This window comes from Jaculus jaculus, chromosome 8, assembly GCF_020740685.1.
Source record: "Jaculus jaculus isolate mJacJac1 chromosome 8, mJacJac1.mat.Y.cur, whole genome shotgun sequence".
NCBI lineage: Eukaryota > Metazoa > Chordata > Mammalia > Rodentia > Dipodidae > Jaculus > Jaculus jaculus.
The window spans coordinates 100,093,209-100,313,932 of NC_059109.1; the positions used below are offsets into that span (position 1 = coordinate 100,093,209).

The 220,724-nt window shown below is 42.7% G+C and overlaps 6 protein-coding genes across 10 annotated transcripts; 3 read left to right on the top strand and 3 right to left on the bottom strand.

The window, feature by feature from the left end:
• Nucleotides 1-20,621: 20,621 nt before the first annotated feature.
• LOC123462980 (small EDRK-rich factor 2) lies at nt 20,622-20,996 on the bottom strand. Its single transcript, XM_045157749.1, has one exon. The coding sequence runs from the start codon at nt 20,946-20,948 to the stop codon at nt 20,769-20,771; it is 180 nt and encodes a 59-aa protein (XP_045013684.1). The 5' UTR covers nt 20,949-20,996; the 3' UTR covers nt 20,622-20,768.
• Nucleotides 20,997-44,143: 23,147 nt separating this feature from the next.
• LOC101613965 (zinc finger protein 410-like) lies at nt 44,144-45,807 on the top strand. Its single transcript, XM_045157263.1, is given in 2 exon segments — nt 44,144-44,912; nt 44,915-45,807. Coding segments are annotated over 2 exon segments (1,434 nt in total). The 5' UTR covers nt 44,144-44,248; the 3' UTR covers nt 45,685-45,807.
• Nucleotides 45,808-56,071: 10,264 nt separating this feature from the next.
• Znf133 (zinc finger protein 133) lies at nt 56,072-77,086 on the top strand. Its single transcript, XM_045156918.1, has 5 exons — nt 56,072-56,163; nt 65,670-65,735; nt 65,845-65,971; nt 68,565-68,660; nt 75,140-77,086. The coding sequence occupies exons 2-5, from the start codon at nt 65,715-65,717 to the stop codon at nt 76,576-76,578; spliced, it is 1,683 nt and encodes a 560-aa protein (XP_045012853.1). The 5' UTR covers nt 56,072-56,163; nt 65,670-65,714; the 3' UTR covers nt 76,579-77,086.
• A 15,259-nt stretch (nt 77,087-92,345) lies between these two features.
• Dzank1 (double zinc ribbon and ankyrin repeat domains 1) lies at nt 92,346-185,799 on the bottom strand. 4 transcript variants are annotated; one of them, XM_045157357.1, is made up of 21 exons: nt 185,688-185,799; nt 182,544-182,660; nt 177,857-178,010; nt 165,773-165,887; nt 164,842-164,938; nt 163,582-163,706; nt 159,663-159,748; nt 148,973-149,090; nt 140,355-140,468; nt 136,031-136,123; nt 120,431-120,547; nt 119,208-119,372; nt 116,540-116,738; nt 109,960-110,063; nt 106,443-106,517; nt 105,708-105,804; nt 105,190-105,287; nt 99,383-99,463; nt 98,781-98,908; nt 95,005-95,079; nt 92,346-94,746 (listed from the first exon to the last, which is right to left on the bottom strand). In XM_045157357.1, exons 2-21 carry the CDS (start codon nt 182,650-182,652, stop codon nt 94,581-94,583), a joined length of 2,316 nt encoding a protein of 771 aa, XP_045013292.1. In that variant the 5' UTR covers nt 182,653-182,660; nt 185,688-185,799; the 3' UTR covers nt 92,346-94,580. The 4 variants fall into 4 exon arrangements, with proteins under 4 accessions (XP_045013292.1, XP_004668764.2, XP_045013293.1 ...); XM_004668707.2 differs by lacking the exon at nt 185,688-185,799 and adding an exon at nt 185,056-185,202; XM_045157358.1 differs by lacking the exons at nt 140,355-140,468; nt 185,688-185,799 and adding an exon at nt 185,056-185,202.
• A 47-nt stretch (nt 185,800-185,846) lies between these two features.
• Polr3f (RNA polymerase III subunit F) lies at nt 185,847-202,773 on the top strand. 2 transcript variants are annotated; one of them, XM_045157851.1, is made up of 9 exons: nt 185,847-186,264; nt 187,020-187,137; nt 192,941-193,008; nt 193,832-193,899; nt 196,084-196,196; nt 197,750-197,893; nt 198,101-198,208; nt 199,860-200,051; nt 202,057-202,200. In XM_045157851.1, the coding sequence occupies exons 1-9, from the start codon at nt 186,203-186,205 to the stop codon at nt 202,132-202,134; spliced, it is 951 nt and encodes a 316-aa protein (XP_045013786.1). In that variant the 5' UTR covers nt 185,847-186,202; the 3' UTR covers nt 202,135-202,200. The 2 variants fall into 2 exon arrangements, with proteins under 2 accessions (XP_045013786.1, XP_004668791.2); XM_004668734.2 differs by lacking the exon at nt 202,057-202,200 and adding an exon at nt 202,335-202,773 and having other exon boundaries at nt 185,848-186,264.
• A 3,459-nt stretch (nt 202,774-206,232) lies between these two features.
• On the bottom strand, nt 206,233-220,257 carry Rbbp9 (RB binding protein 9, serine hydrolase). Its single transcript, XM_004668735.2, has 5 exons — nt 220,112-220,257; nt 217,172-217,214; nt 215,898-216,003; nt 210,796-210,881; nt 206,233-207,899 (listed from the first exon to the last, which is right to left on the bottom strand). Exons 1-5 carry the CDS (start codon nt 220,208-220,210, stop codon nt 207,673-207,675), a joined length of 561 nt encoding a protein of 186 aa, XP_004668792.1. The 5' UTR covers nt 220,211-220,257; the 3' UTR covers nt 206,233-207,672.
• Nucleotides 220,258-220,724: the final 467 nt, after the last annotated feature.

The window sequence follows — 220,724 nt, forward strand, 5'->3', positions numbered from 1 at the left end:
AAGAAGGTGCACATGTCTGAAGTTCGATTGCAGTGGCTAGTGGCCCTGGTGTGCTAATTCTCTCATTCATTCTCTCTCTCTCTCTCTTGAATTAGAAAGAAAAAAAGCAGTCAGCTGGACTTAACTCAAAAAAAAAAAAAAAAAAGAAGAAGAATAAGAAGAAGAAAAGAAAAAAGAAAGATGATTCAGGGAGTGGTAGCATACACCTTTAATTACAGCACTCAGGAGGTACGGATAAGAGGATCACCAGGAGTTCAAGCCCACCCTGAGACTTCATAGTGAATTCTAGGTCAGCCTGGCTAGAGTGAGACCCTACCTCCAAAAACCAAACCAACCAAACAAATAAACAAATAAATAAATAAATAAATAAAACCAGGGATGGTAGCAATCCTAGCTCTCAGAGACTGAAGGAGAGGGGGAAAATCATGAGTTCTAGGCCAGTCTGAGCTACAGAGCAAGACTGTCTCAATAATAATAACAGAGCTGGAGAGATGGCTCAGCAGCTAAGGCGCATGCCTGTGAAGCCTAAGGACCCAGGTTCAATTCTCCAGGTCCCAGGTAAGCCAGATGCACAAGGTGGCACGTGTGTCTGGAGTTTGTTTGCAGTGGCTGGAGGCCCTGGTGCACTCATTCTCTCCCTCCCTCTCTGTCTCTAATAAATAAATAAATATTTTTTAAAATAATAATAAATTACACTTTCTTTTTTATAAAAAAAATTATAAAACTTTTTTATTGACAACTTCCTTAATTATAGACAATAACACATGATAATCCCTCCTTTCTCCCATTTTCCCCTTCACAAATCCACTCTACATCATATCCCTTCCCCTTCTCTAGTAGTCTCTCTTTTATTTTGATGTCAATCATCTTTTCCTCCTTATTATGACGGTCTTGTGTAGGTAGTACCAGGCATTGCAAGGTCATGGATATCCAGGCCATTTTGAGTCTGGAAGACTGCATTATAAGGAGTCTTACCCTTCCTTTGGCTCTTACATTCTTTCCACTACCTCTTCCACCCTGGACCCTGAGCCTTGGAGGATGTGACAGAGATGTCTCAGTGCTGAGCACTTCTCTGTCACTTCCTGTCTGCACTATGGTGCCTTTTAGGTCATCTCAGAGGTCACTGCCATCTGAAAAAAAGAGAAACTTCTCTAACAAAAAGTAAGAGTATCATTAATATATGGGCATGAACATTAAGAAAAGTGTTTACAGGGGCTGGAGAGATGGCTTAGTGGTTAAGGCACTTGCCTGCAAGCCAAAGGACCTCCATTCGATTCCCCAGGACCCACGTAAGCCAGATGCACAAAGTGGTGCCTGCATTGGGAGTTCGTTTGCAGAGGCTGGAAGCCCTGGTGTGCCCGATGTCTCTCTTTCTCTCTCTTCCTCTGCCTCATTCTCTCAAATAAATAAATAAAGATAAAACTAAAGAAAAAAAGAAAAGAAAAGTACTTACAGGGCAGTTTGCTGAGCATAATATACGTATTTAGCCAGATAGCAGCAGGCGTTACACCCCTAGGGCTTGTGGACCCCCCCCACCATAGGCCACCATAGGCTTTGACTAGGTTTTCAGTATCAGGCATGTATTCCCTCCCATAGAGCGGGCCTCCAGTCCAATCAGAGAGTGGCTGGTCTCTCCCATAACAGACATGCCACTATTGCACCCATGGGCCCATTTGTCCTGGCCAAACTTAAGGGTTGCAGTGTCCACTGTTGTTTATCTCTGCTGATGACTTGTCTCTCCCATAGGGCTGCATGCAGTGTAGCTTTTTCAAGCTTTCTGTCAGCTGGTTTACAGGGAAGAGGTTTTCAGCTCAGCTCTAGCTTGATTTCTCAGTGCCTTTGCAATCTAAGCTTGTGGAGTCTTCAGCAATAGGGTCTTACTATCTATTTCTGGTGGGAAACCAAGTGCCTTGGCAATGGCCTATAATGTTTTGGAGGCATTAGGGAGCTCCCTGGCAAACAACTCACTGGAAGGTATCCCATCCCTGGCACTGAAATTTTTCTAGTAACAATCTATGGCTTCTGGGTGCACCATTGTCCAAAAAAGTAGGTTTCCATATGGCTTATTCATAACATCTTAGATTTTGATTAACCCTCCCCCACCCTTCCTTTACTCAATCTCTTCCCCTGACTCCACTTAGGCCATTCCACCTCCAGTAATATGCTCATCTGTCTACATATATATAATACTGTTTCCTTAAGTCCTCCTCTCTCCTCCCTCCCTTATAGCCCCTTTTAGCTTACTGGCCTCTGCTACCGATTTTTATTCCAACTCACATGCAAGTCTAAACATTTGTAGGTAGGATCTACATATAAGACAGAACATGCAGTGTATGGCTTTCTGGGCCTGGGTTAGTATAATCCTTTCCAGGTCCATCCATTTCCCTGAAAATTTCATAATTTCATTTTGCTTTACTTCTGAATAGAACTCCATTGTACAAATGTACTACATCTTCATTATCCAGTCATCAGTTGAAGGACAACTAGGCTGGTTCCATTTCCTACCTATTGTGAATAGAGCAGCAATAAACATGGATGTGTAAGTATCTCTAAGGTAGTGAGACAAGTACTTAGGATAGACGCCTAGGAGTGGTATAGCTGGGTCATATGGTAAATCTATTTTTAGCTGTCTCAGGAACCTCCATACTGATTTCCACAAAGGCTGTACCAGTTTAATTCCCTCTAGCAGTATAGAAGGGTTCCTCTTTTTCCATATCCTCACCAGCATTTATTGTCATTTGTTTTCTTGATGATAGTCATTCTGACAAGAGTGAGATGGAATCTCAAAGTAGTTTTCATTTGCATCTCCCTGATGGCTAAGGATGTAAAAGACTTATTTTTTTTAAGATGTTTATAGGCCATCTGTATTTCTTCTTTTGAGAACTCTCTATTTAGTTCCATAGCCCATTTTTAATTGGTTTGTTTGATTTCTTATTATTTAGCTTTTGGGGTATTAATCCTCTGTCAGAAGTATAGCTGGCAAATATTTTCTCCCATTCTATAGGTTCCCTCTTTGCTCTATTCACAGTATCCTTTGCTGTATAAAAGCTTTTTAATTTCATGAGGTTAAAAAAATTTATATTTATTTATTTATTTGTGAGCAAAGAGAGAGATAGAATGGGAGTACCAGGGCCTCCTGCCACTGCAAACAAAAGTCAGAGGCACCACCTTGTGCACCTGGCTTTACGTGGGTACTGGGGAATTGAACTCGTCTTTAGGCTTGGCAGGCAACTGCCTCAACTGCTAAGCCCTCTCTCCAGCTTCTGTATTTTTAAAGAAAAAATTTTAATTTATTTGAGAGAGAGAGAGAGAGGAGGAGGAGAGAAAGAAAGAGAGATAATGGGCCTACAAGGGCTTTTCAGCCACTGTAAAAGACCTCTAGACAAATGTGTTACCTTGTGCATCTGGCTTATGTGGGTCCTGTAGAGTTGAACTTGGGTCCTTTGGCTTCGGAGACAAATGCCTTAACTGCTAAACCATCTCTCCAGCCCTCTGTTTTTTATATAATTTAATTAATTTATTTATTTGACAGAGAGAAAAAGGCAGAGAGAGATAGAGCGAATGGGTGCACCAGGGCTTCCAACCATTGCAAACGAACTCCAGATGCATACGCCATCTTGTGCATCTGGCTTACGTGGGTCCTGGGGAATCAAAACTTGGGTCCTTTGGCTTTGCAGGCAAGTGCCTTAACCACTAAGCCATCCATCTAGGCCCCCTCTTTTTCTTTTCAAGATAGGGTCTCACTGTAGCTCTGGCTATCCTAAAATTCACTATGTAGTCTCAGGGTGGCTTTGAACTCACAGCAATCCTCCTATCTCTGCCTCATGAGTGCTGGGATTAAAGGCATGTGTCACCACATCCAGCTTATTTTATTTTATTTTTATTTTTGGTTTTTCAAGCTAGGGTTTCATTCTAGCCCAGGATGACCTAGAATTCACTATGTAGTCTCAGGGTGGCCTTGAACTCACAGCAATCCTCCTACCTCTGCCTCCCAAGTGCTGGGATTAAAGACATGTGTCACCACTCCCAGCTCTTTCAATTTTTAAAAATTTTATTTTTATTTATTTATTTCAGAGAGAGAGAGAGAGAGAGAGCAAGAGAAAGAGAATGGGTGCACCAGGCCCTTCAGCCACTGCAAATAAACTCCTGATGCATGCAACCTTTTGTGCATCTGGCTTATGTGGGTCCTGGGGGATTGAAGCTGGGTCCTTTGGCTTTGCAGGCAAGTGCCTTAACCACTAAGCCATCTCTCCAGCCCTCTATTTTTTTTTTTTTAATGGCAGAATTTCACTATGTAGCCCAGGCTGACTCACATGTATGCGTATGTTTTCTGCCCTTGGTCAGCTGGAGCTGCTCAATGCCAGGCTCTGGTGCAGCTCCCACAGGGATATTGCATCTGGCTGTGCCTGTCCCACAAAGCTGTGCTGACAGTCGCATGCAGGCCAGGCTGCTGGCGAGGCCCCAGGCCTGAGGCGACACCCACCTCTGACTCTTCACCTTTGCTGCTAAAAAGAACACCTCTGAGCCAAAGGGTGGGAGGGTCTGGCTGTGATCATCCTTGAGTCGTAGATATTTTCCTTGGCTGACACCCCCTCTGAGTTCCAGGAAAAAACACTGTCAGATGGGGTAGAGAATATCCAGATCTGAGCTGGACACATGGCTCAGTGGTTAAGGCACTTGTTTGCAAAGTCTGACAGCTCAGGTTTGAGTCTCTAGTACCCATGTAAAGCCATATACACAAAGTGGCACATGCATCTGGAGCTGATTTGCAATGTCAAGGGACTCTGGCACACTCATGTTCCCATTCTCTCTCCAAATAAAAGTATAAAAAAGGGGAATGGCAAAAAAAAAAAGGGCGGGGGAATGGGCTTGGAGACATGCATTGGGAACTTGGTAGCCCTCCAGAGATGGTGACTTTTTAAAAATTTGTTTGTTGGTTTTTTTGAGGTAGGGTTTCACTCTAGCCAAGTCTGACCTGGAACTGACTCTGTATTCCCAGGCTGGCCTTGAATTCACAGAGATCCTGCTACCTCTGTCTCCTGAGTGTTGGGATTAAAGGTGTGAGTAACCACGCCCAGCTTAAATTTTTTCACCCTGAGGTACGGTCTCACTCTAGCCCAGACTGGCCTTGGACTCACAATGATCAACCTACCTCTGCCTCCCAGTGCTGGGATTAAAGGGGAACGTGACCACTAATGGTGACCTTTTGACTCTTGCTCTGATCCCATCATCTTTCCCTTGCATCTTAGTTCTGCTGTGGAAGCGCATTACTGAGAACTGCTTGGAAATTAGACCTGAGGTGAGCAGTGATGTTCCAGCCATCTCCTCCAATGACCTAAGAAATGCCAGAAACCCAAGTTTAGTCACGTGGCTTCATGCTTTTCTGGCTATGAAAAGGAAATGCAAGCATGAACCATGCGTGCTCTGAGACGTCACTTTCCCTTGCCAACCTTTGGGATGGTTTGTCTGTAAGGACCTCTGCCCTATTTGGGGGGTACAGCCCTAATTTAGGAAAGAAAACCCCTGGAACTTTCTTATCCAGAAGTGGGCAAACAGATTCTCGGAGCACAGCCTGGGAGGTGAGCGAGCTAACTCCTGGTACCCCAATCTCAGGAGTGGGCTAGCTGCCTCTAGCAGCTGCCTGAGGACACAAGAGAACCAAAGAGAAGTTTAGTTTCAGCCATCGGTCATCCTGCTGCGTCTGTTGTCACTGCTGCTCTGAGGTTGCTGCTACGTGGCTCCTGTCTTCCATACAGGTTCTTGCTGGCTTTTCTACTGGACGTTGAGAAACCAGTAACACGTGAACAGGTAGCACACTGCATGAGCAAAGGGTGAGAACTTTTGACCTGTGATAATCCTTAAACATTTGTGAAAGGAAGAGATTTAGGGGCGTGACCTGCTGGACTCCGCTGATCCAGAGCACACACTCTCTCTGACGCTAAGAGCAATCACATGCAGCCCACCTGTTTCCTTCAACAGACCTGTGGCCCTTTGTTACTGACTGCAACACTACGCTCAGCACTTCCGATGCCCGTATGTGTGTTCTGGGTCAGGAGTCCAACCAGGCCTCTGAGGGAAGGAGCACAGAGCACAGCTTAAGAGCAGTCAGCATCACTAAACACTGGAGTTCGTTTGCAGTGGCTGGAGGCCCTGGCATGCCCACTTTCTCTCTCTATCTCTCTCTCTGCCTCTTTCTCTCTCCTTCCCTCTCTCAAATAAATAAATAAATAAATTTTAAAAAGTTAAGAGGGCTGGAGCGATGGCTTAGAGGTTAAGACACTTGCCTGCAAAGCCAAAGTAACCAGGCTCAATTCTCCAGGACCCACATAAAGCCAAATGCACAAGGTGGCACATGTGTCTGGAGTTCATTTGCAGTGGCTGGAATCCATGGTATGCCCATTAGCTATCTGCCTCTTTCTCTAATAAATAAAATAAAATTTAAATTAAAAAAAGAAAAAGTTCTGGAATTAGGAATAACAATGAATGTATCTAAAGCTCTAAACTGCACCTGACTACAGTGAATTCCAGGTCAGCCTGGACTATGGCAAGACCCTATCCTGAACGCGCACGCGCGCACACACACACACACACACACACACACACAATGGCTTAGGGCCTGGAGAGAAAGCTTTCCTGCAAAGCCTATCAACTTGAGTTCAATTCCCAATCCTTCCCATGTAAAGCCAGATATACAAAGTGACATATGCATCTAGAGTTTGTTTGCAGTGGTTAAAGGCCCTGGTGTACCCATTTTTGCTACCTGTCTCTCTTCTCTCCATCTTCTGTGCTTACAAATAAATAAATAAAAATATTTTTTAGCCAGTGTGGTTGTGTACACCTTTAATCCCAGCACTTGGGAGGCAGAGGTAGGAGGATCGCCTTGAGTTCAAGGCCTCCCTGACACTCCATCGTGGATTCCAGGCCAGCCTGGGCTAGAGTGAGACCCTACCTAGAAAAACAAAAACAAACAAACAAAAATATAGGCTCGATTCCCCAGGACCCACGTTAGCCAGATGCACAAGAGGGTGCACACGTCTGGAGTTCATTTGCAGTGGCTAGAGGCCCTGGCGCGTCCATTCTCTCTCTCTCTCTCTCTCTCTGTCTCTCTGTCTCTATGTCTCTCTGTCTCTCTCTCTCTCCCTCTCAAATAAATAAAAATAAACAAACAGAAAAGCCAAGCGTAATGGCACACACCTTTAATCCCAGCACTTGGGAGGCAGAGGTAGGAAGATTGTCATGAGTTTGAGGCCACCCTAAGACTAAATAGTGAATTCTAGATCAGCCTGAGCTAGAGTGAGACCCTACCTTGAAAAAAAACAAAGACAAAACAATATTGGAGTGGTTTGATTCAGGTGGCCCCCATAAACTTAGGTGTTCTGAATGCTAGATTCCCAGCTGATGGAGATTTGGGAATTAACGCCTCCTGGAGGCAGAGTATTGTTGGGGGCGGGCTTATGGGTGTTACAGTGTTTCCTCTTGTCAGTGTTTAGCAGACTCTCCTGTTGCTATTGTCCACTCAATGTTGGCCAGGAGGTGATGTCCACCCTCTACTCATGCCATCATTTTCCCTTACCATCATGGAACTTCCCCTTGAGTCTGTAAACCCAAATAAACCTTTTCTTCCCACAAGCTTTTCTTGGTTGAGTGACTTCTGCTAACAATGGGAACCTGACTGCAATAAACACATACACATATGGGCAACTTCCATAATTATAGACAATAAACCATAATTCCTTCTCCTCCATCACCTTTCCTCTCACAAATCTGCTCTCCATCATATCCCCTTCCCCTCTCAATTAGTCTCTTTTATTCTGATGTCATCTTCTTTCCCTCCTATTATGAGGGTTTGTGTAGATAATACAAGGCAGTGTGAGGACAATTATATCCAAGCCATTTGGTGTCTGGAAGAGTGCATTGTAAGCATGTCCTTTGACAATTACATTCCTTCTGCCCCCTCTTCCCCAATGGACCCTGAGCCTTGGAAGGTCTGATAGAGATGTTTCAGTCTGAACACTCCACTGTTACTTCTCAGCACTATGGTGCCTTTAAATTTTTTCCGTTTTGTTTTTTCAAGGTAGGGTATTGCTCTAGCCCCGGCTGACCTGGAATTTACTATGTAGTCTCAGCGTGGCCTCAAACTCAAGGCCATCCACCTACCTTTGCCTCCCAAGAGCTGGGATTAAAGGTGTGTGTCACCATGCACAGCCGTTATGGTGCCTTTTGAGTCATCCCAGAGGTAACCTCCATCTGAAAAGAGAAGCTTCTCTAACCAAAAGTGAGACTAGAGTTAATGCATGGGTATGAACATTAAGAAAGGTGCTTAGAGGGCAGTTTGGTGGGCATAATATATGCATTTAACCGGACAACCGCAGGTGTTACTCCCCTAGGGCTCCTGACTTCTTCCACCACAGGCTTTTGACTGGATTTTCAGTACCAGGCACATATCCCTTCCCGTGAGCAAGCCTGCAGTCCAGTTAGATAGTTCCCCCTATTGTACCAGTTGACACATTTGACCTGGTTGGCCCATATTAAGGCTTTCATGTTTTCATTTTAGTATCCACTGCTGTTCATCCCCACCAATGACTTCTCTCTCCCATAGGGCTGCATGTGGCATAGCTTTTCTCAGCTTTCTGTCAGCTGGACCACAGGGAGGAGGTTTTCAGCTCAGCTCCCGCTAGATTTCTCAGTGACCCTGAAGCACGAGCATGTGGGGTCTTTAGCAATAGGGTCTTATCTATTTCTGATGGGAAAGCAAAAGCCTTGGCAATGGCCTGTTATGTTTTGGGGTCATCGTGAAACTCCCTGGCAAACAACTCACTGGAAGGTATCCTATCACTCACACTGAAATTTTTCTAGTAACAATATAACGCACCCAGCACCATTATCCAAAGAAGTAGGTTCCCATACAACTTGTTCATAACGTCTTCAGTTTTGATTAACCCTCCTCGCACCCTTCCTGTACTCAAACCTATCCCCTGACCTCACTCAGGCCATTGTACCTCCAGCAATCTATTCATCTACTTACATATATGCAATGCTCTTCTTAAGTTCTCCCCTCTCTTCCCTCCCTTACAGCCCCTTTCTGGCTTACAGGCCTCTGGAATTTTTTTTTTTTTCTTTTTCAAGGTAGGATCTCACTTAGCCTAGGCTGGCCTGGAATTCACTGTGTAGTCTCAGGGTGGCCTTGAACTCACAGCGATCCTCCTACCTCTGCTCCCAAGTGCTGGGATTAAAGGCATGTACCATTATGCCTGGCTTTGAAATATATATACATATATATATATATGTATATATATATATATTTTTTGTTTGTTTGTTTGTTTGTTTTTCAAGGTAGGGTTTCACTCTATTCCAGGCTGACCTGGAATTCACTATGTAATCTCAGGGTGGCCTGGAACTCACAGCAATCCTCCTACCTCTGCATCCTGAGTGCTGGGATTAAAGGCGTGCACCACCATGCCTGGCTGAAAAATATTTTTTAAAAAGTAATTTACAGGGCTATTCTCTCTGCCTGTCTTTCTTCTATCACTCTGCTTGCAAATAAATAAAAATATTTTTAAGTGGCTTAGATGGAGCTGGAGAGATTACTTAGCGGTTAAGGTGCTTGCTTGCAAAGCCTAAGGACTCATGTGCTACTCTTCAAATCCCATGTAAACCAGCTCACAAAGTGACAAGCGCAAGGTCGCACATGTGCACACAGTGGCACAGGCATCTGGAGTTTGACTACAGTGGCTGGAGGCTCTGGCACACCAATTCTCTCCCTCTCTCTCTCTCTCTCTCTCTCTCTCTCTCGCTCTAATAAAAGAAAAAGGCCAGTCTGTTGGGCTTGCCTCAAAAGAATTTTTTTTTAAGTGGCTTAGATGGGGCCAGGGAGATAGTTCAGTGGGTAAGAGTGTTTGCAAGTATGAAGATCTTACAGGGCCTGATTTGTTCTGAAATTAATTTCCATGTACCATGTAAGACAGCTGGGCATGGCCACATACCTGTAACCCCACCCCTGTGGATTGCTGAAATTGGAGCATCTCTGAGGCTTACTGGTTAGCCAGTCTGATCCAAAAAGAGCAGTCCCAGGTTCATAGATTGACCGTCTCAAGAAAACACAGAGAGAAGTGAGAGAGGAAGACGACCTAACATTCTCTTCTGGTCTCGGAACACAAGTGGGAGGGGCATACATCTACACATCCATGTGTGTATACCACACACAAACACACTACACACCCAGCCACGGAAGAAAGAAAGAAGGGAGGGAGGGGATGGGGAGACGGCTTAGATGTAAAAGGAACTTGCTTACTGTTATGCCCAGTTCTCGGAGCCCCCAGTGACCACCAAGGAGAACCAAACACATATGCAAAGGCAAGGAGCTTTATTTTGGGCTTAAGCCCGGTCTCTTGACCTCACCAACGCAGTGGATCCGTACAAGAGCCCTGAACAGCAGGGGGGCAGGTTTTTTATAGGGATTTGAACAAAGAAGTAGAAGAATGGCTACATGATTGGTTGATTTAAGCAGTAACTGCACTTGTGTTTTTCTGATAGGCTTTGGATACTGATGGGCAAAGCTGGTGGGCAGGGGGCTAGAGGGATTCCAAGCAGATTAGGTAACCTTTATTGTGATTGGCTATGTGTATTTGAGGAACTTTAAACAAACTTGTTTTAAGCAAACTTTATCTATGACCACAGGAATGCATGGTGCAGACAGTCTATTCCCCCTTATCAGGAAACTGACCTTGCTGGGAAGCAGAAACTTAGGCCTATTGATGATTCTGAGGCTTATTGTGGCTTCCTGAGTCCTTCACTTACAAAGGTTGCTGGCCTGGGGTTCAATTCCCCAGTATCACCACATAAAGCCAGATGCACAAAGTGGCACTTGCATCTGGAATTCATTTGCAGTGGCAAGATGCCCTAGCATGCCCATAACACATTCTCTCCCTCTTGCTCTCTCCTCTCTGTTCACAAATAAATAAAAATATTTTAAAAGAAAAAGTAGAGCTAAAGAGACAAATAAATAAAAATATTTTAAAAGAAAATGTAGAGCTAAAGAGACAAATAAATAAAAATAGTTTAAAAGAAAAAGTAGAGCTAAGGAGATGGTTTAGCAGTTAATGTACTTGCCTGTGAAGCCAAAGAACCCAGGTTTAATTCCCCAGTACCCACATAAGCCAGATGCACAGGATAGCACATGCATTTGGAGATTGTTTGCAGTGGTTAGAGGCCCTGGCACACCCATTCTCTCTATCAAATAAAAAAATAATAAATAATAAATATTTTTTTAAAAAAGAAAAAGTTAAAGCCAGGTGTGGTGGCACACACCTTTAATCTCAGCACTTGGGAGGCAGAGGTAGGAGGACCGCCATGAATTTGAGGCCACCCTAAGACTATATAGTGAATTCCAGGTCAGCCTTAGCTAGAGTGAGACCCTACCTTGAAAAAAAAAACAAGAAAGAAAGAAATTAAAAGTAAAAGTGAAAATGGCCCAGATGGTCAATTCTCTATAATATGAATCTTACACCAATAAAAAAAAAAAAACATAAGGGTCAGGTGTAGTGGCACAGGCCTTTAATCCAGCACTCTGGAAACAGAGGTAGGAAGATCAACATGAGTTTGAGGCCAGCCTGGGACTACAGAGTGAGTTCCAGGTTACGCTGGGCTAGAGTGAGACTCTACCTTAAAAAAAAAAAGAAAAGAAAAGAAAGAAAAAAAAAGAGCCAGGCACGGTGGCGTATGCCTTTAATCCCAGCACTAGGGAGGCAAAGGAAGGAGGATTGCTGTGAATTTGAGGCCAGCTTGGAACTACAGAATGAATTCTATAAGTTAGACTGGGCTAAAGTGAGACCCTGTCTTGAAAAACAAAAACAGGAACAAACAACAATATCCGTAAGGGATGTGGACGGATAGACCTAAGTCAGCATCATCAGGGCATCTATTGAGTCTGAGAGTTAAGGGACGGCAGCAAGGGAAGTGGCCCAGCTCAGGAAGTTCCAGCATGTTTTGCTGGACATCTGGGCACCAATGGGGCCTTTGAGGGATATTGAACAGAGTTAGCAATGGCGGGATTTGCATTTTAAATAGCTGATTCTGACCATTGGGGGGTGGCGGGGGGCGTGTTTGAAGAGGCTAAGAAGTGGTGAGTCTGATTAGCGAGCTCTAGCTGGTACCAATGGGAGAGACGGGGAGTCTGCTGGGCCGGGGGTGCGGGGATGGAGAGAGCCTCCGGAAGCGCTTATGACATACACGATGCGATCAGGTTGGTTCTGCTCAGTAACAAATGTGTTGAATGCATTAGTCAATGAAGCACGTTAAATGAGCTCTTCTTGGGCCCACCAGGACTGTGGGACAAGGTTACCTAGCCTGAGTTCTTCCCACCAGCAGCCAGGGAGGGAGAAATGATGGCTGTAGAGCCCATCTCACCCTCTGCTCTCCAAGCAGAATATGGAGGTTGCAGGGTGACAATTGAGATGTAAGGTAAAGAGAGAGCCCTCAGGTGCCGACCCTGATCTGAAAACCCAGAGGATGGCCGTGAGCGCATCTCAAGTGTTGCCTGCAGCTAAGTGCGTAGATGAAGTCTGGAGAGACAGTGCTAGTTCTCCCTGTATTCCTTCTATTAAGTTGCATTTTATTTATTTATTCACTTGAGAGGGAGGCAAAGAGGCAGACAGAGAGTATGAGAGTGGGCCAGGATCTCCTACTGCTGCAAATGGGCTCCACACACATGTGCCAATTCATGCATCTGGCTTTACATGGGTACTGGGGAAATCAAACTTGAACCATCAGTCCTTGTAAGCAAACAGCTTTAACCTCTGAGCCATCTTCCCAGACCCAATAACTAAATATTCTTTTGGAAGCAATATACGCATAGAGTATAAAAGAGTTTTTAGTAATAATAATAATAATAATAATAATAATAATAATAATAACTCTGCCCTACTCCTGCAACTATTCTTCTTCTTTTTACACTTCTCATGAGAGAGAGGGAAAGAGACAGCGGGGAGAGGGAGAGAGAACTGGTGTGCCACAGCCTCCTTCCACTGCAATCGGACTCCAGATGGGTGCGCCACCTTGTGCGCATGTGCAGCCTTGAGCACTTGTGTCACCTTGGCGTCTGGCTTACATGGGACCTGGAGAGTGGAACCTGAGTCCCTAGGCTTCACAGGCAAGGGCCGTAATCGCTAAGCCATCTCTCCAGCCCTGCAACTATTCTTCTAAGAGAGTCACTTAGTCATTTCAGTTCAGTCTAGCTAGTAATTTTCTTGTTGTTTTATTGATTTATTTGAGAAAGAGTGAGAGATAGAAAAAGGCAGATAGAGAGGGACAAATGGGCGCACCAGGGCCTCCAGTCACTGCAAACAAACTCCATGCACATACATCACCTTGTGCATCTGGCTTTATGTGGGTCCTGGGGAATCAAACCTTGGTCCTTTGGCTTTGCAGGCAAGCGCTTTAACCACTAATCCCTCTCTCCAGCTCCTTTTACCAAGTTTAGACATACTCATTAAAATCTATTTGTTAAGTTTATTCAGGGATCCTGCACTTTTCAGCTTCCCTGATTTGGTAGAATTGTATCTCTCCACCCCTTTGAGTTAGATATGGATATTTGACTTGCTTTTGCTGATGAAATGTGAGCAGACATAACATGGAATCCTTTGAAAGTTAACATGAAATTTACTATGTGCTTTTTTCTCCTTCTGCCATGGTGATCAGCAATGTCCAGGTGGTAGCAGTTCTGCTTGAGTCCTGAAGTAAATGACAGCCACAGAGAGCCCTAGCTAACCCACCATAGGGATGTAGCATGAGTGAGAACAAAAACTTTGTTATGAGCTGGTGTGGTGGCACATGCCTTTAATCCCAGCACTCAGGAGGCAGAGGTAGGAGGATCGCTGTGAGTTCAAGGCCACCCTGAGACTACATAGTAAATTCCAGGTTAGCCTGGGCTAGAGCGAGGCCTACGTTGAAAAGAACAAACAAACAAAAAATCAGGGACTTGTCTATTGGCTACAGCATATCCAATTCAACTTCCTGCCTTAGAAGAATTTAGCTCACTTCTGTTGTGTTACTTATAGGAGAGCTGTGCACCAGGGTGCAATAAGATTATTTCCCTTCAGGGCTGGAGAGATGGCTTAGCGGTTAAGCGCTTGCCTGTGAAGCCTAAGGACCCCGGTTCGAGGCTCGGTTCCCCAGGTCCCACGTTAGCCAGATGCACAAGGGGGCGCACGCCTCTGGAGTTCGTTTGCAGAGGCTGGAAGCCCTGGCGCGCCCATTCTCTCTCTCTCCCTCTATCTTTCTCTCTGTGTCTGTCGCTCTCAAATAAATAAATAAAAATTAAAAAAAAAAAAAAGATTATTTCCCTTCAGACAGTATGTCCACCTTTAGTTAGAGAAGTGGACCTTAGTCTATTTTGACTTCTTCCCTTGCCCCTGGGACACAGGAGTGTGTGCACTGTTTCTGTGTATGGGGCAGGACAGTGAGCCAATCATTAAGGGGTTTCCACACCCAGAAGTTTAATTACAGTCCTGTTTTAAACCTCATTTATCACTCTTGCTCTCTGTTTTGCTTATAGGCCAGTTTAGAGATCACAAAAGACAAGTAGACTCCTGAACCTATACTGGACTGTGGCCTTTACCCTGAAAGTTCCCTATCAACACACTCTCACCCTTCTCCTAGAACGAATGGAATCTAGAAACCTATGATAAACTCCCCTGTTCACATACTTTTCAGCATTACAGATTTTCTGTGGTGTTTTTCTCTGTATGTATATGTTTTCCCTTATGCACATACTTTAAAAATAAACTTAATTTTAGAGAAATATAAAGCTTACAGAAAACTGTTCAAGAAGTACAGAATTGCCATTCTCTTCCTCCTTCTCAGTTTCCCTTTAATTATAAACATCTTGAATTAGTGTAGTAATGGATGAACTGGTATTAATGCATTATTAGCAACTTAAGTTCATATATTGAGTTAATGTTCACTTTAAAAAAATTGTCTGTTTATTTTTATTTATTTATTTGAGAGCAACAGACAGAGAAAGAGGCAGAGAGAGAGAGAGAGAGAGAGAGAGAGAGAAGGAGAGAGAGAGAGAATGAATGTGCTAGGGCCTCCAGCCACTGCAAATGAACTCCAGACGCATGCACCCCCTTGTGCATCTGGCTAATGTGGGTCCTGGGAAATTGAGACTCAAACTGGGGTCCTTAGGCTTCATAGGCAACCGCTTAACTGCTAAGCCATCTCTCCAGCCCCTAATGTTCACTTTTGTGTTGTATAATACAGGGCTAAGTTTGTTTATTTATTAGCAGAGATAGAAGAGATACACAAAGAATGGTCATGCCAGGGGCTCTAGCAGCTGCAAACAAACTCCACATGCATGTGCCACTTTGTGCATCTGGATTTTACATAGGCACTAGGAAATCAAACCTGGGTCATTAAGTATTACAGGCAAGTTCCTTAACTACTGAACCACCTCTCCAGCCCAGAGCTACTTTCCTTTCTTCCTTCCTTCCTTCCTTCCTTCCTTCCTTCCTTCCTTCCTTCCTTCCTTTCCAGAGAGAGAAAGAGAATATAGTGGCTGGAGGGCTTGGTGTGCCCAAATGAACTCTGGATGGATGCACCACTTTGTGCATCTAGCTTTACATGGGTACCTGAGAACTGAACTCAGGTTGTTAGGCTTTGCAGGCATGAACCTTAACCACTGAGCAATCTCTCTAGCCCAGGGGCTAAGGTTTTGTTTTGTTTTGGTTTTGGTTTTGGTTTTTCAAGGTAAGGTCTCACTCTAGCCCAAGCTGACCTGCTATTCACTATGTAGTCTTAGGATAGCCTCGAACTCACGGTGACCCTCCTACCTCTGCCTCCTGAGTGCTGGGATTAAAGGCATGTGTCCCACGCCCAGCAAAGTTTTTAACAAATGCATATCATAAGTTGCAGCTAGCTTCACATTGCTGACAGAAAATACCCAACTAACCCAGGTCCAGAAAGCCAAACGCCGCATATTCTCTCTCATATGTGGATCCTAGCTACAAACGTTTAGACTTGTATGTGAATTGGGGTAAAAATCAGTAGCAGAGGTCAGTTAGCTAGAAAGGGGCTCTAAGGAAGGGAGGAGAAGGGAAAACTTAAGGGTATGGTATTGTACATAAGTAGATGAACCGATTATTGGGGTAAATGAGTCAGGGGAAGAGATTAAATAAAGGAAAGATGGGGGGAGTGTTAATTAAAATTTAAGAGGGTATAAATAAACCATATAGCAATTTATGGTGGTGAAAAGGCCCAAGTGAGGGGGAAGAGACTGAGTAAAGGAAAGGTGGAGAGAGGGCCAATCAAAATCTAAGAGGATATAAAGCCAGGTGATAAGTTATATGGAAACCTACTTTTATGGACAATGGAACACTCAGGATTATTACTAGAAATTATTATTATTAATTATTATTACTCAGATTATTACTAGAAAATTTTCAGTGCCAGGGATGAGATACCTTCCAGTGAGTTGTTGGCCAGGGAGGTCCCTGATGCCCCCAAAACATCACAGGCCATTGCCGAGGCCCTTGGTTTCTCACCAGGAATACATGGTAAGACTCTATTGCTGAAGACTCCACATGCTTGGGCTGCAAGGTCATTGAGAAATCTTGCTGGAACTAAACTGAAAACCTCCTCCATCTAAACCAGCTGACAGAAAACTGGAAAAAGCCACACGGCTTGCAGTTTAATGGGAGAGAGAGCAATCACCAGTGAAGATACTCAACAGTGGACACTGAAAGCCTTATATTTGGCCAGCCAGGTCAAATTAACCAATGGGTACAATAGTGTCACGTCTGTTATGGGGGAAACCAACTGGCCTCTAATTTGATGGGAGGCCTGCTCCATGGGAGGGAATACATCCCTGATACTGAAAACCTACAACAGGGGTAGTCATGAGCCCTAGGGGTGTAATTTCTGCTGTTGTCTGGCTAAATGTATATACTATAGTCACCAAACTGCCCAGTAAGCACTTCTCTTAATGTTCATACCCATATGTTAATGCTACTCTTAACTTTTGGTTAGAAAGGTTTTTTTTTTTTCCAGATGGCAGTGGCATTGGGTTGACTCAGAAGGCACCATGGTGGTGAGAAGTGACAGAGGAGTGCTCAGCACTGCAGTATCTCTATCACACCTTCCAAGGCTCAGGGTCTATTGTGGAAGCAGTGGCAGACAGAATGTAAGAGCCAAAGGAAGTGTAGGATTCCTTACAACGTGCTCCTCCAGACACAAAAATGGTCTGGATATCCATGACCTCATAGTACCTGACACTACCTACACAAGGCCATCATAATCAGAGGAAAAGATCATTACATCAAAATAAAAGAGAGACTGATTGAGATGGGGAGGGGATATGATGGAGAGTGGAGTTTCATAGGAGAAATGGCGGGGGGAGGGAATTGGCATGGGATATTGTTTGCAATTATGGAAGTTGTAAATAAAAAAATAATAAAAATCAATAAATAAACCATATGTAAACTTACTTTTTTGGACAATAGTGCACCCAGAAGCCACAGATTGTTACTAGAAAAATTTCAGTGCCAGGGATAGGATACGTTCCAGTGAGTTGTTGGCCAGGGAGCTCCCTGATGCCAAGGCTCCTGGTTTCCCACCAAGAATAGATGGTAAGGACTTCTGGTTAAGATGGCGGTGTAGGTACCACGCCAAAGCAGCCTAGGGGGGAAAAAGACCAAAAAAACTCAGCTAAATACACACTTTTACTAAAAAGTGAGGCGTATAGGAAATTGAGGCGGCAGCGGAGAAGTAGAAGAGTTATAGAGCATCCAGAGCCTGCATAGGCGGGAAAAGCGGCTCCGGCAGCTTGGCCAACCGCCGCAGCCGCGGCGCAGCAGAAAGCCGCCAGACTCTCGGCTCGAGCCGCAGGAAAAGCCAGGTGCGGGATTTTCCCCTCACACCGTGCTCTCCGCAACTCGGGAAACGTGAGGGGAGAGCGGCAGCGAGCAGCGGAGGAGAAGACCGCGAGGTAGAAGAACACGTGGAGCAGCAAGAGATCCAGAGCAGCCGCGGCTCCCTCCCCTCCCCCACCGCCTGAGCCCAGCTCCAGCGAGCCCGGCACCGGGCTGCGCCAACTTGGGCTGACAGCGGGACCCAAGCAGGAGCAGAGTTCGGCAGCAACTTCAGCGGCTCCAGCACCGGTACCAGCAGCAGCGGACCCAGGAGCGGCAGCGGCGGCAGATCCCGCAGCAGCGTCTTCGGGGGGAGCAGCGGCGGTGGACACAGCAGCGGCAGCTTCAGCAGTGGTGGTGGCTCTGGTGGTGGCAGCTACGGCAGCAGCAGAGGCAGCAGCAGCGGCTCGGTTTGCCCCGTAGGAAAAGCAAGTGCCCAGCTCCAGAAATCAGAACAGCAGCCCGATGACCCAGGCAGCAACTTGACTGAGACCAAAATCACCCAAGGTAACTGGGATTGCACCAGGGAAGGGTCTCACTTGGTCACAAGCTGACTTGGATCCCTCAACAGACCAGAAATCTAAACCTCTTTGTTGATAGAGGATCTGGTCATTATAATAACTACTCTTTTTTTTTTTTTTCTAGCTGCTATTTCCTTTTATTGAGTACCCACAATGTGCTAGGTACTGTTCTAGATACTTTACATACATAAACTCATTTAAATTTAATCCTCACAACAACCCTGTGAGGTAGGTTTGTGCTCCATTTCACAAATGGAGTTGAGGCACAAGATTAAACAGCTTACCGAAAGTTTGTATAGCCAGTTATATGCTGGAGCAAGAATTTGAAACCAGGTGTGCCTCCTCTTATTCTAGCAGCTAAACCCATCTTTTCAAAGCAGAGTTTCCTAAATCAATTCCCTCACATTCTTTTAAAACCATTCCCAAACATGTCTAATTTTACAGTAGCCCTCACTGTTTCTGCTGCCCCAAAGCAGTGGAGGCCAGAGGATGGTGTCAAGTGAGCAATCTAAGAAGTGGTTGAATGCTCTCGAGCCAAAGATCCCTCATAAAAGCAGCTGGGGGAGGAGGGAGGTTTATGAAGCACTGCCTCTCTAGAAAGAAGGGGTAGAAGAGCCAGACTAGCTGACCAAGAGATCCCTCCAGCTTCTCTGGTGCAAGCCTAGCATCTACAGCTACTCTGTCTTCCACTTTGTCTTCTTCATTGCTTCATTCTATGTACGTCATAGTTTCCCTTACCAACTGGCTCAGATAGGATGAAGGTAAGCCTGAGATGCTCTCCTTAAAACCTGCTATTTAAAGGAAAGAACAAGTTAAGGCCATTCTAGAAGGCTCTTAGGAGATACACATGGGTCTACCATGGTTGTGGAGTAGTAGGGCAGTATAAAAGCTAAAGCCCTGCATATTCTCTAACCAGTATTTGGATCCACAGCTATGAGCAAAAACTGGAATAGACCTTTACCAAGGGTAGCTGGGTTACCTTATGAGCCAAGGTTGCCTAATGCTGGGCCTGTGCATTCTTCTATGGGGGCTGCTACTGACATCACTGTTCTTTCTCCACTCAGAATCCTCAACTTGTTCTTCAGTCAACACTATCATTGCATCAGTACGTCCTGCCCTGTAAAAAATAACCTGGATTCTGTTAACTGGGATAGTCTTAAGCTTGCAATCCACTAGTTTTGGCTGTAGAAGCTGTGCAGCTCAGCACAAGGTGTCATTGTCAGTTAACTCCCTAAGGCTATACACTATAAACTGGAAGACATGGTCAAGCAAACCCTAATGCACCAGGCAGTTTCTGACTCATTGAAGCTACCATTATGCCTTCATCTCAACTCAAGAGCCTAACTCACAAACCATAAGCGCAGGAACCACTGCAGCATCCCAGCAAAAGGTGGCATCAGCCATTTCCTTGCTCCTGAGCTGGAGATGGGGGCAGAGAAAGACCAAAAGGGCCCGAAGATTCAGATCGGTCCTTATGATAAAATGAAAACTAAGCACTTCAGCCCTGGGCACAGGGACATAAGCCCAGAACCACACAGAACCAACAGGGCATAGAAGAAAGGAGCAGAGGATAGCACAGGTTTCAATCCTGACTTTAAGGTCAAAAGAACTGGGAAGACAAAAACCACTTTCATTCCACGAGGAAGACAGAAGAGAATGTGAACACTTCAGAGCAGCTGACCACAGAAGTCCATGAGCAGCAGGATTTTTTTGGCCAACTTTCAAGCAGACAAACAAACTTAAGAAGAATGAGAAAGAGAGGCTTAAATTTAGGTCTTGGAACCTTCCCTCTTAGGCCCACCTCCACTCTTGGGGATGGTGTTCAAGGTCTCAGTGGGGGACAAAAATCACAGAAAAGTCTATAGTTCTTAAAAAGGATTCCTCTACCACACAACTGGTAGGCTTTCGTACTTGTCATAGTAAAATAAAGGCTGCTTCTGTGATGTTTCTAAGTCTACATATGCACAGACTCTTAGAAACCTATCTGAAGAGCTCTTCCCTTTTGTTGGGAAAGGGCAGTCACTCCTCCATCCCCATTCCCACCCAACCCCAGTCAAACCAGGCGCTCAAGGAATTACAAAGCTACTTTTAATACTTTGGGGTGTGCCCCACAGGAATAAAAAACACCGGGAAGGGGTAACCCTCTCACCCCCAGGAGTGGCCCAGAGGGAGAGAGGCTACCTGAGGGGAAGGAAGCACAGAAGGGACCCGCTGCAGACTCAGGGCAAAGGGAATGCCATGGGTGCTGGGACCTGTGAGCTCTACAGGAGGAAACGCGAGCATGGTGGGACTGGCTCCAGGCACACAGGCGAAGGGCAAGAGGGTTGGACACGAAGCCACAAAGCTACTTGGGTTCCTCCTTCTTCTCGTTTGCCTTTTTCTGCTTCTGCTGCATGATCTCCGAGTCCCTCTGCTTGCGGGCGGCAGCAGAAAGCCCATCATCTCGGCGCTTGCCCTTAACAGAGTCGCTCTGCTTTTTCATGTTCTTCTGGCGGGCGAGCTCGCGCTGGTTACCGCGGGTCATGGCGACGGCAGCGGCTCCGACCTGCCTCCGTTGCGTCCCCTCGCTCAGTCCGACCTATAATAACTACTCTTGCATACATACTCGGGGCTGTTTTTGATTGAATGTGTACAGTGTTTAGTTAAATTTTAGAATCTACCTGTATTTTATTCCACTCAGCCTGCTTGAATACTCCTATAGCAGGGAAACTCAACCCCTAAGAACATCTTTGTAGATACTCTGAGAGTCTTAAGAGCCACACCTAATACCTTAAGGTCCTACCCTGAAAATATATTACATCAAATCAATTGATACAGCTAAGAATACACAGCTAGCTAGAAAATCCAAGCATTAACTTAATCCAAGATGCAAAAATATATACATTATAACACAAGAAACACTAAAAAGCAAGACGATATAAATCCACCTAAAAGTATTAATGCATCAGAAATGTCCTCCAGTGAGAAAGAGTTAGAGGAAATGCCTGAGAAAGAGTTCAAAAGAATAATTATAAATATGTTCAAAGAGGTCAAAGAACACATGAAAACAATCAAAGAAGAAATCAAAGAGGAAATCAAAGGAATCAAAGAAGAGGCAGGACACCAATTTAATGAAATAAAGAAGGCAATACAAGACATAAATAGGGAAATAGAAATAATAAAGAAAAACCAGTCAGAATTACTAGCAATGAAGAACACAGTTAATGAAATAAAAAACTCTGTAGAAAATCTCACCAGTAGGATGGATGAGGGAGAGGACAGAATATCTAAGCTAGAAGACCAGGTGGCAGACCTAATGCAGTCCAACAAAGAGAAAGACAAACTTATAGAAAAGGATGAGTGGGAATTTCAAGATATTCGGGACACTATGAAAAGATCCAATATAAGAATTCAGGGGATAGTAGAAGGAGAAGAACTCCACTCCAGAGGCATAGTAGGCATCTTCAACAAAATCATAGAGGAAAATTTCCCCCAAATTGGGAAAGAGGTGCCAATACAGTTACAGGAAGCCTTTAGAACCCCAGCCAGACAAAACCCAGAAAGAACCTCTCCTCGCCATATTATAATCAAACTTCCAAACACACACACCAAAGAAAAAATATTGAAAGCAGTTAGAGAGAAAAATCAAGTTACCTACAAAAGCAAGCCCATCAGGATTACAGCAGATTATTCAACACAAACTTTTAAAGCCAGAAGGTCTTGGAGTGATATATTCCAAGTCCTGAAAGATAACAGCTGTCAACCAAGGTTACTTTATCCTGCAAAGTTATCCATTCAAATAGATGGAGAAATAAAGACATTCCATGACAAAAGCAGGTTAAAGGAGTATTTGAAGACAAAACCAGCTCTACAGAAAATACTTGATAGAATCCTCCATGCTGAACAAAAGGAAAAGCACACATATAAGGAACCTAGAAAAAACAAGCTATACTCAAATACCAGTTAACAGAAGAGAGCACAGGTAGAACCAGTAACACACACACACACACACACACACAAATGGCAAACATAAATACACACCTTTCAATAATATCTCTTAATATCAACGGTCTCAATGCCCCAACGAAAAGACATAGATTTTCAGACTGGGTTAAAAAGCAGGATCCTACAATTTGTTGTCTCCAAGAAACTCACCTTTCTACAAAGGATAGACATTATCTTAGGGTGAAAGGTTGGAAGACGGTGTTTCAAGCAAATGGGCCTAGAAAACAAGCAGGGGTTGCTATCCTAATATCAGACAGGGTAGACTTTAGTCCGATGTTAGTCAAGAAAGATAAGGAAGGTCACTTTATATTGATTAAGGGCACACTCCAACAGGAGGACATTACAATCCTAAACATATATGCACCTAACATGGGGGCTCCCAAATTCGTCAAACAAACACTATTAGAACTAAGGTCACAGATAACACCAAACACAGTGGTGGTGGGTGACTTTAACACCCCACTCTCATCAATTGACAGGTCATCCAGGGAAAGAATAAACAGAGAGGCATCTGGACTAAATGAGGTCATAGAAGGAATGGACCTAACAGATATATACAGGACATTTCATCCAAAGGCTGCAGAATATACATTCTTTTCAGCAGCACATGGAACATTCTCTAAAGTAGACCATATATTAGGACACAAAGCAAATCTTAACAAACTCAGGAAATTTGAAATAATTCCTTGCATTCTATCTGACCACAATGGAATTAAACTACAAATCAGTAGCAAGAAAGGCTATAGAGCATACACAAAATCATGGAAACTAAACAATACACTACTAAATGATGAGTGGGTCAATGAAGAAATCAAAAAGGAAATCAAAAAATTTATAGAGTCAAATGATAATGAGAACACAACATACCAAAATCTCTGGGACACAATGAAGGCAGTTCTAAGAGGTAAATTTATAGCCTTAAGTGCCTATATTAAGAAATTAGAAAGGTCGCAAGTAAACGACCTAATGCTTCGCCTTAAAGCCTTGGAAAAAGAAGAACAAGGCAAACCAAAAAGTAGTAGACGGGAAGAAATAATAAAGATCAGGGCAGAAATTAATGAAATAGAAACAAAAAGAACAATCCAAAGAATTAATGAAACAAAGAGTTGGTTCTTTGAAAGGATAAACAAGATTGATAAACCCTTAGCAAATCTGACCAAAAGAAAGAGAGAAGAGACACAAATTAATAAAATCAGAGATGAACAAGGTAACATCACAACAGATTCCAGAGAAATTCAAAAAATTATAGGGACATACTATAAAAGCATATACTCCACAAAGTATGAAAATCTGAAAGAAATGGATGATTTCCTTGATCTATATGACCTACCTAAATTAAATCAAAATGAGATTAATCACTTAAATAGACCTATAACAAACATGGAGATCCGAGCAGTTATCAATAATCTCCCAACTAAAAAAAGCCCAGGCCCGGATGGATTCACTGCTGAATTTTACCAGACTTTTAAGGAAGAGCTAACACCATTGCTTCTTAAGCTTTTCCAGGAAATAGAAAAAGAAGGAATCCTACCAAACTCCTTCTATGAGGCCAGCATCACCCTGATACCAAAACCAGGCAAAGATAGAACAAAAAAAGAAAATTACAGACCAATCTCCCTCATGAACATAGATGCAAAAATTCTCAACAAAATATTGGCAAACAGAATACAAGAGTATATCAAAAAGATCATTCACCCTGACCAAGTAGGCTTTATCCCAGAGATGCAGGGATGGTTCAACATACACAAATCTATAAATGTAATACATTACATAAATGGGTTGAAGGACAAAAATCACATGATCATCTCATTAGACGCAGAGAAAGCATTTGACAAAATCCAACATCCCTTCATGATAAAAGTCCTACAGAGACTTGGAATAGAAGGAACATATCTCAATATAATAAAGGCTATTTATGACAAGCCTACAGCCAACATATTACTAAATGGGGAAAAACTGGAAGCTTTTCCACTAAAATCAGGAACAAGACAAGGGTGTCCACTGTCCCCACTTCTATTTAATATAGTTTTGGAAGTCTTAGCCATAGCAATAAGGCAAGAGACATGCATAAAAGGGATACAAATTGGAAAGGAAGAAATCAAGTTATCATTATTTGCAGATGACATGATTCTATACATAAAGGACCCTAAAGACTCTAATAGCAAGCTGTTAGAGCTGATCAAAACCTACAGCAATGTAGCAGGATACAAAACAAATACACAGAAATCAGTAGCCTTCATATATGCTAACAACAAACGCACAGTGGATGAAATCAGAGAATCACTCCCATTCACAATTGCATCAAAAAAAATAAAATACCTTGGAATAAACCTAACCAAGGAAGTAAAGAATCTATACAATGAGAACTTTAAAACACTCAAGCGAGAAATTGCAGAAGACACTAGAAAGTGGAGAAACATCCCTTGTTCCTGGATTGGAAGAATCAATATTGTGAAAATGGCAATCTTACCAAAAGCAATGTACACATTTAATTCAATCCCTATCAAAATTCCAAAGGCTTTCTTCATGGAAATAGAAAAAAACAATCCAAAAATTCATTTGGAATCACAAAAAACCTCGAATATCTAAAATAATACTGAGCAACAAAAAAGAGGCTGGTGGCATCACCATACCTGATTTTAACCTATACTACAGAGCCATAGTAACAAAAACAGCATGGTACTGGCACAAAAACAGACATGTAGATCAGTGGAACAGAATAGAGGACCCAGATGTAAGCCCAAGTAGCTATAGCCACCTGATATTCGATAAAAATGCCAAAAATACTCATTGGAGAAGAGACAGCCTCTTCAGCAAATGGTGTTTTGAAAACTGGATAAATATCTGCAGAAGGATGAAAATAGATTCTTCTCTCTCGCCATGCACAAGAATTAAGTCCAAATGGATTAAAGACCTTAACATCAGACCGGAAACTTTGAAACTGCTAGAGGAAAAAGTAGGGGAAACCCTTCAACATATTGGTCTTGGCAAAGACTTTCTGAATACAACCCCAATTGCTCAGGCAATAAAACCACAGATTAACCACTGGGACCTAATGAAATTACAAAGATTTTGCACCGCAAAGGACACAGTGAAAAAAGCAAAGAGGCAACCTACAGAATGGGAAAAAATCTTCGCCAGCTATATATCTGATAGAGGATTAATATCTAGGATATACAAAGAACTCAGAAAGTTAAATAATAAGGAATCAAACAAGCCAATCAAAAAATGGGCTATGGAGCTAAATAGAGAGTTCTCAAAGGAAGAAATACGAATGGCATATAAGCATCTAAAAAAATGTTCTACGTCACTAGTCATCAGGGAAATGCAGATTAAAACTACATTGAGATTCCATCTCACTCCTGTCAGATTGGCCACCATCATGAAAACAAATGATCATAAATGTTGGCGGGGATGTGGAAAAAAAGGAACCCTTCTGCACTGCTGGTGGGAATGCAATCTGGCCCAGCCATTGTGGAAAACAGTGTGGAGGTTCCTAAAGCAGCTAGAGATTGATCTACCATATGACCCAGCTATAGCGCTCCTAGGCATATATCCAAAGGACTCATCTCATTTCCTTAGAAGTACATGCTCAACCATGTTTATTGCTGCTCAATGCTGGGAAATGGAACCAGCCTAGATGTCCCTCAACAGATGAGTGGATAATGAAGATGTGGTACATTTATACAATGGAGTTCTACTCAGCGGTAAAGAAAAATGAAGTTATGAAATTTGCAGAAAAATGGATGGACCTGGAAAGTATTATACTAAGTCAGGTAACCCAGGCACAGAAAGCCAAGCGCCACATGTTCTCTCTCATATGTGGATCCTAGCTACAGATGACTGGGCTTCTGCGTGAGAATGAAAATACTTAGTAGCAGTGGCCAGTAAGTTGAAAAGGAGACATAAAGGGTGGAGAAAGGAAGGGAGGAGGATACTTAATAGGTTGATATTGTATATATGTAATTACAATGATTGTAATGGGGAGGTAATATGACGGAGAATGGAATTTCAAACAAGAAAGTGTGGGGGTGGGGAGGGAGGGAATTACCATGGGATATATTTTATAATCATGGAAAATGTTAATAAAAATTAAAAAAAAAAAAAGAATAGATGGTAAGGCACTATTGCTGAAGACTCCACATGCTTGGACTTCAAGGTCACTGAAAAATTAAGCTGGAGCAGAGCTGAAAACCTGCTCCATATAGACCAGCTGACAGAAAGCTGGGGAAAGCTACCCTACATGCAGCCCTATGGGAGAGAGAAGTCATCAGTGGAGATAAACAATTGACACTGCAAGCCTTAAATTTGGCCAGCCAAGCCAATGAGAAAACAAGTGCAATAGTGGCATGTCTGTTATTAGGGGCAAATAACTAACTGCTCACTAATTGGACTAGAGGCCTGCTCTACAGGAGGGAATACATGCCTGGTACTGAAAGCCTATAACAGGTAAGGTCATGAGCCCTAGGGGTGTAACGCCTGCTGGTGGCTAAATACATTTATTCTGCTCACCAAACTGCTCAGTAAGCACTTCTCTTAATATTCATATATTAATGCTACTCTCACTTTTGGATTAGAGAAGTATCTCTTTTCAGATGGCAGTGACCTGTAGGAATACTCAAAAGGCACTATAGTCCTGAGAAGTGACAGGGGAATGTTCAGCACTGAAACATCTCTATCACACCCTCCAAGGCTCAGGGTCCATTGCAGAAGAGGTGGTTGAAAGAATGTAAGAGCCAAAGGAAGGGTAGGACTGCTTACAATGCATTCTACCAGACACAAAATGGCCTGGATATCCATGACCTCACAGTGCTTGGTACTATCTACACAGGAACCTCATAAGAGGAGGAAAATGGAGAAAGTGGGGGGGGTATTACCATGGGATATTTTTTATAATCATGGAAAATGTTAATGAAATTTGAGAAAAAAATAAGAGGAGGAAAATATAATGACATCAAAATAAAAGAGACTACTTGAGAGGGGAAAGGATATAATGGAAAGTGGATTTGTGAAGGAGAAAGTGGGGGGAGGGAAGGAAATTATCATGACTTATTGTCTATAATTATGGAAGTTGTCAATAAAAAAAGTTAAAAAAGAAAATACCCAACTGTGTTGGTTTGATTCAGGTGTTCCCCATAAACTTAGGTATTCTGAATGCTAGGTTCCCAGCTGATGGAGATTTGGGAATTAATGCCTCCTGGAGGCAGTGTATTGTTGGGGGCAGGCTTATGGGTATTATAGCCAGTATCCCCATGCCAGTGTTTGGCACACTCTCCTGTCCCTGTTGTCCACCTTATGTTGGCCAGGGGGTGATGTCCACCCTCTGCTCATTCCATCATTTTCTCTGCCATCATGGAGCTTCCCCCTCAAGCCTATAAGCTAAAATAAATCTCTTTCCCACAAGCTGCTGTTGGTTGGATGATTTCTACCAGCAATGCTGAACCTGACTGCAACACCAAACTAAGGGTAGCTTGTGGGAAGAATGGGTTTATTTTGGCTTACAGACTTGAGGGGAAACTCTAGGATAGAAAGGATAAGGATAAGTGTCCCTAAAATCTTTTACCTGATTTGGCATTAGACCTCAAATGAGTTAGGAAGTGTTCACTCTGTTTCTGTCTTCTGAAAGAAGTCATACAGATTTGGCCTATTTTTCTAAATTTAAACATTTGGTAGAATTCCCCAGGGAAACCATCTGGGCTTAGAACTTTCTGTTTTGGAAAATAATTCATTATTGTTTCAGTTTTCTTAGTAAATATAAATCTATTCATATGATCTGATACTCTCTGTGTGACTTTTAGTAGATGGTACCTTTCATGAAATTGATCCATGTAATCTAATTTGTCATGGCTTCACAGTGGCTGACGTTCCCTACACGAGACCTACACAATTAGAGGGGAAAATGATGACTTTGGGGCTGGAGTCTAGATGGCTCAACAGGTAAAGGCACTTGCTTGCAAAGGCTGGTGGCCTGGGATCGATTCCCCAGTACTCATGTAAAGTCAGATGTACAAGATGCATGGATCTGGAGTTTGTCTGCAGTAGCAAGAGGCTCTCGTGCACCCATTCTCTCTCTCCTTGCAAATATATTAAAAAAAATTTTTTTTAATGATGCCAGGCGTGGTGGCACATGCCTTTAATCCCAGCACTGGGGAGGCAGAGGTAGGACAATCACTGTGAGTTGGAGGCCAATCTAAGACTACATAGTAAACTCCAGGACAGCCTAAGCTGGAGTGAGACCCTACCTCAAAAAGCCAAAATCAGTTGGGGGGCTGGAGAGGTGGCTCAGTAGTTAAAAGCACTTGCTTATAAAGTCTAACAGACTTAGTTCAATTCCCTAGTACCCATGTAAAGCCAGAGGCACAATGTACTGCATGCAGCTGGAATTTGTGTGCAGTGGCAGGAGATCTTGGCATGCCCATACAAGAGTAAATAAATAAAATAAAATAAATAAAAACAGCCCTCTCGTGTGTGTGTGTGTGTGTGTGTGTGTGTGTGTGTGTTTGAGGTAGGGTTTCACTCTGGCCCAAGCTGACCTGGAATTCACTGTGTAGTCTCAGGCTGGCCTCAAACTCACAGCGATCAGCCTACCTCCCAACTGCTGGGATTAATATAGTGTGCCATCAAAGAGAGAGAATGAGCATGCCAGGATCTCTAGCCAATGTAATCAAACTCCAGTCACATGTGGCACTTTGTGCATCTGGTTTTATGTGGGCATGGAGGAATTGAACTCAACTCATTAGGCTTTGCCGGCAAACACCTTAGCCCCTTCGTGATCTCTCTAGCCCCCTTCCCTGTCTTAATTGAACATACTATGATTCCACCTCCTTTTTTTTCTCCTTATATATCAGTTATACTAATCTTGTAAATATTTTTAGTGGCTACTCTTTTTTATTTTTATTTATTTATTTATTTATTTATTTTGGTTTTTCGAGGTAGAGTCTCACTCTAGCTCAGGCTGATCTGGAATTCACTATGTAGTCTTAGGGTGGCCTCAAACTCATGGCTATCCTCCTACCTCTGCCACCCGAGTGCTGGGATTAGAGGCGTGCACCACGCCTGGCTCTTTTTTTTATTTTTAAAACTTTATTTTATTATATTTTGTTAGAGAGAGAAGGAAGTAAGGCAGATCGAGAGAGAATGGGCAAGCCAGGGCCTTCAGCCACTGCAAATGAACTCCACACACATGTGCCACCTTGTGCAACTGGCTTTTGTGGGTTCTGGGGAATCAAATCTGGGTCCTTTGGCCTTGGAGGCAGGAGCTTCAACCTCTAAGCCATCTCTTCAGGCCCTACTCTTTTTTGTTTGTTTTGTTTTGTTTTGTTTTGTTTTGTTTTGTTTTGTTTTGTTTTGTTTTGTTTTGTTTTGTGAGGAGGTAGGGCCTCACTCTAGCCCAGGCTGACCTGGACTTTACTATGTAGTCTTAGGGTGGCCTCTAACTTATGGCGATCTTTCTACCTCTGCCTCCCAAATGCTAGGATTAAAGGCGTGTGCCACTACGCCTGGCCTCTTTTTCTTTTTTTTTTTTTCGAGTTAGGGTTTCACTGTAGCCCAGGCTGTCCTGGAACTCTCTACAGTCCCAGGGTGGCTTCCAACTCATGGCAATCCTCCTACCTCTGCCACCCAAGTGCTAGGATTAAAGATATTTGCCACCAGGCCCTGTTTGTATCTTAATAAATTAGGGTAACTTAAAAGGAAGATACTCAGCCGGGCGTGGTGGCGCACGCCTTTAATCCCAGCACTCGGGAGGCAGAGGTAGGAGGATCGCCGAGAGTTCGAGGCCACCCTGAGACTACATAGTGAATTCCAGGTCAGCCTAAGCCAGAGTGAGACCCTACCTCGAAAGAAAAAAGAAGATACTCAAATTATTAGATTTTCAACTTCCAAATTAATATGTCATGCTCATTTTAGACTGTCAGCCAGGGAAAGCAATAAAATGCACTTATAAGAGCAAATCTTTCAGAGACCTGTCCTTGACGCCAACTACTAGGGAGGTGGCTCAGTATAGTCCTCAACCAACATGGAAGGGCTTCTGCTGCTGCTGGTCTATACTAAGTACATGGAGGTGGAGAAAGGTCCATCTGGGAGTTCAGATATATCTCCAGAGCATCCTGCTGAGCAGATTTCAACCTAAGGATATAGGCTACACATAGGCTATACACATATAGGCTGCCACTCCACAGAGGAGTGCTCTGTCCAGCAAACCAATATGCTGAAGCACTTGGCTTTCTCTAGACGGTGTATCAATCTTTGTTAGAGAAGATTGTAATATTGCAATAGAATAAGAAATACCTGTTTGATCTCTGTCCCACTGGTTCTTGGCACAGAGCTCCAACATTTCTTGTACATAGGGACAGTTGGAGAATCTTTTTTTTTTTTCATATGATTTATTTATATCCTCTTAGATTTTGATTAGCCCTCCTTCCACCTTTCTTTTACTCAACTGGAGAATCTTTTAACCTGTGGCCTTTTCCCAAGTTCCTGACACAGAGCCCCTGAGACCTTTGTAATTTCCTGACTGATAACATCTGACTCAGAGCTCTCAAGTCCCTTGGAATTTGCTGGGTGATAGGAGCAGCTTTTGTTCTAGTGACATGGCTCTTGGTGGGCTGGGCAACAGGGGCTGGTTGCCCAGGGAACCAACTGTGATTAGAGGATTGGAATTTTCAGCTTGAAAACACACACACACACACACACACACACACACACACACACACCACTCTGGGGACAGAATTGGGTGGGTTGGGTTGAGCACATTGGCCACCAGTGACTTAATTACTCAAACATATGTAATACAGCTCCCAGAAAAAAACCAGAGGAGGGCTGGAAAGATGGCTTAGTGGTTCAGGTGCTTGCCTGCAAAGCCAAAAAATCCAGGTTCAATTCCCCAATACCCACATAAAACCAGATGCACAAGGTGACACATGTGTCTGCAGTTTGTTTGCAGTGCCTGGAGGCCCTGGCTTGCCCATTCTCTATCTACCTCTAAATAAATAAAATATATTAAAAAAAAAAAAACACTAGAGGACAGAGCTGAAGAGATGGTTAAACAGCTTGCTTGCAAAGCCTAAAGACACAGTTTCAACTTCCCAGAACCCATGTAAGCCAGATGTACATGGTGGCGCATGCATCCAGAGTTCTTTTGACATGACTTCCAGGTAGATTGTCAAAATTAAATTGAGGCCACCCAGCTGTTATCCACTGAAGAACTGATTGATGGGTGGGTAACCTTTGTATATGATATTTAAATATAATAATGTAACATAAATAATAAAATATAATAAAAATTTTAGATATATAATTTAGCTAGCAAAGAGGTGGGTTTCCACATAGCTTATTCATAACATCTGCGGCGAGCCCCTGTCCCACAGGAAAAGCACGACCAGCAAACAAGGATCCTTCTTGATCACACTTTATTGGAGAGCCTCTTGGTTAACAGAAAAGTTGATGGCGAGGGGCGAGGGGCCCAGGAGTGTAGCTGCTTTTATAGGGCAGAATACTATGGGACGCCTGCTGATTGGCTGCCATAGGCTCACCCACCCACAGGAGCCACGGGATAGGCTCAGGACAAGGTGCATCAAGTGCATGCACAACCTCAAGGGAGGTTGCTGTCTAAATGAGGAAGTATTTACCTCAAGACTGGCGAGAATGGTGTCTGCATTGGCTCCCTACAGTTCCCCCTTTTTTATTAACTTATGGCATAGCTCAGAAAAATAGCCACCTTCCCGATCAGGTCCGCACCTCATGATGTGTTGACCGATCAAGGGAAGAAGTTCAACCTCCCCTTCCTCAGTGCAATGGGACAGATCCCCTGAGAGTGCAAAGGCGGCGGTCAAACGAAAGCTACCAGATCCCTGCCCATCCTCGTGCAATGGGTACTCTGAGACCCTGAGGGTGCAAGGGCCAGGGGAGCTATATGCCTTTTAAAGCTGACTTTGGGGGGAGGAACCACTTTCCAAGGCAGCAAGCGCTTGAGAAGTGACTACCTTGTCCCTCTTGGTTTGGGCTCGCAAGTGGCAAACCAACCAGAGGCAAAGTACGCATCCTCCAAGGCAGCACACTAGGAACATTCCCATTCCTACCCCTTCCTTAAAATGACAGATAGCAGGAAGCATTGGTGCAATTACTAAAAGAGAAGTTACTAAGAACGAACAGAAATGGTGGATGAACACACACCAGCGCAGGGGCAAAGGAAGTATTCCTCCCACAGCCATGTCCAATGTCATTAACACCCCCAGATGTATTGAGGCGCTTCCAAGACGCCCCTTCATCCTGTGTCCCTTCCTCTTCCACTTGATTCATGGATTCCAGGCACAGGAGGAAGATTATCCACAAGACCTTCATCATCTCCGCCCTGATGAACATCACTGTCTTCTGGACCCTCCTCCGGAGATCGCTTGACTGTCCTCACCAGCCGGGCTGGAACCCAATGAGGGGAATCCTGTTCCTGTGGAAAAACACAAACAGCTCCCCTGGATCTTATCACAACAAGATCCGGTCCTTTCCATTTATTATCTAAGACATCCTTCCACAACACCATCTCACTAGATGATTGAATCACATGTTGACTGTGCCTGTCAGCTGTACATTGATTATTATTATCCAAGATTAAAAAATTAAGGGTAAAAAGGGCTAAAGACACTCTTTCCTTGGGAGTTGCATTTTCTGCTATACCCCCTTTTTGTTTAAATAAAAGAGCTTTTAGACTTTTATTGGCTCTTTTTACTATACCTTGACCTTGTGGGTTGTAAGGAAGGCCAGTGGTATGTGCAACCTGTATTTGGGCACAGAAGGCTCGAAAGCCACCAGATGAGTATGCTGGGCCATTATCAGTTTTTAGGCGGTGTGGTTTTCCCCAAGCAGCCCAGGCCTCTAGGCAATGAGTTTTTACATGAGAGACCTTCTCACCTGCCAATGGTGAGGCAAAAATAATACCTGAGCACGTGTCCACTGAGACATGTAGGTATTTTAATCTTCCAAACTCTGGAAGATGTGTCACATCCATTTGCCAAAGGTCTCCAGGACGTAGGCTTCGAGGGTTAACGCCCACATGTGGGGAGGGTAAAAAGGGGACACAAGACTGACAAGATTTTACAATGTCTCGTGCTTCATTTCTGGAAATGAGAAATTTGAGTCTTAAAGAATTTGTAGGCACATGATATAATCTATGAAATTCTATAGCTGAAGCCTTAGGATCTCCTAAGGAAACCATGGCCAGCCTGGTAGCCCGATCTATCAGGTCATTAGCCTGTGACAGGGGTCCAGGCAGCAATGAATGGGCTCGGATATGAGAAACATAAAATGGGCAAGTTCTCTGCTGAATTAAAGATTGAAGTTGTAATAGAATATTGGACACTGAACTAGAGGAGCGAACTGAAGCTGCGATCTCTAAATTAGCCACTGCATTGGCCACATACAAGGAATCTGTAAACAAATTAAAGGAAGTGGGGAATGTCTGAAATACCTCCAAGACTATTAAGCATTCAACAATCTGAGGAGAGTCAGGTCTGAACATTCTTACTATAGGCTCCGATCCCTGTACCAGGTAGGCCCCACGACCAGACTTTGAGCCATCAGTAAAGATGGCAGGGGCTGATGTAATAGGCTCCTGAACAGTGATTTTAGGAAAGTAAACCAGATTATTTTCAACAAAAGACAAAATAGGGCTCTTTGGATAATGATTATCTATGACATTTGGGAAAGCACACATGAGAATGCTCCAATCATCTACAGTGCCAGACAAAACTTTTACCTGTTCCTTAGTATAGGGGATGATGAGTTTGTCAGGCAACTTTGCAAAGTGTATTAAACAATATTTAAGCCCCAAACAAGCCTGTCGGGCTACCAGCTGCGGAAAATATTGGAGAGTGTGGGCTCCCAAGGAGTTTTTTTCCTTTTTTTTTTTTTTTCTCTTGAAGCCATAATAGAAGCCCCTCCTAGCGGAGGCCAGCCACGACCAGGTTTTTGTTTTAAAGAAGCGGCATGTGTCCCCAGGGGAGTTATAGGGTGGGGGTGCGGAAGGCTCTAGGGACTGTAAAGGACTACACCCTTGGCCTTTAGGCCCCTTTGTCTGCTCCCTTTTATAACAGGCGGTGGCCTCCTTTAGTCTTTCCTCTTCCCCTTTAAATAATTCTTCTTCTTCCTCCTCTGCAGAATCGGAGCTAGCCTCCTTATCTGTGTTAAGTACATTTGCATGTGTAAGCTCCTCAATGGGAGGATAGAGCCTGTTAAAGGCTCCTTTTTCCCCCTCAGGGGGGGGGCCAATTATAGATTTTACCTGTTTCTCTGAGCTCACCTTTTAAACTTTTTTCTTTGTTTAATCCCTTCTTTTTTATTTTTTTTCTTTTTCTAGGCCTAGTTTTTGACTCCCCATTTGAATCTGACTCAGAAAGGCTATCCTGATGCCTTGTGAGAACTTCCCGTCCCCTTCTAATAAGTTCCTTGTGGTTTTCTTTACTTAAGCAAGAGTGAACCAGCCGCCAAAACGGCAGTGTACCCTTACCTATTCTGTCCTCTGAGTTGCCCATGTTGCGCTCACAGCAAACGACAAGGACAATAAGCCACACAGGAATGAAAATAAGAAGGACCAGGTAGGGATCTAAGTAAAAAAACATTATGACTGGGGATGACTTACCGACGTCTTCCTCTCCGACGTCTTCCTCTCCGTGTGTCAAGTTCTGGATCCTCTTCGGCCCCTCGCCTGGTGACCACAAAACACCCAGCGTTCCCGGGTTTCAGCACCACTTTGCGGCGAGCCCCTGTCCCACAGGAAAAGCACGACCAGCAAACAAGGATCCTTCTTGATCACACTTTATTGGAGAGCCTCTTGGTTAACAGAAAAGTTGATGGCGAGGGGCGAGGGGCCCAGGAGTGTAGCTGCTTTTATAGGGCAGAATACTATGGGACGCCTGCTGATTGGCTGCCATAGGCTCACCCACCCACAGGAGCCACGGGATAGGCTCAGGACAAGGTGCATCAAGTGCATGCACAACCTCAAGGGAGGTTGCTGTCTAAATGAGGAAGTATTTACCTCAAGACTGGCGAGAATGGTGTCTGCATTGGCTCCCTACAAACATCATTTTTTTTAAATTTATTTTTTAATTTATTTGAGAGCGACAGACACAGAGAGAAAGACAGATAGAGGGAGAGAGAGAGAATGGGCGCGCCAGGGCTTCCAGCCTCTGCAAACGAACTCCAGACGCGTGCGCCCCCTTGTGCATCTGGCTAACGTGGGACCTGGGGAACCGAGCCTCGAACCGGGGTACTTAGGCTTCACAGGCAAGCGCTTAACCGCTAAGCCATCTCTCCAGCCCCATAACATCATTTTTAAAAATTTTTTTTTAAATTTTTTTGTTTATTTATTTATTTATTTGAGAGTGACAGAGAGGAGGAGGAGAGAGAGACTGAGAGACTGAGAGAGAGAGAGAGAGAGAGGGAAAGGGAGAGGGAGAGATGGAAAGAATGGGCGCGCCAGGGCTTCCAGCCACTGCAAACGAATTCCAGACGCATGCGCCCCCTTGTGCATCTGGCTAATGTGGGTCCTGGGGAATTGAGCCTCGAACCGGAGTCCTTAGGCTTCACAGGCAAGCGCTTAACCGCTAAGCCATCTCTCCAGCCCTAAAAATATTTTTTTAAAACTTATTTTCAAGGAGAGAGACAGAGAGATAATGTATGTACCAAGGCCTCCAGCCACTGCAAACGAACTCCAGATGCGTGCACCACTTTGTGTGCCTAGGGAATAGAACCTGGGTCATTAGGCTTTTCAGGCAAGCCTCTTAACCACTGTGCTCTCTCTCAAGCCCTTATTCATAACATCTTTAATGTTGACTAACCCTCCTCCCACCTCTCTTCTCCTCCATCCCCACTTAGACCATTCCACTCTCAGTATTCTGCTTCTCTACTTACATATCTACTCTACTCCCCCCCCCTTTTTAATTTTCTGAGGGAGGGTCTTGCTCTAGCCCAGGCTGACCTGGAATTCACTATGTAGTCTCAGGGTAGCCTTGAACTTGTGTAATCCTCTTACCTCTGCCTCCTGAGTGCTGGGATTAAAGGCGTGTGCCATCACGCCTGGCAGCCCCTCCCCTTTTTCAAATTATGTTTTCTACCACATCCATGCTGCAACAGCTATATATTGAAATCCCTGTTATTTGGGAGTGGATGATTAAGACAGGTCTCATCTTGCCCAGGCTATCCTTGAACTTGCTATACACTTGAAGATGCCTTTAAACTCCTCATCCTCCTGCCTCCCCTCCTTAGTATTTACATATTATTTCTCTATAAATTCCTTTATATTATACTTCTTTACATATTACTTCTTTATAGATTCCTTTGTAGCATTTTGTTGTTGTCATTGGTTTTTAGAGGTAGGGTTTCACTCTAGCCCAGGGTGAGTTGGAATTCATTATGGCAGTCTCAGGATGGCTTTGAACTCACTGCAGTCTTCCTACCTCTGCCTCCTGACTGCTGGGATTAAAGGTATGAGCCACCAAGCCCACCTTGGTTGTTGTTTGGCTTTTCGAGGTAGGGTCTCACTGTAGTCCAGGCTGTCCTGGAACTCTCTCTGTAGTCCCAGGGTGGCCTCGAACTCATAGTGAGTCCCCTCCCTCCGCCTTCTTGTAGCATGCTTATTTGTGTTACAATTTGGAATATATATGTTTTCCTTTCCACAGACTCCTTGTGCTTTTGTGAGCTTTCAAACTGTTGTAAATCCACCAAATCACACAAAATACTGTGAATACAGAGCCGGGTGTGGTGGTGCATACCTTTAATCCCAGCACTCCAGAAGCAGGGGTAGGAGGATCGCCATAAGTTAGAGGCCACTCTGAGACCACAGAATGAATTCTAGGTAAGCCTGGGCTAGAGTGAAATCCTACCTTGAAAAACCAGAAAACCAAACAAAAAGACTGTGAATACATGAAGCTTTCATTTGAGCCTCTTTCCTCTAGCTTCAGTGTTTTGAGGCAGGGTTTCACTCTAGTCCAGATTAACCTGGAACTCACTCCCTAGTCACAGGCTGGCCTTGAACTCATGGCAGTCTTATCTCAGCCTCCTGAGAGCTGAAAGGTGTGTGCCACCACAACCTCCCTTTACTCTAGAATGGTCTACCTGCCCCCAGTCATCTGGAAACCTCCAGGTTGTTCACCTCACTGAATTCAGAGTGTCCGAAGGTGGAAACCAACAATGTGGCTTCCTTGGCCCATATTACCTTCCTTTGTGTTCAAGTCTCTGGAAATAGGCAGCAACCTAGAGCACAGACAGCTGCATACAGTCATCAGGGGCCCCCTGCAAGAAAGGATTTGATGAAAACAAGAATGATTCTACCAGAACCTGGGGTGGTGGCTTGCTCACAGCCTTGTATTCCATCCTCAGCAGTGAAAAAAGAAAGTGGAGAGAGGAAAGAAAGGAGAGGGAGAGAATCAGGGAGAGGGAGAAGAAAAAGAGAAAGTAGGCCGAACGTGGTGGCGCACGCCTTTAATCCCAGCACTCATGAGGGAGAGGTAGGAGGATTGCCATGAGTTCAAGGCCACCCTGAGACTACATAAAGAGTTCCCGGTCAGCCTGGGCTAGAGTAAGACCCTACCTCGGAAAAAAAAAAAAGGAAATTAAAAAACAAAAAGAAGACTGTCCCTTTGCCAACATGCTAGGGCTTCCTGGAAGTCCCAGGATGTTAGAGCTGATCCAAGAATGCAGTGTTACACTGCTCCCCCATGCCGTCCAGGCCTCCTCATTCTATCAGTCCTTATCCTGTGTCCCATAAATCACTGCTCTGTGGCTTCCTTTTCGAAGTTATAATGAACCAGTAAGCAAGATAAAGTGTCCTGGAGCAGATGTCACTCAACCCAGCTAGACTGTTACAATGACACACTCTAGTGTCACGCTCTCCTGAGTTGAGGCTCATTTGCAGATGTGGCTTTGAGGAATGGGTCTGTGCCAGGGACAGGGTGACCTCTCACAGACCACACCCACCTAGTCCTTGAATCTCCATGGGGTACCAAACCCAGATAGGACCAAACCAGTACACTCCAGATGAGTCTTTGTCCAACCTGTTTACACTTGAATTTGCCTGATTACACCAGAAGTAATCACTGACCACCTTCTTTCTTCACACCTGGGCCCGGCTTGAGTCCCTCTTTGTGACACGCACTCCAGCGTCACCAGAAACCTTCCAGCTGAACGCTGTGCAGCAGAGGCATGTTGAAGGCCTTCCTGCACGTCCTCCATTGCCTTGTGACTATCTCCTTTCACTGTCATCTCTGCAGCGAGACTGCAAGTCAGCCCCTTGGGTATAGAAGCAGGGCCTCAGCTTACCAAAGCACAATGAGCATTCAACAAATGACTATTAGCTATATGCTGTCTAACTAATGTAAATGGAAGTATTTATGTGAGAAATTTTTTCTTTTTCATAAAATTAATTTACTTCAGTAATCATAATCTAAAATGACCTTTGCATTTCTTAGAAAAATGAAAAAAAGATAGGTTTCATTGGTTTCCCCCAAAAGACTTTTGAAGCAGTTCATTTCAGCATTAAAAATAAATGAGGCCCATTTATCATTTTTTTTAAAAATGTATTTTCAGCCAGGTGTGGTGGTGCACACCTTTAATCCCAGCACTTGGGAGGCAGAGGTAGGAGGATCACTGTGAGTTCGAGGCCAGCCTGAGAATATAGAGTGAATTCCAGGTCAGCCTGTGCTAGAGTGAGACCCTACCTCAAAAAAGAAAAGAAAAGAAAAGAAAAAGCCATAGCTGGGTGCCACCCAAGACTACATAGTGAATTCCAGGTCAGCCTGGACTACAGTGAGACCCGACCTTGAAAAACAAACAAAAAAAAGCCGTAGTTGAGTTTGGTGGCGCACGCCTTTAATCCCAGCACTAGGGAGAGAGAAGTGGGAGGATCGTTGTGAGTTCAAGGCCACCCTGAGAATCCACAGTGAATTCCAGGTCAGCCTGGGCTAGAGTGAGACTCTAGCCTCGAAAAACAAATGCTGTGACTGTGAGGAAACCCCGGAGGTGAATCAGTTTGTAAGGAAGGAAGGCTTATTTTGGGTCAGTTTCAAAGGTTTCAGTCCACGGTCATTTGATCCGAGCTGGGGTGGCATGCCATGTCCTATTGCAGGGTGCGTGTAGCAGAGGAAGCCCCTCACCTCAGGGCAGTTGGGAAGCAGGCAGACAGACCCAAATGGTTGGGGGTCCCAATATTCCTTTCAGGGGCTCATCCCCAGCAACCTCATTTCCTTTCACAAGGCTCCATCTCTCAACACCTCTACTACCTTCCACACATGGGCCTTGGAGAACACTGTATCTATCTAAACGATGGCATCACCTGAATTAGTGACTCACTTTTCCCCTTAGTGTCTGTGATGGTTGATGGGACGGAAAAGAACTAGGAGGGGCTGGAGAGATGGCTTAGCGGTTAAGCGCTTGCCTGTGAAGCCTATGGATCCCGGTTCGAGGCTCGGTTCCCCAGGTCCCACGTTAGCCAGATGCACAAGGGGGCGCACGCGTCTGGAGTTCGTTTGCAGAGGCTGGAAGCCCTGGCGTGCCCACTCTCTCTCTCTCTCTCTATCTGTCTTTCTCTCTGTCTCTGTCGCTCTCAAATAAATAAATAAATAAATAAATAATTTTAAAAAAAAATAAAAAAAGAACTAGGAGGTCGGGAAAGCAGACCTCTGGGTGTGTCTGAAGGCCTTTCCTGAAAATGTGTGAGGAGCCACCCCTCAGGCTGGGGTCCTAGATGGAATACAAAGAGGGAAAGAGAAAGTCAGCCCACAAACATCCTTTCTCTCTGCTTCCTGGCTGCCAGCATGGAGTGGCTCTGCGTTGACACACCCTTCCACCACGATGGTCTGAAGCCTCTGTGACCATGAATGAAGCCTTTCCTGCCTTCCGTTGTCTTTGTCACAGAGATGAGAAACTGACCGCGTACAGGCGAGGATGTTCACTGTATGGTCTGTAGCACACACAGGTGCCAGCCTCCCTCTCTCCCTCCCTTCTTTCCTGTAATGCCCCACCCAGTGGAGCCCTGGGATGTTAAGTGTACAAAAGAGGAATCACAGTGGTGAAAATCCTGAGTCTTTTAAATTAATTAATGAATTAATTTTTATTGCCAACTTCCATAATTGTAAACAACAGCCCATGGTAATTCCCTCCCTCCTCCCACTTTCCCCTTTGAAACTCCATTCTCCATCATATCCCGTCCTCATCTCAATCAGTCTCTCTTTTATTTTGATGTCATCATCCTTTCCTCCTATTATGATGGTCTTGTGTAGGTAGTGTCAGGCACTGTGAGGTCATGGATATCCAGGCCATTTTGTGTCTGGAGGGAGCACATTGTAAGGAGTCCTACCCTTCCTTTGGCTCTTATATTCTTTCTGCCACCACTTCAGCAATAGACCCTGAGCCTTGGAAGATGTAATAGAGCTATTGCAGTGCTGAGCACTCCTCTGTCACTTCTCAGCACCATGGTGCCTTCTGAGTCATCCCAAGGTCACTGCCATCTGAAAAGAGAAGCTTCTCTAAACAAAAGTGAGAGTAGCATTAACACGTGGATATGAACATTAAGAGAAATGCTAACTGGGCAGTTTGGTGAGCATAGTATATACATTTAGCCAGATACCAGCAGATATTACACCCCTAGGGCTCATGACAACCCCTTTTGCAGATTTTCAGTATCAGGGATGTATTCCCTCCCATGGAGCAGCCTCCAGTCCAATTAGAGAGCAGTTGGTTTCCCCCATAATAGACATGACACTGTTGCACCCGTTGGCTCATTTGGCATAGCTGGCCAAATATATAGCTTACAGTGTCCACTGTTGAGATCTTCACTAGTGATTTCTCTCTCTCCCATTGAACTGCATGTGCTGTGGCTTTTTCCAACTTCCTGTCAGCTGGTCTACATGGAGGAGGTTTTCAGCTCAACTCCAGAAGGAAAATTCTGGTTTTTAACAATTAGCATTCTAGCTATGTAAACGTTCCACCCCACGCCCAAGGCAAGAATGGTCTCTTCCCTTCTGTCCATGCAGCCCATTAGAAGTGGTTCAGCAGCTCCCAGAGTCACCAGCTTGTCTAGCTCATTGCCACCTGTCCATTTCAAAGTTTCAGCTCACCCTTGGGTATTTCCCAAGTATTGGTATTAAAGGAGATTTTGAGCTGGGCATGGTGGTGCAAGCCTTTAATCTCAGCACTTGGGAGGCAGAGGTAGGAGGATCACTGTGAGTTCAAGGCCACCCTGAGACTACATAGTGAATTTCATGTCAGCCTGGGCTTGAGAGTGAGACCTTACCTCGAAAAAAACACAAAATAAATAAATCAAAATTAAAATAAATAAATAAATAAAGTAAGTAAGTAAGAAGTAAGGAACGTGGACAAGGAGATAAGGAGGGCAAAAGTAAACTTCATTAAGGAAAATATAGAAAACGACTCCAGAGGGAGTGAAGAGTTCCCCAAAAGAAAAAGAGAGGGGGTTGCCAGACCAGGGGCTTGGAGTACAAAAGTGAAAAGCCTCAAAGAGACAGGGCATGCATGCTGAGGAATTCCACCACCATTCAAAGAGAAAAAAGAAAAGAAAAAGTCAATACTTTTTGAGTTACAAAAGCAGAAACGCTCTGTGTGCAGGAAGAGTGCAAGCAACTGCACCAAGGGACTACTTAGGGGTTATAAAACATTATCTTGGGAGGGCTTAATGGCAAGGCACTTGCCTGCAAAGCCAAAGGACCCAGGTTTGATTCCCCAGGACCCACATAAGCCAGATGCACAAGGGGGCACATGCATCTGGTGTTGATTTGCAGTGGCTGGAGGCCCCAGCATACCCATTCTCTCTCTCTCTTTCCCCCTGCCTGTTTCTCTATCTCTCAAATAAATAAATAATAAATTTAAAAAAAAAATTATCTCGGGCTGGAGAGATGGCTTAGCGGTTAAGCGCTTGCCTGTGAAGCCTAAGGACCCCGGTTCGAGGCTTGATTCCCCAGGACCCACGTTAGCCAGATGCACAAGGGGGCACACACATCTGGAGTTCGTTTGCAGTGGCTGGAAGCCCTGGCGTGCCCATTCTATCTGTCTACCTGTCTATTTCTGTATCTCTCTCTCTCTCTCTCAAATAAATAAATAAAAAATAAAATAAAATATTAAAAAAAATTATCTCATTAGCAAACAACTATTCCTGGGCTGGAGAGATTGCTTAGTGGTTAATGCATTTGCCTACAAAGCCTAAGGAACTAGTTTGATTCCCCAGTACCCACGTTAAGCCAGATGCACAAGGAAGTGCAGTGGCTATAGACCCTGGTGTGCCCATTCTCTCTCTCTCAAGTAAATAAAATAAATTGGGCATGGTGGTGCATGTCTTTCACCCCAACACTCAGAAGGCAGAGGTAGGAGGATTGCTGTGAGTTTAAGGTCACCCTGAGACTATATAGTAAATTCAAAGTTAGCCTGGGCTAGAGCAAGACCCTATCTCAAATAACCAAGACAACAACAATAATAAAATAAGTAAATAAAAAAGAATAAAATGACTATTCCTCCCACTTTTTTGGCATGTCTGTAGGTGAGGGGTGCTCTCTAGACTAGGTGAGTGATTGACCGGCTCCCAGGACCAGAGGAACAGGAAGTGTGTCTTCTCTTTGTAATGTTACCAGGGAAACAGGCTGTGCAGGTATTTCCTTTAAAGACCTCTGAGTAGAGGGCTGGAGAGATGGCTTAGCGGTTAAGCGCTTCCCTGTGAAGAGGCTCGATTACCCAGGTCCCATGTTACCACAGATGCACAAGGGGGCATACACATCTGGAGCTCATTTGCAGGCGCTGGAGGCCCTGGTACATCCATTCTCTCTCTCTATCTGCCTCTTTCTCTCTCTGTTGCTCTCAAATAAATAAATAAATAAATAAATAAATAAATAAATAAAAAGACCTCTGAGTAGAGCCTAGCTTGGTGGCACATGCCTTTAATCCCAGCACTTGGGAGGCAGATGTAGGAGGAGCACAGTGAGTTTGAGGCCACCCTGAGACTACATAGTGAATTCCAGGTCAGCCAGACTAGAGTGAGACCCTACCTTGAAAAAAACAAAGAAAGAAAAGACCTCAATGTCTAATTCAGATATGCCAGGGAGAAATAAGAAGAGCCCTGGTGCCTCCCCGGATGAGAAAACCATAGAAAGCATGGTGCAGTACCACATGATGAAAATAGTAGTGGAAAATTATCAGAAGTGCCAGAAAAGTCAAAGGAAGGAGGGAAGGTGGGAGGCCAGAGAATAGTCACACTATAGCTGACTCCTGAAAGGTGAATAGGAGTCTGCCAGGAGGGAAAGCTGCCTGGAGACTGAGTAAGATTCCTGGGGTCCACTGGAGAAGGAACGGATCTGGACATGGACGGAGGGGGGGCGGGGGGGGGAGGGAGGATGGACTGTGCACTCTCCTGCTTGGATGGACAGACTGTGGTTTTGGTTCAGGACCTTACAAAACCATTGTAATGCAACACAATGGAGATGTGAAAGCAACAGAATCTAATCTGCTGATGGGAAGATAGTCTGATGCCAATCACACCAGGGGGCTTTGGTTTTTTTGCCTGGGGGAGGGATTGAGTGTCTAGGTCATCTAGAAAAAGCTGCCTACTCCCAACAATGCTTAATTCCTAGGACCTGTTGTAGGGTGATTCACATTGCTATCAACTTTTATGCTTGTTTGTAGGTGACTTGCATTTTGCTTTACAGCAATAAATTACTAGAAAATAGAGCTAGAATTTTTCCAGAAGAACATATTCCTAAGGGAATATGAGCAAAACAGGAAGATATCATTGACTGAAATTATATTTGAACCTGTCCCCTGAACAACAACAGGATTTTGGAAGCTGAATCAATGTTATCAGATGAATTAGAATCCAAACCAGAGCTCCTGGTTCAGTGTGTTCAGAATACCTCCATCCCATTGGGACAGGGGCTAGGAGAATCAGAGGCTAAAGACATTACTTGCTTATCCCTCCTTCCAGTGACCAAGGCTTCAGAATGCAGTTGGCTAATGTTACCAGATGATACTTCAAATCATACTAACTCCTCCAAAGAGGTCCCTTCCTCAGCTGTTTTGAGAGGCCTTCAGGTGAATGTGGGCCCAGACGGAGAGGAGACAAGGGCCCAGGCTGTACAGAAGACCCCAGAGTTTTTGTCTACTCCAGAATCTCCTAGCTTGTTACAAGATCTACAGCCAAGTGACAGCACTTCTTTTATTCTTCTTAATCTGACGCGAGCAGGTCTGGGATCTTCAGCTGAGCACTTAGTCTTTGTTCAGGATGAGACGGAGGATTCAGGGAATGATTTCCTCTCCAGTGAGAGCGCAGACAGTAGCATGCCATGGCTCCTCCGTGTTCAGGAGTTGGCCCATGACAGTTTAATTGCTGCTACTCGTGCACAACTGGCAAAGAATGCAAAAACCAACAGCAATGGAGAAAATGTTCACCTTGGTTCTGGTGATGGGCAACCCAAAGCTCCTGGGCCCCCTCCTCAAGTGGAAAAAAAGCTCAAGTGCACATTAAGGGCTGTGACCGGACATTTGTATGGCCAGCTCACTTCAAGTACCACCTCAAAACTCATCGAAATGACCGCTCCTTCATCTGCCCTGCAGAAGGTTGTGGGAAAAGCTTCTATGTGTTGCAGAGGCTGAAGGTGCACATGAGAACACACAATGGGGAAAAGCCTTTTATGTGCCCTGAGTCCAATTGTGGTAAGCAGTTCACTACAGCTGGAAACTTAAAGGACCATCGGCGCACCCACACAGGAGAGAAACCTTTCCTTTGTGAAGCCCAAGGATGTGGCCGTTCCTTTGCCGAGTATTCTAGCCTCCGAAAACATCTGGTTGTTCATTCAGGAGAGAAACCTCATCAGTGCCAAGTCTGTGGGAAGACCTTTTCACAGAGCAGGAGCAAAAATGTGCATATGAAAAAGCATCACTTGCAGTTGGGAGCAGCAGGGAGTCAAGAACAGGAGCAAACTGCTGAGCCGCTCCTGGGCAGTAGTTTGCTTGAAGAGGCTTCAGTACCCAGTAAAAACTTGGTGTCTATGAATTCCCAGTCCAGCCTTGGAGGAGAGTCCTTGAATCTACCTACTACAAATTCTGTCCTGGGAGTTGATGATGAGGTGCTTGCTGAAGGGTCCCCACATCCCCTGTCTTCAGTGCCTGATGTGACACATCATTTGGTGACCATGAAGTCAGGGAGACAGTCATATGAGGTCTCTGTCTTAACTGCAGTTAATCCACAAGAGTTACGAAACCAAGGGGAATTAACTGAAAGATGGACATGAGTATGGATGCTGACTCCTGGAGGAGCAGCTCTGTCTGATCCCAGGTGCATGGTGGGACTAGGATCCAAAAGGTTCACAACCCACTGGAAGCCAAGAGCCTGCCTTTGCCTCAGTTCATCTTTCCTACAGTGGAGCTTCGCAACCACCATCTGATCTGCTCAAGGAGCAATGAGTACCTGTGGGCTGGGTACATGTAGCTGCCTCTCTTCTCAGTGCAAATTTGGGTAGACTTCTCCCAAAAGTAAAGTTGATTATGTGTTGGATGAAGTTTTTCATTACAGCTGTTGAGGAAAGACTTTCCTTTGAAGAGTTTTCATCCCAAACCCAGCTATCTTTTTACATGGTTGAGTGGTGTCTCACCACCAACCACAGAACTTCACCACGAAGCTGACTTTTCAAGATGCCTTGTTGCTTTGAAGAAGGGAGTGATGTCATTTATGTCGTGGCATTCTCCCTGTAGCAACCTGAGTAAGAGACTCTCAGCCACTTGGCTGCAAAAAATAAATTACTTGAATCTCTCCCTTGGCCCAGGCTGTACACCTCTACTTTGCTTTCTTGGTTTATGGGAGTTATAGAAGCATGAGAGAGGTTGTTTGTTGTTTTTTAAGTTAAAAATCACATGATCTAGCACTTCAGTTTTCCCTTTAAATAAACAAAGCAACCCAGTCCAAAAAAAAAAAAAAAAAAAAGAAAGAAAGAAAATAGAGCTAGAGAGATGGTTCAGTGGTTAAGGTGCTTGCCTGCAAAGCCTAAGGACCGGGGTTTGATTCCCCAGTGGCCATGTAAAGCCAGATGTATGAGGCGGCATATGCACAGCTCGTTTCCTGTGGCTAAATATCCTGGTGTGCCCATTTTTTCTCTCTCTCTCAAATAAATTAATTAAATAAACATATAAATTACTAGAAAATGATAATAGAGCTGGAGAGATGGCTCAGTGGTTAAGGCACTTGCCTAAAGATCTGAGTTCAGTTCCCCAGTACCCACATAAAGCCAGATGCACAAAGTGGCACATTCATCTGGTTTGTTTGCAGTGACTAAGGCCCTGGTGAACCTCTTCTTTCTGTCTCTGCTTGCAAATAAATTTAAAAAAAAATTTTAATGATGACTGATTTTGTTGTATGTGTGTGCACTTCAAAATATTTGAAAAAAATCAGCCAATTTTTTAGAGGATTTGGCTGCCCAATACTGCCCAGGAAAAAGCTAGCTCCTGGACTACTGAAACTTGCTTGTTGAGAATCTTGGCCTGCTGGAGTCGCTGCCTGGATTGCAGTCAGGGCAATTGCATCGCTGTGTGTTGGGCGTCCCCTGCTGGTCAAAGGGCAGAAGCAGCTGGAGAACCGGGGTGGGGCAGTGTGGAGGGGAGTCTCAGGTAGAAGGACAGAGAACCACAGTTGAGGAGGAAGCTGAGACCTAAAAGAGCCAAATGCTTGTCTGCTGTCACTGAGCCTGTTAAATCTTGAAAGAGGGGCTGGAGAGATGGCTTAGCGATTAAGGCACATACCTGCAAAGCCTAAGGACCCAGATTTGATTCTCCAGGTCCCACACAAGCCAATGGCACATGCATCTGGAGTTCGTTTGCAGTGGCTAGAGGCCCTGGCGTGCCTATTCTCTCTCTCTCTCTCTCTCTCTCTCTCTCTCTCTCTCTTTCTGTCTGTCTCTAATAAATAAATAGAAAATATTTTAAAAAAGGTTTTAAACCTACCAAACAGCACACATTTAGAGTAAAACTGTTCATCTCTTCATTTCAAAAAGTAGAGACACCTCTGCCACATATAATATTAAGAGAGGCTATGCAACCCATATTATCAAATGAAATCAAAATCTAAAATGGGGATGGAGGGATGGCTTAGCAGTAAAGGCATACTTGCCCACAAAGCCAAAGAACCCAGGTTTCATTCACCAGTACCCACATAAAGCCAGATGCACAAGGTGGCACATGTGTCTGGAGTTTGTTTGCAGTGGCTGGAGGCCGTGGTGTGGCCATTCTCTATTTATCTGCCTCTCTCAAATAAATAAATAAAATATTTAGAAAAATAAAAGTGGATAAACTGCACACATGATGGAAATGGAACACACATATATCACAACAGCTGAAAACCAGGGGGAAAGCATGTCTTCGCCACCTTTCAGACAATTATTGTATCATTGTATTGTAACTAACTCTGAGGGTATCTAGATGCCCTCAGCTGGAGCTGCCTGGGTGGGGACCACTCTTCTCTTATGTGGGTATAGTGATGTTCCTAGATCCAGTGTGGCTTGTGCCTTGCTTTAAAGGGTATTGCCCAGAAGCCCTCCAATCTTTTCTGCCATAGAACCAGAAGACAGGTTTCCTATGCACTCACTCTTGCAGAAATATTTCCAGTGTCTAGTAAAGATATGCTAAAACGCATGCAGTTCTTTGCTAAGACCACACACCTATTAAAAAAAAAAAAAGCTAGCCTGGGTGTGGTGGCACACACCTTTAATCCCAGCACTAGGGAGGCAGTGGTAGGAGGATCACAATGAGTTTGAGGTCACCCTGAGAATACATAGTGAATTCCAGGTCAGCCTGGGCTAAAGTGAGGACCTGCCTTGAAAAACCAAAACCAAACAAAAGAAGCTAAATCCATGTGAAGTTCTAGAATGAGAATCACTAGTGATTGCCTGTGAGGTGGCAGAGGTGAGGATTTGAGGGGCATGAGGTAACCCTCCAGAGTGATAACCTTTTATTTTAGAGACAGGAGCTTGCTCTGTAGCCCAAAGGTAGCCCACCCTCGTCTGGAATTCGTGATCCTACTGCCTCAGCCTCCAAGTGTTGGAATTACGCGCTGTGCCACTCTGCCTGGCTCCAGAGGGATGTTGGTGTTCATGCCTGTAATCCCAGCATGCAGGAAGTAGAGGTAGGAGCATCACCCACAAGTTCAAGGCCAGTGTGGTCTACATCATGAGCTCCAGGCCAGTCAGGGCTACATAGCAAAAACCTGTCTCAAAAACAAACAACAAACAAATGAAACCAGAGAGGAGTAAGAAAGAGAAGCAGAAGAAAGATATTTGGGAGTTTGGATTTAGTGGGTGTCTGAGTTTTCTTAGATCTATTGTTTAGGTCGCTTCAGAATTGTGTTTCATTGCAAGTAAAATTATTCTTTAAGCCGGGCGTGGTGGCGCACGCCTTTAATCCCAGCACTCGGGAGGCAGAGGTAGGAGGATCACCGTGAGTTCAAGGCCACCCTGAGACTACAGAGTTAATTCCAGGTCAGCCTGGACCAGAGTGAGACCCTACCTCAAAAAACAAAACAAAACAAAACAAAAATTATCCTTTAAAAAACTGTAGGGGTTTTCAGTTAAGATGGCGGTGTAGGAACCACACCAAAGCAGCCTAGGGGAGAAAAAGCCAAAAAAAAAAAAAAAAAAGCAACATACACTCTTCTACTAAAAAGTGAGGTATATAGCAACAGAGAAGTAGGAGAGATCCAGAGCATCCAGAGCCCACAGAGGCAGGCAGAAGTGGTTCCAACTGCAGCAGCATCAGGTCTGCGTGGCCACAGCTGCAAGGCTCAGCTTGAGCCACAGAAAAAGCCAGGTGAGGAGATTTTCCACTCACACCGGAGCTCTTCACAAACTCAAGAAACATGGAGAACAGCAGTGAACAACAGAGGAGCAGATCACGAGGTAGAGGATCAGGTGGACCAGCAGGAGAAATAGAGCCACCATCCACAGCTTCCCCGCCCCCACCGCCAGTGCAAGTGCTAGCAAGCACCAGAGACCAGGGGAAGGGAGATCACAGCACCCAGCACCAGCGACCAGAGCAGCGATCCAACGACCCAGCCAGCCTACTTGAACCCACAGTACATCAAAGAGGGACCAAAGAAGGAGCACAGCATAACTGAGACCAAAACCATCCCAAAGGTAACTGGGATTACATCAGGTCAGTACCCACCAAATAAGTCTGGCATATAGGCCTGAACCGGAAGTGCTAATTGCACCTTCCATATCAGGATAAATTATATGTTAAATCTGATGGATGGCCAGATTTGCCATTCTTAAATAAGCTATATTTTGGGCTTGTTATTTATTGCTTCTTGATTTACAGTGGCTTTGTTCAGTCTTCTGTTGATCATTAGGGAAGGGTCTCAAGCTGACTTGGAGCCCTCAACAGACCAAAAATCTTAACCTCCTTGTTGACAGGATTAAGGGTGTGGGGCACCACATACCCTAAGGGACAGAGATTTTGTTAGAGGATCTGGTTGTCACAGTACTGACTCTTGCATAAATACTCTCACTATTTTTCACTGAAAGTGTACATTATTTCGTTAAATTTTAGAATCTGCCTATATTTTGTTCCACTCAGCCTACTTGAATACTCTCATAGCAGGCAAACCCAACACCTAGGGTCACTTTTGTAGATACTCTGAGTCTTGAGAGCCACACCTAGCACCTTAAGCTCCTATCCTGAAGATACATAACATCAGATTGATTGATACATCTAATAATACTGCAGCTAACTAGAAAATCCAAGTATCAAATTAATCCAAGATGCAAAAATATATACATTATAACACAGGAAACACCAAAAAGTATTAATGCATCAGAAATGACCTCCAGTGAGAATGAGTTAGAGGAAATGCCGGAGAAAGATTTCAAAAGAATGATTATAAATATGCTCAAAGCAGTCAAAGAGGAAGTCAAAGGAATCAAAAAGACACAGGACACCAATTTAATGAAATAAAGAGGTCAATACAAGATATAAATAAGGAAATAGAAATAATAAAGAAAAACCAGTCAGAATTACTAGCAATGAAGAACACAGTTAATGAAATTTAAAAACTCTGTAGAAAAGCTCACCAATAGAATGGATGAAGGAGAGGACAGAATATCTAAACTAGAAGACCAGGTGGCAGATCTAATACAGTCCAACAAAGAGAAAGACAAACTAATAGGAAGTATGAATGGGAATTTCAAGATATTCAGGATGCTATGAAAAGATCAAACATAAGAATTCAGGGTATAGTAGGAGGAGGAGAATTTCACTCCAAAGGCATAGTAGGTGTCTTCAACAAAATCATAGAAGAAAACATCCCCCAAATTGGAAAGATGTGTCAATGAAGACACAGGTCTCCTTTAAAATACCAACCAAAAAAAATAAATAAATAAATAAAATAAAATACCAACCAGACAAAACCTGGAAAGAACCTCTCCTCACCATATTATAATTAAACTACCAAACATGCAAACCAAAGAAAAAATATTGAAAGTAGTTAGAGAGGAAAATCAAGTTGCCTACAAAGGCAAGCCCATCAGGATCACAGCAGATTACGAAACACAAACTTTAAAAGCCAGAAGGGCTTGGAGTGATGTATTCCACATTTTGAAAGATAACAACTGTAAACCAAGGTTAATTTATCCTGCAAAGCTATCCATTCAGATAGACGGAGAAATAAGGACATTCCACAACAAAAGCAGGCTAAGCCATCCATCTAGCCCTGTTTTTCTTTCTTTCTTTTTTTTTTAGTATCTTTTCTTTTTAATCAAATATTCTGTAATTTCACAATTAACAATATGAAACAAACACAACAGTTTTGCATTGTAATTTCAAGGTGTATACAAGTTAGAGTTTCAAGGTGTGTATAGAAATTAGAATATAGAGTTTAACACTTGTGAAAAAAACTGACATTTTGAACTCCATAATCTCCATATAAAACTTGCAATTTCAGGGCTGGAAAGATGGCTTAGCAGTTAAGCGCTTGCCTGTGAAGCCTAAGGACCCCAGTTTGAGGCTCGATTCCCCAGGACCCACTTTAGCCAGATGCACAGTGGGCGCATGCATCTGGAGTTCATTTCCAGTGGCTGGAGGCCCTGGCGCGCCCATTCTCTCTCTTTCTCTCTATCTGCCTTTCTCTCTGTGTCTCTCTCTCTCAAATAAATAAATAACAACTGAACAGAAAAACTTTTAAAAAACTTACAATTTCAGATATTAGCCAATCTGATTAACATTCTCATAATAAAAAAAGATGAGGACTGGAGAGATGGCTTAGTGGTTAAGTGCTTGCCTGTGAAGCCTAAAGACTCTGGTTTAAGGCTTGATTCCCCAGGACCCATGTTAGCCAGATGCACAAGGGGACGCATGCATCTGGAGTTCATTTGCATTGGCTGGAGGCCTCATGCACCCATTCTCTCTCTCTGCCTCTTTCTCTGTCTTTCGCTCTCAAATAAATAAATAAAAGAAGCATTTTTTAAAATGAGATGCATATTTTCACTAAACAAACTACATAAAATATTTAAAATAATCATTAAATGTTTTTCTTTTTTTATGCAAGAGAGTGAGTGAGAAAGAGAATGGGCACGCCAGGGCCTCCAGCCACTGCAATTGAACTCCAGATGCATGTGCCCCTTATGCGCATGTGCAACCTTGCATCTGGCTTACCTGGCACCTGGAAAGTGGAATGTGAGTCCTTAGGCTTTGCAGGCAAGCGCCTTAATCACTAAGCCATCTCTTTAGCCCCTGTATCATTACTTTTTTTTAAAATTATTTTTATTTATTCATTTGCAAGCAGAGAGATAGAAAAGAGAGAGATAGAGATAGAATGGGCACACCAGGGCCTATAGCCATGGCAAATGAACTCCAGACGCATGTGCTCCTTGTGCATCTGGTTTACGTGGGTTCTGGGGAATTGAACCTGGTCTGTTGGCTTTGTATCTCTCCAACCCCTGTATCATTTCTTTCAGCCAAGATAAACCAACCATGCAACAAACATGCCGTAGACCTTCAGAGAACCCGTCTGAAAACCTGTTCCTCTGATCCATGCACTTGAACTGCTTTAAAAGTATTGTCCCAGATTCACTGCTTTCTCTTTCATTCCTGCTTTTATTGCTTTGTTATTTTTTTCCCGATTTCGGTTAAAGATTTTATTGGCTCAGCAGTTAAAGGCACTTGCTTGCAGAACCTGATGGCCCTGCTGGGTTTGATTCGCTAGTACCCACACAAAGCCAGATGCACACAGTGTGGTGCATGTGTCTGCAGTGTGTTTGTGACGGCAGGAGGCCCTCACATACCCACACTCACTCTGTCTGTCTCTCTTTCAAATAATAAATAGGTAAATATCTTTAAGGAGTGAATTTGCTGTTGTTAGAATTATAGCATATATATAGTGTCCTTCTTTGTTTCTATGTAAAGCAAAAGCTACCAGAGCTTAAGGCTGTTTACTACATGCACCACTGAAATGGTTTCATGAATTGTTCATTGAGGTATTTAAAAATGTTTCAAGATAGAATATTCTTAGCATTTGGGAGGCAGAGGTAGGAGGATCCCTGTTAGTTTGAGGCCAGCCTGGGACTACAGAGCCCTACCTCGAAAAAAATAAAACAAACAAAAAAGATGGAATGGGGCTGGAGAGACAGCTCAGTGATTAAGGTGCTTGCCTGCAAAGCCTAACAACCTGGGTTTGATTCAATACCCACGTAAGCCAGATGCACAAGCTGGGGCATCTGGAGTTCATCTGCAGTGGCTGGAGGACTTGGTGCGCCTATTCTCATCCTGTGGGCTTTTCTTCTTTATCACTGTTTGCACAAAACCAAAAAATAACTTTCCCATTGTTTTTTTCTTTTCAACTTTATTAACAACTTCCATTATTATTAAAAAAAAAATCCCATGGTAATGCCTTCCCTCCCACCCCCCACTTTCCCCTTTGAAACTCCATTTTCCATTATATTCTCTTCCCTGCTCAATCAGTCTCTCTCTCATTTTGATGTCATGATCTTTTCCTCCTATTATGATGTTCTTATGTACGTAGTGTCAGGCATTGTGAGGTCATGGATATCCAGGCCATTTTGTGTCTGGGAGGAGCACATTGTAAGGAGTCCTACCCTTCCTTTGACTCTTAAATTCTTTCCACCACCTCTTCTGCAATAGACCCTGAGTCTTGGAAGGTGTGACAGAGATATTGCAGTGCTGAGCATTACAGTTACTTCTTTCCAGCACCATGATGCCTTCTGAGTCATCCCAAGGTCACTGCCATCTGAAAAGAGAAAGTTCTTTACCAAAATTGAGAGTAGCATTAATATAAAGGTATGAACATTAAGAGAAGTGTTTACTGGGCAGTTTGATAAGCATAGTATATACAGTTAGCCAGACAGCAGCAGACGTTACACCCTAGGGCTCATGACTACCCGTTTTAAGTTTTCAGCATCAGGGATATATTCCCTCCCATGGAGCGGTCCTCCAGTCCAATTAGAGGGCAGTTGGTTTCCACCACGACAAACGTGCCACTATTGCACCTGTTGGCTCGTTTGGCCTCCAAAAAGCATTTTTTAACAAGATAGAATGTTTCATTGTGGCTCTGCTCATTGAGACCTAGCACTCTCTCTCATAGGCCAGAATGAATCACAGAAATCTTGCAAGATTGGTTAAAAGTGGTTCCATTTTGAGGGAGTCAGGAAAAACTACTAGTTACATCCCAGAAAATTTGGCCTAACAGGGTTATTCAAAGGTCATAATTTATTAATTTATGTAAGACACACACACACACACACACACACACACACACACACACACGTGCGGCATGACGGGGCCTCTTGGGGCTGTAAACAAACTAGATGCATGTGCCAGTTTATGCATCTGGTTTTTTGTGGGTACTGGGGAACTGAATCCCCATGGACAGAATTTGTAAGCAAGTGCCTTTAACCACTGAGCCCTCTCTCCAGCCTGTGGTAGTGTCTCTTTCTAAACAGCTCTGGTGGGGGGAGGAGTTTTGGTTTGTACCAAATTCCTGTTCACAGGGCAAAGAGAATGAGGCAACTGTGAGTTATGCCCTCAAGGTGATTATTTCAGAACTCAGCTGAACTGAGTAGAGAAACAGAATGTGGCAAAAATCCCTGTGGTTGAATGAAATCTGAGAGAAAGAGATGCAAAAAGAGGGAGGGAGGAGAATGAAGGAGAGAAGGGAGGGACAGGGACAGGCAGGGAAACGTTTATTCTCCACTGTGCAAAACCCACTCCAGACCTTCCCCGGGAGAATGCACACCTTTGTTTGCAGGTCTGATCTCAAGACAGAATTCAGGTATGTGTGGCAGCTAGCTGCTCCACCCCCAATCTTTCTGCATGAGGGCTGCAAGCAGCTCAGGTGGATCAGATTAGACAGTCAGATCAAGTTGCCCAGGCTCCCTATCATTTCCCTTTGCAGATCCTTTTAAGCAGAACCCCACAGCCTTCGTCTCTCCTAAATGAAATCCAAGATACAGCCCTGAATGTCACGAAAATCTGTTATGCTCAACACAGCTCTGCTCATTCGACCAACGCCCTTTGCCCATGGTTCAAAATGAGAACTGGTGGTGCAGGTCGGTAACTCCAGCTACTTGAATCAGGAGTTCAAGGCTTGACTGAGGTGCAGGGCAAGTTCAAGACCAGCCTGAGCAACTTTAAGAGACCCTGAGGGCTGGGGAAGTACCTCAGTGCTAGGATGAATTACTTAAAACGCACGAGGCCATGGGTGCAACTCACTCCCTTCCTCCCAAGCGAAAGGTGTATGATCTGGGCAAGACAACGCTTCTACATGCTTGGGAAATTAGCCGGTGAGGTTCCAGCCCAATAGCAACACTGGTGGGAGACCTCTAGTGTCCCAAGAAAGAAGTTGAATTAAAAAACAATCTTTTTGTTGTTGTTTTCTGAGGTAGGGTCTCACTCTACCTCAGGCTGACCTGGAATTCACCATGTAGTCTCAGGGTGGCCTCGAACTTAGAGTCATCCTACTTCTGCCTCCCAAGTGCTTGGTGGGATTAAAGGCGTGTGCCACCAAGCCTGGTTTGGATAAACTACTTTTTAAAAAAATTTAAAGAAAAAAGTAAAGGGGCTGGAGAGGTGGCTTAGCGATTAAGGCACTTGCCTGCGAGGCCAAAGGATCTAGGTTCGATTCCCCAGGACCCACATAAGTCAGCTACACAGGGTGGCATATGCGTCTGGAGTTAGTTTGCAGTGGCTGGAAGCCCTGATGCGCTCATCTTTCCTCTTATCTACCTCTCTCTCGCTCTCTAAGCAAATATATAACAAATAAAATTTTAAGTTAGGATGCAGGTCTGGAGAACTCAAGCTAAATGTCCCTGTTACGTCATTTCCGCTCGACCAGAGCAGGTGTCACCGGAGGCGGAAGTCACTGCAGGGGATGACTGGGTGGCGTAGTCCATGAGGTAGAGGCGTTGAGAGACAGGGTCACGGTAGGATGAGGAGGTTGATTACGTTTTATGAACACGATTTCAAGGGAAAAGAAGGGGAATCCAGCTGTCACAGTGGCCATGGTCCAGTTAACTGTGGCACGTTGCTCAGGAACAGATCCCACAGAAGCTGCAGGCCATCAGCGTGCTTCCGGCGGCGCTGAGCATGTTGGGAGTTGTGGTCCCTGAGCCTGGTGGAGGGCTCTGGGTAATGTAGTCTGGGGACACGCTGCGGGGGGGAGATTTTTTTTTCCCCCTCCCCCCAGCAAGTGCTTGGAGCCTTGTTCTTTGGTGGCGATGGTGAGTGTAGCTTTCGCCATCCTCGCCGCTCTACCCTATTCTGCACAGGGAGTAAGGGCTGGGGCACGGGATGAGCCTGGGAACTGGGGGGATGGCGTGGAAAAGGGAGTGGCGGGCTTGCTGGCCTGGTTCGCGCCGTGCTGCCCTCCTGGATGTCTTATTTTGGAGATGTGGGTATGCATGCAGAGTTGGGTGAACCCCAGCTGTGGGGCAGGGTGATAGGTGAGTGAGGGATCAGGCCCTTTGTGGTAGGGTTCTTGCCGGTGGGGAAAAGTTCAGACTTGAAATCTCAGTATTGGTAGAGGGGGTCGCTTAGGCTAGTAAGTCCCCACATTGGTGGGCATTAAGTGAGTAGCCTTTTAGGGGTCTCACTCAGTGGTAAGGTGGGACTGTCCTTAGGGCCATATGTCCCTGGAGTTTTCGTTGCTTAGGGGCTGGTGGTCTTTGGGTCTAACCATGTCTGGGCCTTACTGGTGTGGGGAAAGGGACCATCTGGCCTAGCCAAACAAGCTCCTATGCAGGGATCTCAGTTTGGTTTCCTTTGGTTTAGGGTTTTGGAGAGGTGGTCAAGATGGGACCCACTTGTCAAGTTTATTAAAGCTCTCAAAATTAGTGACCACAAGTATGCAAGGATTTTAGATTCCATTTGAATGGTTTATTAGGGAGAAATATTAGATAGCCAGAAATCAGATAAAATTCAGAAGATCCATTACCCAAATTCAATACCTTAGCACCTTGTGGCCTTGATTCACCTCAAAGTGGACACACTGGAGATATAGATATTTTTGGAGGCAAGCCCTACAGACTGCTTTTTTTTTTTTTTCATGTGAGAGAGTGACAGAAAGAATTGGCAATCCAGGGCCTCCAGCCACTGCAGTCAAACTCCAGGTGCGTGCAGCCCTCGTGCACATGTGTGAACTTGCACTTTGCACACTTGTGTCACTGTGTGTCTGGCTTATGTGGGACCTGGAGAGTTGAACATGAGTCCTTAAGCTTTGTAGGCAAGCACTTTAACTTCTAAGCCGTCTCTCCAGCCCTCCATATAGCCTTTAAGTGCAGTCTCTAAAGCCATATTTCCACAGGCTGTTACTTGATGGTTTGTTTGTTTTTTCAACCCTGACAAGGGGCTAATCTCACTGTACCTCAGGTTTCTGACCTGTTAAATGATAGTAACATCTACTTCATTGAGCTTTTGTAAGAATTGGGTGAGGTAAGACTCATAGGATGTCTACCTGGAACAGTCTTTGGTATAAGTGCTCAGTGTTATCTTTCATTACTACTGGCAAAGAGGATTGTCTTATACTCCCATTTTAAACTGCATGTCAGGGCAGGCTGAGTTCTTGGAGGACATCTCTGTTTCTAGGAATCTGCCCACAATTCTTTCCATCTTTTCTGTGGCAGGTACATTACTGATGCCTTTCAGAAAGAAGAGGTATACTACCCTGTTGTAGCTTATAGCTTGAGGATTTCTCCCCCCCCCCTCTCTGTGTGTGTGTGTATGTTTTGAATTAGGGTCTTGCTGTAGCCCAGGCTGACCTGGAATTCACTATATAGTCTCGGGGTGGCCTCGAACTCATAGTGATCCTTCTACTTCTGCCTCTGAGTGCTGGGATTAAACTACGCCTGGCTCAGTAGCCATCTCTTAACACACAGGGACAACTGGATACTGTAGCTTTATTTTAACACTTGTACAACTTTAACATGTATAATTTCAATGTTATACCCAACAATTTTAGTGATTTGTTAATATTATTTAATTCTCAGTCTGTATGTGACTTCCCCAATTGCTTAAAAAGTGTAACCCCACTCCCCAGTCAGAAGCCTTAATCAGAGTCAGGTTAAAGAAGTATCTGAGGGGCTGGGGAGATGATCAGTGTGTAAAGCACATGGTGTGAAGGTGTGAGTACCTGAGTTTGGATCCCCAGAACCCATGTAAAAGCCAAACACTGTAGTGGGCATCTTCAGTCTCAGCAGCCTAGAGCTAGAAAGCAGGCAGAGACAGGAGAATTCCCCAGAAGGGGCTAGTTAGTCTGACAAGTGAGGCTTGAACCAGAGACCCTGCCTCCTATGAGATGGAAGATGAGGTTTGACACTTGAAAGTTTTCCTCTGACCTCCACACGTGTTCTGTGACGTGCACACCTGTACTCAGTGCACACGCAAACACACACGCACACACACACAAACACACAGAAATACCTGAAATTTAGTTTGACATTTTTCCCTGTCTCTCCTATTTCTCCTGACCCTCCTTTATATATATATTTTTTAATTTTTATTTTAGAGAAGTAAGAGAGAGAGGAAGGGAGAATTGGAACACCTGGGCCTCAGCCACTGCAATTGAACTCCAGATGCTTGTACCACCCAGTGGGCATGTGAAACCTTGTACTTGCCTCACCTTTGTGCATCTGGCTTATGTAGGATCTGGAGAGTAGAACATGAGTCTTTAGGCTTCAGAGGCAAGTGCCATAACCAGTAAGCTATCTCTCCAGCCCCTTTTATTTATTTATTTATTTATTTATTTTTATGCTTTTTTCTTTTTCTTTTTTTTATTTAAAAAATATTTATTTGATTTTTCTTTTTCTTTTAATTTTAAAATTTTTATTAACATTTTCCATGATTATAAAAAAATATCCCATGGTAATTCCCTCCCTCCCCCCTGACACTTTCCCCTTTGAAATTCCATTCTCCATCATATTACCTCCCCATCTCAATCTCTTTTTCTTGTTTTTCTTTTTATGCTTTTTTTCAAGGTAGGGTTTTACTCTAGCTCAGGCTGACCTGGAACTCACTATGTAGTCTCAGGGTAGCATTGAACTCACAGCAGTCCTCCTACCTCTGCCTCCCGAGTGCTGGGATTAAAGGTGTGTGCCACTGCACCCCGCTAATTCATTTATTTTTATAAAAAAATATTTATTTGAAAGGAGAGAGAGAGAATGAATTGGCAGGCCAGGGCCTCTAGCCATTGGAAACAAACTCCAGATGCATGTACCACTTTGTGCGTGTGTCTTTACATGTGTACTGAACTATCAAACCCAGGTCATTAGGCTTTGCAGGCAAGCACTTTAACTCCAGCCATCTCCTGACCCTTCTGATCCACGTTAACAGTTATATGATTCCTGCTGGGCCTCGAGTTTTCCTTGCCCCCTTGTTCTTTCCAAACACACTTTCCATTTGCACGGCTGTGGCATCCTTCAGCTCCATCTGTGCATACTTCTTTTCCCCAGGCTGACCTCAAACTCACAGCGATCCTCCTACTTCAGCATCCTGAGTGCTGGGATTAAAGGTGTGCACCACCACACCTGGCATGGTGCATATGTAATTCCTTCCCTTACCCTGTGTCTCAATTTCTGCACCACTCCATTCTCCTGTCTATTCACTTCCTTTCCTTGTTTTTTTTTTTTTTTTTTTTTTTTTTTTAACCTCTGAGGTAGGGTCTCACTCTAACCCAGGGTGACCTGGAATTAGTCTCAGGGTGGTCTTGAACTCACAGCGATCCTCCTACCCTATGTCCTAAGTGCTGGGGTTAAAGGCATGTGTCACCATGCCTGGCCTTACCTTTTTTTGTTTTTTCCAGTTTTTTGAGGTAGGGTGTCACTCTAGCCTAGGCTGACCTGGAATTCACTATGTCGTCTCAGGGTGGCCTTGAACTCACAGCAATCCTCCTACCTCTCCTCCCAAGTGCTGAGACTAAAGGTGTGCGCCACCACACCCAGCTTAATTTCAAGAAATACTTTATTCATTTATTTATGAGAGAGAGAGAGAGAGAGGCAGGTAGAGAGAGAGAATGGATATGTCAGAGCCTCTCGCCACTGCAGATGAACTCCAGACTTATGCACCACTTTGTGCATCTGGTTTATGTGGGTACTGGGTAATTGAACCTACGTCCTTAGGCTTTGCAGGCAAGTGCTGTAACCACGGAGCTATCTTTCTAGCTCTATAGTAGTAATATAACCCCAAGAATAAAAACTCATCTGGCCACAAATAAATAATAGAATACAAATATACAGGGAAATGGGACAGCTGTTGACTAGTTAATGAATTTAGGATGGGGAGAGGAAATAGAACATTGTCATTTTGTAAGTGCCACAATAACAACTGTTGCATATAGTTTCATAGATGGATAATGCGTTAGTCACATTAATCATTGCTGGGACCAGATGCCTGACAAGAAGCAGTTTAAGGAAGCAAGAGTTTATTTTGGCTTATAGATCCAGGGACTACAGTTCGTCTCATGGAGGGGAGGCATGGATTCAGGACTGGGAGGCTGGCTGGTCACGGTGCATCTACAGGAAATGTGGCCAGACTAGAACCTCAGGACTCACCTACAGTGACCCACTTCCTCCAGCAAGGATCCACCTCTTCAGGGTTCCACAACCTTCCCAAACAGAACCACCAGTGGGCAAACAAGTGGTCAAGCACATGAGCCTATGGAGACAGTTTCCATTCCAAAACTACGTATGCTGAAATCAGTGAGGGGAAGCTTGAAGAGACAGGTCATTTGTAAAATCTTGGACTTTTTTTTTCCAAGATAATTATTAGTTATATGGGGAAATTAAGGAATTTACAGTGGAGAAACCCAGTAGACATCACCTTAACCAAGTGGTCAAGATCAAGGTTAACAACACCAGTAACAAGTTGTATCAGTATTATGGACTAAATGATTTGGTGGTGAAAAGCACACATATGAGGTATCCTTGCAAAAAACAGAATAACTTAACTCTTATGCATGAAAAGAAAATCAGACAAGCCAAGTGGGTTAATTTGCTTCCAAAGCATCAAATTCACAGAAGAGAAGAAAGGACAGAATCCATCATAGATTGGATGAGATTGAGTCGTGTGATAAGCACATGCAATGTGAGAAATTATTTCAGAGCAAGAACTTTAATGGCAAAATTAACATTCAGTGAGGTCAGCAGTGCTGTGTTATTGTTAACATCCTGGTTTTGAATTTTTTTTTTCCCCTTGGTTCTTTGAGGTAGGGTCTTGCTCTAGCCCAGGCTGACCTGGAATTCAATATGGAGTCTCAGGCTGACCTTGAACTCAGGTGATCCACCTACCCTCTGCCTCAGGGAAGCCTCAAGTGCTAGGCTTAAAGGCGTGTGCCACTATGCCCAGCCTGGTTTTGAAGTTTTATTTTGCATGTATGTCTAGTATGTGTGGTGTGATGTGCATCTGTACTGTGCACACATGTATGTGAAGATGTGTGTACCCTGTGCACAAGAGGAGAATGTCAGGTGTCCTCTGTCTCTCACTCACTCATCCACTTGTTTCCATGAGATAGAATCTCTCACTGAATCCTGAGCTGCCTTTTTTTTTTTTTTTTTTTTTTTTTTTTTTTTTGCCAGACTGGTTAACCAGTGAGCTCTAGTGATTCTGTGGGCTCCACTCCCCACAGGGCTGGGGTTACGGGTGTGTATGGCCATCTCCACCTGAAAAATTGAACTGAGGGAGAATCAGGCCCTGGCAGATCCTCATATGTATGTGGCAAGTACTCTTGCCCACTAAGCTATCTCTCATCCCAATTTCCTGGTTTTAATCATTGTGGCAAGGATTTCTAAGATGTTACCATTAGAGAAAGCTGGATAAATACTATTTAGGAATTGATGTTTTTGTAGCTTCTCTGTTAAAGTTAGTTCTAAATAAAAAGCTTTAAAAGTCCATCAGTCCTGTCTCTTGAGGGGCATGTTTATAAGTGATAAGTAGGTGTTAAATTTTTTTTTTTTTTTTTTTTTTTTTTTAAGGTAGGGTCTCAATCTAGCCCAGGCTGAGTTGGAATTCACTATGTAGTCTCAGGCTGGCCTTGAACTCACAGTGATCCTCCTACCTCTGCCTCCAGAATACTGGGATTAAAGACTTTGCCACCATGCCCAGCTTGATGTAATATTTTATTGTAGAGATTCTTCCCTAATATTAGACTTAAAATTTTGTCCAAAATTTGTGAGTTAGTCCATAATTTTCCTTTTTGTTCATCTGTCACCAAGTTTAGGTCTCATTGTTTCAAAAAGGTTACTAATTTTTTTTTTAACGTGGGAGAGAGAGAGAGAGAATGGGCATGCCAGAGCATACAGCCACTGAAAATGAATTTTAGCTGCATGTGCCACCTTGTGCATCTGGTTTACATGAGTCCTGGGGAATCAAACGTGGGTCCTTTGGCTTTGTAGGCAAGTGCCTTAACCACCAAGCCATCTCTCCAGCCCAGGATGGGTAAGGACTGGCTCTAGCTCAGTCGGTAGCGCATGAGACTCTTAATCTCAGAGTTGTGGGTTCGAGCCCCACGTTGGGTGCCAATTGCCCTGGCCAGCAGGGCTTCAACGGGAGCATGGACCCTAGAGAACCTGAAATGGAAGGGACAAGAGACACAAGGAACGGACAGGAAGACAGGAGTCTGATCAAGCTGCAATTTTTATTTTTCTCAGGGCGCCTTTTATACAGCAGAACAGGGGAGTTTGTCAGTAGTTTAGGTATTGCTACAATTTTGTTTTGACAGGATAAGGTCATAGGCCCAAGGCCACAAGATTAATGGCTTTAACAAACAGCTGCAGGCTTTGTGACTTTCCAGAACAGACAAAATGGAGTCATTACTCAAGATAGAGGCACTTTTGGTTGCCTAGTGCCCAGAAGCCTGACCATAACCTGGCCTTTTGCAAAAGATAAGATTCTGTAAGCAGTCTGCTGACCAAGCAGGCCCAGGCAAAATGGAGAGGCTTTTGCTATATGGCTCCCCACAGTTTTTCAGTGCTATGGGACACAATTTCGAGGTTGTTTTTTGTTTGTTTGTTTGTTTTTTCGAGGTAGGGTTTCACACTAGCTCAGGCTGACCTGGAATTCACTATGTAGTCTCAGGGTGGCCTCAAACTCATGTCAGTCCTCCTACTCCTACTTCTGCCTCCCAAGTGTGGGGTTTAAAGGCCTGTGCCACCAAGCATGGTGCCACATGACTTTAATCCCAGCACTCAGGATATAAAGGTATGAGTTTGAGGTCAGCCTGGGACTATGGAGTGAGTTCCAGGTCAGTCTGCACTACACCTTGAAAAGAACAAAACAAAAGAAAACAGACTCTGATCTAACAGTTTAGTAAAAATTTCCTTGTGGCCATCTCAGGTTGATTTTGGTGAGCTAAATTTCCTCAGAAGTTGTTTACATCATTTATAGGCACAGAAAGACAAGAAGTAAAACTAGGGTTGGGGAGGGAAAGGAGGGAATGTGAAGTTATTGTTTAATAGAGTCACATTGTAGAAGTGGCCTGAAAATAGATAGTGATGATGGCTTAGAAACATTGTGAATGCACTTAAACTGTACTTGTGAATAAAACCAGTGAATTCTGTGATATATTTAAAAATATTTTACTACAGTAAAAATTAAAAACCTAGGGCCAGAGAGATGACTCAGTGGTATCAGGTGTTTGCCTGTGAAGCATAAGGACCCAGGTTCCATTCCCTAGTACCCAGGTGAGCCAAATGCACAAGGTGGCACATGTGTCTGTAGTTTGTTGCAGTGGCTAGAGGCCCTGGCATGCCTGTTCTCTCTCTGCCTCTCTCTCTCTCTCTCTCTCTCTCCACACACACACACACACACACACACACACACAAAATAAAAATTTTAAATAAAAACTAAAAATTAAAAACTGCTTCATTCTGTTCTACATTCTACCAGTAAGCATGTCATCCTGCCTGCCCACATTTTGGATCTCCTGTCTTCCTTTGCTCTTAGTGCCCTGTGTGCTTCCCACCGGCCTCCCTGGGACACCTACTGAATTGTTCTTCCCCTAGACTCCTTTCTATTCTGGACCAAAGTTCCCAGGCTCAGCATTAGCACACACTTCCAAGTGGGCTCTCCACTTTGAAATAGTGCTGAGGAGAGGAGCTGAAAAGAGTGAAATTGGGTGGAGGTGACAGTGAGAACAGGCTGAGTGGCCAAGAGGTTCTTATGTGAGGACTCAGGATGTGACAGGAAGTCTACTGTATTGTTAGCTATGTTTCCTAAGCAAGGAAACTGAGGCACTACTTTATGGCAGAGGTGGGGCTCAAACTCAGGTTACTGTGGCTTAAATACTTCACATTCTCCACTTGTGCTTCTTAAGCCTGAGAAAGCAGAGGGCTATGGGATTGGGGAAGGTGCTGAGTTGTAGTTTATTTAGTTTTTGGCATAAAGGAATTATATGAATTTCAATCACTTAGATGTTTCATCTAATGTGATTGGTTAGCCAGTGTAGGTCTTAAACTATTGTTTTTCGTCCCACCTTACCCCTGGCCTTAAAAAAAAATTTTTTTTTTTTGAGGCAAGGTTTCCCTCTAGCCCAGGCTGACCTGGAATTCCCTATGTAGTCTCAGAGTAGCCTCAAACTCATGGCAGTCCCTCCTACCCAAGTGCTGGGATTAAAGGTGTGCACTACCATGCCCGGCATCTTTATTTTTTGACAATTTCATACATGTCCCACTTAGGGCAGAGCACTAAATGGTCACTCTCGGCAGATTTCACTATCTTCTCTGCATTAACCTCTTGCAAGGCTAAGGGCATACTAATCTGAGCACAAACACAGGCATTTAGAAGATAGTTTGACATGTCCATTTAGCAAAACCAAGTAGAAGTTTCCTCCCAGGGCCTGTGACCCAGCCATGGGCTTTTGACCATGTTCAGTGTCAGCCATGAATGAACTTCCTATGGAGTAGGCTTCAAATCTAATCAGAAATCAGTTGGTTACCCCAAACTATAACAAATCATACCACTATTACACCAGTGGGCATGTCTTGCCTGGTAGGTCAGTATTGTAGTATACCAGCTCCACAGTTGGGTAAGATTATTTAAATTTTTTATTTCTAAGGAGAGAGAGAGAGAGAGAAAAGAACATATGGGTGCTCCAGGGCTTCTAGCTGCTGCAGATGAATTCCAGATGCATGTGCCACTTTGTGCTTCTCACTTTATGTGGGTGCTGGGGAATCAATCCCTGGTTGTTGGGCTTTGCAGGCAAGTGCCTTAATTGCTGAGCCAACATTATTGGCTCCTGTTTCTAGATTTAAAGTTCTCAAAACTCTTATTTTTGGCTGGAGAGATGGTTTAGCAATTAAGGTGCTTGCCTGTGAAGGCTGAAGACCCATGTTCAACTCTCCAGATCCCATGTAAGCCAGACATACAAGGTGAGGCAAGCGCACAAGGTCACACATACAGACCAGGTGGCACACGCATCTGGAGTTTGATTACAGTGGTTGGAGGTCCTAGTGCACCAATTCTCTCTCTCCCCACTCTTTCTTGTTAAAAAAAAAATCTTGGGGCTGGAGGGATGGCTTAGTGGTTAAGGCATTTTCCTGCAAAGCCAAAGGACCCAGGTTCAATTCCCCAGGACCTATATAAACCAGATCCACAAGGTGGCGCATGTATCTGTAGTTCATTTGCAGTGGCTAGAGGCCCTGGCATGCTGATTCTCTCTTTCTGTCTCTCAAATAAATAAAAATTACTTTAAAAATTCTTCTTCTTATTTTTTTTTTTTTTGCATGTATATCCCAAATAGCTCATCTAGAACTTTGAGGAGAGATTCACAATTGCCACTGCCTGGATGGAAGCAGGATTTGAAAAGGTGAAAGCCAAGGGCAGGATCTGGCTATTGCACTGCCCCTCCTGGGGTGGAGCTCCTCTTGCCATGGGCAAGGCTGGGTCCAGCTGAGCAGGGCTGTCTTATGTTGCAGGCACACATGGCATTCAGGGATGTGGCTGTGGATTTCTCCCAGGATGAGTGGAGCCTGCTGAGCCCTGCTCAGAGGACCCTGTACAGGGAGGTGATGCTGGAGAACTACAGCAACCTGGTCTCTCTGGGTAAGTGTATCTCTGAGAACTCACAACTCGATGCTGGGAATTTTGGGCCATCCTTACAGCAGCCATCTTACTTTATGGCTTGGCCTTTGGATTGGACTTAAAAGCAAAAACTTTTTATTTTGTTTTTCTGGAAAAGATCAGATCATTTGTAGAGTTGAACATCAGTAGGTTTGTGTGTATGTGTATGTATGTGGTGTGTAGTGCTCTGCATTTCTAGGTTTGGTTTTGTTTTGTTTTTTTCCTGCAGTCTGGAGCTTTCTTCCTAAGTTCACTTCTTTTAAACAAGACAGAGCCTGTTAGACTTTTTGTTGTGATGAATCCCCAAGAAAACAACTTTGAGGGAGGAATTACTTCTGCTGGCTCACAGTTTCAGTGCATCATGGCGGGCAAAGCATGGTGGAACAGAGCAATTGCACGTCATGCATTTAGCTTTCTCCTTCTCCCCTGTTTATTCCATATAGCCATGCGGACCCCTGCTCTGTGGGGTGGTGCTGCCCACATTTAAGACAGGTCTTCCCTCTTTTTTATTTTATTTTATTTTATTTTATTTTATTTTCTGGTTTTCAAGGTACGGTCTCACTCTAACACAGCTTGACCTGGAATTCACTATGTAGCCTTAGGCTGATCTCAAACTCAGGTGATCCTCCTACCTCTGCCTTCTGAGAGCTGGAATTAAAGGCGTGTGCCACCACACCCAGTTTTCCTCCTCTTTAGAACCCATTTTGGAGGGGCTGGAGAGATGGATCAGCACTAACGACACTCACCTGCAAAGCCTAACAGTCTGGGTTTGATCTCCAGTGTCCATGTAAAGCCAGAGGTGCAAGGTGGTACATGCGTCTGGAGTTTGTGTGCAGTAGCAGAAGGACCTGGTTTGCCCATACTCACTCTCTCCTTGTCTGCCTCTCTCTCTCACATGAATAACTCATTTTACTTTTATTTATTTGCTTATTTTGGTTTTTCAAGAGAGGGACTCACTCTAGCACAGGCTGACCTGGAATTCACTGTGTAGTCTCAGGGTGGCATTGAACTCATGGCAGTCCTCCTACCTCTGCCTCCCATGTGCTGGGATTAAAGGCATGTGCCACCATGCCCAACTTGTTGTTTTTGTTTTTGTTTTAAAGAGAGAGAGAGAGACAGACAGACAGAACAGAGAATTGATACACTGGGGCCTCTGCTGCTGCACGTGTGCTCCAGATGCTTTTGCCACCTAGTGGTCATATGCAACCTTGCACTTGTCACACCTTTGTGCGTTTGGCTAACTTGAGGTCTGGCGTCAAACAGGGGTTATTAGGGTTGCAGGCAAGTGCCTTAACTGCTAAGCCATCTCTCCAGCCCTACAGTTTTTTTTTTAATTAATTTATTTGAGAGAGAAAGGGAAAGAGGCATATGAAAGAGTATGGATGCTCCAGGGCTAGCCATTGCAAATGAACTCCAGACTCATTTGCCACCTTGTGCATCTGGTTTACATAGGTACTGGGGAATGGAGCCTGGGTCCTTGGCTTTGCAGTCAATTGTCTTAACCATTAAGATATTTCTCCAGCCCTAGATTTTTATTTTTATTTTTTTAGTAACAACTTCCATGATTGTAAACAATATCCCATGGTAATGCCCTCCCCCGCCCACTTTCCCCTTTGAAACTCCACTCTCCATTATATCCCCTTCCCCTCTTAGTCAGTCTCTCTTTTATTTTGATGTCATAATCTTTTCCTCCTATTATGATGGTCTTGTGTAGGTAGTGATGGCACTGTGAGGTCATGGATATCCAGGCCATTTTGTGTCTGAGGGGAGCACATTGTAAGGAGTCCTGCCCATCCTTTGGCCCTTACATTCTTTCCACCACCTCTTCCGCAGTAGACCCTGAGCCTTGGAAGGTATGATAGAGATATTGCAGTCACTCCTGTCACTTCTTTCCAGCACCCTGATGCTTTCTGAGTCATCTCAAGGTCACTGCCATTTGCAAAGAGAAGATTCTTTACCAAAAGTGAGAGTAGCATTAATATATGGATATGATTATTAAGAGAAGTGCTTACTGGGCAGTTTGATAAGCATAGTATATACATTAGCCAGACAGCCGCAGACGTTACACCCCTAGGGCTCATGACTACTCCTATTGTAGGTTTTCAGTATCAGGGATGTTTTCCCTCCCGTGGAGCAGGCCTTCAGTCCAATCAGAGGGCAATTTGGTTTCTACCATGACAGACATGCCACTATTCGGCCTGTTGGCTCATTTGGCCTGGCTGGCAAAATTTAAGGCTTGCAGCGTCCACTGTTGAGTATCTTCACTGGTGATTTTTCTCTCTCCCATTGAACTGCATGCAGAATGGCTTCTTCCAGCTTTCTGTCAGCTGGTCTACATGGAGGAGGTTATCAGCTCAGTTCCAGCAGGATTTTTCAGTGGCCTTGCAGCCCAAGTGTGTGGAGTCTTCAGCCTTAGGGTCTTACCATCTATTCCTGGTGGGAAACCAAGGGCCTCGGCAATAGCCTGTAATGTTTCCCCCAATCTTTGTTTTTAAGTCTAATCCATTGGCTAAGTCAGAATTTCCTTGACCCCCATATAACCTACAGGCACCTTATTTTCTTTTCCTTTGAGCAGGAATTCTGTTTTCAAAACCAAAACTCATCATCCAGCTAGAGCAAGGAAAAGAGACATGGAGAGAGGAGAAAATATGTCCTCTGGCTACCTGTCCAGGTGAGGGGGAAGTGCTGGGCACATGGAACATGGCTGTCAGCAGCCCAGGTGGCTGGAGAGAGGAGGAGGAGTAAGGAAGCATGGAGACAGCTGTTCTCTTGGCTTTCATCCTCTTTTCCAGACTTCCATCTTCATGAAGGGCTTCCCTGGCATCTCCTTCTCCTCTCCAGTGAAGCCTTTCGTCCTCCCACTGGGAGTGACTTAGTTCTAGTCTTCTTTTGTTTGTTTGTTTGTTTGTTTGTTTATTTATTTATTTATTTGAGATAGGGTCTCATTCCATTCCAGGCTGACTGGATTCACTAGGTTGGCCATCCTCCTGCATCTACCTCCCAAGTGCTGGGATTAAAGGCATGTACCACCATGCCCAGTCTTCAAGGTTTTTTTACTTTAAAATTTGATTTACATGTGTGTGTGTGTGTGTGCGCGCACACACGTATGCACACATCAGGGCTACTTGCTGCAAACAAACACCGGATTTTTGCACCACTTATTGTGTCCAGCTTACAGCTGTGGCTTGGAAATTGAACCCTGGCCAGCAGGTCTTGCAAGCAAATGTTTCTAGCTGCTGAGCTGCCTCCCAGCCCTCTTTGTACCTATTATTCACCTGCTTGAAAGTATCATAAATTCCCCACGTCATCTTGAATTATATCACATCCTCCATTTCTTACTATGTTTTGCCTTTTATTTAACTTCAAGGTGCTATTAGTTATGTACAGGCTCATGAGATTTTTCTTTTTCTCAAATTTTTATTAACAACTTCCATGATTATAAAAAAATATCCCATGGTAATACTCTCCCTTCCCCCACCTTCCCCTTTGAAACTTCATTCTCCATCATATCCCCTCCCCTTCTCAATCAGTCTCTCTTTTATTTTGATGTCATGATCTTTTCCTCCTATTATGATGGTCTTATGTGCGTAGTGTCAGGCACTGTGAGGTCATGGATATCCAGGCCATTTTGTGTCTGGAGGGAGCACATTGTAAGGAGTCCTACCCTTCCTTTGGCTCTTACATTCTTTCTGCCACCTCTTCCACATTAGACCCTGAGCCTTGGAAGGTATAATAGAAATATTGCAGTACTGAGGCTCATGAGAATTTTATCTCATCTGTTAATGAAATTTTTTTTAAATATATCATTTATTTACTTATTTTGAAAGAGAAAGAGAGAGCAGGTAGAGAGAATGGGTGCATCAAGGCCTCCAGCCACTGCAAATAAACTTCAGATGCATGCGCCACCTTGTGTATCTTGCTTTATGTGGGTACTGGGGAATTGAACCTGGGTCCTTAGGCTTCACTTGCATTAACTGCTGAGCCATGTTTGCAGCTCATGTTAATGAAGTTTTTAACATTAAAATTATCTTTGTTTCATATAATACTCTTTCTTTTAGCTTCTTCTCTTTTTATTAGTCAGGTGACTTACTTTTTTTTTTTTTTTCTTTTCAGTTTTTCCAGGTAGAGTCTCACTCTAGCTCAGGCTGACCTGGAATTCACTACGTAGTGTCAGGGTGGCCTTGAACTCATGGCGATCCTCTTACCTCTGCCTATCGAGTGCTGGCATTAACGGTGTGCACCACCACACCCAGCAATAATTTTTTTTTTAAGAAAGAAATACTATGCTAAACTTATATGCAAGAAAATAAGTCACACTAGGTATGGTGTGACTCTTGGGCTTACTTCTTCCCATACCCTTGTGTGACCTTTCCTCTTTGTTTGCACACTCTTTATATAAAAATGTCAGTCATTTTGCTTGGGGCCCACCTTTATAACCTCATTTAGCAGCAAATCAGTCATATTGGGAGTTAGGACTTTGACCTATGAATTTGGGGAGAACACAATTCAAACATAACAGGATTGTTTCAATAATTTGGATGAACTTGGAGGGCTCACAGAAACAAATGATACGTGATCACAGTTACATGTGGAATATAAAAATGTTATATTAATAAAAGAGAATAGAATAGTAGTTACTAGTGGCTGAGAATGGAGGGGAGGTCAAGGAGACATTGGTCAAAGGATACAAAATTTCAGATGAGGGGAATGAATTCAAGAGATATGTTGTATAATATGATGACTAAATAATAATACATCTTTTTGTTTGTTTTCAAGGTAAGCTCTTACTCTAGCTCAGGCTGACCTGGAACTCTCTCTGTGGTCCCAGACTGGCTGTGAGCCCACAGCAATCCTACCTCTGCTTCCTGGGTTAATGGGATTAAAGGCATGTGCCACCATGCCCGGTATAATAATGTGTCTTGAAAATCTCTATGAGTAGATATTTAGGTATTCGTACCATGAAAAATGGCATGCATGTGAGGTAATGTATATTTAATTAGTTTGATTTAGGCATTTCACAGTATCTGCATATTCCAAAATAAATATTGTGCATAATAAATATTTTTAATTTTTATTCCTGAATTTAAAAAATTAGTTTGTTTTTGTTTTTGTTTTTCAAAGTAGGGTCTCACTGTGGCCCAGGCTGACCTGGAATTCACTATGTAGTCTCAGGGTAGGCTCGAATTTACAGTGATCCTCCTATCTCTGCCTCCCAAGTGCTGGGATTAAAGGCATGTGTCACCACGCCTGGTTTAGCTAAGCCACCGTGCTCAGCTTGAAATGTTTTAAAAGCAAAAATATGAAATTTCACAATTTTCTAATAGAGATCTTAAAATTGAAAAGCAACCCAGTCAGTGTTGATGTTTAAAATTACCTGGAAAACATACTACTTCTGAAATTTGTGAAGTTACTGTAGATTCTCACAATTTCTGGCACTGCCTGCAAACTAGGAGATAGTTGGACACATTTACTTATAAGTACTTATGAGTGCAGTCTTAGCTTATCTCATCTCTACTCAAGTCAGTATCTATACCTTGGAAATTTAAACTTTCTTTAAGAAATTGAACCATGTTAAAATTTCTCTGAGGGGGCTGGAGAGAATGCTCAGTGGTTAGAGTGCTTGCCTGCAAAGCCTAACAACCTGGGTTCTGTACTCATGTACTTACAGTACCCCTATAAAGCCAAATACACCAAAGTGGCACATGCATCTGGAGTTTGTTTGCAGCAGCTGGAAACCTGGTGCATCCATACTTTCTGTCTGTCTCATTTATCTCTATCTATCTCTGCTTGCAAAAAAAGTTCCCAGGGCTGGGGAGAGATGGCTTAGTGGTTAAGTGCTTGCCTGTGAAGCCTAAGGACCCCAGTTCGAGGCTCAATTCCTTAGGACCCACATTAGCCACATGCACAAGGGGGCGCATGCATCTGGAGTTCATTTGCAGTGGCTGGAGGCTCTGGCACACCCATTCTCTCTCTCTCTCTCTACCTCTCTCTTGTCTGTCGCTCTCAAATAAATAAATAAAAATAACAACCAAAAAATTTTAAAAATTCTCAGAGGATTCATTGTAATTCTGAATTGTATTTGGTATAAATAAAAGCCAGCCAGTATAGAAGTTAGAAGCCTGGGCCTTGGAAGGGTCTTTCTTATATCCAGATCACAGTCATCCAACCTACTCAAAATAGATGCAGGAGCTCTTTCTCCTGCCAGAGGGCCTACTTATTGCATCCTTGTGACCTGGCGTGCATGAGAGTAGACCAAGCAGGTATCAGTTGCAGTATCTGTCATATTCAAGAGTACAAAATAGCCAAGTGATTAAATCTAAAAACTTTACCCAATTCTGGAATTAACTGCCATACTTTCAAGGAAGTTGTTGGCCAGAAATAGAAATACAAACTCAGTGATGAGTTACACAACTTCAGACAACACAGATTACACAAAATAAACATAGTGAGTACTTAATGGAAGCAGTCAGGGTTGTCACTGCTGAGGAACAGGATTTGGGCATTACTCAACCTGGCCTAAGTACCAGTAGGGGTATTCCATAGCACTGGGGCTAGGGAGAGATGAGCATCCGCTCCTAAAGTAAAGATCCCTGGAGAGCTGGAGAGATGGCTTAGCAGTTTAGGCACTTGCCTACAGAGTCTAAAAGCCTGAGTTCAGTTCCCCTGTACCCATGTAAAGCCAGATGCCCAAAGTGATGCATGTGTCTGGAGTTCATTTGCAGTGGCCGGTGGCCCTGGTGCACCCATTCTCTCTGTCTTTATCCCTCTCTCTCTGCTTGTAAATAAATAAATAAAATGTTTAAACAAAGATCCCTGGAACTATTTGTTTTTGTGTTTTTTTTTTTTTTTTTTTTGGTTTTTTGAGGTAGGGTCTCACTCTGGCCCAGACTGACCTGGAATTCACTATGGAGTCTCAGGGTGGCCTTGAACTCATGGCGATCCTCCTACCTCTGCCTTCCCAGTGCTGGGATTAAAGACGTGCGCCACCACGCCCGGCTCCCTGGAACTATTGACACAAAACAGTTGAGCTTAGTTACTTGCCTGGCATCAAAAGGTAAAAGGAAAGACATTTGTTTAATAGTCTGCCAAGTAGAAAGGCAGGAATTCTTATGTTAGGAAAGGATGGTTCTGCTAACTATAATAATTAGGTAATTATCATGGTTATGGTAATTATAATTCAGTTATAATTAAAAAGTTGCATTTCGCATAGGATTGAGTATTTCTGGATCTGTAGATATATACAAAGTTTGATAGCTTTGAATTTTCACTGGTCAAGGAGAGTGTTTATATAGATTCAGTAAGACCTTCACTAATTCTACAAATTGCTTACCCTTAGGTGACTAGTACCACTTGTGATGAAACTCAAGGTTACTATTTCATTCTAAAAGAGAGAGGTACAATGTAGACAAATTTTTCTATCCTTTTTAAAAATATTTTAAGTCAGTACTTGATGTTTGTTGTTTTGGTCTTCCCAGGACATGTAAATTCCTTCTGTTCACAAACTGTCTACTGAAGGCTGTCTTTTTAAATTATTTATTTATTTTTGAGACAAGGTCTCATTGTGCAGTCCAGGCTGGCCTTAAACTCATTGTATACTTCAGGTTGCCCTCAAATGCATGATCCTCCTGTTTTAGCCTACCAGTCTCTTCCCTTCCTCTTCCTTCTTTGCATCAAACCCCAAGGAGCGAGGTGTGGTGGCGCACCCCTTTAATCCCAGCACTCGGGAGGCAAAGGTAGGAGGATCGACACAAGTTTGAGGCCACCCTAAGACTACATAGTGAATTCCAGGTCAGCCTAAGCTAGAGTGAGACCCTACTTCAGAAAACAACAACAACAACAACAAAAAAACCCCAAGGAATTGTGTGTGCTAGGCAGGCACTGTTCCACTGAACTGGATCCCCAGCTTCTAAAGGTTTTCTTTTACACTCATTTCTGGGGAAATTTTATTTTCACTGATTTAGAAGTTAACAAGGCTTAGAGATGGTAAGGGGCACCATGAGGGAGCATTGGGCCCTGGAGAAATTCTGACATAAGTAGTCCTCTGGTACACGTTTATCAGGGTGGGGTTACCCAAGTTCAAGTGTTCTACACACTTTAGCCAGTCTCTTACGCTGCTTTTCATTAAGTCACAATTGTGCTGTCTGTCTGTCCTCAAAGAGAAGTCAAGAAATATGTTTTCACATGGGTCCTGTGGTTCCTAGCTCTCAGTCAGAAACCATCTACCACTACTTGTGAATATGGTATCTGTCAATATGTGGTTGTGCATCAGAAGATAATTGTAGTAATAGTGTAGAGACTTGGATTTTTTTTTTTTTTTTTTGAGGTAGGGTTTCACTTCTGCCCAGGCTGACCTGGAATTCACTATGTAGTCTCAGGGTGGCATTGAACTCATGGCAATCCTACCTCTGCCTCCTGACTGCTAGGATTAAAGGTGTGTGCCACCACGCCCGGCGAGACTTGGAATTTTGGCCATGTTTACATATGGAAGGTGCCTGTGATAATTTTAAATATTTTTATTTATATATTTGAGTGAGGGGGAGGAAGGGAAGGGAGGAAGAAGGGAGGGAAAGAGAAAGAGGCAGAGAGGGCTGAAGAGATGGCTTAGCGGTTAAGGTGCTTGCCTGCGGAGCCTAAAGACCCAGGTTCGATTCCCTAGTACCCACATAAACCAGATGCACATGGTGGTACATGCACCTGGAGTTTGTTTGCAGTGACTGTGGCCCTGGCATGCCCATTCTCTCTCTTTCTCTGCCTCTTTCTCTCTCTCAAGTAAGTTAATAAAAAATAACATTTTAAAAAAGAGGCAGACAGAGTGAGTATGGGCATGCATGTGCCACCTTGTGCATCTGGCTTTACATGAGTACTGGGAAATGGAACCCAGGCCATCAGGCCTTGCAAACAAGCGCCTTTAACCATGAGCCTTCATCACCCCAGCCCCTGTGATGCTTTTGTAGCATCCAGTCTGGAGTGTAATGGGATATGTACCATATAGTGATGGGCTGGAAAGTAGGTCATGTGAAGGAAGTCTCGGTTGAATGGCCCTTGGTTTCAAGCATTTTGAAGAACAAGGCCAGGCCTCACTAGATGAGGCAGATTTGTTTGGGCTTCCCGGTGAGGAGGACTCCATTCTGATTCAGATTCTCTCTGCAGCAGAACCAAAGCCTGAAGGTCGTCCCAGTCCTGTGTGCCCTGCAGATCTCTCCACTCAGACATTCCCTGTGCAGCAAGTGCTGTGTAATCACCCTCCCTGGATCTTCACATGCCTGTGTGCAGAAAGGCCTGCTGAGCCAAGGGACCCACATCTGGCGGACCCGGAGAAGCAGCCACGCGCCTCTGATGGGAGCTCTGGGAGAGAGAACCCGGGAGGCGGAGAGAGAGAAGGGACCAAGCCGTCATTTGGAAAGACTAAGAAAAGAAATATGGGGCCCTTCTCCAGGCCATCCCAGAAGCAGTCCATCGGCTCTCACAGTGGCACCAGGGGGCTGGCGGGGGAGGCCAGCCCAGCTCAAGCCGGGCGCCCCAAGGAAACGGACAAGTTGCTGCAGCAAATCCAAGTCTTGGGGTTCGGAACTGTGAGCTGTGGAGAGTGTGGACTGGGCTTCAGCAAGATGACAAACCTGCTTAGTCACCGCAGGGTGCACTCGGCGGAGAAGCCGTTCGTGTGCCGGGAGTGTGCGAAGGGCTTCAGTCTGAAGAAGAGCCTCGCCAGACACCAGAAGGCGCACTCGGGGGAGAAGGCCGTCGTGTGCCGCGAGTGCGGGCGAGGTTTCAACCGGAAGTCCACGCTCACCATTCACGAGAGGACGCACTCGGGCGAGAAGCCTTACAGGTGCGGAGAGTGCGGGCGAGGCTTCAGCCAGAAGTCAAACCTCATCATCCACCAGAGAACCCACTCGGGGGAGAAGCCGTACGTGTGCCGGGAGTGTGGCAAGGGTTTCAGCCAGAAGTCCGCCGTGGTTAGACACCAGCGGACGCACCTGGAGGAGAAGACCATCGTGTGCGCTGACTGTGGCCTCGGCTTCAGCGACAGGTCGAACCTCATCTCCCACCAGCGGACCCACTCGGGGGAGAAGCCGTACGCCTGCAAGGAGTGCGGCCGCTGCTTCAGGCAGAGGACCACCCTCGTCAACCACCAGAGGACCCACTCAAAGGAGAAGCCGTACGTGTGCGGCGTCTGCGGGCACGGCTTCAGTCAGAGCTCAACTCTTAGCTCGCACCGGAGGACGCACACCGGGGAGAAGCCCTTCGTGTGCGGGGTGTGTGGCCGCGGCTTCAGTCTGAAGTCCCACCTCCACCGGCACCAGAACGTCCACTCCGGGGAGAAGCCGATCGTGTGCGAGGAGTGCGGCCGAGGCTTCAGCCAGCAGTCAAACCTCGTCCGGCACCGGAGGACACACTCGGGGGAGAAGCCGCACGTGTGCCGGGGCCGCGGCCGAAGGCACAGGAGGAAGCACTCGGGGGAGAAGCCGGCCGTGTGCAGGCCGTGCGGGCTCGGCTTTCACAAGTCAGCTTTAATCACACACAAGCGGGCACAGTCTGAAGACAAGCCCTCTGTGTGCAGAGACTGTGGCCAAAGCTGTATCCAGTAGTCACGCCTCACGTTACATCAGATGGCACACAGGGGGACAGGCCCTTGTGTGCAAGACCTGTGGGCAAGGCTTCAGGCAGAAGTCTCACCTCCGCAGAGGCAGGAAGATGAAGTGTCTCCATCACAAACTGCCCCTTCAGCCCGATGCTGAGGACTGTTTGAGATCCTGTTCTGACCCTTGTATTCTCTTTGGAAATGCAGGTGGTGGAGAGGTCCCATAGTCAAAGTTCTGACCCTGTCATGAAATGGGATAGAAAGATACACTTGCTAAGCGATCAACAGACATTCACGTAGGTTACTGTCTTCCCAGTCAATCTTCATGCTTTGTGGCCTTTTATTCTAGTAAACTTTTTGTCTTTGCAAATCTGACCCTTAGCTGTGGCTTCATTCTCCCATAGGAAACGAGGAATGATATTCTTTAGGTCACTGTCCCCAAGAATTAAATTGCTTACAGGACATACAGCCCAAGCCACTCACATTTGTTTATTGGAAGGTCTGGTCTTTTGTGTGGAATGAAAGTGAAATGAGGACACCCAGAAAATGTGACTGCACCCTCACCTGCAGCCACCCTCTTCTGTTTCCTGTGACAGCACCTCCCTGTTCTCATCCCTTAACTGCCTTTATTGCTTTCCTTACATTTTGGTTCTTGTGTCTGTCACCGTGGGCTGTCTTACCAAAACAGTCCCAGCACTCCCTTCCCACGGTCTGGTCATTCAGAGATATCTAAGCAGTTCTTCAGTCTTAAAGCTCTGGGACTCAGGCCCACCTGTATCAGACCACCAAGAGCATGACTGATACCGAGCCCAAATCCCTACCAGTTACACACCATCATCCGCACTCCAGTGAGTATGACAGTCTTCCTTAGCCTCCACTTACAGGGATGAGATGACGTGAGATCACACTTCAAACCCACCCTGTGGTGCCGGAGTTTAAGGCTTTAACCATGTTCCTCAGCATTCTGTCCCAGGTATCATTCTCCACACCCGCCATTCTGCTCCCTGCAATCAAGTCTTTTAACCACCCAACCTTGATAGTTCTTCAAAGAAAAAGGGCTAAACATATTTTGACATATTTAAAGATTCTCAGCCATTCCTTCTCAAATGTGTTTTAATCCAAGGTGGTTTTGCTAAGCTGGGTGTGGTGTCACACGCCTTTAATCCCAGCACTCGGGAGGCAGAGGTAGTAGAATCACCATGAGTTCGAGGCCACCCTGAGACTATATAGTGAATTCCAGGTCAGCCTGAGCCAGAGTGAGACCCTACCTCAAAAAACAAAAACAAAACAAAAAGTGCTTTTGCTCAAGTAAGTGACCTTTGAAGGTAAAGGTCATCTCTAGGGCACAGCTGTTAAAGATCCTTTTCAGGGCCTTGGAAAGATGGTGTAGCTTGGAAACTATGCAAGATAGTTTAGGGGAATAGAAGACTACAGCACTTTGACACTTAACCCAAATGTCCTGAGGATTTGTGGATGTGGTTTTGTCTAATGGAATGAAGATCAGTTAGAAGCATAGGAAACAAAACAACAAAAACATTGGGTGGATATATACGGAGGTGGGCTGGAGAGATGGCTTAGAGGCTAAGGCGCTTGCCTGCAGAGCCAATCATATCTGGGTTTGATTCTCCAGTACCCACATAAGCCAGATGCACTAAGTGGCACATGCGTCTGGAATTCGTTTCCAGTAACAGGAAGGTCTTGCACGCCCATACTCATCCACCCTGTTCTCTTAGATGAATAAATAAAAAGCATAGGAAACTGTTGCAGTCTGGTTCGCATTGCTGGTAGAAATCACCCAACCAAGAGCAGCTTCTGGGAAAAAGATTTATTTTGGCTTACAGGCTCGAGGGGAAGCTCCACAATGGCAGGGGAAAATGATGGCATGAGCAAAGGGTGGACATCACCCCCTGGCTAACATAAAGTGGACAATAGCAACAGGAGAGTGTGCCAAACACTGGCATGGGGAAACTGGCTATAACACCCATAAGCCCACCCCCAACAATACACTCCCTCCAGGAGGCATAATTCCCAAATATCCATCAGCTGGGAACCTAGCATTCAGAACACCTAAGTTTATGGGGGACACCTGAATCAAACCACCACAGAAACCCATGCCATTTTAAATAGGAAGAGAAACTTGGATTGAAAAAGACCAAAACAAAACAAAACAGAATAATACCCCAGCTTTTCTATGGGTAGAGGGGCCAGCAAACAGGCATTTCTCAGTGAAGACACAAAAGCCATGGAGAATCACTCCCAGTGGGCAGTACTGGGTGCTAACAAGGGAGTGGGAGCAGCTGCCGAGCTAACTTCCCATGAACTAGTGCCTGCTGTTTACTTTTAAATAGGAACATTTGTTGAGTGGTTCTATCCCCGAGTCCCTGTCAAACACTAGGTATGCATCCTTGGTTTGCAAGGTCTCAGATATGATGTCACAGGTGCTGTAGACTCTGTACCTTGTTCTGATTTGGAGAACACACTCCAGAACGTTGAGCCAGTTTCATAAAGGGTCTTAGGAGAGACAACTATGATTCTCCTAGGATGGACATGAAGTCTGTGTTAAGAAGTAGACTGTGGGTCTAGGAAGATAGCTCAGTGGCTAAAGAACTTGTCTTGTAAGCATGAGAGTCTGAGTTTAGATCCTCAGAACCCACATAAAGCTGATTGTAGTAATGTGTTGCTATAAGCAGTGCTCCTCTGGTGCAATGAAAGCCAGAGACAGGAGATTCCCTGGGAGCTGTTGGGCCTGCTAGCTTGGTTTATGCAGCGGTGAACAAGAGACCCTACCTCAAACAAGGTGTAAAGTGAGGACCAACCTCCAAGATTGTCCTCTGACCTCTACCATGGCACATGCACATCCACTCACACATGAACACATGAGACTTAAACAAGATGAACTGTGGAAATAGACCAAGATGGAGATAGTCAGTTCCTTTCCTCTCAGTATGTATAGCATAAGAGTCTTGTTGTCCACCCATGAATCAGGACCAGATTTAGTGACTTGCTTGATCAAGAATATAGTAGAGGTATGCTACGCCGGGTGTGGTGGCACACACCTTTAATCCTAGCACTGGGGAGGTACAGGTAGGAGGACTGCTGTCAGTTCGAGGCCACCCTGAGACTACATAGTGAATTCCAGGTCAGCCTGAGCTAGAGTGAGACTCTACCTCAATAAACCAAAAAATAAAAATTATTTATCTGAGGGAGAGATAGAGAATGGTCACATCAGGATCTCTAGGCACTGCAAACAAACTCTAGATGCATGTGCCACTCTGTGTATCTAGCCTTACATGGGCACTGGGGGATCAAACCCAGTTCATTAGGTTTTGCAGACTATTACCTTAACCACCAAGTCATCTCTCCAGCCCAGTTTTTTTTTTTCTTTTTTGTTTTATTTTTTGGAGGTAGGGTTTTACCTAGCCCAGGTGACTTGGACTTCACTATTTAGTCTCAGAGTGGCCTTGAACTTATGGCAGTCCTCCTCCTCCTCCTCCTCTCTCTCTCTCTTCCTCCCAATTGCTGAGATTAAAGGTGTGTGCCACCATCAGTTTTTTTTTTTAATGTTATTTTTAAAATATTTTATCTAGAGCTGGGCATGGTGGCACACGCCTTTAATCCCAGCACTCAGGAGGCAGAGGTGGGAGGATCACCATGAGTTTGAGGCCACCCTGAGACTACATAGTGAATTCCAGGTCAGTCTGGACTACAGTGAAACCCCACCTCGAAAAACCAAAAATAAATAAATAATTTACTTACGACAGAGAGAGATGGGGGGGAGGGGGTTAGAGTACAGGTGTACCAGGGGCCTCTAGCCACTGCAGGCGAACTCCAGACACATGCACTACCTTATGCATCTGGTGTACATGGGTTTTGGGGAGTTGAACCTGGGCACTTAAGTCTTCACAGGCAAGTGCCTTAACTGCTAAGCCATGTCTTCTGTCTCTCTCTCTCTCTCTCTCTCTCTCTCTCTCTCTCTTTAGTTTTTCAAGGTAGGGTTTCACTCTGGCCCAGGCTGACCTGGAATTCACTATGGAGTCTCAGGGTGGCCTCAAACTCATGGCAATCCTCCTACCTCTGCCTCCCAAGTGCTGGGATTAAAGGCGTGCTCCACCATGCCCAGCTTTCTCTCTCTCTGTTTTTTAAGCAACAGAATAATATTCTAGAACAAAGTTGGAAGATACACACCTGTCAGTTTATTTTATTTATTTTGGCTTTTCGAGGTAGGGACTTACTCTAGCACAGGCTGACCTGGAATCCACTATATAGTCTCCAGATAGCCTTGACTCAAACCAGGCCTCCTACCTCTGCCTCCTGAGTGCTGGAATTAAAGACATGTGCCACCACACCCGGCTACCTGCAAGTTTTAAACTTTACAAAACTTCAGTAGTCAAGTAATTAGTGGACTAAAAAATATTTATTTACCAGGAGAGAGAAAGAGTGTGTGCATGGGCATACCAGGGCCTCTTGCCACTGCAAATGAACTGCAGATGTATGTGCCATTTTGTGTGTCTGGCTTTATGTAGGTACTGGGAAATCAAAGCCAGGCTGTCAGGCTTTGCAAGCCCCTTTAACTACTACACCTCTTCCCAGCTCATTTTAAAAAACATTTTATTTATCATAGAAACAGGCAGATATAATAGGGACGCCAAGGCGTCTAGCCACTGCAAACGAACTTCAGATGCATGTGCCACCTTGTGCATCAGGCTTATGTGGGTACTAGAGCACTGAACCCGAGGCCTTAGGCTTTGCAGCCAAGCACCTTAACTGCTAGGCCATCTCTCCAGCTCATTCCGTTCTTTTTCTTTTTTTTTCATAAGCTAAACAAAATTTTCTCCAAAATATCCTAGGAAATTTGATTTTGTTTTGTCCAAATTCACTCCAAAAGTTTGCTTTAGTTTAATACCCATTTTTTTTCTTCTAAAATGTCCCTAGAAAGGCAGTTTGTACAATTCTGCTATTCATAAAAACAATACAAAAGGGTTTTATTCTTTCTGTGTCTGCAGTTTGAACTCCTTGACCATGCTGACTGTTGTATTCCATCCTGTTTAAAGAAATAAACAAGATTTTTTTCATAAAAATGAGAAATGTTTTTAATATTTTATTTTATTTGTTAGAGAAAGAGAGAGAGAGAATGGGCATGCCAAGGTCTCCAGCCACTGCAGATGAACTCTAGATGCATGGGCCATCTTGTATATCTGGCTTACATGGGTTCTGGGAATCCAGCCTGGGTCCTTTGGCTTTGTAGGCAAGTACCTTAACCACTAAGCAATCTCTCCAGCCCAAGACATTTTTAAAGAATTAAAAAAAAGAAAGGAAATTTTTATGCAAAATTGCATAATAGGATTTTTTTGGCTATAACAGGACACTATAATTTTCTTCAAAAATATATCACATTTTATATTTTCTTGAAAAAATAGGAATTTCATCCATATTCATTAAGTCTTATGGGCATTTGGAAATAAAATTGTGCTAGCTAGCTTTTTAAAAAATTGACACAGATGCCAAATGTGGTGGCACACACCTTTAATCCCAGCACTTGGGAGGCCAAGATAGGAAGATTGCTATGAGTTTGAGGTAGCCTGAAACTATTTATTGAATGCCAGGTCAGCCTGGGCTAAACAAGACCCTACCTTGAAAAAGAAAAACAAAACAAAACCACCACCAAAACCCAAGCTGGGTGAGGTGGCCCATGTAATCCTAGCACTGAGGACTTAAGAGAGAGGAGGATCACTGTGAGTTTAAGGCTGGTCTAGGACTATAGTGTGAGTTCCGGGTCAGCCTGGGCTAGAGTGAGACCCTACCTCAAAAACTCACCTTCCCCCACAAAAAATGACCCAAGTATGTGATTTTTTTTTTTTGAGGTAAGGTTTCACTCTAGCCTAGGCTGACCTGGAATTCACTATCGAGTCTCAGGATGGCCTCAAACTCACGGCGATACTCCTACCTCTGCCTCCCAAGTGCTGGGATTAAAGGCGTGCACCACCACGCCCGGCTTGTGATGTTTTTTCATCTAACTTTGCTTAGAGTTTTAGGATGTATTCAAAATCCTATGCTAGGGCTGGAGAGATGGCTTAGCAATTAAGGCTTTGCCTGCAAAGCCCAAGGACCCATGTTCAATCTCTTTCCACATCCCACATAAGCCAGACACACATAGGTGAGGCAAGTGCAAGGACACACATGTCCACTAGGTGGTGCAAGCATCTGTAGTTCAATTACAGTGGCTGAGGCCCTGGCATGCCAATTCTCTCTCTCTAAAAAAAAATCATATGCTAGAAATTTAATAAAATGCCTAGAATATACTTTTCATACAAATTCATTCCAGTTAAAGGTTATGGGGGGCACAGATCCTCTGTCAAATTTTCCTCCAAGTGATCAAGAAATGTGACTCTTAAATTACAAATTCAGGGCTGGAGAGATGGCTTAGTGGTTAAGGTGCTTGCCTACAAAGCCTAAGAACTCATGTTAGAATCTCCAGGTCCTATGTAAGCCAGATGCACAGTGACACAAGCATGCCATGTCTCACATGAGTTCATTTGCAGTGGCTGAAGTCCCTGGAACACCCATCCTCTCTCAAGTAATGAAAAAAAAAATACTTGAAAAAAAGATTTAAGGCAATACATGGTGGTGCATGCCTTTAATTCCAGCACTTGGGAATCAGAGGTAGGAGGATCACCATGAGTTCCAAGCCATGCTAAGACTACATAGTGAGTTCCAGATCAGTCTGGGTTAGAGTGAAACTCTACCTCAAAAAAAAAAAAAAATCCAAATTCATGTAAATTGTTGGGACATGGGGGAAGGGAAAAGTATACCATATGTGTGTGTGTGTGTGTGTGTGTGTGTGTGTGTGTGTGTGTATGTATGTGTGTGTGTATATATATATGTATGTGTGTATATATATATATATATATATACTTTTTTTTTTTTTTTTTTGGTTTGTTGAGGTAGGGCCTCACTCTAGCTCAGGATGACCTGGATGGAATTCACTATGTAGTCTCAGGGTGTCCTGGAACTCATGGCAACCTCCTACCTCTGCCTCCCAAGTTCTGGGACTAAAGGCGTGCACCACCATGCCCAGCTGAAATGTGCTATTTTTATTCACATCTCATATTTGGGGCTTTTTGAAATCCTACAACAGATTTTTCTTCCAAGATGCACAGAAAATGTTATTTCTCATCCACATTTACTGAAATCATGGATTCCCCCTTTTTTCTTTTTCTTCTGCCTTTTCTCTCCCTTCTTTCTTCTCTCCATCCCTTCTTTTGAGACAATGTCCTGTGTATCCCAGGCTGGCATCAGACTTGCTGTGTAGCTGAGGATGACTTTGAACTTCTGATTCCTCTGCTTCCACCTCCATGCCTGGTTTTATGCACTGTTAGGGATTGAACCCAGGGTTTACATGCATGCTGAGCAAGCATTTTACCAACTGAGCTACATCCCTAGACTCATAGGATTAAAAAAAATGTTCATTTATGTATTTATGTGTGTGTGTGTGAGGCCTCTTTGCTGCAAACAAACTCCAGACACACGTACCACTTTATTCATCTGGCTTTACATGGGTACTGGGAAATTGAACCCAGGCTGTCAGGCTTTACAAGCAAGTGCCTTTAACCGCTGAGCCATCTCTTCATTCTGTTTTTTTTTTTTTAAGCCATTTCTCTTCTTTTTTATTTTTATTTTTATTTATTTATTTGAGAGAGAGAGAGGCAGAGAGATGGATTGAGAGAGAGAGAGGCAGAGAGATGGAGAGAGAAGGAATGGACACGCTAGGGCCTCCAGCCACTGCAAATGAACTCCAGATGCATACACCACCTTGTGCATCTGGTTTATGTAGGTCCTGGGGAATTAAACTGAGGTCCTTTGGCTTTGCAGGCAAATGCCTTAACCACTAAGCAATCTCTCCAGCCACCATTCTTTTTTTGTTTTTGTTTTTGGATTTGGTTTTTGTTTTTAGAGGTAGGGTCTCACTCTGGTCCAGCCTGACCTAGAATTAACCATGTAGTCTCAGGGTGGCCTCGAACTCTCAGCTATCCTCCTACCTGTGCCTCCTGAGTGCTGGGATTAAAGGTATGCACCACCATACCCGGCTCTGTGTTTTTGTTTTTTTTTTTAAAAACTAAAACATTTGAGTCTGCAAGTAAAATTAAGAGTTATCCTTTAAAAAAGTTATCCTGTTCTCAAGACAAATAAAATGTATTATTAATAAAGTACCAATGGATAAGACAATTCATTTCATCTATTTTCTTTTCTTTTCTTTTTTTCTTCCTGTGGTGGTTTGACTCTGGCCCAGGCTGACCTGGAATTAGCTATGTAGTCCCAGGGTGACCTCAAACTCATAGTGATCTTCCTCCACACCTGGCTTCTATTTTTTTTAAATTATTATTATTTTAATTTTTTAATTATAATTTTTAAATTTTTAATTATTATTATACATCCTTTGAAAGAGTTTTCTTCTAATGGCCAAGAAATATGATTTTTCAATCAAATTGGATCAGATAATGAAACTTTTGTACATAATGCCTGTGCCATAATTTTCTTCCAATATAACCTGAATGTGAACTATTTCATCCAAATTTCTTTAAATTGTGATGAGGTGAGGTGTAGTATATCCTGTACCATACTGTTCCTTGAAAATACTGGAGATATGGCTATGAAAATTTGCCAACATGGTAAAACTTATAAGATATTGGACCTGTGCCATATTTTCTTCTGCAATGATCCCCAAACATGATTTTTTTGAACTTTGTGTTTTTATTTCAAATTTTATGTTTTAGCAAAATCTAAATTCATACCAAAGTACATGGTTTTTTTTTGCATATCAGTTTTATGCTATTTCTTCCAAAGTGATTCAGAGACATAACTTTTCATCAAACTTGCCAGAAATGAAAATTTGGATATAATTACATGATCATGTCCCTCCAAAATGATGTAATTTTTTTTTTGTCCAATTTGCTAAATCTTTGCACAAGGACAGTGGATGTAAGTTCTTCATCATAACTTTTCCCCTAAATGCCACAACTTCAGTTTTGTTTTGTTTTTGCTTTTTCAAGGTAGGGTTTTGCTCTAGCTCAGGCTGGCCTGGAATTCACTATGTAGTCTCAGGGTGGCCTCTAACTCACAGTGATCCTCCCACCTCTGCCTCCCAAGTGCTAGGATTAAAGGTGTGTGCCACCAAGCCCAGCTCACAACTGCAGTTTTTAAAATCCACACTCAAAATGTGGTTTTCTTTCTTTTTATTATAAATGCTAAGGCAGTTTCTTTTTAGTAAAAAAGGATAACTTGGAAACATGATTATTCATTTAAAGTGGCTTCAACTATAGGTAATTTTTGGATACAAATTATGCCAAATTATTTCAAAATGGTCTAGAAATAGTGGTTTTTATTTAAAAATTGTCACACATCATAGGTTTTTTTTTTTTTTTTTTCCTTTTTCTTGCGCTATGGATTGAATCCAAGGTCTTGAACATGTTAGGTAAGTGCTCTATACCTAAGCCACACCCAGACCACGTTTGGTAATTTCAAACAATATTTTATTTATTTGTTTGAGAATGAGAGAAAGAGGGAAAGAGGCAGATAGAGAACGGGTGTGTCAGGGCTTCCAGCCCCTGCAAATAAACTCCAGCTACATGTGCTACCTAGTGCATCTGACTTACATGGCCACTGGGGAGTTGAACCTGGGTCCCTAGGTTTCACAGGCAAGCACCTTAACTGCTAAGCCATCTCTCTAGCCCAGTTTCTGTAATTTTTATTGCTCAGTAGTTTATAACTGTTGGACCAGTGAATCACAGTTTATGTACCAGGAGGCTATTTCATCAGTGCGTTACTAATACAAAAATATGTACATAAAACCATATGCTCTATCCCAATATAAGTGGTCCTTAGGCTGGGTGTGGTGGAACACACCATTAATCCCAGCACTTGGGAGGCTGAGGGAAGAGAATTGCTATGAGTTTGAGGCCAGCCTGGGCTACAGAATGAGTTCTAGGTTCATCTGGGCTTGAGTAAGACCCTGCTCCAAACACACAAACAAAAAGGTTCTTAGTATATAAAATGGCTCTGCCAAGGAAATGGGTATATTAAACACATGTAGACTCTCCAATGAGAGTCTTTAAAAATATTTATTTATTTGACAGAGAGAGAGAAAGAGGTGAGAGAATGGGTATGCCAGGGCCTCTAGCCATTGCAAATGAACTCCAGACACACATGCCCCCTTGTGCATCTGGCTTGTGTGGGTCCTGGGGAATCAAACCTGGGTCCTTTGGCTTTGCAGGCACTTGCCTTTAACTGCTAAGCCATTCCCCCAGGCTGAGAGACTTTTTTTTTTAATGCTGTTTATACAGAACTGTGTTCTTTGGTTTGAGATGTTTTTTATTTTCAAGGACCTGCTTTTTCTTTTTCTTTTTTTTTTAAATTTTTTTTAATTTATTTATTTGAGAGCGACAGACAGAGAGAGAAAGACAGAGGAAGAGAGAGAATGGGCGTGCCAGGGCTTCCAGCCTCTGCAAACGAACTCCAGACGCGTGCGCCCCCTTGTGCATCTGGCTAACGTGGGACCTGGGGAACCGAGCCTCGAACCGGGGTCCTTAGGCTTCACAGGCAAGCGCTTAACTGCTAAGCCATCTCTCCAGCCCTTCTTTTTTTTTTTTTAAGGTAGGGTCTCACTCTAACCCAAGCTGACCTGGAACTCACTCTAGTTCCAGGCCGGCCTTGAACTCAGAGCAATCCTCCTACTTCTGCCTCCCAAGTGCAGGAATTAAAGGCGTGCATCACCATGCACCTGTTTTTATAGCCTTCTTTGACAGTTAAAGGGCCTTGCTGTAATAATTACCCAAGATTGTCTTCAGTTCTAAGTCTGTCACTGTTTTCATGACTTGTGTTTTAAGGAAATGACACACCACCAATTGCTATAAGCCGGATCAAACAGCCATCCAGTAGTGATGTCACTGAAAATGACAGAATTCCAAATTTCTGCCTCTCCACAAAAAGGGAGTGCTCACAAACTGTCAGAATAATTTTTTTCTAGAACTTAAGGTTCTATTTATGAACAACATTTCCGGGAGGAATGTCTATGGAAGAAATGCTGAGTTTGAGAGACTAGTCAGTCATTACAACTCACACCTGCTTTTCCTCTCGCAACCCTGCTCAGCGGCCACTGTAAAGCACAGTCCAGGCTACTGGTGCAGGTTGCTAGTACCAGGGGGTGCATTACAGACCTTATTCCCAAAGAATCATGGCTGTGCGCTTGTTTGTTTGTTTTAATGGCTATGTGTTTTGACCTGTCTGGGCTTCCTGAAGGATTGGTTTAGAGCTTGCCTTTGAGCCAGACATGGTGGCTCTTGCATTTACTCCCTGCCCTGGGAGGCATAGGAAGGACCATCACTGTGAGTTAGAGGGCAGCCGGTATGTGTGTTTGGGGGGGGGGGCGTGGAGCTTGTCTTTGTCAGATGAAACATTGCTGTGAAGCTCAAGGCCACCCTGATAACTACATGGTGAATTCTAGGTCAGCCAGGGCTACAATGTGACCCTACCTTGAAGAAAAAAAAAAAAGCTCAATGTAAAACGAGCATGGTGGTACATGCCTTTAATCCCTGCACTTGGGAGGCTGAGGTAGGAAGGTTGCCATGAGTTCAAGGCCAGCCTGAACTACCGAATGAGTTTCAGGTCAGCCTGGGCTACAGTGAGAGCCTACCTTGAACAACCTATCTCCTTACAAAGTCAGTCCTGGTTGTAAGGAAATCAAAATGGACAGAAGTAGTAGAGGTGATTCTACATCAAAATCAGTGTGATGGTTTATACTGTACACATGACAGGACCTAGAATTACCTGTGAGGGATTATGTACATTAGCTTAGTCTCTGTGCATGTCTCTGTGAGGAAATTATCTTGATTATTAGGTTAATTAAGGTGGGAAGACCCATCTTAACTGTGGGTGGCACTACCCCATGGACTGGAGTCCTAGGCTATCTCACAGGAGATTGCTGGCTGAGCAAGGGAATTCATCTCTGCTTCTTCTCTGTGCTGAATGTAACTGGAGGCCTCGGGTTTCTTCTGCTGAATTTCCCTCCGTGTTGGACTGTAATCTGGAACTGTGAGCTGAAACAAGCTCTTCCTTAAACGTGTCAGGTACTGTGTGACCCAGCAACAAGAAGGTGACTAAGACCATCAGATTATTTTTACAAGGAAATGAGTACAATCTATTATTCAACACAGTTATGTAAAACAGTCTCTCCACAGCACCCTTGAGAAAACTGACACACTAAGGATGTGATCTTTCAGCCATTTTCTTCCTCTATTTGAACTTTTTGCAGTTTTAATTCCTTATTATACACATGAAATGCTTATGAAAACAATCATTTCTATAGGAAAAACTGCAAAACATTTAGTCTGTCAAAGTCTGATGAGGCCTAAATGTTTATCTTGACTATAAATGTGTGCAAGAGGCAAAATCTGCTACTTTACTCATCTTACAACATAAACCTACATGACCAGGATATCTGAATTTGTACACATTTACTGGCATGAGTACCTTTATTTTGATCTTATATCAGAACTATCTGATAACACAGTGCTTTCCAAACTTAACAGCTAAGACTTACTTTATGTAAAACTGTCCAACTTTTTGTCCATTCAAAAAAAAAAGAGGGCTGGAGAGATGGCCTAGCGGTTAAGCGCTTGCCTGTGAAGCCTAAGGACCCCGGTTCGAGGCTCGGTTCCCCAGGTCCCACGTTAGCCAGATGCACAAGGGGGCGCACGCGTCTGGAGTTCGTTTGCAGAGGCTTGAAAGCCCTGGCGCGCCCATTCTCTCTCTCTCCCGCTATCTGTCTTTCTCTCTGTGTCTGTCGCTCTCAAATAAATAAATAAAAATTAAAAAAAAAAGAGTAAATTTTCTCAGTAACTATTTCCCAAAAATCTACCTTTTGCCAAGAGTTATAACAAGTACCTGAGAAAATCAACTTCTAAGGTTTTATTTGGTTTGTAGTTCTGGCGGATCTAGGGATGGTCACTTGGCCCCATCGCTCTGGTGGGCCTGTGGTGAAGGAGCACAGTGTGGCAGAACAAAAGCACTCACCTCAGCACCGGGAAGAAGCCCGAGTGGCGAGCATGCTGGGTTTCCATCAGCCTTTCAAAGGCAAGCTCTCGATGACCTGAGGACCTCTCTCTAGCCTACTTCTTAAAGGTCCTACCACTTCCCAGTAGCCCACCCTGAGGAATGTGGGTTTCTTTCTCTCTCTCTCTCTCTTTTTTTTTTCTTGAGGTAGGGTCCCACTCTAGCCCAAACTGACCTAGAATTCACTGGCTGGCCTTGAACTCATAGTGATCCTCCTACCTCCACCTCCCAGAGTACTGGGATTAAAAGTGTGTGTCACCATGCCAGGCTGGGAACTCATGTTTTTAAAATATTTTATTGGGCTGGAGAGATGGCTTAGCGGTTAAGCGCTTGTCTGTGAAGCCTAAGGACCCAGGTTCAAGGCTGGATTCCCCAGGACCCATGTTAGCCAGATGCACAAGGGGGTGCGTGCATCTGGAGTTTGTTTGCAGTGGCTGGAAGCCTTGGAGTGCCCATTCTCTCTCTGTGTCTCTTTCTGTCTGTCGCTCTCAAATAAATAAAAATATTTTTAAAATATTTCATTTATTTGAGAGAGAGAAAATGGGCACGCCAGGGCCTCCAGCCACTGCAAATGAACTCCAGACGTATGCACCCCCTTGTGCATCTGGCTTACATGGGTCCTGGAGAGTCAAACCAGGATTCTTTGGCTTTGCAGGCAAACACCTTAACTGCTAAGCCATCCTTCCAGCCCTGGGAACTTATTTTTAAGAGATGGGCCTTTGGGGGGAAATTAAAGATACACACAATAACAAATACAGCTGATCATTTCTGATATAGCAAGATTAAGGGAACTCAGGGCAGTCAGAGGAGAAATGCCTCATTTGGCACATGGACTGGGCAGGTGGAAAGGGAGTAAGCAAAGGCAGCCACACACACACAGGCTATGAGCTGAAATTATGTCCTCAGGTAACCCTTTTGTATCCAGCAACAGTCACTATGGAAAGCAGCAAGATGACAGGTAGAAGTGATTTATTTTTAATTTTTCTTCTTTTTTCTTTTTTTACATATACACAACAAACAAACAAAACCCCATCATAAATGTTTTACAACAAAAACACTTTAAGCCAGGCATGATAGCACATGCCTTTAATTCTAGTACATGGGAGGCTGAGGGAGGAGGATTGCTATGAGTTTGAGGCCAGTATGGGACTAACTCCAGGTCACCTGGGCTAGAGTGAGATACTACCTCAAAAAAACAAAACAAAAAATTAAAACCTGATAATGTTGTGGCTTCTGATGCCACCTACCAGAGGTGCAAACATCTGTAAGATGTGCCTCCCAGTTCTGTTATGGAGAATGGTTCTCCATCCCTGAGGCCCAAAACAAGCAAGAGATATGACCAAAACATCATGGCCATGGTGAGACTATGAGCTGGATGAACAGTGTCATAATTTATAGATACATAAGTTATTTTCTCATTGCTGTGACCAAATACCTGACCAGAAGCAACTTAATAGAGGAAGGGTTTGCTTCAGCTTATATATTCCATCATGGTGAAGAAGGCCTGGCAGCAGGAACAGGAAGCCAGCTGGTTACATAGCCACAGTCAGGAAGCAGAGAGTGGTGAATGCTGGTGCTCAACTTTCTCCTTTTCACAGTCGGACAGCTTAGCCAATGGAATGGTGCTGTCCATGGTTAGGCTGTGTCTCTGCACTTCAATTAACCCAATGGAGATGACCCCTAACAAAAATGCTGAGATACCTGTTTTCATAGTGAATCTAAATCCTATCAAGAACTAGAGATTAGCCATCACAGTAGACTTGGTTTTAGCAGACTTAACGGAACCTAAATTACAGTGACTTCTGCGAGTCTTAATTCTATGAAGTCCCTTTGATAGAAGGGTAGAGGACAATCTATAAAGCAGTGTTATCCAAGCAGAACTTTTTTTTAGCTCCTTCTGCTGTGGGAAAGGGGTTATACCAAGCAGGAAGAACAACTGGAAGAAGGGCAGAAGACCAGATGCTACCTAGCAAGGGTGCAGCTTGAAGGAGCACAGAGGTGTGAACTCAGAGCCATACAAGTCTACAGCCTGGGAAGAGATTTTTCAGATACATTGTTTGCTTCTTGCTAAGATAAGGACATTATCACTTTGCCAGAGGAGGTCTTTTTAAAAATTATTAAATCAAACTGCATATACTTACTACCTTAAAGATAGGAGAAAGGATATATATATATATATATAATGTTATACCCCATGTATATACATATATACATCACATATGGGTAATTATCAAGTGCTGTGCCATCCCTGGAAAGACATTGCTGATTCTGGTGTTACTGATGCCTCTGAGGATAGTGGTGGTTGAAGGTGAGAATTCACTATGAAAACAGACTACTACATAGGCTTTTACATCCTTAAGTTCCGAACCATTTGCAATTATTACCTATTGAAAATAAATTAAAACTAACTTCAAAAATTATAACCAAACACTAAAACGTATACATCAGGTTCATTATAGTCAAAGGCATATTGGTATATATGCATATACATTTGTGTGTATATATGTGTGTGTATGTATTGATAGTACTAACTTATACTAATTAAAAAAGCTGAGCCAGCTGGAGTGATGGCTTAGCAGTTAAGTGCTTGCCTATGAAGCCTAAGGACCCCCATTAGAGGCTCGATTCCCCAGGACCCATGTTAGCCAGATGCACAGGGGAGTGCACACACCTGGAGTTCGTTTGCAGTGGTTGGAGGCCCTGGCGTACCCATTCTCTCTCTCTGCCTCTCTCTCTCTACCTGTTGCTCTTAAATAAATAAATAAAAATAAACAAACAAACAAACAAAAAGAAGAGCTGAGCCTAGTGGCCCAGACCAGAAGATCCCAAGTTCAAGGCCAGGCTATGCTAGAGAGTGAGCTCAAGGCAAGTCTGAACAACTTACTGGGACCCTATCTCAAAACAAGAAGTTAAAAGAAGAGCAATGATACAGATCAGTAGTAGAGAACTTGCCTAGCATGAGCAAGGCCCTGGGTTCAATCCTCCATACCACCACAAAAAAAAAAAAAGTCTCAGGAGTTCCTGTGAACTTTAATTCCTATTGTTTTTCACATTTGTTTTTAAAATTGTATTTATTTATTTAAGACACAGAGAAAGAGGAAGACAGAGTGACTATGGTGCGCCATAAATGAACTCCAGCCTCATGTGTCTCTTTGTGCATCTGGCTTTACGTGGGTACTGGGGAATGGAACCCTGGCCATTAGGCTTTGCAAGCAAGCCCCTTTAACTGCTAAGCCATTGACCCAACCCCTAATTCCTATTTTGAAATGCACATCTCAAAAATAAGACAGAGATCTCTGGCTCTGGAATCCCCTCCTCCATGATTCTGTGTTCTGCTTCTTTTTAAGTAAATTTTTCCCTTTAAGCTCTTTCCTGCCTTCTAGATTTTTAATAGGCAGAGAAAACAAACCCTAAAGCCCTAGATGGCATCATCTTTTGGGGGGCACATATGGAATTTTTTTTTTTCAGGATAGGGTCTCGCTCTAGCCCAAGCTAACCTGGAATTCACTATGTAGTCTCAGGGTGGCCTTAAACTCAGTGATCCTCCTACCTCTGCTTCCCAAGTGCTGGGATGAAAGGCGTGTGCCACCATGCTTTCTGAAGACAACCAACTCAGACTCACCTCATGTGCAAGTCACAGTTGTGGCTACATCACACTTGCCTCATGTCATATACTGCTCTATACTCTCCCAGCATCTCCACTGACCTTCCAAACCAAAGAGCTACAGGGCTGAACTATACCTGTGAACCACTAGAGGACCTCAAGCTTCTCTTCAGAAGCCAGCCAGCTTAAACCTAAGGTACATTTCTAACTCTGGTATTCAAGGTGCTTAAAGATGAACAATCCTAACTTGGTGGTACCATATTTTGACATAGCACTGGCCATTATCTTTCTAATTTTTACAATTTTACTTTCATGCTGTCTTAATAAGCTGATCCCTTGCCACCTTTAATAAGGTTACAGACCACTCTGACCACACAGAGTTAAACCTCCATACCTCAAGATGAACTTCAAGCATGGTACACCCTATCTATTACTAGGGTTCCTGCTCCTGGTACATCCTTCTTGTCTTCTGTCATGATGTCCAGCCCGAGGCCAACTCCTATGAGTCTGGCTCATAAGAATGGACATGAAGCCAAGCGTGGTGGTGCACACCTTTAATCCCAGAACTTGGAGGCAGAGGTAGGAGGATCACTGTGAGTTTGAGGCCACCCTGAGACTCCATAGTGAATTCCAGGTCAGCCTGGGCTAGAGTGAGACCCTACCTTGAAAAAAAAAGAATGAACATGAGACATGGTAGCCAACATCAAAGAAAGCTTCTCTTTCATCAGGTTTCAGCCAGAGACAGAAAAGCCTCAGATTACCAGAGAGGGTCCATTCTAAACCTCCCCAAAAGATAGACATGCTTTTGAAAAAGAATCCCCCTCTAAGATAAGACAGCAGCAAGTCTATGTTGCTAACACTACTTTATATATGTTTTGGGTACAATTCCATATGCCAAAGATACACTCTAGTACCCAAAAGATGACCATCAGGCCATACTGTTCTACCATGAGCTTTTAGATAATCCTTCCTCCAGAGGAGCCCTGGCTGCTGTGGTCTAACATCGCACTCATATCAGCACGAAGAAGCAAGAGTGGTTCTCAAGCCATTTTACCTAACAGTAGTTAGGGTGGCTTCTGAGATGGGGAAATGAGACACTATTGGAGCTAGATAGTTTCCCCAACTAGACAGACAGATAGGCTCTCACTGGGGAGATAGATCTCTAGCTCTGGAATTTCCCCCTCCATGAAGAATCTGTGTCCTGTTTCCTTTACTTTTCAAATAAATGTTGCTCTTAAAAAAAAAAAAAGACTAGCCACAGCTTGATATGTCTTTGAATGAAGCCTCGTTGCTGCCTCAGGTTAACTGTCACCCAGGCTGAGGTTCCTGGGTTGGGTGAGTTGGTTCCCAAGGCCTTGGCTGAACTTAGTATCGAAGAGTGAGCTGATGAGACCATCCCCAGATTCCAGAGCCATGTCGTATGCTGTCTGGCCTCTTGTGTTCTTCTTTTGGATGCTTGCGTTGCATCTGCGTAGGAAATGGAGAGACTCATTCAGACACGTGACTCTCAGAGCCTGACATTTCTGAAATAGAGGCCAGTCTGGGTACCTCCTGGTCCCACCTCCCCAAACCTTCCTCCAAAAGACCATCATGACTTCAGTTTACAGGGGTGACTCTACTCTGAGACCTCAAGGGACTGTGTAACCTTAAAATATTCAATCGCTATCACTACCGGTCAATAGTGATGTCATTGTGGCCCTCAGTAGTGTTAACCCAAGAACATACCCTAGTAAAGTGGCGACGCTTTCCCTTCCTTCCAGGCCAAGCAGAGTTGCTTCATGAAGAGCAGTGTTTCTGAACCTATTTGTGAGGGAAAATTTCTTCAGTAAATCCTTAGCCTCAGCAGGAAAATGGAGAGGGTGAAGTGATCAAACCTTGGTCTTACTGACCTATGAATAATCAACCTATGAATATAATCTCAATTTTAGCTTGAATTCCTTAGTTAGTGTCTGCTAAATGCATCACCTAGAAATTTAATGGTGTTCAAATAACTATGTGGTCTTGCTAGAATCTTCACTTAAAAGTTGGGGACTAGTAAAATTTATAAAAATTTAATCTTGTCTTTGGTATTGTCTCTATGATAGCTTTTCTGGGATGAAACTATTTTGTGTGAGAGGAATGACCGTGGCATCAGTGAGTTGTTGTTTGTTTGTTTTGCATAAGCATCAGTATCAGAACCAGGTGGGCACACCTGAGAGGCCAGACAAGTATGTTTTGTTGCAATGCCAATGCCATGTTTTTCCTCCACCCTTCCTGGTCAGGGGGCAGAATAGCCAGCTGAAATGGGATGAGGATAAGGAAGATGAACTGAGAGGTCACAAGTAAGAGAAAGCAAGAGTCATGGTTGGAAATAGAAATGAACTAAGCAATTGATCTAGCCCCAGATCTTACCTGATCCTACCACCCAACCCCAATACCTGCAGACATAAATTTATCCCAATAGGGGCAAAGTATGGAGGCCTCTTCTCTGGAGATGATAAAGTAAGGTGGTGGAAGATGTGAACGTCTCCTTAGCTATTGTTTTATGGACTGTGCTTCACTGGTTGAGAAGATACAAACACGATACCCAGAAGCATTGTGGCATGTTTTTCTGGCCCCCCAACCCACTTAATGGAGTTACCTTGCATTGCGACCACCTTGGCTCCACCAGCAAAACATGTATGAGAGAGAGAGCATTTTAACTATTCCTTGCTAAGTAATAACTCACCAAGCCCCTCTCACACAGGAAAGCCAGAGTTGTGAATGGCTAATGCCTATGAGCTGAACACTGGAGGGAACATGGAGACAGTGCTCCTGGATCCTCGGAGTCCAGCTGTGAGACACAGGCCAGGCTGAGGGGTATAAACCCTTCAGATGGACAGAAATAAGCCAGATTTAGCAGAACTTGGCTCTCAGAGGGGAAAAAAAATCTACCTCCCTCTACTGGCAACTGCTGAAAAGGAAGAAGAGGTATTTGTATGCTATTTGAGAGGATGCACCTCAAGCCTAGTGCCACCCCCACATCTGAGTAAACACTGTTCACAGCCTTGAAAATGCAGCAGGAATGACCCCATTCAGATGGATGGTATAGCCACGGTGTTGGAGTCAGCAGACATGCAGTGAGACAGCATGCAGATCAAGGTCATTATAGAATCGTGACAAAGTAAATCTAGCAACCGAGGAAGACCAAAATTAAGTGATCGCCTGTCCAGAACGTTTTTAGCCTTTTAGCTAGATTTTCCATAAACCTCTAAGGACTCATTTCATTTAAGCATTAGTTTAAAACTGACCTTTGTATCAACCACAAAGCACTATGTTTGAATATTATGGGAAATTTTGTCTAATTATAAAAATATAAAGTATATCCTTTATTTTTTTAAAGATTTTTTATTTATTTATTTGAGAGTGACAGAGAGAGAAAGAGGCACATAGAGAGCGAGAGAGAGAATGGGTGTGCCAAGGCTTTCAGCCACTGCAAACGAACTCTAGACGTGTGTGCCCCCTTGTACATCTGGCTAACATGGGTCCTGGGGAATCAAACCTCAAACTGGGGTCCTTAGACTTCACAGGCAAGCGCTTAACTGCTATGCCATCTCTCCAGCCCAAGTATATCCTTTAAAAATATTGTTATGTATGTATGTATGATGTGTGTGTGTTCATGTGTGTGAGTATTGGTGCATGTGGGCCACAGTGTACATGTGGAGGGAGGCCAGAGTACAACCACAGGTATTGGTTCTTACCTCTGCCATCTTTTCAAAGCTAAATGTCTAACACTGAAATAATACTTAGCACCGGGCATGGTGGCGCACACCTTTAATCCCAGCACTCAGGAGGCAAAGGTAGGAGGATCGCTGTGAGTTTGAGGCCACTCTGAGAAATACACAGTGAATTCCACATTTGCCTGGGCTAGAGTGATACCCTACCTTGAAAAACAAAAAAACCCAACAAACAAAAAAAGTCTTAGCATATTAGCTACAGTAAGACACTCATATCTTAGTGTTTAACATTGACATAATAAAGACTTAGCATGTTAGCTATAGTGAGACATACTTATCTTTCTTTTTTTCTTTTTTCGAGGTAGGGTTTCACTCTAGCTCAGACTGACCTAAAATTCACTACGTATACTCAGGGAGGCCTCAAACTCACGCGATCTTCCTATCTGCTTCCCGAGTGCTGGGATTAAAGGTGTGCGCCACCACGCCCAGTGAGACACACATATTTTAATGACCTTCAGAAATCATTTCAAGAATCATTTTTCTATAATTAGCTCTTGTCACAAATGAGAAAGCACTCTGTGTGCAAGGGCAGAAGATACAACTCTCAGCTGAAATTCCTCTAGCTCTTCACTACTTCATGAGCCTCTGTCCCCTTTTTACTATTTATTTATTTAACATATTTTATACTGGTATTCCCATCAGGTTATACAAGGTTCTCTCTCCCTCTCTTTTTCTTTTGGTTTTTCGAGGTAAGGTCTCACTGTAGCCCAGGTTGACCTGGAACTTACTATGTAGTCTCAGGGTGGCTTCAAACTCACAGCGATCCTCCTACCTCTGCCTCCTGAGTGCTGGGATTAAAGGTGTGCCCCATGATGTCCGGCTCAGGTTCTCTTATTGTTTGCTGCTGCATATGCCAGGACAGCTGGACTGTGAGCTTCCAGGGATTTTCCTATCTCCTCTTCCCACCTCACCCTAGGAGCACTGGGGTTACAGATGGGCACTACCATGTCTGTCTTCACAAGGGTTCTGGGGAGCTGTACTCAGGTTGTCATGCTTGTGCAGTAAGTACTTTTATCTACTGAGCCATCTCCACAGCCAAAAAGTACATCATAAAACAAAGAGCATAATTTTATCATCAGATGATGATATAAGTGTTGGGTGAATAAAGAAGGTGACAGAGTATGGTGAATGTAAACTCTAAGAAAACCCAAGAAAGTCAACTCTAGCCAACATTGTTTTACAACTACATATCAAACATTCAGTCAGTATCTGCAGACAAATGTGTTCCATTTTCTTTCTGTATTAACTTCCTGGTGTGTTGTCATGGGAATGCACTGGCGCTGTCCCTTCCCTGAGTCTTGGTCTTAATAGTTTAGACAGTGATGAAAACATTTGCTGACTCACAAAAGCACAAGTTTATGCTAGGTGCAGTGGCACATGCCTTTGATCCCAGCACTCAGGAAGTAGAGGCAGGAGGATTGCCACAAGTTTGAGGCCAGCCTGGTCTACACAGAGTTTCAGGCCAGCCAGAAACCACACCAAGAAAAACACAAGTTCATGAGTTAACCAATGTACCACCATTTATAAAAGCCACCAATGCCATTTCTAAATTCTGTTTTGCCCAGCTTTGGAAGACAGGAGTTGTAAAGCCTCCTACTGAGGCGGAAATAGATTAACATAGCTCTAAGGGTTCCAAGGGAACAGGGAATTTGTGTGGACTTATTCTGTTCTAGCACAGCCCTGAGAGCTGTATCTGACCATGACTGGGTACCCACAGTCCTTTTTTTCACTAAGTATTTCACTTACTGTCCCCACTGCTGGTCAATGTCTGCTCCTCGCTGGGCAAGAACTGGAATGGCTTCATGGTGCTTATTCACAGCAGCCACAGTAATAGCAGGTCGACCTTCACTGTCGCTGCAGTTGGGGTCTGCTCCCTGTAGGTCATGGAGAAGGACAAACTCACCACAAAACCCTGAACTCAACTTGGTCCAACTGCTATTCTACCAGGAATAACAAATATTCTGTTAAGAAATGATGGCACAAAGTTGACTGTAGACCACAGGAAAACTGGGGCCCTTATGACCCCACCTATCATGGACACAGCTACCAACCCCCCAGATGGTAAAACTTCTGCTCCTCACATTAGAAAGAGCAGCCACACTGACCACCTTGCCTCATTAGGAAAGAAGGCTGAAGGTCATGGGGGCCACAGATCAGGGATTCTTTCTGTCCTGTCTCATGGGTATTACTTGGGCCCATGCTTTCGCTTGCATGCCTATTTCTTTGCTATAAAAACTAGCAACTGGTAATAATGAATGGCAAACTTCTGACTTGTGATGTATTCCCTTAGCAAAGTGTTCCATGGTGGCACGTAGAAAGCAGGCTGACCACAGAGAGAATGTACTCACTTCATCCAGCAGCTGCTCCAGCACAGAGATTCTTCCTCTTCCTGTGGGACCAAGTTCCTCCAGCAGGAGTCTGCTTTCAGGCTACAGGGTTACAGAATGTGGTCATTTCCACTGGGGAAAGGAGAGTACAAGTAGCTATGCCATATAGTCTGGGTCCCAGCACTCAAGGTACACTCCACTCCCTCCTCCAGCTCAGCAGCCATGTTCTCAGTGGAGTTCTGAGCCACACAGATGGGTACGTGTTGAGAGCACACATGTGAGTGTATTTATCACTGTGTGTTGCTAGAAACCTCACTGTGTCTCTTTTGGTCTTTTGTGGCTGATTTTGAGGGAGGAATGTGGAAGTGTTTGAAACCTTGGCCTAAGAGATTCTTTGTAATGCTGTAAGTACAGCTTGATGGACTATTCTGGTCAAAGTTGAAAGGCCTGAATGCAGTAAGAACTATGGACTGTGAGGTCTGGCTTATGAAGGTGAGAAAGAGCTTTACCTGTGAGAGGCTTGCTATTATGCCTGTGTCCTGAGAACTTGTACAGGGTTGCATTGTATAGAAATAGACTGGTGTAAACACAGGGATATGGCACAGAAGAAAATGAAAACTGCTGCCCAACTATTAAGTTTGGACCAGCTGATTTGCATTGGAATATCAGGAAGGATTCAGATTCTTTTGAAGGGGCCTGAATGCTGAAGGAGTGTCCTGTTCTCCAAAGTCTGCTTTATTCCCCCTGGATTAGCAAATTGGTAGTCTACCTGGTATTGTAGATATAACAAATACAGGAAAGGGAGGGCCATTGAATTTGCAACATGATTTTGTATTTTGGAAATGGCCATGAGCAGTGTGAAGCAGGTTTGTTGGATTACCTGTGTGGAGGGCCAATGAAGCCATAAGGATGAACTGTGGGTTGCAGTGGAGACCCAGTGGAGATGCCAGGACTATGGATAGCTGCCAAGCAAAGCTGCCGACACCAGATGAAATTTTCTGGGACTGTGAGTAGCCTAGCTGGAAGGGTGGAATTGGAACCCCAGAGACTCGTCCTTGGTTAGAATTGTTGAACTTGGAGTCTTATTACTGACTAGAGTTGTGGGACTTGGAGCTATGGAGTTTGATGTTTTCACTGTTTGTTTTAAATATTGTATTGGTTGAATATTTCTTTGCTGTGCCCAATGCCATCTTTTGCAGTGTGAATGTTTATTCTGTGCCATTATGGTGGTTTTTTTTTCCCCTTCATGGCTCAGTTAAAAGATTATGGGGATGTTTGAAAATCATTGGGACTGACAAAAAACTATGGGGACACTGAAAATTTGACTGAATGCATTGCAGTTTACGTCATGTTTGGTTATCAGTTTATGGGGACCAGGGATAGAATGTGTTAGTTTGATTCAGAGGCCCCCCAAAAACTTATGTGTTCTAAGTGCTAGGTCCCAGCTGGTGGCAATTTTGGAATTGGATCCTCCTGGAGATGATGTATTGTTGGGGATGGGCTTATGGGTGTTATAGCCAGCTTCCTCTTGCTAGTGTTTAGCATACTTTCTTGCTGCTGTTGTCCACCTGATGCTGGCCAGGAGGTGATGTCCACCCTGTGCTCATGCCATCATTTTCCCCTGTTATCAAGGAGCTGCCCCTCGAGACTGTAAGCCAAAATAAAGTCTTTCTTCCCATAAGCTGCTTTGGGTCAGGTGTTTTCTGACAGCAATGTGAAGCTGACTGCAACAGGTGGACATCAACTGAGGAAGACAACCTCTAGCCTCCACACTCACATGCACAAACTTGCACATGCACCTGCACACACATGTGCACTCATACATATACAGCATGCACACACACACACACAGTCATCATTGAATTAGTGAATGAATGTTGAATATTCTGATAGTTAGTGCCTAAGTTCTGATGACAAGTTAAAAGACAATTTGAGGTCCAGGTCACGCACAGAATATGTGGGTCATCTCCAAAGTTGTCAACTCTTAATTTTAAGAAACTCTATACTTCTCTTATACTCAACTATAATAATTCAAACTGGGGAAAGGAGAGTACAAGGAATTATAAATAATTCTAAAGTTTTCTTCCAAATTTACTTGTGTTGATTACATGCAAAGTACACATTGAGTGGAGAGAGGGGAAAGAACAGAGTCTCTGCTTTCAAAGAAATTGAAATGCAAGCAGGGCAGATGGTATGTGGATCATGGAGGAAGCCCAAGAGCTTGGTGGAGCTGAAGATGGCGGGACAACACCTCAAGTGCCCATCTCCATGTCAAGTCTGGGCCACCTGGGCCCAGGTCTCGGAACATGTTGCTCACCCCAGTTTTCTCTGTACTATAGCCACAGTGGGTTAACCAAAAGACAAGGTAAGGGAAACAATGGGGCGCTCACTATCTCTTTCTCCAAACCTCCCTTTGGATTTAGGCATGGCATATACTTTGAAAACGGAAACCCTAATAACTGTTGGAAACCACAAAGGGACACCCACTGCCCCTGGACTAGTAATCTTGAGTGATTCCAAGAAGATTGAGAGTAGATGAAAGTAAAGGCTCAAGTCTAAAGTTTTCTCCAGTGGAGCCCTAGGGAAGCTGAAAGTCAGTCAATAAAGGAGGGCAGATGTTGGCCTTGAAGGCAAGTGTGCATGATTGAAGGGCTTACTGTGAGTACATGAGATAGCTGGGTCTCTCCCCCTCTCTCCGTGTAATAACAAGAGGAGGACTGTGCTTTGTATTTAAACTCTAACAACTAGTTTTTAGAAATCACACGGTCTGCCAAAGACAGAGGGTAAAGAGCAAACCCCAGACCATGTCAGTCATAAGAGAGGGGGAGAGGGGAGGAAGGGGGTAATGAGAGGAAAAAGTTTCATGCAGTACTGAAACACACAAAAGCACATCATACCATCAGTACCCTTGCCACCAGAGGAATGACCATCTGCTTGGCAGCCAGAGTCCCTAATACTTTCTCCTCTCTCCTGCTCAGTATCTCCAAGGAGACCTGTCCACAGGTTTCCAATCCAAATCTACCCAGATAGGGACTTCTACTCCCATACCATGTTGGGTGCCCATGCCAGGCGCCAATGAGGCCTTCATTTCTTAAGTGATCAGACAACCAAGGAACATCAGTTATTCAGCAAAAACAATACAAGACAGATGAGTAGTCAGAACTGACTCCAGAGGAAACAAAGATGAGGTGATCCAAGAAACTGAGGAGAATGTTACAAGAGTGTTAACCATTTTGAGAAATTTTTAAAGAATGCTTCCTCTCTAAAACATATATGTGTGTGTATGTATATATGCATATACATACATATATGTGTATATATATATGCCATTACTAGAAAGGAACAGAGGGAGGATGGGGAGATGGCTTAGTGGTTAAGGTACTTGCTGGCAAAGTCAAAGGACCCAGGTTCAGTTTCCCAATACCCACATAAAACCAAATGCACAAGGTGGCACCTGCATCTGGAGTTTGTTTGCAGTGGCTAGAGGCTCTAGTGTGCCCATTCTCTCTCTCTCTTTCTTTCTCTCTCAAACAATAAATAAATAAATAAATAAATAAATAAATAAATAAATAAATAAATATCTTTTTAAAAAGGAACAGAGGGGCTAAGGAGATATCTCAGCAGGTAAGTATGCTTCCTGCACGAGCATGAGGGCCTAAAACCACCTAAGTTTCATTCCTTCAGCACCCACATAAAAACCTGAACAGAGCCATGTGTGTCTACCAGTCTTCAGTTGGCAGAGAGACTGGAGAATTGCTGGGGTTCATGAAAAATGGCAGCTCTGGGTTTGGAAAAGAGACTCTGTCTCAAGGAGATACATGGATGAGTGATGTAGTGTTGTTGACAACACCATTGTTGCTGGGATGAACTTCCAAACACACTACTTATGGGAGGAATGGTGTTTATTTCAGCTTCCAGACCCAAGGTGAAGTTCTAAAGTGGTGGAAGAAGCTGACTCCCTTTCATAAACCTAAGCAGAGAGAGAAAACCACTACCAGCCAGCAAGTACACAAATCCACCAGCATGCAGGACCCTGTTGTATGGCAAAGTTCCTCCTCATTGAAAAGTGTTAGCAGCTATTGCCAGCTTAATCAAAAGCAGCTAGGTCAACTCAGGGGAGAAGGCGTGGGAAGGGTCATGAGACCTTCACCTGAGCATCAAGTGCCCCCTGCACCAGCTGTATACAATAACAAGTGAGGTCTTGTGACCTCAGGGGATAGAAAGTATTTAGAGAGTAAAAGATTTAGGAGCAATGAGGCCAATTGAGGTGGTGTCTCTAGAGCATCCATGCTCTGTAAGCAAGCCCTCTCCCCAAATCTGAGGAAGGAGCATCTTCATGGGTAATCCAGATATAATGAGCTCCACTGAGGTGGTTTCTCTGGAGTTGACATGCTCTGTGAGTCCTCACACCAACGCTGAGGGAGGAGCATCTGTGGAGGTAATACTGGCATAGTGAGCTCCACTGCAGTACTGATTTGGGGTCTCATGCTCTATAAGTATGCTCTCACCCTGAGGCTAAGGGGGTAAGCATCTTTGGGAGTAATCCTGGTATAGTGAGCACCACTAAAATACTGCCTTGTGGTCTGATATTACTGGAGAGGCACAAGGAGCTTCTAGAAGTGGCCACAGGGAAATCGTCATTCGGGGTAGAATGAGACTTTTCCATGGTGCAGCTGCTCTGGGGTCACGATACTCTGTAAGAAAGCCCTCATCCTGAGGTTGAGGGAGGAGCATCCAACCAGTAATTTTGACACAGAAATCTCCCATCAAAGTGGCTGCTTTGGGGACCCCATGTTCCTGTAAGTAACCCCTATGTATGCTCTGTAGGTGACCCCCCAAAAACTCATTGGTTCAATGAACTGGCATTGGTACAACTGTACTTTGGTTTGTCATCTTTTCCCAATTTGGGATAAAAACATGTGTCCATGTCTTCCAAGGGGAAAAGTTTCTCACAGCAGACCCCCAGAGCTCAAAGTTCTGCATACTTTTGGTTTGGAATTCAGATTCTCCCTAAGTGACACCTCTAGCCAGGCAGCTGGAGATCCAAGTTATAAGTTTATTTTAACACCTGAGTCAATGAGGGGGCATATGTTCAAACTACCACAGAGAGAGAGACACACACAAAGTTCTCCTCTGGCCTCCACATGCATTCATGTTTATACTACACACGCATCCCACATACTCCACACACACATGTAAAAACAAGGAGCAGAAAATGACATTCCATTAAAAATGTCAAAACAAATAGTGAGGGGGAGATAGCTCTTGCTGTGCAAGCATAAGGACCTCAGTTAGATCCCTAGCACCCACGTCAAATGCCAGGCATGGCAGAACATTCCTGAATACCAAAGGCTGGGAAGGCAGAGACAGGAGGATTTGCAGCTGCTTGCTAGCTAGCTCGTCTAACTGAATAGTGAGCTCCAGGTTCAGTGAGAGACCCTGACTCAAAAAGTATGGTGAGAACTAATTAAAGACACCTGATGTTAACCTTTGGCCTCTACACCCACACATGTATGTGTACCCACACACATACAAACATGCATACACACATGTACACATACTACATAATACACATGCAAAAGCATAAAAAAAGAGTAAGCCAGGCACAGTGTCACAGCCTTTAATACCAGCATTCAGGAGGCAGGGGTAGGAGGGTTGCCATGAGTTAGAGGCTACCCTGGTAATACAGAGTGAGATCCAGGTTATCCTGGGCTAGAATGAGAACCTACCTCAAAAAGACCCCCCCCCAAAAAAAAGAAGAAGAGAGTAAGGTCAAGAAGAAAAACTACTAAAATAACAGGCTGCAAACAAGGCAGAAGTGCATGTACCGTAAGCTGTTTCTTTTTATGAGGGTTTTCGGGTTTGAGATCCTTCATCTTCCTACTCCCTTCAGGAGTGTCTGTGGTGCTCTGGCTGTAGTCACTCACTGAAATGACAAAGGGTTGTGGAACAAAATGATCTTCCCTACTCCCCACATGTAAGAAAGCACTTCTACTGACATGTCCCTCTAAAGTCACAAGGAAAGGATGGCATTCCTAGAAATTTCCATTTGATAACCTTGCCAAAGGGACCCCTAGCTACTCCCACCCAGGAGCCAGAGGATGAGGGAAAGTGGTAAATAGAAAGGACTTTCACTTTTCAGCGAAAGACCACACTCTCCTTGCCATGAGCAAACGAACACCTAACCCCTGTGAAGGACTTCAAATGCCACACCAACTCCAGAGAAATAAAATGACAGGGACACATTAAGATTCATGATTGAGCTGAAAATTTCATGCAAGCCTGTCATTCTTGCCAAATTAGAATGTTCCAATTATTATAGACTCATGGGAAGGGCATGACTCACCCAAGCTTGACCTGCTGCCATGCAGCCCATTCCTGCCATCAGTGACACTGCCCAGAAAGTGGTCACTGAGAGTCATGGTCTTATTGACATACACGTTCTGGACAATGGAAAAAGTTCAAGACCATAAATGATAGGGATGCTCTTCTCAACAGAAGATCTTGCTAACACACTTCTTGTTAGGTACACTGTGCCTACCCAGACAGTCCAGCCTGAATCCAGGACATGTTTCCTGACTCCTCCCTCCTCTCCCCAGGCTGCCTTGTCCTTTCTCCTCTTCACTAGTTCCTCAGACAGCCTCCTCCATCACTACAGCCATGGCCCCCTCTTCCCTCAAAGGAATCTTTTTTTTTTTTTTTTTTTTTTTTTTTTGAAGCAAGGTCTCACTCTAGCCCAGACTGTCCTGGAACTCTCTCTTGTAGTCTCAGGGTGGCCTTAAACTCACAACAATTTTCCTACCTCTGCTACCCGAGTGCTGGGATTCAAGGCATGCGCTACCACGCCCGGCTTCCTCCCAAGAATCTCTACCATAGTTTCCCAACAGGCTCCCCCAGTCACTGTTGCTTTGATGTTTAGCTCAATTACTTATTTAATTCTATGAAACTTCTAGTATATAGTCATATTTCATAATGTTTGAATCTTTCCCTTTCTGTGGGTTACACAGAAGCATTTGTATAACTATATGCCACAACTTACTAGCTCAATACATTCACAAGTAATCTTTGGAGTATCACTTACCTTGCTTGAGACTTGAATATAATTCAGCCTGATGCTCACTTCACAGCCGTCTTCATGTACAGTAGCCGAGATAAGCTTTTAAAAGAATTTTGAATATGATGGAGAATGGAATTTCAAAGGGGAAAGTGCGGGGGGGGGTATTACCATGGGATATTTTTTATAATCATGGAAAATGTTAATAAAAATTGTGAAAGTAAAAAAATAAAAAGAATTTTGAAGAGAATTCCCAACTGTTGCTGTTTTTCTCATTACCTTGAAGCATATTCTAGAAATTCTGAGACACAGAACCTCTATATATTTTAAAAATATTTTTATTTAATTTATTTGTGTGTGAGAACATATAGGCATGCCAGGGTGTCTTGACACTGCAAATAAACTCCAGACACATGTGCCACTTTGTGTATCTGGTTTTACATGGGTAATAGGGAATTGAAGCTTGGCTAGTAGGCTTTGTAAGCAAGCACCTTTAACTGCTGAGCCATCCCCACAGCCCAAACTTCTATATATTTAAAAAATTTTACCCAGCACTCAGGAGGCAGAGGATTGCTGTGAGTTCAAGGCCAACATGAGACTACATAGCGAATTCCAGGTTAGCCTGAGCTAGAGTGAGACCGTACCTTGAAAAAACAAAGAAACAAAAATTTTTAAATTTATTTGAGAGAGAGAGGTATATAGGGAGAGAGAGAATGGGTATGCCAGGGCCTGTAGCCACTGCAAATGAACTCCAGACACATGCGGTACCTTATGTGGCTTATGTGGTTCCTGGGGAATCGAACCTGGGTTCTTTGGCTTTGCAGACAAGCTCCTTAACTGCTAAGCCATCTCTCCAGCCCCCAAAGTTCTATATTTAATAAAATATTTTAACACAAAAGAAGGCAAGAATATAGCCGGGCGTGGTGGCGCACGCCTTTAATCCCAGCACTCGGGAGGCAGAGGTAGGAGGATCGCCATGAGTTCGAGGCCACCCTGAGACTACAGAGTTAATTCCAGGTCAGCCTGGACCAGAGTGAGACCCTACCTTGAAAAAACCAAAAAAAAAAAAAAAAAAGAAGGCAAGAATAGAGAAGCAAGGGAACAAAAACAGATGAGATAATTAGAAAACAAAGAACAAATGGTAGACCCAAATCCAGCTAATTAAGAATAAACTAAATACTTCAGACATACTTTAATCAAACCACATGACTGAATACCATCTCCTTTGAGAAGGCATCTGGCCTTGATTGGGGGTGGGGAGGCAACTTTGCAATTCAAGAAGCTCACAGCTGAGCATCTTTCTCTGTAAGAAGTGAAAGGAACTTGAATTCATACAGAAGATAGCAAGTGTTTTGAGAAGGGGCAAATGGTAAATAGTTTAGGTCTTATGGACCATAAATTCTCCATTGCAAATGCTTCACCTTGTTGTAGCATCAAGGAGCCACATATAACATGTAAGTGGATGATATAGCTTTGATCCAATACAGTTTTATTTGCAAAACTAAGCAGTAGACCAGATTTGTCCCACAGAGCAGTCTGCTGACCTCTGGATTAAGGTAAAGAATTTACAAACTATCAAGATAGTTTATCAAATGAAATTGAGCAATACTTAAAAACACTGGTCTGTTTTGTGACAGGAGCTCATGGTTTGATCTGAAAATGTTCCTGCTAGTCTTGTGACAGAGAAAATGTTCTCAAACCAAACTGTCTCTTTGTAGTAGTGACTTGTACCAGAGAAAGGGCATGTGGCTTGGGATCTAACATATCTTCAAATATGAGTCCTCTAAGACATATCAGTGCAGTCTTGGGCAGGTTACCAAGACCTCTCTGGGCCTTAATTATCTTGGGTGTCAAATAAGACATGATATGAATACCTACTTAGTGTTAAAGAAAAACCCCACTAAACTTAGTGCTATTAAAAAATCACCACTTTGGAGCTAGAAAGATGGTTCAGTAGTTAAATGTTCTTGCTTGCAAAACCTTACAGTATAGGTGTGATTCCCCAGTACCCAAGTAAAGCCAGACGTACAAAGTGTCACATACATCTGGAGTTTGCAGCGTCAAGAGGCCCTATTGTACCTATTCTCTCTCTCACACACACTCTCTGTCCACTTGCAACTAATGAATAAGAATTAGAGGGATGGAGAGTTGGTTCCATGGTTAAGGCACTTGCCTGTGAAGCCAAACGACCCAGGTTTGATTCCCCAGGACCCACATAAGCCAGATGCACAAGGTGGCTTATATGTCTCGAGTTCATTTACAGCAGCCCATGTGCCCATTCTCTCTCTCTCTCTCTGTCTAGGTGCACCCATTCTCTCTATCTTCCTCTTTCCCTCCCTCTCAAATAAATAAATAAAAATAAAATAATTAAAAAGACATGGATGTGTGTGTGCACACATGCACATGTGATTTGAGAAAAAGAATAAAACAGAAATTAATAAAACATGACTTCATTATGTTCCTGGATTCAGATGACATAATAGAGTCTGTCTTTGCATGCTGAGGACTCAGCTGGAGAGACTTATGTAAGTAGTGGTGGCTATCCTAGTTTCTAATATGCCTGGCACTCTGAGCCACAATTACTTAAGGACTGGGTTCAGCTGGGACTACTGACTAGCCTTCTGCGTGTGTCTACTCCATGCGGCTTGGGCTTCTTAGAGCAGGGTAGCTGAGCTCCAGGGAGTGCTGCAGGTGTATGTGCTAAGCGAGGGGAAGCCACATAGCCTTGCATGGCCAGGTCTCAGGAAGTACCACACAGCTACTTCCACCACATCTATTAGTCTAGCAGTCACACACCCACTCAGGTTCAAGGAAGACACATCCAATAGCTATTATCAAGGCTGTCAAAGAACTTGTGATCATAAAAAAAATACTATCACAGCAGCAATATACCCCGTTGTAGGTTTGCTATGATGACTAACTGGTGAACATGATACTGAGGTGTAGTGCACTGTATCTCTTCCTCTTAGGACATGATCACTGTTACATACTAACATGTGGCTTACATGTACTCTGGGGTTGGAGAGATGGCTCAACAGTCAATGCTCTTGCCTACAAACCCTAACAACCCAGATTCAATTACTTGAGTACTGGGGAATCAAACCCATACTATAAGGTTTTGCAAGCAAGAACATTTAACTACCACGTGAGCCAGATGCACAGGTGGTACATATGTTTGGAGTTCATTTGCAGTGGCTAGAGACCCTGTGTACCCATTATCTTTCTCTCTCTCAAATAAATGAAATATTAAAAAATATTTTTAAAAATGCACTCTGGATGGACTAAACTGTTCTGGATCATTCAGTGCCATCAGAGTTTCTGCAACAGTATGTGGTAGTTAAGCATGAGATGCTCAGAACCTTATAGTCTCAAGTCAGGTGCTCCAGGAACAGTCTTCATGAACAAGTGATGCAATAGGGCAGTGTGAGGAGCAAAGTAGAGCAGAGGAGAAATGGGAAAGGAACTAAGCAGGGGGCCATTTCAGGCAAAGTCCTAAGGGAAGCCTAATAGTGATGCTCTGGAGTGGAAGTTCCATCTCACCCACCTTTCCCATTCTGGGTTCTGCAATCAAGGTCCGGAAATCAGGGTTGTTCTGAGCATAAGACCTGAGATGAGCAGAGATGTGATCCAACTGTTTTCTCCAGTAGCCTAAAAAATGAAAGTAACCCAGACATATGGATAATTCTTCTGAGTCTTTGAAAGAAATATGTCAGTGTGGAACACATACTCTCAAGCAGGTTATCTTTGTCAAACTGTGTTGGTCTGTCCTTCCTGAACCAGAAGTATGGACTAGAAGATGTTCCAGCTCCCCACTTATGACACCCAAGCAAGCAGATTACATACTCTCAAAGAACACACTTGGATTACTGCCCATGAAGTCTTTTCTTACATTACTCTATTTCACATAGAACTGACATATTTTAAAGGTATGGGTTTGGCAAATATATGTATCCCAGTCAACATTGTTCTCTGTTCCCCCTCCTAGTCTACACAGGTGTTTTTTTGTTTTTTTTTTTAAAGTCTTGCTCTAGCCCAAGCTGACCTGGAATTCACTATGTAGTCATCTCAGGCTGGCCTTGAACTCACAGTGATCCTCCTACCTCTGCTTCCTGAGTGCTGGAATTAAAGGCATGCACCACCACGCCCGGCTCTACATAGCTTTTTAAAAAATATTCTATTTGCAAGCAGAGACACATTCACACACACAGAGGGGAGGGGAAGAAAGAAACAATGAGCATCTCAGGGCCTCTAGCCACTGCAAATGAATTCTGGATGCACAGGCCACTTTGTACATCCAGCTTTAGTTGGGTACTGAGGAACTGAATCTGAGTCATTAGGCTTTGCAGGCAAGTGCCTTAACCACTAAGCAATCTCTTCAGACCTACACAGGATTTTAAGCACATTTGAATTAGTAGTCACAATTAAATCACGAGAGAATTCATGTGCACTTGGGTGTCTGGTTTCTAGTGTGCAGGAGGACAAGATGGCTCAGGGTCACTGTTCTGCCCAGACTGGACACCCTGGACAAGGAGTAGCTGATTGGAAGGAGACCTCAGCTAAGATGACAGAACTAGCTGGGTACTAGCTGGGATGGCTAGGCCCTTTTTCTTAGTGCTCTGTGCAGTCACTCAGATGCCTGAGTCTTTGTGTTGGTGTGGGTGGAACACCTTTTTCTCTAGCTGTCTTCTTTCCTCATTCAGTAATCCACCCTAACATCTTCACACAGTTCTGGCTTCATAGAGAATAAAAGAAGCCTTCATCCTTCTTAAGGCCTAGGCCTAGAGCTGTCATTGGCACCTCTCCTATCATTTCTACTGCCTACTGTAAGTCACAAGGCCATTCAGATTCTGAAGGAGGGAAACAGTCTCTCTTCTTGAGACTAGGAGGAATATGAAAAATCATCAGGCAGTTTCTGCAGACGGTCCACTATGGGATTAATACTACCATAGTCAAGTCCTGAGACTCATTCAGACTATAGCTGAGTTCTGACCCCCAGTACAGAAATCCCGAGAGAAACAGAAGAGCTGGGAGTGATTGATTTCTGATAACTTGAAGAGTTTGGTGCTCCCGTTCCTCCCTGAAACTTTTTTTTTTTTTTTTTGGTTTTTCGAGGTAGGGTCTTACTCTAGCCCAGGCTGACCTGGAATTCACTATGGAGTCTCAGAGTGGCCTCAAACTCACGGTGATCCTCCTACCTCTGCCTCCCAAGTGCTGGGATTAAAGGCGTGCGCCACCACGCCCGGCCTCCCTGAAACTCTTAAAAAAATACAATAGTGGGTGTGGTGGCACACAGGGGGAAAAAAGGGGAAAAAAAGAATAAAGAAAATATGAGCAGAACCTAAGAGATCTGTGGGAAACTATTGGCTATTCCAAAGTATTCATGAAGAGAGTTCCAGGAGAGGAGACAAAAACAAGTAGAAAGAATATTTGAAAGGATAAGGGTCAAACACTTCTCAGATTGGATTCATACTCAAGAAGCTAAACAAGGGCTGAAGCAATGACTTAGCGGTTAGGACACTTGCCTGCGAAGCCTAAGAACTCATGTTCAACTCTCCAGATCTCATTAATGCCAGATGGACAAAGGTAAGGCAAGTGCAAAGTCACACATGCCCACTAGGTGGTGGAAGCACCTGGAGTTCAATTTCAGTGGCTGAGGACCTAGCATGCCAATTCTCTCCCTCCTTCCCTCTCTCACTCTTGATCTCTCTAAAATAAATTTATTTTAAAAAGAAACTAAATAAATTCCCAGTGAGTTAAAGTCAAGAGATCCATGTCTACTCACTGGACATACACATCAATACATCTCTAATGACTAGGCTTACCTTTTATTTAAAGTGTCCTCACTTTTGGTTGGAGAATCTGTTCTATCTTACAGATGGAAGAGAACAAGGATACATCAATACATCAAAAACAGAACCTAAGGCTGGGCATGGTGGTGCAAGCCTTTAATCCCAGGACTTGGAAGGCACAGGCAGGAGGATTGCAGTGAATTCAAGGCCACCCTGAGACTACCGAGTAACTTCCAGGTCAGTCTGAGCTAAAGCAAGAGGTTACCTCAAAAAACAAAACAAGAGCCAGGCGTGGTGGCGCATGCCTTTAATCCCAGCACTCAGGAGGCAGAGGTAGGAGGATTGCCATGAGTTTGAGGCCGCCCTGAGACTCCATAGTGAATTCCAGGTCAGCCTGGGCTAGAGTGAGACCCTACCTCAAAAAACAAGGAAAAAAAATCAAAGACAGAACCTAGCAGAGTATGGTAGCCCACATCTTTAATCCCAGCAGAGGTAGGAGGATCACCATGAGCTTGAAGCCACCCTGAGACTACACAGTGAATTTCAGGCCAGCCTGGGATACAGCGAGACCTTGCCTCAAAAAAAGAAAGAAAGAAAGAGTCTAATGTATACCATAAGATGGGTCACCTCCACCTCATCTGCCCTGTCCCACAAGTCATTACAGAGAAAGCAGTAACATGAATACTGCTCTCATAGCTAGCCTAAAAATCAGTTCTGGGTAAATAGAGACAGAAACACTCAAACCTCATCAAAACAGAGCTCCAGAGTCTACAAAGAAAGCAACACTAAATCAGATCCCTATCTTGCCCTCCAAGACTCAGTTAACCTTGCAAAAGAGGGGTCAGAAAGCCTCAGCGTAGGTGGGGATAACCTGAGAGACCCACCCCTGCAGAGTCTGACTGTGTCCTCTTGATTCCTACAATGAATACCAATAACCCCACCAAAGAAGACCCTCAGCAGAATTGGGGTGGAGAAAAGGGGGTCGAAGAGTACAGCCTTTTAATAAAAAGCAATAAAAGGGCTAGAGAGATGGCTTAGTGGTTAAGCACTTGCCAGTGAAGCCAAAGGATCCCAGTTTGAGGCTTGATTCCCCAGGACCCATGTTAGCCAGATGCTTCTTTCTCTCTCTATTGCTCTCAAATAAATAAATAAAAATAAACAAATTTTTTAAAAAAGCAATAAAAAACACATTACACTGCTGAAAGACAAAGAGAGAATCGTGAAAGCATAAAGAAAGGGTTCCTCACTAAACAGCACATCTCTTAGCAGAACCTAAGGAGACCAGAAGACAATAGGATAATATTCAAAGTACTCAAAACTGTCAATATGTCCCAGGGAAATATCCTTCAAGTGATAATATGAAGGTATTATCAAACATAAAACAGAATTCACTGCTAACAGATATACTTTAAAAGGAATATTAAAGGAACTTCCTCAGGTTGAAAGCATATGACTCTAAAATCCCAGTGCTAGGATGAAATACCTCCATGAGTTGTTGGTCAAGGAGGCTCATAATGTCCCCCAAACAATACAGGCTATTGCCACTGCTCTTGGCTTCCCACTAGAACTAGATGCTGAGAACCTACTGCTTCAGACATGACAGGCTTCAACTGTAGGATACTGAGAAATCAAGCTAGAACCGAGTTGGAAGCTTCCTTCCTGATGGATAGTTTTCATAGCACCAGAAGATGCTATTTAGGGTGCTGGGGGAGAATAGTCATCAACAGTGTGCATAGCTATGTAGCCTAAATACTACATAATTTACCATCAAGGCAAATGTGCCTATTGGTGCAGCACTATTATGAGGATAGCTGACTGTTTCCTTTTTATAAAAGTTTAAGTTCAATTTTAAAATGTTGCTTATTTTCTTACTTATAAGCAGAGAAAGTGTGTGTGTAGGACAGAATGAATATACATGTGCTATGGCACACCAGGGCCTCTTGCCCATACTCCAAATTGCATGTACCACTTGGTGCATCTGGGTTTACATGGGTATTGGGGAATAAAACCCAGGCTGGCAGACTTTCCAACTTAGTGCCTTTAATTTCTGAGCCATCTCCCCAGTTCTGCTTTCTAATTAGATCAGAGAACTTGCTCCACAGAAAGGAATTCATGACTGATACTGTAAACTTAGTCAAAAGCCTATGGATGGGGAGGTTATTGGCCCTAGTCGGGGGAGGTACTATTGTTTGCTAAACAGACATGCTGTATCTATCAAACTGCCTTTTACATAGTCTTGCTTATGCCCAAACATTTGTCCTGTTCTCAGCCCTCTCAGCCTATGCCAGAGAATCTTCTCTTTGCAATATACAACCATTTCTTATGTTTTCCAGTTTTAAAAAATATTTATTTATTTAAGAGACAGAGCGAAAGAGGCAGATAGAGAGAGAAAAAATGGGCATGCCAAGGTCTCTAGCCATTGTAAACGAACTCCAGGTGCTTGTGCATTTGGCTTATGTGGGTACTGGAGAATTGAACCTGGGACCTCAGGCTCACAGACAAGTACCTTAATTGGTAAACCATCTCTCCAGCCCTATTTTCAAGTTTTTTTGAAATTTAATTTTTAAGGTATTCCCTAATGGATCCTCTGGATTTCACTGGAACCTGATGTAACATCCCCCTATAATTAGCATTATTATTGCTTTTCAATATTTTATTTTATCTTTATTTTTTATATTTTGTTTTTTCGAGGTAGGGTCTCACTCTAGTTCACACTCACCTGGAATTCACTATGTAGTCTCAGGGTAGCCTCAAGCTCATGGTGCTCCTCCTACCTCTGTCTCGCGAGTGCTGGGATTAAAGGCATGCACCACCATGCCCAGCTTAATATTTTATTTTTATTTATTTGAGACACAGAGAGAGAGAATGGGCATGCCAGGGCCTCCAGCCTCTGGAGATGAACTCCAGACACATGCACCACCTTGTACATCTGGCTTATATGGGTTCTTGGGAATCAAACCTGGGTCCTTTGGATTCGCAGGCAAGCATCATAACCACTAAGCAATCTCTACAGCCAAGCATTATTATTTCTGTGTGTGTGTAGTGCAGAAGACAACTCAAGGTGATACTTTTCACTTTGTTTGAGACAGGGTATCTCTTGTTGTTTGTTGCTGGGGAGATCACACTAGCTGACCTGTGACCTTCACAATTTTCCTGCCTGCCTCTCTTTGTTGTCTGTGGGCACATTGAGATTATAGATGTGAACACCAATTTGTGCCAGGCTTTATGTGGGTTCAAACTCTGTTGCAAGGCTTGTAGAGCAAGCACCTTTAACTACAGAGCTACCTGTCATGAAGAACAATCCAGTCTAGTCTTCCATTTATATGAAATATCCAAAAGATACAAACCCAATATGCACAGATAGTAATTAGTTTGACAGGTAAATGGGCACTTAGGGGAGGATGTGGGAGAAAGGACATGGTGAGACAACTTGAAGAGCTTTACTTTTGGATGATGAATGTTCTGGAAATAGTAGTGATGGCTATCAAATATTGTTAATGTGCTTGATGTCACTGTATCATGTACTTTAAAATAATTAAAATAGTGAATTTTATACTATATAAAATTTACTACAATAAAAAGTGAAAATAGGAAAAGCCAGGCATGGTGGTGCATGCCTTTAATCCCAGCACTTGGGAGGCAGAGGTAGGTGGATCACCATGAGTTCGAGGCCACCCTGAGACTACATAGTGAATTCCAGGTCAGCCTGGGCTAGAGTGAGATCCTACCTCAAAAAACTAACAGACAGACAAACAGCCTTGGCATGGTGGTGCACACCTTTAATACCAGCACTCAGGAGGCAGAGGTAGGAGGATTACTGAGAGTTCAAGGCCACCCTGAGACTGCACAGTGAATTCCAGGTCAGCCTAAGGTAGCACGAAACCCTACCTCGAAGAACAAAACAAAACAACAACAACAACAACAAAAAAGTGAAAATGAAAGCTGGGAGGCTGAGGTAGAAGGATCATTGTGCATTCGAGGCCATCCTGAGACTACATAGTGAATTCCATGTCAACCTGAACTACAGCAAGACTATCTAGAAAAAACAAAAAGGTGAAAATAGTAGATATTAATGATGATGCATATTCACAATTTCTCTATGCAACAAAAGGAACTCAGATGTGTCACTGGATTGATGAATGAGTCAGCATGGATGTGAATTAAAATATCAGACTAGTAAAAGTTTAAGGAAGAACTATTATTCAAACAAAGAAAATGACTCAAAAAAGAAAAATAAAGGAACTTACTTCTTAAATGAATCTAAAGAGAGAAACAACAGAACATTCTTTTCAGAGACAGTTTCCTCCTGCTAAAAGAGTCTGCCTCTCCCCTCACCTCTTCCTGGACTGACGGCTGTGAGGAGGGGTCTGTGGTCACTCATCTTCTCCTGCCTCTGCTTGTGAGATAATGTCTCCAGTTCCTTTGTTGCTAGGAGCTTGCTGGATGGGTAGAACAGGCCAATGGTCTGTGTGCCTATGTCCTTCTTAATCTCGGCACCACAAGGGACATTTAAGGAATGCCAGGCAGATCTGGGCTATTAGCAAAACAGAACACATTTAAAAATTAGAATATAATTAATCCTGTCTCTCTATTGCATTCATTGAAAACTATTTTAATCAGAATCAAAGTATCTCCATGGGGGCTACAGAGATGGTTTAGCATTTAAGGCACTTGCCTGCAAAGAAAGCCAAAGGACCTAGGTTCAATTTCCCAGTATTCATATAAGCCAGGTGCATGCACAAGGGAGCATATGTGTCTGGAGGTTTTTTTTTTTTTTTTTTTGCAGTGACTAGAGGCCTTGGGGTGCCATTCAACACCCCCTCACTGCTTGCAAAGAATAAAAATATTTTTTTGTTTTTGTTTTTCGAGGTAGGGTCTCACTCTAGCCCAGGCTGACCTGGAATTCATGATAGAGTCTCAGGGTGGCCTTGAACTCACGGCAATCCTCCTACCTCTGCCTCCCAAATGCTGGGATTAAAGGCGTGCACCACCATGCCTGGCATAAAAATATTTTTTTAAAGTATCTCCAAAATATTTCTTTTGTTGTTTTTGTTTTCCGAGGTAGGGTCTCACTGTAGCCCAGGCTGACCTGGACTTCACTATGTAGTCTCAGGGTGGCCTTGAACTCACGGCAATGCTCCTACCTCTGCCTCCCGAGTGCTAGGATTAAAGTCGTGCACCACCATGCCCGGCCTCCAAAGTATTTCTTTGAAACAAAAGTCTTTGCTTCTATTTCCTCCTTGCCTTATTTTCCTTACTCTTGTCTTTTCCAGTAACTCCTAGCTTGATCCATGAAGCCAGCCTCTTTCCCTTGGCCACTTATTAATTTAGCAAATTAACATATGCCTATGTCCTCCCTGGGACCCAGAAGGTATGTGTCCTCTCAGCTCTATAACTCAACAAAACACAGCCTTCATTACTCTATGACTGAATATGCTACACTCAGTTACTGGGAACCAACATTTTCTCTGTAGGACCTATGAAGACCATCATATAAGGTTGTATAGGCTGTGTACTGACCAATGTCATCTATAGGGGCACCATTTACTTCTCATGGTAGACAATATATATTTGCATATTTATTAGGATAAACTTTCTGGTAAAGAGAATGTTTAACAAAATTCAGTTTTCAACATATGGCTGTCAAGAGCCTTCAGAAAAGAACAGCTTTGGGGGATGGAGAGATGGCTTAGTGGTTAAGCACTTGCCTGTGAAGCCTAAAGACCCCAGTTCATGGCTCAATTCCCAAGGACCCACGTAAGCCAGATGAACAAGGTGGTGCATGCATCTGGAGTTCATTTGCAGTGGCTGGAGGCCCTGGCACACACACACTCTCTCTCTCTCTCTCTCTCTCTGCCTCTTTCTCTCTCTGTCACTCTCAAATAAACAAATAAAAATAAACAAAAAAAATTAAGAAAAAAGAATAGCTTTGTTTCACTTATACAAAAGTATTACATGGGCAAGTGGCCATCCCACAAGTCTTTGAGGGAAGAAGATTATGAGTTCCCTATAACTGAATACAAAGTGCTAATCACATGTGAAATCTATCTAATAATTACCAGCCTTTGGTTTCATTTACAAAGAGCTAGGAAGAAATCTGAAAGTTTTCATGTAGCTTAGAACAATTCATAAGACTGACAAAAAATGGGTTGGAAGAGGGAGTTGTGCTGAAAATGACCATGTGAATTATTCCTCAAAGTACACCCAGATGTTATTAATGCCTAAAACCTAACAGAGAAGGGAAAGCAAGATATTATGAGAAAGATCCAATTTCAAGGCCACACTGAGAGTACATAGTGAATTCCAGATAACCTGGGCTAGAGCAAGACCCTACCTTGAACCACCCCCACACACACACAAAGATGCAAGAGAAGTATATTCTATCCCATGCAGAAGAAATGTATTTCCCTCTTGTGGCATTATGTCCACTCACCTAACAATGCTACTGGACCTTAATCTACATCAATCAGATGCATATTTAGCTCTTTGATCTTTTTTTTTTTTTTTTTGTGGAGAAGTAGGGAATGTTTCCCTTTGTGCCCAGGCTGGCCTAGAACTTGAGCAGATTTTTAATTAAAAAAAAAATCTAATTTCAAATGGGAAAGTGTGGGGGTGGGGAGGGAGGGAATTACCATGGGATATATTTTATAATCATGGAAAATGTTAATAAAAATTTAAAAAAAAATCTAAGAGGACATAAATAAATCATATGAAAACCTACTTTTTTGGACAATGGAACACTCAGGAGCGGTAGATTGTTACTAGAAAAATTTTAGTACCAGGGACGAGATACCTTCCAGTGAGTTGTTGACCAGGGAGGTCCCTGATATCCCCAAAACATTACAGGTTGGACAACCTATACTGAATTTATTTACACATCTAGTTCAAAGTTCATGTGAAAGATCTGCATATTCTAGTTCTCCTCCCTGGCTGGGCTCAGAGGCCAGGAAATGCAGATGCTGTTACACCTGGGCACCAGTTCTCACCACAGTGCAGGCCTCACCTTGGAAAAAGGGCCATGTCCACAAGCAACTAGAGACAAGGTGTTGTCCATGCCAAATCTTGTCATGGACTTCACGTAAGTGCCACAGGAGCCACAGAATTGGGCAGACAGATGATTGCTAGCCCCACATTTAGGGCAAACAGAGTGGCTAGCAGAAGTTCCAACCTAGTGAAAATACAGAAAGTATTTTTGTGATTTTAGAGTTATAATTTTCTCATACAGATTATTCTCATAACATACAGTGTCTAGCCACTAAAATAACATATTTTCTGACCCTTTGGCTTAACATTTCAACCTCTAGAATTTATCCTAGAAATGGATAAGAACTTAAAGAAATATATTCCAGGCCATTTCTTTCTTTCTTTTTTTTTGAGGCAGGCCCAATAGACTGGCCTTTTTGTTTGAGAGAGAGAGAAAGAGCAAGCAAAAGAGAGAAGTGGTGTGTGCCAGGGCCTCCAGCCACTGTAATCAAACTCCAGACATGTGTGTCACCTTGTGAGCATGTGCGACCTTGTGCATGCATCATCTTGTGCACCTGGCTTACGTGGAATCTGGGGAGTCAAACATGCGTCCTTAGGCTTTGCAAGTGCCTTATCTGCTAAGCCATCTTTCTAGCCCTCTAGGCTATTTCTTACAGTACTATGGTTTTAGATGAAATAACTGGAAACAACCTATGTGTCCAGCAATAGGGGATCACCTAAATACATCCAATATATACAGTATGTCAGACAATGGAATAGAGTGAAGCTCTTGGAAAGAATGAAGAGGCCACTAACAAGATGCGTTACTGAGTGAAAAGAAATGGGTCAGTGTTTACACCATTTACCAGTTCCCTTACGATATGAGAGAGCATCTCAGATTCTCAGTAACAGTGCTTCTGGGGAGAGGCACTATATACTGAGATGAAAAGAGATAACTTCACTATACACCTTTTATTAATCACATAAAATACTCAGATAAACACATGAATACTTTGTAGAATGTTGATTAAAAGACAGACAAACAATTTATAGAAGAAATGCCAACAGTTAATAAATGAACAGATAGGTTTAACCACATATAAATGGAAATTAAAATGGGGATGAGAAAAAATTCAAAATTTTCAGTGTCATAGCAACTATTATCTCTACCTACAAATTCACAAATAGTGACATCACAAGACTGTCTCCATGGAGGAAGAGCATGCCTCTCCTAGGCTCCAGCAACAAGGTTTCAATACTCACTCCACGCCAGTCACAGAAGGTTGCTTCCCAGAGGTTCTGGCGACCACATCTGGAGCAAGAAATGCTCTCCCCATTCTGAATGGGTGTGGGAGGGACTTTCCCTCCATTGCGCATCCACTGGTGAATAAAATAAGTATTTAAGGGCAGCAGCAATGTTATATACTCCAGTCCCCACCCAGTCCAAAAAAGTACCAAAGCCTCCAAATAAAAGCCCTGGAAGTACATTATCCCCGCCCCCAAAGAGTAAAAGTACAGTGGATTCACCATTTAATAAATTACCTGAAAGGGTATTTATTCTTTAATATCAGGTCGTGCCTCAGACATCTTGACACTCCTCCACATCAAACAAAGGCTGAGAAAGCTTATTGTTGACCTACTAGCACGCTACTAGTTACCCAAGGCTGTATGGAGAGCAGAGCTACCTTAGGGGCCACAGCTGAGATTTATCTTCTATCTTCTGGGATTCTGGTTTCCATAGGAAAATGTCTATTTGTTTTTTAATCTTGGTATGCAAAAATGATAGATGACAGATTTGGTCACATTTATACTCTAAGAGCACATCTTTGCTTCATACTGTAGAAAGGAATTTGCAAGCACATAACATATTGCTAATGATTTGTTTGTTCTGGGTTAACCTTTAGCCTACATGGCATCTCAGCAGGATTTGAGATTCAACAGCCTTGGGAGTCTGTAAATACCTACTACACAGGTAAGCGATAATGAAAAAGAAAGTGCAGGAGACCATAAAGAAGCACCACCACCATCATCTTGGGAACGGCTACCGATCTGACCAAGGGACAAATCTGGAATGATTAACTGTCTTTGGATTACCTATAAAGCATGTCAAGTGGGGGTGGGATGGGGAAGGCAGACTTTGGGATGTTAGTTTTCTGGCTCCTCACATTGCTAGCTCTTTGAATAAACATGGCTGTAGTGACAGGCAACATGAACTGCAGTATTCTACTTACAAAAATAATTATTTAGCCAGGCGTGGTTGAGCATGCCTTTAATCCCAGCACTTGAGAGACTGAGGTAGGAAGATCACTGTGAGTTCAAGGCTACCTGAGACTACATAGTGAATTCCAGGTCAGCCTGGGCTTGAGTGAGACCCTACCTCGAAAAGCCAAAAATAACAATAATAATTGTTATTTGATTTAGGAGCCAAAGACAAAATTGTTTCACAGGAATCTATAAGACTGGTAGGCAGACCTAGGTCAGAATCTTTGCTCCTTGTACGTACGCACTATTGTCTATCAAGAGATCTCCTCTCTTCACCACATGAGGGTATTAGCAGGGGAGACAGTTCCTTGACTGCCTGCTCTGTGCACCCTCTTGTCAACCCACACAGTTTGACACTCTCCATTTCACAGAGGTGGGAAATGAACTCAGTGAGGTTTATAAAAGCAAATACTTGAACCCAAGCACCTGATTTCTGTCCAGGAATTCACACAACCCATCAACATGACACTGTCCTCACAGGTCTACAGTGGATTTCAGATGACCAATGGCACATTAGTATATAAGAATGCTCAGCACAGAGTCAAGTTCTACAATCAAGTTTTATTCTCTTCTGGCTTTCTGATTTCTATAAGAGAAAGGACTGTAACTTCAAATTTTCTCACACAAGTGGCCTTGGCATTTGGAATTCATTCAAATCATTACTGAATCAATAAATAACTGACTCAATCAATAATTGAATATTTACCATCACATATTCCATGTATAATACGTATATAAGAGAGAAAGCACTTTCTAAGGACAATTTTCTCTCAAAGATGGCCACTTTAGTTAACTGCATTTGCCCAGCTGAATCTTGTCAGGGCACCTGTCATCCTAAAGCAGAGCCCTGTCCAGACCAAGTGCATCAGCCCCTAACAGAGAGATAGTCTGTGTCCATGTCTCTCATTTCTGTGCAGTTGGAGGTGGATTCTTGGGTAAGTCAATAGAGAGACTATTAGAACACTTTTGCTTTTACATATCAATTATTAAAGTTTTGATAAAGATCTTGACAGCCTGGGTTCCTAAACACAAAGCTTTCATATCTTTCATTGAAATATATTAAAACTGCTTTAAAGAAAGAAATGTTATCTTACCCCATCATATTAATGCTGCTAAGCAAAGAAAAGACATAAAGCTTAGATGGAACAAAGATCACTGCTTTATGATAAACATTCTAATTCTCACTTATGAATTCTCATAAATTATTCTGACACAAATACAGCTTTTAAAAATATTAGATTTTGGTATTAGTACTAAAGCATAGATGAGAACCAGAAATAATTATCGAGTTGATAATTAATAAAATCAACTTAAATAGTTTTACTATTTATATAAGAAGTTCAGGGGCTGGAGAGATGGCTTGGCAGTTAAGGCACTTGCCTGCAAAGCCAAAGGACCCAGGTTTGATTCCCCAGGACCCACATAAACCAGATGCACAAGGGGGCACATGCATCTGGAGTTCGTTTGCAGTGGCTGGAGGCCCTGGTGTGCCCATTCTCTCTCTCTCTCTCTCCCCTCTGCCTCTTTCTCTCTCAAATAAATAAATAAATATATTTTTAAAAATTATTCTTATTATGTAAATATATATTTTCTTTTCAAAACTGAGCATGAAAACAAACTGAGCTGACAAAATCAATCAGAAAACACATACTTTCTGAAATCAGGTCTGATAGAATTTTAGGGTAATCTTTTATTTATAAAAGTTTAAAAAAACAAGGTGGAAGAAGAGATTCAGTGGAGGTGGAATTTGGGAAGGGAGAAAAGGAGGGTGGTGGGAGGAGGACTATGATCATGGCATATTATTTATATGTGTGGAAGTTGTCAATAAAAAGTTTTGAAAAATAAGATGGACTTTTTCTTTTGGTAATGATAAAAGTGAAACTTCTCAGATATAAAGTTTCCTCATAACATATACAGGCTCAGGCAAATGACAGACACATAGACTGTGACAGCAGCATATACAAGGAGAAGGGAAGTTATGCAAAGGTAGTTCTAGTCTTCATAGCTTTTGGCCTGTGGCTAAGGGCACAACACAATGCATATGAGGTGGGGTGGGTGAGGAGAAGGCAGTATTTCTAGTCACAGAAACTAGAAAACTAAAGTTGGCCATAAGTACTATCTTTGCCCCTCCCTTTCCTATGTATTTGTTTATTATACCATTCTCATAGAGCTCACAATGGACACTGGTGTAGAATACATAGCTATAACATGAAGGGTAAAAGGAGAGGGATACAAACCTACCTGGTAGAGAACTCTCACAATCACATTTATGTGCCTAACAAAATACGTGATACAAAAATTTATCAGAATCACAATCAGAGGGGGTCCCCCACCCTGGTAAGCATTTTAAAACTTCAAATGACAATGAAAATTTATAGGTGTTTTTGTATATATCATGATGCCTTGATACCCATATTGTGGAATGGTCAAATCAAACCACCAACCATATATAGTTCCTTGTGTAATTATCTTTTTTAATAGTGAAAACACTTAATATTTGGTCTCTAAAGCAAGTTTCAAATGCATGACATGTAATAATATTCAACATGATTAATAATTAACAACTGTAGTCTCTAAGATATACAACAGAGCTCTTGTGAACTTATTTCTTTAACTAAAATGGATTCTTTTACCAACATCTTCCAAAATTATTGCCTCTCTGCTCATCATTTTACTCTCATTTTCCATGAGTTTGATGTTTTCACATTCTGCATATGTGAGATTATTGGCATAGTGAGTATATGAGATTATTGGCATAGTGAGTATATGTCTGCCTATGCTTGGCTTATTTCACCAAACATTGTGTCCTCCAGGCTCAGCCATGTTATAGAGGACAGGAATTCCTTCTTTTTAAAGGTGGGCTAGTACTCCATTCTGCATACATACCACATTCTCTTTATCTGTTCATCTGCTGATAGACAAAGGTCAACAATGCATCTTAGCTATTGTGAATAATGCCACAATGAACATGGGGTACAGCTACCTCTTTGACATACGGAGTCCATTTTATTTGGATATGTATCTAGTTTAAGGTATGTCCATACTGTTTTATACAATATGAATACTAATTTACATGCCCACGAATGGAATATGAGCATTCTCCTTTCTCCGCACCCTTATCAGCATTGGTTGTTTGTCTTTTTCAATAACAGCCATTCTCACTGAAGGCAGGACCACACTGGAGTTCTAGTTTACACTTCCCCAGTGTGGCGGTCTGAATATAAGTATATGACCCCCCCCAGCCTCGGGTGTTTTTTATTAAGTGTATGATTTCCCCCCAGCCTCAGGTGTTTTTTGTTTCTTTTTCTTTTTCTTTTTTTTTTTTTTTCGAAGTAGGGTCTCACTGTAGCACAGGCTGACCTGGAATTCACTATGGAGTCTCAGGGTGACCTTGAACTCATGGCGATCCTCCTACCTCTGCCTCCCAAGTGCTGGGATTAAAGGTATGTGCCACCACGCCCGGCTCTCAGGTGTTTTTATTAAGTGTATGGGCCCCCCCCCCAGCCTCGGGTGTTTTTATTAAGTGTATGACCTCCCCAGCCTCAGGTGTTTTTATTACATGTATGACCACCCACAGCCTCAGGTGTTTTTTATTAAGTGTATGAACCTCCCCCTCCAGCCTCAGGTGTTTTTTTTTTTTTTTTTTCTCGAGGTAGGATTTCATTCTAGTCTAGGCTGACCTGGAATTCACTCTGTAGTCTCAGGGTGACCTTGAACTCACGGCGATCCTCCTACCTCTGCCTCCCAAGTGCTGGGATTAAAGGTGTGTGCCACCATGCCCGACTTCAGGTGTTTTTTACTAAGTGTATGCCCCCCAGCCTCAGGTGTTTTTTATTAAGTGTATGCCCCCCAGCCTCAGGTGTTTTTTACTAAGTGTATGCCCCCCAGCCTCAGGTGTTTTTTATTTAGCTTCCTAATAAGTCTTCAGCAGGCAGAGCCCTACTAGGTTAGATATGTCACACGGAAGACCTCAAGTGTAACCCTACGAAGTATGAAGAAAGTCAGGTAATGCTCTAGCTGTTGCCTTGCCTCTCTGCTGTGGATCTATAAAGTGAGCCAGGTTCTTTCACCATGGTGAAGCAGCCCGTGGAATCTGTGAGCCTGAAATAAACCCTTTCCTCCTATAAGCTGCTTCTGGTTGACTGTCCCAGCAATGAAGAAAAAAACAAACAAACAAACAAAAAAAAAAAACCTGCAATGCCTGATAATTAGTGATGTTCAATTTAATTTTTCTTTTGAGAAGTGTCTATCCAGGTCCTTTGTTCAACTTTTAGCTAAGTTATTCCATTTCATGTCATTGAGTAGTTTTTGTGTTTTCTCACCAGACACAATATGCCATTATTTTGCTCCCATGTTGAACGCCGCCTCTATTGTACTGGTTCCTTTACTGTGTAGAACCCTCCTACTTCTGTGTAACCCCATGTATCTATTTTCAAATTTGTTGCCTATATTTTAGGATCATATTCAAAATATCAATGCCCTGGAGGTTTTCTTTCACATTTTTTCTATTAGTTTTCAGTTTCAAGTCTTGTTAAATCTTTAAATACACTTTGAATTGATTATTCTACATGGAGTAAGAAGAGCATCTAGTTTCATTCTTCTGCATGCTGATGTCCAGTTTTTCTGGAAAAATTTATTGAAGAGATTGACATTTCCATAATTTGTATTCTTAGCATCTTTGTCAAGAAATCAGTTGATGGGTTGGAGAGATGGCTTAGCAGTTAATACATTTGCCTGTAAAAGCTAATGACCCAAGTTCGATTCCCCAGTACCCACATAAAGCCAGATGTACAAAGTGGTACAAATATCTTGAGTTCTTCTGCAGTGGCTGGAGGCCCTGGTGCACCGGTTCTCTCTCTCTATGCTTGCAAATGAATAAAATAAATTTTATAAAAATCAGTTGATGGGAAGATGGCATCCACCTAACCATACTGCACCTCCTGGGGAAGGAAAGGAAGATGGATGCAGATTCTAAGGAGAGAACCAGCCCATCATACCTCACCAGGGCCCCAACTGAAACTACGAATAATTGGGGAAACAAGCGAGAGTGCTGCTTTCTTGGTGGACCTGGTACCATAACAAGGGTGAAGAAGATAGACACACATAACACTCAACTTCTATCAAACCAGATATCCAGAGACACAGAGGCTCCCAACACCTCATCACTGAAGCATACCTAAAATGAACCTAACATGGCTCAAGGAAGTTTGAGGAAGAGGGGGCAGAAAGAATGTCAAGGCCACACATTGGGTCATGATATACAGAGACACTGTCTCTACCCATAACTGATGACTAACCCCACAATGCATGGCCCATATTCCCCAACAAGGAGGGTCCCTGCAGAGGGGGGAAGGACAGGGAGGAGGCTAATGATGATACCAACTTGACTGTATACACTGAGTACAAAACTAATAAAAAGAAAAAAATCAGTTGATGGGGCAGGAGGGATGGCTTAGCAGTTAAGACGTGTGGTTGGTTTGATTCAGGTGTTCCCCATACACTTAGGTGTTCTGAATGATAGGTTCCTAGCTGATGGAAATTTGGGGATTAATGTCTCCTGGAGGAAGTGTATCGTTGGGGGTGGGCTTATGGGTGTTACAGTCAGTTTCCCCATGCCAATGTTTGGCACACTCTTCTGTTCCTGTTTTCCATCTTATGTGGGCCAGAGGGTGATGTCCACCCTCTGCTCATGCCATCATTTTCTCCTGCTATCATGGGACTTCCCCTTGAACCTGTAAGCCAAAATAAACCTCTTTTTTCCCCCACAAGCTACTCTTGGTTGGGGGATTTCTACCAGCAATGAAAGCCTGACTGCAACAGTAAGGTGGTACTAAGAGGGGGGCTGTTGCTAGACACCTGAGTGTGTGGCTTTGGCCTTTTGGAGCTGATTTTCAAGAGGAATGTGGAAGGATTTGAAACCTTGGCCTAAGAGATGCCTTTCAGTGCTCTAAATACAACTTATGAGGGTGAGAAGGAGTTTTGCTTGGACTGGGCTAGCAGTTTGTATGAAAAGTTTGCTGTTATGCTCATGTCCCAAGAAGTTGTGCAGGGTTGCTTTGCGTAGAAATGAACTTGTGTGAGCAGAGGGATATGGCACAGAAAGAAAAATCTTAGAGTTAACTGCTGCCATTCAGCTGCAATTGAGACATTACAACCTTTGAGATTGGGCCAGCTGACCTGCACTGGAGCAACAGGAAGAATGTAGACTCGTTTGAAGGGACCTAAGTGCTCAAGGAGTGTCCTGTTCTTCAAAGTCTGCTTTATTTCCTGCTGGATTAACAAACTGGCACCCTACCTGGCATTGCATAGTATAAGAAATGCAGGAAAGATACGGTCATTGAGTTTGCCACATGGTCTTGTGTTTTGGAAATGGCCATAGGCAGTGTGAAGCAGGTTTGCTGGATGCCTGCATGGAGACCCAATGGGGCTATGAGGATGAACCGTGAATTGCAATGGAAACCCAGTGGAGTTGGTGGGATCACTAGATGGCTGCTAAGGAAAGCTGCTGACCCTGATGAAGTTTTCCAGGACTGTGAGTAGCCTAGCTGGAGGAGTGGAATTGGAAGTCCAGAGACCTGTTGCTGATTAGAATTATTGGACTGGGAGCTTCTTCCACTAACTAGAGTTATTGGACTTGGAGCTACAGAGTTTGGTATTTTCCCTGTTTAAATCATGAGTATTTCTTTGTTATGCTCAATGCCATCTTTTGTAGAGTGAATGTTTATTCTGTGCCATTATGTTTTTTTGGGGAGGGCGGCATGTTTTTGGTATTTTGGCTCAGTTAAAGGATCCTGGACTATGGGGATATATGAACATCATTGGAATTGATAAAAACTATGGGGACTTTTAAAGTTGGACTTTACAACATGTGTCAATATCAGTTTAGGAATGTGGTGGTTTGGCCGGGCGTGGTGGTGCACGCCTTTAATCCCAGCACTCGGGAGGCAGAGGTAGGAGGATCGCCGTGAGTTCGAGGCCACCCTGAGACTCCATAGTGAATTCCAGGTCAGCCTGGACTACAGTGAGACCCTACCTCAAAAAAAAAAAAAAAGAATGTGGTGGTTTGTTTCAGGTGTCCCCCATAATCCTAGGTGTTCTGAATGCTAGGTTCTCAGCTGATGGAGATTTGTGAATTAACGCCTCCTGGAGGGACTGTATGTTGGGGGTGGGCTTATGGGTGTTATAGCCAGTGGCCCCTTGCTAGTGTTTGTCACACTCTCCTGTTCCTGTTATCCACCTTATGTGGGTCAGGGGGTGATGTCCACCCTCTGCTCATGTCATCATTTTTCCCTGCCATCATGGAGCTTTCCCTCAAGCCTGCAAGCCAAAATTAACCTCTTTTTCCTACAAGCTGCTCTTGGTTGGGTGATTTCTACCAGCAATGTGAATCTGACTGCAATAAGGTGCTTGCATGCAAAGCCAAAGGACCCAGGTTCTATTCCCCAGGACCCATGTTAGCCAGATGCACAAGGGGGCACATGTATCTGGAGTTCATTTGCAGAGGCTACAGACCCTGTCACACCCATTCAGTCTCTTTCCCCCTTTCTCTGTTAAATAAATACATGAAGAAAAATAAAAATTTTTTAAAAAAAATCAATTGATGGTATTACTGTTAGCTTCCTGTTCTGGTTTGTTTTTTTTTTTTTTTTGTGTGTGTGTGTGTGTGTGTGTGTGTGTGTTGTTCACGGTAGAGTTTCGCTCTAGCCGAGGCTGACCTGGAATTCAATATGTAGTCCCAGGGTGGCCTCGAACTCACAGCGATCCTCCTACTTCTGCCTCCTAAGTGCTGGGATTAAAGGTGTGCACCACCATACCCAGTGCTTCCTGTTCTGTTCTATGGGCTTGCATATGTCTTTATGCTAGTACCATGCTGCTTTGGGTATTGTGCCCTTGAAGAACATCAGGAAGTACAATGACTCTAGTTTTGTTCTTTTTACCCAACAACATTGCTTTGTATATTCAGAGTATTTTGTGATTCCACATGAACTTTAGGATTCTTTTTAAAAATATGTTATTTATTTATTTGAGAGAGAAAGAGATGCAGATAGAGCATGGGCACGCCAGGTCTTCCAGCCACTGCAAACAAACTTCAGATGCATGTGCCACCATGTGCATCTGGCTTACATGGGTCCTTGGGAATTGAATGTAGGTCCTTTAGCTTTGCAAGCAAGTGCCTTAACCAGCGAAGCCATTTTTCCAGCCTCTTTTTTTTTTTAACTTTCTATAAAAAAGGTTACTAGAATCTTTAAAAATATTTATTTGAGAGAGTAGTCTGTATAACATTCCTCTTAGATATAACAGATATTTACAGAAAACTGTACCTAATGACAGAGCATACATACTTTTCAGAAGCATCTAGCATGTTTTCCAAATTAGACTACCTACTGGGCCACAAAATATATCCCATTAATTAAAAATAACAAATAACCCAGAATGTGTTCTCTGACAACAACAAAATTAATATTTGAGTTAACAGTTACATAATTAGAGAAAGGTTATATGTTTGGAAATTAAGTAAACAACAAATAAATAAGATATAAGTCAAAGAAGAAATTATAGAGAAATTAGATAAAATTTTGAATTGCATTCTAATTTATAATAGCAATGCAAATGCTATCTTTAGAAATTTACAGTTTGTGCTAAAAAAGAGAAAAAATTAAAATCACTGATTTAATTTTTTTAAAGTTTAATCAATCAGAGGATCAAATTAAACTTACATTAAGGAGAAATGTACAACAGGAAACAAAATAGGGCTGGGGGATGGCTTAGTGGTTGAGGTGCTTGCCTGGGAAACCTTATGAACACAGGTTCAATGCCCCAGTACCCATGTAAACCAGATGTACATGGTGGCACATGCATTTGGAGTTTATTTTCAGTGGCTAGAGGCCCTGGAGCACCCATTCTCTCCCCACTCAAATAAGTAAATAAAAACTTAAAATTTAAAAAAACAGGTGGAACAAGGACTTTTGGGTAAGATGGTGGCATATTAGCCACACCAAAGCAGCCTACGGAAGGAAATAAACAGAAACACAGCAAAATACACACTTCTACTGAAAAGTGAAGGTGTTTAAGTTATTATCAACCATAGTTAAGAAGCAGGAGAGACCAAGACACCAAGATCTCACAAAGGAGGAAACCAGCCAAAATCCTGCTGAGGCAACAGCAGCCCTGATCCATGAACCTGCCCGGGTGGTGGCACAGAATGGTAGGAGCAGAAACAGGTGAGGGGATTTTCCACTCACATCAGCCTCCTCACAAAGTCAAGAAACTGGAAAAGGAAGCCAGCAGAGGCCAGCTGAGCAGCTGCTGAAAGAGAATACAAACAGGACCAGCGAGCAGCTCTGGCACAACTCCAGGCACCCTGCTGCTTTAGATGAAATGCCTGACAAAGATTTTAAAAAAATGATTATATCTATGTTCAAAGAAATTAGAGGCATCAAAGAGAAAACAAACTCCTGAAGGAGAATACGGGAAGCCAACTTAATGAAATAAGGAGGTCATTACAAGACACGAGTAAGGAAATAGAAATAATGAAAAACGCCAATCAGAAATACTAGATATGAAAAACAGAGTAAGTCAAATAGAAAACCCTGTAGAAAATATCACCAATAGAATGGATCAAGTAGAAGACAGAATGGCAGGTGACAAACCTAATACAGTCCAACAAAGAAAAAGACAAACTAACAGGAATGCATGAATGGGAATTTCAAGACTTTCGGGACACTATGAAGGGATCAAATATAAGAATTCAGGGTATAGTAGAAGAAGAATTTCACTCCAAAGGCATAACAGGTATCTTCAACAAAATCATAGAAGAAAATTTCCCCCAAGTACAGAAAGTGATGCCAATAGAGATAGAGGAAGCCTATAAAATGCCAAATATACAAAATCAGATAAGACCCTCACTGTCATATTGGAAGTAGATTACAAAACACACAAACCAAAGAAAATATATTGAAAGCAATTAGAGAGAAAACTCAAGATACATACAAAGCCCATCAGGACATCAGCAGATTACTCATCACAAACTTTAAAAGCGAGAAGGGTGTGGAATGACGTATTTCAAGCTCTGAAAGATAACAACTGTCAACCTGCAAAGCTATCCATTCAAATGGATGGAGAAATAAGAACATTCCACAACAAAAGCAAACTAAAGGAATATATGACAACAAAACCAGCTCTGCAGAAAATACTTGAAAGGACCCTCCATGCTGAGAGAAAGAAAAGCACACACATAAGGAACCTGAAAAAAAAAAAAAAGTGTACTCAAATACTACTTAATATAAGAGAGCAAAGGTAAAACTGGCAGAACTACAAAACAAGAAAAATGACAAAAATAAACACACACCTTTCAATAATAACTCTTTGTTGTTTTTAAATTTTTTTCTTTGTTTTATTTATTTATTTATTTATTTATTTATTTATTTATTTTGGTTTTTCAAGGTAGGGTCTCACTCTAGCACAGGCTGACCTGGAATTCACTATGGAGTCTCAGGGTGGCCTCAAACTCATGGCAATCCTCCTACCTCTGCCTCCCGAGTGCTGAATAACAACTCTTAATATCAATGGCCTCAATGCCCCAACCAAGACACCAGGTTAGCAGACTGAGTTGAAAAACAGGATCCTTCAATTTGTTGCCTTCAAGAAACCTCCCCACAAAAGATGGACACTATCTTAGATGGTGAAAGGTTGGAAAACCATGTTTCAAGCAAATGGGCCTAGAAAACAAGCAGGTGTTGCTATCCTAGTATCAGACAGGGTAGACTTCAGACAAACATTAGTTAGAAAAGATAAAGAAGATTATATTGATTAAAAGAACAGTCCAATAGGAGGACATCACAATCCTTAGCAGGGAGGCTCCCAGTTTCATCAAACAAACATTATTAGAACTAAGGGCACAGATAACACCAAACACAGTTGTAGTGGGTGACTTCAACACCCCACTCTCATCCTGTCAAAAAATAAACAGAGATGCATCTGGGTTAAATAATGTCATGGAACAAATGGATTTAATAGATATCTACAGAACAATTCACCCAAATGCTGCAGACTATACATTCTTTTCAGCATCACATGGAACATTCTCAAATAGACCATATATTAGGATACAAAGCAAATCTTAACAAATACAGGAAAACTGAAATAATTCCTTGCACTCCATCTGATCACAATGGGATTAAACTATAAATCAATAGCAAGAAAAACTATAGAGCATACACAAACTCATAGAAACTAAACAATACATTACTAAATTATGAATGGGTCAATGATGAAATCAAGAAGGTAATCAAAAAATTCATAAAATTAAAACCAGGCATGGTGGCCCATGCCTTTAATCCCAGCACTTGGGAGACAGAAGTAGGAGGATCGCTATGAGTTCGAGGCCTGACTAACACGAGATCCTACTTCGAAAAACTAAAAAAAAAAAAAAAAATCATAGAATCACATGATAATGAGAACACAACATACCAAAACCTTTGGGACACAATGAAGGCAGTTCTAAGACAGAAATTTATAGCTTTAGGTGCCATTATTAAGAAAAATATACCTATCATAAATGCTAAGCATAAAAGAGGATATAAGTGTAGATCTTACAGACATTAAAATGGGAAAAAATTTATTTATTCAGTGGTTTCAGTCCATGGTCCAGTGTCCCTGTTGTTTTGGAGCTGTGCTGGTACTGCAACATGCTGGCAGCATACGGTGGAAGCATGTTCAACACCTTATAGCCAAGGTGTAGACAAAGACAGGAAGTGACCTGGGTCCCAATATCCCCTAGGACATCTTCTCAACAACTTAATTTCCTATTAGGCCCTACCTCTTAAAGATTCTACCAGCTCCCAATACCACCACAAGCTGCAAACGATCCTTAATATATGGGCCTTTGTGAGACCTAGTAGTGACTATAACAATTGCCAAAATGCATCACACAATAAAATTAAAATGGGTAGATTTTATTCATATGAATTCTACCCCAATAAAACTGGTAACAAAAAGAGTTCCTTTAGCACTCACTGGCAAAGCCTGAAGACCTGGGTTTGATTCCCCAGAGCCCATGTAGAGCCAGATGCACAAAGTGGCACATTCATCTGGCGTTCATTTGCAGTGGCAGGAGGCCCTAGTATGACCCCCCTCTCTCTAACAAAAAATATTTTTTAAAAAATTTTTAATATATTTTATTTATTTATTTGAGAGAAAGAAAGAGGCAGAGAGAGGGGCATGCCAAATGAACTCCAGATGCATGCTTCCTCTTGTGCATCTGGCTTACATGGGTCCTGGAGAATTGAACCGGGATCCTTAAAAAAAAATTTTTTTTAAGAATTCTTTTAGGTCTTAGACTGTCATTATTAGAAATAACCTTAACTGGTAGCTTTTCCATATCCTCCATAACAGTTGAATTATATATCCCCAGAAAAAGATAGGCTGAGGTTTATTATAGTGTGAATCTAAATTGTCCTCCATAGGCTCATGTATTTGAACACCTGGTGCCCAGCTGGTGGCTCTGTTTTGGGAGGTTACATTTTGGCTGATACCGGAGGGCCTTTGAAAGTTCTGGTGAGGCCCTGCTTTGGGTCCTAGTCTTTGTTTCATACCTGTTGTGAGTGACTGAGCCACCCCCACTGCCACTCTTTCTCTGTCACGATGTACTGAAATACCCTAAAACTGAGCCAAAAGAAACCCTTCTTTACACTGTGCCTATTAATGGATATCTTGTTACTATAACAAGAAAAGTAACAAATACAAATTCTCAGTACCTTGGAATGTGACCTCATTTGGTAATACTGTCTTTTCAGAGGTGATCACATCCCAATAAAGATATTAGAGCAGTATGACTGGATGACAGTGTCTTTACAGGGAAATCAGGACACTGAGGCAGATACAGAGGAAACACAATGTGACATACTGGGAGACCACAGAGAGATGCAAAAGCAGAAGCTGGAGTGTTGCAATTAGATGCACAGGAAGGTTCAGGCTACGAGATAAAAGGATAGAGGCCTGGAACTGTTCCTCCCCAGTGCTGTCAGTGTGGCCATGCCAACACCACAGTCTTAGACATCCACCTCCAGAGCTGAGAGACAACACATTTCTGTTGTGTTTAGCCACAGTTTGCGGCATTTGTTTCAGCCACTGTGGTGGTTTGAATTTAAGATGCCCACCACCACAGCATGACTAAGCCTCATTCTTAAACTCCAGTAGGTGAAGTCTTTGGGAAGTAGAGAGATATGTCACTAGGGTAGAACTTGAAGTTTATTAGTAAAGTTCACTAGATGTTCACAGCTAGCTAGTTCACTCTTGTTGTTTCCTCCAAGCTAATGTGAAAAGATGTGACACTTCAGCTCATGGGATGCTCATGCCATGCCTTCCTGGCCATGATGAAACTTCCCATTGAAACTGTAAGCCTAAATAAACTCTTTCCTTCCATAAGCTGTTTCTGCTCACGTTTGGGCCGAGCACTGAGAAGGTAACTGCTACAGCATCTCTAGGAAACTCACAGCTTCCCTACAATGCTAAGCACTTGTCATCTGCTGCCCCATTTCCTGAGGAATCTCTGAGATAAGAGCAAACCCCACACTCAAAATGCATACAGTAGATCAAAACCAGCAGGAATTTTTCCCTTCTAATTTGGCTAATAAATGCTAATTTTTTGGTACTGTTTGGCTAGGGGCAAGAGTCATGAAGCAATTTAAATCCCATCAGAAACATTTTATGAACACAAGTTATCCGAGATGAATCCATCACAAAAGGCATTTAGGCTGTATATTTTCCCATTCCTTCATTTAAACATTCAAAATAAGCTGGCAGGAAACCTAAGAAATGGCTATAATATTCTTGACTTCAAAAAGTATAAGCAGGCTGAGGATGTAGCTCTGTTGGCAATATGCTTGCCTAGCATGCATGAAGCCCTTGCCAATCCCTAGCACTGCACAGACCAAGTAAGTATGCATGTCTATAATCCCATCACTCAAGAAAGCACATGTCTATAATCCTTCATACAGGAAAGTGTGCATGTCTGTAATCCCTTCATTCAAGTAAGCGTGTGTCTATAATCCTGTCACTCAAGTAAGCATGTGTGTCTGTAATCCTTCACTCAAGTAAGTTTGCATGTCTATAATCCCTTCAATCAAGTGTATGTGTGTCTGTAATCCCATCACTCAAGTAAGCATTCATATCTGGAATCTCATCACTCAGGAGATGAAGGCAGGAAGAGCAGAAGATTCAGGCCTGCCTGGACTACATGAGACCCTCTTCAAAAAGCACAATCCACAGACATATCTGCCTGCATAGGAAATGTGGTGGTTCAATTCCCTATGCATTAAGCCAGACTCTCATGCAAAGTGCTAAAAAAAAAAAACCCAAAAAACTAAGAAATGGTTATTTATGAAATCTCTTGAAGTCAAGACTTTGAAAACAAGTTCGTTTGATAAATATATAGTGTTCTCTACATATAAAAGCCTTGCAGCCTTGCATTCAATTTTCCTCAGAAGGTTCCCCCCCACACACACACAATGGTGTTTGTTCTATGCATGTCATATTTCTCTACTAGCATTGACAACGGACATTTAGTAGCCACTAAATATAGAACTGGCACAGTCTACCTACCTCTTGTGTGGAAGGCAGGGCTCCTTCACAGGTGACACAGTACCTCAGGTGAGCAGGATTCCCTGTGCCACAGGTACGGCAGATTACTTTCTCCTTGACAACAGAGAATTGGAAATGGCTGAGCAAACAACACTGCACACACTGCCCTGTAGTCTTCTTAGCCAGCCACCAGCTGCATTATAGCCCAGTCCTGAACAGTGCATTGGTTCAGGGATTATGGTAACATAGAATCAGACAGACAGATGAACATAATTTTAAAAGAAATAAAACTCTAAACAAACTAGAAACAGTATTAATTTTGTTTGGGGAAGTCAATTTGACATTTTTGCATTGGTTATGTGTAAGACCCTCCCCGCCCCACCCCACCCCTGCCACATGGGAAACCTCATAGCACGTTTTTCAATATCATGACCTATAGAGCAAGTAAGTATGCATTTGAGTATTCCTTATGGGACTTTAGGCTGACCATGAAAATCATATATGCTATTTTAGATAACACCTAAAGGCCAGAGGTCCACTACCTGCTGGTAAGGCAGAGAATCAGTCTTGTTCATATTGTTCACAGTGGTTCCTGACTACCCTTAGGCCCGAAATTCTTCAGTTTCCTAAATTTATTATAGTATAATCTGCAACTGCCAAGGTTTCCAATTAATTTAGGACTGCAACTTGCTTAAGATATTGCCTCTGACAAGATCTGGTGGAATTCAGGGAAAAATGAGACAAATATTCTGTCCTTTGTAAAAATGACTGAGATCAAACAAAAATAGTAAGACATGGAACCAAATGAAACTGTTTTCACTTCAAGACTCCCAGCATGCAAGGACTACAGTCCAAAACTGCTACCTAGTCCAATCTCTGCTCAATCTCGGCCCTGACTTGCAAAATCTTAGATTTCTGTTTTAATCAACAAATTGTGTTTTTCAAAGTTTAGGTACACAGTAAAAATGAACAGACATTCTAGAAGGTTCCCACATGAAAAATACCTTTGCACATTTGTATAGTCAATCTCCACCATAGACATCTGACATCACATCTGTACATTTGCTACAATCAATGAACCACAGTGATACACTGTTAACACTCATGGTCCCTACTTTACATTAGGGGTCATTCTTATAAAATCACCCAGAAATCACCAAAGCCTAACAATAAATTTTACACTACTTTTCTCTGTCTCTTCCCTCAAATCTCTCTCTCTCTCTCTCTCTCTCTCTCTCTCTCTTGTTGTTCTGTTTTTTTTGAGGTAGGGTCTCACTCTGGTCCAGGCTGACCTGGAATTAACTATCTATTCTCAGGGTGGCCTCAAACTCACAGTGATCCTCCTACCTCTGCCTCCACAGTGCTAGGATTAAAGGCGTGTACCACCATGCTTGGCTCTTTTTTGTTTTTTTGAGGTAGGGTCTCACTCTAGCCCAGGCTGAGCTGGAAGTCACTCTGTAGTCTCAGGGTGGCCTAAACTCTCCACGATCCTTCTATCACCATGCCTGACTCTTAACTCAAATCCTTTCAAGTGGTCATCTAGCCTACTATATAGGGTCTATTATGCAAAGGTTCCTTTAATCCCAGCACTTGGGAGGCAGAGATAGGAGGATTGCTGTGAGCTCAAGGCCACCCTGAGACTAATTCCAGGTCAGCCTGGACTAGAGTGAGACCCTACCTTGAAAAAACAAAGAAGGAAGGGAGGAAGGAAGATGAATAGAGCACTAACATTAATCTCTCTAGAGCTTTCTAAATGTGGATAAAATGTGACCAGCTGCCTCATGTTCCTGATGCTGTGCCTTTATGCCATGATGAACTTTATCCCCTTAAACTATGAGTCAAAACCTTTCCTCTTCAAAGTTGGTTCTTTCTAGGTATTTTCTCACATTAACAAGACTGGTAACTAATAAAGTTGGTATTAAGAGGGCTGGAGATATGTATCAGTGGCTAAGGTGCTTGCTTACCTTCAAAGCCTAACAACCCAGGTTCAATTCCCAAGTACACATATAAAGCCAAATACACAATGGTATGTGCATCTGGAGCTCGTTTGCAGTGGCTACAGGCCCTGGTACACCCATTCGTTCCCTCCCTCTGTCTCTTTTCTCTCTCTCTCTACTTACATATAAATAAAAAAAATATTTTTTAAAGCTGGTACTGAAAAGTGAGACTACTGCTGTGATAAACCTGACCATATGGTTTGTAGCCCTTTGGAACTAGTTTGTGGGAAGAATGTGAAAAAGTTTGGAGCTGTGGACTAGATAAGCACTACAATCCTATAAGCAGGCCTTAATGGGCCATTCTGGGAGGACTATGGAAGATCAGAGTTCCAATAGAAAGGCAGATAAGAAAGACTATGCTCATGAGATTTTAAAGGAAAATAAATAATTTATCACAAACTGGGCTAGAGGTCATTCATATTGTATTTTGAGAAAGAATCTTGTAACATTCTGCCCATGCCCTGGGAAACTGACTGAGGCTGAATACAAAAGTAATGAACTATTTAAAAAAAATTTTTTTTTGAGGTAGGGTCTTACTCTAGCTCAGGCTGACCTAGAATTCTCTATGTAGTCCCGGGGTGGCCTCAAACTCATGGCAATTCTCCTACCTCTGCCTTCAGAGTACTGGAATTAAAGGCGTGCCTGGCTCAAAAGTAATGAACTATTTTGCTTGGTGGAGGAATTTTTTTTTTTTTTTTTTTTTTTTTTTAGGTGGAGTCTCGCTCTATCCCAGGCTGATCTGGAACTTATTCTATAGTCCCAGGCTGGCCTCATACTCACAGTGATCTTTCTATCTCTGACTTCCAAGTGTTGGGATTAAAGGTATGCACCACCAAGGCCTTTGGTCTCCTACCAGGAATAGATGGTAAGACCCTATTGCGGAAGACTCCACAAACTTGGGCTGCAAGGTTACTGAGAAATCCTGCTGGAGCTGGGCTGAAAACCTCCTCTATGTAGACCAGCTGACAGAAAGCTGGAAAAAGCCATGCTGCATGCAGTTCAATGGAAGAAAGAGAGAAATCACCAGTAAAGATACCCAACAGTGGACATTGAAAGCCTTATATTTGGCCAGCCAGGGCAAATGAGCCAATGGGTGCAATCGTGGCACATCTGTTATGGGGGAAACCAACTGCCCTCTAATTTGACTGGAGGCCCACTCCATGGGAAGGAATATATCCCTGATACTGAAAATCTACAACAGGGGTAGTCATGAGGCCTAGGAGTATAACGTCTGCTGCTGTCTGGCTAAAGATATATACTATGCTCATCAAACTGCCCAGTGAGCACGTCTCTTAATGTTCAAACCCATATATTAATACTACTCTTGCTTTTGGTTAGAGAAGCTTCTCTTTTCAGATGGCAGTGACCTTGGGATGACTCAGAAAGCACCATGGTGCTGAGAAGAAGTGACAGAGGAGTGCTCAGCACTGAAATATCTCAATCACTACTTCCATGGCTCAGGGTCCACTGCAGAAGAGGTGGTGGAAAGAATGTAAGACCCAAAGGAAGGGTAGGACTCCTTACAATGTGTTCCTCCAGACACAAAATGGCCTGGATATCTATGACTTCCCAGTGCCTAACACTACCTACACAAGACCAATAGGAAGAAATAGGAATAATAATAATAATAGAAAGAAACGATGATGACATCAAAATAAAAGAGAAACTGATTGAGAGGGGGAGGGGATATGATGGAGAGTGAAGTTTCAAAGGGGAAAGATGTGATATTATTTATAATTATGGAAGCTGTCAATAAAAAAAATTTATAAAAAGGTGTGTACCACCATACCTGGCTATGGCAGAGGAAATTTTAAGATAGCATAGCATTCAGGCTGTGGCACCGTTATTGCTAACTGTTATTATACATGTTTAGAATGAGAAGGAACAGCACGTGAAGAGAAAGACATGAAGCATGTTAAGTTTTGCAAAGACAGGAGCATGAGAGAGTTTAAAGTAGCTGACAAAGATGGTACAGAGAGCTGAGGATACAGCTTAGTGGTAGAGTGCTTGCCTATATGTATGAGGCCTTAGATTTGATGTCTAGCATGGGAAGGTAGGGCTCAGGAACACAAAGAGGCTCCAAGATGCCACTGCATGAAGCTGGGAAGGTAAAGTCTGAGTTACAATGTAGATGCCTGGATATGGCTAGTTCTAATCATTTTTTCCTACGTATTAGAAACCCATCATCAAATTAAGCAGGCAAAAACATAAAGCTACTTTTAAGAGCAAGATTCTAAGCTAATATTAACTGCAACGGTGAACTCTGAATATATAAGCCACATAGCTATTTATTAAACATTACTTTCTGTGTATTTCAATAACGTTTCTACAAAATTATATTTCATTACCTTCAAGTGAAGACTTGCCTGTGGCCGCAGCTGTAGAGCCAGAGGAGCTTCACATACTACACAGATAGGGGTGTTCATGGGTACCATGCTTCCACATTCTACACACAAGCCCATCTGTACAAAGAAAAAAATCAGCTTTGTGTTGGCATGATAAACTGAAGCTCTAAGTAGGTCTTAGAAGGTATGGTTTGGGGCTGGAGAGATGGCTCAGTTGTTAAAGGTGCTTGCTTGCAAAGCCCAGTGACCTGGGTTTGATTCCCCAGTCCCTACATAAAGCCAGACAATGACTCACAATCTCCTTATACACCAGTGCAACACAAAACCTGAGCAAAGAGCTGCAGCAAAGCCAGGATCTGGGCAGGACCAAGGACCCTACATACTTCTACATAGAGATATCCATTGTCAGAACCATTTATTGAAGAAGCTGTCTTACATCCAATGCCAACCAGTTATTCTGATATATGATGAAGTAGATATCAAATCAAAATTAGTCCAAAGAGATAAAGAAGGGTACTACATGTTAAAAATGGGAATAATTCACCAAAAAGATATAACAATTATATGAATCATATGTTGGACCTCCTAACTTTATAAAGCAAACACCAATGGCACAGATATATTCTATCAGATAGGTTTTGATACTATAATAGTATGTGACTTCAGTACCTAACTTTTAAAAACTTTATTTTTTTTAGAGCAAGCAAAAGAGAGAGAGAGAGAGAGAATTGGTGAACTGGGCCTCAGCCACTGAAATTGAACTCTAGACGCTGAGCCACCTAGTGGGTATGACCAAACCTGCACTTGCCTCACCTTTCTATGTCTGATTTACGTGGCATCTGGAGAGTTGAACATGGATCCTTAGGCCTCGCAGGCAAGTGCCTTAACTGCTAATCCATCCATCCAGCCCCAGTACCTAACTTTTATCTTTAGCTAGGTTATCTAAACCACAAATCAATAAAGAAACTTTAGAGTTAAACAATATGGCATATCAAAATGATATATATAGATATATGGCTATAGATATATAGATATAGGAGATATATATATGTACATATATGTGATTCCATCCAGCAGATGAGGAGTATACATTCCTCTCAGCTGTGTATCACATTCTAGGCCATAAACAAGTCTTAAATACTAATGAATTGAAATGATTTATTATATCTTATGTAATAAATAATAGATAAAAGATAATAGAGTAATAAAACTAAAAATTGATAGCAAGAGAAACTATATGACTATCTGGAGACTGAAAAACACACTCTTGCATAACCAGTAAGAAATCAGGGAGAGGGCTGGCTTAGCAGCTAAGGCATTTGCCTGCAAAGCTAAAGGACCCAGGTTTGATTCCTCAGGATCCACATTAGCCAAATGCACAAGGGGGTGTATGCATCTGGAGTCTGCAGTGGGCTGGAGGCCCTGGTGTTCCCATTCTCTCTCTCTTTCTCTCTCCCTCCCTTTCTCTGTCAAATAAATAAATAAAGTATTTTTAAAAAAAGAAATTGAGGAGGAAATTTGAAATTTATTAGAATCAAAATCAGGCATGGTGTCACATTCCTACAATGCTAGCACTTCAGAAGTAGAGACAGGAGGATCAGGAGTTCAAGGCCACCCTGGGCTATATAGCACCAGCACAGTTTGAATATAGCACAAGTTACATGGGTCCTTGTCTGGAAAAAAAGTCTTAGGCAAATAAAAATGAAAGCACAGCTCAGGTAGTTCTAAGAGAAGGGGTTATAGCATTGTTTATATGAAAAAAAAAATCAGAGAACTCTCAAATAAACAACCTAATGACAAATAGCAAGGTCTCAGAGAAACAAGAGTAAGCCAACCAAAAAGAGATAACTAGAAACAATAAAGGTCAGGCATAAATTAAAGAAATGAAGACAAGCTGGGTGTGATGGCGCATGCCATTAATCCCAGCACTCAGGAGGCAGAGGTAGGAGGATTGCCATGAGTTTGAGGCCACCCTGAGACTCCATAGTGAATTCCAAGTTGGCAAGAGTGAGAGCCTACCTCGAAAAAAAGAAAAAGAAAACAAAAAGAATAATACACAGAATCAAAGAGTTGGTTCTTTGAAAAAAATAAACAAGATTGACAAACTCCAAGTCAAACATGCAAAGAAAGTGAGGAAATTAGTAAAATTAGAGATGAAAGGGGGATATTATAACAGAGTTCAGTGAAATCCAGAGGATTCATAAGGAATATTTTGAAATCTTAGACTTAAAATACAACTTGAAAATCTAGAAGAAATGGATAAATTACTAGACACATATACCATGGCAGGATTAAATAAAGAGGATATAAACAACTTGGACATATCATATCCATAACAAGCAATGAGACTAAAGCAGTGGTAAAATGTCTCCCAATGAGGTAAAGGCAAGGACTGGCCAGTGTCACTAACAAAGTCTACCAATCCTTGAAAAAAGAACTAATACCAATTCTCCTCTAACTGTTCTGTTAAACAGAAAGGGAAGGAACACTAACAAACTCATTCTGTGAAGTCTCTAATAGATGCTGAAAGGGCATTTGACTAAGCTGAACATTCTTGATAAAAGCCTTGAAAAAGCCAAGAATATAAGGGAAATATCTCAATATAATAAAGACTATATATGAAAGACCTGCAACAAACTATACTAAATGGGCAAAACCTGAAAGCATTTCATCTAATATCAGGAATAAAACAAGGTGTCTACTCTCTCCACTTCTATTCAATGTAATTCTTAAAGACTAACCTAGAGCACTAAGAAAAGAGAGAAATAGAAGAGTTAAAAACAGAAAAAGTAGGCTGGAGAGAGAGCCCAGTGATTGAGCCACTTGCCTGCAAAACCTAACTTGGTTCAATTTCCCAGTGCCCATGTAAAGCCAGATGCACAAAGTGGCAGGTGCATGTGGAGTTGATTTACAAAGGATGAAGGCCCCTATGTACCCATTCTCATCCTCTCTGTTTGAAAATAAATATATTTTTTGAGGCAAGCCAAACTGACTTTTTATGCAAAAAAAAAGAGAGAGAAAAAAAAAGAGTTGGAGTGCTGGGCCTAAAGCCACTACAGTCAAACTGCAGTCACATGTGCCATTTTGTGCACATGTGTGACCTTGTGTATCTGGCTTACTTGGGACCTAGAGAGTCAAACATGAGTCCTTAGGTTTCTCAGGCAAACACCTTAACTGCTAAGCTACCTCTCCAGTCCAAGGGAATCTTTTTTCATTTCTTTCCTTTTTTTTTTTTTTTTTTTTTTTCCCGAGGTAGGGTTTCACACTAGCCCACGCTGATCCGGAACTCACTATGTAATCTCAGGGTGGCCTCGAACTTACAGCGATCCTCCTACCTCTGCCTCCCAAGTGCTGGGATTAAAGGCATGTGCCACCATGCCTGGCAGCACAGCAGAATCTTTTTTAAAAAAGAAATAGAACAAGTCAAATTATTCCTATTTACAGATTACACAATTCTATATTGAAAAGACCCAAAAATCCACCAGGAAACTTTTAGCTGTTCTAAACACTTTCAGCAAAGTATCAGGATACAAAATGAACCTACAAATATCAATAGTTTTTGTATATACTAATAACAAACTTGCCAAGAAAGTGGAGGGAGAGAGAATCCTATTTATAATAGCCTCAAAAATAAATAAATGAGGTCTGGGGAGATGGCTTAGTAGTTAAGCACTTGCCTGTGAAGCCTAAGGACCCCGGTTCAAGCCTTGATTCCCCAGGACCCACGTTAGCCAGATGCACAGGGGAGAGCACGCGTCTGGAGTTCGTTTGCAGTGGCTGGAGGCCCTGGCGTGCCCATTCTCTCTCTCTCTCTCTCTCTCTCTCTCTCTCTCTCTCTCTCTCTCTCTCTCTCTCTGTGTGTGTGTGTGTGTGTGTGTGTCTTTCTCTCACACACTTAAATAAATAAATAAAAATGAACAAAAAAATTTTTTTAATTAAATAAATAAATAAATGGGCCAGGCATGGTGGCACACGCCTTTAATCCCAGCACTTGGGAGGCAGAGATAAGAGGATTGTCATGAGCTCAAGGTCACCCTGAGACTACATAGTGAATTCCAGGTCAGCCTGAGCTAGAGTGAGACCCTACCTTGAGAAACCAAATAAATATATAAATAAGAAATGCATAGGAATAAATGTAATCAGGCAGGAGAAAGACTTCTATGATGAAAACTTTGGAACCATGACAAAAGAAATTGAAGACACTAGAAGATGGAAAGTCTTCCAATGTTCACAGGTTGGCAGAATTAACATTGTGAAAATAGTTATATTACAAAAAGCAACCTATAGATCGATACAATCATCCTATAATGCAGCTGGTGAGCAAAAGGCCACTTACTAGGGTCCCATAAAACATATTAGGAACCTTCACTGGCAGGACATGATGGTAAACCATGTACAGGCATACTGCAGAACATTCTGGGAAGCTGCCCACTGAGATAACCAAGGGACTATCTGGAAGCTGACTAGGGTGACTGTGGGACAAAAAGTCTGTCCGTGGAGTACTGTAAAAGTCAGGGGATTCTGCATGAGGTGCTCTGTCAGTTAGCTGAACACCACAGGAGCCCAGTGAGAGGAAAATAAACCAGAAGTAGGAAGAAAAGGCAAGTTCATTCTCCTGAAGAGCCCCTCCACTGATACCAGTTCAGCCAGGTGCCAAAGGAAAGTGCTTGAAGCAGAGGAGCTCCAAGATCACAAGGCGGGACAATGATGGGTTGATCTGGAGCAGAGGCGCCCCTGTACCACGGGTCTAGGAGGTGGATTCCAGCCCCCATGAATCTCAAAAGCTCACTGAAAGCATGACATAGTAAGCCCTAAATAAAAGTCAAATTACAAAGCCATTATACAATATAGGATGTTTTAAAGTCCATCGTTTCAGGTACATATAATCTTTAAAAACATTTTCTTGGGCTAGAGGGATGGTTTAGCAGTTAAGGCATTTGCCTGCAAAGCCAAAGGACCTAGGTTCGATTCCCCAGGATCCATGTTAGCCAGATGCACAAGGTGACACATGCATCTGGAGTTCATTTGCAGTGGCTAGAGGCCCTGGAGCACTCACATTCTCTCTTTCTCTGTTAAATAAAATATTTTAAAAATAAAATAAAAACATTTTCTCAGGCTGGAGAGATGGCTTAGTGGTTAAGGGACTTGCTTGCAAAGCCTAAGGACCCAGGTTTGATTCCCATGTGCCCACGTAAGCCAGATTCACAAGGTGATGCATGTGTCTGGAGTTTGTTTGCAGTAGCTGAAGGCCCTGGTGTGCCCATTCTCTCGATCTGCCTCTTCCTCTCTCCTTTCCTCTGTCTCTCAAAATAAATAAATAAATAAAACATTTTCTCTATTAATATAGCTCTGAAGGCATGCTCAGCATTTAAAGGTGCTTGCTTACAAAGCCTGCTGGCCTGGGTTCAATTCCCTAGCTATCCACACAAAGCCAGATAGATATTCAATTGTAGTGGCTAGATATTCTGAAACACACACATACAAAATGACTTTTTTAAAGTCCTGGAATTCTTTCTCTAGGCAAGTAGAAAATACTTTGATGTTGTACCAACTTATAAAAATAGAAAGAATCTAAAAGAAATGGAAACTGTTCATATTTTATTGGCTGTGTTATGATCTTTAAGGGACTCAAAGTATATCATAGAAGCAAATTAAATTAACTTCTTTTTTAAATTTTTATTAGCATTTTCCATGATTATAAAAAAAAATCCCATGTTAATTCCCTCCCTCCCCCCCCACACTTTCTCCTTTGAAATTCCATTCTCCATCATATTACCTCCCCATCACAATCATTATACTTACATATATACAACATCAACCTATTAAGTACCCTCCTCCCTTCCTTTCTCTTCCCTTTATGTCTCCTTTTTAACTTACTGGCTAAATTAACTTCTATAACAACTTTGAACAATACATTGCAGAGAGATTTTTATTTATTTAATTATTTGTGAGAAAGAAGCAGAAATAGTGAGTGAGCAAGATAGACAGAGAAAGGGAGGGAGAGATTGGACATGTCTGAGCCTTCAGACACATTGCCACCTTGTGCATCTGGCTTTATGTAAGTATTGAACCTGGGTCCTTAGGCTTCACAGGCAAGCGCCTTAACTGCTATGCTATCTCTCCAGCCTGGAGGGAGCTTTTAAAAAATATTTTATTTATTTATTTATTTATTTAAGAGAGAATGGGTGGCCAAGGGCCTCTAGCTACTACAAACTGAACTTGGAGGGAGATTTTTGTTTTGTTTTGTTTTTCAAGATAGGGTTTCACTCTATCTCAGGCTGACCTGGAATTCACTATGTAGTCCAGGGTGGCCTTGAACTCACGGAGGTCCTCCTACCTCTGCCTCCCAAGTGCTGGGATTAAAGGCGTGTGCCACCATGCCCAGCTTTAGGTGGGAGATTTTTTGTTTTGTTTTGTTTTGTTTTGTTTGAGGTAGGGTCTCACTTTAGTCCAGGCTGACCTAGAACTCACTATTTAGTCTCAGGGTGGCCTCAAACTCACAGCTATCCACCTACCTCTGCCTCCCAAGTGCTGGGATTAAAGGCGTGCGCCACCACACCCAGCCTAGTAGGGAGATTTTTAAAAGATCACTATTTAGTGCCTGAGGGCACAATTAAATTCTAAGGCTTGGTACTCTGAGCTCACTGAATTACTGACATGCTCAGTGATATCTTTTTCAATATAGTCATTTTTCACCCATTATCACAAATTCTTTTACTTAATTTTATGAACCTGAATTAAAAGAAAAAAAAGGAACAATCCCAAAATGAAGCTGGGCAGGGTATTGCACATTTTTTTTGTTTGTTTTGTTTGTTGAGGTAGGGTCTCACCCTAGCCCAGGCTGACCTGGAACTCACTATGTAGTCTCAGGGTGGCTTCAGACTCATGGCAATTCTCCTACCTCTGCTTTCCAAGTGCTGGGATTAAAGGCATGTGCCACCACACCTGGCTTGGTGCACTTTTTTTTTTTAATTTTTATTAACATTTTTCATGATTATAAAATATATCCCATGGTAATTCCCTCCCTCCCCACCCCCACACTTTCCCATTTGAAATTCCATTCTCCATCATATTACCTCCCCATTACAATCATTGTAATTACATATATACAATATCAACCTATTAAGTATCCTCCTCCCTTCCTTTCTCTACCCTTTATGTCTCCTTTTTAACTTACTGGCCTCTGCTACTAAGTATTTCCATTCTCACGCAGAAGCCCAGTCATCTGTAGCTAGGATCCACATATGAGAGAGAACATGTGGTGCTTGGCTTTCTGGGCCTGGGTTACCTCACTTAGTATAATACTTTCCAGGTCCATCCACTTTTCTGCAAATTTCATAACTTCATTTTTCTTTACCGCTGAGTAGAACTCCATTGTATAAATGTGCCACATCTTCATTATCCACTCATCTGTTGAGGGACATCTAGGCTGGTTCCATTTCCCAGCTATTATAAATTGAGCAGCAATAAACATAGTTGAGCACGTACTTCTAAGGAAATGAGATGAGTCCTTTGGATATATGCCTAGGAGTGCTGTAGCTGGGTCATATGGTAGATCAATCTCTAGCTGTTTTAGGAACCTCCACACTGTTTTCCACAATGGCTGGACCAGATTGCATTCCCACCAGCAGTGCAGAAGGGTTCCTTTTTTTCCACAACCCCGCCAACATTTATGATAATTTGTTTTCATGATGGTGGCCTTGGTGCACATTTTTAATTCTAGCACTTGGGAGGCTGAGGTAGGAGATTGCCATGAGTTCAAGGCCAGCCTGGGGCTACACAGTAAATTGTACATCAGCCTGAACTAAAATGAGACCCTGCCTCAAAAAACCAAAAACAAAAAAAATACCAAATACTTAAAAGATGAATACAGGGTTGGGGACATAGCATAGCAGTTAAGCGGCTTACCTGCAAAGCCTAACAACCTGGGTTCAATTCCCTAGTACCCATGGAAAGTCAGATGTACAAAGTAGTATATTCACCTGGAGTGTGTTTGCAGTGGCTAGAGGCCCTAGTGTGCCCATTCTTTCTCTCTTTTTCTATTTCTTTATCTCTCTCTCAATTTCTATCTGTTTGCAAGTAAGTAAATAAAAATTTTTAAAAAGATAAATACATTTGCTGAAGGTTTTGGTGGTTAGCAAGCCAAGTACTTCTAAGTAAATCCAAAAGGTAGATTAACATCAACTATTACCAATATTTAATTAGCCAACCCCTGTAAGTTTAAAAATACTTATCAGTGTATAGCTTCCTTGGATACAATGCATTCTACATATTTAGACACATAGCACTTGCATTTTCTCCATTTATTTATAGGATATGCTTCCTTATTACCCCCAGGTTATGAACAGAACTATCAAATGTACTAATCCACAGATGCCTCATTAAAACAACACTGTTTCAACCTGTTTCTGAGTATGTCCTCTGCAAGGCCACATAAAGGAAATGATGTTGCAAACAAGTGCTCTTCTTCCGAAGGAATCTGCATTGTAAGAGACTGATCTGCACATACTTCATCCAACAAGTATTTTGTTTGTGGTTCATGGACATAAACACTGTGCAGCTGCTACAAATAAAGGTCACATGAACCAATGAATGATGATTTTAAGAATTCTGCAGCTTACCTGAGCTCCTTCTGGGGGTGGAAGACGACAGCCAAATATAGGTGGGACAGGTACACCACATTCTTGACAGAAGCGAGCAAAGGGATCAGATGGGCGAGGAGCCAGACAGTGGGCACACCTACAACAAATTGTGTTTCCATTTGTGCATAAGGGTAACATTACAAGACTGGTAAAAAAAAAAAAATCTAAGAATGTCCAGTTAAGCAAAACAAAACACCAAGCTGACCATGCTTAGCAGCTCCAGAGGAAGTTCTAGACCTGCAGTTCATCTGCAGCTGCAAGAGGCCTTGAGGTGCTCATTGATTGTCTCTCTCTCTCACTCTCTCTCTTTTTCTCTCTCACTGCTTTCAGATACATATATGTTTATATATATTTGGGGTTCATGTGCATGGCAGGAGTGACCCATTCTCTCTGTATGTCTATCTCCTCTTTCTTAAATAAATAAATAAATATCTATAAAAAAGAAATCAAGGGCTGGAGAGATGGTTTAGCGGTTAAGGCGCTTGCCTGTGAAGCATAAGGACCCAGGTTCGATTCTCCAGGTCCCACGTTAAGCCAGATGCACATGGTGGTGCATGCGTCTGGAGTTTGTTTGCAATGGCTGGAAGCCCTGGTGCACCCATTCTCTCTCTCTATCTCTCACTCTGCCTCTTTCCCTTCCTCAAATAAATAAATAAAAATAAAATAAGAAAATATTAAAAAAAAAAAAAAGAAATCAACTTTAAATAGAGAATCAAAGTGTATTAAAATACAGAATACAGGAATTCTTCTTGGGACTTCTGGCTAAGATGGTTGCATAGGAGTCACACCAAACCAGCCTAGGGAGGGATTTAAGCAAAACCACAGCAAAATACACTTTTCTTCCAAAAAGTGAGGGTGTATAGGTTTTTATCAGCCACAGTAGAGAAGCAGGAGAGAACAAGATCTACCAGAAAGGAGGAAAACAGCCAGAATATCGCAGAGGCACTTGCAGCCCACACAGATTGGTGCACTAGCCTGGCCCTGTGTCCAGCTACAGGAGCAAAGACCAGACAAGAGGATTTTCCAACCTCATCAGACCTGAAGGGGAGACAGCAGAGATGAGCTAAGGAGCTGCTGAAAGGGATACAGGTGGGACCAGATGAACAGTTCCAGTACAACTCCAGACTCCCTGCACTCTTCCCATCCCCCAACCATCAGAAACACACACCTCTGGAGAATGCAGTCCCCAGCGGCAGGGCATCCAACACGGCTAATTAGAGCATCACCTCCACAGCACAACAGGGAGAGATAGAGGTGGGCACACAGCATTGATGAGATTTGAAGCCACCCCAAAAGGTAACAGGGCCAACTGACAAAAAAGCAGGAACATAGGCCTGCAATGGAAATGCTAATCTCTCTTTTCATGTCAGGGCAGGTTATGGGTTAAATATTTGTTGTTGGCTTTACCATTTTCAATTAAACTATATTTGGGGGTTGACTATTGTTGCCTTTGTCTTTTTCTTTTGTCATTATTGAGGGCAGGGTCTGATTCAGACCCAGGCTGACATGGAACCCATTTCAGAACAGAAATCTCAACTTCCCAGCTGACAGGATTGAGGGTGCAGAACAACACACACCCTTAGGGATTTGGGCTTTATAAGGTTATCTGTTTGTTTAAATCCCCACACTTGCATACTCTGTGATGGTTTTTACTAAATGTGTATATTGCTCAGTTGAATTTTGGAATTTGCCAGTAAATTGCTCCACCTAGCCCACTACAGTACTTGAATAGTAGGCAAAGTCAACACCTAGGATTACTTCTGTGATTGGACTGGAGTATAAGAGCTATACCTGGCACATTAAACTCCTACTCTGAAGGTAGATAAAGTTGGATTTCCACCTACAGATTATTAGAAAACCCAAGCATCAAAAAAACTCAGGATGCAAAAATCACTACATTATAATAAGAAATGCAAAGAATGAAGATAATACAGCCCTACCAAAAATTATAAATCCATCAGAAATGACCCCCAGTGAGACTGTTTTAGATGAAATGCCTGACAAAGATTTCAAAAAAATGATTTTATCTCTACTCAAAGAAACCAAAGGAATAAAAGAAGAAAACAAACTCCTGAAGGAATTCCAAGAGAACACAGGAAGCCAGCTTAATGAAAAAAAGAGGTCATTATAAGACATGAGTAAGGAAATAGAAATACTGAAGAAAAAACAGGCAGAAATTCTTGCACTGAAAAACACAGTCAAATAAAAAACTCTGTGGAAAGTCTCACTAGTAGAATGGATGAAGGAGAGAACAAAATATGTAAACTAGAAGACCAGATGGAAGATTTATTACAGTCCAAAAGAGAGAGAGACAAGCTAATAGGAAAGTATGAATGGGAATTTCAAGATATTCAGGACACTATGAAAAGATCAAACTGAAGAATTCAGGGTATAGTAGAAGGAGATGAATTTCAATCCAAAGGCATAGTAAGCATTTTCAACAAATTCACAGAAGAAAAAATTCCCCAAATTGAGAAAGAAATGCCAATGCAGATATAGGAAGCTTTTAGAACACCAAACAGGCAAAACCTGGAAAGAACCTTTTGCCATGTTATAATTAAACTACTAAACATACAAACCAAAGAAAAAATATTGAAAGCAGTTAGAGAGGAAAAGCAAGTCACCCATAAAGGCAAACCCATCAGGATCACAGCAGATTACTCAACACAAACTTTAAAAGCCAGAAGGGCTTGGAATGATGTATTCCAGGTTCAGAAAGTTAAAAACTGTCAACCAAGATTATTTTATCCCGCAAAGCTATCTATCCAAATTGAAGGAGAAATAAGGACATTCTACAACAAAAACAGGCTAAAGGAATTTATGACAACTAAGCCAGGTTTACAGAAAATACCTGAAAGAATCCTTCACACTGAAGAGAAAGCAAAACACACACATGAGGAAACAGAAAAAAAAAAAAAAACCACATAATCAAATAACAGTTTAAAAAAAGGAATAAAAGGAAACAGAAAGCACTACAAAACAAGAAGAATGGCAAGAATAAGCACATACCTTCCAATAATAACTCTTAATATCAATGGCCTCAATACCCCAACCAAAAGACACAGGCTTACAGACTGGATTAAAAGGTAGGATCCTGCTGTTTCCTGCCTCCAGGAAACATCTCTCAATAAAAGATAGACACTGTCTTAGGGTAAAGGATGGAAAATGGTATTTCAAGCAGGGGTTGCTATCCTAATATCTGACAGGATAGACTTCAAACCAATATTATTGAAGAAAGATAAAGAAGGTCACTTTATGTTGATTATAAAGGAACACTCCAACAAGAGGACATTACAGCTGGGTGTGGTGGCACACGCCTTTAATCCCAGCACGTGGGAGGGCAGAGGTAGGAGGATTGCCATTGAGTTCAAGGCCACCCTGAGACTACAGTGAATTCCAGGTAAGCCTGGGCTAGAGTGAGATCCTACTTCGAAAAACAAAACAAAACAACAACAACAAAAAACAAAAGAAGAAGACATTACAATCATAAACATATATGCACCTAACATGAGGGATCCTGATTTCATTAAAAAAAACAAACAAACAAGGGCTGGAGAGATGGCTTAGTGGTTAAGCACTTGCCTGTGAAGCCTAAGGACCCTGGTTCAAGGCTCGATTCCCCAGGACCCACGTTAGCCAGATGCACAAGGGGGCGCATACGTCTGGAGTTCGTTTTCAGTGGCTGGAAGCCCTGGCACTCCCATTCTCTCTGTCTACCTGCCTATTTCTATATATCTCTCTCTCTGAAATAAAGAAATAAAAATATATATTTTAATAAAAAAAAAAAACACTATTAGCTGGACATGGTGTCACACACTTTTAATCCCAGCATTCGAGAGGCAGAGGTAAGAGAATTGCTGTGAGTTTGAGGCCACCCTGAGACTACATAGTGAATTCCAGGTCAGCCTGGGGTAGAGTGAGACCCTACCTTGAAAACCAAAACAAACAAAAAAAGCTGGGCATGGTGGCACATGCCTTTAATCCCAGTACTTGGGAGGCAGAGGTAGGAGGATTGCCACGAGTTTGAGGCCACCTTGACAATACAGAGTGAATTCCAGGTCAGCGTGGGCTAGGGTGAGAACCTACCTCAAAACAGCAAAAAAAAAAAAGGGGGGGTGCTAAAGAGATGGCTTAGCGGTTAAGCGCTTGCCTGTGAAGCCTCAGGACCCAGGTTCAAGGTTTTATTCCCCAGGACCCACGTTAGCCAGATGCACAAAGAGGCGTACACATCTGGAGTTCGTTTGCAGTTGCTGGAAGCCCTGGAGCACCCATTCTCTCTTTATATATTTGCCACTTCCTCTGTTGCTCTCAAATAAATAAATAAAAATCAGTAAAATATTTTTAAAAAACCAAAAGAAAACCACTATTAGACTTAAGGTCACATATAACACCAAACACAATTGTAGTGGGTGACTTCCATATCCCACTCTCATCAACTGACAGGTCATCCTGGGGGAAAAAATAAATGGAGAAATATCTGGATTAAATGATGTCATGGAACAAATGAACCTAACAGATATCTACAGTACATTCCATCCAAATGTTGAAGAATATACACTTTTCTCAGCAGCACATGGAACATTCTCCAAAACAGACCATATATTAGGACACAAAGCAAATCTTAACAAATACGGGAAAATTGAAATAATCCCTTACACTCTATCTAGCCACAACAGGATTATACTACAAATCAGCAACAAGAAAAACTAAGGCATACACAAATTCATGGAGACTAAACAGTACACCATTGGATGATGAATAGGTCATTGAAGAAATCAAAAAGGAAGCCAATAAAGAAAGAGATACAAATTGCTCAAAGAATCAAATGATGATAAGACTACAAAATACCCAAACCTTTGGGACACAATGAAGGCAGTCCTAAAAGGGAAATTTACAGCTCTAAGTGCCTATGTTAAGAAATTAGAAAGGTCACAAATAAACTTAATGCTTCACCTTAAGGCCTTAGAAAAATAAGAAGGAAAACCAAAAATCAGTAGGTGGGAAGAAATAATAAATACTAGGGCAGAAATTAATGAAATAGAAACAAAAAATCCAAAGAATCAATGAAATAAAGCATTGGTTTTTTGAAAGGATAAACAAGATTGATAAACCCTTAACAAATCTGACCAGAGAAAGAGAGAAGAGACAAAAATTAATAAAATCAGAGATGAAAAAAGGCACCATTGCAACAGATACTAAAGAAATTCAGAAAATCATAAAGACATACTTTAAGAATACATATGCCTCTAAGTTTGAAAATCTGAAAGAAATGGATGATTTTCTTGATTCATATGACCTACCAAAATTAAGTCAAGATAAGATAAACCATTTAAATAGACCTATAACAAGTACGGAGATCCAAGCAGTTATAAAAAGTTTCCCAAGTAAAAAAAGAAGTCCAGGCTCAGATGGATTGACTGGTAAATTTTACCAGACCTTCATAGAAAAACTAACAACACTGCTTATCAAACTTTTCCACAAAACAGAAATGGAAGGAACTCTACCAAACTCCTCCTACAAAGCCAGCATCATCCTGATACCAAAACCAGATAAAGATAGGACAAAAAAAGAAAATTACAACCCAATCTCCCTCATGAACATAGATGCAAAAATTCTCAACAAAAATATTGGCAAACATAATACAAGAATATATCAGAAATATTATTCACCCCAACCAAGTAGGCTTTATCCCAGAGATACAGGGATGGTTCAACATATGCACATCGATAAATGTAATACACTACATAAATGGACTGAAGGACAAAAAAACCACATGATCATCTCAGTAAATGTAGAAAAGGCATATGACAAAATCCAACATCTCTTCATGGTAAAAGTCCTACTGAAACTGGGAATAGAAGGAACATATCTTAACATAATAAAAGCTATTTATGATAACATAATAATAATAATAATAATTTATAGCCAACATAATACTAAATGGGGAAAGACTTGAAGCATTTCCACTAAATTCAGGAACAAGACAAGGGTGTCCACTGTCCCCACTTTTATTTAATATAGTACTGGAAATCTTAGCCATAGCAATGAGGCAAGAGACACTCATAAAAGAGATACAAATTGCTCTCTAATTGGACTGGAGACCCGCTCTATGGAAGGGATTACATGCCTGGTACTGAAAACCTAATCAAAAGCCTATGGCAGAGGAGGTCATGAGCCTTAGGGGTGTAAACCTGCTCTTGTCTGGTTAAATGCATATATTATTCTCACCAAACTGCCCAGTAAGCACTACACTTAATGTTCATATTCATATATTAATGCCGCTCTAACTTTTGATTAGAGAAGCTTCTCTTTTCAGATGCCAGTGACCACTGGGATGACCCAAAAGGTAACACAGTGCTAAGAAGAAATGACGGAGGAGTTTCTAGCACTAACATGGCTCAGAGTCCATTGCAGAAGAGGTTGCAGAAAGAAAGTAAGAGCCAAAGGAAGAGTATGAATCCTTACAATGCAACTGTCCAGACAGAAATTGACCTCCATACCCATGACCTCCCAGTGCCTAGCAATACCTTCATAAGACCCTCATAACAGGAGAAAAAGACAATAACATCAAAATAAAAGAAAGACTAATAGAGAAAGGGAGGGGGTATGATGTAGAGTGGAGTTGTTAAAGGGAAAGTGGTGGAGGGGAGGGAATTACCATGGTTTATTGTCTGTAAGTATAGAAGTTGTCAGTAATAAAAATTATACATTAAAAAATAAAATACAAGGGCTGGAGAGGTGGCTTAGCAGTTAAGCGCTTGCCTGTGAAGCCTAAGGACCCCGGTTCAAGGCTTGGCTCCCCAAGATCCACGTTAGCCAGATGCACAAGGGGGCACATGTGTCTGGAGTTCATTTGCAGTGGCTGGAGGCACTGGCGAGCCCATTCTCTCTCTCTCACTTTCCCTCTTTCTCTCTCTGTCTGTCACTCTCAAATAAATAAATAAAAATAAAATATTTTAAAAAATAAAAATAAAATAAAATACAAGCCAGGCATGGTGGCGCATGCTATTAATCCCAGCACTCAGGAAGCAGAGGTAGGAGGATTACCAAGAGTTCGAGGTCACCCTGAGACTACATAGTGAATCCAGGTCAGCCTGAACTTGAGTGTGACCCTACCTCAGAATACCAAAATAAATAAATAAATAAAATAAAATACAGAATACATAACACAAGTATGTGTATTGGTCAAAAGAAAGTAGAGTGGGCTGGAGAGATGACTTAGTGGTTAAGGTGCATGCTTGCAAAGCCTTAGGACCCAAGTTCAACTCCCTAGTACCCATGGTAAGCCAGGTGCACAAGGTGGCACAAGCATCTGGAGTTCCTTTGCAGTGGCTAGAGGCCCTGGCATGCCCGTCTATCTGCCTCTCTCTTTCTCTCTCTCAATCTCTGTCTCTCTCAAATAAAATAAAGAAATAATCAATCTGACAGAAAGCTGGAAGAAGCCATTCTACATGGAGTTCAATGGGAGAAAGAGATACCACCAGTGAAGATACTCAACAGTGGACACTGCAAGCCTTATAATTGGCCAGCCAGGCCAAAGGAGCCAACAGGTACAATAGTGGCACGTCTGTCATGGTGGAAACCAACTGCCCTCCAATTGGACTGGAGGCCTGCTCCATGGGGGGGGGGGGGGACTATATCCCTGATACTGAAAACTTAAAACAGGGGTAGTCATGAGCCCTAGGGGTATAACATCTGCTGATGTCTGGATAAGTGTATATACTATGCTTATCAAGCTGCCCAGTACGCACTTCTCTTACTATTCATACCCTTATATTAATGCTAATCTCACTTTGGGTAGAGAATCTTCTCTTTTCAGATGGCAGTGACCTTGGGATGACTCAGAAGGTATCATAGTGCTGGAAAGAAGTGAATGGAGTACTGAGTAACATCTTGATCACACCTTCCAAGGCTCAGGGTCTAATGAGGAAGAGGTGGTGGAAAGAATGTAACAGCCAAAGGCAGGGTAGGACTCCTTACAACATGCTCCTCCAGACACAAAATGGCCTGCATATCCATGACCTTACTGTGCCTGACACTACCTACACAAGACCATCATAAGAGGAGGAAAAGATCATGACATCAAAATAAAAGACAGACTGATTGAGATGGGGAGGGGATATGATGGAGAATGGAATTTCAAAGGGAAAAGTGGTGGGGGGAGGGAGGGTATTACCATGGGATATTTTTATAATCATGGAAAATGTTAATAAAAATTGAGAAAAAAAATAACAAAAAGAAATGCACCCAACATGGCTCAGGGAATTTTGTGAAAGAGGGAGCAGAAAGATTGTTAGAGCCACAAGTTGAGACATTATGCACAGAGACACTGGCTCTCCCCCTTAACTGAATGCTGTCCCCACAATACATGACGCACAATTTCCATGGAGTTGACCTGCATCCCCAACGAGGAGGGCCTCTTCAGAAAAGTGGCAGGGATGAGGGAAATGATGGTACCAAGATGTGTTGTTTACATATTAAGTTTGTACATATCTAATAAAAATAAATTTTAAAAGACACATGTTAAAATAAAAGAAAGAATCAAAAAAAATTTAAAGAAAGCAGGGTGGCTACTTATTAAAGCAAGTAGATTTGTGAACAAAGGAGATTGCTGGAGTTAAAGGAGGTCATTTCATAGTGACATGGGGTAAATTAAACAACAGTATATAAAAATTCAAAAGGCTTACATATTTCATATCAGAGCCTCAAAATGCATGAAAAAAAACTTGATAGAAATGGGAATACCAATGCTATCAACTAGCTTAATCCATTGGCATTTATAGGACAATTACCCCAGCAGAATATACTTCCTCTCAAAGTGTCCCAGAAGAATCACATAAATTCTGTCTCCTAACCAAAATGGTACTTAACTTTAAAAGAAGGCTAAAAGTTAAGAAATAAAATCCCCATTATTGCTAAAAGAAATGATGCCATTAAAGAGAGAAATGTGTGCACTACATACCAGGACATAGGAATGGGCCTTGTGGGCAAGACCCCATCCATTGAGGGCTCTATAGTGTAAAATGTAAACCCATTTGAAAAAGTGACGTGTCAATAGAATGCCTGGGGCTGGAGAAATGGCTCAGCAGTTACACTGCTTACCTGCAAAGCCAAAGGACCCTAGTTCAATTCCTTAGTATCCATGTAATGCCAGATTGTACAACGTAGCACATGTATTTGGAGTTTGTTTGTAGTACCTAGAGGCCATGGTGGGCTCATTCTCTCTATTTATCTCTTTCCCTCTCTAAAATAAATAAATTCTCTATGTTTTTTTAAATAAAAGAGTTCTTGAAAAGATAGAGCTGTAAGAGAGGAAACTGTTTTCCCAAGTTCAGTCACCCAACTCTCTGAGGTTCCTACAGCTATGGACCAAGGAGACCCAAGGAGGTCTAAGCTGGTCAAAGAACTTGGAACTCTCCAAGTAGTACTGGTTTTATAGGCATGCAGAATTGAATGCAAGAGTTGTGGAGTTTGGGTGCTTGCATCAAGGTTCCAGAGAAAATCCTGTGAGGTCAGGCAATGTGTAAAATTTAAAAATTCCTTAAAGACAGTTTCTGATAAGGCCATGCGTGAAGCTTTGAGGCTGAAGCCCAAGCCAAGTATGTGAGAGCTAGCAAGAACCTGGACATCTGCTGAGGAAAGCTATGAGCAAGCAGTAAAGCTGGATCAAGAGAGGCCATATGGGCCTCAAACAGCAAGGCCGTGGGTGCAGCACTACTCAAGTCCATTAGGGAGCAGATGATTACACCATAAACTGGGAAGCTGGACCTGCAGTTACAGGATGTGATGTTTATCCTGCTGGACTTCTGTTCTTACTTTTCTTGCAATATCCCCATTCCTTCTTTTTGGAATAGGAATGTTTATCCGTGCCTTTGAATACTGCATATGTATTGAACATGTAAACTTTAACATTTTCATTTTATAGAGGTTCACAGTTAAGAGTTTGCCTTGAGTCTCAGAAAGACTTTGGACTTTTTTTGTGACAGTATCTCGTGAAGCCTAGGCTAGCCTCAAACTCACTAAACAGCTGAGAATGTCTTTGAACTTCTCGTTCTTCTGCCTCCACCTCTCAAGTGCTTGGATTAGAGGTGTGTACCACCACGCCCACTTTTTGTGTGGTGCTTAGGATCGAACCTAGGGCTTTATGCATTCTAGGCAAGAACTCTACAAGCTGTGCCACATTCTAGCCCTAAGAATTTGGACTTTTGAACAATGCTGAGACTCTGAAAACTATGGGGACTTAAAAGTTGGCCTAAATGCATTTTGCATTATGAGATGACCGTGAGTCTTTGAGGGTGAGTGGTGGGATATTAGGGTTTGAAGCCTCACTGTCTTCTACAGGCTCATGTTTTGAGCACCTACTGACCATCTTGAAGTGCTATTTTGAATGCTGTGGAGCTTTTAGGAGATGAGGGCTGGTTTATAGAAAATAGAGAAGGTCATGAGAGAAGGACGTATAAAAGTTCAAGGACAGCTTGAGCTATGAAACAAGTACCAGGCCAGGCCTAGAATAGCAAGACCATGTCTCAAAAACAAAACAAAGCAAGACAAAAATTAATTTTAAAAAGTAGGAGTGGGTGAGACTGCTGTTATGTTCAATTTTAAATCCCCTTTGACCACATACATGTATCTCTGTAGTATTTAAGACAGAAGAGAATGTGATACATACTTGAGAAAGTCTGTCTCCCTCTGAATCCTCATGATCTCTGTACTTGTCAGATTCTTCTGGCCAGGTATATGTGCAAAGCCAGGGGACTACAATTAAGAACACAGATAGACATAGGAATAGATATATAGTCAATATAACCTGGTAAAGGCAATAATATAGAACCCAGTATTCATCTTTTCAAAACTATGATGGGGAAAGGTCCCAAGTAATTATTACTCCAGGATCTAACACTCAAAAATCATTTAGTAGGGCTGGGAATGCAGCTCAGTTGATAGAATGAATGTCCAGAATGCACAAAACCCTGCTTTTGATCCCCAGCACTATATATACCAGGCATTATGATACACACAAGTAATCCCAGCACTTGGGAGGGGGAGGCAGGAGTCCTCAGTTACATAGTGAGTTCAAGGACAGCCTAGGCTACTTAAGACCCTGGATCAAAAAAAAAAAACCAAAAAAAACCAAAAACAAAAAACAGTGCTCTTTATTAGCAGATAAGTATATTTATTTAAAATGAAAGTTTACAATAAAAGGCATTGAGGGCTGTAGAGATTGCTCAGTGGTTAAAGGCACTTATTTGATTCCCTACTACCCATATAAAGTCAGATGCAAAAAAAGTAGAACATGCATCTGGCATTTGTTTACAGTGGCAAAGGGCTCTGGCATGCCTATACTCTCTCTTGCAAATAATTTTCTTAAAGACATCTGAAAGCCATGCATTGTGGAAACACCTTTAATCCCAGTATGCAGGAGGCAGAGGAAAAAGGATTGCGGTGAGTTTGAGGCCAGCCTGGGACTACACAGTGAGATCCTGGTCAGCCTGGGCTAGAGTGAGACCCTATCTTAACCCCCAACTAAAAAGACATCTGAGTTTACTATAAGACAAAATATAGGTGGGCTGGAGAGATGGCTTAGCAGTTGAGCGCTTGCCTATGAAGCCTAAGGACCCTGGTTCGAGGCTCGGTTCCCCAGGTCCCACGTTAGCCAGATGCACAAGGGGGCACATGCGTCTGGAGTTCGTTTGCAGAGGCTGGAAGCCCTGGCGCGCCCATTCTCTCTCTCTCCCTCTATCTGTCTTTCTCTCTGTGTCTGTCGCTCTCAAATAAATAAATAAATAATTTTTTAAAAAAAGACAAAATATAGGGTTGGAAAACCTAAATTAATATCAGTTTTTTTCCTGTTTATTTTATTTTTTTTTAAATTTTTATTTATTTATTTATTTGAGAATGACAGACACAGAGAGAAAGACAGATAGAGGGAGAGAGAGAGAATGGGCGTGCCAGGGCTTCCAGCCTCTGCAAACGAACTCCAGACGCGTGCGCCCCCTTGTGCATCTGGCTAACGTGGGACCTGGGGAACTGAGCCTTGAACCGGGGTCCTTAGGCTTCACAGGCAAGCGTTTAACCACTAAGCCATCTCTCCAGCCCTTTCCTGTTTATTTTTGAGACAGAGTCTTGTGCAGCCCAAGATGGCCTCAAGCTTGCTGTGTACTTAAGGATAACCCTGAAGTTCTGATCCTCCTGCTTTTACCTCTCTCAGGATAAGTAAAATGCAGATACTACCCCACATTCAGAGCCTGTAATTGAGGACTATAGTGGGACCTGAAAATGTACATTACAAATAAGCTCCCATATGATGATGATGCTGAGGTCTGAGTACCCCACTCTGAGAGCCACTGCTCTACCTCATTACCCAGCATACCTTGCTCATGATATAACTTCTTTAAAATTTTTGAGTAAACAGGTAGGCATGGTGGTACACACCTTTAATCCCAGCACTCAGGAGGCAGATGGAGGAGGATTGCTGAGAGTTGAGGCTACCCTGAGACTACGTAGTGAATTCCAGGTCAGTCTGGGCTAGAGTAAGACCCTACTCAAAAAGCAAAACAAGGGGCTGGAGAGATGGCTTAGCAGTTAAGCACTTGCTTGTGAAGCCTAAGGACCTTTGGTTCAAAGCTCGATTCCCCAGTACCTATGTAAGCCAGGTGCACAAGTGGTACATGCATCTGGAGTTTATTCACAATTGCTGGAGGCCCTGTTGTGCCTATTTTCTCTCTGCCTCTTTCTCTCTGTGTCTGTCTGTTGCTCTCAAAATAAATGAATAAAAATAATAATAAATAGGTCATTGCCGAGGCCCTTGGTTTCCCACCAGGAATACATGGTAAGACCCTACTGTTGAAGACTCCACATACTTGGGCTGCAAGGCTACTGAAAAATCCTGCTGTAACTGAGCTGATAACCTCCTCCATGTAGACCAGTTGACAGAAACCTGGTAGAAGCCATTCTACATGTAGTTCAATGGGAGAATGATACTCAACAGTGGACACTGCAAGCCTTATAATTGGCCAGCCAGGCCAAAGGAGCCATCGGGTGCAATAGTGGCACATCTGTCATGGTGGAAACCAACTGCCCTCCAATTGGACTGGAGGCCTGCTCCATGGTGGGGGTGGGGAATACATCCCTGATACTGAAAACTTAAAACAGGGGTAGTCATGAGCCCTAGGGGTGTAACATCTGCTGATGTCTGGATAAGTGTATATACTATGCTTATCAGGCTGCCCAGTAAGCACTTCTCTTAATATTTATACCCTTTACTTAATAGGTTGATATTGTATATATGTAAGTACAGTGATTGTGATGGGGAGGTAATATGATGGAGAATGGAATTTCAAAGGGGAAAGTGTGGGGGGTGGGGAGGGAGGGAATTACCATGGGATTTTTTTTTATAATCATGGAAAATGCTAATAAAAATTTTAAAAATTAAAAAAAAAATTTATACCCTTATATTACCACTACTCTCACTTTGAGTAGAGAATCTTCTCTTTTCAGATGGCAGTGACCTTGGGATGACTCAGAAGGTATCATAGTGCTGGAAAGAAGTGAATGGAGTACTAAGTAACATCTCGATCACACCTTCCAAGGCTCAGGGTCTAATAAGGAAGAGGTGGTGGAAAGAATGTAAGAGCCAAAGGAAGGGTAGGACTCCTTACAACATGCTCCTCCAGACACAAAATGGCCTGCATATCCATGACCTCATTGTGCCTGACACTACCTACACAAGACCATCATAAGAGGAGGAAAAGATCATGACATCAAAATAAAAGACAGACTGATTGAGATGGGGAGGGGATATGATGGAGAATGGAATTTCAAAGGGGAAAGGAAATCATGGAAAATGTTAATAAAAATTGAGAAAAAATAGTAACAATAAAAAGCAAAACAAGCTGGGTGTGATGGCACACACCTTTAATCCCAGCACTCGGGAGGCATAGGTAGGAGGATAGCTGAGAGTTTGAGGCCACCCTGAGACTACATAGTGAATTCCAGGTCAGCCTGGACTAGAGTGAAACCCTACCTCGAAACAAACAAACAATGTATATGTATATGTATATGTATATGTATATGTATATGTATATGTATATGTATATGTATATGTATATGTATATGTATATGTATGAATGGGAGGTAGCTGGGAATGGTGGTGCACACCTTTAATCCTAGCACTTGGGAGGCAGAGGTAGAAGGATCACCTTGAGTTCGAGGCCACCCTGAGACTATATAGTGAATTCTAGGTCAACCTGAGCTAGCATGAGACCCTACCTTGAAAAACAAAACAAAAAATAGAAAGGACTGCAGAGATGGCTTAGTGGTTAAGATGCTTGCCTGCAAAGCCTAAGGACCCATGTTTGACTCTCCAAATCCCACATAAGCCAGATGCACAAGGTAGCATATGCAGCTGGAATTCAATTACAGAGACTGGAGGCCCTGTTGTGCCAATTCTCTCACTCCTTCACAAAAAATGCCAGTCCGTTGGATTTGTCTTAAAGAGAGAGAGAGAGAGAGAGAGGAAGGGAGGGGGAGGGGGAGGGAGAGGGAGAGGGAGAGGGAGAGGGAGAGAGATCTTTTGAAGTTGAAATTACCTGGGACTGGTAGTTGGGTGATCTAGAACCTGATCCTTCATGGTAGACTGGAATTTCCAGTGGACTCTCTGAGAAGCGAAGATCTTTCAGAGTTTTGAGGTCTGTTCTTTCCCCTACCTTGAGGTCTACAATTATATTAAAAACATTTCTGGGTGAGTATCTATAAGCATATGAAGCCATGTAGATTTTTTCACAACTGGAAGGCTTTTTAAGGGACCACTGTCATCAAGTCTTTCCTTAGAAGCAAAAAAATCATATAAAGGGCCAGCCTCCAAACTCAGTGAAACAGAACAGAGAAACAAATTATAAGCCCAGACTGAGAAAATAATCTTCCTTGTCATATTCTAAAACATCCCATGTCAACCTGAGAATGCAGACAGGCCAGGTTAGTAGGCAATATCATTTCTCTCAAGGACACAAGGCAACTGAGTAAGTTCCTAACAGCCTCCTCTTTGAAGAACTGCTGCTTACTGAGAAATCTTGTTCGTCAACACCAGGTTACCAGAAAGTTGGCTGAGATCATATCAATAAGATCTCAGTTCTTTCTTGGAGAAACCAAGCCACTTTGACATGAAGAAGCAGCCTCGGGGCTGGAGAGATGGCTTAGCGGTTAAGCGCTTGCCTGTGAAGCCTAAGGACCCCGGTTCGAGGCTCTGTTCCCCAGGTCCCACGTTAGCCAGATGCACAAGGGGGCGCATGCGTCTGGAGTTTGTTTGCAGAGGCTGGAAGCCTTGGCGCGCCCATTCTCTCTCTCCCTCTATCGGTCTTTCTCTCTGTGTCTGTCGCTCTCAAATAAATAAATAAATAAATAAATAAGAAGCAACCTCAATTTCCCACCCTGGTGCTGAGCTTTGTGTAACAGTTTCTGAATACAATGTTCTATGTGTGTATCCTGGAGGTTTCTAAACTAACCATACTTCAATCCACCCTAAAGTTGGCCCCTTCATATATAGCAGGAGCTCTGCTCTGAGCCTAACTGAACTGTTTTCATTTAAATTTCACCCAAATTCCATCCATCTCCATTTCTATGCCTCTTTTCATTCATTTGATGAGGTATGCCATGATTCCTTGGTGTGCTGTCTCCCTCAATGTAATTAACTCCTTGGTTATCCCTTAGGGTTTTAATCTGTTACCTAGGATAAAATGAAACTTCAAATCATAGTGCACTGTCCAGTGTCTGTTATTCTAACACTCTGTCAATAGGAAATCATGGAAACATGTAGTAAGTCTGTTTAGTATTTTCCCTTCTACCCAGCATACCTGCAAGCCTTTTAAGGTTAACATTCCAACTTGATTTATTCTCATCATTCTTATATTTCTTCCTTAATTTTGGCACAACAAACCCATTTTTTGACTCCTAGAAAAGAAAAATTTGCATGTCACATGATTATTATCCATTTAGAATGTAAAAATGAAAAGTCATATTAGAAACAGTGCCATGGTTTACATTTCCTACTTGAAATGGATGACAGCTTCTTTTACGAAGTAACCTCTGTTTCCCCTTTCTTTGGAAACTGATAATCTAGGAACTGAGGTTTCAAATGTTCTTCTTTGGTAGATCAGGCTGACTCTCCAAAGAAGGCTTACAGATATTTAGGGGTGAATAGTTTTAACTGGTAGCAGTCTATGCTCAGTGGGGGCTTTGACTACTGGTGGTTCTACTCAGCACATATATACTTATCAGCCTTCCTTGCCTGCCCTTCAGCTAGGCCCAGAGTCTGGTGGCCATGCTCCCTGCCGTTGTGGAGCTTCCAGCACATGGAATAGCTGACAAGGAAACAACTTATCATGCTCTCATAGCACTTTTGCTCTGGTGCTATGGTACAGGACAGCACATATTTAGCTGGAGCCTATGTAGGGAGGTCACAGACAAAGCCAAAAAATTAGCTGAGGTCAGAAACATTGTGTGGGTGGCAGGCTAAGGTTTCTGTTTTCTCAGTAGGTAAGGAAGAGTCCCTGCAATGCAGGAGCACCAGCAGTGATGGGCAGGAATTCTGATCTTTGGGGTGGAGGAGGGCTTGACCTAGGCTGGGAAACCAGTCATGGATACTTCACAATGGTTGATACAGACTTTAACCATAAGGATCTGACTGTGAGCAGAGGCAAACAATGAAAGGGAAAATGTGCCCATGAGTAAGAAGGACCCAAAACCACAGTGATAATCCAAAGATATTACAGTTTTATTACTTGCCTGCTTTGAAAACCCTCTGAGAACGTTTTCAATATTGTCTTCTGAAGGGACGATCTTTGGTGGCTCGTAGTCTACCTGAAACACCTTTGTTATAATTCTACTCTCTCTGCAGTCTCTGAAAGTTTTATTTGTCAAAAAGGAAACAGCATGTTATAAAAAGGTTCAAAGTAATTAAGATGAATTAAAAAATTAAATTTCCATGGTCACTAAATTCATTTTTATTTGTTTTATTTATTTTTATGTTTAAAAATATTTTGCTTTTATTTATTTCAGAAAGAGGGAGAAATAGAAATGGGTGCCACCAGGGCCTCCAGCTGCTGCAAATAAACTCCAGATACATGCACTACTTTGTGCATCTGGCTTATGTGGATCATGGGGGATCAAACCTGGGCCCTTTGGCTTTGCAAGCAAGTACCTTAACTACTAAGCCATATCTTCAGCCCCCACTTTTAAATTTTTTATTTATTTATGAGGAGAGAGTATGTGTGTGTGTATATATGTATGGGTGCCCCAAGGCCTTACCACTGTGAATGAATTCCAGACACATGTGTCACTTTGTGCATCTTGCTCTACAGGGGTACTAAGAAATCAAACCCTGTCTGGTAGACTTTGCAAGCAAGTGTCTTTAACCACTTAGCCATTTTACCAGTCCTAAATATATTGTATGTTAAGTTGGGAGAAATGGTAACATCATCTTAGCTAGAGTGAGCCTAGCAGTGGAAGGGGGTGAAGAGTAGGCTGTTTCCAGCAGCAGCTATAATGATCCAGCCTAGCAGCGCTCGTCAGCCCCAGGCCGGTGTGTGGTACTCCTCTCACCCTGCCCAGTGCCTTGCAATGGCCTGCACTCTGAGGATAGCTGTATTTTATTTGTTTCACTGGTATCACTTCTATAATTCCTTAGAGTTCATATACATTCTTTTTAAATATTTTTTTAAGTCATGGAGTTATGGCTTAGCAGTTACGGTGCTTGCCTACAAAGCCTAAGGACTGAGGTTCAATTCCCTAGTGCCCACATAAGCCAGATACACAAGATGGCACATGCATCTGGAATTCATTTGTGGTAACTGGAGGCGCTGGTGTGCCAATTATCCCTCTCTCCCTCTCAAATAAATAAATCTCCCAGACATAGGGGCCCTGTAGAGATTAGAAAGCTTCACCCTAAAACCATGGCCACTGGCTGGTAACTTCCAGTGCCAGAACTGGGTTATAGCCCTCAAGAAGCTGTTGGACAGACAGACCTATGAGATCCCCAAAACAATGCAGGCCATTGCCAACACACTTACTTACCCACTGGAGCTAATGTTAAGACCTTATTCTGAAGATACCACAGGCCACAGACACAGGACATCAAGAGGTCATGCTGGAACCTAGAAGCAAGCCAACTCTCTGCTGGCTAGTCTTCACATTGCTGGAAAGTGCTATGCAAGTTGCTAGGGGATAATGGCTGCCAACAGCATGAACAAGCAGGGGACCCTACAAGCTACAAAATCAACCAGCTAGACATGATGTACACACCTGTGCAACAGTGGCACACAGCCTATGTGGGTAATCAATAGTTCTCTGACTGGATATAAGACCTGCTCAGGGGAGAGATCTCATACCTGGTACTGAGAACGAAGGCAGAATCCTATTGATAGAAAGTTCATAGGCTCCAGAGAGAAGCTTCCAATGGTCTTTGGCCAAGAAGAGTGGCTATATCATATAAAATATTCTCTCTCTCTCTCCCTATTTTTTTCTTCACTGTAGAGTCTCACTCTAGTCCAGACTGATCTGGAATTCACTATGTACTCTCAGGGTGGCATCAAACTCACAGTGATCCTCCTACCTCTGCCTCCTAAGACTGGGATTAGCTGGGTATGGTGGTGCACACCTTTAATCCCAGTACTCAGGAGCCAGAGGTAGGTGGATCACTGTGAGTTTGAGAACACCTTGAGACTACACAGTGCATTCCACGACAGTCTGGTCTGGAGAGTGAAACCCACCTCAAAAGAAGAAAGGAGGAGGAGGGAAGGAAAAAGGAGAGAGTAGGAGGAGGAGGAAGAGGGAAAAAACAGGGAGAACCAAGATCCACCAGTGTGACAAGAAAAGATGGCCAACTTCCTAGCATGAGATGACCCATGGTCACCTTATCTTCCAGGGCCCACAAGGCATTACAGAAGTGGTGATCTCAACATGAAAGCTTCTCTCACTGCTAGCTTGACTACCAGCTCCAGGGAGATGGCAACAGACACTGAGGACACTCAAAATGTCTCAAAGTAGAAATTCAGAGATGGCAGAGAGCTTACCTCTAAAGTAGTCTTAAAACACACCTGCCAAAGATGAGGGAACATTATGGAAGAGAAGATGGAAGAATTGTTAGAGCCATAAGTAGGAAGGAGTTTCCTGTAGCATTGACCCCTGCCCCTCAAATATTGACTGATGCATTCATGACTCCACAGGGGATACCAGTAATTCCAGTGAGGAGGGCACAGTAGATTGGGGCCGGAGGTGAGAGGATATGAGTGTAACCTAATGGGAATATGACCATAAAACAAAATTCATAATCAATTAAAAATAGTAGAGGAACTATTTGGAGGGAGGAAGGGAGCATAAGGAGGAGTAGGGGTAGTGGGGAAAAGTCAGAGGGAAGGGAGGTAACTATGATCAAAATATATTTTGTACATATATAAAACTTATCAAACAAAATAGAAGAGGGGCTAGCTGGAAAGACGGGACTCAGTAGAGGGGGCACAGGAGAGCAGGAAAAGGGAAGGTGGTAGGAGGGAACTATGATCATGGTATATTGTCTGTATGTATGGATGTTATCAATAAAAAAATGTTAGCCAGGCGTGGTGGCACACACCTTTAATCCCAGCACTTGGGAGGCAGAGGTAGGAGGATTGCCGTTGAGTTCAAGGCCATCCTGAAACTACATAATGAATTCCAGGTCAGCCTGAACTAGAGTGAGACCCTACCTCAAAAAGCCAAAATAAATAAATAAATAATAATAATAAATGTTAAAGGGCTAGCAAGAATGCACAATGGTTAAAGGCACTTACTTGCAAAGCCCAATAGTCTGAGTTTGACTCCATAGTAGCCATATAAAGCCAGATGCACAAAGTGGTGCATGTGTCTGGAGCTTGTCTGGAATGGCAGGAGGCCCTGGCAAGTCCAGACTCACTATTTCTCTCTGCACATTTCTCTATGTCTCTCTCAAATAAAAATAAATAAATAAAAAGTTTAAAAAGTGTTCTCATTGAAACTCTTTATGTAAATACTCAGAAATGCATTATCAATTCCAAAATAGATGAAAAATGTCTCACATTAAACAATATAGATTTTGAAAGCTATATTTTAGGAAGACAGAAAAAAACTCTCAGAAATGCTATTCATTTGAACAACTACCATCTGTGAGTGACAACATTAAGGAAATAACATGCTTTTTTGTTTTTGTTTTTCAATGTAGGGTCTCACTCTATAGCTCAGCTAACCTGAAATTCACTCTGTAGTTTCAGGGTGGCCTCAAACTCAAGGCAATCCTCTTATCTCTGCCTCCTGAGTAGTGTGCACCACCACATCCAGTCATGCTTGGCTTCCTATGTCCAGTGACTGGAGAGACTCACAGCTGGATAAACCTTGGGGAAGCACAGCAAAAGTAAAGTTGAGATTCATGTGTCTGACCATACATGCAAATGATCTGCTATGTGAACTACTTCATTTCAGGATCCGCCCCGTTTGCATATTGACCTTTGGTTACTAACATGACATCCAAGATATAATTGTCCATATTTGCACACATCCCTGATATCACAAACACCTCAAACCAGGGAACACTGGAATCACAGACAATCACAAGGCTCCTTGAAGGTGTACTTCTACCACACTCAGCTCATACTGAGCAGTATCACGAGTCTCACCCACTTGTTTCCACTCCTTTAAGTCCCAGGTTATCCCCGCTACCCAGGCTGGCCCTTTCCTCGAGGAGACAGCTAAGGCATTCACCCAGAGACTCATTCCAACCAAGAACTGCCCAGAGACCAGCTTAAGCTCCATGCTAAATAGGGGCATTTCATGCTGATTATTATGCCCCAAAAGTAGATGGCTTGGGATTGGTTCTATAAACCTTACACAGAGCTAAGGTCACATTTGAAATTCACCTAAACTTTTATTAAGGCTCAGATTATTGAACTCAAGTGTGACCCTCATAGAGGAAAACACATGGCCTGCTGCCTGCTCCATCGCAGTGATGTGGTGCCCAAAAATGTCAACATTGCCATTGCATTGATCAAGTCCAAAAGGAGCATCCGGTTTGTAGGCTGGTTTCCCATAGGCTTCAAGGTTGGCATTAACTACCAGCCTCCCACCGTGGTACCTGGTAGAGACCTGGCCCAAGTGCAACATTAAGTCTGCTTGCCGAGCAACACCATGGCTATTACTGAGGCCTGGTCTCACCTGAACTACAACTTTGACTTGGTATTGGCCAAGTGTGCCTTTGTGCACATGTACGTGGGGGAGGGCTTGGAGGAAAGAGAGTTCACTGAAGCCCAGGAGAACCTGGCAGCAGTAGAGAGGGATTATGAGGAGGTTGTATGGATTCTGCTGAGGGAGAGGCTGAGAAAGAGGATGAATACTAAATAACCTTCCATTCCTTTCAGCCTTGGGAGCATGTCACCCTCAGAGCTTGAATACTGACTGATGGGCAATGGAGGGTTCTGAGTAGATTCTCTTCACTGGGTCATGATCACATCCTTTCCACGTGTAACCATAAGAATGTGATGACTTTTCACAATGGATTCTCTTCACCAATAATGAGCACATAGGTTTGGTATAACTATAAGATTTAAACTATTTTTCTAAATATACATTTTTCAATTAAAAAAAAGATCATCGAACTCAAGCATGTATCTCCGGGAGTACTGACATAAAGTAAACTTAGTGTAGAAGCCATCTGGGCAGCTCTATCCCCACAAGATTATTATCCCCTCAATCAAATACCACAATTAAAGGGCTAGGGATGTGGCTCAGTCGACAAAGTGCTTGCCAGGTAAGTAAAAGGGTCTGAGTTCAATCTTTGGCACTCCAAAGATAGATTTACTTGAATTATACAAAGAAGTTTCAAAGCTAAATCAATTGGAATTCACAAATTGGTGGAGTTAGGTTTTCTTAACCTATTGAAAAGTACTGAATTTTGGGACCAAACAATTCTTTTTCATGGGTGCTGTCCTTTGATCAACTACAACTTTGTTCACTACCTACAATGTGCTACTAGAAGATTATCCTCCTACTTATAACAACCAAACTGTTTCTAGACATTACCAAATGTCCCTGGGGAAGAAAATGTGCCCAGTTAAGAACCTCCAGTTTAGGAAGATAAAAGAACAGTTCACCTTGTATCCACCTAGACACAACATTGTTTTAACTTCTGAGTTACAAGGCACCTGTTTTGAATTGGGTCATACAACAATATTTTAGCCCTTCGCTAAGATTTTAGTAACAGCAAACAGTAATGGCTCCTGCAAATGTGATGCAAGTGTTGTGTTGGGGCTATTATTTCTGATTTTCACAAGGGCTGTGAAATCCTACTAACATCATAAATGAGGGATAACAAAGAATGTGATAGTATGATGGCCACATAATTTAATCAAAGTTACACAGAATAAATGATGTAAGTAAGATTAAAATTTGGATCCTGGGCTGGAGAGATGGTTTAGCGGTTAAACACTTGCCTGTGATGCCAAAGGACTTTGGTTCAAGGCTTGATTTCCCAGTACCCATGTAAGCCAGATGCACAAGGTGGCACATTCATCTGGAGTGGCTTGAGGCCCTAACGCACCTTTTCGTTCTTTCTTTCTTTCTCTCTTTCTGTCTCTCTCTCTCTCTGACTCTTTCTCTGTTTGTCACTCTCAATAAATAAATGTTAAAAATTCAGATCCTTGGGTCTCTGCTGATTATTCTTGTCAACTTGCAGGCAAGCACCTTAACCACTAAGCCATCTTTCCAGCCCCTTTTCTCATTTTAGAATATCATACTTTAATAAAAAAAATATATTTCCAGGGCTAGAGTGATGGCTTAGTGGTTAAGGTGCTTGCTTGCAAAGCCCAAGGACCCAGGTTCGATTCCACAGTACCCAAATAAAGCCAGATGCATAAGGTGGCTCATGCGTCTGGAGTTCGCTTGCCAAAGCTAGAGGCCCTGGTGCATCCATTCTCTCTGTATATTTCTGCCCTTTCCCCCTTCTCTCTCCTTCTTTCTCTCTCAAATAAATAAAAAGAAAAAAATCTATTTCCAAAAAGTTTTTTTCAGTCAAATTTCTGCAAATAAGAACATTGGCTCACGAGTTATAAAGCAGCACTGATGCTGGATCCCACCCCAGGAGACTGTCATTTGTTCTTAAGTCGCCTATGCAAGGACAGTTTGCCAAGCTCCCAAGGTGATTCTAATGTACACCTGTGGTAGACCAACACAGTAATGGTTTCTGGGCATCATGCCGCCCTGTATCCCTATCCTTGAAGACTCTCCTCCCACACTGACTTTAGGTGTGGCCAATGACGTTCTTTGGCTAAGGAAAACATTAGTAAATATGCTACAGAGACTTAAAAAAAAAGTAGCAGGACTTAACCTTTCTCTTACTGTTCTTAGTACCGAGATGCCACACAAAAAAAAAAGCCTTTAGAAGCCGGGCGTGGTGGCGCACGCCTTTAATCCCAGCACTCGGGAGGCAGAGGTAGGAGGATCACCGTGAGTTTGAGGCCACCCTGAGACTCCATAGTGAATTCCAGGTCAGCCTGGGCTAGAGTGAGACCCTACCTCGAAAAACCAAAAAAAAAAAAAAAAAAAAAAAAAAAAAAAAAAAGCCTTTAAGGCCGGGCGTGGTGGCGCACGCCTTTAATCCCAGCCCTCGGGAGGCAGAGGTAGGAGGATCGCCATGAGTTCAAGGCCACCCTGAGACTACATAGTGAATTCCAGGTCAGCCTGGGCTAGAGTGAGACTCTACCTCGAAAACCAAAAAAAAAAAAAAAAAAAAAAAAAAAAGCCTTTAGAACAGGGCTGGAGAGATAGCTTAGTGATTAAGGCACTTCCCTGTGAAGCCTAAGGCTCCAGGTTTGATTCCCCAGGACCCATGTAAGCCAGATGCACAAGGTGGCACATGTGTCTGGAGTTTGTCTGCAGTGGCTAGAGGCCCTGATGTGCCCATTCATTCACTCATTTTTTTTTCTCTCTCTCTCACATTAATTCATTAATTAATTAAATATTTTAAAAACATATTTAAAAGCCTTCAAGACAGCCTGCTGAGACATGGAGCTGAACCAGTAGCCAGCACCGACCCCCAGACATGCTTGGACCATCTAGTTCAAGATGGGTCAAACGTGTACAGTCACACCAGTCATCCCACACATGACCAGCAGGAGAAGCAGCTGACTGAGTGCCCACCAAAATGCTGACCAGATGTTGGGAAATGGCTCAGTGGATAAGGTGCTAGTTGTGCATGCAAGAGAACCTGAGTTCAGATTCCCCAGCACCCATGTAAAGGCTGTGTGGGCATGGCGGCCTGCCTGTGACTGCAGCATGCCAGACAAGCTAACTAGCTAGACTAGCCAAATCAGAAAGCCCTGAGTTCAAGTGAGAGACCTTTCCTCAGCAAATAATGTGGAAAGTGACTAAGAAAGACACTTGACATCAATCTCTGTCCTCCACATGCAACCATATACATGTACATGTACACATACATAAACATGCAGACATATACGTGCACAGGCAAAGGTGTTGACGCACAGAATTACAAGCAAATGAACAGCTATGTTAACACACTGAGGTTGAGAGCAGTTTGTGAGGCAGCAATACTTAGTTAAGGGTGAGAAACACTGGCTATTTGACAATTTCAGCTACCCTTTACTTTGCTAAGTGACACTTACTGTTAAGCTGTAGAAGCTGTTACAGTTATCAAGAAGAGAAGAATCAAGCACAGTGGCTGGCCATATTACCACAAGCAACCACTGCCTTTAGTCTACGCAGTTTTGGTTTTCAAGGTAGGGTGTTGCTCTAGCCCAAGCTGACCTGGAATCTTCTATGTAGTCTCAGGCTGGCCTCAAACTCACAGTGGTCCTCATACCTCAGTAATCCTCAGTGGGATTAAAGGTGTATGCCACCATGCCCAGCCAAGTCTATACTTTTTTTTTTTTTTTTTTGCATTTTCAAGGTAGGGTCTCACTCTAGCTCAGGATGACCTGGAATTCACTATGTAGTCTCAGGGTGACCTCAAACTCATGTGATCCTCCTACCTCTGCCTCCCGAGTGCTAGGCTTAAAGGGGTGAGCCACCACGCCCGGCTTAAGTCTACACATTTTTAAGTACACTTACACTAATATAGTATAAACTTGTATCCTAAGTTTTTTCATTTATTATACATTTTCACATATCACAATATGGCTTCATTATTCGTAACATGTTAATGACTTTCTATTATCAATGGTCTCATTTAACTTTTGTCCTTATTAAACTAAATCCCTGAAGTACCTAGATACTGATTTACTGTTTGTGCTTTCCTTGAACTCATCTTATTTTCAGACTGCTACCCACAGTTTCTATAGGTGCTTGAGACCCCTGAGTTATCAGCTTAAATCTTTTAGTAGCATCTTACTATGTTTCTAAGGCTGGCTTATAAACTGCTATCCAGCCCAGATTGGCTGTGTACTTGTGTAGTGTAGTGTAGTGCAGGCTGGCCTCAAACTCACGATCCTCCTGCCTCTTGAGTACAGGGATTATAGGTATGCATTACCATGCATGGCTTAGCTTCTTAATTTCTTTTTCTTTTTCTTTTCTTTCTTTCTTTTGTTGTTGTTGTTGTTGGTCTGGAACTGACTATGTAGCCAAGGCTGGTCTTGACCTCACTGAGCTCTTCCTTCCTCAGCCTTCCACATCTGGGACTACAGCATGAGCCACCATGCCCAGCAGCTTCTTATTTTTGTCCACGCCTCCCCCGCCCCCCACCGCCAGAAAGACTCTCAGTCTAGCTCAGGCTGACCTGGAATTCACTATGTAGTCTCAGGGTGGCCTTGAACTCACAGCGATCTTCCCACCTCTGCCTCCCAAGTGCTGGGATTAAAGGCATGCACCACCATGCCTGGCTTCTTTCTTCTTTTTGATAACTGAGAAGATTTATTTTGACACAAGTGGCTTAACAAGTAAGCAAATAATTTTTTATTCTTTTTGTGTGTATACATGTGTGCTCATGTGTATGCATGTGCATATGGAGACAAGAAAAACCCCAGATGTTCTTCCTCAAGGGCCATCCATCCTTTTTTCTTTTTTAGGTAGGGTTTTGCTCTAGCCCAGGCTGACCTGCGACTCACTATGTAGTCCCAAGCTGGTCTTGAACTCACAGTGCTCCTCCTACCTTTGCCCCCCATGTGCTGAGATTAAAGGGTGCAGTGGTACATGCCTGTAGTTCCAGCACTTAGGAGGTGGAAGCAAGAGAATCAAGAGTTCAAAGCCAGCTTGGGTTATATAAAATCCTACCTACCCCCAAAGAATAATAATATGCATGACAGGTTTGGTTTATTTCATTTTATTTTATAATTTGTTTTAATTTTTAGATGCCAAAGCAATCAGCTTTGGTAGGCTATAGCTTTCTTCAAAGAGCTATGTGAGGCTGGGCATCGCTGGTAGTGCACATGTTTAATCCCAGCACTCAGGAGGCAAAGGTAGGAGGATCATTATAGTTTGAGGCCAGCCTGAGACTACATAGTGAATTCCAGGTCAGCCTGGGCTACAGCAAGACCCTACCTTGAAAAACCTAAAAAAATAAAAAATAAAAAGTCCTGGTGTGGGTGGCACACACCTTTAATCCCAGCATTTGGGAGGCAGAGATAGGAGGATTGCATGAATTCATGGCCACTCTGAGACTACATAGTGAATTCCAGGTCAGCCTGGGCTGGAGTGAGACCCTACCTCAAAACACCAACAACAATCAAAAAAATAGAGCTGGAGAAATGGCTTAGTGGTTAAGGCACTTGCCTGCAAAGCCAAAGGACCCAGGTTCAATTCCCCAGGATCAATTTAAGTCAGATGCACAAGGCAGCACATGCACGTAGAGTTTGTTTGCAGCAGCTGAAGACCCTGGTGCACCCATTCTCTGTCTCCTTCCCCCTCAAATAGCTGAAATAAAGGCCATGGAATGGGAGAAGGGACAAGAGAAGGTAATGGGAATGGATTATGATCAAAATACATTATATGCATGCCTAAGAATTGTCAATAGCTTAAAAAAATTTTATGAGCGTGAAAGAGAATGAGAACAAGAGATAGAAAAAATTGACACACTAGGGCTTCTAACCATTGCAAACAAATTCCAGACACATGTGTACATACATCACCTTGTGCATGTGGCTTACATGGGTTCTGGGAGTTGAACCTGGGTCCTTAGGCTTTTCAGGCAAGCACCTTAACCAATAAGACATCTCTCCAGACCCCAAATATTTTACTAATTTATTTTTCAGGCTTTCATCAAGGTTTTATTTTATCAAATGTTTGTATAATTTCAATGTGAATTTATTTGCTTTATTTATTTATTAGATAGAGAGAAAAAGATTGAGAGGATGCACCAGAGCTGCAATGAATGTGAGATAGATGTACCAGTCTGTGCATCTGGCTCTACATGGTTACTGGAGAACTGAATCTAGGCCATCAGACTTTGCAAGTAAATGCCTTTAAACACTGAGCCATTTTCCAGCCCCATCAATAATTTTTTTTTTTTAAGCCATGAAGTACTTCAGTCAATAGAAAGAACCTGAAGATTCTTTTTAAAGTACCTGGGCTGCCTGGTATTTGGTTAGGCATTAAAAAGGTTCTCAAAATGTGGCCAAACCTGTCTTGCAGAAAATGATTCCTGTCATTTATTAAACATTCAAGATTCTTTTTTTTTTTTTAACACAACATATAATGTTTTGTAAGGTAACTGTTATTTCTTTATTTGAAAATGGCAGCAGAAAAGAGAAGACGGGGGAAAATAAAGTGACTAATATCCAAGGTGAAATGATGGAAGCTATGAAGATCAAATGAGCCATTACAAAATGAAACCCAGAATAGTGGTGGTGGTGGTTTAGGCTAATCCTGGGTAATACAAGCCATCTATTAAACACAGTGTTTTCCTCAGCAGCAAAGGAAGCTCTTTAGAAATCCCTATACAGGCTCTTCCTTCCTGGACCACCAATGGAGAACTGGAAATAAGAACATTATTAATACAAATAACAGCTACTGAGCTCTATGTATAAGTATTGTGCACTTTCCAGTGTATTGCAATAACATGCAAATAAAATGCATATATATGCAGAAAATCACTTTCATCAGTGCTCTTCTATTGCAGCACTAATTCTCACAGAAAGAAATACATAATGGGCTAGAGAGATGGCTTAGTGCTTGAGGCACTTGCCTGCAAAGCCTAAGGACCCAGGTTTGACTCCCCAGAACCCACGTTAAGCCAGATGCACATGGTAACCCCTGAGTCTGGAATTTGTTTGTGGTGGCTAGAGGCCCTGGTGGGCCCATTCACATTTTCTTTCTCTCTCTGATAAACAATAAATTAAAAAAATAAAAATAGGGCTGAAGAGATGGCTTAGCAGTTAAGGCACTTGCCTGCAAAGCCTAAGGACCCAGGTTCGATTCTCCAGGTCCCATGTAAGCCAGATGCACATGGTGGTGCATGCATCTGGAATTCGTCTTCAGTGGCTAGAGGCCCTGGCATGACCATTTTCTCCCTCCCCCTCTCCCCCACCCTTTCTCTAATAAATAAATTTTAAAAATCAGAAACAAAGTATTTTTTAAAAATTTAAGAATTAAATAAAAATAGCCGGGCATAGTGGCACACACCTTTAATCCCAGCACTTGGGAGGCAGAGGTAGGAGATCACTGAGTTCAAGGCTACCTTGAGACTACACTGTGAATTCCAGATCAGCCTGAGCTAGAGTGAAACCTTGCCTTGAAAATTCAAAAATAAATAAAATAAATAAATAAATAAATAAAAGTAAATAAATAAATAAAAAGAAATACATAAAACTAGAACATAACGTTACTGTATTATAAACCACTTTATTCAACACATTCTTAACTTACTTAGAGACAGCAACAGCTTTAACTTGTATTTTTCCATTAGGCAGGGTGATAGGTTTTGTATACTTAAATGTATTATTGTCACCATAGCCAATTTTCTTGAGAAAGTCTGGTTTGCTGCCATCCAAGGTGTAATATATGTTGACATCTGGGGTGTCTGAAAAATCCAGAACAGGATAACAGTAATTAACACTATAGTTGCAAGTCCCTTGATAATGCCTAGAGTCCATTATGATATTATGATATACATGTATCTATATGAACATCAAAAGTGAATAATTGGCTGGAGAAATGGCTTTAACAGTTAAGGCACTTGTCTGCAAAGCCAAAGGACCCAGGTTTAACTCTCCAGGACCCACGTACGCCAGATGCACAAGGGGCGCATGCATCTGGAGTTTGTTTGCAGTGGCTAGAGGCCCTGGCACACCCATTCTCTCTGTCTTTCTCTCTACCAACCCACTTCTGTATCTCTCTCTCTCTCCCAACTAAATCAATAAAAATAAAATATTTTTAAAGTGAATAATTAACACTACTGCTGTCTATATTAGCATAGTACTTTGTGTGAATAAGCTCATTTAATATATACAGCTCTATGAAGTAGATCCTATTCTATAGATGAGGCAATTGAATCTCTGATCAATTAGCAAACTTAAATAATACAGGAGTTGTGTTTTGATTTTTTTACTAGGATCCACAGCTAATGGTCTTAAGCAACTATATTCTTTTGTCTCTCTAACAAGATATTATTACAAACAGAATAGGAGTCAGCTTTAAGATAGTACCACTCACATAGGAAGCAAAACCTACTAAATACAAATTTCAATGGCTAGAGGCCCTGGCATGCCAATTCTCTCTTTCTCTTTATCACAAACAAACAAACAAACAAATAAATTTTTTCTAAAGAAAGCCATAGCAGGGAACAAGGAAGCTCTTTATTATCAAGATCAGACAACAGCCAAGACATATGGTTAAGTGAAGGAAAAAAAAAAAGTGGAGCAGGATACCAAATGCCACCATTAGTGCCAAAAAAGGAAAAGACAAATAAGAATATGAACTACATGCTTGTATAGATACAATTTTTCAAAATATTGATTTATTTGCAAGCAGAGAGAGAGAGAAGAAGAGAGCAAATGGGTGTGTCAGGGCTTCTTGTTTCTGTACATGAACTCCAGACCCATGCACCACTTTGTGCATTTTGCTTTAGGTGGATACTGGGGAATCAAACCTGGGTCCTTTGGCTTCACAGGCAAAATACCTTAACTGCTAAGCCATCTCTCCAGCCCAAGATATTCCTATTTCATTTAGGTAAGAGGTATATTTCCTATAAAATGTTTTTTTCACATCCTTTGCTCATTGTTTTTACTGTCTTATTATTAGTGTATATTCACCATACAAAGTAGTGAGTGTCACTGTGACATTTTCATACACATGTATCATGCTCTTTATCTTCTTCGCCCTATTATCCTCTCGTCTCCCTTCTTGACTCCTACTAGTCCCCTTCCTCCTCCAAATAGTTCCTTCTCTACTTTCAAGCTTTTCCTTAAAGTCTACATTCTGCATATGAGAGAAAACGTGTTAATGCTTTTTTTTTCATTTTTTCAAGGTAGGGTATCATTCTGGACCAAGCAGACCTGGAACTCAGTCTATAGTCTCAGGTTGGCCTCGAACTCACAACAATCTTTGTACCTCTGTTTCCAAAGTGCTGGGATTAAAGGCCTATGCCACTATGTCAGGTTGGTATTATCTTGTTGAGTCCGGCTTGTTTACTTATTTTGATGATCCAGTTCATCCAGGTTCCTTTCCTTCCATTCCTCCTTCCTTCTTCTCTTTTTCTTTTCTTTTTTTTTTCAATGTAGGGTCTCACTGTCGCCCAGGCTGATCTGGAGTTCACTAGTCTCTAGCTGGCCTTGAACTCACGGCAATCCTTCTACTTCTGCCTCCCAAGTGCTGGGATTAAAGGCATATACCACCACACCCAGCAATCTGCAGGTACATGTACCATTTTGTGCATCTGGCTTTATGTGGTTATTGGGGAACTGAACTCAGATCATTAGGTTTTTCAGGCAAGTACCTTAACCACTGATCCATCTCTCCAAACCCAAATGTGTAGTCCAGGCTGGCCCCAAACTCCCTGGTCATTCTGCCTCTACCTCTTCAGCAATTTTCTACTGGCATGTGTTACCACCAACAGGCCTCGTGTTTTTTATTTATTAATTTTGCCATGCTGAAGACTGAACCCAGAACCATGGGCATGATAGGCAAGTATTTACTAAGAGCCTTACTTCTTCTAATAGTTATAGGTCTATATATTTAAATTTTTGTTTTGGGTTGTGAATTAAAAATATTTATTATTTTTATTTATGTGTTTGTATATGGGTATACCTGGGTCTCTTGCCCCGACAAAAAAATGTCTGATGTATGTGCAACTTTTTGGATCCAGTGTGAGTGCTAGGAAACAGAACCCTGGCCAGCAGGCTTTTTAAGCAAGCACTTCTAACCATTGAGTCATCTTCCTAGGCCCTTGGTTTGTGAGGTTTAAAACTGATATTAGCCTCTAAGATAAAGGAGGATATGTAGCTAATTCTTAGTTGGAATTCTTGGTCTAAGAGGCCTAAGGTCTAAGAGGTCACAGTGAAAATTCAGATAAGTAGTATGCATATATTTAAGCTATTACAACTTTTAAAATTGGAATGCAATTTTTTTTCATGGTCATATGTGTGGACATATGTGTGTGGTGTCCAGAGGTCAACATGTAATATCTTCCTCAATCATTCTCCAACTTATTTTTTAAGACGGGGTCTCAAAACTGGAGCTCACCAGTTCAGCTACAAACTAGGATACAAGTCCTGGGCATCCTTCTACCTGTCTCCCCAGGGCTGAGATTACCAACATGCGCTGTCATACCTGGCTTTTATGTGGGTTCTGGGTTCAAAACTCAGGTCCTCATGCTTGCACAGCAAGCACTTCACCAACTGAACTGTCCCCAAGTCCCTAAAAGTACTTTGAGAAAAATATTTGTTCATATGTTTATCTATGAAACTTCTATGTTGATTACATATATGTTCACAAATACTCACATATAAATATATTTAAGAGTTTGAAGAGTGTTACCAGGAAATATATATTGTTTTATTTTTGTTATAGTGTTCTTTTAGTATAGGCAAAACTGTGTCTCATATATACCTTACATATACCAATTCAGCATAGTAATTCATATATACCAATATACACCAACTCATTTAATCCGCACAATGGCCACACATGGTAGAAATGGTTATCCCAATCCTATCATGAGGACAGTGAGATTCAAAGACTAAGTAATGTGTCCAAGGTCATTAGGAATTGTCAAACTAGGACTTAACCTCTAACCTTTCACACCAGAAAACACTATATTTACTGGACGAATTTATTATTCCAATAAAGAGATGAACTGCTAGGAAACACTGGGGAAGCAACTGAACATCTTACCTTGGCTAAGGTTAGTCAAGACAGTATCCTAGCTACATTTCTTTATAAATACAAATTTAAACTGGGCATGGTGGTGAATGCCTTTAATCCCATCACTTGGGAAACAGGGCTAGGAGGATTGCTGTGAAATCGAAGCCACCCTGAATTCCAGGTCAGCCTGGACCAGAGTGAGACCCTACCTCGAAAAACCAAAAACAAGCAAGCAAACAAACAAAAAACAAATACAAATTTAAGTAAAGAGACCCTCAAACCAGGCATAACGATGTATGCTTGAAATTTCAGCATTTGGGAGGCTGAGACAGGAGGGTTGCTACAAGTTCAAACGCAGCCTGCCTATACAGTGAAGTTCTGTCTCAAAAAAAAAAAAAAAAGCCAGCACGTGGGAGGCAGAGGTAGGAGGATTGCTGCAATTTCCAGGCCATCCTGAGACTATATAGTTAATTCTAGGTCAGCCTGAGCTACAGTGAAACCCTACCTCAAAAAAAAAAAAAACCAACAAACATATATACATTTATACATACCACTCTACAAACTATGAAAGATCTACACTGTTGGGAATACTGACAAATTTTTAAAGCCCTGATTACAGAAAATACATAAGAATAAATTTGCAACCACATGGACAGAGTGTGGTAGTGTTATATTAAACAATTTCAGCTGCTCCGGAGGGTGCACATACAGAAAAGCAGAGAGATTAGAGGAGATAAACCACCCCTCACATGTCAGTCAAGGCCCAGGAGAAACCACAGAGGATGTGGGGAGACAAGCAAAAGTGCTGCTTCTATGGTAAGCCTGACAATCAGCACTACAGTGAAGGAGACAGACCCTGAGGATACTCAACACGTACCAAAGCAGAGATCCAGAGGCTCCTAAGAGCTCATCACTGAAGCAGTCTTAAAACACACCCACCAAAGGTCAGGAAATTTTAAGGAAGAGAGGGTGGAAAGACTGTAAGCCACAGGTTGGGATGTCATGCCCAGAGGCACTACCTCCCCCGCCAAACTGACTACTATTCCCACAGTGTATAACCCACAACCCCATGGGGAATACCAGCAACCCCATTGAGGAGGCTTCCTGCGGAATGGGGGCAAGCAGGAGGGAAAATATTGTACCAACACATGATGGATCCATACAAAATATGTTCTTAATTTTAAAAAAGGAATAAAAAGAAAAGCTAATGAAATGTAAATGAAAACCAATTTCAAATACATGTGATTCCTACCGGATTTCATTTCCAAAAATGTGTTGTTATCAATTTCATGGTTTGCTTTTCCAGGCTGAGGCACTCGCAGTGGAATGATCTGAGGGGCACACACTGAGCCAGCAGTCATATTCTCTCCTTACATTAAAAAAAGAAAAACCTTAGATTAGGCCTGGTGTGATGGCTCATACCTTTAATCCCAGCACTTGGGAGGCTGAGATAAGAGGGTCACTAGGATTTACGTGGGTTTTAGTTTCATATCAGCCTGGGCTAGAGTGAGACCCTGTCTCAAAAACAAAGAAAAACACCCTTATTAAAAAAATCATGAACAAATATCTGAACCCCAAAACTAGAGTGCACTTCACTTAAATACAGAAAGCCAGTAAAACCTAAAGAGAATCTCATTAATATAGCACTGTGGTGGTTTGAATGTAAATGTACCCCCATGGCCTCAACTATTTGTATTTTATTTAAATATATACTTTTAATGTTATTTGTTTGAGATAGACACAGAGAAAATGGGCGTACCAGGGCCTCTAGTCACTGCAAACAAACTCCAGATACATGTGCCACCGCATGCATCTGGCTTATGCGGGTTCTGGGGAATGGAACCTGGAATGGCTTCACAGGCAAGCACCTTAATCACTAAGCCATCTGCCTTTTATTTTATTTTACTTTTTAATTTTTATTTTATTTTTCAAGGTAAGGTCTCCCTCTAGCCCAGGCTGACTTGGAATTCACTATGTAGTCTCAGGGTGGCCTTGAACTCACAGCGATCCTCCTATCTCTACCTACCACATCCTGGGATTAAAGGCATGCACCACTATGCCCCTCTGCCTCAAGTATTTTTGGTAAGCTTCCTATTTGGTCTCCATCTGGTGGAGTCTTAGAGGTGGAGCATTGCTATAGAAAGTGTATTGCTGGGGAGCCAGGCATAGTAGCTCACACCTTCAATTCCAGTACTCAGGAGGCACAGGTAGGAGGATCTCTGTAAGTTCGAGGCCAGAATGAGACTACATAGTGAATTCCAGGTCAGGCTAGGCTACAGCAAGATCCTGCCCCCAAAATCAAAAAAGAATGTGTATTGCTGGGGGCTGGTTCTTGAGTCCAGCCTTGCTGTTCAGAGCCAAATCATGATACTAGCTGTTCTCTCTTTCTGCTGTGGATATGTGATGAGGTGAGCTAGCGTTCTCAGCTATGATGATGCTTTCCTTTGAAACTATAAACCTGAAATAAACCCTTTCCTCCCATAAGCTGTGTCTAGTTGGGTGCTTTGTATCAGCAATAAGAAGGTAACTATTACACACCTACTGACACTGCTCTGTTTTATTTGTTTGGGGGAGAGAGAGAGAATGGCCAGAACTTCTAGCCACTGCAAATGAACTCCAGATGCATGTGCCACCTTGTGCATCTGGCTTTATATGGATACTAGGGAACTGGTCCTTAGGCTATGCAGGCAAGCGTCTTAACCTCTAAGTCATCTCTCCAGTTCCATTGCTCCATTTTGAAATGAAATGATCATTACATCTCAGCTGTGCACATTTGCTGTTGAGGTCATGCACTAGAAATTCACATAGACACTTTTATGTCTGAGAAAAGAGCACAAATGAATCAGATGGAAGAATAGAGTTGCTTTAAAAGAGTAGATTAACTGAATAAGATAGAATAATGCTCTGGCCTCAGCTCCCTTAGGATCATTATCACTCTCTTCTGCCTACAGCTCATTTTCATTCTCTCTCTCCTTCCTTCCCTCCCGCAATCCCTCAGGGCAAGTCATCACAAAGGGGAAACAGAAGTAACTGTGTATGTAACAAAAAATAATTTAAATTCAAGTCCTTGAGGAAATATCTAGGTACATGGTCTTACTTTTGTCACCACAGCAGTTTTTGTATTTGAAAGCTGCAAAGACATTTGGAAAAACTAATGAGCATCATTTTCAGTGGTGAGGAAGGTGGCATGGACATAAATAGTGAGCAACAAACACAAACTTTGTATCCTACCTGCTGTACTTTAAATAATTAACTACCAGGAAGAACAGCTTATGGACCCTTTTGGAGGGTCATCTTTAATATATAGGTTTCAGGAGGGGAAAAAAATCTAACCCTCAATACAGTAGAGTAACCATCGACATCTTCTGTCATCTTTTCAAATTTCAATGACTATAGCTATATAACGAGTCAACTACAACCTATGTATTAATTCAACTTTTATAGTCTACCTTCGGCATTCTTGTTTTTATTATTCACAATTTTACATGCATTATAATAAACTTTATGTTTGTGTGGTTGAGCATTGGAGCTAGCTCTACAGTTTCTTTCTTTTTTTTTTTTTAGTATTGGTTATAGTTTCTGATAATGTAGCTCTGGACATCTCTATGGTTTGGTTTGGCATATCTTATCCTGGAAAGTGGGATAACTAAATTTAAGCAGTGAATAGTTACAAATAGAGGGCCAGGAGACCGCAGGTGCTGGTAGAATAGAACGTGATCCTACAGAGCCAAGGTTGGACGTGGAGGGAGAAGAAAAATACTTACACTTTCAAGAGCCAATAAGAATAAATACAGTTGAGGGCTGGAGAGATGGCTTAGCGGTTAAAGCGCTTGCCTGTGAAGCTTAAGGTCCAGGTTCGATTATCCAGGTCCCACATAAACCAGATTCACAAGGTGGCGCAAGCGTCTGGAGTTCATTTGCAGTAGCTAGAGGCTCTGTCGTGCCCATTCTGTCCCTCCCTATCTCTAATAAAATAAGTTTAAAAAAAAATCAGAAAAAAACAGTTAAAAAAATAAGTTCTAAGTAAACACTGTTGAAGAAAGAATAATTTGTGCGCGGTTAACTATTAGCTGCCCTCGCGAGGCTGGGATGACTTCACGCGGAGGGCATCGATGGGGAAGGCCGGATGTCTAGCTTCAAAGGGCCGGGTGCAGGCAGTGTCACCCCAACATCCAGCCCCTGGACGACCTCCTCGCTGCCCGCACGAACCCGCGTCCCGTCCCGTCCCGTCCTTGTGGGACAGCCAGAGAAGCCTGCGGGCCTTGGGCTGGAGTGAGGGAGGCTCTTCTCCTCCGGTCCCTCCTTGGGCGTCTAGGACTCACATCTCGACTCCCCCCTCCACACACATACAAGAACCTCTACCACAAACGGGGGGAGGGGAGGGTCGGCCTCTCACCTTCTTGCCAGCTCCTTCCCTGCCGCAGTGGGTTACCACAGACGCTACGGGCCGCGCCCCGCCCACTGGGAGCCGCGCAGATGATTGGCGAGGAAACCGGCTTCCTAGCAACCAGCCCCGCCCCTGCCGCTGGACGCCGACGCCGGTACCCGCCTGACGCTACTCCTCCAGCGGGATCCTGCGGTATCCTGCGGTAGGCGTCCGCGAATATGCCTTCACAGAGGTTGGAAGGTTCTAAAAGTTGGCGCCCATGTTCAGCATGAGGGAAACGGGCCTGTCATCGTGAAGGCAGTTACATTCTGGACAACAATGATCACGACAGACCGTCGCGGCGGTGCTGAGGGAGGCGGAGCAGGCACGGCTTGGACGCCTCAGGCCGACCGGCAAGGAAAGGCCCAGATGCCACCTGAGAAAGAAGGCCCCCGGCTTCGGCCCGGCGCTGCGCTCGGGTTTCCTGGAAGTTCACGCTAGCTTCCCTCGGCGAGGTTTGCGCCGGGTCGGCGAACGGTGCCGTCATGGCAGAGGTGAAGGTGAAGGTGCAGCCGCCCGACGCGGATCCGGTGGAAATAGAAAACAGGTAAACCAGCGAGGTGGGGCTCCAGACTGCAGATCGCCGGGGCCGGGCAGCTGCGGTCCTGTCCCAAGAGTCCTGGGTAGAGAGCCCGAGTAGGTTGAAGGAACACCCCCGAGAAAGTGATTGTGGGGTTCTGGATGCCCCTCACCCCGAGCCGGGATCTGACAGCTTCCGACAGTGTGCAGCTGTTTCGGAAGTGATGATGCTCTTCGAACGTGAAGGCAGCCAATGGCCTGCGAAGGGACCTGTGTTTACCCCGTGGTACCTCGGGGGCACATTCGAATATAAGATTGCTGTTACCACTAAAGGAGCGCCCATCACAGAACGTTCGGGAGAACTCAGGCTTCCGTTTGTAATTACGAAGCAACATTAAGCCAAGTGGTTTCAGTGAGTCTCCTAATGTCTCTCCCAACTTACATGCACTAGCATGGTTCCTGCTGTTTCTAGGTTACCAGAGAGACCCCAACTTTCACAAACTTATGAAAAGCACGTTTATCAACTCTAAAATAACATTTTATTTGTTTGGACGAGATAATTCCGCAGACAGGCCCTAGGGTATGGTAACTTGTCATGACAGAATTTTGTTTCTCACAAGTGTCCACATGTGCCTTCTGCTTACAGATTTAATGGCTCAACTTTGTTTCACTTGTTCCATCGGAGAACATTGAAATCCCTGGTATAATATTTAATTCTTCTGTTTGTACCCCCTCACTGCTTTTGAAGCAAGCATAAATCATTATTAATATCTTTGTTTTTAGAATTATAGAATTATGCCACCAGTTCCCTCATGGAATCACAGATCAAGTAATTCAGAATGAAATGCCTCATATAGAAGCCCAGCAACGGGCAGTGGCCATCAATAGACTACTGTCGATGGTAAGGTGAATCCAGCTACTTCATATGATTTCTTTTTTTTTTTTTTTTTTTTTTGTTTTTGTTTTTTTGGTTTTTCGAGGTAGGGTCTCACTGTAGCCCAGGCTGACCTGGAATTCACTATGGAGTCTCACGGTGGCCTCGAACTTATGGCAATCCTCCTACCTCTGCCTCCTGAGTGCTGGGATTAAAGGCGTGTGCCACCACGCCCGGCTCATATGATTTCTTATATGATTGTCTTTGCTTCCTGATACGTAGTTGTCATGGTTAACTTTTTCATCTTGACTGGGAGATGGAAGTCCTAAATATTGTTTGCTGCACATTGTTTCTGGAATGTTATGCAACGGGGTAGCATTGGAATTGGTGAACTGAGTAAAGCAGGTGGCCCTCCCCAGTGTGAGTGGGAACCATCCAGTGGACAGTCTAAATAGGACAAAATGGTGGTGGGGGGGGTCATTGAATTTACTCTGGGTCCTCTTGACATAAAAGGTGTCATTTTTCTGCTTTTGGCACTCTTGGTTCTCAGGCCTTCAGATCCTAACTTGGGTCTACACCATTGGCTCTAAGACTTATGCCTCAGATCTATACCACTGATGTTACTGGGAATTTAGCTTGCAAGAGGCAGATTATTTATGGAACTTCTCACTCTACTTACTCATATGAACTAGTCCCTTATAATAAATCTCATTTCTAGTGAACTTACTGGTTCTTTTTTTTCTGAAAAACCCCAACTAATGCACTAGCTGCAAAATCAGAAAGTGTGTTCATTGTGACTAATGGTTGTAAACCAGGAAGGAGCCAGCTTAGACTGGGTGAAATGAAGGGAGAGGTAATTGTGCACCATTCGACAAGATAGGAAATTGTATTTATTTGTATTTGCTATTTGTATTTGAATGTGCTAGCATTTTTCAACTAATTGATACAAAAAGGCACATAGGCATAGCCTCACCTTTTTTTGCTTCCAGTTGCCAGTATTGGCCATTTCCTATAAATATCACTCCTCTCAAATCTTCTGAGATTCCTCACGCAGCCTGTTCGTTGGATATCATTCTCCACAATGGCACACAGAGTTTTTCAATAGTTGGAAAGGAAGAAGTCCATTTGAGCACCTTTGGGAGAAAGTGCAGCCTCAGCCCACAGACGTTACAGCAGGATTTTTGTTGTTGTTGTTTCTGCTGGGGTTTTTTGTTTTGTTTTTTCAAGGTAGGGCCTCACTTTAGCCCAGGCTGACCTGGAATTCACTGTGTAATATCAGGGTGGCCTCAAACTCACATCGATCTGCCTACTTCTACCTCTTGAGTACAGAGATTAAAAGTGTGTGCTACCACATCCACCTTTTTTACAGTGGGGTTTTTCAGTGAAGCCTTTCTGCCTGCTCCTACATGTTCTGCCTTTTTTCTGTGAAGTTAATAAAATATCCTTTAGGCTCTGTTGGATATCTGGTTTCTGTTATAACTATTCAAATCTCACCATTATTTACTTATTCAAGAGAGAGAGAAAGAGGCAGAGAGGGAGAGAATAGGTGTGCCAGTGTCTCTAGCCATTGCAACAAACTCCAGATGCATGTGCCACCTTGTGTATCTGTCTTATGTGGGTTCTGGGGAATTGAACCTGGGTCCTTAGGCTTCACAGGCAAGAAACTTAACCATTAACTCATTTCTCCAGCCCAAATCTTGTTATTTTAACAAGAAGCAGCCATGAACAATGACACATAAACAAGTGGGTATGTCTGTTTTCAATTAAACTTTATTGAGAAAAAAAAAAAAGCAATGGATTCGATTGCTGATCTAAAGTAATTCCAGGAAGGATTGAGGAAGGGATTCTGGAAAGTTGTGGTAGTTGTTCTCCGAGTTTCCTCTCAGTATTTTCTTTCCTAACTGAAGATAATTCTTGGAATCACCCTGTCTTTTACCAGCTCTGTTCTTGTCACCCATTGGCAGTCCTAATGGTTTCAGGCTTTAGACAGCGTTAGAGCTGCTGAGGATTTTGAGCAAAGGTATGACTGCTAGTAAATCACTAAATGTTGCTGAATTTATCTCTTACACAGTGCTAAAATTATTACCCCCCTCAATCCCCAATCTCCATTCCTGCCACAGCCTATCTGCAAGCTCTTTGGTTTTCTTCCCAGCACTATTGCAGTACTGCCCTGACTGACTTCCCTGACTATCTGCCTCAGAGCAGCCAACCTCATCTGTCTTAAGTACAAGTTATTCTTGTACCCCAAAATATGTCAAAACTAGAGATTTAAGGCCACACTCCTAGGTTTATCACAGTGAGCTCTTCACTTCATGTCTTCCACCACTACCTCAGAAGTTAGGTTTCAGGCTAGAGAGATAGATGGCTTAGCAGTTAAGGCATTTGCCTGCAAAGCCAAAGGACCTGAGTTCAATTCCTCAGGGCCTATGTAAGCCAGATGCACAAGTTAACACATGCATCTGGAGTTAATTTGCAGTGGCTAAAGGTCCTGGTGCAAGAAGTTAGGGTTTTTTGTTTGTTTGTTTTGTTTTTAATTTTTATTAGCATTTTCCATGATTATAAAAAAAATCCCATGGTAATTCCCTCCTTCCCCCCTCCCACACTTTCCCCTTTGAAATTCCATTCTCCATCATATTTCCTAACCATCACAATCATTGTACTTACATATATACAATATCAACTTATTAAGTACCCTCCTCTCTTCCTTTCTCTTCCCTTTATGTCTCCTTTTTAACTTACTGGCCTCTGCTACTAAGTATTTTCATTCTCACGCAGAAGCCCAATAAGAAGTTAGGTTTTAATGGAAACGTTTTTGTTGTCCTACCACAGTATGCTATTTCTTCATGCCTTGGATCATGCTGTTAGAGGGCCTGTCTCTTTCTTCATAGACTAATTCCTTTATTATTATTTATTTTATTGTTGTTTGTTTATTTATTTGATAGAGAAAGAGGGGGAGAGAGAGAGAATGGGCGCACCAGGGCCTCCAGCCACTGCAAATGAATTCCAGATGCATGCACCGCCTTGTGCATCTGGCTAACATGGGTCCTGGGGAATCGGACAAGGGTCCTTTGGCTTTGCAGGCAAACACCTTAACTGCCAAGCCAACCCTCCAGCTCAACTAATTCCTTTTTATTCCTTAGGACTCGGCTCTGCCTCTATCCCCTGGAAGCCACCCAGAGTTCCTGCTTAGTCCACAGTCTTTTTCTTGAGTATCTAGCCACCCTTACTTCTCTATTTTTTTCTTATTTTTTAATATTTTTATTTATTTGCAAGCAGAGAGAGATAGAAGAGACAGAGAATAAGCATGCCAGAACCTCCAGCCCCTGCAAATAAACTTCATATACATGCACCACTTTGTGCATATGGCTTTACATGGGCACTGGGGAATTAAACCCTGGTTGTTAGGCTTCGCAGGCAAATGTCTTCACTGCTGAGCCATCTCCCCAGTCCCCTTGCTTCTTTCTGTCTTTTATTTTTAAAAATTTTTGTTTATTTTTATTTATTTGAGAGAGAAAGAGGCAAATAGAGAGAGAGAATGGGTGCGCCAGGGCCTCCAGCCACTGTAGACGAACTCCAGACACGTGCACTCCCTTGTGCATCTGGCTAACGTGGGTGCTGGGGAATTGAGCCTCGAACCTGGGTCCTTAGGCTTCACAGGCAAGAGCTTAGCCATCTCTCCAGCCCCCCTTACTTCTTTCTTAATGCCAGCCAGCTAGTATTGAATTAGCTGTGTGTTTGCTTTTTAGGATGTGTTTGTCAGCAGTAGAGCAGTTGCCTGGCACACATGATGCCCTGGATTCAGCTCCAGGACTGCAACAACAGACAGAAATTATGTTTGTTCCTAAGAGCACCGATAGCAATACCTGGCACATCCCAGGTGTTCAGTCAGTGTACAGGCTGAATAGATGACAGGAGGGAGCCTCTCAATAGAGCTTTATGATCCCACCTTGCCATTTGGTATGGCTACGGAGAGGAGGAAGGGACAGTGTGGAAGTTGATCTAGTATGTACGCTTGTTTTCCAGTCTCAGCACATAGGAACAGTGCCCCTTTTCAGCCACTGTCTCCTAGAACTGTCACAAGTCTAATGACACATGCATCCAGATTTCCCCAAATGTTAGACCCAAGGCAATTCAGAAGCATTACAAGCATACTTTATCTTAATTTTGTTTCATTATATAATACCACCACTGTAGGCCTTTTGTTTACTGGTTGACCTTTCTGCCTACTTTTCATATAACACAAGAAAAATGCATATCAATAAATGTCAGCTGGAGGGATGGCTTAGTGGTTAAGGTGTTTGCCTGCAAAACCAAGGACCCAGGTTTGATACCCCAGGACCCACGTTAGCCAGATGCACAAGGGGTCACATGTATCTGGAGTTCATTTGCAGTGGCTGGAAGCCCTGGTGAACCCATTTTCTCTCTGTTTTTCTCTCTCTCTCTGCCTCTTTCTTGTCTGTTGCTATCAAATAAGTAAGTAAAAATAAAAACAAAAAAGTTGTTCTCATTTAAAAAAACATAAATATAATTTTAAAAAATAATAAAACTGCTTCTAAAAATTTTTTTTTGCACTGATCAAATAACCAAACCAGGATCTAAATTATTTTGGGATAAATGGTTAATTTTTTAAAAAATACATTGTATGTGGGGGCGTGGGAAATGGTTCAGTGGGTAATAGTGCTTGTTGTGCAAGTGTGAAGACCTGAGAAAGTTTTAGAACACATATATTTGATCCTCAGCACCCATATAAAAAGTTAGGTGGAAGCTGGAAAGATGACTCGGTGGTTTAAGGGGCTTTCCAGCAAAGCCAAAGGACCCAGATTTGATTCCATAGTACTCACATAAAACCAGATGCGCAAGGTAGCATATGGATCAAAGGCCCTGGCGTGCCCATTCTGTCTCTTTCTCTCTGTCTCTCAAATAAATAGATTAAGTAAAATATTTTTTAAAAAAGTTAAGTGAGGGCTGGAGAGATGGCTTAGCGGTTAAGCACTTGCCTGTGAAGCCTAAGGACTCCAGTTCAAGGCTCGATTCTGCAGGACCCACATTAGCCAGATGCACAAGGGGGCCCATGCACCTGGAGTTCATTTGCAGTGGCTGGAGGCCCTGGTACACCCATTTTCTTATAGTTAAGTGAGGCTCGAGAGATTGCTCAGCAGTTAAAGGCACTTGCTAGCAAAGCCTGACAGCCCAGGCTCTATTCGCTAGTACCCATATGAGACCAGATGCACAAAGTGGCACATGCATTTAGAGCTCACTTACAATGGCAAAAGACACTGGTGTGCCCATTCCCCTCTCATTCTTTCTCCCTCTCTTCTTGCAAGTAAAATTCATAAAAGTCTTTTTTAAAAAATAGGTGTTGCCACACATGCTTTTAACCTCAGTCCTGTGAGAAGCAGAGACAAAAGAATCACTGGGAATCACAAGTCAGCAATACGACCTCAAATGGCAGCTTCAGGTTCAGTGAGAGATGCCATCTCAAGTAAAAAACAGGAAGATACCTGGTGCTCTCCTGTGACCTCCACACACCTTCCTGGGCATGTACATGTGCCCACTTGTCCATATATTGCACACATACATCAAACCACACTGTGGTACACACACTAAAAACATTTGAAAAATGACTAAATATAATAAGATAAAAATAATAATTCATTATATGTAGTGTGTAGGCAAAAACTGAAGACTCAAGGTGAAGAACTGACAAATGTGGGATAGAATATTTTAGCCTGTATTATAAAAACATTAAAGAACATATTAACACTTATCATTGGAAGTGACATATCTCCAAAATAATTGACTACTGTTTTCCATTTTACTAAAACTTTAGGGTCAGTTGGATCTCTTAAGGAGTAATACAGGCCTTTTATATAGAATAAAGGATTCTCAGAATGCTGGGTAAGTAAGCATCTATATGTTTTTTCAAATTACTACAAAAGTAATGTATGTGTTAGAAAAAAAAAAGCTAATAAAACAATGGGTGTGGTAGTGTACACTGGTAAACTCAGCACTTGGGAAGTGAAGGCAGGAAGATCATGAGTGCAAGGCCATCCTCAGCTGCATAGAGTTCAGGGTGATCCTGGGCTACACAAACCCTTGTTTCAAAAAACTACATTTGTAAAACTATATTTAAAACAGGACTAAAACAAAACAAAAAGGCTTACAACATTACATAATGTGGTGGCACAAACCTACACTTCCAGCATTTGGGAGGCTGAGCAGGAGAACTATGAGTTGGAGGCCAGTTTGAACATTACAGAACACTGCCCCACACAAACAAAACAGCATAGTGTAAACCTGTCCTGCACATCATCCCTGCTTTCTGTCATATATTCCTTTTCCTAGAGTAACTGCTCTTTCAGTTATTTGGTGTATATTCCTTCTAGATATATTTAAATATTCATTGATGATTATATATTTATATATAATCTCTTTTCTTTCTTTTTTCCTTTTTCTTATAACAAAACTGGGATCATGCTATCCATACTGCTTTGTAACTTGTTTTTTTCACTTACTGTATCTTGGACATCTTTTCATGTTGGTACATACAGCTCTGTCTCATTCTTTTTAAGGTAAGCCCTTGTTTTGGTAAATGAGTGTGATGACCTTGCCTGCCAATTAGCTAGTCATGTAGATTATTATTAGATAGCCCACACCCTTTCTTTGTTTCTTTTTTCCTTTCTTACTTTGTTTTTTTAAATTCTTCTCTATTGCTCTACAGTAAAATGAAGGGATCAGATAACCAGGAAAAATTGGTCTATCAGATCATAGAGGACGCAGGAAATAAAGGTAAGCTGAGAAGGATGAAGCAGAAGACTGTCTTTGGGGCCCAGGTCTACCCCATAATGTTAGTGGAGATTCTTTGTAGAGTGATTCTTTTTTGTTGTTGTTGTTTATTTTTATTTATTTATTTGAGTGTGACAGAGAAAGAGGCAGAGAGAGAGAGAGGGAGGGAGGAAGAGAAAGATTAGGCGCACCAGGGCCTCCAGCCAGTGAAAACGAGCTCCATATGTATGTGCCACCTTGTGCCTCTGTACTGGGGAATTAAGCTTTGAACCAGGGTCCTTAGGCTTCGCAGACAAGCGCGTAACCGCTAAGCCATCTCTCCAGCCCCGATTCTTTTTTTTTTTTTTTAAGTTTTGGGATGTGTTGTTTTTGTTTACCTACAAGGCTGCTGCTGTGGATCAGACCCAGGGTCTTTGCACATGCTGGATAAGCGCACTGTATCATGGAGGTGTGACCCCACAATTATAACAGAAGTATCACGCAATAATCCATCAGTCCATGAAATGGATGACCCAATTACCTCCCACAGGTCTCATCTTTCAAATATAATTAGCATATAGTTTTGAGCCTTGAATTTTCAACACTTGAAATTTGAGGGAAAAACTACCATGTGTGGTGGCACACATTTGTAATGCCTGCACTCAGGATGCTCGGGCAGGAGTTCATGACCAGCTTCGGCACCATAACAGGCTTGAGTCTGGCCTAAGCTGTCTAGTGAAATCCTATCTCAAAAGCAAACAAAACAGGGATGAGGAGATGGTTCCATGGGCCCTTGCCATGCAAGCATGAGCATCTGGGAGAGCCTACATTCCTAAGTTTGATCCCCACAGTTGCATTTTTAAAAAAATATGTTTTAATTTTTTTTTTTTTTTTTTTTGAGAGAGAGAGAATGGGCATGCCAGGGCCCTCTAGCTGCTGCAAACAACCTTCATACTCATGCATCACCTTACATGACTTCTGGGGAATTGAACCTGGGTCCTTTGTCTTCAAAGGCAAGCATCTTAACCATTAAGCCATCTCTCCAGCCTCCCACACACAAAAAAAATAAAAATAAAAATAAAAAGTTCTGCTTGGAGTAGACTCAAGAGAATCACAGGCTCACTGGGCAGTAGCACCAGGTTCAATGAGAAAGTCTCAAGAAAACAACATAGGAGAGCAGAGGAAAAGGGCACCTGATGTTCTCCGGCCTGTGCATACATGCGCACAGAGGACACTTGCACATATCTTATGTACTATACAAACAGACACACCAAAAAATGAAACTGTTGCCAAATTGAAATTGCTGTGCTTTAGCATCTGTTTCAGTCATTAATTAGTTTGAAAAAGTCTGGTGTAATCAATCTGAAATTATTTTATATGTTAACATTCCAAAAAGTCATTCTTTTAAAAAAATTTACAGAGATGGCTCAGTTGTTAAAGGCACTTGCTTGCAGAACGTGATGGTGAGTGCTGGCTTTCTGTGAGTGCTGGGCTCCGCACTCCAGGTTTCATGCTTGCATGGCAAGCACTTCACCCCTGAACAGTCTCCCCGGCCCTACTTTTGCTTCTTTATCTAAAAGTTTGTATCTTTAGGTTCTTAAATTTCCTAAAACACAGTATGCAGAATCTCTTCAACACTTTGCTGTCAGCTTTATTTTGTAGTTTAGTAACAGAAACAAAAGTCCTTAAACAGGACTGGAGAGATGGGATAGCGGTTAAGGCATCTGCCTGCAAAGCCAAAGGACCTCAGTTCAATTCCCCAGGGCCCATGTAAGCCAGATGCACAGGTGACGCGTATATCTGGAGTTCATTTGCAGTGGCTGGAGGCCTCAGCATGCCCATTCTCTCCCTCCCTCTCTCTCTCTGTCTGCCTCTTTCTCTTGCTCTTTCAAATAAATTTTTTTTTAATATTTTTTAAAATTTTTTATTTATTTATTTGAGAGCAACAGACACAGAGAGAAAGACAGATAGCAGGAGAGAGAGAGAATGGGCGCACCAGGGCTTCCAGCCTCTGCAAATGAACTCCAGACACGTGCGCCCCCTTGTGCATCTGGCTAACGTGGGACCTGGGGAACCAAGCCTCGAACTGGGGTCCTTAGGCTTCACAGGCAAGCGCTTAACCGCTAAGCCATCTCTCCAGCCCATAAAGTAATTCTTTTAAAAAATCTAGAAACACTGTAGTTCAACTTATACTTTACTTTTTTACAGGAATATGGAGCAGAGATATTCGATACAAAAGTAACTTGCCATTAACAGAAATCAACAAAATTCTAAAGAATTTGGAAAGTAAAAAGCTCATCAAAGCTGTGAAGTCTGTGGCAGTAAGTAGTTTTGTCTTTCTTCTCCCCAAATTCACTTACATACCATTCCTGCTGTATTGTCAAGCACTTACATACCATTCCTAGTGTGCTATCAAGCACTTATATTGTTCCTAGTGTCCCGTCAAGATTTTATTCTTTGATGTATGTTGCAATTTAGAATAGTCAGAACAAGCCAAGCATTTTAGCTCCTGTTGGCCTGGCTTGGAGGTGCTGCTGTCCACTTCTGTCTTGCCCTCTTAACCAACCACTCCAAACTTTAGAACTGTGCTCTGTAGAAAAGAAATTTTGAAGCTGGTGTGGTGGTGCACACCTTTAATCCCAGCACTCAAGAGGCAGAAGTAGGAAGATTGCCTAAGGTTGAGGTCACCCTGAGACTACAAAGTGAATTCTAGGTCATCCTGGGGTAGAGTGAGACCCTACCTAGGAAAATAAATAAATTTAAAAAAAAAAAGAAAAATTTTGGAACTTTGAACACTTTATAGTTCTCATGTATGAAATGATTTACTGTGTCCTAGCATGTTAGCTTTCTCACTGCACAGGTATCTATGGGGTGCTTGGGATGTGCCAAATACTGCTCTGGATACTTGAGACACATTAAGAGCAAATCATAGAGAGATCCCTACCCTGGTGGTGTATCTCTTACAGTACATTTGTGTTTTCTCTTCTTCACCTCAAACTGGAAGATTCAGTGATAAAAAGAAATGAGCGGTCATAGTGGAAGAAGCCACTCTGTAAAGGCTACACACTATGATTCCAAGTAGATGACATTAGAGAAAAGGCAAAACTATACGGATGGTAAAAAGATAAGTGGTTACCAAGTCCTGGGAGTGTGGTGGTAGGGAAGTGGAACAGAGTGAAGCACAGGTATGTTCAGGGCAGCAGAACCATTATGTCTAACAGGTATTATGCATGTCTAGAAACCAAAGAAGTGGTCAGCACAAAGAGCAGTCTTGATGTGCACTTCGGTTTGGTTTGATCTGTTTTGTGAGAGAGCTCTGGCACTATAGCCCAGACCGATCTTGAACTCTGGACCCTACTGCCTTAGCCTCCCAGGTGCTGGAATTACCAATGTGAGCCACCCTGCCCAGCCATGGCACAACTTTTTACAGTCATTTAGGAATTGGGATGCTAGGGTGGAATGCAGAATGTAATAAAAGAAACAAATGTGTTACAGAGTATAAGAAACAGTGTCACAGTAGGGGAGTGGAGGAAGAGGTCCAACCTGAGTGCCTTTAGAAATGAGTGGTGTTTGTAAAACTGAAGGCAAGGAAAATGTACCTAAGCCGTGTGCTTGAGCTGAGCATCCTGGTCAGTCATTCTGGTCCAGCTCTACATAATGTACCAGTATGCACATGTGTTGCGTGGTGGGGTGGTGCTGGCTGAAGTACAGTTCTGACACAGGAAGGCACACGCCCCGCCCACCCAACTTGTGTCACCAGACACAGCTTACTCTCTGCAATAATTCTGAAAGTATTCTAAATAGAAGCTTTACTTTTAAAAGTTTAGTTCTGGGAATGATTATAAAAACATGAACTGTTCAAATTCTTTCCCAGGCCTCCAAAAAGAAAGTCTATATGCTATATAACCTGCAGCCAGACCGCTCTGTGACCGGAGGAGCCTGGTACAGTGATCAAGATTTTGAATCTGAATTTGTTGAGGTGCTTAACCAACAGTGTTTCAAGTTCCTACAAACCAAGGTGAGGCATAATTGAAGAAACGTCATCACCACCACCCCCCTTTAAAAAAATTACTTTATGAAAGATAATTTTATATATCATAAGATTTAAAGTAATTGAAATTGGTAATTTTGATGAAACAAAATATATTGTTGGTTTGACTCTAACTTGCATTTGGAAGGCACTAATTAGCCTTCTTACTTAGGTCTCTTGCTTCAACCCTGACAGGCAGAAACAGCACGAGAAAGTAAACAGAATCCAATGATTCAGAGAAATAGTTCGTTTGCTTCGTCACATGAAGTATGGAAATACATCTGCGAGTTGGGGATCAGTAAGGTCAGGACTTTTTTTTCTTCTGTTGCCATATGACGTGTATTCTTCATTGTAAGGCTTACAGTTGATCCAAGCCAACTTGACCCAGGCATCTTCTCAAAAAGGGGTTATGGGCATTCTGCAGAACCCACTGTCCTAAGCCTTGGGCAAAGGAGGTCATTGCCTCCTGACTCTAGCAGAATTGTTCTTGAGTTTGGGACATTGAGCAGCAGATTGCAGGCCTGGTGGTGCATTTCACCACCCAAAGTCAAAACTTCTCATGAGGACATGAGTTTGATCTCCAGTACCCATGTGAAATGCTGGGTGTGGCAGCGTGCACATGTCATCCCAGTGCTGGGATGGCAGAGACAGAATCCCAGGAGCTCACTGGCTAGCCAATCGAGCTTAATTAGTGAGATCCAGGCCAATGAGAGACCTTATGGGTAAAAGAAGTGGATGGTGCTGTCACCTGAGACTGTCCTCTGGATTCCATATGCAAGTAAACATGTCATACACACCCACACAATACAAGTACACATACACAGTGCACATACACACACACACATACACACACAAAAAGAAATCTGTTCTGAGCATGTGTGCAAAATGTTGGTCCCAACATTAGGTGTTGTTTATTGCTACTTATGTAAGTGGTATCATCAGTACCCTGTTGAAGACCTTTACCTGAGGATGCTGGTGCTTTTCATTATCAGCAAAGAAGCCAGTGGCACTTGGACTTTTCATTTTCATTTCCTGAGCCCCAGGATTCATATTTATAAAGAACTAGAACTTTGGATTATTTTGTCATCATTGTTGTTATTTGATGTCTATAGTTTTCTGCTCAAGCAAAATCTCTATGAAATTCTTAAGGGATTTGTTTTTAAGATTTTTTTGTTGTTGTTCACATTTATTTATTTCAGAGGAACAGAGAGAGAGAATGGGCGCACCAGGGCCTCCAGCCATTGCAAATGAACTCCAGATACATGTGCCACCTTGTGCATCTGGCTTACGTGGGTCCTGGGGAATCAATCCTCAAACCTGGGCCCTTAGGCTTCACAGACAAGCACTTAACTGCTAAGCCATCTCTGCAGCTCTTGCTTTTGGTCTTGGTTTTTCGAGGTAGAATTTCACTGTAGCCCAGGCTGACCTGGAATTCATTATGTCATCTCAGGGTGGCCTCAAACTCATGGTGATCCTCCTACCTCTGCCTCCCAAGTGCTGGGATTAAAGGCGTGTGCTAGCATACCTGGCTATCTTTTTGTTTGTTTCATCATTGTGCTTTTGTGTGAGGGTTCCTATGGTTTGAACCCAGGGTGCCTCTTAGACAAGTATTCTACCACCATGCTCTGTCTTCAGAAGCCCCCTTTTGCTGTTTGTTGTTGTATCTCCTCTATGTTCCAAAGAAATATATTATAAGACTTCAGACTTTTTCTGGAATTGATGAAAAAACATCAATAGCAAATAGTACAAGGCCAGACTTCTTTCTGTTCCTAGCATTTCAGTGGTTCTTGCTAACTTGAACCATTGTTACCCTCTTTGTGCTTTTCATTACTCCCCTCCAGCACAGAGCTTCTCATGTCACTGAGCAGTTGTGACCCCCTGCTGTTCATAAGACCCTCTCCAAAAGGAGGTTTCTTGACCCTTATGCATGCTTTCTAATGAGACCCTTCTTTAGGTAGAATTATCCATGGAGGACATTGAGACCATCTTGAATACACTCATTTATGATGGAAAAGTGGAGATGACTATCATTGCTGCGAAAGAAGGCACAGTTGGCAGTGTGGATGGACATATGAAACTGTACAGGGCAGTCAACCCAATCCTCCCACCTGCAGGCTTGATCCGGGCACCCTGTGGACTCTGTCCAGTAAGTGAAAGCTGCTTCCCTTTGCCTTTGTACCACCACCAGCTGCAGATACCACTTAGAGAATCAGAGTGAGCACACCCGCTTTCCTACCCTTAGGGGTGACCAAGAGCTCCTCAAACCTCCATGGTCCCTTAATGAAGACCTTTAATGAACATATCTTTTTTTTTTTTGGTTTATTTTTATTTATTTATTTATTTGAGAGTGACAGAGAGAGAGAGGCAGAAAGCAAGAGAGAGAATGGGCACACCAGGGCTTCCAGCCACTGCGAAGGAACTCCAGACACATGTGCCCCCTTGTGCATCTGGCTAACGTGGGTCCTGGGGAATTGAGCCTCGAATCAAGGTCCTTGGGCTTCACAGGCAAGCGCTTAACCGCTAAGCCATCTCTGCAGCCCAAATGAACATATCTTATCTTGCATCTTGTTTTTGGAATAACCAGGTTAAGGATATGCAATTTCTGTTCTTGGCTCTGACATAAACACTTTATTATTATTATTTATTTTGAGAGAGAGAGAGAGAGAGAGAATAGGTGCACCACAGCCTTCAGCTGTTGCAAATGAACTCCAGACACGGGTGCCTCTGCACATGTGCAGCATTGCACACTTGTGTCACTACATCTGTGTATGTGGGACCTGGAGATTCAAACAAGACTTCTTAGGCTTTGCAGGCATGTGCTTTCACCACTAAGCCATCTTGCCAGCCTTTCTTTTTCTTGAGCTAGTGTCTCGCTGTAGCCCAGGCTGACCTGGAATTCACTGTGTTAGGCTCAGGGTGGCCTTGCATTCAGTGATCGCCTACCTTGCCTCCCAAGTGCTAGGATTAAAGTTGCTTGCCACCACGCCTGGCCCCACAAACACTTTTTGATGTGAACTAAGTAAGGAGGAAGATGAGGGCTGGAGAGATGGCTTAGCAGTTAAGCGCTTGCCGAGAAGCCTAAGGACCCCAGTTTGAGGCTCAATTCTCCAGGACCCACGTTCGCCAGATGCACAAGGGGGTGCATGCGTCTGGAGTTCATTTGCAGTGGCTGGAGGCCCTGGCGTGCCCATTCTCTCTCTCTCTCTATCTGCCTCTTTCTCTTTCACTCTCAAATAAATAAATAAACAAAAAAAAAATTTTTAAAGGAGGAAGATGAGAAATGTTGTGGGCCAAGCATATTGTAATGACTTTCCTATGTGGTCTCATGTAATCCTCTTCATATTCTTGGAGTGTTCTTTCCCCTGTAGTGAAGGAACATAGGCAACCAGAGAGACTCTCCCAGTCCTGTGGCATTTGGGTTCGTGGGTCACTGCCAGATTTCATTGCACTTAACTGTACTACTCAGCTCTCTGACCCCTAAAGGCTAAGAAATTCTATGTAGTGTCCTTTGCAAACATGAAACGTTTGTGTTTTCAAAATTAAGTCATTCATATGTGTAGGACTTCCATCCTGTACTCCTCTGTGCTAGCTGCTGATAGCCTTTTTTTAAAAATTATTTATTTATTTATTTGAGAGCAACAGACACAGAGAGGACAGATAGAGGGAGAGAGAGAGAATGGGCACGCCAGGGCTTCCAGCCTCTGCAAATGAACTCCAGACGCGTGCGCCCCCTTGTGCATCTGGCTAACGTGGGTCCTGGGGAACCGAGCCTCGAACCGGGGTCCTTAGGCTTCACAGGCAAGCGCTTAACCGCTAAGCCATCTCTCCAGCCCTGCTGATAGCCTTTTACCCAGCGTGCAAGTGAGCAGTCACTTTTATGCTGTATTAAAAAGCCTCCAATTAAGCTGGGCATGGCGGCACACGCCTTTAATCTCAGCACTCGGGAGGCAGAGGTAGGAGGATCACCATGATTTCAAGGTCATCCTGAGACTACATAGAGAATTCCAAGTCACCCTGGGCTAGAGCAATACCCTCCCTCAAAAAAATAAAATAAAATAAAATAAAAAAATAAATACTGTTCTAAGTAAATGGGGTCTGGGTATTTTAAAACTTCAATTAGAACTTAAAAACTGTTTTGATTTTTCTTTAAGGTTTTTGATGATTGCCATGAAGGTGGTGAGATTTCACCACCTAATTGTATTTACATGACTGAGAGGCTCAAATTTTAATAGGAGAGCTATGAACTTTACTGACAGTTGGCAAATGGAGTCATTTTGAGAGCAAATAATTCATGATAGAACACCAAACTTCCTTGGAAACATACTTCAAAAGACCAAAATAAATAACTAAATACTGTTCTAAGTTAATGGGATTTGGGTATTTTAAAACTTCAATTAGAACTTAAAAACTGTTTTGATTTTTTTTAAAGGTTTTTGATGATTGCCATGAAGGTGGTGAGATTTCACCATCTAATTGTATTTACATGACTGAGTGGCTTGAATTTTAATAAGAGAGCTGTGAACTTTACTGACAGTTGGCAAGTGGCGTTGTTTTGAGAGCAAATAACTCATGATAGAACACCAAACTTCCTTGGAAGCATACTTCACAGCAATGGATATGGACCTGCTACTATGAAGATATATTTATTCATGAAGATTAAATTTATAGTCAACACAATATCAGAGATATAAGTTTAATATTGAAATCTGTTCTTCAGTAAATAAAATACTTTGAAGCTGTGGGAGACTGCATCTCTTGAATTTCTCAAGACTTGATGGTTCAAGGACAAAAAAGGCAACAAGCTTGTATTTACCAAGGACCACAGTAATGGCTGGAGAATAAAGATGTTGACTTTGTTACTTTGGAAATGTTTTATGTTGGGTGCATTACTTTTTCTGTTTCCTACTTTCTTGGTTTCGTTGAAAAGAAATTGGAAGTGGTACAGGTAGGAATAACTAAGGTACAGGAATGTATGCAAACTTGGGGCATGACTGGGTGAGTGTGAAAAATCCCTAAAATTTCTTTCTACGCCATTGATTCCTTTTCACATCATCATTATTTTTTTCTGAAGATTATGCTCCCATACTTACTTCAGTCTCAATTGTTAATGTCTAAGAAACGTTTTCAGCACATTAATTACTATTTTCATCCTAAGGAGGATTTTCACCATTCCTTTGTTGGTAAGTCAGAAACTTGCTAGTTTTCTCCAAGTTCTGATTTATTGTCTACAATGTTTGTGATGTTGCCCAACCCCAGAACCAAATTCAAGTATTGAAATCTACTCCCTTATGTGTTGGATGTGGAGGTGAGACCTTTGGAAGGTGACAGATCATTAAAGTAGAATCCTCATGAATGGAATTAGTGCCCTTACAAAGGAGATCCAAAGAGCTGTATTGCCCCTTCTGTCAGTTGAGAACACAGGGAGCAGAACCAGGAAGTAGGCCCTCATCAGACATCCAATCTACCAGTGCCTTGATCTTGAGCCTCCTAGCTTCCAGAATCATGGGAAGTGGGTTTTTTTTAATTTATTTAATTTTTTTTGTTTATTTTTATTTACTTGAAAGCAACAGGCACAGAGAGAAAGAGACAGACAGAGAATGGGCGCGCCAGGGCCTCCAGCCACTGCAAACAAACTCCAGACGCATGTGCCCCCTTGTGCATCTAGCTAACGTGGGTCCTGGGGAATTGAGCCTGGAACTGGGATCCTTAGGCTTCACGGCAAGCGCTTAACCGCTAAGCCATCTCTCCAGTCCCAAAGTGTTTGTTCTTGATAAACCACCATTCTATGGTATTTTGTTATAGCAGACAGAAAGACTAAGGACTAAGGGCATTACTATGGGGTATTTTTTATAATCATGGAAGTTGTTAATAAAAAAAACTTTGAAAAAATAATTTAAAAAAAAGAGGGCCAGCTTCCTCCACCATTATGGAACTTCCACTTTTTCTGTAATTTCTGGAAATAATTTCCATTCCTCTTATTAAAACAAACAAACAAAAAAGAATATTATTTTTGCTGGGTGTGGTGGCACACACCTTTAATCCCAGCACTCGGGAGGCAGAGGTGGGAGGATCACTGAGTTCGAGGTCAGCCTGGAACTATATAGTGTGAGTTCCAAGTCAGCATGGGCTAGAGTGAGATCCTACCTTGAAAATAACAACAACAAAATCTCAGTGCTGGAAAGATTGCTCAGTGGTTAAGGTGCTTGCTTGCTTAACAACCTAGGCTCAGTTACCCATTACCCATGTAAAGCCACATGCACAAAGTTGTCACATGCATCTTCTGCATTGTTTACAGAAGCAAGATGCCCTAGTGTGTCCATTCCCTCCCTCTCTCTATCCTTGCAATTAAAAAACAAACAAATAAGCAAACATTATTTTAAAAGTTACTAGGGTTGGAGAGATGGCTTAACAGTTAAGGCATTTGCCTACAAAGCCAAAGGATCCTGGTTTGATTCTCCAGGACCCACGTAAGCCAGATGCACAAGGGGGCACATGCATCTGGAGTTCATTTGCAGAGGCTAGAGGCTCTGGTGCACACACTCTCTCCCTCTTTCTCTCTCTCAAATAAATAAATAAAATATATTTAAAAAATAATAAATTTTTTAATGAACAGGTGTAATGTGTTAATGTATTACTAAGTTGTCAAATAAATTGTTTTAAATCTTATTTTAAGTATGAAAGTAATGTCTGTGCGGTAAGAAGTCCGTACCCCCCTAAGTGGACAAAATGCAATATTGGGAGGTCCCTCACACTATAGGGACCAAATTCTCACCCTTCAAATAAGAGCAGTTTGGAATCTTTCTTGACTTCTTTGTCTAATATTTAGAAACCAAAAAGCCATCAAGCCAAAGCAGTGGTTTTGCATCCAACTCAGGTTCTATGATATTTAAGTGTGAACTCATGGGAAGTTGTCTGAAGCAATACTTAGGCACCACAGTAGCCAAAACAGGTTGAGAAATGAGAAAGGGGCTGTTTTATGGGGTTTTTGTTTGTTTCTGTTTGTTTTTTCAAGGTAGGGTCTCACTCTAGCCCAGGATGACCTGGAATTCACTAGTCTCAGGGTGACCTCGAACTCATGGTGATCCTCCTACCTCTGCTTCTCGAGTGCTGGGATCAAAGGCATTGCCATCATGCCCGGCTCCAGGAAAGGGGCTTTTTAAAAATAGGATCCAATATGTAATTACAATGATTGTAATGGGGAGGTAATATGATGGAGAATGGAATTTCAAATGGGAAAGTGTGGGGGTGGGGAGGGAGGGAATTACCATGGCATATATTCTATAATCATGGAAAATGTTAATAAAAATTAAAAAAAATAGGATCCAAATACATTACATACATGAGTGAAACCGTAATAATGAAAACATTTTTTTACATGTATTTCATTTATTTTTGTTGTTGTTGTTTGAAGTAGAGTCTCACTAGCACAGACTGACCTGGATCTCACTCTGTAGTCTAGGCTGGCCTTGAACTCATAATGATCCTCCTACCTCTGCATCTCCTGTGCTGGTATTAAAGGTGTGCACAACTACACCCAGCTTATTTTGTATATCTAACATATGCTAATATATTAGAACTCATGGGCTGGAAAAATGGCTTAGCAATTAAGGCACTTGCTTGCCAAACCTAAGGACCCAGGTTTGATTCTTCAGATCCCCATGTAAGCCAGATGCAGAAGGTAGCTGTGATGGTTAAGTTTGTGTCAACTTGATCTGTTTAGAAATCCACATACATTCCTCATAAATGGATCACCTAGGTTGCTTCCAGGAAGGATTAACTAAAGGAGGAATCCTTCCCACTGAGTGGGTGGCCCCTGGTGGGGGGGCGGAGGCTTTATCTAAAGAAGCTCTGGGAAGGAAAGTATCCCTTCCTCCTACCTGGCTGCTTTCCAGGGTGGACTGAAGAGCAGTGTCTCTCCAGGCCTTCAGTGCCGGATTAGGTCTGCTGAGGCATCCCGCCTCGTGGACTGAGCAGCTACAGGTTTCTTGACTCAGGCCTGCAACCTGCTACTGTTGAACTGCCATAAACTAATCCAATAAATTCCCTTTTAATACAATTCATTCTATTGGTTCTGTTCCTCCAGAGAACCCTGACTAATACAGTAGCACATGCATCTGGGGTTCAGGAGCTAAAGGCCCTGGAACACCCATTTTCTCCCTCTCTCTTCTGTCTAAAACTTAAAAAAAGAAAAGAAAAAAAGAACTCATTAGAAAATTAAGTTTTTTAAAGGAGTATGGTAAGAAGGAAAATCTTGGACTGATGCTTGGAAGAGATCTTTAGAAGTCCAAAGGTTGAACTTGGCAGAACAAAACTTGAAGTTTGGAAAGTTACTTTTAAAGAAACTTAAGACTTTATAACAAAATCCAAATTGCGCCCATGTTTTTCACCCTTTAACATTACACTCATTTGGGGGATCTTGAGCTTTCCTTTGGCTTTACAGAGAATCGTCTAAATTAAGTACTTGGCTGAGCTAAGGTTTATGTCCAAGGATCCACAATAGATAATTCTGTCTTTATCTTGCAGTATTTGCAAACTGACTTACATTGTTGTTGCCATCTCTCATAATCCATATGGATATGGGTCAATTTACATCCATGTGCATACATATTCCCCAAATTTAAAAACATGCATACTTTTTCCTTGTCACTTTTCTATATGGCAGTACTTCCACAGGGCACGCATTGTCCATATGGCTCTAATCCTGCCAGTCTTGTCTTACCAAAGTTGGCATACAGATGAGAAGTGTGCTTCCATTCCCTGTCTGACCCTAGCAGATCTGACTCCTAATATGTTGGTCTCTCAACCTGTCTGAAGGAGCTGGGGATGGAGGGAGGGGTAAGGGGGTTCAGTGGTGAATGCTGAGTCTAACCTCCTGCATTACCTTGAAACAGTATTTTGAGCTCCAGGCCACCACTCTGGACCTTACAGTCATATTGTCCTCCCTCAAGACAGACAAGTTTTATTTCAAAAAGGAAAGGAATTGCCAGGCATGGTGGCACACAACTTTAATCCTAGCACTCAGAAGGCAGAAGTAGGAGGATTGCTGTGAGTTTGAAGCCACCTTGAGACTACACAGTGAATTCCAGGTTAGCCTGGGCTACAGCAACACCTTACCTTGAAAAAGCAAGAAAAAAAATGTAAAAGTGACACTGATAGTTAATTTTTGTTTTGGGTTTTTTTTTTTTTTTTTTGAGACAATATTTAGTACAGGCAGTCCTCACATTTGGAATTTCCTTTCCTCAGCCTCCCAAATGCTGTGATCACCAGTATACACTATGCCCAGATAAAGCAATTTAGTGCTTAATCTGGACTGAGAATCAGGAAACCTGGATTACATTTCTTTTTTTTTTTTTTTCTTATTAAGAGAGGGTCTTATGGAGCCCCGTTGGGCTTCAAAATCACTACTTAACTGAGGTTGCTAGCCTTGAACTCCAGCTCTTCCTGCCTCTGCCTCCTGTGTGGTGGGATAGCAGGTGTGTACCACCACACCCAGCTCTGAATTCCATTTCTGACTTACGCTTTTTGGAGCAACAAGATGACAAAACCATCCTTATATCCTTTATCCAATGGGAAGAATACTACTGTAGTCAGTAAGATTTCAGGAAGACTTAGGTTCTGTGGAAATGAAAATGCTTCTTGTAACTAAGCTTGCTTTTAGGCACTTTGGGAGCTTAACTGGATGTTTCACATCCAGTGATTATGTGATTGATACTAGATGTTATTCCTCTCTTCCCATACTAGGACATAGAATGGTAGGAGTCACTTGTCTATTCTGGTATTTTCAGCATTGACCTGACCACACTAATCAGTTCATGAAACTCTGTGTTCTGGAAGTGACCCCGGTCACTGAACTTATACAGTTTGGATTCCAATCTATCCGCCACTTCTTGTTGTTCCTTCCAGGGCAGGAAAGGGTCATCAGTGGAGCCAAACTGCACAATGTGAGGGCAGTTGGCTTTGATCTTGTCCCACTGCCATGGGCGACTGAAGTACCCTATAGAAGAAAATACCACATCAGTGCCCATGGATAATCATCTCACACATTGTAAGTATCCAGGGGGACCCTCAGAAACACAAAGGATGACAGCCTGTGTGTGTTAGCAGATGCTATTTTGTTTCTGACCTGTACAACTTGATACCACAGTTACTTGTGACGATGGAGTAAAAGGTTCAAGGGCTGGAGAGATGGCTTAACAGTTAAGGCGCTTACCTGCAAAGCCAAAAGACCCAGGTGTGATTCCCTAGGACCCATGTAAGCCAGATGCACATAGTGGCACATGCATCTGGAGTTCGTTTGCAGTAGCTAGAGTCCCTGGTGTACTCATTTTATTTATTTATTTCTCTTCCTTCCTTCCTTCCCTTCTTTCTCTATCATCTAGCTAGCTAGCTAGCTAGCTAGCTATCTTCCTGCCTCTCTCTCAAATAAATAAATAAAAAGGCTCAAAACCAGATCTCTCTGATTAAAGCGGCTTGCTTGCAAAGCCTGTTGGCCTGTGATTCAATTCCCTAGTATCCACATAAAGCCAGATACACAAAATGGTGAGCACATGCATTTGGAGCTCATTTATAGTGGCAAGAGGCTATGGTGCACCCATGCTCTCATTGCTTTCTCACAAATAAATAAAAATTAATTAATTAAAAAAGGTTTTGAAGCCATCTCCCCAGCCCTCCTGCCATGTTCTTAATGGTGTGGGACAGGAAGGAGACACAAGCGACAGCCATCTTCTGATGGTGAAGCAGCATGGAAGTGACAAATACACAATGTTCCTCTGCTGTTCCAGAACCTTCTGAGGTTTGCACCTGGCTTGGCAGAGCTACTCACCGGGCAAGACTGGTGTGTGTGTATGTGTGTGTGTTTGTATGTATGTGTGTGCATGTGTGTGTGTGTGCACACATGCACATACATGCATTTTGCCAGAGCCCCAAACCACCCAGAAGACCGCTTTGCTTCAGAAAAGTCATACAAGATTGCCCCTACCCCTCCTCCCAGGCCCAGGACCTGGAGGTCTGAACCTGGAGGTCTGAGTCATGAACTCTGGTTGGGAGGGTCCCAGGCTGACAGAATGGCCTGTGCACCCCCAATCTGAAGTCCTGATCATGTCCTACATGGCATATGGATGACAGTCCCCACTCCTTGGTGATGGTGCCTGGTAAGTGGCCCTTACAGACACTGAGGAACACAGATTTGTGAGTCCACAGACTCTCAGAAAACCAGGTCTGGAAATTCTGCATGAGATTTTTTTTTAAGTGTTGAAACAAACAAACATGAAACAAAAAAAAGAGGGAAAAATATTTTTAAAGGGCTGGAATCAATTTTGGGCTTAAACCCAGCTGCCCACACAGATTCATTTCAGCTTTTCAAGTGTTATTCTAAATGATTTATTTCCTGCTAGTGCATCTGACAACCATGGGGTAAATGTCTCCATGGACTCTGGAAGCGCCCCATCCTTCCCACTTTGGGAAGGTCCTTCCAGCACTTAACCTGATCCAAAACAACAACTGGTTTTGATTTAGGAAAAAAAAAAAAAAACACAAGAAGACGGAAGAGTAAAACACTGATTCTGGAAGGAGTCATTGAAGCTTCCCAAACAAGTCACCCCAGGTACCTCTGGTTCCCCGAGAGGTGGGATGGGGTGTGCGTGTCCCTGGGTAAATGACAACCTCTTCCTAGGGGTTCAGTGAGTGTAGGCTGAGATGGGACATGGCATGTGGTAGCAGTGATCATTCCTGTGAGATGGAAACCACTTGCAGGGTGGAGGACTTCCTCCACCATGCCCAACAGATCAGCTCTTACACAAAAGGCCCAATGACGCTCACAGATGAGCTTTGGATGTGACTGTCACTTGTTCCAAGCTTGTTCAAGATGAGAGCATGGGCTGGGTGTGGGTGGCACACGCCTGTAGTCCCAATATTTGGGAAGTAGAGGCAAGAGGATCAGGAATTCATGGAAGTCTCAGCTATATAGTGTTTCCTGGGCTACTGGAAACCCTGTCTCAAAGAAAGTGGGGCAGTGGGGGGGTCTGGGGAGACAGCTCAGTACTTATACACAGCACAAGAACCTGGCACACACAAGCGACACACATGCAAACAAACAAAATAAAGGGGGAGGCCTGAAGAAATTTCTCAGTAGTTAAAAGAGCTTGTTTGCAAAGCCGCTGGGCCTAGGTTCCACTCCCCAGTTCCCAAGTAAAGCCAGATGCTCAGAACGGTACATGAGTCTAGAGTTTGTTTGTAGCAGCAAGAGGTCCTGGCGTGCCCATCCATTTTCTGTCTCTGCTTGCTAATAAATAAAAATAGATATATTTGAAAAACAAAAGTTTTGGAGCCAGGCATGCTGGTGCTCGCCTTTAATCCCAGTGCTCAGGAGGCAGAGGTAGGAGGCTCACCGTGAGTTCGAGGCCACCCTGAGACTACATAGTGAATTCCAGGTCAGCCTGGTCTAGAGTGAGACCCTACCTCGAAAAAAAAAAAGGGGGGGTGCTGGAGAGATGGCTTAAGTAGAGTGGTTAAGGTGCTTGCCTGTGAAACATAAGGACCTCAGTACGCACATAGAGCCAGATGCACAAGGTGGCACATGCATCTGAAGTTTGTTTGCAGTGGCTATAGGCCCTAGTGCACCCATTCTTTATCTGCTTCCTTCTTTCTCTTTCTCTCTCTCTCTCTCAAATAAATAAAATAAAATCTTGAAATAAAACAGGTCTTAGGCTCAATTTAAGGCTTTGAGTTGCCATTTCTTTATGTACTTAACATACCCAAAGTATGTGGTAAATCCTTACTTGCTATTAGATTTCTTTTTAAGGCCTATCTGAAAAAGAGTAACTTTTATAACTTGAACAGGCTGCCCTATGTCTAGGGAAGGGCCTTCCTGGGGATCTTGCCTTCAGACTTACCACTGGCACGCTCGTTTTCATCTCCTAAGTCTGATGTATATGCGGACACTAATACAATAGCATATACTCTATGGGTCTCTGCATACCTGGAAAGAGAAAGATGGTGTTGCTAATACATAATGTTTATCACCAAAAAGTCAGTAAGGCACTTGAAAAGCATTTGATATAGCTTACAGAAAGCAAACAGCATCTATCAAGATTGATATGAGGCTGGGCATGGTGGTGCACGTCTTTAATCCCAGCACTCAGGAGGCAAACACAGGGGGATGATATGAGTTCAAGGCCACCTTCCAGGTCAGCCTGGGTTAGAACAAGACCCTACCTCAAAAAAAAAAAAAAAAAAAAAGATTGATATGAAAAACAGAAAGGAAATGCAGATCTGTAAGGCCAGCCTCAGCTGCTTGATGGATAATAAAACGTGGAGTCCCTGTCTTTTCATAAGTGTTCATTCACCTTTAGTATATACCTAGATTACTTCATTGGTCAACATGCAGATTCCCAGGTTCAGCCCCAGAGCGTGTGATTCAGAGAAGTGGAATTGAGGCCCAGCAGTCTACATTTTAAGGCATGCTTCCTCCAGTCCAATTAATTAATGGAAACGGTCTATGAACCATATATTTTTTTAATTTTTAATTTATTTATTTGAGAGCAACAGACACAGAGAGAAAGACAGATAGAGGGAGAGAGACAGAATGGGTGCGCCAGGGCTTCCTGCCACTGCAAACGAACTCCAGACACGCCCCCTTGTGCATCTGGCTAACGTGGGACCTGGGGAACCGAGCCTCGAACCGGGGTCCTTAGGCTTCACAGGCAAGCGCTTAACCGCTAAGCCATCTCTCCAGCCCTGAACCATATTTTTATCTTGTGTTCATGTATGCACCTGTGTGCACATGTGTGTGCCTGTGCACATATCACAGGAGAATATCCGGTGTCCTCTTCTATCACTCTTCTGCTTTATTTTCTTGAGACAGAGTTTCTCCCCGAGCCTGGAACTGCCCTTTGTCAACTAGACTGAAAAAACGCAACAATTCTATTTCTATATCCATCAGGACTGGGATTACAGGCATGCATGGCCACACCCAGTCTGCCTTTAAAAAAAAAAAAAAAAAGAGTATCTTAAAGCCAGACATGGTGGTGCACACCTTAAATTCCAAAACTCAGGAGGATCACCATGAGTTCAAAGCCACCCTGAGACTACATAGTGAATTCCAGGTCAGCCTGGGCTAGAGTGAAACCCTATCTCATAAAAAAAAAAAAAAAAAAAAAAAAGAGAGTACCTTATTTGTTTTTTAAATTTATTTCTTTGCAAGCAGAGAGGAGAGCTAGAGGGGCGTGCAAAGGCTTCTAGCCACTGCAAATGAACTCCAGTTGCATGTAACACCTGGTGCATCTGGCTCTACATGGGTACTAGGGATTTGAACCCAGGTTGTTAGGCATTGCAGGCAAGCACCTAAACTGCTAAACCATCTCTCCAGTCCCACACCCAGCTACATGTGTGGGTGCTGAGGATGGAAGTGGGCAATCTCCCCAGCCCCTGTGGACTATATTTTAAGAACTGTATAATCCCCCAAAATCATTTTACTACCGCCCACTTCACATTGCATTACTCCTTTGTGTCCTGTTACATTCATTGCCCCTCTCCCACCCCCCAATAAACCATTAGCTCCTGAAAGGCAGGCATGAACCTTATTGACTTGTGTGTCTGGTGACTAGAATAGTGCCATGCAAGTAGACCCCCACTCACTACTTGTAGACAGTAACTTCACTCAGCCAAGACTAGGCTAAGGAAATATGTGAGAAGAACCTTTGAAGGGACCCTTGTGCCAAGAAGTACTTAGGGTTAGAATTTCATTCTTGGAGCCAAACTCTTTTTTTTTTTTTCTTCTAGCTGGCTAGTTTGAGAAATATCAACCTACAGAAAATATCAAAGAACAAGAAATGTCCAGATTGAGTAAGCTCACTGAATTGCACACTGACTTTATATTTCCTAAGAATAAAGCCTTGCTGGAGAGATGGCTTAGTAGTTAAATCACTTGCTTGTGACCTGATGGCCCAGGTTCAAATCCCCAGTGCCCACATAAAGCCAGATGCACAAAGTAGTGCATATACCTGGAGTTTGTTTACAGTGGCAAGAGGTTCTGGCATGCCCATTCTGTCTCTCTCTTCCTCTCCTTCTCTCTCTCTCTCTCTGCTTGCAGACACTAACAAAAAAATTTCTTTAGGGCCAGAGAGATTGCTTACTGGTTAAGGCACTTGCCTGTAAAGCCAAAGGACCCTGGTTTGATTCCCAGGACCCACATAAGCCAGATGCACAAGGTGGTGCATGCATTTGGAATTCATTTGCAATAGCTGGAGGCTCTGGTGTGCCCATTCTTTGTTTCTCTCTCTCTGCCTCTTTTCCTCTGTCTTTCAAATAAAAAATAAGTAAAAAATTTTTAAAAGAATAAAGCCTCCTATAGAACCTCAGTACCATTACTACACCCAATACATTTAGCACTATTTTTTTCTCTGTTTTGAGTAATTTTTATTTCATTTTACTTATTTGCAAGCAGACAGACATAGAGAGAAGAGAGACAGACAGAGAATGGGCACTGCAAATGAACTCCAGATGATGAGCCACCTTGTGCATCTGGCTCTATGTGGGTACTGGGGAATTGAACCCAGTTCGTCAGGCTTTACAGGAAATGCCCTAATTGCTGAGCCATCTAATCCAGTTGTCTTATACACTGCTCCCTAAGCTGACTTTGTTTTCTTACAATTAATGAGAGTAAGTGTCTTTGGTAAAACTGTTACATAGATGATGTGTCCTTCTCATCTCATGTGTCTCACTATAGAGGAGGTTAAATTTGATCATTTGTGAAAGTAATATCCAACACTCTCTTATAAAGGCACAATATCCCCTCAGTAATTAAGAAGTCATCTATGAGCTGAAAAGATGGCTTAGTAATTAAGGCACTTGCCTGTGAGGCCTTAGGACCCAGGTTCCATTCCCCAGTACCCAACCCATGTAAGCCAGATGTACAAGGTAGTGCATGTATCTAGAATTCATTTGGTAACTAGAGGCCCTGGCATGCCTATTCTTTCTCTCTCTCTCTCGTCCTGCCTCTCTTTCTCTCTATTGGATAAATGATAAAAATAAAAAAAACTGCCGGGTATGGTACCATATGCCTTTAATCCCAGCATTCGGGAGGCAGAGGTAGGAGGATCGCTTGAGTTCAAGACCACCCTAAAACTGCATAGTAAATTCAAGGTCAGCCTGAACTAGAGCAAGGCACTATCTCAAAAATAGAAAATAAATAAAATAAATTTAAAAATTTTTCAAAAACTAATATTGTTGTAGCTTCCTCCTTGATCAATATACTTTAAAAAAAAAGTCATCTAGGATGGTCTCCCATGATTGTGAGTTTCTTGTTTCCTCACACCCTTTTAATAAAATTATTTATTTGAGAGAAAGAGGCAGAGAGAGAGAATGGGTGTGATACAGTCTCCAGCTACTGCAAACAAACTCCAGATGCATATACCACTTTGTGAATCTGGCTTACAAAATATTTTATTTATTTGAGAGAAAGAGGCAGATAGAGTGAGTGGGCATGCCAGGGCCTCTAACCTCTGCAAATGAACTCTAGATACATGTGTCACCTTGTGTATCTGGCTTTATGTGGGTGCTGGAGAACTGAACCTGCATCTTTTGGCTTTGCTGGCAAGCACCTTACCCTGTAAACCCTATCTCCAGCCGCCCCCCCCACCAACCCTTAGCACTACTGGTTTGGGTATTCATTTTTCTCTTTGTTTATCTTAAGTACAGAGGCCAATTCTTGGTAAGTTGCTGACAATCATGTAATAAATTCAGAGGTCTTTAAAAAAGGTCCATCTTTACTAGCCAGTAGTTTGAGGAAAATTTAGCTCATTATGAGTTGGAACAGATTTCATTTTTAACATAATCTAACATAACCCTGCAAGTATGTCGACACCTCTTGTGCTATGAATGAACCATAATTTGGTAGCCCCTGACCAGTGTGGACAACAAGTTACAGAATTTGGCAAGATTCCCTGACATGCAATTCATAGGGTATCCTGAGCATCTGCTTACGATATCCTCTGTCATTTTTCCTAACAAATATGGAAGAAGTAAGGCTGGAGAGATGGCTTAGCGGTTAAAGTGCTTGTCGGCAAAACCTCAGGTTTAATTCCCCAGTACCCACATAAAGCCAGATGTACAAGGAGGCTCATGGGTCTGGAGTTTGTTTGCAGTGCCTAGAAGCTCTGGTGTGCCCATTCTCTATCTGCCCCCCCTTCTCTCCCTCTCTCCCTCCCTCCCTCCCCCCCTCCCCTCTCTCTCTCTCATAAATAAACTTAAAAATATATGGAAGAAACCCAACCTGGATAGGCTTAGCAGTTCCTACCCCCTAGGCTGATGGGAAAAATGTGATATTTTAATGGCATCAGAGATGTGAATCCTAAGGACGTGGGGAGTTAAAGATAAGTAGGTGATAACAGTCCCCACTCCCCAACAAACATTTATTGAACATCTTCCACATGCCAGGTTCTCTTCTTGGCATGGAGTTTCAGTGTCAGTGAACACCTTCAGGAAACTTCCATCCTATTAGTAGGAGGTAGGCAAGCAGTAAGTAGGATGTCAGATGCCAGTAGGATAGGGCTGTGGTTTCATGTGCAGTGATTAGATAAGACCTTGCCAAAAGAGGCCATTCAAGCAGACATGCACAGGAAAGGAAAGCCAGGTAGATGTCTAAGGATGACGTGTTCTCAGGAGAAGGCTGTGAGCAGGTGAGGCAGGTGTGCATTTTCCATGTTCCAAGGTCAGTCTACATGGCTTGGAGGAGAGGCGGGGTGAAACCTCTGAGCTGAGCAAAAGGAAACTGCTCAGCTTTAGAACCATGGAGGTTTTAAGAGGATCACTGTTTCCCAGTAAAAGAAATTTCAATCCATTAACCAAACAAAGAAGAAATTAGGACAGATTATGTTACCATTTTTGATGACACCATTGTTCTCTTTGCCATAGAACTTTCAGGAGCACATAGCTATTTCCCAAGCAAGTATGGCAAGAGCCAAGGAAGGGTGTAATAATTCAACAAAGGTCGCACCTCATGGCCGCAATGGCCCCGGAACTGTGGCCTATGATGATGGTCTTGTCATCACAGTGAAGCTCCGTTTCCATGAAGGGCAGCCAGATGCTCTCTCGAGCAGTAACTGCAGTTCAGGGCAAGGACAAAGAGTCTGACTTTGATAAGGGACAGTCTCACCACCCTGCCTTCCTAACAGAATGGTTTAGCAGCTCACACCTTGTAAACTGTGAAGCCATAGTGGGATGTGGGGCTATGTAAGTAGAGACCAAGATCTGTGCACAGCTCAAAGACCCAACTCTAGTTTTGTTAAAGTTTTGTTTTTGTCTTTTACCACGTTCTTTAAAAAAAAAAAATCTGAGCCGGGCGTGGTGGCGCACGCCTTTAGTCCCAGCACTCGGGAGGCAGAGGTAGGAGGATCGCCATGAGTTCAAGGACACCCTGAGACTACAGAGTTAATTCCAGGTCAGCCTGGACCAGAGTGAGACCCTACCTGGAAAAAAAAAAAAAAAAATCTGAGAAAATAATAAATTATAACTCTGAGACATTCCCCCCATCCTGTCTTCCTTTCTTTTTTTCATTTTTTAATTTTTTTGAGAGAGGTTCTCATTGTTTAGTGCAGTATGGTCTGGAATTTACTGTGTAGTGCAGACTGGTCTGGAGCTCATGATCCTCTTGCTTTAGCCTCCTAAATAGGAGGGTTACAACTCTGAAATTTTATTACAAATTTTCAAACTTTGAAGACAAATATTTGAGGCTGGAGATACAGTTCAGGGGTAGAGCATGTGCCTAGCATGGTTTAATCCCAGCACTGAAGAAAAAGCCACCACAGAAAAAAAAGCAAAAAAAAACTTCTTGAGGACATTCTAAAATCCACATACATACACTTTCTTTCATGAAGCAAGTCACGGACACACCCAAACAAAAGGAACAATATTATATTTTAAAGAATAGAGGGATTCAAAGAGGTTCTGTAGGGTTTCATATCTGTCTTAAATGGAACACTCAAATTTTTCCAGAAAGTGTTTGTTGATTCTTAGAAAGAAAAAAAAAATAAGATTGCTTGCAAAGTTTTAAGAATTACATTTTACCATGCCTGGGAATTTATCTTGGTCCTTACTAGAATCCTCCATGTTTTGGGAAACACACCCTCCTCCCCAAGCTACTTGCTTTATTCACTCTTAGATGAATGTCTTTGGCTCCTCTACTATGATATTCCTATTTTCTAACCTCCCAAAAGGGTGAGATCAAAACCCAACAAGATGAGGCTTTTTAAAAACAAGTTTAAAACTTACTTGGGTCAGGCATGTTTTTAGCCAGGCACTGGAAACCAGGTATCTATGATATGAGGAAGGGGGGAAAAAAGCTATAATAAAGAGCTTCAATACAGCTAAAACTTTGCTAACAAGAAATGTGACACCTGATACAATTTTTTATCAATTCAGTAAGTATTTGCTTACATTGTGAAATGAAGTGAGTTAAGTACTATAGGATTACCTAAGAACATACACTCCTTTCTTATAAACTCTATCTGCAGCCTTCTACGTAGCCAGTCTTGTAGAACTCCAGAGACCTGTGTGTGCATTTGCCTATGTTCACTCATCTCTAATCCATCCATCTAGGGAGAAAGCAAGTGAATGTGTTCCACACAAAATAACCTGGAGCCAGACTGTGCCCCAACAATATGCAAAACATCACCATACAGAAATTCAGACACCTCACAGGGCATGGTGGTGCACACCTTTAATCCCAGCACTTGGGAAGCAGAGGTAGGTGGATGGCTGTGAGTTCAAAGCCACCCTGAGACTACACAGTGAATTTCAGGTCAGCCTGGGCTAGAGCCGACCCTACCTCCAGATGTATAAGGGGCACGTGTGTCTGGAGTTCACTTGCAGTGGCTATAGGCCCCGGCATGCCCATTCTCTCTCTGTCTGCCTCTCTTTTTTCTCACTCTCTGCTTGCAAATAAATAAATAATAAAAACAAAAATAAAAAAAATGATTTGAAAAAATTAGGGGGGCTGGAGAGATGGCTTAGTGGTCAAGTGCTTGCCTGTGAAGCCTAAGGACCCTAGCTCGAGGCTCGATTCCCCAGGACCCACGTTAGCCAGATGCACAAGGGGCACATGCGTCTGGAGTTTGTTTGCAGTGGCTGGAGGCCCTGGCATGCCCATTCTCTCTCTCTGCCTATTTCTCTGTCTGTCACTTTCAAATAAAAAAACATAAAAAAAAAAAAAGATCAGGGGCTGAAGAGATGGGTTGGCGGTTAAGGCATTTGTCTGCAAAGCAAAAGAACCCCAGTTTGATTCCCCAGGACTCATGTAAGCCAGATGCACAAGCGGACACATGCACCTGAAGTTCATTTGCAGTGGCTGGAGACCCTGGCACACTCATATTCTCCCTCCCTCCCAACCTCCCCCCCCCCGCCTCTTTCTCAAGTACATAAATAAATAAAACTTTTAAAAAATAATAAATTCGGACACCACATCCTATTGGACAACTCCAGCCCTAACTTTTTGGTTGATAGCTTTGTCCTTGGTTTTAGCCACAATCCTGAAGTCCTATTACAGGAACTTACAATTCTGTGAAATCTATTTATTGAATTTCTACTGAAATTCTTTTCTAGAAGTCAATCCAGGAAATGATTTTGCTGCTGAGTTATGGAGAAGGGATTTTGTTTTCTTTCTTTCTTTTAAAAATGCCAACATGTGCCGGGCGTGGTGGTGTACGCCTTTAATCCCAGCACTTGGGAGGCAGAGGTAGGAGAAGTGCCAAGAGTTCGAGGCCACCCTGAGACTCCATAGTGAATTCCAGGTCAGCCTGGGCTAGAATGATACCCTACCTCGAAAAACCAAAATAAATAAATAAATAAATAATAAAAATGCCAACATGTAGGATGAGGTTAAAGGTACTTGCTTTACAAAGCATGCTGACCAGAGTTCAATCCCCTAGTTCCCATGTAAAGCCAGATACCCAAAGTGATGCATGCACCTGGAGTTCATTTGCAGTAGCAAGAGGCCCTGGTGTGTCCCCACACACACTTTCTCTCTGTGTCTCTTCATAAATAAGTAAAAATATCAAAATACCAAGATTATCCTGATGTACAATAGACAGGATATTGCGGGGGGTTTTGCTGGTTTTTGTTGGTGGTGGTGGTGTTTTTTTAAAGTAGGGTCTCGCTGTAGCCCAGGCTGACCTGGAATTCGCTATGTAGTCTCAGGATAGCGTTTAGCTCTTGGCCATCCCCCTACCTCTGCCTCCCCAAGTGCTGGGATTAAAGGCGTGCGCCACCACGCCCGGCTTCAGGGTATCGTTTTTTATAAAGCTCATAAAGGAGCCAAAGTAAGTAAGGTTGCTCAAATACTTGCATGGGTAATAAAACAATTTTCAAAAAGAGAAGCAAGCCGGGCATGGTGGCGACTTTAATCCCAGTACTCTGGAGGCAGAGGTAGGAGGATCACTGCGACTCCGAGGCCAGCCTGAGACTACATAGCGAATTCCAGGTCAGCCTGGGCTACAGCGAGACCCTATCTCGAAAAACCAAAGAGAGAGAGAGAGAGAAGCAAATAGCTGAGTGAATTCCAGGTCAGCCTGGGGTTGGAGTGAGACCCTACCTCGAAAAATCAAAGAAAAAAAAGAGAGAGAGAAAGAGAGAAGCAAATAAAATAAATTTCAGGGTGTCGTGGGGGAAGGGATAGAGGTCAGCCAGGTCAGTTAGAAGACACTGGCAATGATCTACAGGTCAATTTGAGCTAGGAGTGTTGCTCGGTGGTACAGCACACTCAAGCACCTCTGTCCTAGTTCTGGTGACCAGCACGGGAAAACATTTGTTCTCTTCTTGTTGATTTGGTGGTTTGTTACATTACACTTTGTAACAATGCACGCTACATAAATCCTGTGTAGAATTTAAATACTACGAGGTGAATTTTTTAAAAAGTCGAAAGCAATAAAGATAGATTGAAAATTATCTGGGAAGACCCAAATCTGAACTGGCAGCCAACGGGGAGGTGGGGGAAGAGGGGGCGTGTCGGTCTCTGCAGTTCTAAAACAGGATTTCATCGGGGAACTGAGCCCTCAAAGGAGCCTTGTAGGCGGTTCTGCCAAGGAAGATCTCGGACTCTGGTTCTAGGTCTAAACACAGCAGAGCGGAGGAATGAACAACCGGGGCTCTACGAGCTGGGGAGGTCCAGGTTCAGACTTCGCTCCTCTCCCTCCCTCCCTCCGTGGGGTTTCTTACCTGCTCCAGCTTCTTTTTCACCCAGCCGTACCAGCCGTGGGTGGCCACATCCCCGCCTCCGTTCCCGGGAACAATTACCGCCTTGCTAGGGGAAGCCATGAGTGCGGAGGCACAGACCCAGTCCAGCAATGGGCTCTGAGCAACACTGCTTCCCGCCCGAAGCCTGCACTGAAGCTTTCTGGGAATTGTAGTCCGAGGGTGCCTTTAAGTGGGCATCCCTTATCTAGAGCACAGGATGCCAAATTGCATCTCGGGCGAATTCTCATCAAATGTAAATCCAGCTCCCCCTTTTAAAAATATATGTTTTATTAATTTGAGAGAGAGAGAGAGAGAGAGAGAGAGAGAGAGAGAGAGAGAGAGAGACAGGCAGGCAGACAGACACAGAGTAAGTATGGATGTGCCAAGACCTCCTTCAGCTGTAAATGAACTCCAGATGCATCTACTGTGCCACTTTGTGCATCTGGCTTTTCTTGGGTACTGGGGAATTGAGTCCAGGCCCTCAGGATTTGCAAGGAAGTGCCTTTAACCGCTGATCCACCTCTCCAACCCCAAGTGCAAATCCCTTTGACCTGCCTCTTACCAGAGCTCTTATCCTCGGTCCTGTCTCCCTTGT

Excerpts from the sequence above, each read along its gene's own strand:
- Znf133 (XM_045156918.1), top strand. The coding sequence starts at position 65,715 with ATGGAAGCAGGATTTGAAAAG. Across the intron at positions 65,736-65,844 it reads TGGAAGCAGGATTTGAAAAG|GCACACATGGCATTCAGGGA; the intron begins GTGAAAGCCAAG and ends CTTATGTTGCAG. Across the intron at positions 65,972-68,564 it reads CAGCAACCTGGTCTCTCTGG|GAATTCTGTTTTCAAAACCA; the intron begins GTAAGTGTATCT and ends TCCTTTGAGCAG.
- Dzank1 (XM_045157357.1), bottom strand. The coding sequence starts at position 182,652 with ATGACTGCTGGCTCAGTGTGTGCCCCTCAGATCATTCCACTGCGAGTG. Across the intron at positions 119,373-120,430 it reads CCTTCTGTGACTGGCGTGGA|GTTGGAACTTCTGCTAGCCA; the intron begins GTGAGTATTGAA and ends TATTTTCACTAG. Across the intron at positions 110,064-116,539 it reads AGCCGTCAGTCCAGGAAGAG|GCTACTGGAGAAAACAGTTG; the intron begins GTGAGGGGAGAG and ends TTCATTTTTTAG.
- Polr3f (XM_045157851.1), top strand. The coding sequence starts at position 186,203 with ATGGCAGAGGTGAAGGTGAAGGTGCAGCCGCCCGACGCGGATCCGGTG. Across the intron at positions 197,894-198,100 it reads TCAAGTTCCTACAAACCAAG|GCAGAAACAGCACGAGAAAG; the intron begins GTGAGGCATAAT and ends CAACCCTGACAG. Across the intron at positions 200,052-202,056 it reads CACCCTGTGGACTCTGTCCA|GTTTTTGATGATTGCCATGA; the intron begins GTAAGTGAAAGC and ends TTTTTCTTTAAG.
- Rbbp9 (XM_004668735.2), bottom strand. The coding sequence starts at position 220,210 with ATGGCTTCCCCTAGCAAGGCGGTAATTGTTCCCGGGAACGGAGGCGGG. Across the intron at positions 210,882-215,897 it reads GGGGCCATTGCGGCCATGAG|GTATGCAGAGACCCATAGAG; the intron begins GTGCGACCTTTG and ends TTCTCTTTCCAG. Across the intron at positions 207,900-210,795 it reads TGAAAACGAGCGTGCCAGTG|GGTACTTCAGTCGCCCATGG; the intron begins GTAAGTCTGAAG and ends TTTCTTCTATAG.
- LOC123462980 (XM_045157749.1), bottom strand. The coding sequence starts at position 20,948 with ATGACCCGCGGTAACCAGCGCGAGCTCGCCCGCCAGAAGAACATGAAA.